At 38.2% G+C, this 288,358-nt stretch overlaps 1 protein-coding gene across 3 annotated transcripts; it reads left to right on the forward strand.

The window, feature by feature from the left end:
• Window positions 1-55,844: 55,844 nt before the first annotated feature.
• hivep1.L (HIVEP zinc finger 1 L homeolog) lies at window positions 55,845-202,822 on the forward strand. Of its 3 annotated transcripts, none has more exons than XM_041566296.1 (9): window positions 55,845-55,903; window positions 82,915-83,060; window positions 157,137-157,190; window positions 165,710-171,351; window positions 174,655-174,767; window positions 175,121-175,296; window positions 176,793-176,894; window positions 197,681-198,141; window positions 201,077-202,822. In XM_041566296.1, exons 2-9 carry the CDS (start codon window positions 83,021-83,023, stop codon window positions 202,214-202,216), a joined length of 7,728 nt encoding a protein of 2,575 aa, XP_041422230.1. In that variant the 5' UTR covers window positions 55,845-55,903; window positions 82,915-83,020; the 3' UTR covers window positions 202,217-202,822. The 3 variants fall into 3 exon arrangements, with proteins under 3 accessions (XP_041422230.1, XP_018123284.1, XP_041422229.1); XM_018267795.2 differs by lacking the exon at window positions 55,845-55,903 and adding an exon at window positions 59,165-59,422; XM_041566295.1 differs by lacking the exon at window positions 55,845-55,903 and adding an exon at window positions 81,948-82,684.
• The last annotated feature ends 85,536 nt before the right edge of the window (window positions 202,823-288,358 follow it).

Here is a 288,358-nt window from a genome sequence, read left to right on the forward strand (position 1 = left end):
TTCTGGTGATCTATCTGAAACCAACTAGTAGTTGGTGAACAACCCCCTAAAGACCATTTTGCTTCCAATACAGATTAATTAAATCTTAGTTTGGATCAAGTACAAGGTACTGTTTTATTATTACAAAGAAAAAGGAAATAATTTTTAAAAAATTGGATTATTTGATTATAATATCTGGGAGACAGCTTTCCGTAATTCAGACCTTTTTGAATAACGGGTTTTCCGGGTTATGGATCCTATACCTGTACAATAAAGCTTGGCAATAAAACTTAGCTGTAATCATTTTACGTATGGCATTCTGGGCACATGCAACATTCTATACAATGTTGCATCCACAGCTTCATCTATTAACAATTAAAAATGTGCTTTTACTAAAGTGAGTATCTAGTTGTTATCTAGATACAGTGGGGCCATGTAATCTTGGGGTTATGTATTGAAAGGTGCAATGTTTGCTACAAGTCTAATTATCAACTATAGCAACCAATAAGCAGGTAGCATTTACTGATTATCAGTTTAAAGGAGAAGGAAAGCTCCAAGACAGTTTATTGCCAACAGATTAGCCACAATAGTGCAAGCTAGAATGCTATATTTATTCTGCAGAATGCTTTACCATACCTGAGTAAACAGCTCTAGACACTGTCTCTGTTTGTTTAGGAGAGCAGCTACCATATAAGCTTGGTGTGACATCACTTCCTGCCTGAGTCTCTCCCTGCTCACTTACAGCTCTGAGCTCAGATTACAGCAGTAATGGGAGGAGGGAGGGGGAGAGGGGCACACTGAGCATGCTCAAGCCCTGCCCTAGAGGTTTAAGCTGAAAACAGGAAGTCTAATACAGAAGCCCATGTGTACACAATAAAAGGAAAGAAATGCTGTAATTCTTTTGACAGAGGACTCAGAGCAGCATTACTTTGAGGATTTACTGGTGTATTTATATAGACCTTTCTGATAAAGCTTACTTAATTTTAGCCTTTCCTTCTCCTTTAAAAGCATCTCGCAAATGTTGCGCCTTTTATTACACATGGGGGTTAGTATGCTTCATACTACCAGTTAACCCCATAATTAGCATTTATGGAGAATTCCAGAGAAGGCTGAAGGCTATTATTTTTGATGCACAATCCTACCCCGCTCCACGGCGCAGATCGAAGGCAACACAGGAAACGATATCTTTCAAAATTCTTGTGGCTTTATTCGGTACATCTTAGTGAGTGTTAGGCAGTGGGTTGGTGTGAGGAAACCTACGCGTTTCGTGCCCTCCCTCCAGGCACTTCGTCAGGGTCTAGTGTTTATCACGTGTTTAAGGCTTTAAATAGACTCGTTAATTTGTGTCAATTAATTACATTGAAAACTCCGTGTTAAAGACTGTGAATTACTATGACAAATTTTTTTTTTTTTTCTTTAAGAATAATAAAAAACATCATACAGTACTTCATACACAGTTAAAAAATGTGTTATAGTAAAATATAAAATAAAAAATGTATATTATTATTGCATATAGTGAATATAAAATTCATTAGTGACACCCATTAATTGTGTTACATATATTCATAATGACTGCATCCAATAGTGATTTTGTTGTGTTATTTTACTTCATCCTCGTCAAGGATTTTAGTATAGTGATTCTAAAGATTTGTTGAACTTATTATAGTCAAACTGTTAACGGATTGGATGCTGTCAATATGAAACTTATTTTGCTTAAAAAGAGTCAAAATACACCGTCTATATTTATTTTTTCTTTTTTCTGTGATGTTATGTTATATTTTCATGTTAGTCAATTATTTATTCTTTCTGTTTTAAACGGTGTATAAGGAAATCCCTGATATTTTTAAATTCGCCTTATAAGTGAACTATATTATTATTTATTCTTTGTTGTTATTATGCTCCGTATATATAATCAATATCTGCTTATCTATCTGGGGTTCATTACTGTCCATTATTTATCTTTTGGATTAGTTTCCTATATTCTAAAGTGTTCGAGGGCCCTTTTAAATTACTTGTAAAATATTCTAAAATATTCTAGGACTCGGATTTGATTGCTTTATTAATAATGATCAGCTGCTGTTTCAATCTACAACTAATTTGACATCACATTCTCTGTTCAGTCCCTTTGGTGACACTGTGTCCAATAGGAGTATCCATTTTATCTCCCTCTTAGATAACAATTTATCAATATCTCCTTTCCTTTTTCCAAGTTTCATTGTTTCAATGGCCTGAAAGGAAACAAAATTGACGTTAGCACCATGTTCACTTATTATGTGTGCTGATATGGCTGAAGTGATATCATTTCGATTTATGCAGGCTAGATGTTCTAAAACTCGATCTTTTAATCTTCTCGAAGTCTTGCCTACATATTGTTTGCCGCAGCGACACGTTGCTAGATATATCACATTGCTTGTACGGCAATTCACATAGGTTTTACAGTCATACGTTCTCCCTGTGATTGTACTATATATTTCCTGTGATATTTTTATAAACCTGCAGCATTTGCATATTCTGGCTCCACATTTATAAGTGCCCAACGTTTGTAACCAATTCCTCTCTTGTTTTCTTTCAGATAACATACTCGGTGAAACTTTATCTCTCAGGTTATATCCTCTCCTGTATACAAACTGCGGCCTCTCAATATTCAACCTTGACAAAACCGGATCTGATCTCAAAATTCCCCAATGTTTCAACACTATTCGCTCTATTTCCTTTGCTTCTGTACTATATTCTGTAATAAATCTTATTTTCCCATCTCGTTGTTTATTCAACTCAGTTCTCTGTGGTTTATGTTGCAATAATAATTCTGCTCTATTACTTAGTACCGCCTTATCGTATGCCATTTTAATGTTATTGAACTCATAACCTCTAGCAATTAGTCTATCCCATAGTTCCATGGACCTTTTTTCAAATGTTGACCAAGTAGAGCAGTTGCGGCGAAGTCGCAAGAACTGTCCAATCGGTATACCTCGTAATAAAGATTGGGGATGGTTGCTATGTCTATGGAGAAGGGAGTTCCTACTTATCGGCTTTCTATATACATCAGTAAATACTGTGCGTTGTTCTGACATAAATTGTATATCCAGAAACTCAATAGTGTTCTGGTTCATCTTATGAGTGAATCTTATGTTCTTATCATTAGTGTTACAACTATTGACAAATGACTCTAATTCCATCTCTGTGCCTTCCCATACAATTATAAGGTCATCGATATAACGATAATATTTAATGACCTTCTGAAAGAGTGGTATACACTGTATATGGAATTTCTCCAGCCAGCCCATAAACAGGTTGGCATATGAGGGCGCAAAACGCGCCCCCATCGCCGTACCACATTGCTGTAAATAATATACCCCATTGAACATAAAGTAGTTGTGGCTCAACAGATATTCAACTGCTTCTCTAATAAAATCATTCTGTTCCTGGCTGTATAAATTCATTTCCTTCAGCCAATAGTCTAAAGCCAACAAACCATCCTTATGTTCTATGGAGGAATAAAGGGCAGTGACATCCATTGTCACCCACTGATAATCTTGTAACCACTCAAAATTACTCAATTTGTTTATGGCATCTCCACTATCCCTAAGGTACGATGGCAATTGGACCACTATGGGTTGTATCAACTTGTCAACATATTCACTCAGTCTTTCATTTAGTGAACCAATACCCGCCACTATGGGCCTCCCTTTAGGGGATTTGGGGTCCTTATGTACCTTAGGGAATGTGTGAAAGATAGGTATCTTAGGGTGCTCAACCCGAATATATTCTACTTCATTCGCATTTAAGATTCCCATGCTCTTGCCATAATCTAATAAATTGCGTAGTTTCCCTTGAAAACGTACTGTCGGATCTCTATCCAGTCTCAGATAATCGGTACTGTTACTTAGTTGCTGTAAAATCTCTCCTTCATAGTACTCCCTATCCAAGACCACAATTGAGCCACCCTTATCAGAATTCCTTATTACTATATGTTGATTGGCCATCAATGATTTCAAAGCCTGTCTTTCCACTTTCGATAAATTATTTTGTTTGTTCTTCGTTTGTTTATTTTCTACTTTATTAGCTAATGCCTTTAAATCACTGATGACCAAATCATAGTATCTATCTACAAAAAAATAAATATAGACGGTGTATTTTGACTCTTTTTAAGCAAAATAAGTTTCATATTGACAGCATCCAATCCGTTAACAGTTTGACTATAATAAGTTCAACAAATCTTTAGAATCACTATACTAAAATCCTTGACGAGGATGAAGTAAAATAACACAACAAAATCACTATTGGATGCAGTCATTATGAATATATGTAACACAATTAATGGGTGTCACTAATGAATTTTATATTCACTATATGCAATAATAATATACATTTTTTTTTTTTTTATATTTTACTATAACACATTTTTTAACTGTGTATGAAGTACTGTATGATGTTTTTTATTATTCTTAAAGAGAAAAAAAAATTTGTCATAGTAATTCACAGTCTTTAACACGGAGTTTTCAATGTAATTAATTGACACAAATTAACGAGTCTATTTAAAGCCTTAAACACGTGATAAACACTAGACCCTGACGAAGTGCCTGGAGGGAGGGCACGAAACGCGTAGGTTTCCTCACACCAACCCACTGCCTAACACTCACTAAGATGTACCGAATAAAGCCACAAGAATTTTGAAAGATATCGTTTCCTGTGTTGCCTTCGATCTGCGCCGTGGAGCGGGGTAGGATTGTGCATTGATTGTTGCTTCCTTGCCGGAGTGAGGAGGATCCCGCGAGAGCTGCGGTCGAAGTGGGAGACGTTTCATCTAAAGAAGGGGTGAGCTCCGATTTGGTTTCTAAACCTGTTCTTCTTTTTTGTATATTCGCAAGTTAACGCTTCGCTGGTTCAGAAATAACGATCGTTGAGACGCCCTACTATCCACTCTGATTCAAATGCAATCGTGAACGCTATTATCACGAGTTTTCCAAGAGTGGCTAATATGGCGGAGGGTACGACAGTGAGTGAGGCAGTGGGTTTGGATATATCAGCTAATATGGGGAATAATGAGCGGCAACAACCGAAGTCCAAAAGATTATTAAAGGCCCGTAAGGTGTTCGAGGAGCCGGATAATGTAGATATGGTCTCAGATGGTTGCGCAACTAAGGACACTGTACCAATGTCTAATGATATGCACATACTGTTTAAGAAATTGCAGAAAGTCTCCACACGAGAATTGAAACTATGGTGGGAGATAACTACACTGCAAAATTATGTTAAAGTCTGTAGAGTCCCGAGAGGGTTAAGAATAAAGAAATTCCCAGCCTTTGAAATCCAAGATAAGATATTAATGGATGAATGGTATAAAACACTCACAGAATGCTCCCTCAAATTGATGCAAATACTAATCGCTAAATATAAATCTGAACAAGAACGATTGGACGATGAAATCTCACAAATAAATGTGACACTGGAGGAATTCAGGGACCAACCAGATTTTAAAAAATATACTAAGAGGATTGAGATAGACCTGGATGCATTGGAGAATAAAATTATGGAGAGTAAGCAAAGGAAATTCCTGAGGGATAAATCCGATTATGACCAGGAGAGAGTATTCTCTTGGGGAATGAAATTAAACCCACAACGAGGCAGATGGGAGCGAATGAAACCCTCTATAAAAACAGATAGATCTCGTAATTATTCCAATAAACCCAATAATGATATGTCTAATATGGGATCTGAGAGCTCCTCTCCAAGTGTTTCTTTTTTAGTGACATCGGGAAGCGACCTGGAAATAAGCCAAGAAGAAGAGGACGAAGAATTGACCAGCTTCACCAAAAGGAAAAAGACAGGAAAAGGAAAAGAGGCACGAGAGGAGGAGCCAACAAACACAAAAAGAGAAAAGAAAAACAACAAAAAAGGCCAGACGAAATACAACATGAGGAACAAGTAGAACAACCAGAAGCCAACACGGATTTGGTAATTAACCTTTCCAAATATACACTAACTGATTGTGAAAGAGAACTATTGAACAAGGGACTTACGTTTTGTCCTAGTAAACATTTCTCTATCATAGATACCATTATAGATGTGAACAGACTGACACGATTGTTGACTTTGAAAAGATTCTTTGGACCCAATGATAATGTACAGAATGAGACATATGATGATCAAGATACACAAGATTTTTTGACACAAGATGTATTAGAGGCCATAAGTAAAATTGATCATACGGATGATCTGGGTCAAACACAGCTGTCAGAGATTGGAACTACTGACATACCTGTGGTTCACACAGATCTAAAGGCAAAGTCGATATTCAATCCACCGGGACATAGGGGCCCCTTTGTAGATAGATACTATGATTTGGTCATCAGTGATTTAAAGGCATTAGCTAATAAAGTAGAAAATAAACAAACGAAGAACAAACAAAATAATTTATCGAAAGTGGAAAGACAGGCTTTGAAATCATTGATGGCCAATCAACATATAGTAATAAGGAATTCTGATAAGGGTGGCTCAATTGTGGTCTTGGATAGGGAGTACTATGAAGGAGAGATTTTACAGCAACTAAGTAACAGTACCGATTATCTGAGACTGGATAGAGATCCGACAGTACGTTTTCAAGGGAAACTACGCAATTTATTAGATTATGGCAAGAGCATGGGAATCTTAAATGCGAATGAAGTAGAATATATTCGGGTTGAGCACCCTAAGATACCTATCTTTCACACATTCCCTAAGGTACATAAGGACCCCAAATCCCCTAAAGGGAGGCCCATAGTGGCGGGTATTGGTTCACTAAATGAAAGACTGAGTGAATATGTTGACAAGTTGATACAACCCATAGTGGTCCAATTGCCATCGTACCTTAGGGATAGTGGAGATGCCATAAACAAATTGAGTAATTTTGAGTGGTTACAAGATTATCAGTGGGTGACAATGGATGTCACTGCCCTTTATTCCTCCATAGAACATAAGGATGGTTTGTTGGCTTTAGACTATTGGCTGAAGGAAATGAATTTATACAGCCAGGAACAGAATGATTTTATTAGAGAAGCAGTTGAATATCTGTTGAGCCACAACTACTTTATGTTCAATGGGGTATATTATTTACAGCAATGTGGTACGGCGATGGGGGCGCGTTTTGCGCCCTCATATGCCAACCTGTTTATGGGCTGGCTGGAGAAATTCCATATACAGTGTATACCACTCTTTCAGAAGGTCATTAAATATTATCGTTATATCGATGACCTTATAATTGTATGGGAAGGCACAGAGATGGAATTAGAGTCATTTGTCAATAGTTGTAACACTAATGATAAGAACATAAGATTCACTCATAAGATGAACCAGAACACTATTGAGTTTCTGGATATACAATTTATGTCAGAACAACGCACAGTATTTACTGATGTATATAGAAAGCCGATAAGTAGGAACTCCCTTCTCCATAGACATAGCAACCATCCCCAATCTTTATTACGAGGTATACCGATTGGACAGTTCTTGCGACTTCGCCGCAACTGCTCTACTTGGTCAACATTTGAAAAAAGGTCCATGGAACTATGGGATAGACTAATTGCTAGAGGTTATGAGTTCAATAACATTAAAATGGCATACGATAAGGCGGTACTAAGTAATAGAGCAGAATTATTATTGCAACATAAACCACAGAGAACTGAGTTGAATAAACAACGAGATGGGAAAATAAGATTTATTACAGAATATAGTACAGAAGCAAAGGAAATAGAGCGAATAGTGTTGAAACATTGGGGAATTTTGAGATCAGATCCGGTTTTGTCAAGGTTGAATATTGAGAGGCCGCAGTTTGTATACAGGAGAGGATATAACCTGAGAGATAAAGTTTCACCGAGTATGTTATCTGAAAGAAAACAAGAGAGGAATTGGTTACAAACGTTGGGCACTTATAAATGTGGAGCCAGAATATGCAAATGCTGCAGGTTTATAAAAATATCACAGGAAATATATAGTACAATCACAGGGAGAACGTATGACTGTAAAACCTATGTGAATTGCCGTACAAGCAATGTGATATATCTAGCAACGTGTCGCTGCGGCAAACAATATGTAGGCAAGACTTCGAGAAGATTAAAAGATCGAGTTTTAGAACATCTAGCCTGCATAAATCGAAATGATATCACTTCAGCCATATCAGCACACATAATAAGTGAACATGGTGCTAACGTCAATTTTGTTTCCTTTCAGGCCATTGAAACAATGAAACTTGGAAAAAGGAAAGGAGATATTGATAAATTGTTATCTAAGAGGGAGATAAAATGGATACTCCTATTGGACACAGTGTCACCAAAGGGACTGAACAGAGAATGTGATGTCAAATTAGTTGTAGATTGAAACAGCAGCTGATCATTATTAATAAAGCAATCAAATCCGAGTCCTAGAATATTTTAGAATATTTTACAAGTAATTTAAAAGGGCCCTCGAACACTTTAGAATATAGGAAACTAATCCAAAAGATAAATAATGGACAGTAATGAACCCCAGATAGATAAGCAGATATTGATTATATATACGGAGCATAATAACAACAAAGAATAAATAATAATATAGTTCACTTATAAGGCGAATTTAAAAATATCAGGGATTTCCTTATACACCGTTTAAAACAGAAAGAATAAATAATTGACTAACATGAAAATATAACATAACATCACAGAAAAAAGAAAAAATAAATATAGACGGTGTATTTTGACTCTTTTTAAGCAAAATAAGTTTCATATTGACAGCATCCAATCCGTTAACAGTTTGACTATAATAAGTTCAACAAATCTTTAGAATCACTATACTAAAATCCTTGACGAGGATGAAGTAAAATAACACAACAAAATCACTATTGGATGCAGTCATTATGAATATATGTAACACAATTAATGGGTGTCACTAATGAATTTTATATTCACTATATGCAATAATAATATACATTTTTTATTTTATATTTTACTATAACACATTTTTTAACTGTGTATGAAGTACTGTATGATGTTTTTTATTATTCTTAAAGAAAAAAAAAAAATTTGTCATAGTAATTCACAGTCTTTAACACGGAGTTTTCAATGTAATTAATTGACACAAATTAACGAGTCTATTTAAAGCCTTAAACACGTGATAAACACTAGACCCTGACGAAGTGCCTGGAGGGAGGGCACGAAACGCGTAGGTTTCCTCACACCAACCCACTGCCTAACACTCACTAAGATGTACCGAATAAAGCCACAAGAATTTTGAAAGATATCGTTTCCTGTGTTGCCTTCGATCTGCGCCGTGGAGCGGGGTAGGATTGTGCATTGATTGTTGCTTCCTTGCCGGAGTGAGGAGGATCCCGCGAGAGCTGCGGTCGAAGTGGGAGACGTTTCATCTAAAGAAGGGGTGAGCTCCGATTTGGTTTCTAAACCTGTTCTTCTTTTTTGTATATTATTTTTGAGCCTGGATTCTGTCAATACACATCAGCTAAAGTATCAGAATAAATAAATATGCCCTAGAGCAGTATTATATTGATGAGAGTAAGAACCTAAAATGTTTAAGAATAAAAAAATAACAAGGAGAGATATGTCGGGAATGTTAAAAATTGTGATTATTTTATTGGAAGGCACTTTTGACAGCAAGGAAAAATGTATTGTTAGCAAGAGAAAAGTTAATATAAGCCATGCAGAACAACTGATGGTAATAAGGCCTGATTTTGAAAATGATAAAGTAGATATTATTATATACATGAGCAAAGAAAAAAAAGGGTTTACAGTGTTTCCTGCTTCATATTTGCATATAACTTGAACAGAAAGTCTTGAATTAGAACTAAAAGTGGATCATTTAAGACACCGTTTCTCAAACTGTGATGGACTCTCAAGTAGATTTTTCAGAAAAAAATCTGGACAACTGACTGAAAATTTTAATATTCATAATTGATTTTTCTAAAATACGAATATGCAGATTAGGGTTCAGATTTGGTATCCGGGCAAATCCAAAAAAAATTTATTCAGTGCATCCCTACTCTAAATAAAAGGATTTTTGGAGGTATGAGTGCTGACTAAACTCTTGCTGAACTATATCCCTACTCTAAGGTGACAGTCTCCTTTACTTTACTCCACCTGCCTAGAATAGGAATCCCCACATAGCAGTCAGCACCACATTGAATCCTTTTTATACGTAAGACAGCACTCCAAACAAATTTATTTATATAGTTAGAATGCTTTTATTTGCATTTCTGGCACAGACCATCTTCTGGGCCACGTCCAGAATCTGAATAGAATGGAGAATAGAATTTCATTACAAGCAAGGTGGTTACAACTTTTTTATGGAGGAAAAACAAATGTAACAGTAATGCCTGCAGACATCTATAACACTTATTGTGCATGAAGGGAGGTCTGTCTTAGGTCGTGTGGGGCGACTAAACACCCCTGGATCTAGTAACCAATAGTGTCCAATCAGCATTTTACCAGTCAAAACAAACATTTGGTTGCTATGGGTTGCCAGAACTGGTCAAATGTTGCCCCTTGTATTATATTAGCCCCTCAGCATTCTTAAATTTCACCCTCATGCAGGCAATTTTAAATGATATATAGTGCCTGAAGAAAACCCAAACATAAAATTTTGCCTACTAAAGGTAAAGCAATTTTCCAATATAAAGTATTTACACATTTTCAAAGGCTTTAAAGAGGTTGTTCACCATTGAGATATCTTTTAGTATGATGTAGAGAGTGACATTCTAAAACAATTTACAATTTGTCTTCATTTCTGTTATTTGTGGTTTTGAGTTATTTAGCTTTTTATTCAGAAGCTCTACAATTGGCATCTTAAGCAATCTGGTAACTAGGGTCCAAATTACCCTAGCAACCACGCTTTGATTTGAATAAGAGACTGGAATATGAATAGGAGAGAGTCTGAATAGAAGGATCAGTAATAAAAAGTAACAATAACAATACATTTATAGTCTTGCAGAGCATTTGTTTTTTAGAAGGGATGGCAAATAACTATAAAACTATATAAAAGAAATAATGAAAACCAATTGAAAAGTTGCTTAGAATTTGCTGTTCTATAACATACTAAAAGTTATCTTAAAGGTGAACCATCCCTTTAGCGTTCACTTGCTTTTGAAAGCAGTCTCTGTCTGTCCTTTTCTTAAACAATGTATGACGATACCTGGTGGTCTAGTGAGGCGCTTGCCGCTTCCCTTGTGGGGATGCCCACAGCCTTCTTCCTTTTTATTTGTGGTTCCTCGTCTGACATCATCACGCTTGGCGAGAAATTCAAATATTTAAAGGTGCCTCGCTCCTTTTGTTCACTGCCCAATGAAGGGCTATTGACAAATAGTTCCTGGATGTGCTTATTGTCTGGTTGTCCTGTTCTTGACTCTTGCCTGTCCCTGACTTCTGTTGATTCGCTGCCTGACCCGACTATTGCCTGTTTTATAACTACTCCTCTGGATCATGATCCTGTACTACACTGATGGACTGGTTATTGACCCTTGCCTGTTTTCTTGACTACGCTTTGCTCTAACCCCATTCCTCCTGTCACACATTACAGTTCCCTTGCCTGCTCAATACTCTTGCCTTGGTTCTCTCACTTTAAGACATGGCGGCATCCAAGTAGCAGGGGGCTCCTCCCGGAGTGAAAGGCGGCTGTTATAGGCAGCCTGTTCTAGGTTTTGGGATACCATACCTGACACAATGTAGCAGAAGCCAACTGATTGCTGACTTTTGCTACCTTGTTTCATGAGACAGAACCTGCAGTGCAAAAGGGGCAGAAAAATACTTCCTTTAATTGCAATTGAATTTGCAAATACTTTTAAACTAATGACACTTTGTAATGTATGTATAGTGAAAAGTAAAATGACATTTTATTTCCATGGGCAATGCTTATTATTTGGGTTTACATTCCCTTTATTGGAGCTCCCTATAGATGCTCTCTGGTTGGCATGTCCTAATGGCCTTACCTCTCACAAAGAAAGGTGTACTGTAGGTTCCTGTCATCTCTAATGACTCTAATTGTTGCCTGCACATACACAATATAGGGATTGGCTGTCAATGACTGTTAAGTTTACATTTCACCACTAGTGATCGGCGAATAAATTTGCCAGGCATGGATTCACGTGGAATTTCCGCGTTTCGCCCCCTACAAATGTTTTTGTGAAACTGTGTAAAAAATTTGCCAGTAAAAAATCTGCAAAATTGACATGTGCATAAAAAATTTTGTGCATCAAAATTATTCGGACGCCCATTGACTTTAATGCATTTAGACAAAATAGTCGCACGTATAAAAATTGTCGATATCGTCAAAAATTGTCGTTGTCAATCATTTTGACGCCCATTGACTTCAATGTGTTTTGCGAATTTTTGCAGTTTCCTGAATTTTTGCGCAGTTTCTCGAGTTATTCAGCGAATCAATACCGGACAGAATTGCCCATCACTATTCAATACACTTGTATGCTCAGCCCAATATTTTACAGGTACACATCCCATTACCATGTACACATTCTACTCACAATGGAAAATTGTATATTTATTTGTTTAATTGATCATACCCCACTCAAGACATTAAATCTTGAGTCAAATGACTCCTACCCCATGCCTTATCAAAAGTAATTCCCCATTCCTCTTTTTTAATATCCTTATAAAATGGAAGGAAGAGTATTGTGACTCAACTGCTCAGAAATGTGTAAGTGTTTTCTTTTTTCCTAAAAAAAAATATGGATGGGAACTGCAGAAAGATTTATAAAAGATAAGCGAAGATAGAAGATTCAATTCTGGGTTATAAGACCAAAAGAGTAGCTCAATGATATACTCATTAGATAGACTCATTAGCCCAATACACCCCTTAGTTAGCCTATCCACATGCAAATGGAATAGTCCTAAAAGCATTTATGGTTAAGAAAAGGCATTCAAGTTCTAGTTCAAATTCTGAATGGAAAAAGTAGATTTTATGGTTCTATGAAACAGCTGCTAAAGATTGCTACCCGCAAGATCAAGCTTATTGACACCTGAAACAGTAGAATTTTTTATTGGGCAGGTTTAAAAATCCTGTAGTGAGTGAAGACCACATTGGCTCATTGATGCAGTTTTCTCCCAACAGCCTATAGTGCCCCCTGTTAGGTATTCATATTGGGCAAAGATTCATTCATTTGGTGACCTCGCCACATGGCCTCCTTAAAGAAACAGTAGTCAATACAGATGTTACCAGCTAGGGAGGAAGAAAGATTAGGTAAGATAATTGATGTCTATTAGTTTCTCCTATTTCAAAGTAAAAGTAAATTTGGGGGACCACAATTTAAAAGTAATGAAGAAATGGAGTAGCACACGGCATTATAAATTCTAAAACCCCTTTTTATCTAGCATTATGCACAATTTAAAAAAATTTTTCAATGACTCCCTGATGTACTGTTTTTCTTTATAAACAAAAGATCTTATAATACCAAAAGAAAGTGTGTGTTTCTCAGTGTATTTGTGTATATGAACAGAATATATAAAGTAAAAAATATTTTGGCCACTGTCTGTACTATGCAGTATATTATAATCTGAATATTTTTTTTTTTTTAAAAAAAGGAATATATACTGTATGTCCCCTTACAACCCCTTTAAGCAGCATTATACTTTTGTGCTTTCTGTCTTCCATCCTCTCCCCTTCATCCTTTTTATTAATGATTATTGTGCATATTGATAATTATAATATGCTTAAATATTCCACAACCTATTTTGCCAAGCAGTGGGGAAAATAAGTGGAACAATATCACAGACTGCAGTGTTTACTCTCAATAATTTTAGTTACTATACCATAATCATTATCAAATGCAAAACAGTTAGGGGGTTTTGTCACCCTTTATGTAATGGACAATATCATAAACAGAATGACTAGATTGCATATTATTCACTAATGCAAAATGTGATCTGCACAGGAACATCTGTTAATGTATGATATAAAGTATCCACTTTAATAATTTATTCCACCCACTCCCACCCACAGGAAATGTACAGGTTATTTTATTGTACAAAAACAGCAGCTCAAGATGAGACAGTTCCTCCACTAGAAAAATATATATTTTTTACCATATAAAAGAGATACAGCACTTTTAAGACTACAAGCATATTTATAGTAGTGAATGTTATTTTGACCTTGGACTTTATTCAGTTAATTGGATAGAAACCACAGTACTGAATGTTGAGGTCATTTTGGCACTATAGGAAATAAAATGTGTGCGTTGTTAACAAAATAGTTTGTTTCCGTATGTAATTAGTTCTATATGTAATATAGTGCATTCTATGGCATGACCTGTATGAAAAGCTAAAATATTTATCATTCACATTATCAAACCATGATTTTTATAGTAACCCACAGTAACCAACTAACAAGACACGGATGTGCAGTCACTTCAAATCCTCTTCCCACATCTTCTCCCTCTTTTACCTACTTTTGCTGGCTGCAGGGGATATCTCTCCAACCCCTGGACCCTGCTCCATACCAACTTATATTAGTCCTCATTTTCCTGTCAACTTGCACAAATCTTCTTGTTCCTCTACTTTCTCTAACCATATTCAGATTCCAACTCTTCCTCCCTGTCTTGCCCTTCTTAACACCCGTTCTAATTCACTTAGTCTTCTTGCACTAACAGAAACCTGGCTCTCACAGAATGAGACCGCCGTTGAGACTGCACTTTCTCATGGTGGTTTCACTTTCTCTCACCCCCCCCCCCCCACTGAACATTGGACATGGTGGGGGAGTTGGAATTCTTCTCTCCTCTCACTGTCGGTTCAAACCTATTCCTATTCCTCCATCCTTCTCATTTAACTCTTTGAGGTGCATGCCCTTTGATTTTCCACCCTCTCTCTGTACGTGTAGCTGTCATTTACAGACCCCCCTCAGACTCCTCTGCTGCCTTCCTTTCTGACTTTAACACCTGGCTTTCTTTCTTCCTCTGCACCGACAGCCCTGCAATCATCCTTGGGGATTTTAACTTCCACATCGATCAACCAGTCTGTATTAAACACTGCTGCCAGAATTATCCTCCTCTTATCCAAAACTGCTCTCAGTTTTTAAAGGGGTGGTTTACCTTTATGTTAACCTTTAGTATGTTAAAGAATGGCTATTTCTAAGAAACTTTTCAGCTGGTCGTATTTTTTTCCTTTTTTTATTCTTTAGTTTTTGAATTCTTCTAACTCTTTCCAACTTTCAAATGGGGTCACTGACCCCCATCTAAAAAATCCTTTGTAAGGCTACAAATGTATTGTTATTGCTACATTATATTACTCATATTTCTATTCAGGTCTTCTCCAATTAATATTTCAGTCTCGTATCCTAGCAACCATGCAACCAGATAGCTGAAACTGCAAAATGCTGCTGAATAAAAAGCTAAATAACTCAAAAACAACAAATAATAAAAAAATTTAAACCAATTAAAAGCAATTAAAACTTTTCTCAGAATATCACTGTCTACTTCATACTAAAAGTTAAATTAAAGATGAACAACCCCTTTAATACAGGCTTCATAAGTTTCATCATGTTTAAAGTGAGGTGGGTTGACAGATATTGGATATATTTCCCTCTTATTTGAAATGTAAAGGAAACGTATACCCCCAGAATCAATACTTAACCAACCAATAGTTTATATAATATTAAGTGGCCTATTAAAAAATATTATCAAATATAGATATTGCCCTTTTATATATTTTACCTTGAGTCACCTTTTTATGATATTTTCTGTGCTCCCTCATAGATCCCCTGACCAGAAATACTGCAGCTCTAACTGTAATAGGAAGAAGTGTGGGAGGAAAAGAAGAACTTTGTATATTAATTGGCTATGACAAGTATTAGTATGTGTGACCTTGGTTGGTTTTTGGTCAGTGTGAATTGTAATTGCAATTTTCTATTTAGGATACACAATGGCACAATGGAAAACACCCAAAACACCTCTGCCACCCTTTACACATTTAAATCTCAAATGCTCTATGGGAGACAGCATGGAGCCAAACACTTTAAATATACTCTGGGGCAAATTTACTAACCTCCGAAAATTTGCCATCGATGGCTTTCAATCACAGAGCAACACTTCGCCAGGCGTAGATTCGCAAGGACAACGCTAATTCCCTAAAATCCGAAGTTGCTTCCAGGGCGCTGAACGCTGGCGAAGTTGCGCTAGCATTACTGCGCCAAGCAAAGCGTAGTTGCGCTAGCATTGCCTAATTTGCATACAGTGGGAAGTTCAATGGACGTATATGTTGCAGCAAATACATACACTACACAAGCCCGGGAAACCTTAAAGGGATACTGTCATCGGAAAACATGTTTTTTTCAAAACGCATCAGTTAATAGTGCAGCTCCAGCAGAATTCTGCGCTGAAATCCATTTCTCAAAAGAGCAAACAGATTTTTTTATATTCAATTTTGAAATCTGACATGGGGCTAGACATTTTGTCAATTTCCCAGCTGCCCCCAGTCATGTGACTTGTGCCTGCACTTTAGGAGAGAAAAGCTTTCTGGCAGGCTGCTGTTTTTCCTTCTCAATGTAACTGAATGTGTCTCAGACATGGGTTTTTACTATTGAGTGCTGTTCTTAGATCTACCAGGCAGCTGTTATCTTGTGTTAGGGAGCTGCTATCTGGTTACCTTCCCATTGTTCTTTTGTTTGGCTGCTGGGGGGAAAAAGGGAGGGGTTGATATCACTCTAACTTGCAGTACAGCAGTAAAGAGTGATTGAAGTTTATCAGAGCACAAGTCACATGAATTGGGGCATCTGGGAAATTGACAATATGTCTAGCCCCATGTCAGATTTCAAAATTGAATATAACAAAATCTGCATGCTCTTTTGAGAAATGGATTTCAGTGAAGAATTCTGCTGGAGCAGCACTATTAACTGATTCATTTTGAAAACATTTTTTTTTCCCATGACAGTATCCCTTTAATAAAAGAAAATAGAGTTGTTATATTGCCCTACACATGAGCCTAGTGTATAGTACATGTGTCATATGTTAGGAAATGTTGGGGTGAAGCGGTTTACCGCCCAAAAAACACTTAAAAATGCTCTTTTGCAGCCTATCACCCTGAAAAAAAGGAAAAGAAGCGTTTTTTGGGACTTAGAAAAATTTTCAACTATTTTTTTAGGAACTCCTATCTACTCTATTGCACTTCTCCTGGTCTGAGGTGGCAAAGGCAAGTCTGGCGCAAGAGGTAACGTTCAGCAAAATCCGCATCTTAGTGAATTTGCGTAGTTACGTCCATTCGCCAGAGCGCAAATTCGCCTGGTGTTAGGGAGTGAGGTACCGCTGGATTCTATCTCCTTCGCTAGCGAAGTTACGCCAGCGACCGTTAGTAAATGAGCAAAGTTCCGAAATGACGTCATGCTGGCAAATTTTCCCTAGCGTTAGTCACTTTGCCCTTTAGTATATTTGCCCTTCTGTGTGCTATAACAGTTGAGTTCAGAAAATTTGACTAATTCTCTTTGGAAATTACATGGCGTGATTTGTTTAAGGCCAGAGGCAGAATATTTGTACTTAGGTTTGAGAAAGAGGTCAGTGGTTGTTTGGTCAGTGATTCATTTTGCCTTCTGCAAACATTGATGGAATATAATGAGTTCCTTATTGTGAGGCTCTTGATGTCCATATAATTTTAGATCAATGTGTCCAATACTTTGAAGGGCATGAGTAAAGCTGGCAGATACAATTGTTTGGACCTTGGGCCAATGGTTGGTTCATTATTGCTGCTATCCTGGCCACCAGAGCGAGGACCAAATCAATGCGCAGATGTATTCTGTTTCTGTGTCCCTTTTTAATCTGATTTGGTTTATGTTAGAATGTGGGGTTAGAGTACTAACTTTTCTAAAACATAATTACACTTGCAGATTTATCAAGGGTCGAACTTGAATTTCACATTTTCAAGGTTTTTTATGGCCAAAACTGTCAAATTCGACTAGGGAATTGTTAAAATTCAATTCGAGTTTTTTTTTTAAATTTGAATTTGATTTTCAAAATTTATCATACACTGGTGCTTTAAGAATTCAAATTCGACTATTCGCCACCTTAAACCTGCCGAATTGCTGTTTTAGCCTATGGAAGTCGTCCTGGGATCAATTTGGCGTTGTTTGCTGTCTTCCTGACATTCGAGTTTTTTCGGAGAAAAAACTCAAATCAAATTTGATTCAAGTTTGCAGGTCGATCCCATTCACCAGAATTTCAAAAACTAAAATTGGTCGAATTTCGAGTTCATGGAAGTTTTAAAAAACTCTCATGAACTCAAAATTCGACCAGTGATAAATCTGCCCCTTATATTCACTTTTATTGGTTTAAGCAAAATCCTGTTTAACAGAGTTTTAGATTAAGAACTGAAAACCTATATATCAGGCAGTAACTAAGGTTTCACATCCTGATAAGTGAGGGGAGATTCTATCCTTTTTTGCTTTACCGAAAAATTAGCTATATGGCCAAAACTTGCACTGAAGTCAAATGGAGTTTTTTGTGTTGAAACTTATCGCTATCGCTAGTCCTGACCAGTGTCGGACTGGGACAACAGGGGCCCACCCAAAAACTTTTGACCAGGGGCCCACCAAGTAACCTTAGACCAGGGGCCCACTCTCGCTACTATTATTCTTCAGCTCCTCACTCAACCTCTATTCTCCTAGTCTCTTTTCTTTACATACTATACTCTATTATTTACATTTTTACATTACAGCAGTGTACATCGCTTTAACTGCAACATGTTTATTACACATTAGGCAGTATTATGAGCACTCTGTTTCAAGGACTATTCAACAGTTAGGGCAGACACACAGGCAGCAATTCGGGGAGATTAGTCGCCTGGCAACAAATCTCCTCTTCTTCGGGCGACTAATCTCCCTGAACTGCCTTCCCGCCGGCTATAATGAAAATCGATGGTGGCATGGCACCCGGAGCGCTTTGTTTTCTGAAGTCGCCTGAAGTTGCCTCATGTGGAATACCATGCTGGAGAGGAGTTATGGTTACAGCAGTGCTGTCATGTTCCCTTCTGGATCATTAAGTGATAAAACACAATAGAAGGCATTTGGGGAGTCATAAGAAACCTTGCACTAAGCCAGCCTGAAAAACATTAGTTGGGACAGAAGCTAGGAGAAAAAAAAAAGGGGAAATAATTACTCTTTCCAATAGACAAAGACAAGTCTAAAGGTAAAAGGTGATATCTTCTTTGGCCACATGAAAAAAATGTAAATTGTGAGGTTTTAGGACAACTTGCATTAGGTTAGATTGCCACTGAATTTTAATGACTAGCAATTGGGTTCCAAAAATCTGAATCATTAATTCTAATGCTCTTTTCCTGTTACATTACATATGAAGCCACAGTTATTTTTGGGAAGTGGGAGCTGAATCATTAGCAGCAGACACAAGAGAAACAAAGTGAAGCTTAGAAACTCCCAGAAACAAATGAAACAGAATCTTACAGAAAACCTAATTAGACGCCCTGCTGGTGAGAGAAGAACGATTTCCACAATATATTCTGAAGGTACAAATTGTGCATTTTTCAATAAAAAAATGTTTTCATGATAGTATTGTTTTCATCATGTTAACTTTTGTTAACGCTTTTTGTTGTTTTAATCCCTGAAATGCTGGGGTTTGGTTCTGTTATATGATAATACATTGTTAAGCTATATCTTTTTAGAAAAATATTGTTGCAGTTTATTTAGAAGACAGGTCACTAGCACAGTGTTTATCAGGCTGTTAGCCAGCTTCAGTCAAAGGATCTTTTAAACCTTGAACTTCTTCATTTCAAGCGCCAATCTCTGTTCTACTTCTCAACAATGTTTTATTGGGTTTTCATAAACACAACAGATTATGGTTTACAACATGTTAAGTATGTCAAGATAAGCATAGAAGGAGAATATACATTGCTGCATGACATACCAAGGAATTGAACAAATGAGAACATATACTTAAAGTCAAAGTATCCAAAGGAAAATAGATAACAGAGTATATAAAATAAAAGGGAAATAAATAAAAATAAATAAATAAATAAACCAAAACCTTTTACAGATTTAAACTTTATATGTAGAACTATCAGATTTGCAATATCCCTAAGATTTCAATTTCTTGACTAGGATCAATTTGTTGGAAGAAAAGAGACCAGTTATCTAAAAATCTTCACTTTAAATGAGGGTTATTTATTTTTGTCCATAGCGCTTCCTGCCAACGTAATTGATTTATCTGTGATAAAACATCTGTCATGGAGGGGGAATCTTCTGAGAGCCAATATAGAAGAAGAGTTTTCTTCGTAAACGAAGGATCAAGTTATTTAAATCCTTAGTATTGGATTTATACTGGTTTATTCCAGAAATAAAAGGGGAGCCTATGTTTAAGAGAGCAAAGGCTGGAGACAATGTAATGATTATCTTTAACTTCAAACTAAGAAAATCATTTAGTCTTTGCCAGACCAACTCAACTTGGGGACAACTCCATAAGTAATGGAACAAATCCACATTTTCATGTTTACATTTCAGGCAGTATGAGATGTGACCTGAACCATTACCCTTACGAAATAGCTTCCCATAACCCAAATGGATCAGTCTGAAGTGCTGAACTCTCCAATTTTCTGAGGAAAAATGTTTGTTAAATTTAATAATGGAAGGAAGAAGACAACTGGGAAGGAGTGATTACGTAGTGTAAGTATTTTGACCATTTCAGGGCTGCGTCTTTAAGAGGGTGTGTTAGATTAGAAGGGGGGCACCAAAGTTTCCAAGTTATATAATTTATACTTAAGATCCTCAAGCTCTCTTCCAATTTAGTTAATTCTTCAGCTAACGAATGCTTCTGAATAGCAAAAAGATTTTTATTAGTGACTGAAAGGAAAGCGCTCTTTATGATAACGTAAAGGAAGTGATCACTTATATTCAAACCAAGCTGATTTTATAAAACTGCCCAAAGCAAGAAGACCTCCATTAGTTGGATTCACAAAGTCCCTAATCATAAGAGGACAATGTCGTTTTTTGGGTGACAAATAGGAGGATCTCTATTCTACTGCAATAAAATTACATATGGTCATAGTTGTATCATTTGTTTGATGTCATTGCAATGTTGCTCTTTTTTGCAAGTTTATATTAACCCAGCTTGTTGCCACCTGAATTCTTTCCAAACTTTTTGTCATCATGTCATTTTGAACATCTTTATAAATAGGGCCCTAATACAAAGCTTCTGAGCCTTTAAGCTGGCCATAGATGCAAAGACCTGATCGTATGAATCGTGGATTCGTACGATATTCGGACCGTGTGTGGAGAGTCCCGGCATTTTTCATCCGGCGGAGATCGGTCGTTTGGTCGATCAGACAGCTTAGAAATTTTCTGTCGGCTGCGGGTAATATCTCTGCGTGTATTACCGATCATACGATTTTCAGAGGGAGACTGTCACTAGCTTTGGTTGGACATAACTTTCGTACGATTGCTGTCAGGGGCAGAACATCGGCTGATCTGTTCTCACTACTTCTGAATGGTAAGACTTTGATCTTTATGGTTAGTGGCAGGTCGGGAGATGGGAAAGTCCGATCGTACGTTGATTCGTAATAGTTACTCTTGCTTTCTACCAAGGAACATCATACAGGAACTACACCAAGGCTTCCTCTGCTCAGATTTTATTTGTAACTAAATGCAGGTTTATCCCATGCTTCATCTGGCCTACTAATGCTTTCTTTAGAAAGAATTATAGCACATCTTTGGACTTGTCACTAGTATATACATATATCATGACCTGGATGAATGAAAACCTTCACAGACTTTAACAGATCATAATCTCAGCACTTTCTACAGCCAAACTGTATATAAACCATTCCAGTCATGTGAGATTAAACTTTAGACAACTAACGGGGAAATGTAATAAAAGTCGGTAAAGGAAAATCTATTCGTAATGCGAAAAGTTATGCCTTTGCACAAACAAATTTTGCTTTTTGCGAATTTAATATAGCTTTTGCGAACCCGGAAACTGTTTAGTGACCACTTCAGACAGTGGAAGACCGTTTGTGAATTTTTTAGTTTGCGCCAACGTGCAGTAAATGTAATAAAACTTCTTACTGAAAAAGTTGTTAAGTTTGCTCCAAACGATTAAGACACCTTCAAGCACTTCTTAAGAGTGCGTAATTAAAATTCAGAATGCTCAATTAAAATTGTTATTCTTATTGGTGCGAATTGTTTTGGTCTTTGTGACTTTTATTACATTCCCCCGTAAATATGATGCACTCAGGTTCAGACTTGGTTCAGAAAAATGTTTAGTCGAGAATCAGTATTTAGCCACACTTAAACGCTATAGATTTTTTTTCATTCCTATTGGATGGACAGTTTTGATAAAAGTGAACGTATAACTGTAAGGAACAAGTCGGTATTGCTAATGCAGGTATGGAATCTGTTATTTGGAAATCCGTCATGCAGAAAGATCTGAATTATGGAAAGGTGATCTACCATAGATTCCATTTTAATCAAATAATTTACATTTTAATTTTTTTCCCTTTATTTTCATAATAATGGAACAGTACCTTGTACTAGATCCAAACTAAAATATAATTAACCCATATTGGAGGCAAAACAATCTTATTGGGTTTAATAAATGTTTAAATTATGTTTTAGTAGTCTTAAGGTATGGAAATCAAAATAACGAAAATATCCCTTATCCAGAAAACCCCAGGTCCCAAGCAATCTGGATAACAGGTTCCATACCTGTTATCCCCTTAGCCACCCATATCTTAAAGTGAAACTGACACTAAATAACTACTTTTTAAATATGAAAGTATATTAAAAGTTACCTATAGGTCATGTTTTTTGCTGAGCGGTCTGTTTTGTTTTAAGTTATTGTTAGTTGAAGTTCCTAAACCTGACTGTTTTGCCAACCTGACTGTCAATTATAGTTTGTAATGCTAACGGACTCCTGCTGCACAAATATGGCAGCCCCTCATACAGGAACATAGGGCATCAGACAGGTAATGTAAAAGCATTCTGCAAATGGCAACGTTATAAGAAGCTTTCAAAGGCAATATTATGATAGATGTAAAAAAAAGAGTTTAATTTCTGGTGTCAGTTACTTACATCTTAATATCTGTTGCCTGATCATGGAGAGCCCACTGTCAGTCACCTGGCTGGAGGCAGTGCAATGCTTTCATAGGCCGGAGTACAGAAAATATATATATATTTTTTTTTAGCACTGTCAATTATTAATGTATATGAATGTTATATTTAGCAGTAAACTTGTAACTATGGCCATGATGGTCCTTAGTTAAAACACTGATATTGGTAGGATGTATATTTGTGTTTTCAGTGGCTCCTGGATTTTTTATAATTTGTGTGCTGTAAATTATGATCCCATTATTACATTACACCGTAGTGTGTACTGTATTTTTGTCAATTGTGGTCAATGAGCTATACAGAACACAAAGGACAACACTGCAGAAATCCTAGAGATGTCCATACACCACAAAATTACAATGTCAAAGCAAATGTTTGGTAGATTCCAGTTGCAAATAGGCATATGTGGGCAGAAAATGAAAGTAAATATGATATTACATATATTTACATTATTTATGGCAGATAATAGGCAGGATCACAGTTAGAGAAGAGTAGGCTTCTGGCACTGCAGGAAACATATAAGGGAAATACATAAGCTGCGCTACAACTCCCAGCATTCGCTGACAACCTTCGTCTTCAGAGTAGCAGTTTAACAAGAACAACTGCAGGGATTGTGGTTGGTGATCCCTGACAATGTCATAATGTAATTTTTCTATATGTTTTAATTTCAAGTCTTTTGATTTCCATCCTACCCTATTGTGAAAATATATTCAATAACATTTCTAGCGGTGATTTTGTTAACATATATTACAGACTGCAAATATTGTCTATCATTCTACTGTAACAAACAATGGAAAGTTGTGCTCACCACTATTTTTTAAAACCATTAGGCGGGGGTGCAATGAGGGTGTGACCACAAAATACATATAGTCAAATACAAGAGTCCTCTGCACTCAACCCATTATCAATATATTTAAGACAGAGACATTTTGTGCATACTGCTACTAAAAAATGCCTTACCCTTTAAACAAAACAGGGATTGTTTGTCCATATATTGCAATATATTTAAGCTGGCCAACTACGTCAAAGTCATCCCATATCTGGACAGTCCTACACTTAATTTTCATCTGATTCATTAAGAATTCAATTGCTTAATTATACATTTTACAAAGGGACTAAGTTATACCTGCAACTTACTAGCTGCTTTCAAAGTAAAACTCCCAAACTTGGCTGCCCTTTTATTAGACACCAGTGGGATCACCTGACTATAGCTGGGAGGGGTGGGAGCTACAACATGGAGCTGGTCACTGCTCCTGTATAACTATAACAAACAAGGGAAAGTTGTGCTCACCACTATTTTTTAAAACCATTAGGCGGGGGTGCAATGAGGGTGTGACCACAAAATACATATAGTCAACTACAAGAGGTCCTCTGCACTCAACCCATTATCAATATATTTAAGACAGAGACATTTTGTGCATACTGCTACTAAAAAATGCCTTACCCTTTAAACAACACAGGGATTGTTTGTCCATATATTGCAATATATTTAAGCTGGCCAACTACGTCAAAGTCATCCCATATCTGGCCAGTCCTACGCTTAATTTTCATCTGATTCATTAAGAATTCAATTGCTTAATTATACATTTTACAAAGGGACTAAGTTTTACCTGCAACTTACTAGCTGCTTTCAAAGTAAAACTCCCAAACTTGGCTGCCCTTTTATTAGACACCAGTGGGATCACCTGACTATAGCTGGGAGGGGTGGGAGCTACAACATGGAGAAAAGGGAAAGTTGTGCTCACCACTATTTTTTAAAACCATTAGGCGGGGGTGCAATGAGGGTGTGACCACAAAATACATATAGTCAACTACAAGAGGTCCTCTGCACTCAACCCATTATCCCAAGTTTGGGAGTTTTACTTTGAAAGCAGCTAGTAAGTTGCAGGTAAAACTTAGTCCCTTTGTAAAATGTATAATTAAGCAATTGAATTCTTAATGAATCAGATGAAAATTAAGCGTAGGACTGGCCAGATATGGGATGACTTTGACGTAGTTGGCCAGCTTAAATATATTGCAATATATGGACAAACAATCCCTGTGTTGTTTAAAGGGTAAGGCATTTTTTAGTAGCAGTATGCACAAAATGTCTCTGTCTTAAATATATTGATAATGGGTTGAGTGCAGAGGACCTCTTGTAGTTGACTATATGTATTTTGTGGTCACACCCTCATTGCACCCCCGCCTAATGGTTTTAAAAAATAGTGGTGAGCACAACTTTCCCTTGTTTGTTATAGTTATACAGGAGCAGTGACCAGCTCCATGTTGTAGCTCCCACCCCTCCCAGCTATAGTCAGGTGATCCCACTGGTGTCTAATAAAAGGGCAGCCAAGTTTGGGAGTTTTACTTTGAAAGCAGCTAGTAAGTTGCAGGTAAAACTTAGTCCCTTTGTAAAATGTATAATTAAGCAATTGAATTCTTAATGAATCAGATAAAATTGAGCGTAGGACTGGCCAGATATGGGATGACTTTGACGTAGTTGGCCAGCTTAAATATATTGCAATATATGGACAAACAATCCTTGTGTTGTTTAAAGGGTAAGGCATTTTTTAGTAGCAGTATGCACAAAATGTCTCTGTCTTAAATATATTGATAATGGGTTGAGTGCAGAGGACCTCTTGTAGTTGACTATCATTCTACTGTACCGTTTGATATTAAAGTAATACACAGCAAAAGAAAATGATCAGATTACGGTGCAGTGAGATCTCTTTATCATCAAATTATGTGGTAAACATGATATGGTATGCAAGCTGTATGTGTTTGATTCATCCTCTTGGTTAAATGCAATCCACATTTATGTACTATTATTATTATGATTATACTTTGGCTTCTGATGTTCAAAGCATGCCCTGACACTGGTGTCCAGCAAACTCACAGAAGTATATCAGCAATTGCCCAATAATGACCAACAGCAAAACTGGCTTATACACAAGTGTTCCTTGCACCCCCCTAGTGCTCTTCCACTTGGCAATAATAAATAAGCTCTTGTAACTTGTTACACTTTCTGTTGCTGTATACCTTCTAGAAATATGTTTTGCCGATATGATTGAGTGACTTTGTCTGAAATAACTTGTTATAGTACTTAAGCATTAGGAAACCACTAAGCCTCATCTATTTTCTTGCTTGTTTGCACTAGTTTGACTGAGCTGTTTGCTGGCGCATTAATACTAATGACAGGCTGCTATGGGATTATTTTTATAAAGCACTCTTCGCTTGAAAAATGGCAAACTCTCTGTGTGTGATATTTTCATTTGCTGGGTTTCCTATAGAAACAGTGCGGTGGTACAGAAATAAAATAACTGGAGTGAAAGGACTTGTTTGATCAAACACAGGGTCCGGGTGCCATTCACTAAAAGGATGCTTCTCATTTTAATTTTTAATTGATTTTTCAATGCTAGGAAAACTATGTCAATGGATTGTGTTAGTCATCATCTTAGTCATTTCAGACTACATGTGTGGGTGGCATGTCAGCTGTGCCTATATCTTAAAGCAGTTTCCCTCTTTTGTTATTGCACTATATGACAGCCCCAGAAGAAGCGTCACATGTTATGATAAATATATATTTATGATCGTTTTCCTTAATTAGTTCCTGAAGGAGGATAACAAATTTAATGACATGCAGAGTAAATGATTTGGAAATGTTGCTTAATTGCAAACACTTATGTGGTTATTAATAAACAAGCTCCAGACAAACTTAAAAAACGGCAGCAAATAAAGATATTCACTTCTATTATTCATACTGTATATGTGCAGCTACTGTTTTCTATGCATAAAATATGCATAGCAAAAAAGCCTTTCAATTAGTTTAATCTGTATTTTGGAAAACAGAATGCACAAACAAGCTTAGCACTCTTGTGAGAACCTGCATACATGGTGGCAAATTCACTATAGGGCGAATTTTGTCAGTGACCACTTCGCCGCACTTAACCATGTGCAAATTCGTTACCAGTACGCTAATTCACTAAATGAACCGAACGCTGGCGAATTTTCAATATCGTTGCTTCGGGAATGCGAGGATTTCATTGCGAAATGTCCCTAGTGTTCAACGTAACTTTGCTAGTACTAACTAGTAAGCTTAGGTCAATTTGAATAGGGCGGGTACATTATAGTAGTATGGACATCTTTATTAGTGATGTTGGTGCAAATGTTTGAAGTGGCCACTTTCTATTTCAAATGTCCAAGGAAGCATAATAAAGACAGAAGAGATCCTTTAATGCCCTACACATAAGCCCACCCTAAAACAAATGTGCCATGCCCCTCAAATGTAAGGAAAAAAATTGTTCACACAAAAATCTTTAATAGTTTGGACTTTTGAAGGCAAATAGGATATGATTTCCGGCATACAGGATATGATGTCACTGACATAAGATCGAGGAAGATGTAGCTTCGTTTTAACAGAACCGGTGAATTGAGCAGATTAAGTATTTAGGAGCAGTTCCTTTGTGAAGAAAGACCTATACTTATTGTATTGAACTCAGGTCTTCAGTCTATTTATTTTGAATTTTCTTGCCAGACGCAATGTGATGACATAACGCGCCTGAGCTTTGAAGTCACAGCGTTGGTGCCGCAACCCACATGGTCGCATATCGTATCTCCAGCGCATCCCCAGTGTTTCTGAACCAATGTGGGTGTGGTTGGGCAGCATGCCGCCCCCCTAGGCCCGGGCCTAGGTGGCCTTTCCACAAATCCGGGCCTGAGTGTGCATGAATTCCCCCAGAGGAGCCTTCAGAGACCCTCCCAGGCCTCCATATATTTGATGAAATCTCCATCTCTTCTCCCTCTCAAATAAGCTGTTTGGGGTAACACATTTGATTATACCTTTGTTCATGAGGAACTAGGGGACACTTGTTAAAAACATTCTGCAACCACAGGGCAATTAAATGGGTGACTAAATATATAGGGTGTTTGGAATCAGAATTTCATATTCCAAGTATTTGAACTTAAGTCTTCTAGTGCCACTGAATTAATTGTGCCTATAAATGTGTATGGGTTATGTTCAAGGATGCACAGGCATCTGTCATTGACCATAGCATAAGGTACTGGGATTCCTGAGCACAGATTATAACTGAAATAACTGGTTATTTATAAAAATATATTTTTCAGGTTATTATGGTTTTTAAGCATTGTATGCTGTTTGACTTTAACCGTTTCACTCAAATGCTGCATGCCTTTTAGACCCGCAGTCTGTTATTGAGAGGCTGTTATCTGTTTTTAAAATTTCTTCACCTTCTTGCTTCTTCATCACTGCACTCCTGCAAATAGATAATGGTTTTACCCCCTTGATCCTTCTATGGAGTTAATTTTCCTGCACACAGGCAAGTGACTCTGAACAGCTTAAACTGAAAGACTAAAAAAAACGAAAGAATTCAGATTTTTTTCCAAAATTTCTGAAAACCTACTGATTTGTATACATCACTTTAGTACACAGAGCTCATAAGCTCTAGTATTACTATTGTGAAAAGATAATTAACACATGCTCAAGAATATAAATAACTAAGACAAGACATCTTCCTGTTTATCTGAAAATAAACAATATTTGTGACATTAAGGGCTAGTCCACACGGGGAGATAGCGACGCGTTTGCGGTCGCGGCGACAAAGCGCCGCGACAGTCGCCGCGACCGGCGCAGGCGACAGTTTTGTATGGGCGCCTATGTAAAAACGCCTGTGCTAACCACACGAGGCGATGCGCTTTTCAACAGTCGCCTGAAAAAGCCTGGCGAGGCATTTTCAGGCGACTGTTGAAAAGCGCATCGCCTCGTGTGGTTAGCACAGGCGTTTTTACATAGGCGCCCATACAAAACTGTCGCCTGCGCCGGTCGCGGCGACTGTCGCGGCGCTTTGTCGCCGCGACCGCAAACGCGTCGCTATCTCCCCGTGTGGAATAGCCCTTAGGGTGGTGGCACACGCTGCTACTTGGGGAGATTAGTCGTCCAGCGATAAATACAATGTAAATCGCCGGTGGGATGGCACTCGGAATGCTTCATTTTCTGAAGTCCCTCGAAGTTGCCATACAAGGAAACTTCGGGCGACTTCGGAAAGCCGAAGCGATCCGAGTGCTATCCCACCAGAGTTTTACATTCTAGCGGGCGGGAAGGCATTTTGGGGAAATTAGTTGCCTGAAGAAGAGTCGATTTATCGCTGGGCGACTAATTTCCCCAAGTAGCAGTGTGTGCCACCACCCTTAGGTCTAGGGCTTTAGGAACAGAGTTAAAGTATATTCTCACTAAAGGGTTGTAATTTGTATTTGTTCAAAAATTCTGACTGTATATATATATATATAATATATATATATATTCTTCTTTCATCAGAACTGTCTTTGACTCTTTGCCATTCTCATATCTTCATTCAGTAGCCTATAAATCTAATCTTTTATTAGAATAAATCAGCATGCAGGATGTTTTTTTGGGGCTAGGACAAGAATGTCTCACAAGAAATTAAGACCACAGAACAAAATCTGAAAAAGTCAATGGCTAGTTCCTTGTACCCAATAGAAAATATTTTAAGTAATTTACTTACATTGCTCTTTCCTTTTAATCACAGCTTGGTTTCCAAACCAAGGGCACTAATGGAGATGAGGCATCTTCATTGGAGCTGTTACATGATGTCTAGGTTGTACAATTAGGGATGCACCGAATCCAGGATTCGGTTCGGGATTCGGCCAGGATTCGGCCTTTTTCAGCAGGATTCGGATTCGGCCGAATCCTTCTACCCGGCCGAACCGAATCCGAATCCTAATTTGCATATGCAAATTAGGGGCGGGGAGGGAAATTGCGTGAATTTTTGTCAGAAAACAAGGAAGTCAAAAATCTTTTCCCCTTCCGTCCCTAATTTGCATATGCAAATTAGGGTTCGGATTCGGTTCGGTATTCGGCCGAATCTTTCACCAAGGATTCGGGGGTTCAGCCGAATCCAAAAAAGTGGATTCGGTGCATCCCTATGTACAATAGTAGAAATTGCATATTTTTCAGACAAGGCTTATGTACAACATTAATAACTTGTGTTACTTACTGCTAAGTTGTATAAGAGTCAACATTTTCATATTAAAATTAAATGTGGCTTAGAAACCATGCACAGACTCAACAACTTAGCTGCTCCATGCAACAATAACTAGTGGAATGCATAGCTATTGCATACCTCCCAACATTTTGCAAATAGAAAGAGGGACAAAAGGATTTGCAGCGCTGAGCGTGGTGAAAATGTTTTGACTATGCCCATTTTTATGGGCACACCCCCTAATTACCATGTTGATTTTACAAAATTTGGCAGGTGATGAAAGTTTGAACACCTTTCTGTGGTTTTTATGTGTTATTATAATTTTGCTAATGAAGGTGAATTGCCCTTTAAGCTGTGAGTGACAGTTTCCCCTAAAGACCTGCTTATCTTAAATACTTACAATTGCTTCTCTAAAATTGTTACAAAAGTATCGAAGTGCACCTGCCATATATTCTGGGCTCTCTGCCAAAAGCCAATTAGGTTTCAGAAACTTTGTATCTATTTCTGGCTGTTCAGTGCAGGAGATCAAAGAGAAAGTCGGGATATTTCAGTAACAATCCGAGACTGCGTGTTGAGCTGTCAAAATTGGGACGGTCCCATGAAAAACTGGACCGCTGGGAGATATGCGATTCTAGTAATTGTCTAGTATAGAATACCATTTTTATCATTGTTATAAAGCTCTTTCTCCTAGTTTAAATAGTGGCTATCATGGCATATCTCTTTGCAGCTGAGACTATTGTTTTACAGTCTGATCTCCTTTTCTGTTGGAGCAGATGATGAGCATACTAAGCTCTTTACACCATCAGATTCACATGGAGGGCTAACCAGGCTCTGAATATCCCACTTGATGGAAATAAGTCTTTTTTTGGGTGCCTGCAACATAATTACTAACACTTTCCAGTATATCCCAGTTTGTTACTTACCACAGCACAAGAAAATGTTGTAGTGTGCCATTCCCAGAGTGTGCATAAACAGTGAGTGGTTTGTTCAGCAAGGGTATAAAGAAGAAGTCTGAAAATAACTTGAATTCGTTTTTATTAAACTGTAGAAAGAAAGAAGAAATTGGCACTTGGCATGATTTACAACAACAAAAAAAATTGGCAAGCATATCTTATGAAAACGTTGCTGTACTCAGTGCCATCTCAACAGTAATGTATAAATACATTCATTTATAAAGAAAATAATCCTGTTAAGACTCCCAGACGATGTCACTTTTTGCCATTACTAAATCAAGGAAACTGGTGATGACTCAGAGTAATGGGAACTCACATAATATCTCAGCAGTAATGTACACAAATCTGTTTTTCTCTAGTTTTTCCATCCATTTTATGTGATGGGGGAAACAATATTAATTGTTCATTCAATGCAGATGCAAGTAAAAAAAAAACAACTTCAAATGAGAAAGTATATTAATTAGTAGTTATTCTGTGTCAAACTTAACATGTAAAATGTACCCATGCTGCTCTTCAGAATACTGTTTTAAAGGAATAGTTATAAAAGTAATGTAATCAAAGTTGAAAAGTTTGCTGTAAGTGTAGTCATGTGCATCAGCCAGTCAGCGGGAAGTATTTACTAGCCATAGTTTAAGAGAAGTTGACTGGTTGCATCATGTCATATTCTAATATTTCTCATATTTCTAAAATGTGAATGGGAAGTTTGCAAAATCAAACCAAGGCTAACTAGCTTGCATGCCTCTTAAAGGGGTAGTTCAGCTTTAGATTACATTGTATGATGCAACCAGTGATATCCTAAAACAATTTGCAATTTGTTTTTAAACAAACATTATGGACCATTTATCAAGTGGAAGGCAGCTTGCAATCTGCCAGTTTTCTCTACATTGTACAGCGCCTTCCACTTTTTTTAATTGCTGCAGTTTTCTGCACTCTGTTTCAGATCACAGAGACCCAGGGGCGGAACTACCGGGGCCCCCTCAGAGCCCCCGGGCAGTCCACCCGCCGCATGTTCCCCTGCCAGTTCCGGGTGTACGGAGGGGGGCGCGTCCTGCGCCAGGGCCCGTCCCCCTCTAGTTCCGTTTTTGCAGAGACTTGTGTTCAGCCTTATGACTACACTGTTGTCTGCATTTGTCAGCGCTGTATTCATGAAGATGGAGATGTGTAGGTTCTTGTTGTGATAACCTGCCTGGAGTTGAACTTGGGAACTGGTGTTCTAGTGCTGTCTGCTTTGCCACTGCTGTATGTGTGCAGACAGGAAGTATATTTTCCAAAACGCTCTGCCCGCTTGGTTCAGGAAAAGGGTCCAACTTTCCTCAATCAGGTCACCGATATCCTGATATCTATAACTCAATTTATAAGGAAATGAGGAGAGCACTCTGCAAGCAATTAATGCTGTGGTTATCCTTTTATTACTTGTACACGACATGTTTCGGGCCTATATGCCATTTATCAAGTATCAATGTGTGCAGACAGCTAAGGTCCTGGTTCACTCCTTTGACTATGCTTTTTAACTGCAAGTAAGCATGGCTTGTCTCACCTGTTGCCAATCTGGCCACAGGAGATATGTGTAAATCATAAGTCTCGCTATAAAATCCCCTACACTGCACTGACTGATTGCCCAACGTAGGTCTATTTCCTGGGTGTGATTCCTATCTGATTTTCTGTTCCTGACCTTTGCCTGTTTTGACCTTAATGTATTGCTGCCTGGACTGCCCCTTGCCTGTTTGACCACTCTTCTGGATATTGACCTTGTTCCGTGTTACCAATTGGTTTTGACCCCGACCTGTTTATCCTGACTATGCTCCTGTACTGGTATTGATCCAGCCTGTTTATCCTGAATACGTTCCTGGTTCCTGTACTGCAAATCCTGTCTCGTTGGTACTGTCCCTGCCTGATCCACGTCTGTTCCCTGGTCTTCCTGTATACCTGTATCTTACATTTCCCTTGCCTGCCCAGAGCTTCCACTATGGTCCTCTCACATAGAGTCCTGAGCATCTGAGTAGCAGAGGGCTCCTCCCGAATCCAAAGGCAGCTGGGATAGGCAGAAGTGTGAGCCGAAACCGGGACCTTGGGTTTCGGGATACTATACTTTACACTTGTGCCCCTTGTTGCTCTTGCACTTCTTCCCAGGATGGCCCATGCTTGTTTTATACTTAGGGCTTTAATGTCTAGACCAGTGCTCCTCATCTTCTTCCATGTTAAGGGTCTGTACCTTAATTGAAGAGATGTTTAAGGGCCAGTTTGTTTTAAAATAGAAGTCTATTAAATCAATCTTATTATTCTTTGTTAGTTTTGCTTTTCTTGGCTTTAATTGTACGTATTGTAGCTACAGATATTTTAGTTTGAGAATTTCAGTTTCTGTATAACTAAATAAGCAGCACTTATGTGTTTCCAATTTTACACATATTTTATTTTTAGAGTTAAGAAGATGTTGGTTTCAAGTATATCCTATATTGAAAGTGCATTGGCCTCACAACCTAATATGTATTATATAGTTTTTTTTGCAAAATGTTTGAACAATTTATCTACATTCAAGTACAATTGTAAAATGCAGGACAAATCCAGAGCAGTAGCTATGACTGCAAAGTGCTTTTATTGGGAAAAATTGCAACACAACATGTTTCAGGCTAGGCCCTTTATCAAGTGTGACAATTTATCTACCATTTATTGGGACTGATTAATGGTTAGACTGCTGTTCCCATGACAAATCATTAGCTAGTAAATATCAGTGGCCAAAATAAACCAATCCTTTATTCAAAAATAATATAGCTCAAGAAGCTCTTTTTCATACTATACTAAGGTTTTTTTTTTTAAAATCGGACTTTTAAAAAAAATCACAAATTTTTCAGAATTTATTAAACCCCGAGGGCTAAATAGCCAGAATATAAAAACACGGCATCTCAAACCTGTCAAGGTTGCACAAAAGTCGACATTGATTTTTGGTTGTGTCAGGGGTTTCAGCAATTTCACAATGTTTTCGGAGCTTTCTAGTGAAAACTCAGAAAAATTCGGAGTTTTCGGGGAAAATTCACGAAAATTCGTGAAAATTGGAGCTTTTCCCGCAAAGCAAATTTTCGGGAAAATGTAATAATAAATAAGCGTTAAAAACCCGAGCGGGTTAGATCAGAGTTTTTAGCAGCCGATATTGAGATAAATTCGGACATTGATAAATAACCCCCTAAGGGTTCACTTGTCCCGTCTGGCTGTTCTGGGTGACTGTCTCCTCTGTCCTGGTGGGGTTGCTGAGAATTATAGTCGCTTCTCTTTGGGTCTCAGTCTGTCGGGTACGTCTCTTGTGGCCTTGTCTTGTTTTCTTGTAGTATTGGGTGGTAGTTCTACTAAAAAAGAAGAGGATGTGGAAGTTGAGCTTTCCATTGCTGCTGTTTCCCAAAAAGGGTAGTTAGCTGTGTATCTCCAGCCCTGATAACGATGCCACTCTTCTGGCTCTCATTGCCGGTCCGCTGAATCGTCTCGTCGTCCACATGGTATTCGTTGACTTGCATGCCTTAAGTGACTTCCCGGATGTCCCACCAAGAGGAGGGTTACAAAGGGGTTACCCCAAAAAGGTACTTGAAGGATTGGGGAAAATTAATAATGTGGACAGAAATTGTATTTTAGACTCCAGCAATAAGGTTAAAAAAGAAGGTGATAGAATGGTGTTTGTGAGTAAGTATACAACAGCAAGTGAACAGGTGTCAAGGATAATAAGGAAACATTGGCATTTATTACAAAATTGTCTCCCCCATATTCCTCAATTTCAACAATCTCCACTTATGGCCTATCAGAGAGGTAATAATATACGTGACCAGCTAGTTAAAGCAGACATTGGGTCTCAAAAGAGAAACAGTTTTACAATGTCTGAAATATGGCACTCTCCTTTGCCTACATTGCACCCAATGCAATTCAGTAACAAAGAGCAACTGTTTTTATCATCCTTACACAGGCAAGCAATACACAATCAATAATTACTTTACCTGTGATTCATCTTGCCCTTGTGGTTTAATCTATATTGGTGAGACCACACAGAAAATCCGTGATCGGATCTCAAAACATAAATCCACAATACGTAAAAAAAAATCACCACTTTACCAGTACCATTATCACTTTCATCAGGGTAAACATTCCATAAGTCAACTTAAGTTTCAAGTGATAGAAACAGTAAATGTACCAAGGAGAGGTGGAGATAGCTTGCTTCATTTGAAATACCGGGAGATGTATTGGATACACAACTTGGATACAATATGGCCACGAAGATAGAGACTATACCCCTGGGATGTTTATTTTTTCGCGTTTTGCATACAAAGTATTGGAAGTTGATACAATCATTACTGGTTTTTGATTCAATGCAACTGTTTTAATGTACATCATTTTAATACACTTTGTTTCTTTTTGTAAGGTTATTAACTGGTCTATGAGGTATACTGAGTGCTGACCAGTGGTGTAACTACCAGGGGAGCAAGGGGTGCAACTGGGCCAGGGCGCACGCTGCAGCCAGCTGGAGTCGGCTGGAGCCACAAAGTAAATTCGCATGGACGAAGGGTGGGGGGGTGGGGCCTGGCTGCACGGCCCACCCCCACCTAGTTCCGTTACTGGTGCTGACTACAAGATCTGCATATGTTTTGTGTGCAGAATCAGTCTGACATGCGTCTCAGGTAATATTAGACCAATTGTGTATCACTTCAGAGGTATAAGGATTCACAAAAATGGACTACAATATGGACTTTTAAAGAGACTAACTTTTTTTAATTTTTTATATGATGTCACTGTGAAGAGGAGGAGTTCTAGTCCATTCCACTTTTTGCCCTATATAACACTGTGATTGCATGTGGACACTAGGCTTGATAAAGGGCTCAGTGGAGCCCAAAACGTTGCTACTGGTTTTATTTTACATGGAATGCAAGACCTGAAGGGCAGGCAAAGGTCATCCAGTTTGAGCACCTGACACCCTCTTGGGTGCATAATTTAAGGGTCTGAGCACTCCATAAATATTTAGGTAACAGCCACACCTGGTGGATTCTCAGATGGAAGCACATGGAGCGGGTTTTGCAACTGGAGCAAGTTTAACAGCAAGTTTTTTTCCACTAAGATAACATACTCCCCTAGACATTATTCATTGGATACTAATGATTTTTGTTAATATACAAACATTTTCAAGGCATAAACCCACATAATATCACCTGCATTCTCATCAGGGATGAGTTTAAAGCACATCAGTAGATCATAGACAAAACCAACAATGAAGGCTTTTATACAGAAAAAGACATTTTCATGTGGAATCTATTTAATTGTGGCATTTTGTGAAAAGCAATTGGTGCTGTAGGAATTAGGAATTTGTGGTAGTATCCCAGACAAATTCAGATTTGGGGCCAGATGTTATACCCACATTGTGATAGCAACCAAAGGACAAGTAAATGGGTTACAAGCTATGAGTTGTAATCCTTGATTACTAGATCAATGTATATTAATGTTCTAAAAAGGGATGAGTATATGTGTTTGTGTGTGCACATGCATACATTTACTAACAAAACATGTGGAAGGTGAAAGAAATGTAAGTGAAATATATTATAGATATACAACAGAGTCTTGCAATGTTACATAATATTGCTGCCTAGATGTGGCTGGAACTGCATCAAGCCCAAATGCCTGAAATGAATAAGATTTTCTTACTCTGAAGACAGCTGCAACATGTTTTATTACTGCTGCCAACAAAATGAACCTTATAAATAACCTTTTGCTTCCACTGCCTCAGACTAGGGGAGATCATTTTGAGATTATCATTCAAAACGACTTTATAGATTCGAGTATAGTAGTGGTATGAGAGCAAAATGTAATAAAAAAGTATTCCTTTTTATGGAAATAATAAATACATCTTAACTAAGAGCAAAATGTAGCACACTTATGATAAATAACAGGTATGGGATCTGTTATACAGAAACTTATTGGGGGAAATGTAATACAATTTGCACATAAATAAGAATAAAAATTTACATTCACAATGTAATATTCTTCATTAGGCTTTTATTACACTGCAAATCTTAATTGTGCATTATGAACTTTTAAGACCTGCTTGAAGGTGGTGTAAACCGCGCAACTATAAAATTCGCAATTGCTATCCTAGTGTAGCGCGAGGGGTTCATAAAACTTTCGCAAAGACAACATTGTTCATAGTGTAAACATTGATTTGCAATGGGAACAATTTTTCCGATATCGACCTATATTACATTACCCCTATTATCCAGAATGCTCCTAATTACAGGAATGCCATCTCCCATAGATTCCATTTTAATAAAAGAATTCACATTTTTAAACATGATTTCCCTTTTCTCTGTAATAAAAAATAGTACCTTGTGTTTGATCCAAGTTAAGTTATAATTCATTCTTATTGGTGGCAAAACCATGCTATTGGGTTTATTTAATGTTTAAAGGTTTTTTTTAGTTCATTTAAGGTATGGAGATCGAAATTACAGAAAGATCACTTATATGGAAAATCCCAGGTCCCAAGCATTCTGGATAACAGGTCCCATATCAGTAATAATAATATTAAACATTAAAATAACATATATTAACATGTAACTGGACTGCTGTACATAAATATTAAATGTAACAATACTATTGGTGCATGTCAAAAGTACATCCTGAAATTCCTTAACCAATTCCTTAACCATATAGCTTATAAGTACAGGAATGCCATTTTGCTATTTAAGGAAATAATTATTACGTGATGGCAAATAAGCTGCATACAACTATGTTGGAAGCAAAACTTTTCTACTGCTTTTTTTAAAGTTTAGTTCATATTTTTTATTAGGTATGGTGACCCAAATTACAGAGACAACTTCAAACATTCCAGAAAATAGATCCTGTATAATATATTGTATACCGATATACATATATTGAGGAAATGTACTGTTTATTTATGTACGTACAGTAGAACCTCCATTTTATGTTTTACATGGGACAAGAAAAAAAATGATAAAGGAAAATATGCATTATTTATTGGCAGGACCACAAAAAAATGGTGTAAAATGCAGGAAAACCTAAAATCAGGGAATGTAAAAATGAGGTTTCACTGTATGTACCATTGTATTTTCTATTTGCACTGTCACAGAACTTTGTCCCCTGAAACCCATTAATGCTAGCTGCTTTATATATGTTTGGTCCAGTGTCGCAAATATTAACATACAATATAATTTTTTATGCCATTGGATGCACGTGATCACTTAAATTGTCAGCATAGGTACTGCATTGAAATTTACTATGTAGGATCTACTAAGGAAATACAAAAGTACTGAAATGCTCAAATATGTATTTCTGTGCCGAAATCTGGCGCATGTGCCTGCGCCCAGGCCAACGCAGTGATTCCAGGTGTAGGCTAGGAAGAAGGTTGATGCTTGCCCTGGGCTGATGCAAGTTAGCACTAGGCAGAAAAACGCAGTCCAAGAATCAGCCATGTTTGGCATTAGCCTAAGGGGTGCCACTGCCAACTTAAAAAGCACTTGTGCCCCAGGGAATGCTGTATTTAGCACAGAGCGATGTATTAAAATTCTAGTGCTCAGTGCCTTGCCATATGGCAGGTGTTAAGCTGCTTCTTGCACTTTTGCATAGTTAGACTGATTATGTCCCACTTCCTCTTGGGAATCGCGCACAGTGCAACCAGCTAGACACAGTAGCCCATGTCAGTTGATGTTCTTTTTGTACTTAGGTATTAGAAGAGAACAAAATCCTAAAAATTAATATGGTTAAAATGCTGTATTTAATATATTGAACTTACCAGCCAGAGGTTAAGTAACCCTATAATAGCAATGATCAAGACTTTCAAATTGCTCACAGCAGCTGACCATCTTGGATTTTGTTAGATCAGTGCCAGTGACACTGCACATGCTCAGAGAGCTGTTAAAGAAACAATAACCATGTACTGTTACCCTGCACTGGTAAACATTTGTTACAGAAACATTACTATAGGTCATCTAAATAAGCTGTGTAGCCAATAAGCAGCCATTCAAGTTGAATATGGCAGATAAAATATAGCCTTTGTAGATTTCTTTTACAAGAACAAAATAGGGGTCAAATACCATATATTGCTTTATACATAACTACTGAATAAAGACCTCTCTCGTATAATATATAGCATTTGTTGCCAAATAATAGTTTATTTGTAAATGGTCAGTTATATGTAAAGATAAAGTTTTCACTATTACACATTTGTGTAGTATATTCAACATTGCTGTCTACTTCAAAATCAAATCCTAAGATTTTTCTTAGTAGATTCTGTATTAATATTTCCAAATTCTTTGGAGCCAACGATTACTCATCATAGAAATCTGAGCCCTTTTGTCAACCATAAATTAAAGGAACAGTTCAGTGTAAATATAAAAACTGGGTAAATAGATAGGCTGTGCAAAATAAAAAAATGTTTCTAATATAGTTAGTTAGCCAAAAATGTAATCTATACAGGCTGGAGTGAGCAGATGTCTAACATAACAGAACAGAATCCAACTTCCTGCTTTTCAGCTCTCTAACTCTGAGTTAGTCAGCGACTTTAAGGAGGGCCACATGGGACATAACTGTTCAGTGAGTTTGAAATTGATCCTTAGCATGCAACTCAGATTCAAAAGCAAACAGTTATGACCCATGAGTGCAATCTGAACTAAATTAATTTTGCCTGTTTTTCAATTTGACATTTCTACCTTTCATAACTTCATGGACATTAAAGTTGTGAACGGTTGCTGTGGTCCAGTCTCTGTACTGCCCCCTATGTGAGCTATCATGTTTTTGCTGAATGTACTCATCCCCAGGGTAGGAACTTTTAGAAAATTAAGAGATGCTGGTGGAATGTTGCCCCATCATAGGAATGACTTCCTTTTGAATAATATCCAGGAGGGAAGAAGAGCAACTCAAATTCTTAAGAAGCTTCTGCCTAGATAGTTTAGGTCTCTTTAGATCCACAGGGGGGTGAAAGGAGGAATGTATGCCTTATATGGCTTGATTGAGACTAAAAACTTCGGTGCAATATGTGTTGATATGCAAATGTAGATGAGCCTGAACTGGCTGCAATTCAACGAGACAAATGTACTTGTAATTGGAGGGCAGAGGCTAATAACAAGGAGGCAGGCAACAGGACCAGTGGATTTAAAACTTGGTGGTGTAAGTATAGATTTGTCAGACCAAGTGCAAAATACCTGGTTTGTGATCTCTCCTACAAACATCAGATGTCAGCTACCATCAGATCAATATGTTTCCATCTCAGAAATATCTGATTCCTGTGGAAGATATGCAAAATGAATCCATGTTTTTATATCCTCAAAATTAGAAAAACGGAATGCCCTGTATTATGGTATCTTTCAAAAATCAATAAAAGTTGGTACAAACTGCAGCAGTCAGGCTACACTCTCAAAACTGCCAATGCGACATAAAAAAACAAATTTACTGTACATTACCAACACTGGCTACCAATTAAATAGAAGATTATGTTAAAAGAGGTTGCTTTTATATCTCTAAATAATATTCTCTTTCTTCCTTGCTTTTTTCGTCTTCTATTAATGTTCATGTAATAATACTTACGTCAAAAAAGTATAAATAACCAAGGTCCTGTTTATCTGGAAGGACTTATGATTTCTTATTTCATCATTTATTATATCATCCCTGTTCTTCAGACACTGTCAGGAAATGCTGACTCGGTACTGACCTCGGCTTGCTCTCTGGATATTCCCACTGACTCCCTGCCTATTTCATGTGACCTGGCCTTAGCTCGTTTAATGGACTCTAAAGGACAGCAGCAGCAAAAATTCCTTGCGTGTGTTATAGTCTTATATTCTTATGTATTCTTGTATGTATACACCCTTTTATTGTACAACGCTGTGGAATATGTTCCTGCTTTATCATCAGTTATATAGTTAACTCTATAACTATAACTCTCAGGAAATGCTTGGAGTTGTACTTGCAGCTACAGCAAACCCATAGATTCATGTAAACACAAATTTTTTGGACCATTTGGCATCCTACTGTGTGTTCATGCATTGAATGGAATGGAATTCTCCTGTCACTGATTTTGGTCTCAAAATGCTGATGTTTACATATCTTTGCAGAACTCCTTCCCATGTGTGCAATAATAGGCAAATGTAATTTCTGTCAATGCTCATGCATTGTGGTAGGAGGTCATATCTCTGTTTTCTCCATCTGTAGAGAAATTCTGCATGTGATATGCGTTTTAGTTGTAAATGCAACTTTGAGTGAGTTCATCTATGTATTGACCTCTAGCTACTAGAATAAAATGGCAGCCTTCAGCTGGGGATGTGAGATTACTGTAAAATGAATGATGTGCTGTTTCTGCTGGATCATGGGCATGTCTGTTTATAATACAGCATGGTGAGTTTGAATGTCTTGATTTAAAATGTGGTGGCTTATGAGAAAATGCAGTGTTAAACTGGAATATCCTGCTGGGCCCAGGGTAGACTAATATAGCCATTAGGTGTGTTTTTTGCAGGGGTCACTGTGATTAGATCATTGTTGTGCTTTAATGCAAAGAGGGTGAGCAAACTGCCTCAGTATTTATGTCACTCTGTGAGCTCACCTGCACTTAAACAGGTAAAAATAATTATTTAGCCTTATTTAATACCATTCAGTAACTTTTACCAAGGTATTAAAAGGTATGGCTAAACTGTGCAAATAAAGTTAGTCTTTGCCTAGCCTTATTTATAGCTTTATAATAGCTTTATACTCCCTTAACTTTTCATGTCAAGATGCAGTGGAATAATAACTCTTTTTGTTTTTAGTAATGTCTCTGCCTTCCAATAAACAGAAGCAATATATAATATGTGGATACTGTCAACAGTATATGGATTGGAACAGAATTTCAATCATCTGAATGTCCTTGCTATTCTATTTTTCTCATCTTCTCTACCTCCATCTCATTTTATATTTATACATTTTTGTATAAGGTTCTTTGTTAAAAAATGAAACTGATATAAAGTCCATGCAATTTACATTGCTGCCTCCATATTTGTATTCCTTTTCTCTTCAGTATTTTTTCTTTATATATTAAGTATTATATAACACAGGTATGGGATCCGTTATCTGGAAACTCATTATCCAGAACGCTCCAAATTGAAGAAAGGCCATCTTCCATAGACTCATATCAAAATAATCCAAATTTTTAAACAGTGTACTTGATCCAAAGTAAGATGTAATTAATCTTTACTGAAAGCAAAATCAGCCTATTGAGTTTATTTCAAGTTTACATGATTTTCTAGTAGACTTAAGGTGTGAAGATCCATATTACAGAAATCTGGAAAACCCCAGGTCCTGGGTATTCTGGTTGACAGGCCCCATACTTGTATTATACCAATACAAACACCATTGGTAAAAAGGCTTGTTTTACCAATGTGACCTGTGACCCTAGATATACGGAGGAACTGTAAGACCGATAACTAAATCCAAATATTGGCTAGAAATTTATCGGACAGATTTGCAAATCCCATTGGGCCACATTAGCACATTGATGTGTACTCTACCAACAGGTTAGTATAGGCATGCATTATGATCCAGTCAATGGCCAGCTTGGAAACTATACCCTGAACATTGCAGCTCTCTATAAATATATATATATATATATATATATATATATATATATATATATATATATATATATATATATATATATATATACACACACACAAACAACTGAATGCCTATGTGAATGCCTAGGTGCTGAAACATCGATTCATATTAACAAAATAAGCAAAAACTCATAGGTCTTGTGATGCAAAAAAATTGTATATTTATTCAACGTTTCAGCTCTTAAACTCAAGCCGTCATCAGGAAGTCTTCTTCCTGATATTTTATTTACTGAACTTATTGCATCTCAATTGCAGCAATGATCCAGGACATCAAACTTGTCAAAGGGGGTCATCATCTTGGAAAGTGTTTCGACACTCACATGCTCAGTGGACTCTAAGCAGCTGTTGCGGAGCTAAGCTTCAGTGTTGTTGCAAATTATAAAGAAGAACATTTTGGTAATTGCACTGGTGTCTGTTCTGCCATGTACCAATTTACTAATCAGCCATATATTGTGATATTTATATCCTATGTGCACAGTATATTTTGAGTGGGTCTCTAAGCTCAGTAACTGACATCAGCACAGAGCATGTGCAGTGAATCAGCAAAAAAGATGATGGGGAGTTAGAGCTTTACTGCTAAGGGTCTGGCCACACGAGCAGATTCAGGGAGATTAGTGGCCCCACCGACAAATCTCCTCTTCTTCGGGTCGACAATCTCCCCAAACTGCGTTCCCCCTGCCCTCCACCAGCTAACATTTGCTGGGGGAAGGCATACACGGCACTTTATTTTCTGAAGTCTTCCGAATTGCCTCACGAGGAAACTTCGGGTGACTTCGGAAAACAAAGTGCTCCGTGTGCCTGCCCCGAAGTTGCCTCACGAGGAAATCCGAACCTGCTCGTGTGGCCAGACCCTAAAGGGCTGTGGTTGCCTTGGACTGGTACAAAACATAATATACAACATTTCTAGCATACTTCTTTAATTAAGCTTTAATTCTTCATGTGATATGTGATATACAGTAAATGATCTGCTGGTTATTTATTCATTCTGAAAGCATAATGTACGTTCATTTTTTTCATTTTTTGGAGGGAAAATAATATGAAATTGAACATTTCTGTCACATACTGTGGCCTTCCTCAGGACTACCTTCCACAAGTATCCCAGTCTCTAGGACATTATATTTATTTTTTTTATTTTTTTCCAACACAACATGTTTTTAAAAATAAGTTCCATTGACTGTGTGTTTATATAAATATATGATATCTATATAGAAAAGGAGATTGTACGTATATATAAGATTACGTATGTATTATAAGAATATATGTTACAGTCAGTCAGAATATATAAGAAAACATTTTTGTTGGTTTGCTCTGTACTGTTTCATGGACACAATTTTAATAACAAGTCCTGTGTCCAAGAGTTTCTTAGCAATATATCACTGCTGGTTCTTAGTTGCAATGCCTTTTCCTTTTTTATGAGAAATGTGTCTGCATTGTGCTAAAGGGGAATACAGCACATTCTGAAACTTCTAAATTGTTAAATTCATAAAATAAATATGAATCCCAAATGTTTTTTTTATTGCCAATAATGTACTACTGCTTACTTATAAATCAACTATACTGTTGCTCAATGTACAGACCACTATAGCAGGTCTTACAAAAATTTTGAAATCTTGTGCATTTGTTAATATTTACATGAACCTTCAAAAAGGTTTTTTTCCTATATTATAGACTAGAATATTTTGGCCACACCCCATATACGAATGCTATGTCCAGCTATACACTGATAAGTGGTCACATGAAATGTTTTTGTATACTTGCCTTAGAACACATTTTTAATGGGTGTGAGCCAGTTAGTGATGTACTACACTGTACAGTTAGCGCCCATCCTGGTTCCTCCTAAAGAAATGATCATTATATAATAATAGCAGGAATTATTTTTAATAATACAACACCCCAGTAGACACAACCCCTAGTACCCTTGGTGCCTAAATATGACGTATTTGACATCTAATGAAAATGTGTATCCTTTCCTAGGTGTGGAGGGGGGTTGAGGCTTTTTTGTTGTTAAATATATTAGATGTTAATATTATATAATCATATCCCAAACCTTGTGTTCACCAGGGGACACAACAGATAACATCAGTAAAAATATCCTGATGTTACCTCTCCAGAGTTACAAAATCACAGTTCTAATTAGAGTTGTTCTAGGGCAGGGGTCCCCAACCTTTCTTACCTGGGACGTGAGCCACATTCAATTTTAAAAAAAGTTGGAGAGCAACACAACATGCAAAAGTTCCTGGGGTGCCAAATATGAGCTACAATTGACTATTGGTAGCCCCTATGTGGATATGCAGCCTTCCGGAGGCTCTGTTTGGCAGTACACATGATTTTTATGTCATTAAGTTTGCCTTCAAGCTAGGAATTTAAAAAGAAGCACCTGCTTTAAGGCCACTGGGAGCAACACCCAAGGGTTCTGAAAGCAACATGTTGCTCACTAACAACTGGTTGGGGATCACTGCTTTAGGGTGTACAGTGCATGAGACTGTACACCTTCCGTTGAAACAGTTTTTATTACGATAAGGCACACAAAACTGCAGACAGGTAGGCAACATTGTAGTAATTATTTGGCCTGTTAGATTTCTGTAGCTGGTGTAACAATCAGCTCTGTGTCACCAAATGGCATGCTAAATGTGTGAGCTGATATGGTACACAATTATTACATTAAGTTGATGTCTACATTTATATGTGTTTATAAAAAAAAGGAGCCTGAGACATGCAGGGGCCCATTTATTAAACCTCGATTTTTAATGGTTGAGGTTTTTTAGGTGGAAAAACTTGAATTATATTGTGGGGAAAAAACTCAAATTTTTTGAGATTTATCATACCCCAAAGCTGCTAAAAATCAGAATGCGAAAACACACCATCTCAAACCTGTCAAGGTCGTGTAGAAGTCAATGTAGAAGTCAAGAAGTTGTTTCTTGACATTGTGATTTACGCTGGATAATTGGAAAAATTCTGGGTTTTTAGTTTGATAATGCGAAAAAGTCAAGTTTTCGGAGCGTCAATCACACGATTTGAATTGGCGCTCGCTTAGTAAATGTGCCAGTTTCTCAGGCACCTTAGTAGATCTTTTATAGAAAGGGGTTCATACTATCATACTAATAGAACAGCTTGCCCAATAGTGGCCAGAGGGAAAGCTATGTCTCAGTGTCCAGAGAGTAGACTAAGATGAGGTCAGGTGGTCTGTCAGATCAGGCAGTAGAGATTTAGTAGATATAGTAGTAGGCTGAAGGTTGGAAAGCCAGCAACCAGCAGGGAAAGGAACAACGCTGTCAAAACAGGTCCATCAGGAATGTAATGAAATGTTTGGCTATAAACTGATGATTAGCTAAGGCTACTTGTGTCCAAATAACGGTCCAGGACTGACATTCCAAATGCACTGATCAGCACAGTGTACATAAACACAAGACACAATTTTGTTAGCCATTGTTGGTGCATAAAAAATGCATACTGGACCATTAAAATTGACATGAGAAAGGGCATCAAAATGTTATATATATATTCTATAATAATATTAAAAATCGGTAATGTTTTACAAATTAAAAATCTGCATTCTCTTGCAAGTTTTGATAAATTCTGAAACCCCTCACCAAATCTCACTTCACAGAAAAATTGATTTACTAACTTTTGTGGCAGTTGCCACAAAAATGCACTGGGATGCACTGGATAATATAAAACCAGCTTAACTGCTATTGCATACCTGAAACTGAACCCTGTTGTAACTGGGGACCATTATAAACATGCTAGATATGGCAAGGAAAGAGTACATTTAGACACCCAGTAGCAATATAAATGAAGGTTTCATTCTTTGGACCCAACCCTTGCCGTGGGATTAAGAGTAATTACATTACCCGCTACATCTTTTTTCCATATGCAAAGATACTGTTATAAGATGACATTTATCAGAGATTTAGGGCAAAATACAGTATATAAAGGGCAATATAATTATTATGACAAATTTTATTATTTTGTTTGTATTTTTTTCAAGGCGAATATGTTCTTTCCCAATTATTTTATCACCAGGAAACTCATCACAGATAAAGCACCTTCAACATGTACAGTATAGTAAATAATACCTATATTTTTTCCTATTCAGTTCTCTGTACCCTCATTGGTCGTTTAAGTCCTGGTAAAGCTGGACAGAGATTGGATGGGTGAAGTAGGAACTTCCCCTCCAGCCTATCCAATCCCAATGCAGTTTCACCGGGACTTAAGCGAGATCTGAATAGGAGAAAAACCATGCTGGCACCGCAACTCCGGAACCAGGGGGCCCAGAAAATTTTGCCGTACAGGGCCCCGGTGATTTCTGAAGGTGCCCCTGGCTACAAATGTATTATTACTATTTTTATTACTCCTCTTTCTATTCAGGTCCTCTACTATTCAAATTCTAGTATTTTATTCAAATCAATGGGCTCTAGCAACCAGTTTGCTAAAATTGCATAATGGAGAGCTGCTAAATAAAGTGCTCAAAAACCACAAATAATAAAAAATGAAAATCCTGGGGGGCGCATGCGCGGCGCAGAGTGAGTAAGACGCGACTTCGCTGAGCTCCGTGAACGGGCTTAGAGAAAGCCGGTAAATTAGCGTTTCATTAGCGTATTTTAGCACCGGACCAGGCACAGAGGATCCGGATCACGATGGGGAAGAAAAAACCCAAGGATACTGCAGGTACTATGTCTCCTTACCTCAGTAAATATCCAGGCCAATCTCACAAGCGTGCAGCCCAAGATGGCGCCGAACATGGAGACTCGAGTCAACAAGTCTCGGCTCCTGCTTCCCCAGCTATGTCGGCATTAACAGGCTCCCAGAGCCCTAGCCCACAACGTGATGGGACACAAGATATGCAATGCACCCAGTCTGAATTTACTCCGGTAACGGAGAATATCTTGCTGCAGCATTTGAACAGTTTTAAAGATTCCCTAACTGATACCATTGCTGAAACAGTGGCTCAGGCTCTCTCCACAATCAAAGCTGATGTAGCTGAATTAGGGGACTGGACAAACAAGGTGGAAAACACCATGGATGAAATAATATCCTCCTATAATTCTTTGGCGGAAGAACATAATGCCTTACAAGCTTTTCCAACAATTGAAATTGCTTTGTGAAGATCTAGAGAACCGTAATCGCAGATGCAACCTGCGTATCAGGGGTATACCAGAGACTGTTAAACAAGCAGATCTCAAGGACTATTTACATAATTTGTTTGTGCACCTGGCCCCGGACCACCCGGCTGAACTGTGGCGCATGGATAGAGCACACAGAGCTCTGGGGGCCAGACCACCAGACGCAAAACTCCCAAAAGATGTGATCCTATGTATGCATTACTATGAGAGCAAGGACAGGGTCATCATGGCTACCAGAAACCGCCAGTCTATCGCATACTTGGGAGCAACTCTGCAAATCTTTAATGATATCTCAGCTATTACTTTAGCTAAACGGAGAGCTTTAAAGCCTCTTACTCAACAGCTCCGAGAAAATAACATCCCATACCGGTGGGGATATCCGTTTAAATTAATTGCCACCAAAAATGGCAGGCAATTTACTCTACAGGAAGTCAGCCAGACTAAGCAGTTCCTGCACACTTTGGAATTACCGGACAAAGCCACGCAGAATCGTCCAGCGGAACGTCTCCCACCTGGCAGAATACAGCCGCTTTGGGATAAAGTACCTGCGTCACGCCAACAAAATGATTGATGATATTGGAGCAGCTTAGCTTTTCTTGCCCAGGTGACAAAAGAAGACCTGCTTTACCTTGGGATGACCTCATTGTCGTTCGGACTTGGACGGATCCACTGTTTTGTTTTCTTCGGCCCGGATCGAGCTCAGCCGGAGTACTTTTTATATCTACTACATTCTTTTTTTTCTGGCGTCTTGCGACGTCTGAACCCGTACCATACCCCGAGGACGGAGACTGGGGACTACCTGCTGCATATCCCAGTGAATACTCCAACTTTGTAGTTTTACTACTAACGCTGATAGAAGGATAGTAGTTGAGTGGATTGTGTCTCGTTGTAATACCTGCCTGCCTTCCCGATCTGCGAGCAGGCCCTACATCATTCTTAGCCATTTTTTCGGCTTTTCACTGCTCCAGGAGGACAGATGAGTACACCATATATCCACGCTTCCTTCACATTTCATTTTCGTTTCCTAAATGATACTGTTTGCTTTGTTATGTTTTTGTTTACGGTTGATTTTTTTATGTTTTGGTTATCTGTACATTTTCAGTTTTGTGAGTGGTACCTAATCAACAACAGCTATGGGAATAGTTGGTTGGGGGGGATTCTGTTGGTCAATTGGTTCCATCCGCGCCCACTTCCACAGAGATCTAGGAGAGCTGAGTATTATCACATAAATGGTTAATTTTGTCTCGTTTAACCTCAAGGGGACTAATTTTCCTCTGAAGAGAAAATTGGTTTTTGAGGAACTTCAGGCTTTGACGGCAGATGTAGCTTTTCTCCAGGAAACGCATCATAAAAAACGAGAGCTTTGGAGACTGACTAACCCTGTGTTTCCGAAATACTACTCTGCCTCAAACCCCAATAAAAAAGCGGGAGTTGCTATTTTAATGCGTAACACTGTCAACTTCTCCCTCACTCATAAAGAAGTGGACGCGGAGGGACATTATATATGCTTAATGGAACTTTGGAAGGGGTTAGGGTGACTCTGTTAAATGTGTATGTACCCAATAGAGGGCAGGTCCGCTTTCTGCACAGGCTCCACACTAAACTTAGAAAATACCACGATGACCCTATCATTTTAGGAGGGGATTTTAATTTGCCAATATCGCAGTTGAAGGATGTCCTTCGGACTTCTGATACTCCCCCACCAAGAAATTCAGATTTTCATTCACAAAAATTTAGGCAACTTATTCGACAGATACCGGTGGTGGATATCTGGAGGGTGAAATATCCTACGCGGAAACAGTATACTTTTTATTCCCATCCGCATAACACCCATAGTAGGATTGATTATTTCTTTATCTCCCCCCAGTTAAGTCATCCTGACCTTACGGCTGACATAGGACTAATTACGTGATCAGACCATGCCCCAATCTCAGTAAGCATACCATTTCGGGATATTAAACCTAAGAAAACATGTCAATGGAGGCTTAATGAGACTCTCTTGACCTCTCCAGCTAACTTAAAACTCATAGGGGACAAATTAGAAGAATTTTTTAGGATAAATAGGGGGACAGTGGACGACACTTCGGTACTCTGGGAGGCACATAAGGCCACTATTCGGGGTGAATTGATATCCTTAGCGAGTCAGTTAAAGCGTGATAAATTAACTGTTCTAAAAACTTTACGTGATTTACTAAACACCTTGGAGCGTCGATTTGCGCAATGGCCTACTGTCCACCAGCTAGCAAGAATTACCCAAATCAGGAATGATATCAAAAAGATCCAAGTCCAAGATGTGGAAAAGTCCTTACAATGGACTAAACAAAAATATTACGAATATGGCAATAAAGTCCATACTATGTTGGCGAATAGATTAAAAGATCGCAGGGCGCTCAATAGACCTCTCATAATTCAGTGTAAAGGTAGGCAGGAGACGCAGCCGGCTAAGATCTTAGAGTGTTTCAGGAGTTATTATGAGAAGTTATACAATTTGCCACACCACCTGAACGATCAGCTGCAACATCAACAGGCAATTAAGGAATTCCTTAGACAGAGTAGGTTGCCCACCCTTACTAGGGAGGAACTATCTAGACTGAATGCCATGGTTACGGTAGAGGAATTAACTCAGATCCTCAAAGATCTTCCTTCCAAAAAGGCACCTGGCCCTGATGGCCTGACTTATAAATACTATAAATGTTTCCCTACCCAACTACATGCTACTATGTGTGATCTTTACAATGGTTATTTACACGGCAACCCCATTCACAGGGACACATTGCGGTCCTTCATAACGATTATACCTAAGGAAGGACGTGACCACACTAAATGCGCTATCGGCCGATCTCTTTGCTCAACTCTGACCTGAAGATTTTCACTAAATTACTAGCAAATAGATTAAATGAGATTCTTCCCAGGTTGATCCACAAAGACCAGGTGGGTTTTGTCAAATTCAGACAAGCAGGGGATAATACCCGTAGAGCCATAGATTTGATAGATATTTTGAACAGAGAATCGACCTGCGCCTTAGTTCTAAGTGTGGACGCAGAAAAGGCGTTTGATCGCCTAAATTGGGGATTTATGTTTTCTACCTTAGAGGAGATGGGTTTTCAGGGGCCTTTTGTAGAGGCTATACGGGGATTGTATTCTCAACCCTTAGCACAGGTTAAGTCAGCAGGACTACTTTCCAACGCCTTCTCAATTCATAACGGAACCAGGCAGGGGTGTCCCCTGTCACCACTGCTGTTTGTACTTAGCATAGAACCACTGGCAAGTAGAATACGAAATAATCCGTATATTCATGGGATTTCCCTACATGGCAGATCGTTTAAAATTTGTTTATATGCGGATGATGTTTTGTTCACGTTGACACGCCCTCTCACCTCTCTACCCAATCTACATCGGGAAATTGATATTTATGGCCAATATTCGGGATATAAGATCAATAATGACAAGACTGAAGTGTTACCATTGAATGTGCCCTCGGCCACTTTAAAGCTATTAAAGCTCAATTTTAATTATCGTTGGCAGACTGACAGTCTTAAGTATTTGGGTATACGTCTCACTACAAGTTACGACACTTTATATAGAGCAAACTATGCGGCACTCTGGAGTGCTTTGTCAAAAGATATTGATCGATGGGGAAAGCTCAATTTGTCTTGGTTCGGTAAAATAGCCACACTGAAAATGACTGCCCTTCCCCGCCTGCTTTACTATTTTGAGACCCTTCCCGTGGCAGTCCCACGGCCAGCGTTTCAAAGTTTCCAAAATCACTGCTACAGATATGTATGGGGGGGGGAAGAGACAGCGAATAAGTAGACAAGTCCTGCAGCGGCAACGTTCACAAGGAGGGCTAGACATCCCTGATTTTTATACGTACTATCTAGCTACTCAGGTGCGGCAGACTATACAGTGGTCCTCTAAATTGGCTTACACCAAATGGATGGAAATAGAAAAATTGTCTTTAGCTCCTATACACCCTAGTACACTCTTATGGACCAAGGGCTATGGGCCACTGAGACACGTAGCCCCACGTACGATTCATTTTACTCTGAATATATGGTCAAGATGTAAGGACCGACTGTGCCCCAAAGATAGGCTTGCCCCCCTTACACCTTTCCTTTATAATGCAGCATTTCCTTTAGGCCAAGAGGCGCACTTTATCAGTTTATGGAAGGACACATTAGCCTTTCAGATTGTGCATTTATTTGATCAGCGAACTAAAACTTTTCTGGACAAACAACAATTGATTGAGGGCTATAATTTAAGTGGTTTTAAAGACTACATGTATTTTCAGTTAAGGTATTATGTTAAGTCATTATGTCCTAGTATGAAAATGCCAGCATTGACTATATTTGAAACCTTGGGGGTTAAAATTGGGGAAAGAGTGGGTCATATATCCCAATTGTATAGGACCCTAAACTCTTATCCCATAGAAGTAAAGCCTCACTCCTACATGTTGAAATGGGACAGGGATTTAAATATGAGCATTTCGATAGAACAATGGAACCGTATTTGGATGAATGCCGCAAAGTCCTCTATGTGTGTTTCCATTAAGGAGAATATTTATAAAGTGCTGTTTGGTTGGTATCATACCCCAGCTCTCCTAAAGAGGCTCTTTCCAGAAACGTCGCCAAATTGCTGGAGATGTGGGGGGACTCCGGCTGATCTTGTCCATGTATTCTGGTCCTGTCCCCTGATTTCTCCGTTATGGTCTATAGTTAGGACAATTGTAAAGAAGGCTACTTGCCTGGACCTTCCAGCTGATCCCTTAACTCATCTATTAGGACATCCAGTTTGCGGGGTGGGGAAAAGGGTTCAGAAAATTCTGAACTGCATACTGTCGGCAACTCGTTGTTTGATTGCTGCAAAATGGAAGGATCCATCCCCCCCATCCCTGTGGGAGTTAGTTAATAGGATAGAACATGTTAGGAGAATGGAATATTTAACGGCCTTGGCTCATGATAAAGTGCTGGAGTCTGAAGAAGACTGGTTCATGTGGAACGGTTATTACCGAGAACTACTAGCATCTCAAGGTTAACATGGATAAGTTGTGGAGGTGGGGGGCGAGAATTGTTCCTCACCAATGTCTAAAAAGCGGGTTTCCATTTAGCCCCCTCCCCCCCCGAAGAATGTCTTGGACCCTCTAGGTTGTCAGTCGTTGGGGTTCTGATATGGAGAATTACGGTTGATGTATATCTTGACCAATGATGTTATATGGCTTGCTTTTCTCTTGTACACCTCAAAACCTGTGTCATGTCTTTGATATTGTGTTGATTTGAAAATGTACCACTTACTTTTTCATGTAATTTTCAATAAAAAATACAGTTGGAAAAAATGAAAATCCTTTTGCAAATTGTCAGAATACCACTCTCTATATTAAAATTAAAAGTGAATCTAAAGGTGAACACTCCCATTTATTAGCTTTGATGCATTTACCAGATATGGCATGCCACTTATTTTTGTTTTTAAATATAGACTAGTATACAGCAGCAAAGGCTTGCAGATGGACTGTACCCAGCCATAAAAGCTGCAGTTGCCGTAGGCATTCAGCCGAGAATTACAACATACAGAGACTGGGCCAGAACTAGTCAGAGACCCCAAGGGGGGTCAAGGGGGGCTTGCTCTATATAACAAATATTAGTATTTGTAATTTCATCTTGGCCTTTATCATAATGTAATGGCCACAAAGGAGTTCAGCCTGTTTAATCACTATAGGCTTTACTAGAAAGCACAATTTCATTCTTACATGAACATTAATCATCTCCTGCATTGTAGTTGTGCCAAATAACATTCCCCTGTTTTTGCAATGCTATGTGTCACATTGACCCTGCAGAACAAGGGTTCCCTGGAAATGAAGTTCAGTTATTGGAAACACTGTGCTCAGCATTGATTTCAGCAGCATATCTCAGATATGGATATGCTTGTTTCTCGCCATGCAATTGCAAATTACATATTATGTAATATATAATTGGTCGGCAAAATGCATTCCATAAAGCAATAAACTAGTGTTCTAATTCAACTCACAGGTAACTCAGAGACACCAGCCTAAAAGTTTAACATTTCAAGTACTTAAGATTAACAAATTAGGACATCCGTCAATTAGTTTACCTTATATTTTGTGGTCTAAAATGCTGAGTTCCCCCTGTCAACAAAAACTTTGGAGGGCCTGGGGCACTGTACTTCCCAACCCACCTGCCAGTCTACACCGTCCTGCTCACGCCCTCCCCAGTGCTGGTGCATCTTCATCCCCCTTTCCTGGCCAAAGGTAAGAGAGCGGCTGGGTAGGGGTTCCAAATAACTGCAGAAGAAGCAGACCCTGCAATCCGGGCCCTCCTGTGACTGCGGGGTCTGTTTCCTCTATAGTTATGCCACTGCCTACATTGCAATAGTATCAGGTATCAATTATCTGAATGTGTACCCGAACCTTATGCACATACAGGTATGGGACCTGTTATCCAAATGCTTTGAACCTGAGGTTTCCTGAATAAGGAATATTTTCCTAATTTGGATCTCCATATTTTAAGTCTACTAAAAAATCATTTAAACATTAAATAAATTAAATAGGTTTGTTTTGCCTCCAATAGCTATTAATTATATCTTAGTTAGGATCAGTTGCAAGGTACTGTTTTATTATTACAGAGAAAAAGGAAATCAGTTTAAAAATGAGAATTATTTGATTATAATGGATTCTATGGGAGATGGCCTTTCTGTATGTTGCTGCTTTCTAGATAACTGGTTTCAGGATAATAGATCCTATACCTGTATAATAAAAATCCTCTAAATGGGCAATGAGTTCTATATCTGTACTATAACCTGTAGCACAGCTCCTTCCCTGTAATTAGCCTCAGTTATATGGGCCAGAAATCCTAGTCTGTCCTCTTCCATATCCCCTACGATGCTAGCCCTCCTGCAAAAGTTCTCAGTCCTATTGATCCTAATGCTATCCCTAACCCCAAAAGTGTAACCTTGGGGTTAGTGTTAGGATAAGTGTGAGGGTTAGGGTGGATGATGAAGACAGAGGAAGAGGATGAAGAAAGAAGAGAAGAGATAGACACTAGAAATTAAACCTTTTTTTTACATCTAACATATCAGCATGACCTATAGGTAGATTTTAATGTACATTAATATTTTAAACAGTAGTTGTGTTAGGGGCTGATTCATTAAGGGTCAAATATCGAGGGTTAATTAACCCTCGATATTCAAAATTGGGGGGTTGTGGAAGCACTCCTAAGGCTAAATCAAAGTATATTTAAGTATAATGGAAGTGCTACTTACAATGCACTTCCCTGGGCCCCTGTCTCATAAGTAATTCAATATAAATGCAAGTGCATGTGTTTACAAAAACAGGGGTTTTTTAGTTACAAAGTTATGATCATAAAGTTGAAAAGCCACCATACCACGTCAAGGTAAACCCCATATGGTGGTCCCTAACTTGTTTATTCTCAGGTCATAATATAAAAAGACAATTCTCTGCATAATAGCATTACCTGTATTCAGTGTTTGTGGAACATTGGTTTCACTCTGGAGCCTAGATCCTCCCCCGCCAGTTAAGGCTTTTAAGAGAGAGAGATTGCCCAAACCAACGCCCATATTTAAAAGCATAGGACCACCATTAGTATATAGGGGTGGGTATGGGGTGCTATTAAAAACCACATGAAGCTAAGCCACAGCTTCAGGCTAATACAATGTACAAAATTGGGGGGTTGTGGAAGCACTCCTAAGGCTAAATCAAAGTATATTTAAGTATAATGGAAGTGCTACTTACAATGCACTTCCCTGGGCCCCTGTCTCATAAGTAATTCAATATAAATGCAAGTGCATGTGTTTACAAAAACAGGGGTTTTGTAAACACATGCACTTGCATTTATATTGAATTACTTATGAGACAGGGGCCCAGGGAAGTGCATTGTAAGTAGCACTTCCATTATACTTAAATATACTTTGATTTAGCCTTAGGAGTGCTTCCACAACCCCCCAATTTTGTACATTGTATTAGCCTGAAGCTGTGGCTTAGCTTCATGTGGTTTTTAATAGCACCCCATACCCACCCCTATATACTAATGGTGGTCCTATGCTTTTAAATATGGGCGTTGGTTTGGGCAATCTCTCTCTCTTAAAAGCCTTAACTGGTGGGGGAGGATCTAGGCTCCAGAGTGAAACCAATGTTCCACAAACACTGAATACAGGTAATGCTATTATGCAAAGAATTGTCTTTTTATATTATGACCTGAGAATAAACAAGTTAGGGACCGCCATATGGGGTTTACCTTGATGTGGTATGGTGGCTTTTCAACTTTATGATCATAACTTTGTAACTAAAAAACCCCTGTTTTGTAAACACATGCACTTGCATTTATATTGAATTACTTATGAGACAGGGGCCCAGGGAAGTGCATTGTAAGTAGCACTTCCATTATACTTAAATATACTTTGATTTAGCCTTAGGAGTGCTTCCACAACCCCCCAATTTTGTACATTGTATTAGCCTGAAGCTGTGGCTTAGCTTCATGTGGTTTTTAATAGCACCCCATACCCACCCCTATATACTAATGGTGGTCCTATGCTTTTAAATATGGGCGTTGGTTTGGGCAATCTCTCTCTCTTAAAAGCCTTAACTGGCGGGGGAGGATCTAGGCTCCAGAGTGAAACCAATGTTCCACAAACACTGAATACAGGTAATGCTATTATGCAAAGAATTGTCTTTTTATATTATGACCTGAGAATAAACAAGTTAGGGACCGCCATATGGGGTTTACCTTGACGTGGTATGGTGGCTTTTCAACTTTATGATCATAACTTTGTAACTAAAAAACCCCTGTTTTTGTAAACACATGCACTTGCATTTATATTGAATTACTTATGAGACAGGGGCCCAGGGAAGTGCATTGTAAGTAGCACTTCCATTATACTTAAATATACTTTGATTTAGCCTTAGGAGTGCTTCCACAACCCCCCAACCCTCGATATTCGACTAGGAATTGAAATCCTTCGACTTCGAATATTGAAGTCGAAGGATTTAGTGCAAATTCTGCGATCGTACGATCGAAGGATTATTCCTTCGATCGAACGATTAAATCCTTCGAATCGAACGATTCCAAGGACTTTAATCCAATGATCGAAGGAATATCTTTCGATCAAAAAAACTTAGGCAAGCCTATGGGGACCTTCCCCATAGGCTAACATTGACTTCGGTAGCTTTTATCTGCCGAACTAGGGGTTTTTTTTTAGAGACAGTACTTCGACTATCGAATGGTCGAATAGTCGAATGATTTTTACTTCGAATCCTTCGATTCGAAGTCGTAGTCGAAGGTTGAAGTAGCCCATTCGATGGTCGAAGTAGCCCAAAAAATACTTCGAAATTCGAAGTTTTTTTACTTCGAATCCTTCACTCAAATTTAGTGAATCGGCCCCTTAGTGTCAGTATCACTTTAAGGTCAAGGATCAGTGGCATTATTGCTGTTCAAATTATACAACCCTCTCCATTTTGTTATCCTATGGGTTGTGGGGCACATTGATTTTAAATAAATACATCTGTCCTCTTATATGATTTTTTCCCTGTCATGATCATGGATATTGTGTGAATTTTTGAAAACATCATGGACTTAATTTACAGTGGCATACTGTTAACCCTCTGGCCCCTCTGCAAAATTCTTCTTGGGCTGGGCCTGCACCTTTAGGCCCCTAAACCCCCAACCTTAACTGCTGCCCACAGCAAACGAACAGGCAGTGAAGTTTAAAGTGACTGGGAAGAGAGAAATCTACTATACAGCACAACTTTCATCTGGGTCCCCATTGTATGGCAGTTGCACCACTATTTATTTTAGAATTTGGGGAGTAAGTCATTTTAATTTTGGGTAGCTATCCTGTCATTCTTGACATTACCTACACAAAGGGAAGACATGTGCACATGGCACTTTTGTAAACATCTTTTTATGAAATTAAAATGGCATGCTTTGTTGTACTTTATAATTAATTGTATAGAATTTGCATTTCCAAACAGATATTTGTTTAGAAGAGAATGAAGGAAGTTTGGAGAACAGCTGACATTGTATGGAGGAGGGCTGACCACAGAGGTAGAACTCCTGGGTCCTGATAAATTAGGCTCATTACAGAGAGGAAGCAAAGCAGATACCAACGAATGCATAACATTGGGTTACACATGTTCTGATAAAGGAGACTAGCCATATGTAGGATTAGGTACTTGCCAGACTGTGTCCAAATTTATAGAGTCCCAAGATCCAATTGTGTTCACAGTCCTTATCCGGCTCACACTTGTATCCCTTCAAGCCTGAATCACAATTTCTAAAAGAAAAGCCAGCGCCACAGGCACAGGACCAACAAACAAAATATAGGGTAAACAGCAATGCTTTTGTGCTCTAATTAAAATTTAAATATTCCAACACTGTGTATTAGACCCTTGTTGTTCTCACCACCACCTTGATTATTATAGAGAAAGAGGCTTTTTAACTTTCCTTGAATGAATGTTTAGGTGGGTACTCACAAACACAACTTTGTTTGCAAGTTGAAAAGTTGTGTTTGTGAATACCCACCTAAAAATTCATTCAAGGAAAGTTAAAAAGCCTCTTTCTCTATCTATAATAATCAAGGTGGTGGACAACAACAAGGGTCTAATACACAGGGGTGGAATATTTAAATTTTAATTAGAGCACAAAAGCAGAATTGCCAGAGGATGTTTTAATATGTACACCATAGGTGGGTGCATCGTAATCACGCCATGTTACGCCCCATGGTCACACTTCTGATTGCTCATACCTCCTGTTACTGATCAATAATACAGGTGCAAATGACACAGAACAGCAAACGAGAACACAAAAAATCCATGTAAAGGTCAACTGTCCCCATATAATTGCAGTGTTGAGCATTCCCTACAGGCGGTTTTTGAGAATTACCGCTTAGTGTGATTTAAAGAAAATCCAGTCCTGGCTCACTATCATTCAAAAGCAAAAAAGTTATCCCAAAATACCATATTAAAAAAATATAGTTTGTATTCAAAAAATCTTGTTAAAAATATAGGTATACAGACCGCATGGTATTCTGTAGGCGCAATACCATGCGGTCTGTATTTGTATACCTATATTTTTAACATGATTTTTGAATAAAGACTATATTTTTTAATATAATATGGTGTTTTGGGATAACTTTTTTTTGGTTTTGAATGATTATACCCTTGTGAACTGGGGGTTTTATCCCAATAATCATGGGCCCTTGTTGACAGGCCCTGTGGAGACTATCATCCTATTATATACATTTTTTCCTGGCTCACTATCACCCTAATGACAAGGGGTTAGCAAACAAGTGAGTGTTATTCACACTACAACACGCACACAAATCCGTGTCAGCTAAGAAGTGAAAACAAACTGCAAGCCCCTAAAGCTCCGCCCCTACAGCAATCCCTCACTAGCAGACACGAGAGAGGAATCCCTCCTACCATTAGCCATTAAGCACAGACTAATAACAAACAAGATTAAGCAATAGAAAGGGGAGTCGTAGTGATCCCAGTCCCAAGCAGAGCAATGGACAGAAGAAGCCATAGATATTACAATGTTATTGTGCTTTCATGGCTTTGCTTATCCCTGCCCAAACCCTGGAGACATTCAGGTTTCTAGAAAAGGGGGAGGGGACTGTGTAACACTCCTTCCCATGCACCCAGTAAGGGTCTTCACCAGGAAGTCCGTGCAAGTTTGGTGAGTAGGCGATTTCACTTGGTCTTTCCCCTCTCAGCATAGCTTTCCTCTGGACTTTAACCCCTCATGTGCCATATCAAGTTTGTCCAGTATCTGACTCTACCAGGGCTCCCAATCTTTTGTGTGCATTGATATTGGTGCAATACAGCACCCATCATACCTCGGCCCCTGAGTATTTGTTAAAATAGGACCTGCCAACTGTTGGTAGGGTTACGGGCCGGAAGTGGCTTTCCATGAGATGAGATAGTGAAGCGCAAAGCCAGCACTCAGCAGGACCCTTGGGTGTAGGGCACAGTTATATATGTAGCAGGGCACCTAGCTTATAGGAGTACATGGATTCAGGAGCAGTGCAAGGACACACTGCACAATAAGGCACATTGAATGGCTGTAGAGGAACCTCCGGGATCTCCGGCTGCCCTAAAGAGGATGTGCATAGAGATGGGCAGAGGGAGGGAGCAAAGAGGCGATAGAACTAAAAGGGGATTTCCGACGTTCGTCAGCTCTTGAGGGAGTTCTGCAATGACGCACACTTGCTGTACTAGCTGTACAAGTGCACTGACCAACACAAGTCAAAAGCACACTCTGTAACAATGAAGGCAAACGGCAATTTGACCGGGATTCACTGCACTTTTGTACATAGTTTAGTAAATGTGCAATCTGCTGAGCGTAGATGGGGGATAGCATGCATAGAGGTTTTAACTATAAGGGACAATGACAAGCACATGTGTAATATACAATAATTAGTGGCAGTGCACAGGTGGTCCAGTTCTCTACAGAACTTTGTTGTCTGCGAGAAATGACAATGACACACAATTCCATGACAATGAGCAATTTTTTTCTTGTGTGTATTCATTGTCATTTTGAATTCGTCATAATTAGAATTTTATAGTTATCCGGTTGCTAGGGGCTTAATTATCCCAGCAACAAGGGAACCGTTTTGAAAAGAAAACGGAAGGTCAATAGTAGAGGCCCTAAAAAGAAAGAGAAGCAATAAAAATACGAATTAAAATAAAAGTGAAACCATAAAATCTGTTTTTGTTGGCTGGAATCAAAAATCCCCAACAGCAGATGGCATTTTAATTTTCAGTCTGACCTAGGCTCGTTATTATTAGCATGAATTTCACCGACATATTGCGCATATAATGTCAACTGACCCTATTTTGCACCCTTTCTGTTAATATGTAGCTATGAGAATTCTAAAATATCCACATTCCATTCAGTACAAAGGAAAGCTTACATTTACATAGCAATTTAGAGCATATTTGGGTTTCATATGAAGCATAAATAATATGATTATAATACCTTTCTTAGCTATAAGCATATTGGAAACTGTGAGGGTTCGTGAGTACATACTAGTCAGAGGTGACCGGTGCATTATCACTTATATGATAGGTCGTTTTTGACAAAGTTAGCAGTATACTATTTAATAAAAGGGTAAGGTGAGGTGGCCCTTTTTAAAGGGGCACTATACCACCTTTTTCAACACGAGTTTGGAGAACAGAGTTAATTTGGAATATGCCTTTTGTTTTAATTAAAACATATGTGTGTTGACACAGATGGCTTCCTAGTGGGCTGTTTATTAAATCTCAAGGCACAAGCCCTGTCCACTAACCTTATGTTGGAAATGGGGGTATACTGCCCTTTTAATGGTGGTTAGCCTGCAGTTTTCCCATTGGAGTTGTGTACATGGTTGACTTTAATGCATCTGTGATCAGGTGGACAGAATCAAGGATTATAAACTATTCGGATCCCAGTAAAAACATTGCTATTAATTGAATTTTCTTCTGAGTATCCAGTTTTGAATACGTTTTATCACCTTTTTATTTGCCAAATGTTTTGCCGACTCCCGACTTTTATTGGTTTCAGAAAATACTTGCGCGTTTTTTTTCTCCGTGGTATTCTCGAATCAACTTGATTTTTGATAAATCAGCCCCTAAGTATTACTAATCACTGGACACATTGGAACATTTTTATAAATTTATATTAAATATGCACTAAAAGATGTTATACAAGTTCACCTCTGAACTGTGGGGAAATATATTTTCACATATTTTCATAATCCTTGTTTATAAATATATGAACTTGATCTCACATAAATCCCCCAAATCTGTTTCCATGAAGGAAGCCCTGTTTCTGCTTAACGGCTCTTACAGACGAGCGTTTTTAGCTGCGCAGGGGAGCGCAGGAGTAGACGCACTGAATTGTTTTCAGTGTGGCTGTACTCACACAGATGCATGTAAGCGACGAACGCAGGAAAAATGCAACCAAGTCCCAACCAGCGTTCTGCAGTTCTGCACTTACATGCGTCTGTGTGAGTACAGCCCCATTGAAAATAATTCAGTGCGTCTACTCCTGCGCTCCCCTGCGGCTGAACACATGAAACCGGAACGCAGGGGAGCGCATCTTAAAACGCTCGCCTGTAAGAGCCCTAAATCATTTTGGTGCTGAGTAATAGTGACTTCGGTTCTGGGGTGGGTTATAAATAGGGCTGTATTTTGTGTGTGTGTGTGTGTGTGTGTGTATATATGTATATATATATATATATATATATATATATATATATATATATATATATATATATATATATATATATATATATAATACACAAAAGCCATGAATATCTTGTAAATTATATCCTTATAAACGGTGAGTTCTTATGTCATCAGTTATAAACGTTGAGTTCTGATGTCATTTCTGTCACATGACTCACCAAAACTTGTGTATTAATAATAAATAAAGTACCCCTGCTGCAAAATATGAGGATATTAGAAGTTACCTTGGCGTTCCATGACCTGTATAAAAACACTTGGCCTTGCGTTTTTATATGGTCATGAAATTCTTGGTAACTTATAATATCCTTATATTTGGTGTGCTATAAGTGCCTGAAGCACGTTTGCAGTATGAGAAGCTGAAATAAAACATTCTTGATGTCAAGACATCTTAACAGCTTGTAGTGTTCTGTACGTGTTTGTGTATATATTCAATATCGTGAGTTACTTCAGAGTTGTAAATAGAGTGAAGGGAATGCAGGAATGAGGCAACTGTTTCCGTTCTTGCCGCCCACTCCCCCTTCGAATACAGTGACTTTATGGTCTTGTAAAAAAGTTTTATTCGCGTGCCTGAGATACCCAGTTCATTTCAAGCTGACAGTCTCACATCTACTAGCATGCTTTGTCACGTCGTTTTTAGAGAAGTAAACGCCCGTAGGCCGTTAAAGTACCCCCTAAAGTGGCCCTTGCTAAAGACATCAGGGTTGCTGAGGGGACGTATGTGGCTCTGGAAAATCCAGTGGCGTCATCGGAAAGATTACGCGATAGACAGTGGGTGGGGCCAGACGGATCCCCCCTAATAACCCTCTAACGTGGTCATGTGACCGAAACCCTGCTAGTGACTTTCTCAGCGAGTGCTAGAGCCGCCCTTTCTCCCTGCAAGTGCTAAAGGCGCATTGGGCCTGTAAGCAAGGTCACCTGTTACGTAAAGACTCGTGAGAAGTTACTGTGCTGTTCTCTATGACACTAAGAGGAGGAAGGGCGTAAAGTAATAAATAAAGATGTCATGGATATGTGGAAAGTTTTATAGCTGTAAAAGTGTGGGATGTATGAACGGAAATTTCACTGAAGGCTACATTGTTACTTCAGTAGTTAACTGAATAGTTAAAATAATGTATGTGTATGACCAGGCTTAAAGGAACAGTAATGCCAAAAAAATCAAAGTGTTTTAAACTACTGAAAATATAATGCACAGTTGCGCTGCACTGGTACAACTCGTGTGTTTGTTTCAGAAACACAACTATAGTTTATATAAACAAGCTGCTGTGTAGCCATGGGGGCAGCCATTCAAGCTAGAAAAAGGAGAAAAGGCACAAGAAACAACTGATAACAGATAAGCTCTTTAGTATACAATGGGATTCTTTAGAACTTATCTGTAATCTACTGTGTCTCCCGTGCTTGAATATCTGCCCCCATCTCTATGCAGCAGCTTGTTTATATAAATTATAAATGTGTTTCTGAAGTAAACCCACAATTTTTACCAGTGCAGGGCAACAGTACAGTTACTGTTCCTTTAATGGCCATGCAGGCCGCAAGTAGTGATGAGAAGGAGCCAATTCTCACATGCGCGCCATGCTTCTAGTATAGGGTGGGGGAACCACAAACACTGAGCTGCAATGTAAAGGTTAGCCACAGGATTGGGGCCATGTCTTCAATTAGTCAGGGTTCTGGGCCCCACAGCAAATTCATTGTAAGGTTTCTGCTAAAATTTGACCAGTTTTCCAATATATATACATATTGGAATTGCACATTAATTAGGTCTACATGGGGTCTCCCACCTGACCAATCCTGGGCTGGGCTGCGATGCTGCTGATTACAATACCCTGAAAACTGTAGGAAACATGTTAAAGGAACAGTAACATCAAAAAATAAAAGTGTTTTAAAGTAATGAAAATATAATGCAGTGTTGCCCTGCACTGGTAAAACTGGTGTGTTTGCTTAAGAAACACAACTATTGTTTATATAAATAAGCTGCTGTGTAGCAATGGGGGCAGCCATTTAAAGCAGAAAAAGCTCAAGTTACACAGCAGATAGCAAATAAGCTCTGTCTGTCTAATGGTGTTATCTGTTATCCGTTAGTTAACCTGTGCCATATAGCCGTTTTTCAATTTCCGCCATTGCTCCACAGCAGCTTGTTTATATGAACTATAGTAGTGTTTCTGAAGCAAACACGTCAGTTTTACCAGTGCAGAGAAACACTACATGATATTTTCATTACTTTAAAACACTTACATTTTTTGTTGTTACTGTTCCTTTAAGGCTAGTTATATCCAAGGCTTTCACACAGGAGTTGTCAATTGGTGGCAAAATCACTCATAGGAATATACAGATATGATAAATTACAGAGTTTGTCTTTTTCAGCCCAATATATTTGTATTTTGACTGTGTTCTGCCCCAACAATTCCCTGTCCTGCCCTTGACCTCACCTCCAACTGTGCTTTGAGCTCTGCTCTGCATATTTTGGAGGTATATTGGGAGATATACAGGTGCATTCTAATTCTGTTCAACTGAGGCTTTGCAGGAGATTAATAACAACGGAGGGGCAAATTACAGTAAGTGTATAAATAGGGTTGTATTTGAGATCTGAAGAATGTATGTGAGTTGGCATGTCTGATAAATGTAAGTATAACAATTAAGGGATTTACTCCCGAAACGCGTAAGGTTCTACAGCAGTAACCCCAATAAAACCCTTTCCAGAAGTGCCGTCTGCCTGTTTCGAGTTCATATAACAATTAAACAACAGTCATTTTATCATACAGGTATATTATCCAGAATCCTGGGGTTTCTTATTTAGACACAAACATTGAACGCTAACTATTTTAAAACAATTAATTGTTGTGTGTCATCTTTGAAACAGCTATCTTTCTGTTGGTTAAACAGTGTAACATGTTTTTGGACTATCCAGGCCAGCCGGGTTAATCACCAGCTAGTAAACTAGAGCATGGGTTGCACGGGACGCTAACACTTAAGGCAGGGCCTTTGCAAAAGGGAAGTTTTGAAGGTGTGGGGTAGTGCAGCTTCAACTCCCACATGCTACTGTCCTTTAACCAATAAAGGAATGTGAGCCAGGAGGTTCTTGCAGTCAAACAGAAAAAATTACTTTATTTGTCAGAGACAAATGATCCACAAGTTACAGTAAAGAGGCATTTGCAGAATATATAGGCATGCACGCAGCTCAGACAGTATATCAGAAGCAGATGCAGGTGCCTTCCCTGAGGCTGTAGTCAAGGCAGTGCAGCATACCTCCAGAAATACCTCACATGTGGTCTAGATCTCACCCAGTGGAGTGGTCAGGGAGGAGAACCTAAAGCCTGACACCCTTTCCAATGTGTCCCTTCACTGTAGGCAAATCTTACAGCCTGGGAAGCTGCTCCCTGCTACACCTCCTTGATGGAGCACAAAGCTGCTCTTTCTATCTTTCCTCACTGTCTTCCTCTCCTAGAGAGTCTATAACAAATATATTCCTGCCACTCACTAGCCTCATTCATGGGGTCCCTGCTCCCCGACTTCCATGCTAGAGGTTCAGGTCCCTCTAGGGCAAACTGGCTTTACTGGGTCTTGGTGTACCCAGGCTCCCTTGAAACATCCGGATGGGTCAGACACCAGGAGCCAAAGTGGAAGATCCACCCATTCTCACTCATTATACCAAAGTGTGATAGGATGTGGTCACAGCACCTCCTGGCCAATAACTTGGATATGTAAATTACAACTAGCTACATGGGCATCGGCCCAGCAACTAGGGAGGTCAGGAAGTGTACGGATTTAAAGCCATAAGGGCACATTAACCCTATGGGTCCCTACATATGTTTATGAACTGGATCAGAAAGCTGTACAAAATTATATTTTATACAGGTATGGGACCTGATATTCAGAATTCTCGGGACCTGGGGTTTTCCGGGTTACAGATCTTTCTGTAAAAAAATGGATCTTCATACCTTAAGTCTACTAGAAAATCATTTAAACATGAAATAAACCCAATAGGCTGGTTTTGCTTCCAGTAGGATTTAATTATATCTTAGTCTGGATCAAGTTCAAGGTACTGTTTTATTATTACAGAGAAAAGGGAAATCATTTTTAAAAATTTGGATTATTTGAATAAAATGGAGTCTATGCAAGAGTGCCATCCCGTAATTCATAGAATTCTGGATAATGGCATTATGGATAACAGATCCCTTAACTGTGCCATAATGTTTATAAATAATGCAGAATATTTGGCAGAGCAGACTAGGGCTAATTTGCACATGGAGTGTTTTGCCTGCTACTGCCTTCCAGCGGAGGACAACCGTCAAAATACCCTTGTCCTTCCGTCACTGTTTGTAATGTTATTTAATGATTGATGCACATGGAGCGGTGGTTAGTGGACCCCTGTAAAATAGCAAATTTGTGTTCATTTGTCAATTTCTTTGTATTATTGCTTTTCGACTCGAGCAATCATCAAGGAAACCCGCCGCGAGTCTCCGCTCAGGAAAAATGACAGAGATTGCTGAGCTTTTTCGGCCCAAAGCCTGGTGTGAGTACAGAAATTCATGGTGGGTTTCCTTGATGATTGCTCAAGCAATAATCTATAGCAGTCAAAAGTGTTGCACAGTGTTAAGTACAGCTTAAATTAAGTTTGCAGGGATGCTTGAGCTACTGTGGCTTCCACTTCAAACCATTAGTCAGTCTTTAAATAATGTATTGCTAGTTTAAGAAAACCTCACATTGAATAGATTTTGTTTGAATATTGTTTTGGTGTTAAAAATTTTCCATAAACCTCAAAATCATTAAAAGTGGTAGCTGTGCAACAGAAAATATTAATTGTAGATTTCAACTCGTTAAAACAGTACACCTTAATTAGGTAATAATAATGAAAACCAATGGAAAGGTTGCTTAGAATGGACTATTCTATAACATAATAAAAGTTAACATAAAGGTGAACCCCTTTAAGGCTCCCTTTGTGTGTATTTAAAGGAATTTTCTTATTGAAAGGCAACATTTTTAGTACCATTAGGACTATGTCATACTTTTGACTATTTCCCATTTCTGCCCACAATTTTCCTTTTGTGCACAGTGACAGGCCAATGACATATACGTGTGCTGCACAAACAGGACAACAGCAGCTGGCTGTATCAGTGGAGAAACACTGGGTGCGACATTGTCCTTAGAATTCATTAAGCAACTTGTTTTTTTGTTTCCTTTGATCATTCATTAACCTAATTCAGATTTGACTCATCAGAAATTATTCTACTTTGCCTTGGCTGTTTCAATTTCTCACCTGCATTCATATATGCTCAAACATATTTACCTTTTTGATTCCTGTGGCTGTCAGTAGTGAAATAGAGTATAACCCATGCGTTTTTCAGGGAACTGTGAAAAGAAATTCTGATAAAATCTAAAATGCTCTCAGTGACTTTTAAAGCCATTTATAATGCTGCCAGCTATTTTTGTAATTCTCCACACTCCACCTTTAATGCCCTGTTACTTTTATTTACTAATGTACTCCAAACCTCTACAACTGCATTTCCATTAATTTAGTCTTTACATCAAAATACTGTACCCCCTGTTTTTGAGGATTTTGCTTAAACCAGGCATGTTTTTTTTCCAGGCTTAAAATGCAGCACAAAAAGTCTTAAATCAATGGGAATCACCATTATTGGTCTTTATGGGAACTGTGTAAATAATCAACAAGGTTGATTGCCCATCATTCTTGTCAAATTAAAAAAATTCTAATTTTGAGCTAATTTTTGTGTACTTCGACTAGGAAAGCGTCTAAATTCAATTTGAAAAAAAATTGAAAATACGAATTTTATCATGTACTGTCTCTTTAAAGATTCAACTTTGACCATTTAAACGATTAAATTTCGGTTGGTCTTTTTGAATTCGTATTTCAACGTTTTTCAAAATCGAAATTCGACCCTTGATAAATCTGCCTTCAACAATTCTAGTTGCTCATAATGCATTTAAGGCCTACTTAAAGGTGACATTTTCTATGGCACAAAATTTCTTTTTAAGTAAAAACGTATGACATATGCTGTGTAGAATTAACAATCATTTTTCCACTGGGAGATTTGGAGTATGGAGCTGGAGTATTTTTGTATTCGCATAATAAATTCTGAAAAAGTCACACTTTTTTTCCCAAAACCTTTTCAGATTTTTGTTGTCAAAAAGCCTGATCTGGCTTAATAAATGAACCCCATAATTTTCCTGTTAAAGTCTTAGCCTCACATCCAAAACAATTAATGCATTGCAGCAACTTTGTGTTATTTTTTTAATTTTCTTTCTTTTCCACTATTATATGATTTAGATGACTTTCTAGATTACAACTTAAATTGTAAAAATATTCAAAATCCATGAAGCACCTATTGCAAACATTCATGTTATACGACACTGTATACCCACATTTACGTAATATCCTGTTCGAATGTTCTACATGGTTTAAGTAAATCACTGAGGGCAAAACACACCTAGATACAGGAAGCTACTCATATACACTAAAGTGCTGTTTTGCTCCTAGCAACAAACCTGGGAAAATTATAACTGGTAGGTGGAAGGCCTGAACCAGTGTATTGCTAGTGTGTAGTGACTAGTAAATACAGTATGCCTGTGACATTAAATCACTTTCACATGACTTAGACTGAGAATTGAAAAACGTTCTAAGGCCCAATTTTTAGGCCACAACAAATGGTGGATTTGGTGCATCCATTTGCTGAATTCTTTTACCAGAGTAAAAGAGGCAAAAACAGAAAAGTAATTAATTCCAAAACCACAAAACAAAAACAAATCAGAAATCCCTTTAAGGCTTGTTTACTCGGGCCTGCCAGATAAAAACATGTACAGTACTCCTTGCATGGTTTCTATAAATGTTCCAAATGAATTATAATTTTCATATGGACACATTATTTTCCTTCCAAACTGATGAGGTTGTATAGATCTAAAAAAATGGGAAACTTGAAACATTAACTGCAATGAACCATTCTGGCTTGATCTAATGCCAACTAACAAAATCCCAGCTTATTCCATCTGGTCTCTGAGGAGTGCCCAGCCATGCACAGAATAATATTTGGACATGCCAGACCTACTGTTTGGTTCCAGAACAAAGCTGTTACATTCATTACTGGCAATGGAACAGCTTACTAAATTTCCCTTGAATCTGGTCATTTTATACTATTCTAATGTTATGTATCATAAATGCACAGATCAGCAGAACAGGCAATGGATGCAAGTAATTTTCTAACCTAAGGGGACAGGGAAGAAAAGTAAGAAAAAGGGAAGCACACCAACTAAAGTTTTGGTATTCTGGGTCATCTTATAAATATTGTAGAGGTTATTTTTTAGTGCCAGATTTGTCCTCCGTGCATTCTGGAAAGAGTGGAAAGAGGAACGTAAAATCAATTGTAGATGTCAGTCACATCATGACATTATATAGCAGATAATATTGCTTAATCCACATGCTTGTAGACAGCATAACTATACCTATTTGAGGCAGAGCACAGGAAGACGGAATATCTCCACTCAAATATGTTCTCTCTGTCTATGGGATTGTTGCCCATAGTCTATCCTGCTTTCTATGCACCAATGTGTGTGTCACATGCTGTGCATTGAAGATGGACCTGACTATAGACACTGAATACACAGAAGAGATGTTTTTTTTCTTTTTTTTTTTTTAGGAACAAACAAAATATTTGTAACCAGTTTTCTGTTTACTAGCTGTGCAAGTTTACCTATGTAAATAGGGTTGCCACCTGTCCAGTTTTGACCTGGACAGACCATTTTTTTTGAAGGGCAGTTAGAGTCAAAACTGGCTGCCCGGCTGCCATAGTGCACTACTTCACTATGAGGGCAGTGAGGTTGAGGAATGCCCTCCAGCTTGAGCCACAGGAGGCGGCACCTTGACAGAATATCTTCTGATGCTGCCTCCAAGTTCATCTTCCCTCAGTCACACCCCTTGCCCAGCTGTGGGCAATAGCTCGTTAGCGGACCTTCCTGCTGACACCAAAACTTGAGTTCTTGTCTGTGATCCTGAAAGCCTGTTCCTGCAACCTTGTTCCTGCTCTTGTTCTTGCTCCCCATAATCTGATCTCTTAGTTTTGACCTCTGCCAGTTTCTTGACTCTGCAAAGTTTTGACCTCTGCCAGTTTCTTGACTCTGCAAGTCTTCTGCCTGCCCTTGACCTGGAGCCTGTTTCTAGGATTCATTCTGCTCCTTACACATTTCTGCAGAGGTCTGAGGAGCTTGCTGGTAACTTAACTATGCAGCATTTGACTGAACTTCAACACTCAACTGGGCAGCTTCCTGCAATTAAAAAATATGCAGGTCAAAATGACTTGCTTGTGGACTTTCTATTTTTGTGCACAAGACTGTCCTATAAATTATTTTTTTCAAGAGTCTCTGGATATATGAGAAGCAGGCTCATTACCCTTTCTTTTGGAAGGGAAAAGCTCAGAACTGGGCTGAACAGGCCACTGATGAAGATTCACCCATCCTGGATGATCCCTGTGTTTTTCTTTCAATTATGAAAACACATTTTACGGGGGATTCATGGCCACTTCCAGATTTTTTTTCTTCAGTCTCAGCTGCTCCATTTACTGCCCCAGGGTCAGCTGCCCAGCCTCCATTTCCTGCTCCAGGGCCAGCTGCCAAGCCTCCAGTTCCTGCTCCAGGGCCGGCTGCCCGGACTCCAGTTCCTACCCCAGGACTGGCTGCCCAGCCTACAGTTCTTGCTCTAGGGCTTGTTCCCCTCCAGCAAATATTTCTGGTTCCAGCTTTCTGGCAAATTGTTCCCATGCCAGCATTTCTACAACTTGGCCCCCTGTTTAACCTCCTGCTGCTTGTTCCTGTGCCGGCTACTTGAAAGCTGCTTGTTCTTGTGCCGGTTCCTCAAAAGCTGCCTGTTCCTGTGCCATCTCCCTGAAAGTTGCCTATGCAAGCAGTCGTGCCTGCACTCCCGTCTTCAGCTCCTGTGCTAATATTCCAGCTTCTGCCCCCGTGCCTGCAGTCCTGCCTCCAGCTCCTGCCTATATGGACCATTCTGCCCTGGCCTACAGGTCTGAGAACAAAACTCCAGACCTGCTTCCCCTGCTACTAGATTTGGTAGTTGTGTTGCTCTAGACTCTACCAGTGTTGTGTGTGGTGGCCTTTGTGCTATCCTGAGTGGTCATCCTCATGTTGCCATTGGAGACTTGGATGGCCCTTAACCTGTAGTGGGTGACTTAGCCAGTTCTCCTGACTGGAGATGAATCCTGACTCTGTCGACTCTCCTCCTCTGGCTGCTGACTCTGGTGACTCTCCTGCTCTGGCTCCTGATCTTGGTGACTTTGTTTATGCTCTGGCTGCTGACTGTGGAGAAACCACCTGCTCTGGATGATGACTCTGGTGACTTTGTACCTGCTCCAGGTGGTCCTCTGGTTCCAGCCAGTGGTCCTTCATCTCCTTCTCCAGGTGGTCCTCTGGTTCCTGTTGTTGCTCCAGGTGATGCTTGCATTCCTGACCATGGGTCTCCAGTTACTGACCCTGGTGTCTCTCCAGTTCCTGACCCTGGGTGCTCTTCAGCTTCGGTTCCTGCTCCTGACCCCTGGAGGTTCTTCAGTTCCTGCTTCTGATCCCAGTGGCTCTTCAGCTCCTTTTGACCTGTCTTGCCCTTGACTTGAATTTGACTACTTATTTATCAAAGTTTTCTGTTATAATGACTTCGGGAAGGCATGGACGTTTAAGGGGCCCTGGCCACCAATTTTTTTTCCTCATGTGGGGTCCTAGCCACCAATAATATTTTTTAATGGGGGGGGGCTGGCTGGCCACAAATGTTTTTATATGGGGGGCCCTGACCACCAATATCTTTTTCTTTAACATGTGGGAATCATAGCCACCAATATTTTTTTCTGTGTGGTGGGGGGCAGAGCCAGTCGCAAAGTGGCCCCTGGGGTGCGATCGCCCAGAGGCCCCAGAAGACGAGCAGGCAACATGCCTGCAGAAAAATCTACTTGCTTCCTCCAGCAAAGCCCCCAACCCTGATTCATCATTCAGGAGACTCCCTCCAGTTCCTTCAGTCCACCAGCCTTCTTTGCGTCTATGGCCAGCTTTAAACACGGATCTGCAGCCTACACACCCCAGGTTAGTGTTAACACACACAAACACACACTTTTTTTTACACATTTACACTTACACACACTCACATACATTTTTGGGGAAAATGGGTGGGTTTCACCTTAGTGATGTGCGGGCCGACCTGATACCCGCACTGCTCCTCGCCACCTTCAAATGCCGGCATCCGACTTCCGGTTTTATAGTCTCGCGTCTGCTCGCCCCGCCCCTTTAGTGACGTCATCGGCGGGGGCCGATCTATAAAAGGATCCCGGAAGCGGGGGTGTGGGCGGGCGCATGCTGCAGCAGGGCGGGTTAGGGTCGGGTGCGGGTCAGGAAAACCCTGACCTGCACATAACTATTTCACACATTCACAACACTCACACAGACTTACACACACACAGGCACACAACACACAATTTGCCTAGTGTATACACACACATACACACTTAAACAATTTTATAGTTTTTTTATTTTTCTCACTGCATCATGTGTTATTTTGTTATTGCCATTGCGAATAGTGGATTCACTAATCACATTGCGCAATACTTTATTTTGGTGATTATATTGCAATTTCTGTGATTTTTTGGTGCATTTTTAGATCTTTTATTGCATGTTTAGCCACCTATTTCGCTATGCTAAAATATGCAAACTGTGATTCTGACTGCTGATTACAGTAGGTAAAAAAAAATATTGATTTTTGTGGTTTTGTTGGATTTTAGTGATTTTATTGCATTTTGCTCTATTCTTTATTACATTGTTTGTCCATGGAAATTTTGTCTGCTATATATCCATTTGGGGGTCTCTGTGAGCTACATAGTTTTGTTTATCTATGCATATAGGATAGGGCATCAAACTGTTTAGTAGACCCTGGTGTACATATTTAGGATGCTTTATGCTTGTAATGATTCATGAACGATACTATGCTGGAAAGTTGAAGCTTTGAGGCAATTTTCAGGTATTTCACCAAAACCACCAATTTTGGGGAAGATTCGGTAGAGTACTTTCCAAAAATATATGGTTTTGGGGGGTCAACATATATTTCTGTGTTTTTACCCCACAAAAAATGCAGTCAATGTGTTGATTTTGCATTAGCTGAAGTTACCCACAGGACTGTTTGTATGCTTTAACTTCATTTTGGGGCCTCTAAATGCCAGATACTTTTGTAATCCTATGCACAATGGGCATCAAACTGTTAAGTGGAAAATCATATTTAGGGTGCTTTTTCTTGGTAACTAATACATTGTGGGATATGCGGAGCAGCAAAATATAACCTTTGAAGTGATTTTTCTGAATTTTGATACATTTTTATAAAAATGCTACGTTCAGACAAGCTTTGATGTTTGGTATTAGGAGTAAAGAGACATAGTTACCTATTTTGGAATAAGCACTTTTCAAAAATATATGGTTTTCTAAGGGTAAACCTACTGTTTCAGGATTTTTTGGCCTTGGTATCTAAAGTATGCGTTTTCTGCCTTAGTGCTTTCAAAATTCGGTAATATACTGCTGGGAGTTCTTGCTGTACAGAAGTCCTAAATCTATACATATCTGTTGTTGGTAAGTTTGAGAGACATGAGGCTTTTCATGCGTAAAATGAAATAGTTTTATGGTATAAATTCATATATTATGAAAAATAGGATTTTTTTTTTTTTTTGGTATTTAGTGTATTGCTCAGGTTCTCCTGAAAAAAACAATATAGAATTTTCCTAGGTAAACTTAAGGGTTCCTCTCAGAAAATGTTCCTAAAGTGAGAGAGCACAAAATGTTTCAAAAACTTCTGGCATTTCATGTAACGAAAATGTCAAATTCTGCTGGCACTTAAAGGGTTAAACACAGAAATGCTAAGGCCTAAATAAATAGAAGGATAAGAGAATATAGGGCTTAAGTCCTATTGTTAGGCATCAATATCCCTCTGTAAAAATTTTCTGAAAAATGATGTGATCTTTGTTTATTATATACATGTACTAAAACCTGTTGAGACTGACAACTGACTGTAAGTAATCACATGTGCCTGTCTACAGGTTCTGTATATGGTGCCCATTTTAACTTTGGAGTATGTCTTTTTACCAGGACCAGTCTCTGTTATTTTAAACAAAATGTAATTTTCATTAGTTGGTTTGTGGTAAAAGGTTTCACACTTAACAACTGTTGACCTCAGCAGCCCTGTATACTGTCCGAAATCGTTCACCTGGAGATCAAACTCCCTTCATAGGGGCCTATTTATCAAAGAGTGAAGTTAGAGATCGCCACAGTCCTCTAGAGTGTAATTCCACCACTCTCCATTAATTTCTATGTGATTTTTAAAAGAGTATTATATTTATCAATGGGTGAAAGTTCATCATTTGATAAATACACCTTTCATATTCAAAACACCTTTCTAGTGGACTGGGCGATCTTTAACTTGACTTTTTGATAAATCTACCCCATAGAGTTTATAATGGGCTTCAAACGTGCAGACAGTGAAAAGTGAAACCTGCTGAGATACCCGTTTCCAGTCATGTGAGAACACCCAAAGTGCATCCATTAACCCACTATCTTTAAAACTATACCATGTTATTGAACACCAATAAATTTTGTTATAATAAATTCATCAATAGAATAGTCAATACAGTTGATACAAAACACCACGAGCAGCAGTTTACCTACAATATAAACACAATTTAATGGATTTTGGTGGAAATATGCATACTTACCTTTTTTTGCACTGTTCTGTTTGTGCCCTAAAGGCTTGATCCCATACATAAATTTAGGGAATGGAAGACAGTGATTGGCTTTTCTCCATGGGAGTGTATACATTGGTGCAAAAACAACCTATCTGCCATTAAACTTTAGATTGTGTTGAAACATTGTGAATGCCATGTCCTGCACGTTTGTAGCACATAATAATGTATATTAGTCCACAGCTGAAACAGTTTGGAGTGCTTGCCTCTTAAACGTTTTGCCATTTGTTGGGCCACTAAACGATGATTGTAAATGGTTAGAATTCCAAAGAAAACCCATGGTCAGTGCAATCAGTGCAGGTTAGGATGGGGCAGTTCTAATGGCCCACATTCTAGGGAAGTTCTAGTACATGGTACCAGTTATCCAGAATGCTTGACTTTCTGGATAAGGGATCTTTATGTAATTTGGATCTCCATACCAAAAACTACAAAAAAAAAATCACTTAAACAGTTAATAAACCCAGTAGGATTGTATTGCCTCCAGTAAAGATTAATTATACCTTAAGATCAAGTACAAGGCATTGATTCATTAGAAAAATAAAAGTAAGGAACTGTGTGTTGGAGCAGTGAAGCTTTGTATAGGAATTGCCTTTTATCTTATTTTCACTGATCTAAATCTTGTAAAATGCATTTTATGTTAGTTTGTACAATTAGCTTTAACTTTTTTTTTACTTGCCTTTACCACTGTACTTTTTTCTTCTTTTTCTGCTGTGTGACTAATTTAGTTGTTTTGTTTCTCTTTTTTTCCTTTAGTCATCAGTCACAGTGCTAACCCCCTCTCATGTACCTCAGTAGAGTAGTGTCAGCAGTATTCTCTTCAACGGCTATATGTGTATTTGCCAGTATGTTTTTAAAACTCGTATATCAGTGTCACTGGTTAAAAGCAGCTTGGGATGATAAATTCATAAACAATATTCTGGAGTAACATTTAAGGTGCAGACAGAGTCATGGCTACAAATTAGAAGTCAATAACCTTGTATAAATATATATTTATATGTTAATACAGTGACAGTTACAAGGATTTTAGAATTCTATATATTTAGAGTGTCAACTGTCAACCCAGCCCCATTTACCAGAACACATATTCACCGATGCTTCTGGTGGTTCAAGTATGCCTCATTTCCCCCAAAATAGTTGTAGATCTCTTTCAGTTGATTAGGCTGCTGGTTCTGTCATTTTCTTAAGATGCTTAATTTATCTTCTCGCTCTGTACCAGTCTTTTATATTGACAGGAACAGGATAATCTCATTAACTGTGATGTGTCCTACAGACAAAACTTTGCAACAAATGTGTTCATGTAAGGGTATCATTCATCTTTAAAGTGAAACTCATATGTTGGCTGTAAAAATGCTGCCCTCAGCCATCCTTAGTTGTGTCCACCCTTTTCTCAACAGAGGTCAGTCTCTTTGGCCAACCAGCTGTCCAGCGTAATATTAGCCTTGTTGTCCATTCAACCCTTGAGGTTGCTGAAAATTAAAACACCTTTCCTAAAATCTGTTCTAGACTTAAAAATATCTTTTGCAACCCCTTTTTACTGACCTCCTAGCATGTCTGATGTTACTGTATCACCTCATATTCATCTCCCGCCCATAGGGATTCATGTTACAGACAAACTACATACAACTGAATATAGCTGTGTAAAGTAAAGTGCTCCCAGCTTGTAAATGCAATAAGGCAGTAGGGAATGTAATACTAGTGGGAGGTGGGAGGTTGAGAATATAGCCTGGGAGCATTTGGGTAGAAACATAATGCAATTCTGGGATTATATAGGTCCTAAGGCAGTGGTAAAAGCTTGCAAAGTTTGGATATTGTCCAATAGTTCATGATATTTGGTTATATATATAAGTTGCAAAATATGGCAAGCCTATATAAGGCAGGAGTAACTGCATGCAACAACTTCACAAAATACCGAACAGAATCATCATGAGTGCTAGGATCAGAGATTTTAACATTTTATTAGATTATCAATGTATCGTTGCGATCTTCCAGTTAAAGGGGTGTATGCTAGGATCAATACACACGGATATGGAAAACAAGGGGCATTGCGTGCTTGCTCCAGGATAGGCAAATTACTCTTGAATGAATTGGGGCTGAAAATACAAATGGTTTATCCTCATGTTGCTTTTTTTAAATGTACAAACCACAGTTAGTAGTGCTGATTAAATTATTAGTACTATTTTAACTGGAATATAAGAGAATCTCACGAACACATCAGATTCCCCATATTCTTTTCTGTATATTTTAGCTAGAAGAGCTCCATGATATTAGTTGGAAACGGTGCCAAACACTACTTCCCCTTAAATAAACTACATTAAAGCCCCAAAGAAGCATTTTGTTTCTTGTAAATAAACTATACTGTGTGGCACAGTCTGTCATGGCACAAAGTAATAAATAGGAATACTGATAAAGCCTCATACTGTTGCTACACCATTGCAGAAATGTTCTTTTCCCCTGGATATTTAAATGCAGATCCATATATAAACAAAGAATTCTACTTTATATTCAGGACAACGGCCATTGGGGAACCAACAATCTGTTTTGTGGAAAAGGAAAAGGGGTCAACCACTTTTAGTATATATGGGTATAGCAGTATAGAAGAAGTCATGGAGGAGTTCCATGATGGCCAAGTGTTTTACTTATAATGGTAATAGAACTCCACAATGACCTCTTATTTTACAATTAAAGGGCATGTAAAGTCTAAAATAGAATAAGGCTAGAAATGCTGTATTTTGTATACTAAATATAAACATGAACTTACTGCACCACAAGCCTAATCAAACAAATAATTCATGCTTTCAAAGTTGGCTAAAGGGGGGTCACCATCTTGTTACTTTGTTAAACATCTTTGCAAGACTAAGACTGTGCACATGCTCAGTGTGATCTGGGCTGCTTAGGGATCATCATAAACAAAGCTGCTTGAGTTCTGCATGGCTGGGAAGTAAGGCAGGGGGCTCCCCCTGCTGTTCATAAGTTTGATTGTTTACCTGCTAAGCAGTTAGGGACCATCTGACAATTCATATCCACAGCAGTAAATGAAGGGAGAATTTCACTGCATACAGTCAGGTTTCTTATAAAAACTGTACCAATTTTTTAATTAAATTAAAATGTATTTTTCATTAAAGAAAGTAAAAATGGGATTTTATTTTTTTGCCTTTACATGCTCTTTAACATTTTTACACACACAGGTAACAACATATTCCCTAATTGTAAGATGTATCAGAGCACCATTTACAGTTCTGCTTATACCCTTGGCAGAACTTGTAAGATGTGGACCATTTTGTCTCATCATGAGTGATGTGACAAAAGACATTTCTTTCATATCCTAATTTTGAAAGCTCTTAAACTTAAAAACAAACATATTTTCCATAAAAACTTATACATTTTGTAGGTGTTGGTAGGTATTGGTATTTTGCAAGATCGCTCATATTTTCCAAACATGGCTAACATTTTACAAATTCTGACTGTGCTATGTAACTGTATGAGCTCAAATATTTAAGATGTACAGATAATTCATGGCTTTTGTGTATTATATCACTGCAGTACATACCATAATCATATATAAAAGAATGCAGAATTGTGGGATTTTTTCTGCTTGTCATATTATGGTGCTTACTATAATGGTTTTGCTGTTTCTCCAATGATTTTTATATAACATATTTTTAAGTATCTCTACTGCATATTTTTTATTTATGGCTAAAATGCATTCCAGAAAATATCCTCTGCCTTTCTGTTATTTGCAAATTAAGAATATCAGGTAGTCAAGCTGAAGCAGTTTGATAGTTACCCAGGAAAAACTGGGGTGGAATCAGTTTGTGCAATTTCAAGTGTGCTACTTTTATCTATAGATCCTGGGGCAGTTGCAAAGAAAAGTCCCTAAGCCATGTATAATGAATGTCGTGACTTAGGTTATACTATGAGTTATCTGTGTGGGTGACTTTACAGTGGTTACAAAATGATTAAGCTTATGTAGTGCTCTGTGTAAGTCAAACATATATTTTGGTTTGCATCAATGTACTATTTAAATTTGGGCATACTGAGTTAAAACGCAAATTAGTCATATGGTGGAACAAGCCATTTGACATTCACGCCAACTGCTGGTTGACTATTAATGAATCATTTCTTTTCTTTCCTCATACAGGTCTTTGACAGTTGTTCCTAACACACCCAACAACTTTTATTTTTCAAGGCTGCCATTTATGAAACATCACTGTTGAGTTATAAATGTATTTTTACATGTGCATGACAGCTTGTTAAAGGAATTGCTCTAAAAAATAGGTAAATAGATAGATTGTGCAAAATAAAAAAATGTCTCTAATATAGTTATTTAGCCAAAAATGTAATGTATAAAGGCTGGAGTGACTAGATGTCTAACATAATAGGCATAACACTACTTCCTGCTTTTCAGATCTCTTGGTTTCCACTGATTGGTTACCAGGTAGTGATCAATCAGTGACTTGAGGGCGGGGGGGCACACAGGTCATAACTGTTTGCTTTTGAATCTGACCTGCATGCTAACGATCTATTGCAAACTCAATGAACAGTTATATTCTATGTGGGCCCCCTTAAAGTCTCTGACTAACTCGGAGCTGAAAACAGGAAGTAGTGTTCTGGCTATTATGTTAGACATCCACTTACTCCAGCCATTATAGATTAGATTTTTGGCTAACTAACTATATTGGAAACATTTTTTATTTTGCACAGACGATCTACCAATTGATTTTCTTAGTTTTTATTTTTACACTGAACTGTTCCTTTAAAGGGTAGTGCCTGCTTTAGTGTTGTATGACTGGGCTACATGGGCTTCTTCTCAAAAACTTGGCAGGCACACTTATCGATAAAATATTTACTCTGCCATAAGTAATGGTGGTGCATAAGGAAAACCTTATGGTTTCTGGGTGAGTAGGAGTTTTTTTTCACATTCTCCAAAAATAGCATGCAGACTGAAGCCAGATGGGCCATTTGTTAGAGAACACTGTAGATAGAGCCTTATGAGTTAAACACACTTATTGATCAGGGAACAATGAATTTATAGAGTCCTTAGTTGGCCCTTAAACATACAATAATGACTATTCCACTGTAGTGTTTGGCAGTAAAGCCTGCTGAAATCCTTCCTACCGCATCATTGGAGACATCATACAGCATTTTGAGATGCCAGTGGCAACAGGTTTTTATCTCTTCTTGGATATGTGGTGCTGGTCCCAACATGGCCACAGATTATTTTTTTTAGATTATATGATTTTAGGGGGGGGGGGGCTCGAGAAAATTGGCTGGTATGGGATCCGTTATCTGGAAACTCAATTTCCAGAAATCTCCCAATTATGGAATGACCATCTCTCATAGACTCCATTTTATTCAACTAATCCTAATTTTAAAAATGTTCTTTTTCTCTGATTTTTCTCACGTTTTTCTAGTAGACTTAAGGTATAATGATTCAAATTACAGTTTAAGATCTGTTATCTGGAAAACCCCAGGTCTTGAGCATTCTGGATAACAGGCCCCTATACCTGTACTGCTTAAGATAGGCCTAACCAAAGGAGAGACCCGAATGCGAGATTTCTCAACAAAAGAAAACCTATGTATAGACAAGTTTGAAGTTCCAATGTAAATTGTGCATCAAAACATTACTGCCCTGATTGCATAAAGCAATGTCCCTCAAACTGTGGATATTAGATTGATTCCTTTCCCCTAATATATAGTGAGATTTAAAAAGAATACTTGAAATGCAGGTTTCTAGCTTTTTGGTGGTAGAGCTTTTTGATATGTAGACACACCAATACATAGAAGAGGTCTGGTTATTAATTGAAAAAAATATAATTAAAAACTTTAATTTCTTAACTATACCATGCATATAAATGGGTTTTTTTTGGGCCTGTAATTTAGTATTTAGCCTGTCGCCCATGCAAGCTGGCATACATAAGAATTGTTGGCTTCTGTAATCTGTTACATTACAGATCAACATGCATATTTCTCCTCCTATACATAAGAAAAGTTAAAACCCATAAGGCATGTGTATGTATATATGTATGCATCTATATATAATATGCATGTGTGTATGTATGTATGTATGTTTATAGATCTATATAAGGGCTCTTACACACGGCCGTTCCAACCTGCGCTCCCCTGCGTTCCGTTTTTTGGCGTTCAGCCGCAGGGGAGCGCAGGAATAGACGCAAGTCATTATTTGAAATGGGGCTGTACTCACTCAGGCGCGTGTAGGCGCCGAACGCAGGAAACATGCAGCATGTTGCGTCTGAACCTGCGTTCGGCGCCTACACGCGCCTGAGTGAGTACAGCCCCATTTCAAATAATGACTTGCGTCTATTCCTGCGCTCCCCTGCGGCTGAACGCCAAAAAACAGAACGCAGGGGAGCGCAGGTCGGAACGGCCGTGTGTAAGAGCCCTAACACCCACCATTTGTTCTCAAGCATTTTGCTTCTGACCCCCCCATCCCTTTAAAATAACATCAAGGACGATTGAATGACACATTGCATAAGCAATTGGAAATTCGTTTGCGTGAGTTGTGTTTAATCACGTCACATGCAGCTGAACTGTCTCTGTATTTCTCTATGTCCAGGGCATGTTAAAGAAATGCTATGGCATCCCTAGCAGTGTGCTGGATGTAGCTGCTCTGATTGTTAATCGGCTGCACAGCTTGTGTGCTTTAATATGTGAAGCAGGTTTAACTGCATGAAATTGCAGCCTGAGCAGCGGCAGAAGAAGCCAGTTTTTTGGAAAGGTTTAAGATTGCTGGTATGTCTCTTACTGGGCAGTGAGAGGGGCCCCTAGCAGTAGCAAGCAGTCTGGCTCCCTGCAGTTTCTATCCTCTTGGGTTTTTACAGGGCGTTCTCCATTGCACAGGGGTTTCCCCCAGCTCCTCCCACTGGATTCATTCATATATTTTTTTCCTCTTCTCATGATTCCTTCCCCTTTTTGCAGCCAGCTGTACAGCAGTCCCTCTATAAGCTCTTGTTCTTAGTGATATGTCAAAGAGCATGCAACCTGCTTAATCTTCTCTCTGCTGCATCCCACCCCCACCCCTTATCTATCCCTAGCACCAGTGAAAACCCACCCCCTTCATTCTGCCAGGCTGGGCTCATGGCATGCTGCCTCCTCTCAGCACTTTGCTCCCCGCCAGGGTATTTAACCCCTGCCATACCAGCTCTCACTGTATTATATAATAAGTGTGTGTGTATATGAATCATTTGCAGCAGTGTCCCATATTTTCTACAATATTTACTGTACAGGATACATGTGCAGTAGCCATTGCATTTCTGTAGTCTCTGTATATGTCTAGTGTACTTTTACTATGTGTTTCCTTTTCCATGTAACGGGTGCCGTAATGCAGACTCTGTGACAAAAGTCTGTCTGCAAAACCAGCAATCCCCTATAACACATTGTTAAACTGCATGAACTAAAGCAAGACAGATGCAGAGCAGCCAGTGCAAATAAGTGTGTTACAGAAAAAGTAAATAATTGGACAGAATAAGAAATGAAACAGCTATGCAGCGTGAAGGTCACATTTCAGTGTTGTAATGCTGATCTAATTTGCCTCCTCCCCCTTTAACACTAATAATCCCACCTCTCTGGTGCTTAGCCTAGCAGGGTCCCTTGTCTGTGTGGAGGTACAGAGGATGAATAGATGCATGTGTGCTCCCATTCAGTGACTAGCAAGTGCTACCTATCTTTCCTTTCTCTGTCACCCCTTGCCACCCCCCCCCCCTTCACCGTTTCCCTCTCCTCTCCCTCCTTTCTTTCCTTCTCTCTGCTTACAGTTTTGCAATAGGATGAGCAGGCTTTCCGATTTGTAAAGCAGGCACATTGGTGGGCTGTGCACATCGCTTGTGATTCATAAAACCATGAATGATCCAGAGGCGAGCAGCCAGCGAGATGTTCATGTGCAGAATGATGCTGTTTTGTTTTGCAATGCCCTCCAGGAGGTGTGTTTATGTGTGTGGAAGACTGATTTTGTGTCCTTTATTGCTTCCCCTCATTGTTACCTCATATGTCCAGTTTCATTTTTTGGTTTGTTTGTTTTAGCTTTGCATTGTTTTTACTGATTTTACATGGTGCTATACATTTTAGGGGGCCAAAAAGGGAGGGAAATGAAGTCCCAGGCCGGTGCATTTTGGCTGTCTTCTCATGTTGTATTTCTCCTTTCCATGTTCAGATGCTGGATTAACTGATGCACTTGGCGGGTATATGGAGGTTCCTCTCCTCCAGCACTGCTCTCCATTTTTGAGAAGGAAAAGCCAGGCTCCAGCAGGAGGAGGATCATGCCTCGGACAAAACAGATCCACCCCAAAAACCTAAGAGGTTAGAAAATGCTTTTTCTATGTCTTCATAGTATGTTTGTTTTGAAGGGACCATCCAGCTGTTTACATTATAAAGGTGGCTGCAGTTGGCAGCACGGAGAAGAGAAAATGCAATGCTGCATATCATTGTGTCAAATGCAATGATCTTGTCCTTGGTGAAGTAATGAAAGATGTCGAATCTCCACTATTAGTTAATTCATTTAAAATGGTTTTGCAGCTTCTTGTAAAAAAAGAAACAATTGCAGCTGATGATGGGAAAGTGTAACACTGAGCCTCCAGAGGTTTGCATGAAGTATCCTTTGTCTTTGCATTCTCCAGATGGCTTGTGTGCCGCTGCTTTTACAAAAGACCAACTAGCAGTTAACTGGAAGTTTTAATAACACCAGTGTAAAGCTGTGATGATTAGCTTAACCCTTACTCTGCTGGTATGATCAATGGCAAATCCTCTCAATTTTCAAACTACAGGCCCATATGACAGAAGTAGCATCAACACAAAGGTCAGTGTAGGGGTTAGGGGGTTTTGGCTGCTTGATGTCAGATTGAGTGCTGGAAGTTCTTGGCTGTTTTCATTTCTGCATATTAAAATAGCAGGAGTTCTTTGTGTGGATACTACGATGTTCTGGTCTGGATACAGAACGTTAACGGTTTTTAATGGGTGAATTAAAAAAATTACCATCACTTCACTCAGATGTGCTTCTTAACCCTGGTATCGAAAGGTGCAGATACATTTTTAGATCAAAACTCTCAGTTTATATTAATTTAATAATAGATTTACGTTAGAGTGATGTGTGTGTTTATGTTAAAGATGAACAATCTGCAGGGGTACACCGCCATATGCTGGGAGTTGTAGTTGAACCACAACTGAACCATTGTTTGTTACTCACCCCATTTACCTCTTTTTGAATGTTTGTCACTTGTAAGGTGAAAACCATATCCAGCCAGTATCATATTTGTATACATCATCAAATCAAGATTACCATCATTTAATTGCGTATCAAAATATTTTTGTACTTCACATTAAGTGCGCATTTAAACCTTGAAGCAGACATATGACAACTTTTATTTGAAATGTAATTATTATTTTTGATATACCAGTTGTGTGGTCTAACAAAAGAAGTGATGTTTATACATAGTGCACACTTTATCCCTGTATACCACATTGTTTGATGATGAGTAGGAAGAGAAAGGAGGCCTTTGTAATGGGTAAGTATATATAATTATGATGCAGGAGCCATGGGTTTATTAAAGGATTACAATCTTTTCCAATCCTGTGCACATGTACTATATCTGTTCCAATAACTGATATCCAGTCCTCCATAAACAGAAGAAAGCAGTCAGTGACCTCCAGCTGTTGTCGAGTTCCATATCTTCAGCCTGAAATTGCTACTGCTCAGCTGCTTGACTGAAGGTGTTTGTAGTGATAGTTCAACGGCAGCCATTGGAAGCAGGGGGGCAACCCACCTCCAGCTGCTCTGACATTACATCATTTTTATTAACACTGCATACATTTTCTGAGAAGTTGCATCTAATTGCAGCAGTTGATTACCATGGTTTGAATTGGAACAGAAGCCTTGTCCCTCTGTTCTATGCAGTAGATCATTTACTAACATGGAGCCTGGATAACCTGTGGCTCCCGGACTGATGCTCTCCATCTCTGGTCACTGGCGTATCAGAATCTGAGGAATTGGAGCTAAGCTGGGGAATGTCATTTATAACTGTCTTTTTGGTAGTTGGTGCTCCCCTAAGCAGTGACTGATGGTTGGAGCACTAATTTTACTATGTAGTCCATCCTGGAAAACAACAATGTTCGTAATTTGGACACTGTGAAATAAAACTGTTTTAGAGCAGCTCTGTATAAATGGAGGCCATTCAATTAAATGTAGTCAATATGTTTTTTTTTATCATCCCTGTCCTACTCCTTCGACCTCTCTGTATGACATCAAACTTGCTGTGTGTCAAATATTTGGCCTACTAAATAAATGTAAATATAACTATTTTTTTGAAAACTGTTTATTGTTCAGCCTTTTAGTGAAAGCAGGTTTGCCAAATTAATGTTGGCAGTGAATTTTCTTAAAATAGTTTGTGAGTAGAGTTTGGCTGAGAATGGGGTTATTTTCCTAGCACCTTGCAGTGGATTATTTATTGATGACTGAAGTTTGTTTATTAAAAATCTGTTCTGATACTTGCCCCTTTCAGTGAATTGTTTCTTGACAATTAAATCTTGTCTTGTCTTTAGTATGGGTGCTTACGTTATACAGTTCCATGACAGCATAGAAAACATCAGTGTCTTTTAGCCCTGCTGATATAATGCAGACCCAATGGCATCCAGTTATTCACCGAAAGACCCATTCAATTCTCTCCCACATTCACAGAGGGAAATATCATCTGATGCCACTGCATTCGGTATAGTGTTATTAACACATATTTATAATGCAACAACATATTCCACCGTGCTGTGCAATAAATGGGTGTATACTGGACATTGAATTCACAGATTGCATACAAAAAAAAACAATAAATGATACAATAGATATTAAGGGTCATGCTCAACAATAGGATTGTAACGGTTTTTATTAAATAAATCTCACTTGTATTTTCAGACACATTTTTGCTTCATCTAAATGAGCTTTAAATTAACTATTTTACAACATACAAAGAATCAGATCTAAAGATGCTTAGTAAATGAAATATGTTTGGATCATGGTTACCCACATACAGTATGTACAGTATTATTACTTCCAGTTTCTCATGTATAATAGCATTTATGTCAGAATGCTGCCATAGAATGCCTGGTAGAGATGTAATAAAGGCTCGTTTCTTCCACTGCAGCTCAGGCTCATCTCTCTGGTACCTGGCACTGGCCTCTTCTATTTTCCTGCCATATATGCCCTGTGTACAGTGCACACAATGGATATTGCTGTTCTATAGTACATGGCTGCCTGTTTTAAAGATGTTATTTTGTTTGAAGAATTAATTAATAAAAAATAATTAAGGATATTTTACTCAATTTAAGGATTTCCAAGCTAAAATATTTTCTGACATCTGTGTTTGCCATGTGATCTGCACTTGTCCATGTGGAAGGTATGGTGTGTGTTAGCTGGAGGCAAATGGGATTACAGGGATGCAAGTACAGTACATGGCATAGAGGGGGCCTAAAGATCCCCTGGTATGTGATCTATTATTCAGACATGGGATTAATTGAATAAGAGATCTTTATTTCATTTACTTCTAACATTAAATACACCCAATATCATTGTTTTGCCAGCCACATGGATTCATGCTGCTGAGTTACCATCAAGTACAAGGTACCGTTTTATTATTACAGAGAGAAACATTTAATACAAAATAGAATTATTTCCTTAAAATTGACTCTATGGGAGATGACCTACCCATAATTTGGAGCTTTCTGGATAATGGATTTCCAGATAAGGGATCCCTATACTATTTTACCTTCATCAGCAAAGGCATCATCAACAGACAGCTATCCAAAAGCATAAATTGGTCATAATTGGTCATAAAACTTTTCATATTCTTTTGCTCTAAAGCATATTCTTTGGCAGAAGAGGCATTATTAGATTTTTTTAGGTATTTTGTTGTACAGAGATTGTGTCATTTTGTTTTTATTTCATTACACTGTCATAAAACATCAGGTGGAAAGACATACTTCTTCAGTGGTAGTAAAACTGTGCATTTTTTAATCGAATTGTAGTACTGTACAAAGAACACGAAGCCAGATTACACAGGTGGTGGGATTTTAATAAAAGGATTATTTTCTAATACAGCTGTTGGCCCTCAAAAGCTGGGGAAAAGTTGGAAGAATACAACTACGGTGTTTCTGGACTAAGTTCCCAGCACCAGAGTTCTGCCTAGGCAATGTATTATTAACCACTGTTACCTGATCTGATTGAAGTGCAGTATGCAGCAGACCTTTGGGCAATTTTATTGGTTTGCTTGGTGGCCACATTTTTGTCTAACATTTGACATGGCCACAAACCATGATTAGCAAATTCTACTGGGTGGAGGTATGACTTCTGGCACTTTGAAACTACCAGGTTCAAATTATGACTTTTATATTTGACCCCCCCCCCCCAAAAAAAAAAAGTCTGAGAGATCAAGTCCAATAGGAGGCTAATGGCAGTGTTTTATTTTTCATCAAATTATTAATATTTTGATCAAAGTTTTACTGTTATGATATCATTTATTATTTTCCATAATAAATCCCAAAACTGTCCTGGATTGATCAGAATGAATTGATCTATTACAGTCTTTGATAGATCTACTCCTAACTGTGATCCAGCGAATGAGCCATTAGATATGTTGGGAATAATACATCTAGCAGAATTGGAGAGCTGCGTTGCTGTTTTACATGGATACTTCTACCTCAAACAAGTAATGCGAGGGTTTCGTGGAGTGGAATAATAGCAGTATCAAGGAAATCGACATTGTTTTACCATTTCTTCTAACTTTCAAACCTGCTGTTCATTACAAATAATCACCTGCACATGACAAATTATTTCAGAAAATTCATTCAGCTATATTATAATTTGTACTGTATTCGTATGTCAACATCAACAACAAACATTTTATTAAAAAAGTCTAATTGCAGTGTTGGACTTTTTTGTAGGACATGCTGCACTTTTTATTTTTTTTTATTTCAAATCTGCCACTAATTTACATTACCTATTTTAAAGAATACAGAATTGAATACAAATAATTATGCAATGGTGTTACAGTCACACACACACACACACACACACACACACACACACACACACACACACACACACACACACACACACACACACACTCTCTGTATGTGTCTGTGTATACAGATAGATAGATGGATTGATAAGAGTATGAAACCCCTATCTGTAAAGCTTGTGGTCTGCCAGAATAAGGTGCTCCAAAATCAGTTTTCTGGATGTAAATTCTTTTGGTTAGCTATTCTATTTTATGGTTTCACTAATTAATTTAAGCTGCTGATGTGTAGGTGTAGCACATTCTAGTACACTAGGGTATTAAAAACCCCTGGAAGGTCACAAATTGATCAACCTTGAATTTCACTCTATTTCAGTTTGTCGCACTGAGCAGATCCTCATCAAAAGGAAAAACTACAGCGACTCCCCATTATTGTCCTAGCTCAACTATGCCTTTTTTTGGGGCCCAAATCTGCTTCCTATACACAGGGATGGATAATTGCATATCTCCCAACTGTCCTGTTTTTCGCAGGACAGTCCCAATTTTGACAGCTCAACCCGCATGTCCTGACTTTCTCTTTGATCTCCTGCACTGAACAGTCACAAAAAGATACAAGGTTTCTAACTTAATTGGCTTTTGGCAGAGAGCCCAGAATAGATACTTTATTAACAATCTAAGATAAACAGGTCTCTTGGGAGAACTTAGACTTACAGCTTAAAGAGCATTTCACCTTCATTAGCAAAACTGTAATAAAAACATTAAAAATGTTTTTTAATATGTTTAACATGTTTTTTTTACCAATTTCATAAAATTTAAGCTATTAAAAAGTAATTTGTGGTTTCGTACTTGAAAATGTTATGTTTTGCATAGGTCCCCATTCTGCTTGAATAACACACTATTACTTGCCCAGCTCATCTTTTATATACGTGTTTCACGAGTTCTTGAAATACATCTATTTATGTTGTACATATATTGTACAAGGTAATGAAATATACTAGATGGTTAATTTTATCCAGCAATTGTACCTATCTCACACACAACACAGTTCTCTTTTATTGCCTGTTTCTACAGGAGTGAAAGAGAGCTCAGTGAAATGTGTCATATTATAATGTTAACAAACACCTTTAGGGCAAACATCCATAAACAGACCAAATAAACCGAGGACTCTGTGGTCTGGCCTAATGACCACAATATTTGCATAATTTAATTACATGGCTTAAAATATTTTACAGCAGTTAAAGCAGCATAATTCTTGCATTTTAGTGCCATAGACTCCAAACCTCCATATTAGTAGGAGCAGCTCAACAATGTAATGTTAATAAAATGCCCTTAATGAACCACGCAAAGATTTGGGCACTACCCTTTAAGTTTATGCAGGATAATTAGAATCCACCACCACATGCTAAATAAAATGTAAAAGCATTTCTCTGGTCAGTAGTAAGTGTGTACATGCAGATGGTAACTTTGGTACATGAGATGAATATAGTTGATCCGCCGCACACCCGTTAATTAACACACACTGCACTGGTGGTGCAGGCTTTCTATTGACCTGGCTTGGTGCTGGAACTCTTGCACAATATATACGGAGCCGCATATGCAGTTGGGAAGCTTACCCCCATTTATTGTATCAACTTTTCGGGGGAGGGGGGTAACACCCTCCTGACGAAGGGAGGGTGGTACCCCCCCCCCCCGAAATGTTGATACATTGGTTATCCAGAATGTTTGGGACCTGGGGTTTTCTAGATAACAGATCTTTCCATAATTTGGATCTTCCTACTTTGTCTACTAGAGCATCATGTAACTATTAAATAAACCCAAATAGGCTGATTTTGCCTCCAATAAGGATCAATTAGATCTTAGTTTGGATCAAGTACAAGGTACTGTTTTATTATTAGATAGAAAATGAAATAATTTTTAAAAACATTTGGATTATTTGGATGAAATGAAGTCAATGGGAGACACTTTCCATAATTTGGAGCTCTGGATAACGGATCCCATACCTGTACATCAGCAAAAGCACAGTGTAAGCCCAATAATAAACCCCTGATGAAGATCCTGTTTGGATCAAAACATTGGCTTTTAACTTGTCATTTTGGTTATGTGCAATGTATTTACTTCTAGTTAAGTAACAGTTTACAGTCCTCTGTATTTTTCTGTATTATCCTTCACTGAGATTTTCTATGGTGCTTACCTATACATCACACATGCATGTCAATTTTTCAGGAGCCAATGTGGCTGTCTCTTTTTGGAGTATATCAACAACTGGAGAGAACATACAGACTCCTTGCTCGGTTTGATTATACTAATACCACCATATATGGACCACCCCCAGTAAGTGATATGACATATGAAACTGTTGTTTTGTCCCTGGTTTGATGTCATGAGCTATAGCAGTCTAACCAAATGAGATAAGGGACAACTAGCTGCATTGGTGTAAAATGCCCATTGGCTTGCATCTGTATAAAAGAGACAAAAAATGATAAAAATTAATAGTTTTTGTGATTTTCCATTAGTAAACTGCATGGTTTCAATTTTGACCCATAGTGTTTCCTTAACTTTACATAGCTGAAATATTCTGAAATGTATTACATGTAGTGAAATGTTATCAGAATTGTACCTATAATATTATGTGTTATAGTCTATGACGAGTGTGTACCGTCTTGGTGGATCTGCACCACCCCCGGGGTGTAACTACACAGCAAGCAGACCCTGCGGTTGCAGGAGGGCCCAGGAGTGTAGAGGTCCCTAATTAATGAGCAATTTCAATATATCTTGGTATGTTTTGGGGCCCTAGATTGCATTTACTGGGGAAAGGGGGGCCCAGTAACATCTAGCTATGCCACTGGCACGACCATTGCTGGATTGTGTGGCTGTGTATACTTGTTGGATTTTATCTTCCACAACTGGCATGTATGCAGCTACCAATGTAGTGAATTTGTTTAAAAGTATTGGTAAATATAAATTTATGTATGTCAATACATAAATCAATCGGTAAGGTTGTGGTTTTCTTACTGTAGAAAAAAATCAAGAAAAACATAAAGAACCGTCATGCGGCAAAAAAAAAAAAAAGCGCACGACAATTTTTTTGACGCCCATAGACTTTAATGGGCGTCGTCAACATTTCGGCGGTGGCAAATTTTTGCCGAAACGGGTCAAATTCGCCCATCCCTTCTCACAATTCAACTGGGAATTAGAATGACTAATATTGAATCGAGTGGTTCTGACCCGAAAATTCCAATCGTATTCAATTCGTACGAATAGTTTATCTCCTGAAAAAAAACCCTCAAATGTCTGGAAGACTATTAACATCTCCAAGTGGCTCGATGGACCTCTGCCATTGACTTGTTCTAATTTACATTTGAATAGGGGGATTAAAATTAGAATGTGTGAATTTTGAAACTCGAAAATTCTAATTCAAATAAATCTGCCCCGTAAAGTCAAAGTGTCATTTGTATAAATCATTTATGAGCTTTGTTTGTGTTTAATTTGTATTTACATTTAAAGCAGTGTGTGTGTGTACTATGTGAAACCTTTATTGAATGTCTTGCATGGTGAAGGGCTTGTTGGCTCCTTTAAGCCCTTCTTACCCTAAGGGTGATGGTTTCTTTGCTTCACTACTCACCATGTGCTACCCCCTAAGAAACCATGTTCCAATAACTTGCACTGATTAGATCTAACAAGACCAATACAGAATGTCTGCAAGTTTATATTTATGACTTGGAATTACTATGCTGTAGCTGTGCTATAAATTAACAATTCTGAATTCATTGTTGGCCACAGGGACATTAAGGAGTCATTTGCATGTCTTTGCCCATAATACCTTGAGTGATGGCTAAAGTCTCTCATTTTTTGGGCTTTATTGCAGTGCTATGTGTGGAGCATGAGGCATATGATTAGCTTCTGATTGTCTCTGCATGTCTTGCATTGTGAAGGGCTCTTGGGCTCCATTTTGCCATTGTCACCTAATGGTGAGAGTTTCTTTGATTTATATTTTCTAGATTAGTTCATAAAGTATGTGGTTATATAGTTTGTGCACAGAATATTACTAATTTAATTTCTTGCATGTGAGAGTAAGGTGAAATATTGCTTACTTCAGCTGAGGCATGCTCCATAGACAACTGTATAATGTAAAGAAATTAAAATAGTACCTTCCACTTATTTAAAGGAGAACAAATGTGTCATTTCACAACTATCTACCTGTACATCAGCATTTACTTTCTCTTTATTGTAGCCATAGCACGTCTGCCATCTTAGTATCTCTGCACCCTTATTCTTGAAGAAGCTACTATGCAGGAGGGAAAAGTTCCTCCTATTGACCACATAGAAGAAATCCAGCAGCATTGCGGTAACTGAATGCTGAGGTGCCTGCTAGACTATCTGACAAGGGCAACATTGCTGACTAAGTAGAAACACAGAACAGGAACATTCACAAGTTGAAGCTAGAATGAATTGTGCATGTTCCACGTCCAGGGCCACTGGGAGAAAATAATGGGAGGGTCTTCTCTGATGTTACTTTAGCACAAAGGATCAGAATGGAATATAGCAGCAGTCTGAAATATTGAAGGCTACCTTGTAGTGCACAGTAAGTGCTTTAAAGAAACCGCAACACCATTGTATCAGACAGGGCTTATCTGTTATGTGCTATATAACCTGTTCCATTTCTCCTTTTATACAGCTTGAATGGCTGTCCCCATGGCTACACAGCAGCTTCTTTATAGTAGTCTTTCTGAAGCAAACATACAATTTTTACCAGTGTATGCTAACCGTAAATTACATGATAATTACTTTAAATTGCTTTCTTTTTTGGTGTTACTGATCCTTTAAGAATGAGACTGTTAATATGCAACCAGATTTTTTAATACGTTCTGAACGTTTTGTCGCCCAGAGATTAATAGCTCAGTGGTCATGGAGCACAATGCTCGTTTACTTGGACAATCACCTGCAACTAACGGTTTACTGAATGATGGAAATTTGAGCCAAGGAGCTTCTAATCATTGCAGGGACAAAATGTTAACAGTATAACCCCATGTTCCATTGCCCTATTTTCACTGAGGAAGGGCCATGCGGTCCCGAAACTTTTGATCGCTTGAAAAGTGTTGTATAGCACCATTCAATAAATTTGGGATCACCCCATTTGCTGCAACTACAGGTATTGGCATTCTTTTCTACTTGGATTTAATAGAAATAATGAAAGCTTGGGCACTTTCTATCTTCCTTTGTTTCTATGTGGGTGGTACTATATCAACTTTCCGTTTCACTCTTGAACAAGATGCTGACTTCTCACATGCTTTATTATCACCTACAATATTGTTCCTGTAATGTGATCAGTTTTCTGCCTTTTTATGCTTTTTGAGGGCCATTGAGTTGGTCAAGGCCACTCTAAGCTGTTAACAAGGTTACTGATATAAAAAGTCTTATATTGGCAGTTCAATAATAGTATAAGTAATATCTGTGACTTCAACAAAGGAGCAGATTTATCAAGGGTCGAATTTCGAAGTGTAAAAAACATTACACTTCGATATTCGAAGTCGAAGGTTGTTTTTATCAAATTTGCCCATATTCGGTCGAAGTAAAATCGTTCGATCGTACGATGAAATCCTTCAAATCGAACGATTTCATTGATCGATAGAACGTTTTTACTTTGAATTCTAAAAACTGTTGTCTAAAGGTTCTAGGAGGTCCCCATAGGCTAACATAGCAATTCGGCAGGTTTAAGGTGGCAAAGTGTCGAAGTCGAACTTTTTTAAAGAGACAGTACTTCGATTTTCGAAGTCAAACTTTTTTACTTTGAGTCAAAGTCGATTTTAAGCCTATTCGATGGTCGAAGTACCCAAAAATTAGTTCGAAATTCGAAGTTTTTAAATTGGAAAATTCACTTCGACCCTTAGTAAATGTGCCCCAAAGTGTTCACTACAAATATCACCTTAATTGACCTTCAGGCTTGGCTATTGCGTGTATTTAGGAGAGTAAATTAATGAGTCTCCCAAAATAAAACCCAAATCAGCTTACAGGATGGGTACCCTCTATCCCAAAATCACAGTAGACAGCACCAGTCTTGAAGATTGTTTAATAAAGCCTTTATTGTAACTTCATGGCTTTATCATCTGAACAATCGCAACAACATTTCAAGCCGCATGGCCCTTTATCAAGTGCCCACTATCAACTATTTTCCCATTTGTGTACAGTATTATAGGTGGGGGCTGACCTGATGCTCAATGGGACATGTCAAATCAGTCGGAGCATAGTCAGCAAAAATATGGCCACTAATGTCAAGATACATCCATATTTGCAGCAAGTGCAGGTATGGGACCTGTTTTCCCGAATGATCGAGACTTGGGGTTTTCCGGATAAAGGATCTTTCCGTAATTTGGATCTTCATACCTTAAGTCTACTATAAAATCATGTAAACATTAAATAAACCCAATAGACTGGTTTTGCATTCAATACGGATGAATTATTTTTTAATTTGGATCAAGTACAAGTTACTGTTTTATTATTACTACAGAGAAAAAGGAAATCATTTTTAAAAATTTGGATTATTTGGATAAAATGGAGTCTATGTGAGACAGCCATCCAGTAATGCTGAGAATTCTGGATAATGGGTTTCCAGATAACATATCCCATACCTGTGCAAGCTTTTGCTTTTAGCTTGTATAGAAAGTATCTAGTTCAGTCTGAAATGTATGCATATGGTATGTTTAAATATGCATTGTCAGTATATTTTATGTATAATGTGGCTCTCCGAATATGCCAGGGGTGCCAAACTTGTGTATTTTGCTGTAATCATTAAATAATGGACACATCTACAGTCCCCAAATCCACTTGTATAGGCCCCAACTTGTGCAATACTATTATGCTGAAATATTGTGAAAAAAAATACATTGCAGATAGAAGTCAAATTGTGCCCAGTGCATTTAGCATTTGTAGATAAGGTCTGTTGCTATGCACTAATTGTGTCAGTATCCTTAAAAACTCTGTGTATTGTTCTTCATTCATTCATCCAAGTCTGTGCTATGTATTCAGCATGCAAGACTTTCACAGGCTACGTCCAAGGACTACCAAAACAGGAGGAGAATTTAGGGTATCTCTTATTCAGAAACCCGTTATTAAGAAAAATGTGCACTGACCGGGTCATCTCCCATAATTTCCTAAAAACTGACATTGCTTGTCACGTTTTTGCCTATAGTCTGCGATAAGTGCCTTGTATTTGATGTTAATTAAGCTATCAGAATTAAGCTATCAGAAAACTTTGTTAATGATAAAACATTCATATTGGGCTTTATAATGTTAAAATGTTTTTTATTAGCCTTAAGGTTACAATACAGCAGATATAAACCCTTAATACATAAATGCCCATGTCCTATCCATTCTGCATATTGGATCCCAAACATGTATTCCCAATGGGCTTGTCAGCAAATAGGATTACATTTCTGAAGTGAGGTTATTTAGAAATAAAAGGAAGGTAGTACTGTACAGTATTTCATGAAAGTTTTGAAAAGGGCCCTTTAATATGAAATTATTCAATTTCCTTTGTGTCATCCCAAGCACAGCAAATTAGTGTCGCTGAAGACTTTTCTAACTATAAAGCTGTTTGTGATGAAATTGTTATGGACCAAAATAAAAGCTTGTTTGCAGGATTGTTTAGCATCTATAAGCAAATTACAGTAATAGAGAAACCCAAGGGTTTTATAGTGAATCAGCAGCACCGAGCTCTGCCATTTTCACTTTGCTGTTTTCCCTAGGGTCCATAAAGGCACTTGTGTAGAAACCAAGTTTTATTTTGAGTGCTGATGTCATTATTGGATAATGAACCACAAACACACAAAAAAAAGACCTTCAAGGAGCGAAAATAGAGTCCACCACAATAGGGGAACTCTCAAACTCACTGTTTACATCAGTCATATCAAACACTACCTCCCCAAGTTTATTGAGTGTTACATGATTTCTCCCTGGCCTCCCCATCACCTTTTTCCTTGGTTTCTCCTGCAAATTCAGCATGCCTATGCGTTGTTTTTTTTTTTAATAATATTAAAACTTTTCAGAAGGATACAAAACCATATATTTTACCCTTGCTTTGACAAAATAAAGGCACAAGGATGTATGGTTTTCTAAAGCTCAGAAATAACCCCACCAGTTTTGCAGGTGTTCTGTTGCGCCATTGGTAATGTGTGAGTTTATTTATAAACAAATTTAATTGTATGTTTGTATTATACTCAGGACTGCATTTGCTATTCAGGTGTCCTCGGGTGACTATATAGAATGCAAAAGACATGAATGCTTTATGTTGACCCTCAGCCTGCTTGCAGACTTTTTAGGCTAAATTCGGCAGCAGTGGGAAGGGGTTACTCCAACGTATCTGATTAGCACATGCACACAGACTGTTTGCACATTGTTTCCAATTAGTTAGGCTTGGTATTGGTGTGGAGGCAATGGTGTAACTAGATGTTACTGGGCCCCACAGCAAATGAATTTTCGGGCCGCAACATATACAGATGTTGTCCCTTTTTACAAATAAATGTTAAAATTGCTCATTAATTAGGGCCTTTTGGGCCCCCCTATACCTCCTGTACTCCCTGCAGCCGCAGGGTCTGCTTCCTCTGTAGTTTCGCCTAGGGATGCACCGAATCCAGGATTCGGTTCTGGATTCGGCCAGGATTCGGCCTTTTTCAGCAGGATTCGGATTCGGCCGAATCCTTCTGCCCGGCCGAACCGAATCCTAATTTGAATATGCAAATTAGGGGCAAAGAGGGAAATTGCGGAAATTGAGGTTTTTGTCAGAAAACAAGGAAGTAAAAAATGTTTTCCACTTCCCACCCCTAATTTGCATATGCAAATTAGGGCTCAGTTCAGTATTCGGCCAAATCTTTCATAAAGGATTCGGGGGTTCGACCGAATCCAAAAAAGTGGATTCGGTGCATCCCTAGTTTCGCCCTTGTGTAGGAGCAAGCGTTGGGCTTGGTGCTGATTATACTCAGTTTCTAGGAAGTCACTGTTCCAGCACGGCATTATGTGGTTGCTGTGATAGTAGAAATATGCTATGAGCTGTTCTTATTTTCAAGCAAAACTCTGTATTTTTCCTTTGTCAGTTGCCAAAGTGTTCTATGAATATCATTGTGTAGAATGTTTGTAGTGTTGGGAACAGATAAACATTTTTCCATTTTAGCAATTAATTTATTTTAAGCATCAATGTTTCCTTAGTAACAAAATAGACAAGCTATTACTTTTCCATGCTTGTTAAATCTTGGAATTTGGTTATGCCTAGATTTTTACTTTTAGACATGTGGCATCAAAATTACTAATGCAGTACTTCAATATCATTTAAGATTAATGAGATACGTCCAAGGATTACCAAAACAAGAGTTTAGAATTTAGGGTATCTCTTATTCAGAAATGTGTTATTAAGAAAATTGTTCACTGACAGGGTCATCTCTTATAATGTCCTAAAAATAGACATTTCTTGTCAAGTTTTAGCCTATTGTCTGCGATAAGTGCCTTGTATTTGATGTTAATTGAGCTATTGTAAAACGTTGTTAATAACAAAACCTTCATATTGAGTTTTTTATGATAAATTGTTTTTTATTAGACTTAAAGGGGTTGTTCGCCTTTGAGATAACTTTTAGTATGAAGTAGAGAGTGATATTCTGAGATATTTTTTTATTATTGGTGGTTTTTGAGTTATTTAGCTTTTTATTCAGCAGCTCTTCAATTTGAATCTTAAGCAATCTGGTGACTAGGGTCCAAATTACCTTAGCAACCAAGCACTGATTTGAATAAGAGACTGAAATATGAATAGGATAGGGTCTGAAGAGAAGGATCAGTAATAAAAAGTAACAATAACAATACATTTGTAGCTTACAGAGCATTTGTTTTTTAAAAGGGAGTCAGTGATGCCTATTTGAAAGCTGCAAAGAGTCAGAAGAAAAGGCAAATAACTATAAAAAATAAATAAGGAAAACCAATTGAAAAGTTGCTTAGAATTGGCCAATCTATAACATAATGAAAGTTACTTGGTGAACCACCCCTTTAAGGTTACAGTAAAGCAGATATAAACCCTTTATGCAGAAATGCCCAAGTCCTATTTATTTTGCAAATTGGATCCCAAACCTGTATTTCAGATGGCCTTGTCGGCAAATAGGAATACTTTACTGAAGTAAGGTTATTTAAAAATAAAAGGAAGGTATAACTGTACAGTATTTCATGCAAGTTTTGAAAAGGGCCCTTTAATATGAAATTATTTAATTTCCTTTGTGTCATCCCAAGCACAGCAAATTAGTGTCGCTGAAAACTTTTCTAACTATAAAGCTGTTTGTGATGAAATTGTTATGGACCAAAATAAAAGCTGGTATGCAGGATTGTTTAGCATCTATAAGCAAATTACAGTAATAGAGAAACCCAAGGTTTTACAGTGAATCAGCATTTGCAGCACAGAGCTGTTGATGTCATTATTGGATAACAAACCATAAACACGCAATAAAGACCTTCAAGGAGTCAAAATACTGTAGAGTCCATCTCGTTAGGGGAACTCTTAAACTCACTGTTTACATCAGTTTTCTCGAGCACCCCCCCCCCCAATTTTGTTGAGAATTACATGATTTCTCCCTGGCCTCCCCGTCACCTTACATAATTTTCCAAGGTCTTCCAATTTCTCCTGCAAAGTCAGCATGTCCATGAGTTTTTTTAAACAATATTTATCAGGACCCTCTTTACTATAAATAATAAGAATAATAGTAAAGATCATTTGTTTTATTTAATAAATAGAAATTTTTCTTACTAAAAAGGATTTATTATTCCTCTAAGGGGAAAAATATGGAAGGGATCCATAGTTCTTTACTCTATTTGGCCAAAATCTATATGGGGAAGTATCCAGACACTTGCCTGTCCAACATCTCATTCTGAAGGATATTAAAGTGAGTTGGTCCATCCTTTGATTTTATAACAGACTTAATAAGTTTGCTACCTTTTCTGGAAAAAAATATCAGCTCAACATTGGAACAAGAACATTATGGCCTACCACTTCTCTAATTAACTATTGTTGCTCCAAGACATTTCTTGAAATTTGATGATATGACTTAATGAAAAGGAATCATTGAGCTCTTCGGTATGATTGATTCTACTACCAATGATTTTTAATGGAGATTATATGGTTGTGTACAAGTATACAGCTGTGTCAGCAATGAATGTGGCATGGCATGGGAATACCCTACTTTTACTCAGCAAGAAAAGGCTTACAAACCACTTATTTGTTTCTTAAAACATTTTTTGTTAGTATATTGCCACTATGAGCTGTGCACCTATCAATTCTTTCCCTAATTTGTTGTTTAGACTGTTATGAAGAAATTTTGCAATTATATAAAATGTCAACATGACAGTTATACTAGATGATTGCCCTTAAGTGTCTCTGATCTTGACAGGCCTAGACTGCAATAATCCATTTACAAATTGACTTATATAGTAGCTAATACTTATTATTTACGATGAACAATAATGAACCGATTTCAATAAGTTTTGTTTTTTAAATCCATAAGCCGATAGCGTACATACTGTACAATGGGTCTCAAAGAAAGCTCAAGGATCAGTAATTTGAACTGTCATCCTTTATCTATCCCAACCTAAATGTAAATTTTATACTATAGGATAAATAAGTGGTCATATGTATGATAGCTTAGACTCCTTGTTACTTTGCCAGTATCTTGGAAACACATGGAATGGCCAACTGGCAGCCTCTGAAATTGTCCACAATAGGTATAAACAGGAGTCAGGGGAGAGCTGCAGTCACTAGACAGATAAATCTCCTGATATGGCATTAACTTTTATAGCGGGGTGTATTTGGTATCACTACTTGTTGTGAAAGAGCATAATTAAATAGGCATGCACTAATCACAAGTAGATAAATTGATGTGCGAGTAGCAAATTCATCTATCTATCCATGCCATAAGATGTTTGAAGTCTCTGTATCCTTAACCATCCAGTGTATTGAGTTTATATGGTTTGTCGATGTCCTCCTTAAAATATACAAAACAATCTTATAGTCAAGGTGTATGACTATGTAGGACCCTGCATATGCTAGCTTTCAGGTTTCTAAATCATAAAAATGTTAAAGATTTTTTTCTTGCTAGAGCAAGATTGCAGCTTCCTGGAGTACTGCAGAGTGTGTTTTCTTAGGAAAGGAGAAGCTAAGAATTGATGTTTCTTGAATGTAAGCTTATGTAATAGTGCCTAATGACTGTTATGTCGAGTTCCATTTATCCTGTATATCTTGGCAGGCTCTCGTGGAAGAGACTTTAAATTGTGAAAGTCTATGACATTTTGGAAGGGATTTAGGTGTGGTCCTAGACCAAAAAATTCTAACTTTACTTCCAGGTGAAAGTAACTGAGCCAACTGACATCATTTCCCCTTTCTCACTGCTCTGTAAGCCTTACTTAAGCCACAGGACTTGGCTGCAGAGGTCCATGAATTTCTCTTAGATAAACAGATGACTTGTTGTTTAGCTAATCTGAGCTTTCTGTTTATAGCCGGTAATAATTCTAGATTGTCTCACTGCCCCTGATGTTTTGGTTTAAGAATAGCTGCACATTATATGTTTTGGATGAATAACCATATAATACACAAAAGCCATGAATATCCTGTAATTTATATCCTTATAAACGGTGAGTTCTGATGTCATCAGTTATAAACGGTGAGTTCTGATGCCATTTCTGTCAGATGACTCACTGAAATTTAAATTATAATAAATAAAGTACCCCCAGTTGTAAAATATGAGGATATTAGAAGTTACCTCGGAGTTCCATGCCCTCGGAGTTCATGAAACTCCTCGGTAACTTATAATATCCTTATATTTTACAAGAGGGGGTACTTTATTCACTATATATTACCCCCTAGTGCACTATACCACTGAGGAAGTGAGCGTGAGGCTCCTGAAACATTTGGCTTTTTTCCACACAATAAAAAGTTTGGAGGTACTAAGGGTACACCGGTTGTCGCTACTATTGTTCCATCACGCTGGGTCACGTGATTGGAAGAGGGCTGCAAGCTGACGAGTTTTTGTAACATATCGTGAGTGTATTTGAAACTTTTCATATTGCTCTTAGTTTCCACTGACTAGTTACCCTGGTGACCATGCAGTAACCAATCAGTGACTTGAGGGGGGCCACATGGGTCCTAACTGTTTTGAATCTGAGCTGAATGCTTAGGATGAATTGCAAACTCACTGAACAGTTATGTTCCCTGTGGGCCCCCTTCAAGTTACTGACTAACTCAGAGTTAGAGAGCTGAAAAGCAGGAAGTTGGATTCTGGCTAATAAGTTAGACATCCAGTCACTCCAGCCTTTATAGATTACATTTTTGGCTAACTAACTATATTAGAATTTTTTTTATTTTACGCAGCCTGTTTATCCAGTTTTTAACTTTTACACTGAACTTTTCCTTTAAGTTAACTTTAAGCATGTTATAGAATGGACAATTCTAAGCAACATTTCAGTTCAGTTTTTTACATTATTTGTCTTTTTTTCTGACTCTTTCCAGCTTTCACATTGGGGTCACTGACCCCATCTAAAAACAAATGCTTTGTAAGGCTACATATTTGTTGTTATTGTCACAAATAATAAAAAATGAAAATCAATTGCAAATTATCTTAGAATACTACTCTCTACATCAGTGCTGTCCAACTGGTGACCCCCTTCTGTGGCCCCTCACCTGAAAGTCCGCCTGCTGTGACTGCTTACCTTGTATGAGCATTAAAAGGTATCAGTACTGAAATGAACTGGCCCCTGCATTGTTTACACCTCAAATTCAGACTGTAATCTCTCGCATTGTTCACACCTGTCACACCTCTGTTGTTCACACCCCTACAGCCCTGTACTGTTCACACCTCAAACCTAGACTAATAGTTGCCACATTATTCACCTATTCATACCTCATATAAACTGCCGGGGGGTACCAGCACTGTATCACTGTATGTAGCACAGTATGAACTGTTCATCTTAAAGTGCTCTTGATAGATTTCCCTGTCTCCTGCTGTATTCTGCCTTCCCTATGTTCCCTGTGTGTGCCATACTCTGTGTGCCCTATGCTCCCTGTGTTGCCATACTCTGCCTGCCTTATGTTCCTTGTTTGTGTGCCATACACTACCTGCCCTATACTCCCTGTGTGTGCCATACTGTGCCTGCCCTATGTTCCTTGTTTGTGTGCCATACACTACCTTCCCTATACTCCTTGTGTGTGCCATACTGTTCCTGCCCTATGCTCCCTGTGTGTGCCATACTCTGCTTGCCCTATGTTTCTTATGTGTGTGTGTGCCATACTCTGCCTGTCCTATGTTCCTTGAGTGTGTGTTCCATATTCTGCTTGCCCCATGCTTGCTGTATGTGCCATACTCTTATGTTCCTTGTGTATGTGCCATACTCTACCTGCCCTATGCTCCCTGTGTTTGACATACTCTTATCTGCCCTATGCTCCCTGTGTATGTCATACTCTGCCTGTCCTATGTTCCTTGTGTGTCATACTCTGCCTGCCCTACACTACCTGTAGGATGTAAGCCTGGTAGGATTTGTTCTGGGTGTTTGTTAGCATTTGGAAATTGTTGTTAGGGGCCCCTAAGGTGTTAAATCATGTGCTGGATGTTGCTGTGTTATCCACAAGGGAGGAGGAGGCATATGGATTTAAGAGTATGTTTTAATATGAGTTAAATTTTTCACATAAGAGCAGTGAGCCATATCAGTGCAGTGAGCAGGACTACCATGGAGTGTTCAACGCTGGCTTCCATTATCGGCCCTCCACCACGTAGGCCAGCAAAATTCCGGCCCCCAGTACCACAGAAGTGGGACAACGCTGCTCTACATCATACTAAATGTTAACTGAACAACCCTTTTAATCATGGCAGTTTCAGTAGGCTAAATAAATTGAGAAAATATAAATATGAGCCTTGAAAAAATATAAATATGAGCCTTGATTATATACACTATATTAACATAAGTTTCGTTTGAGGAGGAAAAGAAAGGGGAATCAAGCCAGTGGGGTAGCAGAAACTCCTGTTCCTGATCCCAAGGCAGCTAAATAAGTCACAATCACTGTTGCAATCTCATCTTTATGTTGGACATGTACCATGTAAATATAAAGCAACAATGTCCAAAATGATGCTCTCCAGCTGCCAACGAACTATAATTTACAGCATGCTGGACACTAGTGATGTGCGGGCCAGCTTGAAACCCGCGGGTCGCACAGTTCGGGCCGGCTACCGAAAAAAATCTTCAGGTTGTCTTTGCGTCAAGTGCTCCCTTCCGCTTTCCCTGCCTGCGACCTCACACTGCCGGCTTCCATTCCCTGAATTTATAAACTTGTGCCTCCCTGTCCTGCACTTTTCATGATGTCACAGTGGGCGAGTCTATAAATAGAGGGGAATGAGCAGGCTCGGTATGGGAGGGGGCGGGTCGAGGGAAACTCGACCCGCACATCACTACTGCACCCCTGATACACAGGTTCTGAGAAAGAGACTACAAAGGACATTAATGTACTGAATGATACAGTAGAAGCTTAATAGCAACACTGTTTTGACAGAAATGTCTTCATAGTTTGGCACAATGATGCTGTGCGGTGAAAAGAAGCTAAAGAAACCTTTGATGGCAGTTTTGGCACCTTCCAATCCTAATATATAAGATCCTTTTCATCTTTAACATAAATAAGCATGTTTAGTTATTCATGATTGATTCCCTTTTGTTCAAATGTTACCTTTTTATGTGAATAGTAATGGTACCATAATTACTTCACAGTTAAAGGAACAAAGGTAATCTTAAAATTACCTAACAATGCACTGCAGAATATTTTCAGTATGCTGAAATTATTTAAAGAAATTATTATTAAAATAGAACATATATTGCAATATTTCCTAAATGAATTTTAAGTTTTATTAAGGTCCTGGGCAATTCTGTGATCTTGCATGGGGCACTGCTGCAGGATTTCATTGTAGATATGGCTTGTTTTCAGCCACATAGAAAATGTTAATGGTATTTGGTGAAAAGTAGAAATAGAATAGTAGCAATTAGTGTGCATTATTATTAGTGTCAATTAGTGTGTGGAAGAGAACACCTGTCTCAAAGGTGTGGAGATGTAGAGAGTTCCTAAAACTATTGTGCTGTGGGAATCTGTCATTTCTAGTTATGTCTATAGTAATAAGTCAAATCAACTGGACTTGCTCTATTTTTTTTCCTGGAAGATGTTTTGCTAGTCTTTCGACTGGCTTTCTCGATTCAGAAAGTTTCTGAATTGAGAAAGCCAGTCGAATTACTAGGGAAACGTCTTTATGGAAAAAGAAAAACTATGCATTTTTGGATTAAGTGACATTCCCTCACAATACTAACAGCCTCATGCAGTTCTTGTAGCTATAAGCATTGTATCAGTCATTTCACTATTAATAGTTCTCTCTGTTGTTTTATTTGATGAGCAGTACAGAGTTTTATTATTTATCCAGAGACTAGTGGCCTGGATGCAGTCCTAAAATGAATATTTGAGAACCTCAGCCCTCCCAAAAGCTTCATTGAATTTTGTGCATGATATTGTGAGTTTATTGTGATCTAACCCATGGGCCTGTAGTGAAGAGACAACTACTAGTCCACCAAACTGAAAACAGTGGATAGCTTTGCATTACTGGATTCTAAGCCCTTCTTAGAAATGTGGCATCCTTTTCCTTTAACTATTATACTTATGTAGTGCTTTAAAATGTGACCTTCCTAGAGATTTTCTTTCTATTTTTAATGCTTGTATCTTGCTTGATAATCCTATGCTATCACACTAGCTTGACTAGCCTTAGTTTGTCCCCAGTGATTGCCCCAAAATATTGTCCCCTCTCTTATTGTTAGTTGGTTTCTACCAACATTACATAATACTGCCTGTGGCAAGCTCTGAATCATTCGTGTCGACTGATGCTTATGCAAGGCAATGCCTAAGGCAAATTGGTAGTCTCATTTCAGATTTGCTTTCTTAATTATCAAGCATCTTTAAGGGTTGCTACCCAATATTTTAAAGGTTGGTTTGCAGCTAATTTTCTTCATGAAGTCAAAGGGAAACTAAAGCCCATGGACGTATATGTTTAATTTTTTCAACACTAACTCATTGGGACTGATTCTCAGCCAAATGTAAATTTAACATCTCAATGAGCTAAAGCCCAAAGAGATGCACTGCACCAGTGTTTTGCCATGTATTAAAAGCTGTAAGCAAACGAAAATTCAAATTATAGTCTATCGGAATTAGAACAGTAATCCTAACAATTATGTACATAGAGCTTTGGGTGCCAAACTTGGCTAGGCCACAGCAAAGTTTTGTGTTAGGGCTGTTAAAACAGTGTACTTAGCTGGTATTTTTAGTATAATTGCTGCACATTGCTTTTCTATTTCCATTTTGTCCTTTTTATGCTCACTGAAAATATTTGCCTCTTCAAACATTTCACTTTTATCTTTGTGGTTCTTGGTGGGTCCCAGCGTTGTAACTAGATATTACTAGGCCCCACAGCTAATTCAATATAGAGCCCCAAAAGATATAGTTCCAAGATATATTGAAATTGTTTACTGGGTCCTCTACAATCCAGTTCCCCCTCCCCCTGCAACCGCAGGGTCTGCGTTGCCTGTAGTAGTAGTACCCTGGTATCGGAGTCCCAGCCCATGTACTCCATACTCTGCAGAGGTTCTGTAATGACATGGAGGTTTCTTTGTGTTAAAAAACTCATCTAGACCCAAATCAGATGCTTTTCAGAATTAGTTCCCCCCTAAGGGCAAGGCTATTAATCATGGTAATTTCAGTTGGCTGAAGAAATTGAGAAAATATAAACATGAGCCTTGATTATTGTAATAAACCTACGTTTTGTTGTTCGGTTACAATTGTACAGCTGGTATCACAGCTGGGCCGTGTATAATCGCAAAAATAAAAGGTAATGGCTTTTCCACTCAGGGCCAAGCAAACTGCAGGGAAAAACATGATGTTCAGTTTCATGCCTTAAACAAGAGATTTTTGAAAAACTGGAACTGATATTGCTTTCCCTGAGCTAAGCATAAAGTGGGAAATGGCTTTGCAAAATCAGAACACTTTTTTAATTTCACTTTTGGTATGCATTTTAGTGCCAAGTCATTGCCCCGTGTGGTAGGCTAGATACTGTATTTATGATGCAAAATCAGTGCAAAACAAATTTTAAATTGTGTGCAGGCCAAATTATTTAAATTATAATTAATGTTACAATGATCATTGCCAGCTACCTTGTATAATCTGCTAGCTATAGTAAAGTGAGTGTAAGGACTTACCCTGGTGGTCTAGTGGGCGGCGGGGTCCACCACCGCTCCTTCAGCGTGGACTCCCGCTGCGTTGTTTCTGCCTCCTTGAATGCTGGCTCCCCTATGGCGCGTGCACCGGTGCGATTCCGGGTTTATGCGCCGGTGTGATGACGTCACACGCAAAGGCGCGAAATTCAAACTTTTTAAAGGGGCCTTTCATAGAAAATCATTGCCAGTTGTTAGGATCTGTTATTACTGGTTTTGACCCTTGCTTTGCCTGAGACTATTCTGATCCTCTCTAATCCTGACCTTTGCCTGCCTGATTACTCCAACCTCTCCAATCCTGATCCTGCCTGCTTGTGACTACTCTGATCTCTCCAATCTGATCTTTGCCTGTCCTCCGACTATTCTACGCTCTCTAATCCCTATTCTGGCCTGTCTGACGATTCTCTGCTTGTGCTGGCCGGCCTGCCTGTTCCTGGTGGTGTTCTTCCTTCCATTATCCTGGTGAGACGATGGTGCCCCTTTTGCTCGTCCAGAACCATTAGCTTAGCTCCTCTCTCAAATAAGACCTGGCTGCATCCGATTAGCCAAGGGCTCCTCCCGAGGTGAAAGGCAGCGGTTAAAGGCAGAAGTGAGAGCCGAGACCAGGGAGCTTAGCTTTGGTTCTGGATATAGGGTGCCGAACGTGGCAGTATTCCATTTGGTATAATGATACTGACTGTGGATTCTGGGAACTGTAGTGATGTCATAGGTGAAGCACAAATGGTTTGCCTGTGGCTGTTCTAGAACACTGATGGAATTTCCAGTACCCAGGAGTTTCATTTGTGGATCTGCAATGAACTGGAAATCATTAGTTCTTTTTTTTATCACCTGTCTATGAAGGTTTTATACTTTGACAGAATCATCTACATTTTTTGGCGTTTTTAACAGGGGCAGAAACAACTATCTTATTTTTTTTTCAATTTTAGACTAGACTTGACTATCTTTATTTGAATTTCCCATACAGTGATTTCATGTTAGTAGGACACATGACCATAATGTGAAATATACCGTTGTTGAAATATAGGGCTATTTTTATGATGTGTATTCCAGCTGAGCTTGTAATAGTGTTTCTCTGCATTCAATTTGTTTTCTTTGTGGTATGACTGCTGGCAAATTTTGAGATATTGTGCAGCTGAACAAGTAGAACTAACTTGTGGTTTCACTATGATATAAAAACATAATATCTAGGTACTTTCCATATGTGTCAGACATGACATCCTACACTTTTAGCCAAGTGTAATTACACCCTTGTCTGAACAGCTGCACTTATGTATCTTTTGTACTTAAAAGGTCCAGAATATTTTTTTAAATTGCTCCTACTGTAGCTTTTTTGATGCAACTTTGCTGTGTCGAGTATGGTTAAAGGAACAGAAACAACAAGTGAAAATATACTTGTTTATAGTTTTTATCTGTCGACAAAGCAAGCTATTTCTTGAAAACAAATATCCCATTCTATAAGATTTCTATTGTTTATTCCTGTGGAGAGCTATAAATTCCATTTGACCTCTATATTCCTGTGAAGGAACTAAACCCATTGTATTCTATACAGTTTATCTGTTATTAAAGGGAATCATTTTTGCCATATTCAGCTTGAAAGGCTGCCCCTATGGCTACATACCTGCTTATTTATATAAACTGTAGTATTATTTATGAAGCAAATGCACAGTGCAGAGTACCTGTGCATAATCTAAATGCATATAAAACACTTTTGTTTTTATGATACAGGGGTCCACTGAATGTTTTCCTGTATAATAAAAATAGTATCTTATAATGTTTGTCTCAAAAACATTTTGTGGCAAAGAAATATTAGTACAACTTTCAGTGGCGTAACTAGACCCCCAAGGCCCCCGGTACAGAAATTTACATCTCTGCCCCTCTAAAGGGATTATTGACCTATGAGTTCACACTTAGCATGATGTAGAGAGTGATATTCTGAGAAAATTTGCAATTGGTTTTCATGTTATATTATTTGTGGTTTTAAAGTTATTTAGCTTTTTATTCAGCAGCTCTCCAGTTTGCAATTTCAGCAGTCTGGTTGCTAGGGTCTAAATTCCCCTAGCAACCATGCACTGATTTGAATAAGAGACTCCAATATGAATAAAAGGGAGTCTAAATACACAAATGAGTTATTAAAAAAGTAGCAACAATAAATGTGTAGCTTTACAGAGCATTTGTTTTTAAATGGGGTCAATAACCTCAATTTGAAAGCTGGAAAGAATCAGAAGAGGAAGGAAAATAATTCAAAAACTATAAAAAATAAATAATGAAGACCAATTGAAAAGTTGCTTAGAATTTGCCATTATATAACATACTAAAAGTTAATGTAAAAGTTACATGTAAAAATGACATGTAAAATTGAGGTTTCACTGTATTTTAGGGATATAAGGGATAACTACTGTAAATGATAAGGATATTAGAAGTCAGTGGGGGGTTCTGTGACCATATAAAGGCACAAGGCTGCAGGCTGAGTTATACAGGGAGCTCTGAGTATCACATATTATAAAGGATAATGTACCCCCTACTGTAAATGTTAAGGATATTAGAAGTCACTGAGTTGTTGTGACCATATAAAGGCACAAGGCTGCAGTGTGAGTACCACTCGTATCATAAAAAATACTATTCATGCGCTAAACAATTAGTTAATAGAAACAGCAATGTAGCAAAAACATACAGCTAGTTGTAATTAGGCTATTTAACCCGTTTATTCACAGGCAATTGTAGTGACCATTTGATCCTTGTTTTGGGTATATACAGTTCAAGCTCTTGAAAACTTACATTTACAAACATTGAAACATTGGTCTCTTGGTTAGTGCAGTGCAATTTGACTTTGCATAAATAAATTCATGAATTACTATTGTATGTTGATGTTACATCGCCTGCCAAGTTCTCTGTGTGGATCTAAATGATATTGTATGTGAGCTCAGAAAAAGAATAAAAAATTATAAAATCCGAGAAGCTGAGGTACCTGAATTTATTGCAGTGGGAAAGTAGGCATTCTAGACCAGACAATGGCAAGCCTGCCTTGAAATGGTTTATGGCTGCCCATACTGCTCTCTTAACCTGCCTGGCCCTTTCGTGCTTCAGCAACTTGTAATTCTAACTATTCTTCCTTCATATTGCCTGCACCTTGCTTCCCTCTGGTATGCTTTAAGATAACGCGCCTGCCTTCCTCTGCTGTTGTTTTGAACTTCTCGGTCAGCTGAGAAGCACAGCCAATAGGCAAGCCGTGATCTTACAGCTGCAGCATGAAGAGCTGTGTTCCGGTAAAGCAATGGGGACAAAGAATAGTTTGCATTCCAAGTCTTTAACCTGCTCTTATACATGCTGGTTTGATGCATATGACTGGGACGCTGGTGTTCTAGAGCTGTGGGCCCCTAGGAATTACAATTGGCACAAATGCACATGATTGCGCCACCAGTGACGTCACACACAGCGTGCCACCGATGCACAAGTATGTTCTTTTGATTCCTTCGCTGGGACACGGCGGGCCCCATAAAGTGGGCAGGCCCTGGTGCAGGCGCACCCTTTGCACCCCTGGTAGTTCTGCCACTGTCAACTTTACAGTGAGGCAATAATTCCGGGGTAAAAGCTCGACATGGGTTTTGAAGAGGTATATGAGTCTGTTAGAATTAGAAATCATGAGCAGTACATTCTAGCATTCTTGAAAAGGTAGTGAGTGATGTGTTAAGAATAAGTGTTTTGTAAGAAAAGACAGACTATTGTCAGTAAAAGTATGAGTATCGGTGATGCAACTTGTTTAAGTGGACGAGGCAGTAGAAAAAAGATCTAAGGTATTGAGTATGATTATAAGTATGTGGGCAATGGGAGAGCAGTGGTATTGTATGTAACAGAGCTGAGCTGCCAGTGGGAGAAAACATGATATGACAATTTTTTGGGTGGGAAGTGAGAGTTGGTTGGGTGGTTTATTTTAAATACAAAAGGTCCTCTGCACTCAACCCATTATCAATATATTAAGGACATTAAGACATTTTGTGCCTTAAGCTGCTAAAAAAATCCTTACTCTTTAATCAGGGATTGTTTGTCCATATATTGCAATATATTTTGCTGCCCAATTATGTCAAAGTTATTCCTGGTCTGGCCAGTCCTACACTCAACTTTTATCTGATTCATTAAGAATTCTATTGCTTCATTATACATTTTACACAGAGACTAAGTTTTACCTGCAACTTACTTGCTGCTTTCAAGGTTAAAACTCACAAACATGGCCACCACTGGGTTTACCTGACTATAACTGGAAGGGCGGGAGTTACACTGACACTATGGGGCAGATTTATTAAGGATCGAGTTGTGTTTTCCACGAAAATTCGCGTTTTGGAGGTTATTTTTTGGGTCAAAAATCTGTTGTTTTTTTGGGGTTAACCCCGTGTGTGTGGGGGGTAGTAACAGAGACGGTATTTCAGAATGTATAAACTGTATGCACAGTGTGACTGGTGGACCATAACAAGTACTAATTCCTCTGTCCTGTTAGTTTGGAAACACTCACTACTCTATGTATTAAGATTTCATCTAGCGGCCATTGTAAACTATTTTATGTTATGTCTTTACATACAAAATAGCTTATGTGCATGTGTATTTTAATTAAGCACAGCTTAGAAGGGACATTGCTTTACTACTTTCAGATTCCATTATGGAATGTACACCTATCAATTCATACAGTTCATAAAAACACAATAAAGACCTGTGAGTTCATATATCTACAGTGTTGAATTTATTAATATTTGGACTAATTGTTAGTACAAGCTACGACGTAAGCTTCTTGCCTAAAATCTACCTCAGCTCCAGCCTTTAAACGAAGCTGGAAGTTGTCTACCATTGCCCTTAATCACCACCTATATTCTAGTTGGCATTGAGTGTACAAGTTTTCCCAGAATCCATATTATTTCTGTACTCTTTATTCCTGTACTCTTTTAGGGGATTTCAAAGAGCATCTTCTGTAAAAAAAGTGACACTTCTTTTCAGTCAAGGTGATGTCAAAGAACCCCAGAATAGGCAAAAGAGCGGCTTAGAGTGCAAATTGTTAAACTATCTGGCAATAAAAAAATACTGCAAGCGACCAAATTGCAAGGGTTAACTCTGTATCCATTAATGGTTAGCGCATTGGCAGGGAGTGGTTTCAGGTATGTTGACTGCATTTTGAAGTGGAGTTAAAGCAAATAGACATGAACTTTCCTTGTGGCATAGGTCTTAGCTAATAATAATTCTGCAATAGCCAAGGGCTGCTCATCACAACAGGTAGTTAAATACTGCCCATTCACTGCACTGCAAAGTACATTTCAGTTTACAAATCTGTTTCCTGTGTGTGGGAGTGGGAGTAATCATTTCAGCATTCATAAAACTCCTCAGCTTTCAGATATAGCCTTACAATAAATCCTGTCAGGTGTCAGGTCATATTTCCTCTTAAAGGTGAAACAATTTAAACATCTGCCTTTTATGGTTACTGGATCTTGCACCATTTTATAACTGAAAGGGACACAGGTTTCTGATTAACCCATTTTGCAACTAACAAATAAAATGGTGAAGCAAGAGCATTCTGAGACCAGTGCAGTGGATATTCACCCACTGGCTTTTACACTCTAAGGGTAAAGGCACACGGGCCGAATCGAGGAGATTAGTCGCCCTGGCGACAAATCGTCTCTTCTTCGGGGCGACAGTCTCCCCAAACTACCTTCCCCTACCTTTCCGCTGGCTATAATGAAAAATCGCCAATGGGATGGCACTCGCGGCGCTTCATTTTCCGAAATTGTGAAACTTCGGGTGACTTCGGAAAACGAAGCGCGGCGAGTGCCATCTGCCTGTGTGTCCTTACCCTAAGGCTAGAGCCAGACAGGGCGGAAGTCATGCTGGAGCTGACAGGGATTCCAGATGCAAATGAAGAAGGAGGATACTGCCTGCGGTAGGGGCTGAAATCAGCCTGCAGATTTCGGCCCCGTCTGGCCCTAGCCTTAAAGAATAAGTAAACCTTTTTTTTCTCTATCTATAAAATTACTCTAAACAGCCCCCCAAATTAACCTACCTGCTGGCAGTCTGATCGGGTTCCTAGGTTTTAAGATAAAATCAGCATCTTGATTCCCCTACTTCCTTGTACAGTGTGAAGCCCCGCCCCTTTTCTTACTGAGCTCACCTTCTCAAGGACAGCCTTCTGCACATGCCTTGTATACATGCACTTGTATACAGCAGAGCAGTCCAGCGCGCAAGATTTGTTAGCCGAAGCATGACATGGTAGAGGAGGCGTGCGAGATTTGAAGAGCAGTTCGCTCAGATTTGTCATTGTGCGTGCTAATTTTAGAGAGTCCGCACGCACCCGTGCAGGAAAAGGAGACACGCACCTGTTTCCTGTGTGACGAGTAGCAGCGGGAGGGGACTGCAGCTCCTGTCTGAATATTTGAAAGATGGCGCCTGCCAGGAAAAATCGAGAGGAAGCACCGTACATTTTTGAATTCATGCGAGTTTTTTTTTAACTCGCATTAAGTTGATTTAACTTGAAATTCGACTATTTATTAATAAAATCGAATATGTAAAACTCGGACAGATTTTTCCGACTCAAAAATTCGAATAGAATTTGATTTGAATTCGACCAAACTCGATTCAACTTTTCTCTTGAAAAAAACTTGAATGGTAGGAAGACTACAAACATCACCAAATTGATCCCTGGACCTCTCCTGTTGACCAATACAGTAATTCTGCACATTTTAGGTGGCGAATAGTCTAATTCAAATTTTTAAAGGGCTTGAGTATGATAAATCTCAAAAATCGAATTCAGATTTTTTAAATAATTCTAATAGAGTTTGGATAATTCCCTAGTCGAATTTGACAGTTTTGACCATGAAAAAAAAATTAGTTTTAATTTAATAAATCTGCCCCTTAAGGTGGCTCTTTATTAAGTTTTAGGCTAACATATGCTGTAGTATGGGGTGCCCTGATACCATATTTAGGTTTTTTATTTTAAAAGTTTACTTTAATTTCTCCTTTACTTCTGTTTGTAGAGTTAAGTAGGGTTTGTAAACTATACTTAAAAATATCATACTTTTTCCTTTTGTTCATTTTTGGTACCTTCCTAGAATTAAAGAGCACTACAAGGGTTATCTAAATTGTCTACGCACGACCCCGGGTAATTTTGAAAGTTTTGTTCCCTTATTTTTTTGTTGCTGAGAAAAGAGAAAGCTGATTCAAACAGAGAGGTTTCTGAAACAGCCGAGTGTGGCAGTACCCTAAGAGGCTGGACTCCTAGACTAAGATACTAATAAAGGGGTTGTTAACCTTTGAGCTAACTTTTAGTATGATGTAGAGAGGCATATTCTGAGATAATTTACAACTGATTTTTATTTTATTATTTAGCTTTTTATTCAGCAGCTCTCCAGTTTGTGATTTTACTTGACAAAGAGCCAGGAGTCTCGAAACATGTTGTGCAAACAATAAAAAAAATCCGCTTTGCACAGTTAATCTGCCTCACAGGCTATTCCTTGCTACTCCTACTGTTGTTTTCAATGTTGTTTACTGTTGTTTTCAATGTTGCTACCGTCCACATTACCCTAGCAACTATGCATTGATTTGCCTAAGACAATGGAATATGAATAGATGCCTGAATAGAAAAATTAATAATAAAAAGTAGCAATAGCAATAAATATGTAGCCTTACAGAGCATTCGTTTTTTAACTAACTCATTTGAAAGCTGGAAAGAGTCAGGAGAAGGAGGCATATAATTAATAAACTATAAAGAATAAATAATGAAAACCAGTTGAAAAGTTGTTTGGAACTGGCCATTCTATAACATAGTAAAATTTAACTTAAAGGTGAAGCACCCCTTCAAGCAGAACACTCTAAAAGTGTATTAAAAAAATATTTATATAGTAGTTTCTACACACGGTTTGACTCCATTTAGATTTATTATGTGGAACTTTCAAACAAAATGAGTCAACGGGAACAGAAGTGCTCTTTTAATCGGCTTTGAGACAGGTATGTGGAATGCATGATGGCAACAGGTGGTTCATAATGAAATATCCTCAAATCGTCAGCTGTTAATATAAACAACTTTGAAACCTATGTGGATTCTGAACTTACCCAGGTAATGCTTTTAATTAGTGATGGGCGAATCTGTCCCGTTTCACTTTGCTGAAAAATTTAGTAAATTCACGATAAGCATTGAAGTCAATGGGCAATATAAATAATTTTTTCGCCCAACAATTTTTACATGTGCAACTTTTGTCCAAATGCATTAAAGTCAATAGGCAGCAAAATAGTTTTGACGTGCTATTGCTTACAAAAGCTTTAGAGGCAAATAAAAGTTTGTCACATTCATCAAGATTTTGTCCTTTGTCCCGCTCATGTACGCGCACTCAAGTACACGCGGGTGGCAGAGGTTGCCTGGGGCACCCAGCCGGCCTGGCCCAACCCTGTTAGGAAGTCTGTGAAAATATTGGAAATTTTGGAAACCTACTCTTTTGGGGTAAGCTCCTCATACAAGGTGCTCAAGGTTCTCAACAGCACCTCCTTCCAGCAAATCCTCTGTTCTTACCACACAAGAAATGTGAATTTATTGAAACTAATATAGAATTGCGTGTGTGTGTGTGGCGGGGTAGGGTTAATTCATATTATCTCAGGGACTTTATCCATATCTGAAGCATAAGCTTTGTTGAAATCGAGTATGTAAGTTTTATTGTAGGGGACGTCTTTCCCATAGCATTATAGTTAGTTGTATTTTTGTGGCATTATCTACCTCTGTTTTATCCTATCACGAGTATGGTAACCAGTCTAGACAAGTTAGATTTAATATATATATTTAAATATATGGCTTTGTCTCCCAAAATAAGAAATGTGTACTGTAGTATTTTTCACTGTGAAGAAATATTTTGCTTTTCCCTTATGAATATGAATTCAATTGGCGTGCCTGTTCTCGTCGTGTAAGATATTTTTTTTATGGAAAAAGAATATTTAAAACACAAAACAATAAATAATGGGCATGCCATTATTTAGGTAAGTATTATGGTCAGTATTACAGTGCCATAGTCTATGCCAGTGCTGTCCAACTTCTGTGGTATAGAGGGTTGGAATTTTTCTGCCCTACATGGTGGAGGGACAATAATGGAAGGCAGTCCACAGACCATGTCCACATTAATGGTGGTAGCACACCAGCAAATGGTTGGTGCTCACTGCAGGGATATCACTCACCACTCATGTGAAAAAAGTAAAGTCATATTAAGACATACCCTTAAATCCATATGCCTCCTCCTCCCCTGTGGATAACACCCCCCCCCCAGCACATGATTATACACCTTAGGGGCCCATAACAATAATTTCCAATTGCTAACAAACCCCAGAACAAATACCAGGCTTATGTTTTACAAGCAGAGCAAGGCACACACAGGCAGAGTATGGCACAAACAGGGAGAATAGGGAAGGCATAGTATCCACACATAGAGCAGGCAGAGTATGGCACACCCAGGCAGGGCAGAGTATTGCACACCCAGGCAGGGCAGAATATGGCACACCCAGGCAGGGCAGAGTGTGGCACAGACAGGCAGAGTATGGCACACCCAAAGAGCATAAGGCAGGCAGAGTATGGCACACCCAGGCTGGGCAGAGCATGGCACACCCAGGCAGAGTATGGCACACCCAAAGAGCACAGGACAGGCAGAGTATGGCACACCCAAAGAGCATATGGCAGGCAGAGTATGGCACACACAGACAGAGTATGGCACACCCAACGAGCATACGGCAGGCAGAGTATGACACACACTGGGAGCATGTGTACAGGACTTTAGTGTGTGAACAGTAGAGAAATTTCAAGTGTGAATAATGCAGGGGGGGGGGGATTACATGTGTGAACAATAAACAATGTAGGGGCTAGTTAATCTCCGTAGTGATAACTTAAAAATCTTGCACATGGTAAGCATACACAGCAGGCAGGCTGTCATGTGGGGGGCCACACAAGGGGGGTAGTGGACTGCCAATTGGACAGCCCTAGTCTATGCCATAGCAATATCTTATGGACCCTTCAGCAAAAGTCCAGCGTTTTTTCTTTACTTATGCTTTTGGCAACCATGTTTTTTCTGTGTCCTTTCTTAAAGAAGTTGCATCAAGTTTAAAAACTTTATTTGTGTTTATTATGTTGGAGAAGAGAGGACAGAAGACAAAGCCAGCCTTGAGGGTTCACAACTGTTAGTGGAATAGTGGGAGATAAGATATTTATCAGCCTGTTTATGAACTAATTAAAATGGTGTTATTTCTGAGAAATACTCTATAGCACATTCAGAATTGCAATTATGGGTAATACAGGGATTAGACCACAAGCATCAGTTTAAGAACCAAAAGAATGAACACAAAATATGTTGAATGTTTGTTGCTTTTTTATGCCAACTTATGTCTCTGTTTACACAAATACACCGTAGAAAATGCCATATAAGTATAAGGTAATTGTGCATTCTCATTATCTTTTTCTCCAGATGAAGTGTGACATGGGGGAATTCGCAAAAGTTGTGATATTGAGTCAAAATAAAAGTGGAAACATATTTGTTGGATTTCCCGCCATATTCACAAATTTATATTTCCACTTCTGTGAATTTACTTTTTTACAGTTGTCAGATTTTGTCTTTCACACAGCATTTGAAACAACATTTTAACAGCATTTATTCTGAATTTGTCTTTATCTCCTCCTCCACCTGTCAGTCTGCCATCAGGTGAATCTTAGCTTTACCTGTGCCTTGTACTAATAAAACTGCCCTTCAGAGAAAAGATACCCTCCTTCCTTTGTATCCAGCATTAAAAATAACCAGAAGTGAACTAAATAATTGTACTCCTGCATTGGTCAAATAGGCAATATCTATGATTAAAGATGGTAACAAAGCAGAATTGTATTTACATACACTGTAGCAGAAAGTGTGTCCAAGAAGAATCTAGAAACAGCTGTTGTTGATCTCTACTTGTTCCAGTAGGAGCCTCATTGCTGTCATAATTTGTTCAGTCACATGCCAATTGTTTAAGGAAACAGTTTATTAACCTTTTAAATGCCACAGATCGTAGAATCTACGTTCTGTGGCAAAGGTACTTGAAATGCCACAGAACGTAGATTCTACGTTCTGCAGCATTTCCTGTTTCAGGAGCGGAGGAGCGGCTGTTAGAGCCGCTCGCTCCGTTCCTGCTCGATCCCCTGCCCCTAGGCAACGAGCAGAGCAGGGGATCGAGTGGCCCCTGGGGCGCGATCGCCCAGGGGCCCAAAAACAGCAGCAGGCACGTGTTACTTACGTGTCCTGCTGCTGCAGCCTGCACCGGATCGTCGATCTCCGCCCCCACAGCACACAGACAGGAACCACGAGGCAGATGTCTTCCAGGGGCTCTTCCTGATCGCCTGCAACAGTCTCCAGCGATTTTTTCAGGTTAGTGCAACAATTACACACACAAACACACCAACACACACTTATTACAGTAATACACACTTAGATTCACACTTACACACACTTACACATACATTTTTGGGGATTGGGGGGGTCACTTACACTCACTGCACTTACACACATGTGCACACGCACACACGCGCACATAACATGTAATTTACCATTTGTACACACGCACACGCACATACATGGCATTGTGGCCTTTTTTTTTTTTTTCTTATCGCATCGTTTCTTTTTTTGGCTGAAAAAAATGTTTTATTGCCATTACGCATAGCGTATTCGCTAACCGTACTGTGCAATACCTTTTGTATGTTATTTCGGTGATTATATTGCAATTTTGGGTATTTTGGTGCATTTTTAGCCATTTTATTGAATTTTTAGCCATTTTATTGCATTTTCAGCTCTGCATATATTGTGTTCACTTTTTTCTAGCCGTATAACCTGTTTGGCCCATCTAAAATATTCAAACTGTGATTCTGACAGCTGATAACACTAGTCTGGAAAAAAACATTGATTTTTGTGGTTTTATTGGATTTTTTTGCATTTCACCCTTTACTGCCTTATTTTGTTTTGCCTTGTAAATTTTATCTACTATATATCCATTTGGGGGTCTCTGTGCGCCACATAGTTTGGTATATCTATGCATTTTGGGCATCAAAGTGTTCAGTAGACCTCTGGCGTTCATATTTAGGATGTTTTATGCTGATACGTTACGAAATGTGGGGCATATAATGGGGTAAAATTCAAGCTTTCTGACAATTTTCAGAAATTTGATAAAAACCGTTATGTTCAGCATTGCTTTGCAGTTTGGCAGTTTGCAGTAGAAACACTTATTTACCCATATTGGATTCGTCAGAATGTGTACTTTCTGAAAATATATGGTTTTCTGGGGTCTTTGTACTGTTAGGGGGGTCTAATGTCGCATAATACACACACCAGGTGCTTATATTGCAGCAGCCAGCGCGTCAGCTGTGAAAATGTATATACACTATTGTCATTTGGGGGTCTCTGTGCGCCACATAGTTTGGTATATCTATGCATATTGGGCATCAAAGTGTTCAGTAGACCCCTGGCGTTCATATTTAGGATGTTTTATGCTGATAAGTTACGAAATGTGGGGCATATAATGGGGTAAAATTCAAGCTTTGTGACGATTTTCAGAAATTTGATAAAAACGGTTACGTTCAGCATTGATTTGCAGTCTGGCAGTTTGCAGTAGAAACACTTATTTACCCATATTGGATTCGTCAGAATGTGTACTTTCTGAAAATATATGGTTTTCTGGGGTCTCTGTACTTTTAGGGGGGTCTAATGTCGCATAATACACACACCAGGTGCTCATATTGCAGCAGCCAGCGCGTCAGCCGTGAAAATGTATATACACTATTGTCATTTGGGGGTCTCTGTGCGCCACATAGTTTAGTATATCTATGCAAATTGGGCATCAAAGTGTTCAGTAGACCCCTGGCGTTCATATTTAGGATGTTTTATGCTGATACGTTACGAAATGTGTGGCATATAATGGGGTAAAATTCAAGCTTTCTGACAATTTTCAGAAATTTGATAAAAACCGTTATGTTCAGCATTGCTTTGCAGTTTGGCAGTTTGCAGTAGAAACACTTATTTACCCATATTGGATTCGTCAGAATGTGTACTTTCTGAAAATATATGGTTTTCTGGGGTCTTTGTACTGTTAGGGGGGTCTAATGTCGCATAATACACACACCAGGTGCTTATATTGCAGCAGCCAGCGCGTCAGCTGTGAAAATGTATATACACTATTGTCATTTGGGGGTCTCTGTGCGCCACATAGTTTGGTATATCTATGCATATTGGGCATCAAAGTGTTCAGTAGACCCCTGGCGTTCATATTTAGGATGTTTTATGCTGATAAGTTACGAAATGTGGGGCATATAATGGGGTAAAATTCAAGCTTTGTGACGATTTTCAGAAATTTGATAAAAACGGTTACGTTCAGCATTGATTTGCAGTCTGGCAGTTTGCAGTAGAAACACTTATTTACCCATATTGGATTCGTCAGAATGTGTACTTTCTGAAAATATATGGTTTTCTGGGGTCTCTGTACTTTTAGGGGGGTCTAATGTCGCATAATACACACACCAGGTGCTCATATTGCAGCAGCCAGCGCGTCAGCCGTGAAAATGTATATACACTATTGTCATTTGGGGGTCTCTGTGCGCCACATAGTTTAGTATATCTATGCAAATTGGGCATCAAAGTGTTCAGTAGACCCCTGGCGTTCATATTTAGGATGTTTTATGCTGATACGTTACGAAATGTGTGGCATATAATGGGGTAAAATTCAAGCTTTCTGACAATTTTCAGAAATTTGATAAAAACCGTTATGTTCAGCATTGCTTTGCAGTTTGGCAGTTTGCAGTAGAAACACTTATTTACCCATATTGGATTCGTCAGAATGTGTACTTTCTGAAAATATATGGTTTTCTGGGGTCTCTGTACTGTTAGGGGGGTCTAATGTCGCATAATACACACACCAGGTGCTTATATTGCAGCTGCCAGTGCGTCAGCCGTGAAAATGTATATACACTATTGTCATTTGGGGGTCTCTGTGCGCCACATAGTTTGGTATATCTATGCATACTGGGCATCAAAGTGTTCAGTAGACCCCTGGCGTTCATATTTGGGATGTTTTATGCTGATAAGTTACGAAATGTGGGGCATATAATGGGGTAAAATTCAAGCTTTGTGACGATTTTCAGAAATTTGATAAAAACCGTTACGTTCAGCATTGCTTTGCAGTTTGGCAGTTTGCAGTAGGAACACATATTTACCCATATTGGATTCGTCAGAATGTGTACTTTCTGAAAATATATGGTTTTCTGGGGTCTCTGTACTGTTAGGGGGGTCTAATGTCGCATATTACACACACCAGGTGCTCATATTGCAGCAGCCAGCGCGCGTCAGCCGTGAAAATGTATATACACTATTGTCATTTGGTGGTCTCTGTGCGCCACATAGTTTGGTATATCTATGCATATTGGGCATCAAAGTGTTTAGTAGACCCCTGGCGTTCATATTTAGGATGTTTTATGCTGATAAGTTACGAAATGTGGGGCATATAATGGGGTAAAATTCAAGCTTTGTGACGATTTTCAGAAATTTGATAAAAACCGTTATGTTCAGCATTGCTTTTCAGTTTGGCAGTTTGCAGTAGAAACACTTATTTACCCATATTGGATTCGTCAGAATCTGTACTTTCTGAAAATATATGGTTTTCTGGGGTCTCTGTACTGTTAGGTGGTCTAATGTCGCATAATACACACACCGAGTGGTTATATTGCAGCAGCCAGCGCGTCAGCCGTGAAAATGTCTATACATATTGTCATTTGGGGGTCTCTGTGCGCCACATAGTTTGGTATATCTATGCATATTGGGCATCAAACTGTTTAGTAGACCCCTATGTTTATATTTAGGATGCTTTATGCTGGTAATGATACATGGACAATACGATGCTGGAAAGTTGAAGCTTTGAGGCAATTTCCAGATATTTCACCAAAACCGCCAAATTTGGCAAAGCCTTGCGACTCAGTAGTTTGGAGCAGAAAGGCATGGGTACCCATTTTAGATTCCGTAGAATGTGTACTTTCCAAAAATATATGGGTTTGGGGGGTAAACATATATTTCTGTGTTTTTACCCCGCAAAAATGCAGTCAATGTGTTGATTTTTCATTAGCTGAAGTTACCCACGGGACTGTTTGTATGCGCTAACTTCATTTTGGGGCCTCTAAATGCCAGATACTTTGGTAAACTTATGAACAATGGCCACCAAAATGTTCAGAGGAACCCTGGCAATCATATTTAGGGTGCTTTTTCTTAGTACGTAATGACACATGGGTGATATGGTGCTGGGAAGTTGAAGCTTTGAGGCAATTTTCAGATATTTCACCAAAACCGGCAACTTTGGGAAAGCCTTGCGACTCGGTAGTTTGGAGCAATAAGGCATGGGTACCCATTTTAGATTCTGTAGAATGTGTACTTTCCAAAAATGTATGGGTTTGGGGGGTAAACATATATTTCTGTGTTTTTACCCCACAAAAATGCAGTCAATGTGTTGATCTTTCATTAGCTGAAGTTACCCACAGGACTATTTGTATGCGCTAACTTCATTTTGGGGCCTCTAAATGCCAGATACTTTGGTAAACCTATGAACAATGGCCACCAAACTGTTCGGAGGAACCCTGGCAATCATATTTAGGGTGCTTTTTCTTGGTGCATAACGATACATGGGTGATATGGTGCTGGGAAGTTGAAGCTTTGAGGCAATTTTCATATATTTCACCAAAACCGACAAATGTGGGAAAGCCTTGCGACTCAGTAGTTTGGAGCAGAAAGGCATGGGTACCCATTTTAGATTCTGTAGAATGTGTACTTTCCAAAAATGTATGGGTTTGGGGGGTAAACATATATTTCTGTGTTTTTACCCCACAAAAATGCAGTCAATGTGTTGATTTTTCATTAGCTGAAGTTACCCACGGGACTGTTTGTATGCGCTAACTTCATTTTGGGGCCTCTAAATGCCAGATACTTTGGTAAACTTATGAACAATGGCCACCAAAATGTTCAGAGGAACCCTGGCAATCATATTTAGGGTGCTTTTTCTTAGTACGTAATGACACATGGGTGATATGGTGCTGGGAAGTTGAAGCTTTGAGGCAATTTTCAGATATTTCACCAAAACCGACAACTTTGGGAAAGCCTTGCGACTCAGTAGTTTGGAGCAGAAAGGCATGGGTACCCATTTTAGATTCAGTAGAATGTGTACTTTCCAAAAATATATGGGTTTGGGGGGTAAACATATATTTCTGTGTTTTTACCCCACAAAAATGCAGTCAATGTGTTGATTTTTCATTAGATGAAGTTACCCACGGGACTGTTTGTATGCGCTAACTTCATTTTGGGGCCTCTAAATGCCAGATACTTTGGTAAACTTATGAACAATGGCCATCAAAATGTTCAGAGGAACCCTGGCAATCATATTTAGGGTGCTTTTTCTTAGTACGTAATGACACATGGGTGATATGGTGCTGGGAAGTTGAAGCTTTGAGGCAATTTTCAGATATTTCACCAAAACCGACAACTTTGGGAAAGCCTTGCGACTCAGTAGTTTGGAGCAGAAAGGCATGGGTACCCATTTTAGATTCAGTAGAATGTGTACTTTCCAAAAATATATGGGTTTGGGGGGTAAACATATATTTCTGTGTTTTTACCCCACAAAAATGCAGTCAATGTGTTGATTTTTCATTAGATGAAGTTACCCACAGGACTATTTGTATACGCTAACTTCATTTTGAGGCCTCTAAATGCCAGATACTTTGGTAAACCTATGAACAATGGCCACCAAATTGTTTGGAGGAACCCTGGCAATCATATTTAGGGTGCTTTTTCTTGGTGCGTAACGATACATGGGTGATATGGTGCTGGGAAGTTGAAGCTTTGAGGCAATTTTCAGATATTTCACCAAAACCGACAATTTTGGGAAAGCCTTGCGACTCAGTAGTTTGGAGCAGAAAGGCATGGGTACCCATTTTAGATTCGGTAGAATGTGTACTTTCCAAAAATATATGGGTTTTGGGGGGTAAACATATATTTCTGTGTTTTTACCCCACAAAAATGCAGTCAATGTGTTGATCTTTCATTAGCTGAAGTTACCCACGGGACTGTTTGTATGCGCTAACTTCATTTTGGGGCCTCTAAATGCCAGATACTTTGGTAAACTTATGAACAATGACCACCAAAATGTTCAGAGGAACCCTGGCAATCATATTTAGGGTGCTTTTTCTTAGTACGTAATGATACATGGGCGATATGGTGCTGGGAAGTTGAAGGTTTGAGGCAATTTTCAGATATTTCACCAAAACCGACAATTTTGGGAAAGCCTTGCGACTCAGTAGTTTGGAGCAGAAAGGCATGGGTACCCATTTTAGATTCAGTAGAATGTGTACTTTCCAAAAATATATGGGTTTGGGGGGTAAACATATATTTCTGTGTTTTTACCCCACAAAAAATGCAGTCAATGTGTTGATTTCTCAGTAGCTGAAGTAAAGTCCTGATCAATTTGGATGTGCTAACTTCATATTGGTGTCTCTAAATGCCAGATACTTTGGTAAACCTATGCATAATGGGTATCAAACTGTTCAGTGGACCCCTGGCAATCATATTTCAGGTGCTTTTTCTTGGTACCTAATATAGTTTGGGATATGCGGAGCAGCAAAATAAAACCTTTGAAATGATTTTTCAGAATTTTGAATTTTTTTTTGAAAAACCGCTATTTTCAGACAAGCTTTTATGTTTGGTAGTTGGGAGTAGAGAGACATAGTTACCCATTTTGTAATCGGCAGAATGTGTACTTTTCAAAAATGTATGGTTTTCTGGGGTAAACCTACGGTTTCAGGATTTTTTGCCTTGGAATCTAAAGCATGCCGTTTTCTGCCTTAGTGCTTTCAAAATTCGGTAATATACTGCCGGGAGTTTTTGCTGTACAGAAATCCTAAATCTCCCTAAAACTATACATATCTGGTATTGGCACGTTCGAGAGACATAAGGCTTTCCAAATCAGTTGGATTTTCATCCCTAAAATGAAATATTTTTCTGGTATAAATTGATATACGATGAAAAATGGTAATTTTTCATTTTTTTTTGGTATTTAGCACTATAAATTTTTTTGCACAGGTGGAAATACATGAAAACTCCGGCAGATTTAGAAAGCTCAGTTTCTACCGAAAAAAACAATGTATAGTTTTCCTAGGTAAACTATAGGTTTCCCCTCAGAAAATGCCCCTAAAGTGAGAGAGCACAAAATGTTTCAAAAACGGCTGGCATTTCGCGTAACCAAAATGTGAAATTCTGCTGGCACTTAAAGGGTTAATATCATGAGAAGAAATATTCTGTAAACAAACTACCATTGGTTACTATTGAGCCCACCTTATTTAGATTCAGGTGTTTATATCACCCCTTTCCTGTGATAAAAATTGGGTATGGGTTATACAAATATTTGTACAGTGCTGCTTCTTGGTGGGCATGCTCTGTATCAACAGGTTCTGAGTGCAATTCCATTTCAAAAAAGAGCTAGTTCTAGAGCAGGGTTTCCCAACCTTTTTAACCCGTGAGCCACATTCAAATGTAAAAACAGGTTGAAGAGCAACATAAGCATGCGAAAAGTTCCTGGGGGTGCCAAATATGGGCTGTAATTGACTGATGGTAGCCCCTATGTGGACTTGCAGACTACAGGAGGATCTGCTTGGTAGTACACCTGTTTTTTTATGCAACTAAAACTTCCTTCCAAGCCTGCAATAAAAAAATAAGCACCTTCTTTGAGGCCACTGGGAGCAACAACCAAGGGGTTGGAATGAAACATGTTGCTCACAAGCCACTGGTTGGGGATCACTGTTCTAGAGGTGAATGAAGAAAATACCAAACTCCAAAGCTGGTGTAGCGGGGGGAACCACTGTGTGTTTATTAGTCACTAGATGTAACGTTTCGGGGGCATGCTCCTTTGTCAGACGATGTTACACCGGCTTTGGAGTTTGTTATTTTCTTCATTCACGCTTATTGGGAGAGGCGCCGACCCCTCCAACCATACTCGGATAACTGGGGAAATAGGAAACTCTACATATCACTAGAGTATGAGTGCCCAGTTCTATCCAGTATGGGTTTACTGTTAGTAAAGTTATCAAAAGGTTAATTTATCAAAGGCCAAAATAACCTCTGCAAAACTGTGATTTCCGTTCATTTATTATTCTTTTTTAAACATTGTGCAGTTTTCCCATAAATTTGCATTGCATAACATTTATTTGCAGTTTAAATTACACCTCTTGGGAAAATGCAATATTTTAACAGGAAAAACTTTACTAAATCAGTCCCTAAGTAACAAAACCTGTAAATGCATCTCACTGCATTACACTGAAAAAAAAACCAGAGGTGTATTTACAATAAATGAGCTGTTTATGAACTGTGCCGGTGATTTACCTATTGGATGCCCCTGTTGTAGACAGGAATTTGGATTAGTATTAATCACATCTATAATATATAGTAGTTGTCCTACATTATTATGTTTGGGACTCTGTTAGCAACTACATGTTTCAATCCACACTTGCTAAATTACAAGTTACTGCTTTATAGTGCATGTTTGACCTTGGGAGGCACAGTGGTTTACATTGTTGTTGTGAACTTTTATGTAGGTTTTCCCTGGTTGCGATTGTTTCCTTCCACAGTCCAAAACATACTGGTTAGGGAACTAGCTGCAACTGAGTTTGACTTTGATACGGATATTTCATTGTGAGTGAGACTAGTATAAAGCACTGTGTAATTTTCAGGTGCAATACAAATAAAATAAAATCTAGGAAATAGCCTCACTGCAGTTTAGGAAGTACTAGAATGCATTTGTCTTACCTCTGTGGCAGAGTAAAAACTTTGGTATTTTTTTGCCTCCTTTTGAACAGCTAGGAACCCAGTAGATATTACAGGACTGTTTTAATTATTTATGGACTGCAGCGGGTCGGTACCCATGGCTTACCAGGAACGAAACGCATAACCTGCGGGTTGCGTGTAGAACTATTGGGTGCAGGTATAGAAGCATTTCTGCATTTCTGCGGGTTTGCGGGTCGGGTTGCGGGTCTTCTCCATAGGGAGTTTTACTCCTTACGTAAGTTTTAACAACTTTTTTTCTGATCCCGCTTACTTATAATTATGTCACTTCCGGTTTACAATGACAGCACTTTCTGTTTCTTGATAGTCAGCAGGTCAGGTTGCGGATAAGGCACTTGCAGGTCACGTACCAGGTCCAATTGGCTAAGAATGCGGGTCGGGGTGTGGGTTGCGGGTCCGGTTTCAAACATTGTTTCTGCGCAGGACTCTACCATAGGTGCTTAATTGCACTAGAGCAGGAGTACCAATACTTTACTAATGCGAGGTCTACTTTTAGTGATGTTGTCCCATTATGATCTACATCCATAAAAACATAGTTAGCATTCTGTTCCTTGGAAAATATTATTTACGTATTAATTTGTGAGAAAATGTAAATTGCTATATTTAAAAACAACTATGTAACCTTAACATAATAAATATCTGAATGAAAAGCAAGAAATAATTGGTTGCCATGGCCAGATGCACTGTTGCAATTTAGCACTAATCTTAGTAAATCAGCCCTACTATTTTGTAAAACAGCTTTTATTTTCCACATAATTAAAATTTTTAAAAATGATTTTGTTTTCTGTGTAATAATGAAACAGTACATTGTACTTGATCCCAACTAAGATATAATTAATCCTTATTGAAAGCAAAACCACCCTATTGGGTTTGTTTCATGTTTACATGATTTTCTGGTAGACTGAAGGTATGAAGATCCAAATTACAGAAAGATCCCTTATCTGGAAAAAACCCAGGTCCCGAACATTCTGGATAACTGGTCCCATACCTGTAATAATAATAGTATAATAAGCTAGTCGGTGCACAGGGGAGAAGAGAAGGGTGAACGTAAAGAAAGGAATGTTGCCTTGAGAAATGTGTGACAGAAAATGGAAATACAGTGAGGGGCTGCCAATAAACTGGACATAAACAGGGGGCTTAATATTCTGACTGCTGAATTCAGTGGCAGAAATGGTTGTACTGGTTTTCAGTTGTGAGCAAGAGTGAATATAAGGTGCAGCAGAGTTCTCTAGTGAGAGGCTGTTGTATTTCTCTGTTGGTGAAGGGTAACTCATAGGCTGGCGCGGGCACAGTGCATAAAATGAAGGTGCCTGTAATAGCTAGCCTGCTTAGCTGCTGCAAATTTGCTTTTGATTTGGAAAGGGTTACTGCGTGTAGGAGGATCAGTCCGCTTGGGAGAAAAGGAGGGGCTGGGCAGGGAAAGGACTTGTTTTGACTGCTGACATTGACAGTACCTTGGCATCGCACCAAGTTCCGGCTGCTCGCGTCAGGACAGGGGGTGGCCCCAGTGTAGCTGCTGTTGCTATGGAGACATGGCGGGGGTGGAATCCTAGGTTCCCTTAGCCTGGGAGGAGAGCTTCCATGAGAGGCTCGCACGTTGCTGAAAAGACTATGAAGTGGCAGGGCAAGCTCTGGCTGTCATGGCTCTCTCACACGCACCGGGGGACCGCTGAGTGCTAACGTAAACTTCTCTTGTTCTGCTGCACTTGCTACTACACATTTACATCCCCTGGCACTGCAGTTATCGTGGAACTACCGCTGACATGGTCTCTCCCGCTAACACAGGTGGTGGAGGATGCTGGGAGTTGTAGGCTGGCAGTGGCAAGGGTGCTATACCTTGTCTGTGGCCAACATTGGACTTTTTATTATTTCCGTGTCTGCCCTGGTCTCGGGGTAAGTACATGAACATTTCTACTAGTAGATACACTTTATACGGTGTGTGTTTGTCACTGCAGCTTCATCTCTTAGCTATGTGCGTGGGGTAGTGAGAGTTAATGTTGCCCTGAGCCGCAAGCAGAGGGAAGTTCCCGTGTTTGTATCACACACATATAATACAATATGACAAGCCTGTCCTGAACGAGGAAGTGGGGCTTTGCCTAGGGATTTCCAATCTGTCTCCTCCCCCTCCTTCTCCTAAATGACCTTACTCTTGCAACATCTTCCACTGCACAAGTGTCTAAGGTAGTTTTACTGCTCAGACTTCAACCTTTACATTCAAATCCTTAACTTTCTCTTCTAGAACTCATATAATCATGACCCAATACAAATATGAGTATACAATGAGATTATACATTATATCATTTTAGCAGACTGGCTTATGACTGATATGAAACCATCCCTTTGTGTTATCGTATTAAAGATGGCTTCTGTTAATTTCTACAGCTATTAAACCCCTCAGAGCAAAACAGAAACAAAGCTCCCAAAAGATTACCTATTAACTTCATTCAAATAAAGTGGAAAGCAGACCAGCAGTGAACTGTCTGGGAACTTGAATATATTGAGTTATATACAGAAATGGCATACTAGTAATTTTCCTTTCCAAATTATATTTCAAGCTGCTGTACATTTATTGATTGTGTATGGCTTTTGTTGGTTCAAATTATTGGGTGTTTTCTGGTATTGCCTAGAACGCCTCCCATCCGCCTTTGAGTGCCGTGTCAGCCTTGACTAGCACCATAACTTAGAATTTACAGTGCTGGCATAGTGATATTTCAAGGACAGCCCCATAAATTCTACACACAGCACAAGTGGTTAATGGTGCCCCCTTTGGTTGATAATCAAGTCATTCATTCGATTTGGCCTTTTTCAGCAGGATTCGGATTCGGCTGAATCCTTCTGCTCAGCCGAACCGAATCCTAATTTGCATACGTGAATTAGGGGCAGGGAGGGATATCGCATGACTTTTTGTCACAAAACCAGGAAGTAACAAATGTTTTCCCCTTCCCACCCCTAATTTGCATATACAAATTAGGGTTAGGCTCGGTATTCTGCCGAATCTTTCGCAAAGGAATCTGGGGTTCGGCCGAATCCAAAATAGTGGATTCGGTGAATCCCTAAAGACTGGGCAATTTTGCACTAGTGCATTAAGACATAGCAAAATATCAGCAAATAGCTTTGGTTAGTCACCTGAAAGGAAAGCCAAACAAATTCCTGGTTGGTTGATCTGGGTTGCTGTACTGGTGCAACATTACCAAGTACTGCAGTCTGGGTGAAATGTTCTGTTTAAATGCTATATGTGTAAATATATTTTCAGCAGGGCTGAAAGTGTGTCAAGGAATTCAAATGCTGCTCTATTTAAGTCAGTTGAATTGTCATTTGGCTAGACAGAGATTAGTAGAATTGTCTATTTGAATGTGCACAGGTTTATGTGTGAATAGTGCAGTGAATAGTACAGTTACTGTAGTTGCAAAATACATTAAGGGTCAGGCCACACGCTCGGATTCGGGGAGATTAGTCGCCCATCGACAAATCTCTTCTTCGGGGTAATCTCCCCGAACTGCCTGAAGAAAACTGCCTGCCAGAAAACAAAACGATCCGAGTGGCATCCCGCCGGTGATTTACATTCTAGCCGGCGGGATGCCAATCGGATCGCTTAGTTTTCTGAAGTTGAACGGAAGCGCTCCGAGTGCCATCCCACCTTGACCCTTACAGTACTGAACTACAGAATACTAGATTTCAGAACCTCACATTTGGCCCCAGAGAACTAAAATGCAGAATCATTAGGAATAATAGTAAAGTCATGGAAATTGGTGGGGACACAAAGCAATGAAATTAGCGTTGAAATTGAGTTGGGGGGCTGGTATTTACGTTATTAATGACAGTAAAGCTCGCATTTATGACAAGATATTTGCCTCACTTGGCCAGCAACATGCTGATCCACTCTAAGCTGATCTTAATAGCAGCCTTTCCACCAAGGTCCTTACACAACTATATTTCTAAACCTATGTGCCTAAACCTCAGTCGGGTATTTGGTTTCAAGGGGCCTAGGCAGCAGCTAAAGTCAAGCAGTTGGCCAGCTTAAGGGGAATCAAACTCAAAAAAATAAATTGATGTACACTTCTAAGAGTGGTCTTCTGAGCACTTTTGCAATTTTCAATAATTTTCTATAAGCAGTTTTAGACAGTTTTCTACTGCTAGGCAGGCTTCAGCTCAACAGCTCTCTTTGATGTTCTAGAGTGGGAGTCCCCAAACTTTTTTTTTTATTATTTTTTTTTTTTTTTTTTTTACCAATGAACCATATTCAAATGTAAAAAGAGTTGGGGAGCAACACAAGCATGAAAAAAGTTCTTAGAGGTGCCAAATAAGAGAGCTATGATTGACGATTTGGTAGCCCATATGTGGACTAACTGTTTGGCAGTACACCTGGTTTTTATGCAAACAAAATGTGCCTCTAATCCAGGAATTGAAAAATAAGCACCTGCTCTGAGGCCACTGAGAGCAACATCAAGGGGGTTGGTGAGCAACATGTTGCTCGTGAGACACTGGTTGGAGATCACTGGCCTAGAGTGTCATCGAACTTCATTGTCTGTGTACTTTCTATGCACTTCCTGCATTCAGTTTAGCAGTCTAAAATTACAAATATCACTGAAACTGCTCAAAACAGAAAATGTAAATTTCAAAAGTGCTCAGAAAAACACTCCAAGTTTACATTAATTAATTTTTGGGGTTTAGATTTATGTGTTAGCTTACAGGCAGAATGCAAACAAGCTTACACTAGACTACACTATTTCACAATCGGTGGCCAGTGCAGAAGGTTTTGTCATCTTTTGAGTCAAGCTTTGGTAATTTTGTGTCATAAAAATTCCTGTCAGGTTAAGCAGGTGCATGTGACTAGCATCTGATAAACAGCTGTCTTTTCTATATTGTCATGTGTTTCTTGTAGGCAGGTTATTATAAATAGAACACTAACATGAAGCATATCAGTGGACTTTGCCTTATATCCTGACTTTACTTCGGTTATGAAAATCAAAATAAGGCACTTGCCGAATCCAGGAGTCACCCAAATCCTAGCACTTTTTCTCAGGAAGGTGTTTACTTAAATTATATTAGCAATATATTTGTATACATTGAATAGCATATATTAAACCATACATTAAATAGGATATGTCTGAAATGTTTAACAGAACTATTGTTCAATGAATCAATAAAAGATTTGACCATGATGTCTAATTCAAAAAAGGATTGTGCACTTTGCCTCTGCACTCAGCCTGCAGCCCCAAGCTGGTTTCAACTACTTTAATTCAGCTAGTATATTGGACATTAATTCATGGTTCTTATACATTTTATATGGAGGCTGCTGTCAATTGGATTCAGTTAGTGACTCTCCTGTGTCCTTATACACTGCATGAATGCTGTGAAGTACAGTTGGGGCCTGAGGACAACATATACAATTAGGTTTCCATGCAGGCTGGCAATCAGTGCAGTCGTTTTTTCCTATTCACCCTCTGACATTATCAGATAAAATTATTATATTAAAGATCTGTTTAAAGAATTTCTGGGAAATTACAAACTGGGAAATTAGTAGCTGCTTGTATGTAACTATGTAGATCAAAATTAAGTTCAATTGTTTCTCTGTGGCGCATAATTCCTCCTTGGGAAACAGTAAAGTGAGTCAATAAATTACAAGGATCTGTGATTCCCCCTTCCAGTTTTAAAAGTTTCTCAACAAAACCATTTTTTATACAGCAGCATAAAACATGGATGACATCATTTGCAAAGTGCCCATAAAGGCCCATACAGCTGTGTTTTTTTTGTGTTTTTTTTTACGTAAAGCTTAGCACCCATAGACGTGCCCAAAATCTTTCTAGTGCAAAATCTTTTCTGTGCATCATGGCAGACAGGCACCATAAAAACCATGGGGAAAAGTGCTTTGTTGTTGGTTCCTAAGGGCCATCCCTTTGCACTCCAGTACTTGAACCCATGGGATTAGCAAATTAAGCTGGGGGCCCTTCAACTGGCAGTTTCAACTACCAGCATTACCCTAACGAAATATATGTGTGTGTGTGTGTGTGTGTGTATATATAATGTTTGTAAAATCTAAGCCTGAGTGGTATTTGTAATTCCAGTATGGTATTTGTAATTGTGTTAGCTTAACTAGATCAGCAGAGATGGCTGGCTCTGGCTGCAGTATATTCAGGTTCTTTACTGTAAACAGTTTAAACATACTGCTGCAGTGCCACAGGGGAGCACAAGGCAAAACACAAGACCAAGCAGCAGTTACAGGAAGAAGTTCTGTTTGAATGTCTGAATGAAGATTTCTTTCATTTCATGGTTTCAGGTTTCAGCTATGCTTTTTTATTATTTTTATTAACACCAACAAACTCTGATACACTATATAATAAATGGGTGTATACACTGAACATAAACATACTGTATATAAAAAAACTGATAACCAATACAAGAGTTAAGAGAGCCCTGCCCAAAAGAGCTTTCTGTTTAACAGATTTCTCAGTGCAGCATGATTGAGATTTGTATTTGTCACTTTGTATTTGCATGTTTACAGGTTTACTTGTTACATTTTAAGACCTAGAACAAAGCATAGTATGTAATTTATAATAGACAACATGAACCACTTGCAGTGGTTTTATTAGCTTGGCATTCTCAGTTGTTTTGGAAACTGGTGCCAGTATTTAAGTAATGGTTATGCAGTATAGCTATTTTGATTTCAGCTATATATAACCTGAAACATCTAAAGATCTCCCTAAATGTGGCTTCAAATTTGTGTAGCTCAAAAATTCTGTTGTTTTATTCCAAAGTGTAAGCAGTATTTGTAAAAAAAAAAGTATCTATATAGGTTTATTGAAGTAATATTATGCTAAGTCTTGTAAAGAACTCAGAATTAGCATTTAACTTACTAACTAGAACCAAAAATATTTAGAAAGCTTATAGTTAATGTAGTCAGGTCATGCTGTTTCAAGGAAAACATGAAAGCTAGGAATCTAGAAGCCCAACATTAAGTAAGTATTCCCTAATGAATCCAGATCTTGCTTAGTGAGGCAATGTTGTCTGATTTCAGACTATTTTTCCCCGCAAAAAAAAAAAACGGGCACCCTCCAGAATGAGGGAAGGATTTTCAGGTGTGGGTATACCCGTGGGTCGGGTTGTGGGTCTCATGTAAATTTCTTATCTTATGTAATATTGTCTATATTTTACTCCTTTTGAAGTTTTACAAAACTTGTTTCTGTCCCACCCACTTTGGATGACACCACTTCCGGTTTGCAGCACCATCACTTCCTGTTTGATGGTGGTCGGCGGGTTGCGGGTCGAGTTGCAGATAAGGCAGTTGTGGGTTCGGGTCGGTAGCGGATCAAAGTGGGGGCTGCGGGTTCGGGTTGGGTCCGGGTCTTAGAAATTGGTTCCGCGCAGGACTGTAAGGTGCAGCACTGCATTCTAACACCCCTTTGAACTGGATTCATTCTGACTTTTGATAAATTTTAATCATTCATTTATAAATAACCCCCATAATATCTTCCCTGCTCCTGTCATTTTATTGTGTTTTGACTTTTGTTTCTTTATGATTTGAATAGATAGACATTAGCTTGCTCAGTTTAAGGTCCTTTTTATTATACTGATCACTATCCTGTTCTTTCTGAGGATGTGAATTAACTATTTTTTTATATAACATTATTTTTATGGTTGGACATTTTTCAATAAAAGCCAATGGGTTTATAGTTCTCTGGACAGATAAACTTTGCTGTTTAAGTCAATAGGAGAGGTCCAGGGATCAATTCTGAACTGTTCTGACATTTTTTGGAGAGAAAAACATCGAATTGTGTTTGATCAAATTCAATTTGAATTCACTTTAAATTTTTTGGGTCATTTAAATTCATCCTAGTTGTAAAAATTCCATTTTAATAATACATTTCAATTGGTCAAATTTCGAATTTATAGGAGTTTAGGGGAGTATTTAAAAACTCACATGAATTCGAAATTAGACCTTTGATAAATGTGCCTCCATGTTTTTATATTTATTTCATAGTACTGTATATTCCGTGCAGTAGAATATCATACATTTGCAGGACTAATGCCCATTCAAAAGAAAACGAGAAAGGATTGTTGTATTCATTCAATATATAGATGGAGTGCAAGTTACTGCAAACAGTGAGTGTTTCTGCAGGAGGATGTATGATCTCCCTGCCGTCATCATTTATTCTTTTCTTATGAATAGAACTGTGGGCTGACAGGCAGTGTGACAGATCGGCTCACTATATTTGAGTGTTTGCAATAACGCTAGCTCCATCTGTACTAAAGGCAAATCTATAAAAATGACAGCTATTCGTTTTTTTCAAGAAAGTTTGAATATTTTCTACAGTTATGTACAAATTCTAAAGGAACAATATAAACAAAATACCAGAGACAAAACGAAAAAAACAGTCTTGTTTATGCCTGCCCACAATCTTTATGAATTAGATAATTACAGGAAAAGCAAGAAATATGCTGTTTATATGTGGCTGCGTTATTACAGTAGTAGTACAAATTGAAGTTAAAGCTGATTTATGAAAAAAGTTAGAACTGTGGGTTCCAGAACCGGGGGAACCACATAGGGGCTGATAGTAAGTGGGGACTCAGAGTGAAGATAACTGCAGGTCATATTTAGGTTAAATGCATATACAATGATACAGAACATTGGGATGACTTCCATTTTTATATAATAGGGTTGCTATATGCAATAAAATAGTGACTGGCAGAAATGAATAAGTTTTAATGTAACATGGACATTATAGTGACCTGTTTTCTGTTTTGTTGTGAGAAGCAAGTTACTAATATGCTTAAGAGATTATGGGGTATATTTATCAAAGAGTAAAGTTAGAGATGGGCACAGTCCGCTAGGGTGAAATTCCACCACTCTTTTAAAAATCCCATAGAAACCAATGGAGAGTGGTGGAATTTCACTCTAGGGGACTGCAGCCAACTCTAACTTCACTCTTTGATAAATATACCCCACTGTATTTCCCTTTGAAGCCAAGCAAGAATTCTAAAAGTTTACCTCATCAGAGCAAATATGGCTGCCCCAGCCATCTAAATGAATACAGCAATCGATATATGTTAGGTACCCTGTGCAGCATAAAGCTTGCCATAGATGGACCAAAGAAAGCTGCTGACTCCAGACCAAGTCATATCGTGTATTGGCCTATGTGTGGGTCCCACCAATTGGTTTGCCTGGCATCTGTCCCGAAAATAAGGCAGATATCAGTCTGATAGGTTTGAATATAAAATCAGACGAGCACTGATGAGGTTCTCATCCAGTTGATCTACATAGGTTAAATTAGCAACCTCACCCCTTACCATGTATTACATATGAATCTATGCTTACTAACTCCATAAGATCATATTTTATGATACAGGGTATATACATGCTAAAACCTGCTGTTTTCCCAGGACTTGGGTTCTCATTTCATTTTCATGATGTAATATTTACTATTAAGGAGTTTAAAATGAAAACAAATCTATAGTCAAATGTCCCTCAACGTTTAATTAGCATTCTTTGTTTTTAATTGAGGGGTAGAACTTAGCACACAAGCTTTTTTCATACTGCTAATTATCAACAATAGAAATAAATGTATATTTTACTCATGAGAAGCTAAATTGTTATTGTTGAATGAGGAGAAAGGCAGGGTTAATTGGATTTGGCAATGTTGTTTTCCTTTGCTTAAAATTTCATTTAGAAAAAAACCCCAACAATTTAATTGCATGTAAAACGGCAAAACCTCTAAATATTGTAATACAGCAGTAGCTAAGCATGAAATTTCCAATTGTAAATTATTTATTGCAGCTATATCTGACTGTATTTGATATTTCCACTATTCTGTGCCATGTACATGTATAACAAACAGCAAAGCAATTCAAAAGGAAGATCTCCTCACTTGTCATATAATCATGCATGATAATGTATAGGTCTAAACTAGACCTTTTTAGGAGCTTAGCTACAAAGTTTTCATAGTTGGTCATCCATTAGATTTTGGTGAATAATCTGTATATTTGTGTTCTTTCACCTTGTCATAAGTTTATTTAGCAGCATATTTATATATTTATCGTGTTACATAGGAAGAAGCGGTAGTAATGAGTAAAATGAGTCCTGTTGTTCCTCCTAGAAAATCTTTGTAATACTTTAATGTAGTATTGGCATATTCATATAGTCACCTACAGTTATTGATTTGCATTCATTGGAAAGCTGTTTTATGTAGATAATTGTATTGCACTGTAAAAGTGCATCACTGGCATAGTTAATAAAACAACTGTTTGCAGATCACTGCAGATTGACTTTAGGTGACCTACTCTATATGGATTAGTAAAGTAGGCACATATAATTCTAGAAACGTGTTTTATTTTGTCTACAGTCATATGAAAAAGTTTGGGAGCCCTTTTAGCCTGCATAATAATTTACTCCACTATAAACAAAAACGATAACAGTGGTATTTCTTTCATTTCCCAGGAAATGAACAAAAGATTTTTAGTGAAGCAGTATTCAGTTGTTTTCAGGCTGCAAAAAGCTATCTCAGAGGTTTAAACTGTCAGTTTCAACTGTAAGGAATGTAATCAGGAAATGGAAGGCCACAGGCTCAGTTGCTGTAAAACCCAGATCTGGCAGGCAAAGAAAAATACAGGAGCGGTATATGTGGAGGATTGTGCAAATGGTTACAGACAACCCAAAGATCACCTCCAAAGACCTGCAAGAATCAAGTAATCTTGCTGCAGATGGTGTATCTGTACATCATTCTACAATTCAATGCAATTTGTAAAAAGAACATCTGTATGGCAGGGTGATGAGAAAGAAGCCCTTTATGCACTCACGCCACAAACAGAGTTGCTTTTTGGAACAAAGTGCTTTGGACTGATGAGACAAAAATTTAGTTATTTGGTCATAACAAAAAGCGCTTTGCATGGCAGAAGAAGAACACCGCATTCCAAGAAAAACACCTGCTACCTACTGTCAAATTTGGTGGAGGTTCCATCATGCTGTGTGGCTAGTTCAGGGACTGGGGCCCTTGTTAAAGTCGAGGGTTGGATGAATGTTCAGGATAATGTTCAAGTATCAGTCACAAAGTTGACGTTACACAGAGGTTGGATATTCCAAAAATGACAATGACCCTAAACACACTTCGAAATCTATGCAGAGGGACAAGTACAATATTCTGGAATGGCCGTCACAGCTCCCTGAATTGAATATCATCGAAAATCTATGGGATGATTTGAAGCAGGCTGTCCGTGCTCGTCAGCCATCAAATGTAACTGAACTGGAGAGATTTTGTATAGACGAATGGTCAAAAATACCGCCATCCAGAATCCAGACACTCATCAAAGGCTATAGGAGGCATCTAGAGGCGGTTACATTTGCAAATAGAGGCTCAACTAAGTATTAATGTAATATCTCTGTTGGGGTGGCCAAATTAATGCACCTATCTAATTTTGTTATGATGCATATTGCATATTTTCTGTTAATCCAATAAACTTTATGTCACTGCTGAAATACTACTACTACTTTGAAATTTTAGCCAATGATAAACAAAACTCCAAAGAATTGAGGGGTTCCCAAACTTTTTCATATGAAAAACTGCTGGCAATGGGTGTACAGTAGTGATGTGCAGGCCGGCCCAAAACCCACAGGTTTACCGGGCGGGTTCAGGCCGACTCCTGCACAAAATCTTCGGGTAGCGGGCAGGTCTGGGTCGAGCTCTTCTGCTCTCCCAGCAGCCTATCAGTTAAAGTTTCTAATGCTAACGGACTCCTGCTGCACAAATATGGCAGCCCCCTCATACAGGAATATGGGACACCAGACAGGTAATGTAAAAGCATTGTGCAAATACTTTATGGCAAAGTTATAAGTAGCTTTCAAAGGCAATATTATGATACATGTAAAAAAGAGTTTCATTTCTGGTGTCAGTATCTCTTTAAAGGGATTCAGTCATGATTTTTATGGTTTACTTTTTATTTTTAAATTGCACTGTTTACATTGCAAATAATTCACTCGACTATTTAAAATTTTTTTCTTGAAACAACAAATGTATTTTTTTTAGCTGTAATATTGGTTTGGAGGCTTTCATCTCAGTGCTTTGTGCCTGATCTTGAGTTTTTAGAAGGAGCCAGTACTTCAGAATGGAACTGCATTGAGACAGCTATTGTTTCTCCCTTTCCCATTGTATTATACCACGACATGGGTAGTGTTTGCAATGCTAGCCCTACCTAGCGGTAGACATGAGAATAGCACTCAGACAGGAAAAAAGCAGAGGTTTTCCAGCTTTGGTGCTATTCTCATATCTACCACTAGGTAGGGAGCAATTTTAGCAATGCAAACAAATCCTTCAGCTGAGATAGCTGCTATCTGGTTAGCTGCCCATTGTTCTGTTGATAGGCTGATGATGGGATGCTGGGATGGGAAATGAGGGGGTGATATCACTCCAACTTGCAGTGTAGCAGTAGTGACTGAAGTTTATCAGAGCACAAGTCACATGACCTGAGGGCTCCTGGGAAACTGACAATATGTCTAGCCCTATGCTAAATTTCAAAATTAAATATTAAAAAATAAGTTTTACTCTTTTAAAAAAATGGATTTCAGTGCAGAATTCTGCTGGAGCAGCACTAACTAGTGCGTTTTAAAACAAACATGTTTTCCTGCGACAGTATCCCTTTAAAAGATGGCAGCACTTAGTAAGAACGCTCTCTTAACTGTTTCCATTGTTTCAATGATGAGCACCAGTCCTGGGGACAAAGGTAAGTGATTAATACGCAAGGGGGTGCCTTAAATATTGGTATACCCCAATATTTTGCTTGTCTTGCTTTGAAAGTTATATAGAGAAGGCATGAACTGAAAGATAACCATTTTAGTAACAATACTGATTTACCCTGAGGCTCGGCCTCCTTTCTGGTTTCTAGGGTTAGTGACCCTGGCAACTAGAAATTTGCAAGTCGGTAAGTACCATAATGCAAAATCAATAATCTAAAAAACCGCAACAAGCTAAGAGTGACTGTTTTGTTCATTCTGTAAAGAGTCAATACAAGCTATAGGACTACAAGTACTTAACATCACGCAAAAACTTACTATTTAACTAAGCTTCTTATGCATGATTGTCCTTACAGATTTGTATAATATTTTTCTTTTCATATTGCCATTTAATTGGTATAGGTGTACACATGCAAAATAATTGCTACATTAAAGTGTGATCCAATTACTACTAGGCCATGCATGAGGACTGTTTCATAATTCTGCGTTTCTGTCCGCCCATTGGCTGCACAATAATTCAACCACAGAGTAATTGCAGCTTTGAAAGCTTTATTTATTTATGTGAAAGAATAGCAATACAGATATTTAACCCTAAAACTTTGATTGTTTGCATTACAGATGTTTTCTTTAAGCTCATTCACACAACTGGGAACCCACTTGTGCCTTACAGTCTGTTGAGGGAGATGGACTTGGTCTTTCCTGGTTTTGTTTGCCTTTTTACAGTATTTTTGCCATCAATCTTTGAAACAAAGGAATAGTTGCTTCTGTGTGTGTGTGTGGGAGGGAAACTGTGCATAGTGCGGGACAATGCAGTAAGATAGCAGTATATGAGGAAATATTAGAGCTTCCTCACTTCTAAAATAATGTGCTGATTTTTAAACCCGCAGTCATATTTTACTGAGTTTACAGCTGTAAAACTTTACTGGTGGCTTTAGATTTAATTTATTCTCTGTGCTGGAACCTTTTGTTCCTGCGTACAATGTGCATTGAGGAACAAGGTTGAATGCTGAAAGCTATCGCCTCATAGATATCCCCCTCAAGCAGCCAAACACATTATGACAAATCGACACTGGTATTTTGTTTTGTTATTAATTGTTAACACAAAGCAGGCATAACTCCTACCTTAAAATGCACCTACTGCCAGGGGTGAACATCTACCAAGGAGGGGTAGATGCTCCCATCACCAGGCACTGTGCTTACTGAAGATGGCCAAGCAGTTTTAAGTTACTCAGTTGGAAGCAGCCTACTCAATGTATGACTTAAAACCATCTAAATATACTAAACTCTTGAAATGCTGAATGTGACGTGCACAGCATGTACTTATATGCAGTCTCAATGTAGCACTTGATGACTCTTTAGTGATTGGTAATATATGAAATTTATTTTTATGATTTCACCATGGAGAAATGAACCAGAAAAAAATGTACAAATACGGAGATCTCTTGGTTAAAACCATTTTATATGAAATATACCCAACTTACCTTGCTCTCACACGTATACTTCACCCTGATGTACCTCTGGAAATACCATTAGCTTCCACCCACTTGAACTGCTTAAACCAAAATAGTCCTTACACCAAATAAGTCGTATTCTGGTTTCATGAACCCAACCTATTGTTTGAGCTCTACTAACCTTTCATGCTGCAAGGAATACATATGTTTATCTCAGATGGTATTTCTCAGGAAATTACAAGCAAACATATTTTAATTTTGGGAATGGATAGGATTGCCACCTTTGCCCGCTGGGAACTGTGGGTGGGGGGAGGGACAATGACATCATAGGGGCGGGGTAGTGACATTGTGGGCGGGGGGGTGGTGATGCTGCATGGATTGGCTGATCGGCTCGTCAGTCTTAGGGAATCCTGCTCGGTTTTCCAAATAAGGAAAACCTGGCAGGCAGTTTTGACCCAGACAGCCCTCCAGAAAACCGGGTTTTCTGGGTCAAAACCAGTCAGATGGCAACTCTAGCACTGGATGAGGTGTGTCCTTATAACCTGTTATTGTGCCACTAAATACACTTATACGTGCATATAATAAATGCTTGTTTACCATCAAAAAGTGTCTTTACAGAACTGCCTGTCCTTTATATTTTGTTTTTAAACACTTAGGACAATGTTAGGATAGCTTTTTGCACACAGAGGTTATTTTGAATGAAGCCCTGGCATTGTTCTGCACATTGCACCTTCCAAGAAGCTGTGACATGTGATTTTCCAATCAGTGGCTCACCAGCTTGTGGTTATGGGAGATTCTGCAATGTGTGGTTTATGAATGGTTATATAGAGTTTTAGGTCAGATAATTGTCAAACATTTGCACAGAACATTTTCACAAGGCTTTATTTAGTTTTCATATCATTCACATCAGTTCTTGCCCCAGTGAAGCTTACAAACTTATATCTATATCACTTTCACACACACACACACTAGGGTCAATTTTATATGGACATATTTAAGCTGCCTGTAGCTCCTTTTAGACCGATGTAACAACCAGCATCCCTTACCATTATGGCTACCACCTATCACTTTTTTTACTCGGGTACAGGTATAGGATCAAAATGATTTCATTTTTCTCTGTAATAATGAAACCGTACCATGCACTTGATCCCAACACAGCTATAATTAACCCAATTGATGGTAAAATCATACTGGGTTGTTTTTTTAATGTTTTAAAGTTATTTTTTTAGTAGACTTAAGGTATGGAGATTCAAGATATGGAAAGATTCCTTATCTGGGAAAACTCCAGAGCCCCAAGCATTCTGTATAACAAGTCCCATACATGTACAATAAAAATCATACTGTACTCTGTTTACTGTGGATTATTTGTGCGATGCTTTTGATGATGTTTGGGGGTTACTATTGCAGATTCTGTATATAAACAAGTGACGTGTATTATTGTGACGTGAAGTTGTGCTTTATATATCCCTAGAGTAAAATAGTACAGGTATGGGATCTATTATGAAGAATGCTTGGGGCCTGGGGTTTTGCAAATACGGGGTTCTTTTTTACTTTGGAGTACCACTAAAAAAAAGAAACGTTAAAAAGCTCACGGTAAAAATAAAGAAATAAAAAAAAGCCCAGGGTAGTTTTACCACCCATATGTATTCCAGCTCAGTGATCATCATGTAAAAAGTAGCTATTGTAACTACTGTTACTAAGAAAAAGCAAATTCCTAAAACATTAAGAATTGATTATAAAAGTATTGTGGAGCATTCAGAATAATGGGTTTCCTGATAATATCCATATTCCATATTTTTAGTAGGAACCTTTTTTTTCTTTTATTAATATAGCTCTTTCCAAATCTATCTTAGTGCCTTATATGATATTTCTTTATCATAAAACATTCAGCATCTCTGGTAATAAATATTTTGTCGGCAGTTGAGTCATTACGATCTTCTAGAGAAGGAAGGTAAAAAATAATATATAATCTTTGTTTAGTAATTCTGAATAGTAAGTAATTTCCCCTCTCTAGGCTAAAATAACAATTCAGTATAGAGATGAAATGCAGAGGTTGCTCAAGAAATAATCAGCTTCTCACCCAGCTGAAAACCCTTTAAACAGGGACGTGGCAGGACTTAGCACTAGAGTGACAATATGATAGGATTCTGATCTGCTTTGTGCAAAAAAAAAAAAAATTCACATGCACCTAAAACACAAACAGTTTTCTGCATGTAGCATAATGCTTGCATAGGAGAACATATGACTTTCATGCTATGCTATATGTTCTATATAGTTTTATTATGAAAATGACTGTGACTGCATCACATATTCAGCTTGCCTTTCTTTTACTCTCCTTTAATATTCTATGGCCACATAAAAAAAATTAGCCTGTTTCTATTAACTCTCTTATTTTAAATATATTGTGGCATTTGTATCTCTTTAAATATATCCTTATTAGTGATAGGGAAATCTGACCCGTTTGCTTAACCAAAAATTCACGAAACCGCGAAAATCTGTAGTTTATGGGTGACAACATTTTTTTGACGTGCCACAGATGTCTGACGCATAACAATTTTTTTCAACCAGGAGAGTCTATGGGAGTAGTTTTTGCGGCAAAACTTGGCAAAATATATTGCTCATCACTAAACCTTATTGTGTTAGTGTCACTCAGGCTGAAGTGATGTGAAATGCCTGCAAATGGCACATGTGCATGCCAATATTATGTTATTTTAATCTATTAAACTAGTATCAGATTCCTTATCCAGAAACCCATTATTCAAAAAGGCCATCTCCCATAGAGTCCATTATAAACAAATAAGAAGTGTGGAAGCAAATAACAGAACTCTGTTAATGTCTGTTAATTGGCTCATGTGACCTAACATGTATGGTTTGTGTGCACCATAAATCGTAGGATCACTGGGGGTGGCCCTTATTTTTTAAAATGGCAATTTTCTATTTCTGATCACCCAATGGCACATACTACTAAAAGTATAATATTATGAAAATTGTTTATTTACATGAAGCAGGGTTTTACATATGAGCTGTTTTATGCAATATATTTTTATAGAGACCTACATTGTTTGGGGGAGTATAGTTTTCCTTTAATAGGCCACCACAATCCAAAGAATTAGAGAATAATGTGCTAAATCAGTAGCCACCCACAGGCCCTCACTGTTATCCGCTCTCATCAGGACTGGAAAAGATTTCTTCTCTCTAGGTGTTCGTCACTTCTTACATTGTGTATAAAAGCACGCTTTTACATTTCCCTTTGTATTTGTTTAATGGAAAAACGAAGGGGCCTATTTATTATGCTATGTAAAACGAACCATACGCCATAATAAATATGCCCCTAAGAGAGGAATAAACCATTATATTTTCATTGTAGGACTTCACTCTGGTTTGGTTAAGGGTTTCTGAAGCTTCCGTCCTTTCCCTTTTCAAGTTTCATCCTGCTATCTTTTCAGAGTACCCTTATCAATCTAAAACTGGTGGATAGTAGTGATGTGTGGGTCGAGAATATCTCGACACGCACTGGACCCTATCCCGCCCCCTCCCAAACTGCACCCGGCTCGTGCCCATGGCTGCATTCTATATTTATAGACTCACACCAGACCCGCCCCAGCACCGGAATTTAAAACCTGCGGGTCCCGTGGATATCGGGCTGGCCCGCACATCACTAGTGGATACGTTCAGGTATATCTGTTTGTATGGCCTGACAGCAGAGTGGGGGGACGTACAGTGTTTTGACTAGACACACTAATAGCTAATAGGTCCCGAACTAATTTTTGACATTTTCAGATAAATCCAGTTGCTAATTGATCTATTCAACCAATGGTTTTTATATCAAGACCTAAACCATTCCAAGAAGTTTCTTGTTGAATTTAGGGTGATTTGTACCCGAAGTGCATACAATTTTGCCATAGCCACACCCATAGGCTACCCTGCATTTGTATAGGTACTGCTCAAATCACATTGTTTAGTTTGATTTTTTAACCTAGTACATGTATGGGATCTGTTATTCTGAAATCCATTATCCAGAAAACTCTGAATTAGGGGAAGGCAGTCTCCCATAGACTCCATTTCAATCAAATAATTCTGATTTTTAAAATTTTAAAAATAATAAAACAGTACCTTTTACTTAATCCCAACGAATATATTTGATCCTTATTAGAGTCACAACAAACGTATTGGGTTTATTTAATGTTTAAAATAATTTTGAGTTGACAATGTACAGAATTACGGAAAGATTCCCCAAACATTCTGGATAATTTGTTCCATACCTGTACATTTTATTGATGCAAATAACAGTACTTATAGTACTGTAAAAATGCTAAAATCCCTAAAGCATTTTTAACACAGGTATCAATAACTTGGGTGTTCTTTAGCTCATTTTACATTACACAAAAGAATAAAAGCCTGCTGTTTTTATTGTATCTTCTAAATTTGTATACATAGACTCAGTATGTCTATTTCTGTATACCACTAGTGATTAATTGTTCTCATTCTGTCCCACTGAGAATAAGCAGATCTCATTTTGCAGAAAGCTTGGGTCGGCTGCATAAAAATCTAACATTATGTGATTTACTGTAAGAAAACCTTACAATTAACAGTACGCAATCCTCTTGAATGAAGGTTTTTTAGTTTAGAGTGCTTGTAACGCAGCTGTCTAGCCATTGAACTTAACAGGCACACAGTGCGCAAAAGCAAGGTTCAAAAGGGACTAATAATTAGATCCAGAATTGTGTTTGTAGATTCTTTGGTTACAAAAGGAAAATGTAGTTGTATGTGAGAGATGTGCTTATATACACTGCTGTATTCCAGATCAAGGCAAGCTACAGAGGAGAGTGAGAGAGTGTACGTATATATATATATGGTTTTTTTTTTTAGTGTCTATTTTGGTAATACATATAAATAATGCTTTATTTTCCTATAACAGTAATTCATCTTTAAATATGTATCTTATTATAATGTATAATACCTAGCAGAGAAAGCGAAAGTGTGGTTGATCAATCACCATGTTCTCCGTTAAATTTTACGAACAATTTTATTTACACCCCTTTTATGAAATGAATAAAATAAAATCTGTTATTAGAGTAGAAAGCTCTCTGCTGGCAAAAAATGTAATATTCCTACTAATGCCCAAAAGATTTTACTCCTAAAATTGTTACTGCTGGAAGATTTTACAAGCACAGAAACAAAATATAATTAGATTTCATAATACAAATTCAATATCAGGCACGTGAGCCAGGAATATCCACCAACCATGCCAAAATACTGGCATGCTACTGGACTACGGTTCCCATCAACCCCTGGCCAGCCTGTAGTTGCTTTAGTTTGGAAACATCCACTGAACTGGACAACAAAGTAAGAGATATTCTCGACTCGCACATCACTACTATCCACCAGCTTTAGATCGATAAGGGTACTCTGAAAGGATAGCAAGATGAAACTTGAAAAGGGAAAGGACGGCAGCTTCAGAAACCCTTAACCAAACTTGCGTGAAGTCCTACAATGAGAATATAATGGTTTATTCCTCTCTTAGGGGCATATTTATTAGGGCGTATGGTTAAAATGTAAAGTTTGTCTTATACTTTGTCACCACCCCACTGATGCAGTTGTCACCCTGACAATAGTACATTTCAATAGCTAATACGGTTGTCACTCTAAAATGCATGACAGTTATAAATTGTCACTGTCAGGCCAATTCACAACAAAGTAAGCTTCTGTGAATGATCAATAAATATATTGTAAACATATTTGAGTATGTAATGGGGGCTTTGTGATTGTTGAAATTCTGAATGGAAGCATTTTGTATATGCACGACACACATTTGTTTACTCTTTTTTTTGGCCACACCTTTTAATAAATCACAAGCCGTGCTTGTACCAAAAGGTTTAAAATGGTAGGAACCCACCAGTCTCCCTAATAATTCTAATTGTTCATTTGCAAATGTACTGTAGGCTATAGATCCTGAGCAAGAGAGTATGTGGCAGCTTGCTGTGGCTTTCTCCCACGCAGCCTTTGACGCCCCCTCATCTTCAGTTTAGGCAGGCAGTGTGCAACTGGGCATGAATTTCAAATGCAAAATGAAGAAGCATATGCTTGGTGTTCCTGTTGCACACTGTAGGTGTATCGGGAAGGAGCTGTTTATCCTCTATAGTATGCACTTTGTTATTTTCCTCTTCGCACACATTTTAATACAGGAAGCAACTTTTTAATATACTGCCAGCAATGATTTTATTAACTTGCCAGGTTACATTAGTTATTTTTTTTTTGTATCTCTTTATCTTCTATTTTTTTTTTTTATAAAATCTGACTTTTAAAAAATTTTGAATTTTTGGGAATTTATTAAACCCAGAGGATGGAAAAGTCAGAATCTGAAAATCCGGCATCTCAGACCTGTTGAGGTTGCATATAAGTCAATGGGAGAAGTCCCAATGATTTTTTGATGTGCGCTGGGTTTCGTGCAATACTCCAAATTCAGAATCAAACGTGAAAATCGGATTTTTTTACCGCAAAGCAAATTTACTAAAATGTAATAATAGATAAGTGTAAAAAACCTGAGCGGATTTGATCAGATCTTTTAGCAGAAAATTCGGACTTTGATAAATAACCCCCTTAGAGTTTACTAAAAAAATGCATCTAATATTTTTGTTAAAGCAATCTCGACTAAACTCCCATTTTATCTTATTTATCAATAAAATAACTCGAAAAAGTCAGGTTGTGAAAACTTGATAAAATCGAGTGAAAACCCAAATTTTTCTGACTTTACTTCCAAATCGCTCAATTTTTCTGTGTTATTGCCCTAAAAACCTTATTATCGGGCTAAACCCAGCACAGACCATGATATTTTATATTTGGATAGGGAGATCTGCTGTTGACTTATACATGACCTTGAAAAAGAAAAATCCAAGATTTCTGTAGTTCACTCCCTTTGCCGGATTTATTCTACACAAATTTCATTTATACATGACCTTGACAGGTTTGAGATGGCAGGTTTACAATTCTGGCTTTTTGTAGCATCTGGGTATAATAAATCCACATTTTTTTTTGTCCACAAATAAAATTCACAACAGGGAAAAAAACAGCACATTTATAAAGCTATGTACAGTATTTCTGCTTAGGCTGTCCATTATGATGCCTAAATTCATTCACTGAAAAAAAATTTCACTGAAAAGATTGTCACTGTATTAATAGATTTTTTTTTAATTTCCTTAATTTACGCCACCATTTACACCACCACAGGCATGTCAAGAAGCAGCCATGGTATTTGCGATTTTGAACATTTTCAAATCACTGCTCTCACGGTATTCTATTTACTGCAGTTGATCATGCTAGGTTTTTATGATTATTTTATGGTCATTTTTATTTAACATTTGAGAAAGGGCAAGGTATAATTAACCTATCGCTCACTTGCATGCTTATTATGATTTTTTTTATCCCAGTATAGTATAGATTACAGTTGTTGATGCTGCTATCTAAAGACATTAAAACATCTACATGATTATGTCTATATACAAAAGTAAATTGGCCTGACAGTGACAACATATAACAGTCATGCATTTTAGAGTGACAACTGTATTAGCTATTGAAATGTACTATTGTCTGGGTTACAACTGCATCAGTGGGGTGGTTACAAAGTATAAGACAATAAACAATGTAAATTTTAACACTTAGTTTAACAATTTAGGAACCCACAAAATTTTGTAACGCCCAAAATTGCTTACTATAAGATTAAACGCTATAATAGCCCCCTCCCAACCTCAATTAGTTTCTCCTCACCATATTGCTGCGTGAGAATTAGACATACTTTTATTATACACAATGTCAATGAATGGTCTTATCACTTTCCCCCCCAGAAAATGCAGAGATCTTTGCTGTGGCTGGTAGTTATGTGTGCCATAAGCACCACCATGGCAAGTAATTTGCCATTTCCATGAAAATTAACCTCGGTTATAGGCAGTCCTTACTCCTTGCTGCTCAAAAAGTAGTAGTTCAGGTATGGGACCTGTTATCCAGAATGCTCGGGACCTGGGGTTGTCTGGATAACAAATCTTTCTGTAATTTGGATCTACATACTTTAAGGGACAGATTTATCAAGGGTCAAATTGAAAATTCAAATTTTTAAGTTTTTTTTATGGTCTAAATTGTCAGATTGGACTAGGGAATTATTAAAATTCGATTTGACTTTTTCAAAAAATTCAAATTCGATTTTTGAGATTTATCATACTCTGGCCCGAATTTGACTATTCACCACCTAAAAAATATCTGTTTAAGTCAATGGGAGACATCCTGGGATCAATTTGGAGTTGTTTGCAGCCTTCCTGACATTTCGAGTTTTAGGAATGCAAATCTAATTTGATTCAAGATTTCGGGTCAATTCGATTCACCCAACTTTGAAAAATTTAATTTTATTGATAAATTTCAGTTGGTCAAATTGGATTTTATGGGAGTTTAAAAAAACCTTTGATAAATGTCTACTAGAAAATCATGTAAACATTAAATAAACCCAATAGGCTGGTTCCGCTTCCAATAAGGATTCATTATATTGTAGTTGGGATCAAGTACAAGCTACTGTTTTATTATTACACCGAAAAGGGAAATCAATTTTAAAAATATGGATTATTTGATTATTATGGAGTCTATGGGAGACAGCCATTCCTTATTCAGAGCTTTCTGGATAACAGGTTTCCAGATAACAGATCCCATACCGGTAATAGAATACAATTAATCTTTTCTGAGTACTATTAGTAGAATTTAACCAAGTGAGAATTATAGGATTATTGTTACCTGCCCAATCAAATTGAGCATTTAGTTAATCTACCAAGTTTACCAGTGTATAAGGGTGTGATCTTCCATCATTGCCAGGTTTTAGAAATTGTTCCATATCATTATATATGGAATAATGTACCCCTATAAAATATAAGAATATTATAAAAGTCATGGAGGCGGTTCATAACCATATATATAAGGAATAAGGCCAAGTGCTTTTAGATAGGTCATAGAAGGTGACTTCTTATAGTCATGTGTCAGAAATTACATCACTAAGCACTGGTTGTAACTGATGACATCATTAAGCTCCATTTATAAGGAGATTTTTTAAGCATATTTATGGCTCTTATGTATATATATATATATATATATATATATATATATATTATATATATATATATATATATATATATATATATATATATATATATATATATATATATATATATATATATATATATATAAACATATATATGTACAGTGCTGCAAAATATGTTGGCGCTATATAAATACATGTTAATAATAATAATAATAATAATATCAAACATAAAGAGAAAATAATGTTTCCCAGCAGCCTTTGTAGGATGAGTCTTCATTCACATCCTCTAATAATAAAGTAACAATAGTAGGTAATAAAAGGCTACCAATTACATATTGTTAGTGTCATTGCTGTAATATGTTAACAATGTCTTTATTTTAAATATGGTCTTTATTTTAAACTGTAATATCGATTTCCTCCTCAATGAAACATAAAATCTATAAGACGTCCACATGTTCTGACAGACTCATTGAGATTTGTGATGTTTAAATAGGATTGGTTTTCTTGTGCATAATTGCTGTGTCCCCTTCTTTATGTGCTGGATATGTCTAGATGAAATACTTTCTCCTGTCTTCACCAGTTATTAGAGAGCAGAGCTGTGCTTTATATGTATGCATGGCTGAAGTATAAATTATGCATTTCCTGCTTGCAGCATGTAGATAGAGCACTACTGGGGTAATAATGAGATCTTTTGTTGGCCTTCTGACAGAAATACTGTAGCATGCTGCAGATCATGGAAATCTGCTTTTATGTATATTTGTTAATTTTCTGAAGCTGTTGGCGAGCTGCAATACAGCATTTAAAAGAGCCACATATATCTCAGCTGCGTAATACCACAATAGATCGTAGCAATAAATGAAATGTACTGCATGGTGGATATTCATAGGGGAAAGGCAACGTTGAAAATGTTTTTAAGACTAGAGCATAAACACCTTTTGCACACCACAAATAAACCTAATTATCAGTGCATTCATATTACTGGCTACATTACAACACTTGATTGCAACAAGTCTACCACCCTATCTAATTTATTTATTTTATATATGGAAGAAAAGTGCACATACTTTCAGGGGCTCACTCCTCTGCCAGGTGAAATAACGGTTATCTGGATAACAGATCTTTCTGTAATTTGGATCTCAATGCCTTGAGTAGGATCAAACTTCCTTTTTTAATCTACTTACCTTCAAGCATATAGCTAATAAAAACTGGAAATATAAAACATCTTTGTAACTGTCACCCTGATGTTGTCCCAGGTATATCCAAATGGTCTTTAGCTCAAATCTGTCTGTAATGTGCCTTCAGGCTGAGCTTCTACATCCATTAGTTTGGGCTACTTTACTGGCACCCCGGAGTTTGGGAACCAGTGCCTTAATGTTTTTTTAATGGACCAGATCTTATTTTGGGATAATAAAAATAAAAATTTTCAGTTTCATTGAATACATCTTTTAAAGAGCTATAGCAGCTCAAATTCTTATTTCATTAAAGGGATTCTCTCATGATTTTTATATGTAGTTTTTATTTCTAAATTACACTGTTTGCACTGCAAATAATTCACTTTCCAATATAACATTCCTGAACCAGCAAGTATATATTTTTTTAAGTTGTAATATTGGTGTGTAGGCAGTCATCTCAGGTCATTTTGACTGGTCATGTGCTTTCAGAAAGAGCCAGCACTTTAGGATGGAACTGCTTTCAGGCAGGCTGTTGTTTCTCCTACTAAATGTAACTGAATGTGTCACAGTGGGACCTGGATTTTACTATTGAGTGCTGTTCTTAGATCTACCAGGGAGCTGTTATCTTGTGTTAGGGAGCTGCTATCTGGTTACCTTCCTATTGTTCTGTTGTTAGGCTGCTGGGGGAAAGGGAGGTTGTGATATCACTCCAACTTGCAGTAAAAAGTGACTAAAGTGTATCAGAGCACAAGCCACATGACTAGGGGCAGCTGGGAAACTGACAATATGTCTAGCCCCATGTCAGATTTCAAAATTAAATATAAAAAAATCTTTTTGCTCTTTTGAGAAACGGATTTTTAGTGCAGAATTTCGCTGAAGCAGAATTATGCGTTTTGAAAAAAACATGTTTTCCCCATGACAGTATCCCATTAAGTAATGTTACAACTATGCCCTGGAAAACAAAGAAATTTGCCAATTTGAATTACAAATATCTAAATGTAATTAATTCCATTTGGCTCTGATGGGTGGAAGGCTGCAGGAATAAGCAGTGCTGGGAAGCATTACAGTCATTGAATAAAGAGATTTTTTTACCATATTGGGTGGTAAATTGGGAAGTTTAAATTTAAATTACCTGTTAATTACTTATTAATTACCTTGCTGAACAAGTTAGCCGAGTGCTTATTATCTGAATGAGTAGTGTCTCTGTGTGTATGAATCTTTGTTTAGTGCAGTGTAATTCCTTCGACATCAGGTTATTTACGCTCAGATTATCAGGAATAACCCTGTTCTATTATAGATGGCATACATATAAATGGCAGGTTTTGCAAGGGCACTAGTGCTTAATTATCTGATTGGTTATCAGAGCAATTAATTGGTGCCATCAGTAACTGCAGTTACGAGAAATAAATAACTAGAGCCCATACTGCATTGGTAAATACAGGCAGAATCAGTCTGTTCCTCCTGCAATGCATCCCCAGTGCTGGTCCAATTGGAAGTTTCTCATTCCCTGTGTATCTTGGGATCCATGCTTCTCGACAGCAATCTTGAACTGCTGCTTATTGGGGAGTGTGAGAATTAATGTTTGCAACTGCATATTTCAAAGACAAAAACACATTTTTCGGTTACAAGATGCTTTTTTTTTTGTTTTCAAAGCTTTTTTTGTGTGAATGGTCTTTGATACATGGGTTCGGTTGTTTTAACAACGTGTTTTTAATGTTGCTACAGCATATATTTAACTAACATTTTGTAAATGTAAGAGATGGTAGTTACATCTTGAATGAGATACTGAAAGTTTGTTATTTATGCAGTCTTATTGCTAAGTATTAAGAAGTTTTATATAAAAATATAAAAGTTATGCTGACAAATTTTGATTTCTACCAGTTTAAGGAGAAAGCTCTGGAGTCACAGCTGTCTGATTTGCTGGATGAAGCTTGACAGCCTGTCTTTGGAGCAGCTGAACAGTTGATCCAGGGAGACGTTTTAACCAAATAGCATGTTATATTTTTCTCCTTCTGTTTAACAATTCAGCCATTTGCTTTCCAGTTCCAGACCATCGCCAGTTTTAGCAAAAGAGTAATATACAGTATACAGATACTAAATAGGTCATGTTTTGGTGCACCACTACAAATTTGGCAACTGTCTGGTTATAACTACTAATTTGGTAGTCTCTATAGCAGGGATCCCCAACCTTTTGAACCCGTGAGCAACATTCAGAAGTAGAAGGAGTTGGGGAGCAACACTAGTGTGAAAAATGTTCTTGGGGTGCCAAATAAGTGCTGGGATTGGCCATTTGGTAGCCCCTATGTGGATTGTCAACCTACATTGAGGCTCTGTTTGGCAGTACACCTGGTTTTTACACAACCAAAACTTGCCAGAAAGCCAGGAATACAAAAATAAGCTCTTGCTTTAAGACCACTGGGAGCAACATCCAAGGGGTTGGAGAGCAACATGTTGCTCACGAGCTACTGGTTGGGGACCACTGCTCTATAGCATGGGCCCTGGGGAAATACACAAACATTAAAACAAATCCCTGTGGGCTGTGATTGGCTATTTGGTAGCCCCTATATGGATTGACAGCCTATATGAGGCTCTGTTTTTGCAGTACACCTGGATTTTATGCAACCAAAACTTGCCTCCAAGCCTGAAATTCAAAATGAAGCACCTGCTTTAAAGGCCCCTTAGAGCAGCATCCATGGAGTTGGTGAATAAATAACTTGTGAGCCACTGGTTGGGGATCATTTCTCTGTCGGTTTTGTAATTCCAGATTTACTGGCCATGTACACACACAATTGCACATGCATACACACAATTATCCACATATCCTGGATCTTAAAGGGGTGGTTCACCGTTAGGTTAACTTTTAGTATGTTACAGAATGGCCAACTCCAAGCAACTTTTCAATTGATTTTCATTATTTCTTTTTTATAGTTTTTGAATTATTTGCCTTCATCTTCAGATTCTTTCCAGCTTTCAAATGGGGGTCACTGACCCATCTAAAAACAAATGCTCTAAAAGGCTACAAATGTATTGTTAGTCCTACTTTATATTACTCATCTTTTTATTCATGCCCTCTCCTATTCATATTTCAGTCTCATGTTCAAATCAATGCATGGTTGCTAGGGTCATTTGGACCCTAGCAACCAGATTCTGAAATTGCAAACTAGAGAGTTGCTGAATAAAAAGCTGGTCCAAAACCACAGATAATAAAAAATGAAAACCATTTGCAAATTGTCTCAGAATATAACTCTCTTGGACCAGCTCCAGAACACCTAGGTCTTCAATCAGTTTGTTAGTTCAGTAACTGGCCGAATGGTTGATGTTGATGTATGAAATGGGTTTGTTGGTATTTTGTTGCCCACCAATCACCAGCAAAATATTATAATCTAAAACATACAAAAAGATAAATATTGAAATCCGGTGATTTTGGTAAGGTTGCTATGTTCAGGCTTTTCTCCAGCTCTTTTCCCTAGTTTGCTACTGTACAGTATCAAGTGCCTGCCATAATCTTCCTTATCAACAAACACATTAAGTGACTATCTGAGCCCTGCAATGAGATTAGCATGAGCATGACCACTTACAATATCTGTGGCACTAATCTGGGAGCATACAGGGTGACCTCCTAGGCTTTGCGCATTAGCATTCTTACAGCAACCTTTCCCAGGTGTGGATACACAATACAGCACTGTAAGACCATACTTTTTAAATCTCTTTTGTTTGTGCAAAAAAACATATGGCAGCTTGCCTCTTTTTAAAGGTTGATATTTTTCTCAGTAATGCCAGTTAACTATAAAACCACATATGCTTCTTATTTGCTCCATGTTAATTTCTGCCAGTTATTCAGATGTGTATACCATTGCACACTTGAGGAAAATGTCAGTGTCTGATGCTATCAGTCACACTGAGTATTGAAGTTAATTCTATACACAGTTGGTGGTCTTCCTACTCCTTAGGGCTCAGCTTTTCCATAGTGATCGTAGATGTTCAGCATACTGACTGGTTCTTGCACACATATATTAAGCCTATGGCGTATGCTGTTCTGTTGTCATGGCTTGTCAAGGCAGAGGTCATGTCTTAAAGATGACTATTTATTACGGACGATAAAGGCATCCAAATAATATGCAGCAGTTCCTCCAAGAAAAAAAAAAACTATATGATATGATGGACAAAGAATCTATGGAGAGATAAACAGAGGGAAAAAATGTACACTAACCCCTTGCTATACACACGTGACACAATTGTTCCATCACAGAGGGTTTTGTTCACAATACCAGTGTTCACATGGCCTACAGTCATTGGCCTATACTTTATTTTACTGTGTTGACCTCAAGGTTTTGCTTCTAATATGCCTGAAATATTTTTAATCATAGATTTATTTATTGGTCCAATTAGCATAGAGCTAGCTATACCTGTAGGTACTATTTGAAACTCACTTTCTACCATTTATAACTGCAGTTTTAAATACTTAATGACCCATTCATTGTTCTAGGTCTTGTATTTTACCTCTCAGCTGTACATTATGTATATGGCCCACACCCTATTGTTAAGTTGTAGCACTTTTTGTTGTTTATAGGGGCAATTCTTGTCTGCATTTAGTTTGTTAGTACACGAATGGGATCCGATATCCAGAGACCCCTTATACAGAAAGCTCAGAATTAAAGAAAGACCATCCCCCATAGACTCCATTTTATCCAAATAATCCAAATCTTTAAAAATGCTTTTCTTATTCTCTGTAATAATAACCAAACGTTGTACTTGATCCCAACTAAGATACGATTAATCCTTATTGGAAGCAAAATCAGCCTGTTGGTTTATATAATATTTACATGATTATATAGGAGACTTAAGGTATAAAGATACAAATTATGGAAAGATCCATTATCTGGAACCCCCACTGTCTTGAGCATTATGGATAACAGGTCCCATACCTGTAAGCAGCTGCAATAAATTCAGAAGATATTCTGATATATAATATATATATTCTAAGAAAAATGTAGTTACAACATTACATATATATATAATATAATTGATTCACAGTTGCTCACTCATGCCGACAACTGTGAAGTATTGTTTCTTCTGAATATTAGCTATGTTGAAATTATATCACAAAATTTAATACAACTCTGTCATCTGAATTATGGCATACTCTTGCATCATAGACTATTAAATTGATTATTCTTGCAGAGTTAGGTTTCAGTATCTGAACTGATAGAACTAGTGAATACTGATTCTATTCTGTGTAAGATGTAGATGCTCACTGCAGAGTACAAGATTTATAGTATAACATAAGAAGGGCCTTGTGTACTTTCCCTTGTTTTTTTAATTTGAGATTGAAGCCGTTCAGAAAGCTGCATACCAGGTGTGAGTGCTTGCAGGGGCACAGAGTTCGTACATCCAGTGAGTTTTGTTGAAATCAAAGATAGTATTTTGATTGTTTGATGGGGGAGTTTATACTCACACCATAGTTTAAGTGCAGCCCAAATTTTATGTGAAGGTGGCAGTAAACCCAGTCTCACAGGTAAAATATTTAGCACAACTGCAATGCAGGATGCACCGAATCCACTAATTTGGATTCGGCCGAACCCCCGAATATATGCAAATTATGATTTGGATCCGGTTCAGTCCTGCTGAAAAAGATTGAATCCTGGCTGAATCCCGAACTGAATCCTGGATTCGGTGCATCCCTATTATTAAGGTTCGAGTTGTGTTTTGCACTAAAATCTTGAGTTTTCAAGTTGATTTTTTGGTCAAAACTCACATATTCGGGTAAAAAAAAAAACGAGGTTGAGGTCACGTGGAGTCAATGGCAGAGGACCCTTGAACCATTTAAAGATGTTAATAGCCTCCGTGATTAATTTTATTTTTCGGGTTTCGCAACTTGAACTCACAGAATTGAGTTTTTTCCATTTGAGTTTTTTCTTAAATAAGATACTAATCGAGTTGTGAGTTCATTTGAGGTTAAAAAAAACTCGACATTCGCTCTTTGATAAATAACCCCCTTAATGTGTAAGCAGTCAGAACAGCTTCCTGTGCATTTAACACTCAAATATGGGGAAGCCTAGGAAGCAGATTCTACCTTTCATAACCTAATAAATTACGTACAAAGCTCTCATGGTCCAGATAAGAATGCCATCTGAGACATTAGCGGACATGTGCTGAACAGCACTGTCACGAGAGAGTTTAAGGTTTTTCTCCCTACAATGAAAAAAAAAACCTGAAAATATAAAATGAATAACAAACCTTTCAATGACTCTTTATGGAAACTAAAAAGTATCGTGGGCAATAGTGAAAAGAAGTGTTTCAGGCACCTGAGGACATTTTCCTGTTGTTCCCTAAGCTATAAGTTTTGTTTTGTTCAGCAGAGACGCCAGATGGTTTTCAGGGAGGTGTGATCCGTTTGTGATGCTTTATATTTCTGGATGCCTGTGTGATGTGACTCAATCCTGACTTGAATCCAGCAGTTCTCTCAGTCATTTTTCCCTAGCAACTCTAGTGGAGGTGCCTTCTCGCATTCAGTTGTAGAAGGGAAAAAGGGAAAAGTTAGAAGTTTCTGGCATGCAGCAGAATTTACTCATAAAGCTGCCAGTCAGTTGCCTGGAAGAAAATGCAGCTTTTTGAGTGTCTGAAGAAATCTTTGTAACTCTCTGGAGTTTTGATGTTGTCTTTTGCAGCGTATGATGATTATCTTTTACTTTTTAAGCTGTGGTACAGAATTGAAATTTAACTAGAGTCTTTGTCTTGAGTGTTTTTTTACTTTGTGGCAGCGTTTCTAATGTCATTTATTTTATTTGTTGTAGATAAAATAGAAGAAGCACAAAAAAAACTGAATTCTCCAGAAGAAACCCAAAAAGGTAATATTCATTTACTGCAACCCCTTCAATTTCATTTATCATTTAAAATTAAGCAACCATGTTAGCGTATATGGTATAATGCATCTGGAGTGTGGCAGCCTGATTGCTTCCACTCCTCTTCACTCTGGGGTTCTTTTTCTTGTTGTCCACGGCTGTGCATAAACTGAGTGTATCTGTGTTCCTTTATTTGGTAACAACATTAGTTATTACGAGAAAATAACCGTGGGATGTGAAAGTGAGATTTATCAATTAAAAATGTTGAATTCAAATAAGTCATCCACTTTGGATCAAAGTCTTCAACCTTTATTATTCTGTATTATTTAAAACTGAAAAAAAAACCTTCCTGCTGGTTTCACCTTTTTCTATTTAAGAAGCCAGCAAATATAAAATCCACATTCAGCAGGTAAATATTCATCAGTGTCAAGACTGAAATCGTTTCTGTGTATCCAGCAGAAATGGATCAGCCATGCAACATGTGCATAACCAGAATATTCTCTCTTCTGTGCAACTAGGCATTGCTGGCCAGATTACATAGTTTCAAATTGGATCCTGCATTTTGTTTGATATAGTAACTATGTTCCTGATTTCTAGATTGCGATGAGCCACTGGCTTAAAGGGCACCTGTTGGTTAAAAATGTTATCCCCCAACCAAAGGTGCGAGCTTTTCATTATTCACATGCGAGTGACCGGACATGGTATCTCGCACTGGGAGCTCCCTCCCAGTGCTGATAGCCTAGCACTTGCAGTGGAAAATTTTATTTATTTATTTATTTTTAAAAACTACAGTTATCCCCAAATGGAATGCTGGCTCTAATAGCCCGCACCTTTGGTTGGGGATAACATTTTTACACAACAGGTGCCCTTTAAATAACATAATAGTGTGCTCAATGTCCTATTTTTTATGTTCAGGTCATGTTTTCTATTGTGTTACCATTAACTCACTTCTGACATGTGACTCTGGACTCTGGAATTTCTGCTACCCAGCAACTTAGTGCTGTTAACAAAGTGAAATATACAGATAGTGCATACAGTTGTTTGCTATACTGTGTTTTAATTGTGCTTTATTTATTTTTTTTATTAAAGGAGTACTAAAGCTTAAAGGGATCCTGTCATCGGAAAACATGTTTTTTCCAAAACAGATCAGTTAATAGTGCTACTCCAGCAGAATTCTGCACTGAAATCCATTTCTCAAAAGAGCAAACAGATTTTTTTATATTCAATTTTGAAATCTGACATGGGGCTAGACATTTTGTCAATTTCCCAGCTGCCCCTGGTCATGTGACATGTGCCTGCACTTAGGAGAGAAATGCTTTCTGGCAGGCTGCTGTTTTTCCTTCTCAATGTAACTGAATGTGTCTCAGTGGGACATGGGTTTTTACTATTGAGTGTTGTTCTTAGATCTACCAGGCAGCTGTTATCTTGTGTTAGGGAGCTGCTATCTGGTTACCTTCCCATTGTTCTTTTGTTTGGCTGCTGGGGGGGGGATTTCATTGCAGAATTCTGCTGGAGCAGCACTATTAACTGATTCATTTTGAAAAAAAAAATTTTTCCCCATGACAGTATCCCTTTAACTAAAGAAGTAGGGCAGAAATGTCACACATTTTGTTTTGGACTTCTATATCAGGCCAAGGCAACCACATGCATTTAGCAGGGAAGATCTGTGCCTCCAAAGTAGCTCCCTATCTTTTTTTCTGCACATACTCTTTACTGCTGTCAGCTACTAAGTTTAGGGGCCAATGCATAAGATGCCCATTTACTAAGGGTCGAGTGGATTTTCGAATTCAAAAACTTCGAATTTCAAAGTAATTTTTGTGTACTTTGACCATCGAATAGGCCAAAATTCGATTTGAATTGAAAAAACTTCACAAATTCGACCATTTGAAAATCTAAGTACTGTCTCTTTAAAAAACTTTGACTTCGCCACTTCTCCACATTAAACCTGCCGAATTGCTGTTTAGCCTATGGGGGACCTCCTAGAACTTCTCTCAGTCTTTGGCTAAGTTTTTAGAAGTTGAAGTTTTTGGTTTTTTTTTGTACAATCCTTCGAATTGTTCGATTCGAAGGATTAAATCGTTCGATCAAACGATTTTCACTTCGCTCAAAAACGGTCGTTTTCGATCGAAAAAATACTTCAACTATTGAAGTATCAAGTTCGATGGTCGAATTTCGAAGTTTTTCGACCCTTAGTAAATGTCCCCCCCTGAATGTATATAAATGTCACAATATAAGGCTAAGGCTGGTTAGTAAATTAAAGTAAACAAGTAAATTATTGGTACATGGCAGCTTAGAAACCAGCACAATTAGTATCAGAATTTAGTAATTGTACTTTAACATCAATTTATGAACCTCATTTTCTACTTCATGTTTTGAAACTACCCCTAAACTTAGCTTCTCAACAGCTGCTTAAAGCACACTGAGCATGTTTGGGTCACAGACACTCCTAACAAATTCGAAAATGGGAAACAACTATGAAAGGTCTGGATCGTTACTACTGCAAGAATTCTGAACTTTAGGCTGATTCAATAAGTTCAATATACAAAATATGACAGGTCATAATTAAAAAAAAAAAGTGCTTATAGGACAAGCTTGTAAAAGTAGTATCTCAAAAGAAATGCCTATTTTCACTCAATTCCAAAGCGCTGATAAATCTTTTCAAGAAGGTAAAGTTTTCCTGTAACACTGTCATCCACTATAATTTTCAACAGTCAATTTCCTATAATTCTTCAATCTGTCGGTTAGACCAAGACCTATCTTAAAGCAACAGTTCAGTGTAAAAAAAAAACTGCTCATTAAACTGCCGAGAGAGACTCTTTATACTCCCATTGTGTCATGTGATCCAGACAGACAGGGTAATGTTAGCCTGTGCACCTCTAAATGATGCCATCTTAGTTCTGTCATTGAAAGAAACAATATGGTGGATGCCGGTTTGTCTACCATTGTTTGGCCTTGAGACCAATGATCAGATAACATTTGCTGGTAATGTAGGCGCAGATAAGGTCCTCAATCTGACAATCAAAGCCGCCTGATCAACATCGACCAGATATCAGTCAGGTAGGCCCATTGAATGACAATTGAATATTACAGACTGCCCTTGCCTATTGCTGTAATTTTGTAAAAGAAGCCAATTACAAGTAGCGTAGTACCCATCAGTGCTAAGATGCTTTCTGCATTATTGCCATATAGAAAAATCATACTGACAAATGAACACCTTTGTAAGTTTTATTAAGGGGGTTATTTATCTAAGGTCAACTTTTAGAGTTTTTTTTTTATACCTTGAATGAACTCAGAACTCGAATGGTTTCTTATTTAAGAAAAAACTGATTCAGCGAGTTTGAGTTGCGAAACCCGAAAACTCAAATTTATCTTGTTTTTGGCAGAAAAAAAATCAACTTGTTCAAGTTTTCGTCAAGACCCTCCAAATATAACATGACCTCGATGGTGTATATTTTTTCGGATTAGAGCTATTTCCAGGGTTGGGGTATCATAAATGTCAAAAATAATGGGCCAATAAGCTGACGACTTCAACAAATTTGCCCCTTATTGTTTTACCTAAATTTAAAGTAAATTACTTACACTAATTTCCTTTTTTTAAAGGAATTGGATTATTACTTCCTAAATAACAAAGACCCATGTTTGCATGCAGAAAGCAGTATTTCTCAGAGGTTTGCTGCAGTTTTCCTTTTGGCATTAAATTCTTATGAACAGATTAATTAACCGGTGTTGGACATCTATCCAGTTCTGACACTCCAAGGCTACTCAAATATGTATCCTCTTGCCAAAAAGAAATAAAATCTTTGGAATCAATGCCATCTGCTGTTGCTGTTCATAGAGCTGTTCGTTTCTCTTCTAGTGATAGTTTTAATTATATTTATGAATCAATATTTGCATGACGTTAACATATATTAAATCAATAAAAGTAAATGAAATATTCTCCTTCCTTATAGAAAATAGATTTCAGAAATGTCTGCATGAAGGACTTCTGTTCATTATCTGATGCCCAATGGCAGATATATTGTTTTCTAGAATCAATGCAGCATTTTGGGGCTAATTAACTCTCCTGTGTTAGTAACTTTTATAGTAATTTCCTCATGTTATGTAATGAAATAGTAACATTCAAATTATTTTTTATAAAGGACACAGACATAATTGATTTGTGTGAGGGAACTATACATATTTATTTCTATCTTAACCTTTTGTCTAATTATAATGGCATTATATGATTACCTTGTTTTGTGCAGTAAACTACATTGAAGTGGGGTTCTTAGTGAGTTAGTGCAGGGTTCTGTGTTGAGTCCACTTTTATTTATATTGGTGTTTAATGACTTGTTATCGGTGTTCTATGCAATGTAGCAGTGTTTGCAGATGACATAAAACTCTATTAGTTCCATTCAGCACGTGACATGCTTGCAACAGGATCTAGATACACTGGCAATTCTAGATGGCTAAGTAGCAGATGTTTAGAAAATCCATGATGGGGAAAGAACTTGGTGTACATGTGGATAATAAGCAAGTAATGCCAGTCAGCAGATTCACAGAAGAGGGTCATTCTTCCCCTTTACAATGCACTGGTAAGTGCAAAAGTAGGGCTGGCAAAGTATTTTTGCAGTTAATAAGAGGGGCATAATGACTATATATATATATATATATATATATATATATATATATATATATATATATATATTGGCTTACCATATATATTACCATACAATTATCTGATGCTTTAGTCTCCCTTCCACCAGGCACAAGGTCATCCAATGAGATTACGGGGAAGGAGTTTTCATTTAATAATATGAAATGTGTGTTCTACATTGAGTGCTGTGAAGTTGACGAATTCACTTGTACTAAATTAGATCGTTTTAAAAATTGGTTTGGTAGCTTTTTAGCAAGGGACAAAAAAAATGGTTGCTATTAATGTTTATCACAAAGATGATCCAGGGACTGGTCCAATTGCCATTTGAAGGCAGAAAGCATTTTTCCCTCTCAGGCTTCTGGATCAACTATCCGTTAGACAGGTTTCATTTGGACAAAAATTTAAATTAAATTACTATGTTATTATATGTACATGCATTAATATATTTACAGACTGCCCTTGCCTATTGCTGTTAATTTTGTAAAAGAAGCCAATTTTGTGCATGGTATAGACACTATCAGTAATATTACAAGTAGCGTAGTACCCATCAGTGCTAAGCTGCTTTCTGCACTACTACCATATAGAAAAATCATCTGAACACATACTGACAAATTAACACCTTTGTAAGTTTTATTAAGGGGGTTAATTATCTAAGGTTTTTATACCTTAAATGAACTCTGATTCAGCAGCAAGTTCAAGTTGCGAAACCCAAAAACTCAAATTTATTGTGTTTTTGGCAGAAAAAAAATCAACTTGTTAAAGTTTTCAGCAAGACCCTGCAAATATAACATGACCTTGATGGTGTATATTATTTTCGGATTGGAGCTATTTCCAGGGTTGGGGTATCATAAATGTAAAAAAATATATATTTTTTTTAAACCAAAAATGTGATTTGTGACCAAAAAAATAACCTTGAAAACACAACCTTAATAAACAACTCCCTAAATGTACCAATATAATAAAACGTTTTTGACTGTCATGGAATTTTTTATAAAATACAAAACCAGAAGGATTTATTATATTTTGATCTTTCTTAAATCAGCATCATAATCTTTCAGGCTTTAAAGAGAACCTGTTACCCAGACATAAAAAGCCATATAATAAAAGCTCTTTGAAAATCAAACATGAAATTAAAACGTATATACCTGTTATAAATATATTTAAAAATCCGAGCTGTCAATTATATATTGCCTGACCCGTCTCTATGGGGGTTATTTACTAAAATCAGAATTTATCTCATAATTAAAATAAAAAAGTTTGACCAAACTCCCATGTCCCATTTTGCCTTATTTATTAATAAAATAACTTGAATAAAGCAGATCGGGAAAAAAGCGAAACCCCAAATTTATTGGATTATCTGGCTAAACCCAGCGCAAACCACAATTTCTTCAAATTGGGATAGGCCATCTCCCATTTACTTACTTGACCTCGATAGGTCTGAGATGGCTAATTTTTGGATTCTGGCTTTTTGCAGCATCTGGGTATAATAAAAAATTTAGTTTTTGCTCCAAAAATCCCAACCAGATACATTTGAGTTTAGTAAATAACCCCCTATGTTACTTGTCTTTGATTCCCTAACCCAATGAGCAGGAGCAGTCCACTTATAAGTTCAAAGACCAACAAAAAGACATTTTAAATGAAAAAAGTTTCAGTGCAGTTTTTCCTAAAGATTATCCCAGAGATTTCATTGATTCATTTATAAAGAGAATTATTTTCCATCTTATATTTGAGTAAAAAATGCACAAGTAATGACAGTTTTTTGCATTCTACAACAATTCTTACTGTAAAGTATGGAATGGTTTGTTCTGCTACCATTGTTCTAGGCTCTGTTTTAATGCAGCAGTTTTGCTTCATTTATGTAGGAGAAAGGAATAGTGTCTGTTTGTCTGTGTGTGAGGGGTGGGGGACCATATAACAGAGAAAGGAGGTAGGTGTTGCAATAATGCGTGGGCTCTAGGAGACAGTGGCTGGCAGCAGTGAGGATTACTGAATCAAAATCGTACTGTATTTTACTTTACGACGGCAAAATAGCTGTTTGTGAAGGAGTATTAAACAGGAACTGTGCAGGTATTTATGTAATTTTACTCTGTTCTTGCTTTTTATTACTATTGTATTTTGTCTGTATTAAGCAGATCTTAATATAACATATGTTAATAGTGTTATTCTGCAAGCTAATTGTCCTCAGATCAGATGTATCTCAGTGGCTCATATTCAATTATTTCCTTTGAGCAATACTATAGAAAAATTCGGGTTGATTCATATTAATTCATTTGAGTGTACTACAGAAAACACTTTAAGATGTGCACTGCAGTAGATTCTAGAAAACTGGCAGGAGCATTAAAGAAAAATCAAATAAAACAAATATGTACATAATAAAGGGCCAGTTTCAATACACAGACAAAATCCTATAAATATCGATTTCCATTTGTTAGTCATTCAGTGCAGCAGTTCTGTATATTTTTTTCTGTTATACCTACACCTTTTGTTTTCTTTAGTAATTTCATATTTTAGTAACCTGCCCTCACTCCCACTTTTTTTTGGGATTATAGATATGCCTAGAATTCAAATGAGATTACATTTAAAAATAAAGCTACAATCTAAATAGTAAATGTACATTTATTTGCAGAGATTATGCTTCAGTTTTGGAAAATAACAATTTGTTGGATAGCCCACTGAAACCCTAAAGAATTCTGTGAAATTTGTGTTATTCACCTAAAAAAAAGTTGTATTAATTTTCAGTAGTAAAGGCACTTTAGTGAAAAAACTAATTAAGCCAATATCATATTAATTATGCTTACTGTTATCTGTATGAAATTATATTTTGGCATACATTGTGGCATATTTTACTCAGTCTGAAAATATTTTCTGTAGCCAATTTATCTCTGTTTTATTTTGCTTATAAGTTTGAAAATGTGTTGATTTCTCAAACCACTGCTGTGGTCTTGCTTGAATGCAATCTGCTTATTTTCAATCCATTATGGGTGAAAGAAATACACATATTAGACAATGTTTTGTGTTACATATTGTTAACATCGTCTTACAGTTTATTTGCAGTGTAAAATATATAAATACTTCACGGTATCCTATACCATGGAGTTTTTTTTAACTCAATGTGAAAGCATATTCACCTTTATCACGTCTATTGTTCTGAACATTTAAGAACATTTTCATTTTTTTTTTTAACAAATTAGCATATTTATCAAAGCTTTTACTGCTTTGATATAAATGTCAGTTTGTTAGAGTATGAGCAGTTGAATTTCATTCTGTGCTATGGGCTGTTCAGTTTAACATGCCTGGCTAGGGCTAAGACACGTGTCGATTCATCACCGTGACTGGCCGCAAATATTTTTTAAAACCTGATTGCACCTACTAATCACTACGACTTGGCGGCAGTGCACAAACATGCAATCCGCCGTCAGCCACCAGGATAAATCTCAGGAGGTTTGTGGTATGGAGATTTGTCACTGCAACTAGTTTTAAAAGTTACAGCAACGTATCACACGTGTGTCTTGACCCCTTTTTAGTTGTAGTTGCTGACCCAGCCTCTCTAGCCTGCGTGTGTGGGACAAACCAAGTGTTTGCCGAATCAGTATCAAGCCAAAGATCAGCCAGATCTCTGTTGGGCAGGTTTAAATAAAATGCCACTGTGTTCTAATATGATCCAATCCAAAACATGTCTTGGGCCCATTTGTGCCATTTCTTGAATGTGAGAAATGTCATCAAGGGGCCTGAAAAACGTAACTTTTTAATAGTCTGTATTGATTTTATTTTATACTGCATGAACAGTGCTTTCCCCATTTATGCAATTCAATACAATTTTAAACCAAAATTGTACACTTTCAGTTTCCACTAAAGTAAAAATGTTTTTTCCTCTTTTTGTCTTTGGTAGATATTGTTGAAGCTGGTTCCAGAGCTTGCTTGGACATAGTTAAAGGTGTCAAAAGAAAAAAAATTGTGACAGAAAATCATCTGAAGAAAATACCAAAGTCGCCATTGAGGAATGCTGGTAAAGAGAAGCAGAAACCTGAAATAGAGGCATTTCTTTCTCCTAGTTGTGATCATTCAGCATCTGGTGGCTGCAAAGATAAGCATTGTTTACTTGACCAGCTCCGTAAGCAAGACATCAAAGAAAGCAAAGTTGGGGCGCTGACTGTGAAGCCTTTGAAACCAGCGGCATTGATGCAGGCTAAAAAGCTTTCTGTTCCTCCAGACTTATGCAATGGGAGAAGAGAAGACAATGATATGGATAGCAAACAGACCTTATCAAGGCAAAATATTTCTTCCAGCTTAAGCAACACAAAAAGTGCAAATATAAATTTAGAGAATAAGAATAATCCGTGTTCATCTGCAAATTCTGCTTTTGATGTATTACTGAGAGCTATGGAGCCAGAACTCAGCAATTTAAATCAGTCATGGCCTCCTTGTGGTACACGAACTGAGAAACAAGGCCATAAGGTGGCACCTGAAACTACTGCTTTAAATCCATCTGTTTCACAAAGTGAATTTAGTGCAAGATATATCTATTATCATCAAGGTGATCAGAGCAGCCAGACAAGCCAGTCAGTTAAGGGTTCTACTAAAATACATGAAAAATGCAATGCTGACACTGGGCTACAAAATATGCACTCTTCTGGTTTTTCTAGCTCTGTGGAACCTACCAAAAATCAACAAGTTTACCATGTAGCATTAAACTCTTCAATAGCAGACCCATCGTCTTCTTTAACTCAGGTCCTTTCTCTGCAGGGGGATTCCTCTTCCCCAGCTAATAACTCAAAAGTATCTGTTAACTCCCCTTATAGTTTAGCTCAAGTAGCTTCACTTATAAGTGGAGAACAAGTGTGCAATATTGTGTTAAAAGATCAAAAGCCTAAAAAACAAGGCAAATACATATGTGAATATTGTAGCAGGGCTTGTGCAAAACCAAGTGTTCTCCTAAAACACATTCGCTCTCATACTGGGGAACGCCCCTACCCTTGTGTGACTTGTGGATTTTCATTTAAAACAAAAAGTAACCTTTACAAACACAAAAAATCTCATGCGCATGCAATTAAACTAGGACTTGGCCTGCGGACTGATTCCAGTGGGGTGCTACTTTCTCATGATTCAGAAAAAGCACTTTGTATTCATTCAGATGTAGATGAAAGCGGGGAAAGTGATGATGAGTATATCTCTGAAGAAAGGCAAGAGGACCAAAATGTTCCAGAAAGTGTGTTTAGTAAAAGGCCAGACGATTCTGAAAGGGTGCCACAAAAAGAAAGCAAAATAAACTTAAATAGCCAAGTACCAGTATCACAAAATAACTCTCTGCGAGGAAAATGTGTAGAAGCAAGATTGACTGAATTACCTAAAGTTGTTGTTTACCCAGTAAGTACTTCTCCATTAAGGGCAGATAGCCCCAAAGTGTTAGAGTCTGTCAATGAACATCTTGTAGCACAAATTCCAGAACTAAATACCCAAAAGAAGACTCAGCACGTGTTGCCAGTTTGTTCTTTAAGTGAAATGGAACAGTCATCCTATAAGAATTGTGAACTTCCTGAGATTGACGAAACACAACAAGTATATACTGCAACGTCTCATGCACAGCTACAGCGACAGCAAGCTACAGACTATTCCCAAGAACAACCTAAATGTCTTTTAAGCCCTAGAAGCTTAGGAAGTACAGACTCTGGTTATTTTTCGCGTTCAGAGAGTGTAGATCAAGCAATGAGTCCACCAACTCCTTTCCTAAAACTTCTACCCTCATCTGAAAAAGACTTTTCTAAGAATCTGAGCTCAGTTACACAGATGAATGCCTCAGTAATACCTTTTGTACAACAAATATATGTTGACAAACCAACAATTATTACAGGTGCAATGAGACCTCCCTTGGGAACCAAAACATTAGAGGAACGTATTTCCAAATTAATATCAGACAATGAAGCTGTAGTGGATGACAAACAGTTAGACAGTGTCAAACCAAGACGAACCTCTCTTTCCAGAAGAGGCAGTATAGACTCGCCAAAGTCCTACATATTTAAAGATTCCTTTCAGTTTGATTTAAAACCTGTTGGTAGGCGCACTAGCTCAAGTTCAGACATACCAAAGTCCCCATTCACCCCAACTGATAAGTCAAAGCAAGTTTTTTTTCTTTCTGTTCCTTCTCAGTTTACTTCAATGGATTGTTTACCAATAACCAGGAGTAATTCAATGCCCACAACAGGTTATTCAGCAGTTCCACCAGTTATGCCATCTTCTCATCCTCTTCGAGGAAGTCACTCATTTGATGAAAAAATAAGTTCCCTTTGTGATGATGTATTTGTATCAGGACCTTCCATTCCTCAGCATGTTGCTCATCCTCGCACACTGGTAAGACAGGCTGCTGTTGAAGACTCCACCGCTACAGAACATTTTGGTCTCGGACCAGCAATATCAGTGGATGAAAATTATCCTGGAAGTAAAATATCATCAGAGGTTTTGCTTCCAAGAAGTAAATCTTTTGTACAGGGATCCAGTGTGGATAGGATTAAAAAAGCACATCATGGCAGGGGAACAATGTTTGAATGTGAAACTTGTAGAAATAGATACAGAAAATTAGAAAATTTTGAAAATCATAAAAAATTCTACTGTTCGGAATTACATGGACCAAAGAGTAAGACAGTGGGTCGGGAACCAGAGCACAGCACATCTATGAACATTTCTCAGCCTCAAATTTTTCACTATAGAGTTGCTGCTTCTACTGGGACATTAGAACAGCCATTACTGATAAGAAAAAGGAGGAAGATGAAAAGTGTAGGTGATGATGACGAATCTCAGCAAAGTGATTCTATCACTGCTCCGGAAAATATGGAAGTTCTGAAGAATACAAGAAGTGCAAATAATTCATCCACGATCACAATTTTGGGATCACAGTCATGCTCTGTTTCAACTGTGAGTCCTCAAATACATTTGGTAGCAAGGAATTCAGACTCTAACAGTGAAATCAAACTTTCTACATTAGAAAAAAATAAAAATATTGTTTCCCAAGAAAGAGTAGAAGTGAAATGTCAAGGAACAGGAATATCTGTTATTCAGCACACAAACTCATTGAGTAAACCCAGTTCTTTTGAAAAAATAGACTCAGTTGAAAGAAATTCACCTGCCCCATTAGATGAACCACAGAAAAGTTCACCTCTTTCCATGAATGCAGCTGTTGGCAGTCATGAAGAAACAATTGCTTGCACTCGACAGAACTCCCCTACTAGGTCCATTGATATTCCCCGGTCTGAGGTTCATGATAGCCATCGAGGTGTTTCTACAGAAAAAACAGTATTAGTTACACAATCCCGTCTAGTACGTCAATATAATATTCAGGTTCCAGAAATTTTGGTTACCGAAGAACCAGATAAAGATCCAGAAATCCAAACAAATGACCAAGAAACACATGAAAAATTTAGCTGGCCTCAGCGCAGTGGCAGTCTTTCTAATTTACCAACAGAAAAACTTCCTCCAAAAAAGAAACGAATCCGGTTAGCTGATCTAGAACAGTCATCTGCTGAATCAAGCTTTGATTCTACTATCTCAAGGAGCTTGAGTCGAGAGAGCAGCTTATCTCGTGCATCAAGTTTTTCAGCTTCTTTTGACAAAGAGGAACCTTTGAAATCAGATAGTTTCACAAAAACTGATGGGGTGACCAAATCATCTGAGTTTCTTACAATACCAACCAGCCTAAATACCTTTGGTGTCCCAAGGGAAATGAGACGTTCTGCATCAGAGCAGATAAACTGCACACAACCATCTATGGAAGTTATTGAGTACAGAAGTAAGTCTTTTGATTGTGGAAGTATGTCTCGGTCAAGATCTATGTCACCAACTAATTCAGTAACGTCTAAATTTCAGTCAAGTATGTTAAGTAGTTCCCATGTGCCTCTGTTAGAAAGGAGGAGAGGCCCTTTAGTAAAACAGATATCTTTAAATATTGGTCAGGAAAGCCCAGTTTCTACAGTTAAATCAAAAAATCTCAATCTTCAACCTGAAAAAGGCATTTTATCTCAAGTGCATGCAGCAGAGCCAAGCTTGACTGCAAAGCTTTCATGTGCCCCACCTATTCAGCATTCATTATGCTCTAGCTCACTTAATAGCTCTCACACATTATTACTAAATCAGGATTTTATTTCTTGTGTACAAAGTAGTTCAGAAGGAGAAAAAGAAATAAATGTGCTTTCAAAGGAGACCGAGAGCAAACTGTTCTATGCTCCAAAATATCAACTAAAGATCCAAAAAACACAAGAAAGCAAACTTTCTACATCCAAATATAACATTAGAACTGCTTCTGACAATATTTATGAAGTTCATAGTAGTGTATGTTGGAGTACAATATCTGATATTAAAGATGCTGTATCTAATGTTTGCACACTTCAACAAACTAAAAGTTGCGGTAAAATTCTAAAAACAATGCCAGTGGTTGTGCCAGTTCATAACTATTCTAATTCTTCATATTGTGGATATTCTGAATTACTGCCAGAGATTTTAGTGACCCAGGATAAGGGGCACAAAATGACTTCTGAAGCAAATTCCGTGCCTGTGCCAAATCCTAAAGACTGCGTCATAATGCCAAAATGTCCGGATTCAGTGGAACTCAGTGGACCTCTTACAGTTGCACACAAAACTTGCACTTATGAAAACAGTGTTCAGGAATCCGCTCGATCAGTAGTGCCAGTTTCTGGTCTTCTTACTCAACAAGAGACCTCTGCCTCTAGCAAGAGAATGCTCTCACCAGCAAATAGTTTAGATATTGCCATGGAAAAACACCAAAAACGTGTTAAAGATGAAAGTGGGGCAGCGTTTAATTCAAGTAATCAAATGAATTTGACTATGAAAATTGGTGAGTCTGTTAAGCAAAGGAAACCAATGCTTGTGAGACAGCTTTGCACAACTGATCCAGGTGAAAGTTTAGATCAGGAACCTGCTCCTGCACCTGAAAATAACAAGAAGTTAAATAGCTGCTTGGATATACAGTTAAGTCGCTTGAATTCTGCTGGAAAATCTATAAATATATTTGACAAATCAGAAGAGGTTGTAGAAGCTGAAAAAAACAAATTGATAGAGTCATCATGCTCTGCAGTTAGTTTGCCAGAATATTCTACAGTAAATACTCAGGCGGGTGCACTGAACTCTCTATATACTAGTCAAGAGAGGAGATCACCTCTTGCTACAAAGACAGTTCATATTCAAGGCCAAGTAAAACTAGGTGCAGCAATATCAGTAGTTAACGCAGGAGACATGCACAGACTTTCATTTCCAAGCCTCAAGACCTCAACAAGTTTTACCTGGTGTTATCTTTTAAAACGGAAACCAATACACCTTCCTCAGAATGACCAAAAGATTTCTGCCTATGCTTCTTGGAGCATCAGTTTGAACAATCCCAATCCTATGGGTTTACCTACCAAAGTGGCACTTTCACTTCTGAATTCTAAACAGAAGTCTGAAAAATTCACCTTTACTTTAGTGAAAACCTCTCATCCAAAGCAGGATATTCTTGTGTATTCAAGCAAATGGAAATATAGTACAAAAAAGGTAAGGTTAATTAAATGTGTGTCCATATTGTATTAACATCCAAATTGCTTAAAGTTGTGTGTGCTTCAATCAGTTCAACTTGTGAGTTGGGTTAATTAGACATAGTAGAAACAACACTGTTGCAGCACCTCTTTGTTGCAAAAGTGAAAAGTTTACTTTATTTGGTCAGAAAATATATTGGGTAACAGCCTGGCTTGAGAAAGGGGAACTATCGCAAAAATGAAAATTTAGACTTTATCATACTGAAATAAGAAACTTCGTGAATACAATCAATTAAAAATTCTGTATTGTTTCTAAAATAATAAATGTAATTTTCACTATCCCTCTCTCAGCATCTGTTTTTCTTCATTCCGTCTTCATGCAGGAGTTGGGTGTCAGATTTTCATTGACAGTTAAATCCAATACCTATTATAGGGGGAGCTTCCTTTCCTAGCAGATGTATTAGTGCTAACTCAAATAACTGATTCCACAAACAAACTGTTAAAATATTAAAATAACTGACTTTGGCACAAATACTGTAAGTAGAGACAGGATTTCTGGTGATTTTAATAGAGTGAGCTCTAATAAATCTTCTAGGCCAGGGCTGTCCAACTGGACAGCGACCCCCTTCTGTGGCCCTCCACATGCTGTGTCTACTTACCATATGTAAGATTTAAAAGGTATCTCTGCAGAGATTTACTGGCCCCTACATTGTTTTAAACCTCAAATTCAGACTGATCACCTGTATTGTTCACACCTGTGATCCTCCTGCATTGTTCACACTTGTGACACCTCTATTTGTTATATCCTAAAGCCCTGTGCTGTTCACACCTGAGACCCAGACTGAAACTGCCCACATTGTTCACCTGTTCACACCTTATTCAAAATGCTAATGGGCCACCAGCACTGTGTCACTGTATCTAGTACATATTAGAATGATAGCTTTCCCTGTCTCCTGCTCTGTTCTGCCTTCCCTCCCTGTGTGTGCCATTCTCTGCTTGCCCAGTGCTGTTTATGTGTGCCATTCTCTGATTGCCCAGTGCTGCTTGTGTGTGTCATTCTCTGCTTGCCCAGTGCTGCCTGTGTGTGCCATTCTCTGCTTGCCCAGTGCTGCTTGAGTGTGCCATTCTCTGCTTGTCCAGTGCTGCTTGTGTGGGCCATTCTCTGCTTGCCCAGTGCTGTTTGTGTGTGCCATTCTCTGCTTGCCCAGTGCTGCTTGAGTGTGCCATTCTCTGCTTGCCCAGTGCTGTTTGTGTGTGCCATTCTCTGCTTGCCCAGTGCTGCTTGAGTGTGCCATTCTCTGCTTGCCCAGTGCTGCTTGAGTGTGCCATTCTCTGCTTGTCTCGTGCTGCTTGAGTGTGCCATTCTCTGTTTGCCCAGTGCTGCTTGTGTGTGTGCCATTCTCCGCTTGCCCAGTGCTGCTTATGTGTGCCATTCTCTGCTTGCCCTACGCTACCTGTGGGATGTAAGCCTGTTAGGGGTTTTTTTTCTGGGGGTTTGTTAGCATTTGGAAATTGTTGTTAAGGGCCCCTAAGGTGTTTAATCATGTGTTGGGGGGAGGGTTGTTGTATTATCCACAGGGGATGATGAGTCATATGGATTTAAGGGTATGTTTTAACATGACTTCAATTTTTCACATGATGAGGGATTTTCCTGCAGTGAGTACCAAACATTTGGTTTTTTGGTGTGCTACCACCGTTAATGTGGATATGATCTTAAAAGTTCTTGTGTTAACATGGGTGTGGTTTACAGTGGGTGTGGTTTAAAAGGTGGAGTGGCCAACACTGACTTCTATTATCGGCCCTCCACCACATAGGTCAGTAACATTTTGGCCCTCGATACCACAGAAGTTGGACAGCACTGTTCTAGGCAAAAGATCCCCCCTAAAAGATATATTGGATTTAAATGTCATTCAAAATCAGACTCCCAACTCCTGCATGAAGAGAGAATGAAGAGAAACAGATCCTGAGAGGGGGGAGTGAAAAGTAACTTTAAAGGTTTAGCATTTTTAATTGATTATATTTAGAAAACATGAAGCTTATATTATTTTTTTGGGATAGATCCCCTTTATGTTTTCATTGTGAATGTATAGTTTTGTTCCATTTGCCAGTTTTAAGGCAGAGGGCTGCAGTTTCAGTCTTTAGCTTACTGCAGCCTTGTGCGTATAAAGTTCTTCTTTATCTCTGAGCTTGTCTACCTCATGATCTACAGAGCTGTCTAGTTTTTTCCCCTTTCCATAAGTGGCATCTTATATATGCCTAGCTTCATTAGCCTGGGTAAAGTTTATCAGACAAAAATAAATAATTCGTATTTCTAATAAGGTGTTTTGCACTGTTTTGGTTAGCAATGTCCCCACTGATCACATTTCACAATGGCTCATGGTTTGTGGTTTTAGACAAAAAAGAGATATTCGAGAGAAAGGTATTTAGTTATATAGCACCATAAGAGCACTTCTCAGGTTGAGTGAGGCAGATTGGTGAGTAAGGAAACTGAAACTAGTACCTTGGTGGCTGCCAGCAATGCTACATAGCTTTACACTTTGGGGCTACTGGGTATAAAGGAAATTGAAGGAAGCAGGTGTCAAGTGGATAGGCAGTGGGACAGGAGGCTGGTGTTATAGGGCTAAAAGTAAAATCTTTTGGATTTAATTCTTTCATTCGGCTTGGTTTGGGGAGCACTACACACAGGGCAGTTGGGATAGAATGGGCTGCTGTGGCTTGTTAGCATACCTTTCACAACCTGGTCATTATAGTTAAGATAGAGAAATATCACAAGGTACTACAGGAAGCCTTGGGCCATATGTTGCCTTCTACCATTTTTTGTTAATTTATGTTAAATACCAAATAAATGTATGAATCAGGAAAGAGAATGATAATAAAATTCTGATATACTGTATGTAAACCATCCTCATTCCCTTATTCTGTGGAGACCTTCTGATTTGTACATGTTACATGGGGTCATATTTCAACAGATGTTGTAACTTTATTTCATTATTTACCACACACATTTTTAACATTAACTTCCTCCCTATAAAATTAGTCTTGACTAATTGCTGGGCAAAAATGATCTTAACCATTATCCTTACAGTTTCAGTGAAGAGACTGTTATGAATAGAATATAGATTTTTCATATTCCTTCCCTTACTCCTTTCCCTTAAAAAATACAGATTTTCTTAGTAGTTAATGATCATTGAGGTTTTAAATATTTTTGTTGGACAGTTTGTCATATAGCTGTTCTGTATTTCTTTGTGTAAGCATTATTAGCTAGTAACTTTTGTCTTCTGATTAGTTTGTCTGATTTTTCTGTTTGTTATCTCATTACAAGACATCTGAAAGTCAACAACATCACCTTAAAATTTCTGACTCAAGTACTGAACAAGATAAAGAATCCTTTCAAAATAAAAATGAGCCAAGAAGAGTCAAAATATTTGATGGCGGGCAAGTGCATTATTTCATTAATACAGTAGCTATGCATGCTTGTTAGTTAATCTGTTGTTTAAAGTGGTTTCTGAATGTGGAAAAGTCTCAATTGCTAAATGCCTAAAATGTATGCCATGTTTATGTTTTTGGTGAATGGTACATTACTTCAGAATTTGGTAGTTGGAAATCTGTAGTGAACTGTACCATATTTGCTGCTGATCCTGAGTGTATCAACAGAAGTGATTGAACTCTTGCCCAAGTCATTATGGAAGGTTTCTCTTGCTGTTTCTTGTTTATAGAATGAGTTATTAGCTGTTCTTTAAACATACATGATAATTAAATAATGCTTTCACGTACTAATACTTGTCTAGATTCAAATCAAATGAAGAGTATGTGTACATCCGTGGACGAGGAAGAGGGAAGTATATATGTGAAGAATGCGGAATAAGATGTAAGAAGCCCAGCATGCTGAAGAAACACATACGTACACACACTGATGTTCGTCCCTACCACTGCACCTACTGTAATTTCTCTTTCAAGACAAAAGGTATGTTATGAAGTTTTAAACTTCATTCTGGTTTTTAATATTGGCAATAAATATTTGTCAAATAATTTTAAAGAGGTAATTCAAAGCATCATCCAATACACATTAATTGCGCATTTTCACTAGTTATTATCAAGTTATTTGTACATTTAATCGCAGTGGAAAGTAATGTTTGTTTATTCCTTACTGTTGTCTGGTTCTGCCTATCCATTTAATCAGCTGACTTGCAACTTTCAGGAGTCAGGACCAAGACTTCAGAGGATGTAAACAGACATAGACTGCTTTCAATAGCAATTTCAATTTTCACATAAAATCACTGAAACATTTTAATGAATGTTTATTGCTTAGAATTACACATAGATATGATAGAAACTGTGATGGAGGGAGAAATACTGTGGGAACGTGGGGTAGAAGGGAAGACACTTTGTGAACTGGTGGGGAAGTATCTATAAATTCTGACTGGATGACATTTTGATACAACATGAACTAGTGTAGGAAGACATAGGGCATGAGTTAGGGTAGAGAGTAAAATGGGGTGCGAACTGGGGGCAAACAACTAATGATCTATAGATTGATCAAAAACTCATAATGTAGTAATGAGTGAGAGAGTATGAATAAATTGTGGAGGGATATTGAAATTAAATATGAACTTTCCAGAGCTTGATGCAAATCCATAGAATTCATAAATAGTATATTAATGTAGTCTTAATATATGTTCAGAGTTTTTGTACAAATTATGTTTGCAGAATGTAGGTACAATAGGAATGTTCCTTTGTTGTTTAAAGTGGACCTGTCACCCAGACACTAAAATCTGTATAATAAAAGTCCTTTTCAAATTAAACATGAAATCCAATTTCTATTTTTTATTTAAGCATTCATAGCTGTTGTAAGCTCATTTAAAAATCTCAGCTGTCAATTAAATATTGTCTGCCCCTCCTCTATGCTTGTGGCATAGAGGTGGGGCAGACAATTACTTTCACTTTCAATTCAGCACTTCCTACATGTCACTGCTCTCCCCACATTCCCCCAGTTCTCTTTACCATATAATTGTGTAGCCAGGGCATGGGGATGGAAGTCGGGTCCCCCATTCTGGTGCACAAACAAGATTCTCAGATGATACAAGGCTTGTCTTAATAACAGTGTCCACAAAATGGCTGCTGCCTGCTTGTTATAATTATGAATTACCAGACTGAAGGAAACAAGATTCAAATAATTTATATAGTGTAATTAAAGTTCATTTTCCTTGACTAATCTGATAAAATAGGATTTTGAATAATTTTTTTGGGTGACGGGTCCTCTTTAATTAACTTTGTCCCTGCAAGTGCAGATAGGAAACACAGATATATGTTTGATTAACCACGTGATGGTTACACAGAGTAGCGCAAATAGCATTACATAATGCCATTAAGTTGCCCATCACTTTTCTCTGCATTCAAATACTATGGGTCTTTAAGAAAATGTTCATCGGAGTTAAAGGTTTTCTGATGCCCTCGTTTTAGGCAATCTGACAAAGCATATGAAGTCTAAGGCCCACAGCAAAAAGTGTTTGGATATGGGTGTTGCAGTTGGTCCTGTAGATGATCAAGATACAGATGACTCAGGTAAGAAAATGTAATTATCATGTAAAGGGCAGAACAAAGAACCCTTGTCAATACTTACGGACCCCCAAGTGCTAATATTTACTCTCCTTCATTCTTTACTACAAATAAGCGTAATGGTTTAAAGATCTTCAGACCTGAGTGATGTGATGTGGCTTCATAAAATGTTTTTGATACATTTGGTTGATGGTGGATATTTCTGCTATTTCAAAGAGCAATTATAGAACCTGTACTATTTTACTTAGGGGATTTCCACAAGCTTACTTACAGTATTTCTTTTGTAGCACGTGATACTCTCAGCAACCACGTGAGGAAATGCAGCTTAATAATTTTTGGAGTTTCTTTTCCTGTTAGCAGCAACCAAACTTATATTTCTAGTGTAATGGTTTATGCAGAAGTTACAGCATTCTGCGATGATCAGCCTTCCCCAGGGGGAGTTCCTCCGATATAACAAGTGTTGAGAATTTCCTCGTTGCAGTCAATTAAGTGATTTTGCATGTGCGAGTGAGGGCTAAGGGGCAAGATTTTTTGCTTCTTTATGGATAAGCAGGTGTGTGTCCAGTCATAAATAACGAGTCATATAATGTTTTTGCACCTTGAAAACATTCTTGCTTTTGAAACGATTTTTTAAAAGGTGTTATGCATTTTCCTGAGGTATACCAGTTAAAGCAATATACCAGTACTTGCTAGCTGTATACTGTAAATGTATGATTTACCATGACATGCTTTCCAGTACAGGTTGGTACAGGGTAGCAAACTTTGATGCTGAAGTAAGGCAGCACTAGGGATGTATACCCCTTGAGGAATAATTGACACATTTTATTAATAAATTCATGCATTGGAAGGCTGCTGGATATTCCACAATGACCCATAGGGAAAGAAATGATGATGTCACACCCTCAGGTATTCATTCCATCAGGGAGGTCATTAAATCATATATAATACATACATGTACATTTTTATGATCATTTTGGCAGGAAAATCAAAGGAGTCCAACTTAAAGGAAAACTATACCCCCAAAATGAATACTTAAGCAACAGATAGTTTATATCAAATTGAATGACATATTAAAGAATCTTACCAAACTGGAATATATATTTACATAAATATTGCCCTTTTACATCTCTTGCCTTGAACCACCATTTCGTGACTCTATCTGTGCTGCCTCAGAGATCACCTGACCAGAAATACTACAACACTAACTGTAACAGGAAGAAGTGAGGAAGCAAAAGGCAGAACTCTGTCTGTTAATTGGCTCATGTGACCTTACATGTGGTTTGTATGTGTGCACAGTGAATCGTACGATCCCAGGGGGCGGCCCTTATTTTTTAAAATGGCAATTTTCTATTTATGATCACCCAATGGCACATACTACTAAAAAAGTATATTATTATGATAATAGTTCATTTACATGAAGCAGGGTTTTACACATGAGCTGTTTTACTCAGTATCTTTTAATAGAGACCTACTTTGTTTGGGGGGTATAGTTTTCCTTTAAACAGTGCAGGAAAAGAGAGTGTCTGTACCTTCCTATATACATGTGTTCTGAAATGTGGTTGATCGCCACAGAATTAATATTAAATGTCTATTAATATTCCTATGCCAATACTTCCAGTGTTAATGTATCTTATACAGAATACAGCCCTTGTCTTAAACCATATGATCTAACCTTTATAGGAGCTTACTTTCACCCGACTCTGCTCTCATGAGTGCTCACATGGATATATTTATATAGGGTATCTGCTTAACAAACCAACTGTAGAGCAGTGTCAAGTCAAGTCAATTGTAATTTCAGCCTCATACAGTAAATACAGTTTGCAAGAAAATCAAGTTTTATGCCTTGTTAGTTATGCTCGCCCAATCTACAGTAAAGCAGTGTATATACAGTACCATGTGTGGCTCACCATGCACTGTGCATGTGTTAACATTTTTCCAAACACGTAGTAGGATGAGTGGGTCATTCTAGAAGATCAAGTTGCATGTGACTGATCCCACTACTGTCCATTGTAAGGGAAGCCTCAGGTCTGGAACTACAGTGCTACAAACAGATTTAATGATTTTTCTTCCCCCTGATCCATGTTTTTATTTAAGTGAAAGGAATCATAAGACTCTTTTCGGTACACAGGTATGTGACTTGTTATGCTGAAAGCTCAGAACCTGAGATAACCGATCTTTCTGTAATTTGGATCTTTATACCTTAAGTCTACTAGAAATCATATAAACATTAAATAAGCCCAATAGGCTGGTTTTGTTTCCAATAAGGATTAATTATTAGTTTGGATAAAGTACAAGGTACTGTTTTATCATTAAAGAGACAAAGGAAATGATTTTTAAAAAATTTGGATTATATGGCTAAAATGGAGTCTATGGGAGGCGGCCTTTCCGTAATGCGGAGCTTTCTGTATAAGGAATCCCATACTTGTACCCCTAGAATAGGGTTTGTACAGGTCATACGTTATGTGAATCTATGGTTTATCGTCCATTATGCAGTGGGATTATGTGTGCACAGTTATATAAATATCTACCTTGCATGAACCAAACATGGAGTAGCTTCAGTTTCCCCTGTTTAACAAAAGATATAACAAAAAACATTAATTTACCATGATTTGGTGCAAGACTTTTTTTTACTGAACTTCGAGAGATTGTCAGGCTGGTGCATTTTTTTTTGTTTTTAGAAAAAGAGCACTTGTGGGGAAACAAATGTAGTGATTTCATTTATTAGGCAGGTGCCTAATATTTGGAATGAAAAAATTAACTTTCCTTGTCTTTTAGTATTCTCCTGTTTATAAAAAATACTATAGTTTATAAATAAAAATGCTTTTTCAATATAAAATGTAGGTTTTATCAACACACACATTTTGATAAATTTGTTAAACTTTTTTGACTGTGGAACTGCTAGGATTTCTTTAGGATTGCCTGGTTCAATATTTCATTAACTGGTCCCTTTGTCTGTTTTTTCCTCCCTGTTCAAACAGCAGGAGAATTTCATGGCAGTATCTGCCCACTGCCGGCTGCAATGTGTACAGCAGTCTGATCAGTTTTCACTCAGTAGAGGGAACGCTGTTTAGAAGAAATGCAGATGCTCTTAATGGACTGAACTGTACCATTGCTTTGAGCCACAATAGCATTACAAGTGTCCATTGTTCAGTTAAACAATATGCATGTTTTTGCATGTATAATTATATTACGCAGCCATACTATTATGGTGAAGAGATTGGCATGGTCTCTAGAAAAAATCTAAAGAAATCCATGTTTCAGAAATAACTATACCCAAATGTACTACATCTGGAGGAATGCAGGCTGTCCATCCCCAATGTGTATAAATAAAGAGAGTAGAATTAATATACATTAATATACATTATTTGTCATTTTTACCTTCATATTGTTTCTACAAGAAGTAGTCTGTGACTAGTCGATAAATTTACATGGATCATGTACCACCACAGTAATTATTTCTGCTCTGCCGCTAATATTTATGTCTAAAGACATTTTCTTTCAAACTTTCTTTTTTAAATTAATTTTAAGCACTCTGCTTTGAGCGTTGTGTAGAAAAATGTATTTAATACACTGACGGTGAGCAAGCTTATTTACCATCATGTTTATAAATAAGCATTCTGGCTGGTGGGAAATGTCTTTGAGTCTAGGCTTCTCATTATTTGGGTATGTATAAATTCTTGTTGTGTGTATGTGTGTATTTGCTTTTGTTTCTGGAATCATCCCCATGGCTATTCTGCTGGACTTCTTCCAATCAAGCTCATTCTCATGTCACCAAAATACAGGGCTGCAATGTAAGGAATGTTAATATGTGAATTTAAACTGTCAGACCAGGTGATCAATTTAGCATGACAAAATGCAACTGGGAATATCCAGTTTCTTGGTCTGTGTCTTGGCCTCACCTATATAGTGACTGTAATTGTTAACTGCTGGGTGGACGTCTTCCCAATTTAAGAAGGGGCATTTACCACAAAAAGGTGGGGGGAGCTAAATAAAAACACAAAATTACATATTCATTCCTTTAGAGAAAGACAAATTGGATGTTTGGGAATTCTCTTCAGCCCAACTTTGTTGTTTGTGATCTCCAATTACAATGCTGTTAATAATATGATTCTGTGCTATTAAGTAGTCACCATCACGAAAAATGGCTGCCTCTAGTCTATATAAATCAATCATTTCCAATAAATTTCAAATCTTTCATTATTCATTAATATGTCTTTTTAAACAGGGGGCAGAATTGTAGTTTACCATAGCTTTATTAAAAATAGTAGCATTAGTATGCAAATGTGTTTATTTGTGGGGGGGGCAGTAATAAATTATTGTCTTGGTTTAACATGTAGTCAAGCTAGTATTTTAGATATGAAGGACATCAAATCACCAGCCCCCTTTGAATTTTTTTCTCAGGCTAGTGCTCCTTCTAGGAAAAAAATGCACTGAAATTAATTTGTTGGAGGGTGCCTAACATATTGGTTTTACTTGCCCTTAAAATGTTAATGTCCAGTAAGAAGGGCAATCATTTGGGAGTTTTAAGCATGAAGTGAGTTTTGGGTAAAAAGAAATAGTAGAATTCTTAATAAATTAGATGAAAGTATCTGTAAGGCTAGTCAGACCAGAGATGATATAGTTGGTCCTTTTGAATATATTGTAATATGTGCAAAACAATTATTGTAATCCCTATTTTCTTTAAAGGAGTAGCTTTTTGTACTTTCCTGAGCCAGAGTGTCAGCTCAGGTAAGTATTGCTGGCCTGGAGAATGCCGTTTTTGTTATCAAATGTCCTAGTTCTAGCAGCTTTTTAATTGGTCTTAATGCTTTATTTTTTTAAAGTTTTTGAATTATTTGACTTCCTCTCCTTTCCATATTTCAAATTGGGGTCACAGTGGGCTAAAAAACGGTTTCTCTGTAAGGCAACAATGTTATTGTTTTCTATATTTTTAATACTTGTTTTTCAATTCAGTCCCTTTCCTATATATATTTCAGTCTCACATCATTTCAAACTGGATAGCTACTGAACAAAAAGCTAAATAATTTAAAATCCATAAAAAATTAAGACCATTTGCAAATTGTCTCAGATTAGCACATCAAATTAAAAGTTAATTTCAAGGTGCCCAATCCCTTTAATGTCCTAAAGATATTTACATGGGCGAGTGCAGAGAATTTAAACAAAGCAATTTTCAATCTTTGTTTGAAATTTTTTGTTTATTAAAATTAGTACTTTTTTGTTGCTTAGTACATATTTTACCTGCACCCAGATATGCTGTGTTTTTGTTTGTTGACTGCGCCTCCATGCTCTATAGATAGATTGATAGATATTATAGGATACACAAGTTTGCTGAATGAAATGCTATAATTCATGAGACATGGAGTGCTGGTTCTTCTAAACAGTATATGTATAGAGTATATATTAGTATAAAGCATAAAGGCAGCACCTTAAAGAAGAAGCTGATCTATCTCATTCCCATTCTCCATCTATCCCAGCAGGTGTCAGCATTTGCTAGAGAGAGGAATAAAATCACAATGAAGACAACATTTAAAAACAATTCAACTGTTAATAATGCAGTACCTGTAATATCTTCAGTGTTTAATTTTTTAGTTGTGCCGATGGGTCATTTTTATGTGTGCCATTTAGAAAGATGAACTCTATTAACCAAGTTCTTTGTCACTCTGCAGTGACTTAATATTAGGCTCTTCATTATTAACTTAGTGTCCACAGATGTTGCTGGACTACAACTATGCATTTAGCCTTGATTATATGCTGAAGAACCCTTTCAGCCAATAACATCTGGGGACAAGGGTGAGATATATAGCATGTATGCATCCAAGTAATATGTGTTTTGTGAGCCTTGTGCTTGCTAACTTTGCAGATTTATTTTTGCTCCCCTGGTGGCAATAGACCCAGGATTGTGTTAAATTGTTAAACAACTTAAACAACATTTCAGTTGGACTTCATTTTTATTTCAAATTATTGACATTCATTTTTCGGGGAAAATTCAACCTTGCATTCGGGGTCACTGATCCTGGCAACCAAAAACACAGAACAACAAAATTTATTAGACATTTATTCAAAATCCACAAAAACTAAATATGAATAGTAAATTGTCTTCGAATATGATTGTCTGTATCATACTATAAGTTCATTTTAAGGTGAACTATACCTGTTAGGAATGTGGCTGACAAAAATGCTTTTGTATGCAGTAGTTGGAACTATAGGAATGCAATAAAGGGAACTCCTTTCACTAGTAGAAGTAGGACACAGGGTGAAATGGCAGAAGTGCAGTGAATAAATAAATGTGTGCTTTGCCATAGAACAGTTTCTGATGTACAACAGCTTGGGACCTATAACAATAGTAAGGCATATAGCATACCTAATGCATTTTAGTTGGCTCAAAAGGGCAAGAAATTGCCTCCTGTCAGCTCTCGACTTGAATGGGAAAATATGAGGAAGGAAGGTGCAGGAAGGGCCTTTTTTACTACTGGTTCCACGGAGCCACTGAATCTGGTGGACAAATGGAAAATTACTGGGTGGTGCCCAGTCTTGGGTCAGTAGTCTTGGACAGTAGGCTAGTGCTCCTCTTCGTTGAACAATGCACAGGGACAGGCTGTATTTCTTTCAGCAGTGCCATGTTCATTCGCTTCTCAATATTTTTGTCTAGGGTTGGCACCTTTGCTATCACTAAAGTACTACAGGGGGCAAAATGGGTGACATCAGGTGCAAGGTGATACGTGGGAGTGGGGGTGATATTGAGGCAGTCTCTGATTGGATAATTTCTGCATCATTCAGTGAGAGTCTTGTCCAGATATCCTAATTTGGACAGGCAATTTTGACCTGGACAGCCTTTAGAGCCAGAGGCAACCCCTACTTTAGCCAGGGACATGTGCATGCAAAGTATAGCAAATTTCCAATTTTTACTGCATTTACAAATGGCACCAGCCAGCAGAAGACACCATTAGGAAGTAGCGATATATAGGAATATACCCAAGGCCAGTTATTTTTCAGAGAAGAGATGCACCAGCCCAGGGTACAAGTTAAGTGATTGTAAACCTTTCATTTTCACTTACTTTGTCCTGCACATGATGCTCCTTTTACTGTCTTATATAATCAGGTTTTTCCAATTGTTAACGTACTAACAGTGGGCTGTTCAGGTTAATCTGGTGGGTAACATAACTGATTATGTGTACATTTATCAGCCTCATGTCATTTTGCACGTCACCTTCTTAATTGGCAATTTGTGTATTACTGCCATGGTATGAATCCATAGCTATTGTTTCCTCTGTACTCATAGTTTTGAATTTGATCATACTGAAGTTATCATAGCAGTTGGACCATCCTCTGTTTTCCTCTGTTTAAAGAAGAGACACCTGGAACCACATATATTTTGTGTAGGCTGAGCTGACAGCAATGCGTTTACGTCCACAACTCCCACACTGATTTCACAGACAGGAGAAAATAAAAAATCAGCTCCTAGAATAACTTTAGTCTGAATGCCACAGTGGATTATTTACACTTATTTTACACCAGTAAAAATTGTAACTAGACTTTCATGTGTTTAAAAGATTGTTTGGTTTAAAACTTGATAACAGATTTCTGTTATGCACATGAAAATTAGGTGGGACTCTAAAGATCAATCTTGCTAAAGGAGACATTTTGTATAATTTTCATCTTCAGTTATATCATTTATCCTTCACAGTGGGCACAGCACTGACTGACAGGCTGAAGTCTGCAGTAGCAGCCAGGAATCGCTGTAACCCTGCATCTACACATAAATGTGTATTGCTATTTTATACAACATAATATGGTATTTATAATGCATGAAAAAAACTATTTATTATATTGACCTGCCACATACTGTTTTTAAATTGCACCCATAAAGTTTTTTTTCCCATTAGTAAAACTTTATTTTTTTTATGTTGTTATTTACAGTATTAATTGTCCAGTTGAATGGGTTGGGCAGCTTATATGGCAAGCAATGAGGGTGGGCTATGTGTGGGCTATTGAGGCAGATGATGGGCAATGTGTGGGCTATCGAGGCAGATAATGGCCAATGTCTGGGCTATCGAGGCAGATAATGGCCAATGTGTGGGCTATCGAGGCAGATGATGGGCGGTGTGGGCTATCAAAGCAGATGATAGGTGATGTGTGGGCTGTCGAGACAGATGATGGCCGATGTGTGGGCTATCGAGACAGATGGTGGCCAATGTGTGGGCTATCGAGAAAGATGATGGCCAATGTGTGGGCTATCTAGACAGATGATGGCCAATGTGTGGGCTATGAATGCAAATGATGGGCGATGAGGGCAGGGAGAAAGGATGTGACGGTGCACTACGCAGCAATGAAGGCAGAGCAGGATGAAGTGCTGATTTCCAGGAAAGGTCAGAGCAAAATGGGCAGGTCAAGAATATTTTTAAGACCTTTTCCAAGTTATTTTTTTTTTAACAATTCAAGTTTATTAAGTATATCAGAATAACAGCAGTGTGACACAGGTAGGTAATGCAAAGTCACATTACAAGTGAATACAGTACAAACAATGTTATCAGGCATAACATACAATTTGTAAGTTCCAACTATTCTACCACCTTGCAGTGTCTACCCTGTGTATTAGGCAAGTGGGTATCAAGATGGATAAGGAGTTTGTATATGCAACGAGTTGCTCACCCAATTTGCCTCAAGGACTCATACTTATACCTTAACTAAACTAACAGGGAGGGATTTTGACACCTGCTTAATCCGACTAAAGAACATGCGGGAATCAGTGACACTTTGTGTGGTTCCTTGCATCGCTGTACCATCTGAGGTGACCATTTAGTAGATCACAGGGGGGATTATCCAAGATTAGGAATAGCTATATCCCCGTATACTCTACATGTAATCTCATAATTTACCTTATACTGTGGGAGTTGGTTGAGCCTCTAGCCATTTGTCCCATGTCTTTTTAAACTTTTCAGGGCACCCTCTTCTAATATATATCAGCTTGTAAAGAGGAATTACTGAATTAACTTGCTTCTGCCACATGACAAGTGAGGGGGGGGTCTTGGGCCTTCCACTTCATAGCTATACATTTTTTGGCCGTAATATATAAAATTGCTAAGAAAGTTCTAATTGCCCTTGTTGGGGCCAAATCCTCCACTTGGTTAAGCAACATAATCAACGGGTCAAGTTTAATTGGGATGTTTATAACCTCGGATGTGTAATCCGTAACCGAGTTCCAGAATTGGTGTATTTTGCTACATGACCAAAACATGTGCATAAAATTTGCCGGGGTCTGGTGGCATTTGGGGCATTCTTCAGAGTATTGCATTGAGATTGTATGTAGTCTGGAGGGAGTGAGAGAGGTTCTGTGCAGAACCTTAAATTGCAGTAATTTGTCTCTAGCTGCAACCAAATACTCTTGGTGTGAGTCTAGAACATCTAGCCAAATATCCTCAGTTATACAAGGAATGTCTTGTGACCAGTGGCGAAGAGGAGTAAGGTCTGAGATTGAGTAAGACAAAAGTAGTTGGGCATAAAACATAGACAGTGGTTTAGTTAGCTGAGGGTTGTGTACCCCGTCTTCTATGCGTCTCGAGGATGTGTCAACGGAGTTGCCCGTGACTTGGGCGGATAAGGCATGCCTCAACTGGAAAAACCTAAATAACATATAGTTCGGAATATGGAACTTGTCTTTCAAATACTAGAAATCACAGATAGCACCATTTACACAAACATCCTTAACATACTTAATATTGAAACTGGCCCACAGCTGAGGGTCTGGCACTGTTTGTACCTGTGTTAGGTTCGGGTTGCACCAAAGGGGGGCGTAGGGTGACATGTGGTTGGGAGGTCTCGAGAATAACTGAAGAGCTGTACGCCAGGCCTGCACCACAGCTTTCATTGGTACTGTAATGTTGCGTGAATGAGTAATGCCTCTATATAACAAGTTTTTAAGTCCTTCATATGATCCTATCACCCGTGCCTCCAAAGTAGTAGATGGGTTTTCCCTTGTCGGAGAGGCCCACCACCATGCAGTCGTTAACCTAGCTGCTAGATAATAGAAAAACATGTTGGGTGCTGCCAGTCCTCCTTTGTCTGCGGGGAGTTGCAGTTTTGTTGCCTTTACCCTGGGTTGGGTAGCCCCCCAATATAGATGTGTCAGGAGCAACTTAAGTTTCTGGAAGAAGATTGAGGGAACACTGACAGGGGTTTGTCGGAAGATATATAAAAATTTTGGTAACATAACCATTTTAAATAGATTAATGCGTCCCACTAAAGACAGAGGCAGCTTATCCCAGGCTTTGATTTTATTTTCCAGGATGAGCATCAAAGGTTGGAGATTAAGATCCATAAATAGTTTAAAATCTTTATGGATAGTAATCCCAAGATATTTAAAGGATGGAGCCAGCTGTAGCCCTTTCAGATCAGTCGATGTTGGAGAGTTAGGGGTATCGATAAAGAACAAATTCGAATTTGGCCCAATTGATTTTTAAGCCGGAATAAGTTGTGTGTTTGTTGATAATAGACAGGGCCGCCTCTAAATCGGAGGTAGGATTTGCCAGATATAGAAGTGCATCATCCGCAAACAAGGACAATTTTTCTGTTTGCGGGCCCAATTTAAGTCCAACAATTTCAGGGGACTCCCTGATTAGGCAGGCCAATGGTTCCATTGCAATGGCAAAAAGCAAGGGGGACAGCGGACATCCCTGCCTCGTGCCCCGAGTGAGGGCAAATTTGGAGGAGACATTGTGATTAGTTTTAACACATGCTGTAGGGGCATGATATAAGGCTTTCGTCCATTTCAGGAAGTTAACAGGGAATCTGAGATATGACATGATAGACCATAGGTACGCCCACTCAACCGAGTCGAAAGCTTTCTCATTGTCTAATGAGGCAATGACTCTTTCGCCTGAGTTGTCGTGTTTGATTGCCAGATTAGTATAGAGCCTCCTGAGGTTAATATCCGCTGATCTACCTGGGATAAATCCAGACTGATCTGGGTGAATAATGGCAGGAAGGATAGGGGACAATCTCCGGGCCAGCACTTTAGCCAATATTTTTGCATCACTATTTATAAGCGATATAGGCCGATATGATGCACATTGCGTGGGGTCTTTACCCGGTTTTAATATCAGGATAATCAAAGAACTGTTGGTAGAAATTGGGAGGGTACCATTATCACAAATGGCATTGAAAATTTTTGCTAGGCATGGCGCTAAAAGCGGACTGAACCTTCTATACCACTACATGGGTAAGCCATCTAGGCCGGGGGTTTTCCCAGATGTAAAGGAGTTGATGGCCTCGGTTACTTCTTGGTCAGTTATGGGCGTATTCAAATTATTGCCGTCGGTGTGTGGCAGGGGAGACATATCAATGTCATGGATATACTCTTGGATAACTGATTCCGGTATAGTTAATTTAGTCTTGTATAAGGATTGGTAATAGCTAAAGAAGGCCGCATTTATTTCCCCTGGGTGTGTGTGAACGATCCCCTGCTCATCTCGTGTGCCCGGTATTGTGGTAGTATGAGTTGGGTCCCTCGCTAGTTGGGCTAATAATTTCCCAGACTTATCCCCATTTTCCAACAAATTTGCTCTGTGGTATATATGCGACTTTTTGACCCCTTCCGTTTGAGCAATTAACAGCTTAGTTTGGGAGAGTTGCCAAGCTGTTCTGGTATTCTCATTGGGAGTTTGAATATAGGCCTTCTCCAGATCCACCACCGTTTGTGTGAGATTGGCCAACTCTAGCCTATGTTGTATATTGAGGCACTTGATGTGCACAATATATTCCCCCCTTATGAATGCTTTGAGAGCATCCCATACTACCGTGTATTCAGCTGTATTCTCATTTATGCGTAAAAATTCTTTAATACTAGATTCAATGTGACCACATAGATCTGTATGAGTAACCCAGTATTGACTCAGTCTCCAGATACTATTGCTTGCCTCCCTCCCCATTTGTACGCTCACTAGGATGGGGGAGTGATCTGATATCCCCCTTGTGAGATGTTGAATGTCCAACACCAACTGATTGACTTCAGGTGAACCTAGAGCCAGATCAATGCGTGATAGGGTAAAATGTGCTTGGTTATAACATGTAAATTGAGCAATCCCTGGGTTCCTATATCTCCACAAGTCTTTAAGCCCAAATGCATCAAACCATCTATGAAAGGCATTATCTGTGCGGGAGGGTATAGGTAGTCTGTCAATTTGTTCATCCAATACTGCGTTAAAGTCTCCCATTAACAAAAGCGGGGCATCAGGTAGGTTAGCTATCTTATACATAATAGTATATAGTATTGCATCTGAGAACGGTGGAGGGACATAGACATTGACCAGGGTAATTAAGGATCCCGTAATGCGGGCTTGAACTATCAGGAATCTGCCCTCTGGGTCAGATATTAGATGCAGCAGGGTAAAGGGACATGTTCTGTTCACCAGGATTGTAACTCCTCTCGAATAGGTTGAGTACGTGGCATGGTATGCTGCTGTCACCCATCGTTTTTTAAGTGTCATAAGCTTACTGCCATCTAAGTGGGTTTCCTGGAGGAACACTATATGAGGATTGTGTTGTTTTACAAATTGAAACACCAAGCTACGCTTTATAGCGCTACCAAGACCCCTGACATTCCAAGACATAACATTCAATCTAGCCATTGTATACTATAGAAGATATAAAGGCCTAGTAAAGGCCACCAAAGCACAGTCTTACATAGCACAATTTGTAAATACAAGTACTGATACCCCACACATTTAGAGAAAAAGCAGGTAAGGAGAAACGGGGGAAAAAACATAAACCAAAAACATACCCTTGCCCCCACCCCATCCACCACTGCCCCCAACATTAGAAGTGGATTTAGCGCCCCAAAAAAAAGAACAAATATACTTATGGTTACGGCTGCTGTTTTAGCAGGAATATGAAGACTGTAAGTCTAATGAACATCGTGTCCCGTGCTCACAGGTAAAGAATACATTCCCAACGAAGTGGGCAAACTGAAGGTTGTAGGTACTGCACAAACAAATGCTTTAACGTCTTGGTGATCTATTGGCTTTTGACTCGATCCAATGAATTGCATCTTCTGGTCTCGTGAAAAAATGTGTGTGATCATTCTCTTGGACCCTTAATCTGGCCGGGAAAAGCATAGCGTAGGGCAAATTGTGCTGACGTAATCTTCTCTTGGCTTCGGTAAATTTCAGGCGTTGTGTGCGAACTTCAATGGAAAAATCAGGGTAAATGGATACTCTTGTATTGTCATGTATAATTTCCTGTCGCTTCCTGGCTTCGGAGAGTGCTCGGTCGCGGTCTCTGTAATTTAGAAGACGTGCAATGAGAGGTCTCGGAGGTGCACCTGGCGGAGGGGGGCGAGCAGGAATTCTATGCGCCCTCTCAACTATGAAGGAGGAGGAGAAAGACTCGGCTCCCAGCTTTTCCTTGAGCCAATTCTCGACAAACAGTTCAGGATTACCCCCCTCCGCCCTTTCAGGAAGGCCCACCAGCCGGATATTGTTCCTGCGCAAGCGATTCTCCATGTCGTCTGATTTTGCCGTGAGATCTCTTATTTGCTGCATCATACTGTGGATGTTGTCAGGTATGGGAGCTATAGTGTCTTCCAGAGTGCTGATGCGCCTTTCTGCTTCCGTGGTGCGCTCTCTGATTTTCTGCACATCATGCTTGAGTAAGGCGAGATCTGCTTTGAGGTCATCAAACTTGCTAATTGTGACTGCATGGTTAGTAGAAATAAGTGCCATTACCTCTGCTAGCGTAGGCTGGACTGGTGTAACTTGCTGAGAGTCCTCACTTTGGTCATGGTATGGGGAGAGTGCAGGGGAGTTATATGGAGAAGACGGAGGAGAGGTAGCATCTCCATTGTCTTGAGTTGTGCTTGTCTCCATCTGGTCTCTGACATATCTCCCCAATTTCTTAGCCGTGGATGCTGCAATATTTCTACGGCCAGCGCTTTCAGATGCACTATGAGACTTGTGTGCTGTGTTAATGGGTACAGCTGAGTTGCGAGCGCCGTCACGATTCTTTTTTGTGCTCGCCATCGAGAGATGTATCAGTCTTCAGTTACGTCTGTGGTTCCTTCAGAAATCGGTATCCCCGCTGGGAACCGGGTTATGTCAGTATAAATTGAGCACGGGCACGGAGCTATTCTATTATGCTTCCGTCCTGCTCGCGTGTGGACTCGCCACCCCTGTTACAGGAATATTATACGATTAGGTAAGTCGACAGCAAGTCGTCAGAGGCTATTGTGTACTGTGCACACGGATTCAGTATCAGTTCAAACAGCATGCATCCACCCCAAGACTTGGTCTCTAAGCCTCAATCTGGAATGTAGCTAAAGAGAAGGATAGTTTCAAGAGGTCTGCAGTTTACTCCCTGGAAAGTTGATATAGGTAGCAGGGGTTCAGTCGTTCAACTCAGGTGTGGAGTGCGTGGACTCTATGATATAGTCCCGGTATTATTATAATGGCTGCTTTGTATAGGCTTGGGCAGCTACTCCAAGTAAGGAGTTAATGTGGGTCCTGCCTTGTAGCAGTTAAATTGCAGACCCCAGGGCAGTGTCCTTTCGAAGTAGCAGGACTCCAGCGTGGGGTATGACAGGGTCCTTAGGGCATTCCCACACTTTATATGAGGCCACTATCCTTTAGGCGAGCATAAGAGGTATGCTGTGTGAAGGCAAAGGGAAGCCATAGAGCGTCGTGCTATGCATGAGGCACTGTGTACAGGGGCCTTGAGAGTCAGTACAGCTAGGTATGGGCTGCTACTGGCTGTAGATGGGTCCCCAGGGCTCCAATCCTACTCACCCCACTGTTTACTTTGTTTCTTTGCCGTCCGGAGTTCTATATATAGAACCGCGCCTTTTCCAAGTTATTTAACCCAACAGGTAATAAAATAAAAAGGGATGCTTCCATTTAACATTGGTTTACATGTTGTAAACCAATGTTCCTGCCTCACGGAGGAAACTTCGGGTGACTTCGGAAAACGCATTGCCGCATGTGCTTTAGCACAGGCGACTTTTCATTATAGCCTATGGGAAAACACGCTGAGGCAGTTCAGGGAGATTGTCGGTCAGAAGATGAGGCGATTAGTCGCCGGGTGACAAAATCTCCCCGATTCTCCTTGTGTGAACTAATCCTTAACCTGGAAAATAAGGTGGGAAGGCAACAAAAAAGGGTTGTGGAACTGTCATTCTCACTGCCATTAGTAAGAGCTATTTCACCTCAACAAAAGGCTTGGAGTTCAGGGAGATTAAGCTGTAATTAGTACCAATGGGCTTTGAAGGGTCAAAGGTTGTGACACTGTTTGCATAAGGGGGAGTTAAGGTCACATGGGCTGTTTCAGTTAAAAGAAAGGAATGGTAGATGTCTGTTTGCATAGAAGCAAGATGACAACTTAGACTACACAAAAGATTAACACTTTTCCTTGATAAAGAGTTAAAAACAAACAAGCAAAGAATCAGTGTTTTCTAATATAAGGATGGGCAGCGCCAGTGACAGAGAATGCAGAACTGACAGATTTTTATTCCGTTTCATTCTACACATTTTTTGAAGCAGACATTAAGGGGCAGATTTATCAAGGGTCGATTTTCGAAGTGGGAAATCTTCTAAATTCGACCATCCATACTTCGATTTTCGAAGTAGAATTCGAAGGATTTTTAACATCCTACGATCGTACTCCGATCGTAGTACGATCAAAGTCGAATTTAGGCCTATTCGATGGTCGAAGTACCCAAAAAATTGTTCGAAATTCTAAGTTTTTAACTTCGAAAATTCACTTCAACCCTTAAGTAAGGGTTTGGGAATATTTTCAAATCTATTTCTTGCTCATATGAGGTGAACTATGTTATCAAATTTACATAATATAATATAAAGCTAATTTTATCATGTATTTTTGTTTAAGCAAAGCAAAATCACAATTAGTGATGGGCAAATTTATTTGCCAGTCGCGAATTCGCGGCAAATTTGTGCGATTCGCCGCCAGCCAATAAATTTGCGAAACGTCCGTGAAAATTTGCCCGAAATATATTCGCCAGCGTCAAAAAAAAATTTGCCGGCGTCCATCAAAAAAACGGGCGCCGGCGTCAAAAACGCAGTTTCGCGAGTTTTTCACAATTTCGTGAAATTCGCTAATTTTCCGGCGAAACGGCGCAAATTCGCCCATCACTATTCACAATTAAATAATTATCTAACATAGTGCTTAAAGCTGTCCTATTTGGGCTGCATCTGATGAAAAAGAGCTGTATGCAGCCCCCAGACCACCTGTTGCGTTTGTCAATTCCTCAACATCCATCCAATGTGCCTTACAATTACAATTTCCATTTAGTAAACGGCTTTGAAAAAGGAACTGTAATTTTTTAAAAACTTTTTAACACTTTTCTTATGCTTCATACCAAAAGTTTTACCCTATAACTTTTTCAACTGGCTAACAGTACAATGGAAAGCTTTTAGCTCACCACTAATGTTTAAACCATTAGGCGGGGGTGCAATGAGGCTGTGACCACAAAATTCGTATAGACAAATACAAGAGGTCCTCTATACTCTGCATGCAACCCAATATATATGTATACACACATACCAGGAATATATTATATATATATTTAAATATTTATCAAAATATTAAATTCATGTGAGCATATACATAAAAAAACAGATATATATATATATATATATACTGTATATTAGGGATGCACCGAATCCAGGATTCGGTTCGGGATTCCGCCAGGATTTGGTCGAATCCTTCTGCCAGGCCAATCCGAATCCTAATTTGCATATGCAAATTAGGGGCGGGGAGGGAAATTGCGTGACTTTTTTGTCCCAAAACAAGTAAAAAATATTTCCCCTTCCCACCCCTAATTTGCATATGCAAATTAGGATTTGGTTCGGTATTCGGCCAAATCTTTAAAGAAGGATTCGGGGGTTCGGCCGAATCCAAAATTTTGGATTCAGTGCATCCCTAATAATTATCCTAAGTAAATGCTAAAGTAAAAAAATGTGGTTTTGTTCTGGGGTGACCATGAGATGGTGGAATAGTTTAGTTTTCACATGCTCGGCCAGTCAATTATCAGTCTTCCTAAAACCTAGCATTGCAGGTCTAACCAATTTGTTTATCATCATTACTTAACATACTAGATAATGGTTCTTTCATCTCCAGTTTGTGCAACATGAAGAATTGGCTAACCAGTAGCAAGGTGATAGGTGATGTGAGAAACACTGAAAGGGAGTCTGGCTATTATGCTTTGACTTTTCATGCTTCATTCACTGAAGGAAGCAAGTTCTTTCTCTGTGAGATTTACGCGAAGGATGACAACTAATACCTCCAATCTGAAAACTAACTTAAAAAAGAAATATGCACCAAGCAACTGTCTGCTGCCAGTCACCCAGAACCAAAGGCCTATTTAGTTTTACTTAGTGCAGAGGATCAAAGAGAGAATTATTCTGTAGGATTAGTCTTGTTCGCAAACATAGACAGCTGTGTGGCTTCAGGGGAGCAGAAACAATTGGGAGATGTACATTTGTCATAGACATTTTAGTCACTGCCGTTTAGTGTAACCTAAGGGTCATACTTTTCAGAAAGCAACAAAGGCACCATTTATCACGTAATGTAATAAAATAAATATGTAGTTTCTCTTCGTTTAAGAATTTCACTTTTTTTACATTTGCATTATACACATTATATATACTGGCAGTATGTGGAAAATATTTGTAATCTGACCTGTGAGTCTCTTTTGTGATAAGACTGGGGCCACTGCCCTCTTCCTTACAGGACCCCATTATGGTTGGCACACTCACTGGGTAAGGGCACACACACGCAGGTTTTAAATTTGTTTACTGTGCAGTGCTATTCTGTGCTTTTCACCACAGGGTCACTCTTGTCAACCAAACTCATGTTTCCCAGGATGCTGCCACTTTGCAGAGTGATTTGTCTAAGTTGGGAAACTGGGCAGCAAACTGGAAAATGAGGTTCAATGTTGATAAATGCAAGGTTATGCACTTTTGGCAAAAATAATATAAATGCAAGTTATACACCGAGGGGCAGATTCACTAAGGGTCGAATTTCGAAGTAAAAAATACTTCGAAATTCGACCCTCGAATTGAAATCCTTCGACTTCGAATATCGAAGTCGAAGGATTTAGCGCTAAACGTTCGTTCGATCGATCGAAGGATTTTTCGTTCGATCGAACGATTAAATCCTTCGAATCGAACGATTCGAAGGATTTTAATCCAACGATCGAAGGAAAATCCTTCGATCAAAAAAAGGTTAGCAAGCCTATGGGGACCTTCCCCATAGGCTAACATTGACTTCGGTAGGTTTTACCTGCCGAAGTAGGGGGTCGAAGTTTTTTTTAAAGGGAAAGTACTTCGACTATCGAATGGTCGAATAGTCGAACGATTTTTAGTTCGATTTCGTTCGTATTCAAACGAATTTAACCAATTCGATGGTCGAAGTACCCAAAAAATACTTCGAAATTCGAAGTATTTTTCATTCGAATCCTTCACTCGAGCTTAGTGAATCTGCCCCCAAATGGCAGCGTGTTGGGAGTTTCCTTAAATGAGAAGGATCTTGGGTTTTTTTGTAGATAACACGTTGTCTAATTCTGGGCAGTGTCACTCTGTGGCTACTAAAGCAAATAAAGTTCTGTCTTGCATAAAAAAGGGCATTAACTCAAGGGATGAAAACATAATTATGCCTCTTTATAGGTCCCTGGTAAGGCCTCATCTGGAGTATGCAGTGCAGTTTTGGACTCCAGTCCTTGAGAGGGATATAAATGAGCCAGAGAGAGTGCAGAGACGTGCAACTAAATTGGTTAGAGGGACGGAAGACTTAAATTATGAGGGTAGACTGTCAAGGTTGGGGGATTATTCTTTATAAGTACAATAGAAGGCAGATAGTGGGGAACATTTTTTCCCATAAAAAGGATCACCCCACCAGAGGCCCCCCTTTAGATTAGCAGAAAAGAACTTTAATTTGAAGCAACGTAGTTGGTTCTTTACAGTGAGGACAGTGAGGTTGTGGAATGTACTGCCGGGTGATGTTGAGATGCTGATTTTGTTAATGCTTTTAACAGAGACTCGGATGATTTCTTGTACAGACATCATATCAAAGGCTATTGTTATACTAAAATCTACAATTAGTACAGGTATGGGACCTGTTATCCAAAATGATCGGACATGTGGTTTTCCAGATAAGGGATCTTTTCATAATTTGGATCTCCATACCTTAAGTCTGCTAAAAAAAATAATTTAAACATTAATTAAACCATCCAATAAGAATCTTAGTTGGGATCAAGTACAAATAATAATTTTATTATTAAAGAGAAAAGGGACATGATTTTAAAAAATTTGAATTATTTGGATAAAATGGAGTCTATGGGAAACAGCCTTCCCGTAATTCAGAGCTTTCTGGATAACAGATCTTCTACCTGTATAGATATTGGTCTATATATAGTTAATGAGAGTGTATAGAGGGGTGTGTGTATGGATGCTGGTTTTCATTGGGAGGGGTTGAACTTGATGGACTTTGGTATTTTTTTAACCCAACTTCACTACTGTATGTAACTATATACACTTTGGTAGAAAACATCACTCACATAAAGCTTAAGAGTAGAGAGAATGAACATAACCAGTTATACACAACAGCCATGAATAGCCTGTAAATGATATATTTATAAAAGGTGCTTAGTGATGTAATTGTTGTACCCCCTGTTGTAATTTATGAGGATAATAAAAGTCCCCTCAGAGTTTTAAGACACGTTTTATGACCTTGGGCTTCAGGCTTTTATAGGGTCATGGATCTCTTTGGTGATTTATAATATCCTCATCTTTTATAAGGGTTACATTATTCACTATATAAACTCTACATTGCTAAATCCATACATTTGTAAAAAATGTTTAAAGTGGACCTGTCACCTACACATAAAAAACTGCATAATGAAAGCCCTTTCCAAATTAAATATGGAACCCCAAAATTTTTTTTCATTAAAACATCCATACCTGTTATAAAGGTGTTTAAATATCTAAACTGTCAATCAAATATTACCGCCACGCCTCTATGCCCGTGGCATAGAGGAGGGGCAGTCAATTACTTTCACTTTCCATTCAGCACTTCCTACATGTCACTGCTCTCCTCACATTCCCCCTTCCCTCCTCAGGCTCTATAATTGTGTAGGGCACTGCACATGGACATTAGGTCCCTCATTCTGGTTCATACACAAGATTTTGGGGTGATACACAATTTCCCTTAATAACAGTGTCCACAAAATGGCTGCTGCCTGCTTGCTGTGATTGTATAATTCCAAAACAGAAGGAAACAAAATTTAAATAACAAATACAGTGTAAGTAAAGTTTATTTTGCTCAACTAACATGATAGAAAAGAATTTGAAATTATTTCTTAGGGTGACAGGTCCCCTTTAAACTAGCCATTTACTTTCCTTTAAAAACCATAATTTTATGCCATTTAAGGGTTCCAGGCTTTAAAAAAAGTAATAAGGTGCATAAATGAGTTTAAAAAGTAAATTTTTGCTTGCTAAATACTTTGAATAATTTTTACTTACTAAATACTGTGTATAACTTTGTGAACACCCTTTTCTACAGTTTACTGACATCTGCTGAAAGCTGTCTCACTCTTTACCATGATAATAATATGTAACCCTGTAATAGCACAGCGGAGCTTGCAAGACTGTTCTACATACACGCTCTCATACATGACTTTTAATATCCTTATAGAGTTCTTGATTGTGGGGTAATGTTTATTGATACTTTAATTCAACAAACCAAACACAGTCCCCTACATTGCAAATCTATTAACATGTCTTTCGTTGTAGGTGAAAGGCAAAGGTACACTGGGGAGAGAACAGGATTTGATGCAGATGATTCAGATGGAGGAGACGATGATGATAACGAGGATGAAGATGAAGACAGTCAAGCAGAGTCTGGTCTTTCGGCCACTCCATCTGTCACTGCTAGCCCACAACATTATCCCTTTCGAAACAGCCAGCAAGATGCTTGTAATGCTGATGAAGATCTACGAGTGCCACATTGTTTTTCCCAGTCCAATTCCATGGACAGTCTTCCCAAAGCTTTAATAACCAGAATGACCGCAATGACAACTTCCACTATCTGCAGGCCAGAGAACTACGAGGAGAGGAGCAAAGTGGATTTTCCACAGGAGACTACAGGTCCACCCAAAGATGTGTCCTCTCCAAAATCTTTATGTCATCAAATGTCTGTGGATTATCCAGAAGCAGAGAGCCTGGGAGCCACAAAATCTGTGCATGTACACCGTGTAAGTCATTTAATGCACAGACATATTGCTTGGATATACACTATAAATATCCACCTCAGCCACATGATCCACATTGATTAAACAGATCAATACATATTTTAATATAATTCACAAGAATCATGAATACCCTGTAATCTAGTGCTTAGTGATGTCATCGGTTATAATCAGTGCTGCAATTTCATTTATATGACTCACTAAAAATTGTGTATCATAATAATGTCCCCCTGTTGAAAAATATGGCTACCTTTGGCCTCGTGCTTTTATATGGTCATGGAACTCCGTAGTTATTTGTAATATCCGGTAGTTTATGCACTATATAACTTGACCTTGAAACATGTTGCAAAGAAAATACCAGTTCAATACATGAAAAAATTGTTAAAGCCCTAAATGTAAAATCTTCACATTTGTACAAGCCCAGATACTAATATTTTGCCTTCAGACATCTAACAAGAAATACAAAATAACATCCTTGTAAATTACTGTCATTTGTCACCAACATGGTAGCTGACATATTCTCCCTACTGTGTATGTGCTGTGCTTTATTGTAATAATATCACAAACTTGCTCCCGCAGTGGTTTCTTTCCATCACAGATGAATTTGAACAAAGGTGGTGTGACTATGTTTGTGGGTTGCTTACAGAATCCTGTACATTTTTATGTTTGGATATTGTTGAGAACATGATAGCAACTGGTTTTGCCCAACATTACAGACAAAGATCTGATCGTACGAATCGAGGATTCGTACGATTTTCGGACCGTGTGTGGAGAGTCCCGACATTTTTCGTCCGGCAGAGATCGGCGGTTTGGTCGATCAGACAGGTTAAAAGATTTCTGTCGGCTGCGGGTAATATCTCTGTATGTATTGACGGTCGTACGATTTTCAGTTGGAGACTGTTACCAGCTTTTGTCGGACATAACTTTCGTACAATTGCTGACAGGGGCAGAACATCGGCTGATCTGTTCTTTTCTACTTTGTTTGATCGGAATGGTTAGTGGCAGGTCGGGAGATGGGGAAGTCCGATCGTACGTTGATTCGTACGATCGGATCTTTGCGTCTGTGGCCAGCTTTAGAAATGTTGAAAAAGGTGAGAATAGAGATTGCCATTCTTAGGGAAGTAATGTTCGGTCATACAACTACAAGCCTTACAGCTTAAGCCAAACACTGATTGACACTGGCTTCTAACTCACTAATCACTGATGTTGGATTATTCAACAGGATTTGAGTAAATGGAGTTTTGGGAGGAGGAAAGTATGGTTTTGACTAATCAACGACGTTTGTGGGCAAGCTAGAATATACAACCAGTACCTGTATAAGCAATACATATTAAATATGTTTGTAGAATTGTTTTTCTCTGAACATTTACCTTATACATACAAAACAGAAAATATTAAAATCTAAAAGAAAGTACCCTTAATCCATATTGTTCTCTGTTGTCCTTGGTTTCAACTTGTCTAATAACAAGTATTTTTCTTATGCTCTAGGGTGATGGTACACAGGGAGACTTGTCCCCATGGGAAATCTGCACTACCTGCGGGAAATAAATCTTGTGAATATATGTTTGTATTGTAGTCAGCAGGAATTGCCATTGGTAAAATATAACTTAATTTTGCCAGCAAAGATTCCTATTTTCAGGAGGTGTGGTACCCACAGCTAGTGCAGATTTCCTGTAGGTGACAAATCTCTTATTAAAGTTCTGAGCAATCAGATTTTCTGCAATAGGTAGGATTGTTTAGAGAAAAATACTGGCCTTTTCTTGTTCCCTATTATATTGTAGTGACATTGGCATCAAGCATAATTTGTTAGAGGATGGGCCAATAAAATACTGGGTATTTTGAAATGATAGCAATGGGTATGGCAATACATACTGCATTCCTTAAAGACATGGAGTGGATATGTGGATGAATAGAGTACTAATTTTACATTTTCTCTCTAGAAATATGATTCTTAATCAGATAGAGTATGCTATTAAAGAAGAATGTTTTTTTTTCATATGGGTTTGTAACCTGGGCTTCACTAGGCGAACAAAGGCCAGATAATATTGATTTTCCTACTTGACAATAATTAGGATAAACTTTCTCAAAACAAAATCAATTTAATTCTTTGTTTAAGCTTTTTATGGGAATGTGGTATATCCATATTACTAGGCGAAGTGACAGTTCATGCATCTGTGGCATTATCCCAAGTTTCTTTGTAGTAAGACAAAATAATGAAAAGGTTCTTAATTGATCCTACTTATCCAGCATGTTTTCAGGGACAATATCTGCAGCATACCTGACGTTCTTTTCTCCTATTAATATTGATTTGTAAAGAAAGATCTAAGTATTGGACATCAGCCGCTGGAGGATACTGGTTATGATATGTCACCTGGAAAACTACAGATTTAACTTTCTTGCTTTATACAGTGTCATTCCTCCTGTATCCTGAGAACAACCTGTTGCATGTAATGAAATTGCTTGTCATTCAGCTTCAGTGTACGGTAGCTTTAATTTGTATCTTAGACTACATGTTTTCACTTTTGGATAATATCACTTTAGCAGCCATGGGAAGAAAAATGGGCAAATCTTGCAGGATTATTAATAGCTCACTGTTGGAAAATGATAAAAGCATAATGATGAAAAGGTTTGATCCTCCTGTATAAGAGCCAAAATAACCATAAACAGACTCCGCTAGAATGCCATAGATTCACTATACAAAATCCAATGTGATAATTATGTTATGGCTTGCAGGAACTTTTTGTTGTGGAATAAAATTATGTTTCAGAGATTTAATGGGACTGAATCCATTCAGATTATTATTGCATCGATGCTTCCATAACTGAAAGTTATTAAATGAGGGATCATGTGCACACTAGCATTTTGGCAATACATTTGGTGGAATGTTTGTTTAATGCCCTGGCTTTAGAATACTCAAATCTCTCTTTTCTGTTCTTTACAGGAAAACTCTTCTGTGAATATACCTTCTTCTCCAGTAGACCGAAGTACACAGACCATGGATTCTTGTATAGACACCACAGACAGTAATGTTCACCAGCATAAAACAACGGAGTCCGCTCGGCAGCCTTCCTCAGTGGAACCTCCTCATACACATCTTTTTAGCCACTTACCTTTGCATTCGCAACAGCCAACAAGATCACCCTACAGCATGATTCCAGTAGGGGGAATTCAACTTGTTCCTGCTGGTTTAGCAGCATACTCCACATTTGTACCATTTCAGGCTGCTCCAGTGCAGCTTACCATACCTGCAATGGGAGTTATTCATAGAACTTCAACTGCTGTGGGAGATAAGGCTGCAGAGGTACCCAACACCCCAAATCCTATAGGGGTGGCTGAAGTAAACGGTGTTGTACCATGCATTCCAATAGGTCAGGTTAACATGTCTGGTCTAAGTGCTTCCGGTTTACAGTCCCTTCAGCCATTAAATGTGGAAACACTAAGCATATTAGGTCTTTCTAATACAAATGTAGCTCCACAGATTCACCCTTCTGGGCTCACTCTAAATACAGTCGGCTTGCAGGTTTTGACTGCAAGTCCAGCTCCCCAAAGCAACCCTAGCCCACAGACTCACATCCCTGGCCTCCAGATACTAAACATAGCTCTGCCAACTTTATTCCCATCTATTAGCCCAATTACAGTTGAGAGCCAAGGAGTCTTCGATCAGTCATCTACATGTAGCCCAGCAGCTGGGAAGGATTCTGCCAAATTTACTGCGGCAGACACAAAAAATATGAAACAGACTGAACCCCCACAAGGTTTTTCGGGGGTGCAAGAATGCCATCAGATAGCACGTGATTTGTCAGTCACAGATGAGAAGCCTCCAGTTTGTTGTTTGGCTGCTGACAGAGGACCTCAGTCAAAACAATGTTCGAACATCAGCTTCAGTCAAATAAGAATCTCTTCATCAGCAGATCTGTATATAAAGGCTAATTCTGACAGTGCCAACAAGCCTCCTGTTAGTCACACTCTTCCTCTCTTAAGGCATCAGAGAAGAACAGAAGTGATCTCCAGGCAGAGCACTGTGCTGTTTAGTGATTCCAGCAGTGATGATGATGAGGACAGGCTGGTTATAGCAACCTAAATACTCTTACCGGTTTTTGCTAAGGTCTTGTAACTAATTTGGAGTGGGAGTGGCACAAAGAGACACTTAAAGGTTTATTTAAAAAAAAAAAAAAATGACTTTATCTTTAAAGCACATTCTTTCTTAAACATTACTCGTGCAATCATAAACTCTAGACCAACAATTATTTTTTTTTTTATATTTTATTGTCTTCTATTGCCATTTTTTTGTAAATGTTGTATAGACAATTGTGCCTTCGGAGTTTTATGTGTAGAAATCTGTACATATTAGTGAATAAAAAAAGAATATATATATATAAATATATAAATATGTCATGTACATAACCAAGGTAGTTGCTTGTGTTCAGTACGTAAATATCTCATGTTGCGTTAAAATATTAAATTATAAATCACTTATGTATATGTTGCACTGTTAAATGTCATTTTTTTATGGATGTGGGGCAACTTACTGTGTACAAATCTTCTATGTAAAACTCCATATTTATTGTGTCCATATTAGTCTTGGAAATGGTCCTGTCCAACTTTGTGTGCAAGAAGGTAGCTTTACACTTAAAACAGAATTTCTGTGTTAACAAATGTTCCAGTAAATTTTTTATTACTGACTTTATTTGCTCGTATTGTGCCTTCCTCTTTTACTTACAAAGATTAAATAATGTGAGTACTTTTGATCACATGGACTTGAACTTTTTGGAGATAAATCTAATGTAATCATCTAATGTCATCATGAGGGAAGGAGCATAATCCCTCCTTTCTGTGTTTTTATTCTGTAGAGTTAGTTGTACTATTTCAGACACCATACCAAGCAGAACTGAGAATATAAGTTATATATAGATATTATAGTGGCATATTATATATTATAGTGGCAGAAAAATGAACATGGCAGATCAAATTTGTCAATGAACTTCGGAAAAAAAAGAAATGAAACGTGTAACACATCATTATTTAAGTTAATTTTGAATTAGGTATATTGATATGAGTATATCATATGGATATTAATAATCCGCAAATGTAGCTATGTGCTTTCTTTAGTTGGAATGTAAGGAGGTAAGAAATGAAGAAAGATGGCCAAAAAGTGTTTTAACACCTGTCTAACATCTCATTGCTACACCCAGAGTATTAATCTAAAGTTGGTCCTCTATTGCTAAAACAGCCTTAACCTCTACTGTTTTTGAAATGGTTTACACTAGATGTTGGAACATTGTAAGTGGAATTTGCTTCTATTCATAAGTAAGAAGTTGGGGAATCAGAACTGACTTCCATCACTTATCCAATTGATGCCGTATTTGTTCTGTTGGATGAGGTCAGGGCTCTGTGCAGGTTAGTCATGCTCTTCCACTCCCCATCTCTGCAAACCAGAGACATTATTTTGTGCACAAGGGTTATTATCTTGTTGAAACAAGAATGGGCCTTCCCCAAACTGTTGCTGCATTGTATAATGTAGAGGCACTTACAAATTAAATTGTCATTTAAAAGTGGTATTTACATTCTTTTGGGCATATAGTGTAGATTATAGCAGTTAATAGAAATTCTCAGTGCCCCTTGCCGAAATAGGATTTTTAGAACATTACACATATCATGGACCGCATCATTTGGGTACTCAATCACTGTATGGGTCTGTATTGTTAAAAATATGACAGCGACAGCTACTGGTTTTATTCTAGTGTGAATTCGACCCCGCAGCTTACATGGGGTTAGATTTTATCACAGAATGGCAATTTTCTTAAGACATCTATCTAAATCGCACCCAAAATGAAGTTCAGGCTGAGCAACCATCTGTCTCTTCTCTGTGCCACCCCTGCTCCCATCCCACAGTTTGGGAAGAACTGCCTTAAGTGGTCTATTTAGTAAATGGAAAAATAACATCACCGGGAGGGTAGGAAAACTTACCTAACACCTTACCCATTGGATAAAAAAATGTCAAATGAACAGTGTCTTTTCTCCTTAAGGCAACCCATCACCCAACTGGCAAACAGGGCCTGAGCATTATAGACTGGATACTACTTACTGAGTCATTCCAGCATCAGAGCATATAGAGGGCAAAAAGTAGAAAAACCCTGCATATTTTTGCACAATATACCTTTATTTGATTCTCATAATTTTATATTTTTGCACAACTATTTTCTGGATACAATAAATACATAGAAACTAAAACAAAAAAATATCAGCTGTATTTATTCTCATGCAGACTAGAGAGATTTCTGTTGCTTGGGTAGAATATATTGCCCATAAGAAACTGGCAAGCCTCCCAGTATGCCAGGAGCTTGGAAATAAAAAAAAAATTGTAAATTGTATCTGCCACTCACATACCATATATGTAAACATTCTGAACCTTATACCTCAATAACTAGGCACTGAGGTATGAAAAAAAGGTAGATTATGGGGGTGTATCGCATGTAAAGAAGATATATTTGTTAACCCAATGCCACTGTACGATTATTTTGTTTTAACTTTTTTCAGTACCATGGACAGTGCTGGAAATCACCTAAGAAAGCTGGACCCTTGAAAGTATTATTGTGCATTTAGAGCTGGGTAAATGCATTAGAAGAGAATATACACGTCTATATTCACATCACATTACAAGAGATGAATATACATTTTTGCAAAGTAGGAGAACACTGGAAAAATGTAAATGGAACCTTTCCAGATCCTTTATCATTACATAAACACAATGCATCCAGCTATTTTGTATTTATACAATCCAGGTTTCCAGAAGATTAAAAGAAAGGAATAATTTATTGATTAATGTTTTTAAATGAATTAGGAACAGACGGTACACACAAACCTTTGGATGAAAATCACTTATCTGCTTGAACTTCCCTAGAAGATGTGGCATTACATTCTATGGATTTATTGCTTACATGAGTCCAGTAGGAATAAAGGCAGGGAATGCTTTAGCTACAAAGTTTTTGTTTAAAGGTATGACATTGGTGTTTGTATTAAAAAGGCAAATTACTTCGGATTGAAGGAAATATATAGTTGCTATTGGTAGAAACATGTTACTGTGTTTTGCAAGTAGCCCTGGGTCCAGGGTTATTTCCAATCATGTATGTAATATCTCATAGCCCTTAAGTAAACACTGCTTTCTTTGCTTTGTACAGATGTAGAGGTGATAAATCTTTCTAACTGCTTTGCCCATCCAACAAGAGTGGACCATGAAGCAACAGAAGTGGTGATGGGATTCTACCTGTTATTGTTCACAATGAAGTCCAACAATGAAGTGTAACAGCAATGCAGTTGTAGTGTTCTGTGCACTGCAAGTGAAACCACACATGGCTTCTGCACATTTTGGGTTTTTAGCCAATGATGTTGACCGTATCTTCCCATTTGCTTTTTTCTGTTTAAAGGGTGCCTATCACAAAATGAGCTTTAATATAAGCCTCAGCTCATGGAAAGAGATGTAAAATGTAATCATTCCGTTTTGAGTGAGAGTCTGCTATTTCCAGTCAAAGAGAATATATGCCAATATGTTTGACCTAACTCAAGCAAAATCTGACTTCATCTTGCATGACAGATTGCTGATAGACAGTGAAGTGTAACTTGATCATTTTAGAATATTAATTGATTATATTTAGAAAGTTCCTTCTTTCCATGAGATGAGGCTCACAATAAATGTTATATTTTTGTGATAGTTCCCCTTTAAATTTTATATTTTTGTGATTGTTCTTTAAATTGTTTGTCAGGTCAAAAGCTGCACATTATTTTTGCTCAATATTCATATTTTATACCCCAGACATCCATGCTAATATCACAATATCCACTTGCCAGGATTGTACAAGATGATGAGTTTAATAAACTTTAACATTTGCTACATGTGTTGTAACTCATAGCAACTAATCAGCAGGTAGCATTTATTGACCAGCTTTTAAGAAAACACACATCTCATTGGTTGCAATGAGTTGCTAAATGTGGGCAAAGCCTTTCTAAACAAATAGGAAGAAGGTGCTCCAGAATATCAATATAAATCACAATGTGGATAGCTTACCAAGTTCTAATTGGACCGGTGTTGTTAGTGGAGTACCGCAGGGCTCTGTACTAAGGGGTCAGTTTACTAAAGTGCGTTAAAAATATTCGCACAATATAAAGACAGAATTTTCGGCAAATATGTTATCGCCAGTTTACTAACCTGCGGTAAATATAAATTTGCCAATTTTCTTGCGCAAGAATAATTGTTCGCCAGTTATCGCATTCGCTGAAAATAACGCTACGTACACATTAACGCATGGTTTGTGCTAAAGACAAAATTAACGCCAGAATATTCGCAAACTTTTACCGCCACCTATGTAGTGACGTAAAAGTATTTTTTTCGCTAGAAAATTCTCAAGGGGCAGGAAATATCCCATAATACTGTTTTTTTTACCCATCATTCTTTGCTGACAGGAGAGAGATCTGTAGCTATTGCTGACAGGATGTTTTGGCTTCTGCTTCTATCTGGTGCAACAGCAGCAGTTTCAGCTCAGCGGCGTATTATTGGCAGCGGGCATCACAGTCCAAGGATTCGTCAGCCTCTACACTTTTTTGGTTTCATTGTGATTGGCTACATTAAACTGTGCATTTCTATGAAGCAAAGAGATTGACTGGTATGATTTCTTGTTCCTATGATTCTATTGGCAGAAGGGTTTATATGATGCATACATGTTTGATTGGTGTTACTCTGGTGATGTTGTTGGATGGTATAATCATCAGTCAATAAAGTTTATGAGTTTTGAAGATGCATTTCTGGCCATAAATGTCACAGTAAAAATTGCCATAATAACCGCCATAAAACAAGACTATTTTATAGTATAAATATTCGCAAAAACTTAATTTTTCGCCAGAAAATTCGCAACTCGCTAAAATTACCGCTAACGTAAGCTGGTTCCTTAACGTAGTTACCTCAAATGATCGCAATGACTTCTGAGCGCATCGCTGTTTAGTAAACTTAGTCGCTGCGAATATTCTGGCGTAAAAATATTCTCAGCGATAACATGCGGAAACTTAAAGTCAGATTTACCGCACTTTAGTAAACGGACCCCTAGGTCCCTTGCTTTTCAACTTGTTTATTAATGACCTGGAAGTGGGCATTGAAAGTACTGTTTATATTTTTGCACTATAGGTTTTGAACTATAGGTTCCATGCAGGATGCTGCCACTTTTCAGAGGGATTTGTCTAAGTTGGGAAACTGGGCAGCAAACTGGAAAATGAGGTTCAATGTTGATAAATGCAAGGTTATGCACTTTGGCAAAAATAATATAAATGCAAGTTATACACTAAATGGCAGCGTGTTGGGAGTTTCCTTAAATGAGAAGGATCTTGGGTTTTTTGTAGACAACAAGTTGTCTAATTCTGGGCAGTGTCATTCTGTGGCTACTAAAGCAAATAAAGTTCTGTCTTGCATAAAAAAGGGCTTTAACTCAAGGGATGAAAACATAATGATGCCTCTTTATATGTCCCTGGTAAGGCCTCATCTGGAGTATGCAGTTCAGTTTTGGACTCCAGTCCTTAAGAGGGATATAAATGAGCTGGAGAGAGTGCAGAGACGTGCAACTAAATTGGTTAGAGGGACGGAAGACTTCAATTATGAGGGTAGACTGTCAAGGTTTTGGTTGTTTTCTCTGGAAAAAAGGTGCTTGCGAGGGGACATGATTACTCTTTACAAGCACATTAGAGGACATTATAGACAAATAGCAGGGGACCTTTTTACCCATAAAGTGGATCACCGTATCAGAGGCCACCCCTTCAGGCTAGAAGAACCTTAATTTGAAGCAACGTAGGGGGTTCTTCAGGACAGTGAGGTTGTGGAATGCACTGCCGGGTGATATTGTGATGGCTGATTCTGTTAATGCCTTTAAGAATGGCTTGGATGATTTCTTGGATATACATAATATCAAAGGCTATTGTGTTAGTATAGATATGGGTATATATAATTTATGTGAAAGTAGGGAGAGGTGTGTGTATGGATGCTGGGTTTTTATTTGGAGGGGTTGAACTTGATGGACTTTGTCTTTTTTCAACCCTATGTAACTATGTGGTCCAGGTGCACCAGACCCTCAGCCACGGGGAACGAAAAAAACTAAAATGAAATGTACAACAAGAAAAGCAGGGCTATCTGGCACTCACACGGCCAAGAAAGTCAGTTAAAAATAAGTTTTTATTAGTCAAAGTTAAAAATGTACATACATCGCCTAGGGCACTACGCGTTTCGTACCTCTGGGGTGCTTAATCATAGGCTGATGATTAAGTACCCCAGAGTGCCGGATAGCCCCACTTTTCTTGTTGTACAAAGCTTTTCTAAAAACACGCCCCACCCATGGAAAAATGTTTATTTGCACATTCAATGAAAATCACCATTATTTTCCAAAAAACCAAACTCTGAAATCTAACAAGTGTGCATAAATTAAGGGGATTCTGTCATGAATTTTATGGTGTGGTTTTTAATTCTATATTACACTATGTAAATTGCAAATAAATTATTCTGTTATTTAAAATTGCATTTTTTATTCAATAAATGTGTTTTTTTATGTGTAATATTGAAATGCAGGCAGCCATCTCATTTTCCTGATCCCGTGTCTTCAGAAACAGCCAGCACTGCGCAATCAATGCAAGTTATTTCAGGCAACTATTCAGTCTTTATCTTCCAGCCACAATTGGCTTTTTTGACCCATTTATCCTGCTTGGGTACTATTTTCATTTCTACCACTAGATAAATGGGATCATTTTTAGCAATCCCAAAATTTCTGTCTGGGTTCCTTTTAATCTATGCAATGCTGAAACCTTTTCAGGTTACTTGCTTTGTGCTTTTCACTGTATTTAATGCATTAAGGGTCTGTAGTATAATTTATAAATGCATAGTATGCAAGTATGCGTGTATGTATACCTGCCATTGTTCTGTTGATAGGCTGCTGGGGTAGGGGTGGGAAAGGGAGGAAGGTGACCTCACTCCAACTTGCAGAGAGACTGAATTTCACAGGTGACATGACTGAGGGCACCTGGGAAAAGAAATGGCTAGCCTTGTCAAATTTCAATATACAGCAATCTATTCGATCTTATGAAGTATGAATTACAGTAAACTTTAGCTGAAGGAGCTTTATATTCTGTATGACTATAATAACTGAAAATATCATGTCATTATTTGAAGGGATCCTTTTCAATCAACAGAAAAGCAACTAAACTATATAAAAAGTGCAAATGTGATGATATAAGATGTGTGAAATGTTATTTTCTTAAATATAATATGCATTGGCATCCCAGTACCACACACCTATTTTTGTTCATAATAGGGCTTTTGTACTAACATAAAATTATGGCCAAAGACATTGACTCTGCTGCACTTTCCCAGATTTGCTTTCTCCCATTTGCAGTTTTCAGATCTTTCAACAATTGGGGTTTAGAACTGGAATAGTTTTTGGCTGCTTCAGAACAAATTAATATATTACATCCTAAAAATGAAAATGGATAATTTTACACATTTTATATAATTATCTTATTGCACCAGCCTAGAGTTTCAGCCTCTCAATAGCAGCAATGATCCAGAACTTAACTTGTCACGGGGTCACCATCTTGGAAAGTGTCTGCGACACTCACATGCTCAGTGGGCTCTGAGCAGCTGTTGAGAAGCAAATTATCAAATATAAAATGAGGTTATCCTGTAATATTCCGGTAAGATGAATTAATTACAAGTCAGCCTTATATTGTGACATTTATATTCTATGTGTACTGTATATTGTGAGTGGTCCCTAAGCTCAGTAAGTGACAGCAGCACAGAGCATGTGCAGTGAATCAGCAGGAAAGAAGATGGGGAGCTACTGGGGGATTTTTGCAGACACAGATCTTTACTGCTAAAGAGTTGTGGTTGCCTTGGGCTGGTACAGAAGCTCAAAACATAATGTACATTTCTAGCTACTTTTTTAGTTAAGCTTTACTTCTCCTTTGAAGTGTGGTTGATGTGGATCTGTGACTGAGACTTTTGTGCTTGAAAATGCACAGGCTTAGGGCACCCATTCCAGGATCAGCAACCTCAAAACATAAGCAAACCTTTTCTGTGCTTAATTATAAGGGTGATGTTCTTTTCTTTGACGGCTTCAGTGTTTTGCTATAAACAAAGAAATGTTGGGCTTTACCAGAAAACTCAAATATGCCTTCATCTGCCCTCAAGACATTCTTCGAGAATGATTTCTTATCTTTCTGGGGTCTTCTATCACTATTTATTAAATTGGCAAAGGATGATACCAGTTGCAACTGTTGTACCTTGTGCCTGAAGGTCAGCTTCAGATCTCGCTATTGACCACGGATCGTTCACCACAATATGAACAATCTTTCCATCAATACTTTTCCTTGTTTCCATATCCAGGGATATTGTCTACAGCACTATGGGCCCCAGATACTTGATTTCAATTCTTTTATTGGATTTTCCTCAGATTATTGATACCATTGTATATAATGGACATCAGAACAATAGGCTCTCTGGAGATGTACTTGTAGCCTATCTTACAATTTTCTGTCCCAGCTGCTCAGACATTGACTTTCTTTTCTTTCTTTTCTCTGCAACACAGACACAGTATAGTTTCTCCAATTTCATTTGGAGCATTATCTGCCTTAAATCTAAATATTTCTTAAAAGAGGTTTAAAAGCTGTGACTGATTTTATCGTAGCCCGTTTTAGTGTAGAATTTGATAAACTTTAGTTATGTTCTTCCACCGTGTTGTACTGAAATTAATGTTTCTAAATATTTCATTTTTAGAGATGGAAATATTTCTATGGTATACATAATGCAAGTGGTGTCCAGTCTTGGTTTGAGTTACCTGAAGATAGAATTCAACATCTCTCATGGCCGGCACCTCTGTCATATTGTAATGCAATACAGTAGTTGTGATCATGAGAGCTGTAAACTATCCTGCTGGAAGAACTTCCATTTCTAGACAGAGCATAGTCAGAATACACATTTATAAACAGGTTGATGTCAATCAACTGTTCATACCACCAGTATAATAATTCACAATAGGCAAAAAATATATCGTACAAGAAGCTTTTGCCTTGATCATTCTACATGAAGTACTCAATGAGGCTTCCACATGTCGAGCTGTAAGAACAGACACATGATGTTGTTACTGAGAAACAACTATGCACATAGTATATAGGAGACAGCCTGCGAGTCGTGACATGTGCACAAGAACTTAAAGTGAGTGCATTACTTACACGGACATTCCTCTTACTGTGGTCAGGTAGAACACGTGCAGGGTAACAGAACATGAAAACAACGTCTCATTCTGTCCAAAGTGTCTTAAACATTGGATTTATGGAAGACCTACAGTAGATCATAAGGATAGATCTCAAAATAACAGTATTCTGCCTGCACCTCACCATGCCTTACACGTAAGAGATGACAAGCCAAATATTATGTCACCTTTCTTTTAGCAAAGTGTTTAACTAGAACTCTTACTTTGCCTGTCAGAAATTTACATCATCTTATCAGTGCTGGATAACAAGGTTATCATTTATAGGATCTTGTGATAGTTTGACTGAAAGCCAGCGAGTGAGGTAACTACCAATATTGCAAGAAGGTTCATAACCCCAAATCAGTTTTGCAGCCTGAAATAACCGTGAGTTTTCTTTTTAATTCTATTTCATATGAATGTTTTGTTTAGGGTACGTATAGGCTATTTTTCGGAATGCAACAGACATATTGCCTATAAATGATATTGTAAGCTAAAGGCGCTGCAGCATACCGGGCATACATCTGTCTTTTTATGTTATCCTTCATTTATATAGAGGAACTGGGGATCAAAGTTGTATTATAATTATTATTATCTTGCTTATTGAACACAGAATCACATGTAGAAATCTCTAAATGTCACACGGTTAGTAAATCATTTGGCCAGAAAATGAGTCCAGTCCAGACACTTAACCCCTATTCCCCCCCTGTATTCCTAGATGTATTGATGGGTCATCAGTGAACATTTGTGGTTGAAGAAGAAGTAATAGTTGATACAGATAGAGAGAATGTGGGTGACACCGTAAGACCAGTAATATATTACTAGAATAATATATTGGCGGAACTCCATAATTAAATTGAAACTGTAAAGCTTTTTACACTCAGGCCAACTTTTTTTTTAATTTACAACCGATCCACCCTTAAAGGAAAAAGAAGCCCCAGTAGCTCCCCATCTTCTTTTCTGCTGATTCACTGCACATGCTCTGTGCTGCTGTCACTTACTGAGCTTAGGGACCACTCACAATATACAGTACACATAGAATATAAATTTCACAATATAAGGCTGATTAGTAATTAATACAGATAATTACTACATGGCAGCACAGAAACCAATGCAACTAGCATCAGAATTTAATAATCAGCCCTGTAGCATCAGCTTATATTACAGACAAAGCTCATTTTCTGCTTGATAATTTGCCACAAACCTTAAACTTAGCTTCTCAACAGCTGCTCAGAGTCACAGACACTTTCCAAGATGGTGACCCCCCGGTGACAAGTTTGAAGTCCTGGATCATTGTCTGCTATTGAGAAGCTGAAACTGTAGACTTGTGCAATAAGTTCAGTGTATAAAATATGGCAGTTTTAGCAGGATTTCGTTTTAATTTAATCAGCCATTAAAAATGTTAAAAGCAATTCATCTATAGAACAAGGCACTGCTTGTGACCTTTTTAACATTGTTACAATGTCATTGGTGTAAAAACCTGTCAAGCTGGCCTGTGATTTAGGAAAGCCTGGGTTTAATCCTAGGAGCAACTGTTCTCACCTTGGGCAAAAACCAATAAAGCACTATTCCTGTAGATGTACACCACTGAGTTAGTTAATATCTTTTATACAGAGATTATACATCCAGGGGCGACTCTAGCCATTATGCCGCCTGAGACGGCCTTCTTTTGCCGCCCCGCCCCACGGCACACAGCTTTAGAGTGTCGGAGAGGGCAGGGGTGGTTCATGTCGCTTAGTGCAGAGAGCCAATTGAGCTCTCTGCACTAGAAAAGCCGAATTTCCGGGTTGAAAACCGGAAATTTGGCTCTTAGTTACCAGGAGCGGCAACCAGGGGGGCGCTGCCGCCTGAGGCGAGTAGCACAACTCGCCTCATTGGTGGAGCGCCCCTGTATACATCAGTTACATTAGTCCCTGTCCAGTAGAGCTTGCAATCTATGGTCCCTATCACAAGATGGTCAACTTTATCAGAAGCCACAGTACCTGAGGATAAATATACAAGCAGAAGGGGAATATACAAATGTTAGACTTGAGTATGATGTTATGAAGTGATCCACAAATTAAACTGCTGCTAATAGACTAATAAAGTAATTCACTGGTACATCAGTGTATAAATCATATTATAATCATGTTAGCAAATGTGTGTATTTTGCTAATATAACTAGCCTAGGGTTCTCCAACACGGGAGGTCTAAAATACTTCTTGTTTGTGAAAGAGCAGCAAGACCTGCATTCCTGGAGCTCAGTCATGTAAAGAGAAGCCTGCCCAGAGATCAGTTAATTAGCTAGGCTCCCTTAGTTTTCTTTGGTAATCACAGGTTTGTTTTGCCCAACAAGGTCAAATGTTAAGACCTGTTGGATTCAGTGGCAGGAGCAGCGATAAAACAAACCTTCCTTCTTTCTTTTAAGAATGTGCGATAGTGAAAGTATTTGTCAAAAGAAAAGCTAAAATATTTAACACACAAACATGCTGCTTCTGGTAAAAGAATATTTTGTTACATTCATAAATATTTATTCAAGTCTGTGGGGAACAGTGGGTGCTAAAAACTAGCTTTCCATTTTGAATGAATCCTCTGGAGTCTGCGTGCCCCAAGATCTTAATGCCATGAGATTAGCTATACAGCCATGAAACCAGCCAAGAGTGTGGGACAAAAGAAAATTGGAGAGGCGAGTAGTTATAAAGACTAGGGTGCATGCTACTTAGTGCTCACCAGCAATTACATTGGAATTCGGGGAAATAATATCACACAGAAAACATGGCAATTACCCTGAATTTTGGGATTTTGTATATTGTAGCTGCTTTATTAAATTACACCTCATATGTGCTTTCATTCTTGCAGGTAACAAAAACAACATGCACAAACAGTGATTTTAAACCTATTGATAAGGATCCAAAAATGAGTCTCCATAATCCCCTTTAATACAATGAAATGTCCTCATAATTAAAATGAGTGCATGGTCGATTTTAAAGCAATTTTTGGTACCCCAAGTTAAATACTAAGAAGCCTTAAAGGGGATGTTCACTTTAACTTTGTGCATGTTACAGATTGGTTAATTCTAAGCAACTTTTCATTTGGTCTTCATTTTTTCTTTTTTACAGTTTTTTTATTTATTTGACTTCTTCTTCTGACTCTTTCCAGCTTTCGAATGGGGGTCATTGACCCCATCTAAAAAACAAATGTTCTGTAAGACGACACATTTATTGCTATTTTTCCTATGCAGACCTCTTTTATGCATATTCCAGGCTCTTATTCAGTGTATGGTTGTTGGAGTAATTTGGACCCTAGCAACCAGATTGCTGAAATGGCAAACTGAAGAGCTGCTGAATAAACAGCTAAATTACTCCAAAACCACAAATAATAAAAAACGAAAACTCTCGACACACCCTTCTTATCTACAAGAGTGACAATAAGATGAACATCTCATGTATGTGTGCTAGGGTTGATTATCACAAACTGCACCTCTGTGCCCACCTACCCAAAAGTGATAGTTACTTTCATAATTTGATTTCAGTTTATTACATACTGTGTATGCTGTTTTAGGCATTCAGGTAAACTCTACCAGTATTTTTTTAATTAAAAAGAATAAAAATATTGCATAATTATTTTGGGCAGCCATGCTAATCTTTGTTATCTCTATACCAAGGCAAACATTTGCTTGAGGGTCTTTTGGCTTGTTAATAAACTGATTTCTTGGCATGCACTGCTATACTACATTGCTCATACATTTCTGGCAGTTCTAGCTTGGCTGGGAAAAAGCTGGGATTTTCAGATGGGGGTTTCCGCTGTTGCATTTCACTAAAATGTTGTTACATTCTGTACATGTATAGAATACATTTGGCCATTTATCTCACAAACAAATATCCTGTAAAAAAAATCTACAAAACCTACAGATTTGCAATGATGCATCCATTGCAATTTCCCCATTGGTGTTAGAAGTGGTCAGCCAACATCTTAATTGTAGTAGCGAACCATTCCATATCTAAAGTTCAGGATGGGAAAGAATTTCAAACACCTGTAGTCTCCACCTGCTCTTAACTTTGAATGTGAGAGTTTAAATACAGAAGACTTAAGCATGAAACACAGTGCAGAGCACAGTCAGGATTCTCTTTGCTTTGAGAATAGGGAGAAGGTTTACAGAACTTTGTGGCTTCAAAGGGGAAATAAACCCTCCAGAAAACCCTTTCATTGCACTAGACTAAATTACACATTTAAAGGGATCTTGTCATCGGAAAACATGTTTTTTTAAAAACGCATCAGTTAATAGTGCTACTTCAGTAGAATTCTGCACTGAAATCCATTTCGCAAAAGAGCAAACAGATTTTTTTATATTCAATTTTGAAATCTGACATGGGGCTAGACATTTTGTCAATTTCCCAACTGCCCCTGCCCCTGGTCATGTGACTTGTGCCTGCACTTTAGGAGAGAAATGCTTTCTGTCAGGCTGCTGTTTTTCCTTCTCAATGTAACTGAATGTGTCTCAGTGGGACATGGGTTTTTACTATTGCGTGTTGTTCTTAGATCTACCAGGCAGCTGTTATCTTGTATTAGGGAGCTGCTATCTGGTTACCTTCCCATTGTTCTTTTGTTTGGCTGCTGGGGGTAAAGGGGAGGGGGTGATATCACTCCAACTTGCAGTACAGCAGTAAAGAGTGATTGAAGTTTATCAGAGCACAAGTCACATGACTTGGGGCAGCTGGGAAATTGACAAAATGTCTAGCCCCATGTCAGATTTCAAATTTGAATATAAAAAATCTGTTTGCTCTTTTGAGAAATGGATTTCAGTGCAGAATTCTGCTGGAGCAGCACTATTAACTCATTAATTTTGAAAAAAAATTTTTTCCCATGACAGTATCCCTTTAAGAAGAAGAAACTGCTACAAAAGCTCTTTCTACCTGTGTCATCCAGGGCCAGGGGACGAGGTGATAAAAGCGATTCCCCCAATCCTGTCTGCTTTGCCTACATCTGTCCTTCCTGTAGCCAGAGGCAACAAGTTCATGTTATAAAAGCCACTTCTGTCTTTTAGATAACAGCTTAATGACTGGCTTAGAGTGTTTTTATTGGACCATCTTCTTGTATATATAATACATGCGATAAAAGTGTTATATGGACCCATCCCCAGGGATAATCATTGGCTAACACAACTACATAGGTGTTACTCTCTGCACTACTGATCAGCGGCGTAACTACAGCTAACCGGGCCCCCCTGCAAAAAAATCTTCAGGGGCCCCGGCTTAGCTGCACGCACGCAGTTACCTGCATGCGCATACACGCATCCGCTTCAGCGCTCGCACATCTCCTGTCCTCTCCTCCGATCCGCCCCGCCGCTCTGCCGTTAAATTACTTGTGGCGGTCGCCGCACACAGTGTTAAAGGAATTTCCGTTCAGCAGACCCCTTGGTCCGGGCCCCTCTGTCCCCCGGGCCCCCCCGCAACCGCGGGGTCTGCTGTATTATAGTTACGCCACTGCTACTGATGCTATCTTGTCTTAAGGTCCCCATAGATTAGATTTCGATTTGCGAACGACTGATTTTAGCGAAGTCCAACCAATCCTTCAAAATTATCGTGCGGTTAGTGGGATTTGAATGATCGTACATCTTAAGATTTTTTGGCCGACATCGGTCAGGAAATTGATCGGCCAAGTTAAAAAATCTTTGTCAGTCCCAGTGCAATCTATCTATGTTTGCAGGGCCAAGCAGGCAGCTCCCTTTTGTTTTCCTGGCAAATTGGTCTTTTTAGTTGATGGACCGATCGTACGATCATTCCGAGATAATCGTGGTCTCACGATGACGATCGGATCTTTTAAAAATCTCAACATTTATGGCCATCTTTACTTACATGGAATTAGCACTGGCCTGTAGGGTGGAAATTGCTAAGCAATTGCTTCAGCTGGACTAAAAGTCCCAACTATATCATGTCAGAAGCTATTAACAGTTGCAATTATTGGTAAGACAGAAAATGTTTATACATTTTAGTTTTTCAGATAGATCACCTGGAGAATGCTAACAATGTGAGAAATATACACGCTATACCTAAAGAATGCAAAAGCCAAATGTAATGTAGATTGATGCATATTATGACAGTGTGAAAGAAAATCGGTAAGTCCAGGCCTAGCAGTTATGCGAATACACTGCAGGGAGAAACTTTGAGAGACCTTGAATTGGTGGTTTAAACAATGGAATTTTCATTCTGGGAAGAGACACCCTAAAAAATGTTATAGCTCCTGAGGAAAGAGGGTTTAGAAATGACTGACCCTTGAAGCCTCCAGCTACCAAGGACATATCTTTTCAGCACATCAATCAGCAGCATAAAGAAGGAGAAGCAGAATTTGGTGGTCAACCATTTTCAGTGACAATGGATGTCTCTGATGTTTGTGAAAGTGTATTTAAATATTGTTTAGTTGAGGGAAGTAGCCCAATAGTGGCTTATGATATGGACATGAGCTCCAGTATGAGGAATGCATTAGCTTTGTTTTAGGCTTAAAGGGCTCAAGGCAAAATAATAAAAATAATAATGAAACAGATAGACGAGAGGACCCTTGGCAATCTAGTTTGCCTATTACAGCCACTAATGTTTAGAATATGTAGAAATGCCTGCTTTCCAAGACTTCATACCTAGTCTCATAATTTTTGGGCTTTGGCTTCCCTGCGGCAAATGCATATGTTTATTAGCGCGTGACTCTAGAGGGAACCTGCGGTTGATCATGGTCCAAGGTGCTGACATGCAAGAACAGTTCTTACTGAGGATATTATTCTGCTAGTGGTATGAAAAGAAAGAGCTGCTGTGTAACTGGGATTAACTTGAGCATAAATGGATAAATGCTGTTGTTAAACTAGTGATTATATTTGCTGGGTCTAATATATTGGGGGATTTGTGTAGTTGCTGAGAAAGGATAACTGCATAGCTGGATCTTGTGCTAGATTGAAGATGAATGAATTTATCAATAAAAACAACATCAGCAGCAACATGGCTGATCACAATAATTATTGGATCAGAGTATTGACTCTATCTGCAACATCCTACATGTGCAAGATGTTATTGGGGTGGGTGCTGAAGGAAGTTAGTTTAACGTCAATACGAAAAATGATGGGAGAATGGAAGGATGGTCTGGAGGATGAAGCCCTGTCTCAACTTTGTTCCATTGTAATGTGATGAATTCTGGGAAAGTAGTAGGAAGTCACAGAATCCATCACTTCCCAATGGAACAAAGTGATAGATGGGATTGGATCACTGTAAACCTAAGGTATGATGGGTAACTGGTTCCCATCAACACAGGGAGAAGTGGTTTCCATAAAACCATTGAAATCTGATACGTCTGTGCAAAAAAAATAATTAAAATGTATTTGTGTTTGTAGTTCACATAGTGCATATGCATATTTTCTACATAAACCCAACTGAATGAGCCCATGTCAAAAGGGGGATATACCTTCCTTTTAAAGGAGAAGGAAAGGTTAAAATTAAGTAAGCTTTATCAGAAAGGTCTATTTAAATACACCAGTACACCAGTAAACCCTCAAAGGAATGCTGCTCTGAGTCCTCTGTCAAAAGAAGCACAGCATTTCTTTCCTTCTATAGTGTACACATTGGCTTCTGTATCAGACTTCCTTCTTTCAGCTTAAACCTTCAGGGCATGGCCTTGAGCATGCTCAGTTTGCTCCTCTCTCCCTCCCTCCCTCCTCCCCTTCCTGTTGTAATCTGAGCCCAGAGCTAGGAGTGAGCAGAGAGAGACTCAGCCAGGAAGTGATGTCACACCAAGCCAATATGGCAGTTGCTATCCTAAATTAACAGAGAACACTTCAAGAGCTGTTAACTCAAGTATGGAAAAGCTTTCTGCAGAATAAATATAGTGTTATAGCTTGTACTATTGTGGCTAATCTATTGATGATAAACTGCTTCAGTAGCTTTCCTTCTCCCTTAAAGCATGTCATGAGCTGTATTCCAGCAACAACCGAGTTGTACTTTTAAAACACGGATGGAACGTTTTAAAGATGTCTGTGAAGTTTCTCATTCATTCATTCAGGTCAGGTCATGGTAGGTATATCTATAGAAATAAGTCAAATCAGATGGACTTGCTGTATTTTTCTTTGTTCTTTAAGACCTTTCACTAGTCATCCAACTGGCTTTCTCAATGTCCTGTACAAATATATTTGTGGTTATATACCCCAGAATCTTACTCTAATTAGCATAATCTTTTTAGTAAAACCAGCATGGGGTCAGACACGTCATGGAGGCAAGGTGTTGATGGTATAAGATATGAGGTGTTATTAAACTATCCAGATAGTGGTGCTAAAACAGAAGAATCTCTAATGAGATTTACACCTGATTCTTTTACTCTTGCTTCTCTGTTCTTTGTTCATACAATTGTCACAAGAGGCATTCATTTCATTTTTCTGGCACCAAACATCTAAACAGCCATATGTCCATTTTTCTGATCTTTGACTACATAATGAAATCTGCAAGCCAAAATTGCATAGTAATATTGCCATGATAGATAAAAGAGAAAAGTGACATATCTCTAGAACTGTAAGGCAGAGTTCTGATTGGTTCATCCCTTTGCATATGTAAACTTTGGTTTTCAACTCTGAAAAGCCGAGTAATAGAAGAGTTTTATCAAGGAGATGCAGATTACAGAAAAATGCGGCTCTCACCAACGCAGATAATAGTCTATAACTACATTATAAAAAGTTATTCACCTTTCACTTTTTTTAAGCTTTTTTCATGCTGATTATCTCTAACAAACAGTGGGTGGATTATGACTTAGCCAGTTTCCTGAGTCATGCTTTCAGGCCTTTAGGGTTAGGCCGTGACATATGTAAGGGTATCCATGGAAATGGATAGTGAGAAACAAACGTGACATTTTTCAGAAAGTAGATTCACATTTGTATATAGTTTGTATATTTAGCACTCCAGATTTAAACAGGGTCGCAGACTAGATGGTATCCAAGGATAACAACAAAAAATGCTTTGAGACTCACGCATATGTTATATAGTATATAATTATACAGGGGTTCTTCACTGGGCCAATGACATCAGCATATGTTATTCTGATAGAATTTTGCTAAAACCTTCAGGGATTCATTTCTCAGGGCATTACCTAGAACTTCAATAGAAAACCATGTGTCATAATAAAACAGCAAATCATGAATCCAGTATTTGCTTTTTAAACTCACCCGAATGGACTTAATCATGGCCTATTATTAAGTGCCCCATGCAGGCACAAAACGTGTAAGGCTGTATTTTTGACTATAAATGGGAGATGGTCTTGCCCTAAATAAAATATACTTTTTACTGCTCTTTTCTGACTGATGTGGTCCAATTTGTGGCAGCCAAAATTTGATGTCATATGTGTTACGATGGTCAGCTTTAGATCTGCAAATCCATGTGGATTATTAGATAGGAGATGTTTCTCAAGAGTATAATACATTAAAGCGAGGAAGACAAGTGTCCATTTTGGAGCACTGACTGATGTGTAATGTCTTTAGATGTCTGCAAATCATACAGGGTCTACAATGGTTTAATATTTAAGAATCAAGTCAAATCTCAGGGGCTGATTTATTAAAATTCAGATTTCTATTTTTTTCATTTTTTTATTTCTCTAAAACTCCAAAATATCAATACGGTATTTATAAAGTGTAAAAACACGAAAAACTTGAATACAAAACTTACAGCAAGTAAAAGGTTCTATAGAAGTCAATAGGAGCTGCACTGATCCAATGGACTTTTTTTTCCACCATTCTGACTTTTAGAGGTGTTTGTGACTAGGGGGCTCTAATCTGTTTTTTTAGAGAGAGGTAATTCTCATTTGTGTGTTTGTGTTGTAATAAACCTCAGTTGCGGGCAGTGTTTTTGAGTAAATGCGCACATGTTCTCTTATCTGGAGGCCCAATATCCAGAAAGCTCTGAATTACTGAAGGCCGTTGCTGCACAAATTTATATTGGTGGCAAAATATATTGGATTTATTTATGGTGATCTCAATTATGAAAAATCCCTTATCCTTTATATAGGCATTCTACTGTATATACTAGATCCATGCACCAGTATGATCACATAAACCTTTCCTGGTTGTTGGACATTAATGTTGACTGCCAGCATATTGCCAAGAGTTAAAGCATGATGGGATCTGTAATTCAGCAACATCAGGGGTCGATTTGTAAAGGAACACTGCTCAATACATTTTTTTCCCAGGCTCTCCAGGGCCAGTGATCTACTAATTGCAAGAAGATCATCTACTGAGTATCCTGCCTACTCTGCGTACTCCTGGCTCACTGTTCATACAATCGTAAGGTTATTAACCTTGATTTTGCCACAGCTCATGTTGCCTGCAAATATACATACAGTAGACAACACATAAACGTTAAAGCTACAATGCTAGCATGATGGTATTTTTATGTAAGTTCTACTTCACATGCCACTTTATGGGTTAAACATATATTCTTTCTAACTCTGGACATGTGAACAGGACATGTAATTCTCTGGACATGTAATTCTTTCCCAGGGTACCACACAATGGGGCTGAGTAATAGAAACTCCAAGTTGTATGATGAGCTATTTTCTAGCAGTGATTACAACACAATGTTAATGCAATTACTGCGTGTAAAGGAATTCTTTTTGTTTGTCCTGTACTGGGTCACAGTCCCAAAATGAGTTTTGTTTAGAGATTGATGGGCTGTCTTTTCATAGACTTAACTACGTAGTAGCTGCGTAACCATCCCGTGATGTGGAGTCACAAGGGGTGATATCACATATCTGTTTGACTAAAGGTAAGTGCTGCATCTATGTGTAGGTGATAGATACTAGGGATTAAATGTGGCAGTCTCAACAAAAGGTTTCACTGAAATGTGAGGTAAGTATAGAATATATAGCATTGCAAAGTTAGTGTATAACAGGCATCATGGTGGCTCATCTTGCCTGGTGATGCTAAGTCCTAAATAGTTCTGTCCAGGGCATTATCTGCCTATATATTTACTTTGCCCTGGTTGCAAAAGCTAGGGCTCACAATTGCACCCTTCAGAGCACATGCACAGAGAAATGCACTGGGCACCTGGTGTAAGGTGCACATTGCTGTGTTGTCAGCCATAACGGAGATTTGTACTTAACACATATATACCCAAGAAGGTATATGTACAATATAAGGTATACTGTATGTACTCAAGAAGGCATATGTGGTGCCATTATTATGCTAATTACAGTTAGAAATGACAGGCAATTTGGCCTTGGCACTTAGGGACAAATTTACTAACCGGTGAAAATTCGCCAGCGACGGCTTCGCAGCCATCAAAAAAACGGCTTCGCCAGACAAAAATTTGCTCAGACAACGCTAATTTACTAGAATGCAAAATATCCCCTGGGCATAGGATGCTGTCAAATTTCCGCTAGCATTACTTCGGCAATGCAAGCAAATCAAAGCCAAGAAGCACTAGCTTTCAATTCTGCCTACTGCAACTTCACTAGAGGTCTTGCGCTCAGGCTAATTTGCATGAGGCAGGAAATTTAAAGCTGAATGGACCTCTCTATGTTACATGCTGCATCTAATACATTACATTTACACTGATAATTACTCATTCCAAGGGAAACATAATAAAGTCAATTAGTCGTTATAATGCCCTACACAAAAACCCAGTGTAAACTAATGTTCCTTTATGTTATGAAATGTATGGGGGGAACTTTTTTTAAACACTTTTGCAGCCTAACACCCTGAAAAAAGGAAAAGACGCCAGTGTTTTTTGGACTTAGAAGTTTTTCCGCTCAAAATATATGATTTAAGTAACTGAAGATTGAGCAAGTCTGGCAAAATCTGTAAAATCGCATTTTAGTGAATTTGCGGAGTAACGGCCATTCACCAGAGCGAAAATTTGTCTAGCGTTAGAGTGTGAATCACCGCTAGCGTCTTTCTCTTTCGCTAGCGAAGTGACACCTACGCCCGTTAGTAAATCGGCAAAGTCCCTGAAAGTGGTAATGCTGGTGAATCATCCCCAGCGTTAGTCACTTCGCCCTTTAGTAAATCTGCCCCTTAGACTAGTGAGCTGTGGGATCAATGTTTTGATCCCACACATCAATAGTCAAAAAGAAACTCCAGGGCCTGTTTGGATATAACAATGAGAGAATAAAGAGATGCAACACATAGAGGCAGACTTTTACTTATGGGTTTAGTCGTATTAGTGGTTGTTTATTTGAAATTCTCTTCCCTTTTGTACTTTTCTTTTCATTTGAATGTTACATAGATTATTCCTGTATAGTTATGACAACGACACACTGACTTCTGCATCATGATTAGGGTATGGTGAGAAAAAAAAAAGGGAGTGGTTCAGGGGACAGATTTGTTGACCTTTACAACATATTCTAACAATTAAATGCAAACTGTTTACAAATTTAAAGGTCATTTTATAGGCAAAGTAGAACTATGAAGCACTTGTTACTTAAAATAATATGTGCTGCCATATGTATATTCCCCAGATATACTGTGGATACTGAACTAAGGGGAGAAAGATGTTCAGGACTGTACAGGAGGCCATTTTTCTTAGTTAATTTCTCTAAATCTAAAAGTAGTGCAGAAACCATGATAAGGGATTGCTGTAGGGGATGAAAGTCTAAAAGGGACAGTGCCCATTAATTATTTATTTCCCTATGTATATATTAGGAGGTGACTATACATGTATTTGCTTTATATTCTCTGTGAAGAAATGACTTATTGTCTTACTGGCCACAAGTTCTTTCTCCCTGACCAAAGTGCACCAGCTGTGTTAATATTCCTATAATAAAAAGCCATGAGGGGTTGTGACTCAGCACTTCATAGAATGTGATATGATTTCAGTAGGTTGGGTCAGCTGATTGGGCCATTCGTAGCACTTAATTTATACATCATTTTTCCTGTAACCTGTTATGAAAGATACTAAAAGTAAGACATGGAAGAAAAATCAGATGGCAACCACAAACTAAAAAATGTGAATTATTTGCAGCTTTATTGAAATCTCTACACAATGTTTTGGGGGATCCTCCCCTTTCTCAAGTGCTCTCACAAGAAAGGGGGAGCCTCCCCAAAAACTTTATCTGGAGATTGCAATAAATCTGAAAATAATAGCACATTTGCTGGTTGTGGGTGACATCTGATTTTTCCTATTTTCTATATGGTTTGCTGATCTCCTGGGCAACAGAGTATCCAGATTTGAGCACCACTTACTATAGTTGAAGCAGACACGCATTTCGTAATTTATCACATGTATCAATGCTGGTTTCCAATATATGTACTAAAATGCTCCAGTGCTGTTAGAATCCAATAAGATTTTTGCTTTAAATTTTTAACCTGTATTAGACTGATCCAAGCTAACGTCTGATTGGCTGCTATAGGCAACTGTAATGATGAAAGATTATGCCAATGCTAGTTAATAAGCCCCTGTGTCTTTACAGAAACCTAAAAACTAATTAGAGGTATGGGACCTGTTATCTAGAGTGCTCGGGAGCTGGGGTTTTTCCAGATAATGGATCTTTCTGTAATTTGGATCTTCATACCTTAAGTTTACTAGAAAATATGGTAAATATAAAATAATATAAATAAATATAAAATAATATAAATATAAGTCTATTGGGCAGATTTACTATAGGGCGAAGTGGCCATCACTAGCGAAAATTCGCCAGAAATCTCATCCATAGGGACATCGCCAATTTACTAACAGACGTAGATGACAGTTCGCAAGGCAAAATTTTCGCTCCGGTGAACGATCGTTACTCTCCTAATTCATTAAAGTGCAAATTTTACAGAACGTTATCTCTTTTGCCAGAGTTTCCTTTGCCACCTTAGACCTGGTGAACTCAGTCTTGTGACATCATATCCTGTATGCCGAAAAGTCAAAAAAGTTCTAAAAAACACTGGCGTTTTTTCATTTATTAAAGCAGGATTGCCTTCAAAAGTTCTAACTATTAAAGATTTTTTTCCCAACCATTTGAGGGGCATGGCACATTGTTTTAGGGTGGGCTCATGTGTAGGGCATTAGAGGATCTCTTTTGTCTTTATTCAGGTTGGACATGTGTAATAATAAGTGGCCACTTCAAGCATTTGCACCAATAAAGACACATATATGTCCTATATGTACCCGCCCTATTCAAATTGACCTAAGCATAAGAGTACTAACAAAGTTTCACTATGCAGAAATGAACGCTAGTGAAAGATCGCTATGAAATACGCGTGCTGATGAATTAACGCTAATGAAACTTCGCCACCATTTGGCTGTCCAGACGCAACTTTGCATTTTAGAGAATTAGCGAAGTGTGACGGATCGTTCACTGACGGAAATTTTCCCTTTAGTGAATATGCCCCTACCTGCAGCGTCGTCTTCAGAAATCACAGTTATAAAAAAAAGTTATAAAAAGCCATTGGTGGTCTCATTTATTAAAAAAACTTGTTGGCCAGGCCCCCCCATAATTTTAAAAAAATTGCTTGCCAGGGTTTTTATGTCTAAGAGAGGCCGGCCATGCTTCACTTACATGATTAGCCTGGCCCCCCTGCTTTCAGCATGCTGCCAGCTCCAGGAAACAGGATAGCAGATCCTGCACGCAAGATTTTCTCCTATTCAGAATTTCTGTACTTGGTTCTTTAAGGATAATACACGACTGGCACTTCATCAGAGCTAAGGATAAGTCCTGGTAAAGCTGCATTGGGATTGTATAGGCTGAAGGGGAAGTTCCTACTTCCCTTATCTAATCCCTGTACAGCTTTACCGGCAGCTAGCTGGGGGGCCCAGCTAATCAAGTAAGTGAAGCATGGCCGGGCCCCTCCCCCCCTTAGACACAAAACCCTGCGGGTCCCAGGACAATTGTCCCCCCTGATGGAAGCCCTGTATACCTGTTTAAGAAAAACAGATTAATTTATAGTTTTACAGAGCTGCCTTGTAGCACTGGGGTCCTAGGTTTGATGCCAACCATTTTCAATTGGCCCTACTGTGTGTGTGTGAATGTGACAAGGACCTTAGCTTTTAAGCTGCAGTAGGGCAGGGACTGATGTGAATGATGTATAATCTTTGCAAAAGTACTGCATAAATATGTCAGCACTGTGTTACTAAAGTAGAATAATAATTGTTAAATTATTCTGCCTCAAATTTCTTATCATCTCTCATTTATAAATTTACTAAACTGTAATTTTGCTGTCTTCCTAAAATCAGAACGACCTTTTGCGACTGGTGCGGTTTTTTTTTCTTTTTTACAGTGATAGATTAGTCGAGCAATTAAAGATGAATTAATTTCTAGCTGTCGGGACTTGCATTCATGTGTAAATTGTTCACATTAAAAATAGTCCAGACTTTTGTCCAGGTTATCACCTAATTCATAAGCATGTTTGTTTTGTTCCACGGAAGACAGTATGAAACTACAATATGTCATGAAGGCCTAAGCCCAGCAAGTGAAGAAATATTTTCAATTTTGAATTGTATAGTGTGAAAATAAATATCTGAAGAATTATTTGTTGAGTCAACACGGCGTGATGAAGTCAAGTCTTACATACGTCAGCAGTTGAACAAGCACAATAGATGAAATGGCATGAATTCTATTTTTGACATAATGCAAATATTTACATGATATTGTTGTTGGTACACTCATGAGAAGCATGTTTCACTGACATATCTCAAGCACTGTTTAAAGAAATGCAAGAATTTAAGATGGCTGCCCAGGATTTTAACCTAAAAACCACAATAATGTGGAAGCCAGTTGAACCGCCATCTGCCAAAAGCACCTGGAACACATTGTTTTCATGTCAAAATACTTTATAGGCATACGTCTTAGCTTCCCAGTAGAGATGTTCCGGAGATTAGTATGAAATGGTAACCTCCTCTATTGTAACTTGGAACTGACTAAGGTTTTTTTATGAGTCATGGTGTTTCCCAGGAAATTACATACCTGTGTGTGTTCTTTCTCTTATAGTCTGGCATTCTACAACTGAAAGCCTTTGGGAAGCAAGGACATTTTGGTTGGGAACCATTATTCTGTTGCTTCTTATTTGAAAACAAAGGCAATTCAAAAGAATCTTCATTTTGTAATGAGCCACAGATGTTTGTACATTCTCAGTATGATGCACTTTTATTTTGTTTATGATCTGCATCACATTTCACATATCTTCCCATGATTTGGTAAACTTTAAGGGGTGGTTCACCTTTAAAGGGATACGGTCATGGGAAAACATGTTTTTTTTTCAAAATGAATCCGTTAATAGTGCTGCTTCAGCAGAATTCTGCACTGAAATCCATTTTTCAAAAGAGCAAACAGATTTTGTTATATTCAATTTTGAAATCCGACATGGGGCTAGACATATTGTAAATTTCCCAGCTTCCTCCATGCATGTGACTTGTGCTCTAATAAACTTCATTCACTCTTTACTGCTGTACTGCAAGTTGGAGTGATATCACCCCCACAGCAGCCAAACAACACAGCAATGGGAAGGTAACGAGATAGCAGCTCCCTAACAAAAGATAACAGCTCCGTGGAAGATCTAAGAACAGCACTTAATAGTAAAAGCCAAGTCCCACTGAGACTGATTCAGTTACATTAAAGGAAAACTATACCCCCAAAATGAACACTTAAGGGCAACTAAAGTCTAAAATAGAATAATGTTAGAAATGCTGCCTTTTGTATACTGAATATAAACATGAACTTACTGCACCAGCAGCCTAATAAGACAAATTATTTATGCTTTCAAAGTTGGTGCAGGGGGCTGTCATCTTGTAACTTTGTTAGACATTTCTGCAATATCAAGACTTGCACATGCTCAGTGTGGTCTGGGATTCAGTTGGGAGGTTAAGCTTAGGGATCGTCATAAATTATCAAAACAGCACAAGTCAAATAATATTTGCCATAGAAGCCAATACAGTAAGACTGATTAATAATCAGAATATAAAGACTGCTCTGAGTCTCTGGATACAAATCTCTACAGGGAATCAAACAATGCTGCTCGAGTTCTGGGAAGTAAGGTGGGGGGCATATTAAAGAATCTTGGAATATATATTTATATATTAATATATATATTAATATATATATAAGTAAATATTGCCCTTTTACATCTCTTGCCTCGAGCCACCATTTTGTGATGGTCTCTGTGCTGTCTCAGAGATCACCTGACCAGAAATACTTCAACTCTAACTGTAACAGGAAGAAGTGTGGAAGCAAAAGACACAACTCTGTCTGTTAATTGGCTCATGTGACCTAACATGTATGGTTTGTTGGTATGTTTGTGAGAACAGTGAATCCTACGATCCCAGGGGGCGGCCCTTATTTTTTAAAATGGCAATTTTCTATTTATGATTACCCAATGGCACATACTACTAGAAAAGTATATTATTATGAAAATGGTTTATTTACATGAAGCAGGATTTTAAATATGAGCTGTTTTATGCAATATCTTTCTATAGAGACCTACATTGTTTGGGGGGTATAGTTTTCCTTTAAGTAGTAGAAATAACAGCCTGCCAGAAAGTAATTCCATCCTAAAGTGCAGGCACAAGTCATATAACTGGGGGCAGCTGGGAAACTGACAAAATGTCTAGCCCCATGTCAGATTTCAAAATAAAATATAAAAAAATCTGTTTGCTCTTTTGAGAAATGGATTTCAGTGCAGAATTCTGCTGGAGCAGCACTATTAACTGATGTGTTTGGGAAAAAACTTGTTTTTCCATGACAGTATCCCTTTAAGTTTGGTATGTTGTAGAATGTTATAGAATGGCTAATTCTAAACAACTTTTCAATTGGCCTTTATTTTATATTTTTTAATGTTTTTGAATTATTTGCCTTCTTCTTCTGACACTTTCCAGCTTTCAAATGGGGGTCCCTGACCCCATCTAAACAACAAATGCTCTGTAAGGCTACAAATGCTAAACATCGTTCTATTCAGGCCTCTAATATCCATATTAAAATCACTTATTAAAATCAATGTGTGGTTGCTAGGGTTGTGGACCCTAGCAACCTGATTGGCAAAACTGCAAACAGGAGAGCTGATGAATAAAAAGCTAAATAACTCAAAAACCACAAAAAAAATAAAATCAATTGCAAATTGCCTAAGAATATCACTCTCCACAGCATACTAAAAGTTATTTTAAAGGTAAGCAACCCCTTTAAGACATGCAATGTGGCAATCTCTTCCATAAAGCTAGACGGGGGACAGGGAAAGAGAATATAGTTAAATATTCTCTCTTACACTTTCTCTGAATAAAGGAGTCAGGATTACATGATTACTTTTTTGCAAATTGTTAGCTTCTGTAAATCTTCTTATTGCCTAACAGTAATATTTCTAAAAGTTTCCAATGAAGTAAATGTATAATCTGACTCTGTACTTAATTATTGCAGATAAGACTATCATGCCCTGCCATCTGCGTAACTATTAACATGTCACTGCAGTTATTCATTGCCTCTAGGTATGAGGATGTGTAACAGGTTGATGCATATTTTCTTTTTTTTTTTTTTTTTTTTAAAAAAAAGGTTATTTATGTGATTATTTACAGTCTAGACGCTATTGAGGGCTTCAGGAATAGGAGATGTTGACAGTAAATATGTTTCTTTTTGTTGCTTGGTGAGGAACAACACCTAGATTGTTTGTTTTGTACTTGTAATTCCCATGCAAAACAAAGGAATGCCATCTGATTTCCACATAGGTACATGTACATAAACCATTTATAACTCAATATGAAACACAATAGTAGTACACAAGTGCTATCTTTCTCTCCCTTCCTATTTATATTCACACTTGATATATAAAGTATATTTATGATGACAACTGGATATGTTCTAGAGAAGTGAATAAAATAAGGAGTATATAAGGTTACCCTTGGGAACTGTCATGACAGCCAGTGACCTACCCAAGCAAAGCAATACACTTGAATCCAAGAGTGATACACTACATGAATATATCCTCCTGTAATGCTTGCACAGGAAATGTAATACAGTGTATCTCACATTGAATCAAACTGATGTAGAAAATGTAATACAGTGTATCTCAAACTGATGTAGGCTACAATACACAGCAACTGTTCAATGTGTCAACCACACTCAGGCCACACTCCCTGCACTAGCTTGTGTGTGCCTCTTATGTGGGGCTTCTCCCTGGATGCTTGGCAAAGTTTCAATCGCAGTGAAATATACAAATAGCGGGGTCTTCACCTTCCTTTCTTCTGTGTGTCTTGATGATGGGAGGTGGTGACCCCCCCCATAACGTTGATATCATAATGGATGAAGAGATGGGTTAAGCACCTACATCACTACTCGTTTGGCTGTTTATAAAGATTGGGGTGTTATCTGTCATTTCTTCAGCAACCATAGTAACCACATCATTTTGTGTTTCTTGACAGGAACTAGTGTTTCTTTTCTATTATAGAGAACTGAACCATGACAGTCTGTGTTGGTTGTATGCAAAATGAAATAATCAGTTTAGTCAAACTATCTGAATAAACAATAAGTATATTCCAGAACCACCACTATTTTTACACACACACACACTTCTAAACTCACGTTAAGTATAGGTAAAGTCACATTCTTTTTACTTGTCAACTGGATTTTTATGCTCATCCTTAACTGGTAGAAAATTCAATTCCTTAATATTCTTTTTTTCACTGCTGATACAAAGCATGTCCTGCACCGATCTACTCTGATCTGGTTCCATATTTAAATACAGATTTGGCCTTGCTATTGATGAAGCCAACAGATTTATAGACTGTTCTTTGTAGCCTAGTCTAGCTATCCTTATAGCCCTCTTAGGGTCCATGAGAAGCGGCCAAAGAACAAAATAAAAGTTACCTTCTTTGATTCTGCCATTATTTTTATGGTGTCGTTTTTATTTCTAAATTACACCGTTTACATTGCTATAATTCACTCTACCATGTAAAATGTAATTCCTGAACCAACAAGTGCTTTCACTTGAGCTGCACTACGGAACTGCTACAGAACTGCTTTCTGACAGGCTATTGTTTCTCCTACTCAATGTAACTGAATGTGTCGCAACAGGACATGGATTTATACTTTTTTTTTTACAACTGGCCATTAACTGTGCTGAACTGCTTTATTCACTGCACTGTGCATGGACATGTAGTAGAAACAAACACCCAGTGCATATTCATTATATACAGTTCTGCATTACATGATCAAATGTATAGCACACTGTGGGTGTGAATTTCTATGTACAATGTGGAAAACTAGTTGTGGGAGCACTACCAGGCTATGTAACTAATGTGAAAACTTCTATGTGGTTTCAGCATCCCCATAATCATGACATTTATACCAATAAATATGGGTGTTAGTTTGGAAATATCTCCCTTACAATGGATCCTTTGGTCAGGAGACACTTTTCCCAAGATATGCAACCATAAAGGGAGCTGCCAGCTTCTAAAAAGCTAAATAGTTAGGACCACCATAAGAGCTTTACCTTGACATGGTGGTAGGGTGGCCTGGTAACTTTATGATCATAACCTAGTAACAAAAAATACTTTTTCAATTCATATTCACTTGCAAAAATATTAAACTACTAATGAAACAGGGCCAGGGAATGTGCATTGATCAATGTTGCATGTGACCCAAAGTTCTACCAGCGTGTTATATTATTCACGCAAAAATGCTTGACAAGAAATAAATACCCTAAATTCACCAGAGAATCTCCAAAAATATATAAATTTTAGGAAACACTTTAAGGGATTCATATTCTATGACACGTCTTTAAATAAATGACATATTTTCAACAGCTGTTTTAAAATGTTTCCTAGAAAGTCAAATTTTAAATCACATAGTTGTAATTCATAATTAGTAAATTTAGGATGATTAGAACAGTCAGGCTATATGTCCCCTTTATATGTCCCCTTTATTTATTGTCATACAATATGTTGCCAACTAGGCAGAAAATAGCCAAATAGGAGCATAGCAATTTAATGGATGGAGACAGTATTTTACGAGTATTACATCTCAGCCATCAATCTTCCTGGAAAGTATCCAGACACTGGCAGCACGTAGAATCATTTTTTGTTAAAATTATCTTTCCCAAACAAGTTGTACAGGAGAAGAACTCAGTAATGCATGAACGGATTGAACTGAGAGGTGAATGTAATACTTTATCAATGCCACAGACACTACACGCAAATAGAGTTCATACAAATGACAAATTTATGCAAGATACATCAGATTGGACAAATATGTGGCTTATGAAAAGCATGAGACATTTCATAGAATTAGTAAGCTTTTGAGGAAAGCAAATAGCTCAAGTAGACAGTTAGTTGGCTCTGTGAGCAAAGTGAAGCACTTCATAGAAATCACCTACTGACGGGAAGAATAAAACAGCTCATGCACTTAGCACGGAGGGCCATCTCCCATAGGCTCCATTCTAATCAAATAGTCGTAATCATAATCCATATTGGCGGCAAAACAATCCTATTGGTTTTATTTAATGTTCAAAAGGATTTTTAGCAGATGTAAGGTATGGTGATCAAAATTACAGAGAGATCCCCAAGCAGTTACAGATTTTCTATTTACTTGTTTGTGTGACAAAGATTTGCATGATTTTTAGGCTTCCGTTTGACCAGACATTTGGGAGAGCTGTCAACCCCCCCCAAAAAATTTCGTGAGTTACCAGAAATTGTGGTCTGTCCCCTGGTCTCCTGTCATTGCAACAGATTTGTCTGGTTACATCCTCTGACATCACATCCCTGGTCATTTTTCACCCATGCGCTGACATGCCCCAGGCTCCCAGATTGCGCACTCTGCCTTGTTGACAGCTCTGACTTCCTGCTGAAAAATGAAGAATCCTGATTGAATCCTGGATTCGGTGCATCCATATTTAATAGCTTTTATAAAAAGAAGATTAAATACAGGGTGACAATAGGGCGACTGCCGTCGTATGTAACCGTAGGTAAGTGTAAAACATAATTTTATGGAGAAACAATATGAACACAGCTTAATATATACTGTAGCCATTTAGAACATATTCAGGTTACTCCCTATAAAGCTCACCTTTCTGAAGACACCATATAAATATTTATTGATAAAGGTTGAAAAACATTTGCTCTTTATACATTTCCTTTGACACAGAACCCCCCCCCCCCACACACACACACACACACTCTTCTTCCTGGCAGTTATATTTCCTATCTTGGCTCCTCTTAATATCTACATTCAGTGTCGGACTGGCCCACCGGGATACCAGGTGGGCCCTTGTGCTGCTAAACATTTGGCCTATTTCAATGCCATTCCCTATTTCTTTGAGAACAAAGAGGCTAAATAGATGGAATAATAGATTACAGTATGTAAAGAAAAGAGACTAGGAAAATAGAGGTTGAGTAAGGAGATGAATAATAGTACTGAGAGTCGGTCCCTGGTCTATGGTTCTTTGGTGGGCCCCTGGTCTAAGGTTTTTGGGTGCGCCCCTGGTGCCCCAGTCCGACACTGTCTATATCTCTTTTAATTGACACCACATGGTTCTTCTCCAGGATCATGACTTGCTATATTCAGTAGTTCATTGTTTAGTAACCCGATCAGTTTGTTTGGAATTAAACATCACCTCTATGCTGACAGCACACCCATTTATCTGTCATCTCCTTATCTCCCAGTTCATACTGACGCTACTCACCAGGTGCTATATACCATTTCATCATGTATACTGTATGTTGTCTTCTCTGTCTAAAAACTGCACAGCTCTCAATCTGAGCTCATAGCATGTTCTCCTATATTCATCTAGACGCATTTTATATTCTCCCTATAGAAATAGAACAATCAATTAGTTCACATGTAAAAACAATGCAGTGACATGAATAGGGACACAAATAAATAAAAGGTGGACAGGCAAAAAAATCGAACAATCATTTGTGTAGTCGCCATCCTACTAGAAGCTTATTGTAGTTCAATGGATATCACACCCCACCCTTCTATAATGCAGAGCCTAAAGGGCAAATAGCTACACAAGGGGCCTGAAAACAAAGCTGTATGTAAACTCCATAAGATCAAATCTAAGGGGTCAGATAATAGCTCTTACAGTACAAGAACAGGTGCAGATTGGTACAGGCATAGGGGTAGTTATTTTCATTTTGCAAGTGCATACACTGTAGATATAGAGGGGGCATTAAAGAAGGTGCAAACCTTTTAAAAAAAGCCACCCACAATGCACTAATTCTCTCTAAATTGGTTGACCGAAACATCATTTTAAACCAGCACTTTCATAGCCTTCTTGGTGTTATCTAACAGAGATTATTTTTTATCTTCCCTATAATAACAACAAGCTGTAGAACTATAGTGAAATGGCATTTATAACAGCTTGCCCTAATTATGTACCATATACATCGCCAGCTGTGTAAATGACATTTTTGTATCAATAAAACAAAACTCCACCCTTGTTATTTTATGAAGTATTTTAGAAAATGTAACAATATATTTGACAATCCAGCAAAAAAAAAAAAAAATTAACTTGTGATTGCAAATGAACAATTTAATATCTAGGGCACTGCTGTCTATGCCTTTTCAAATGATGTTAAAATGTCAGACTTGTATATTCCTTTCTATAAGCAGGTGAAGTTGGTTTCTCACTGGCCCATTTCATGTAGCTAATAAATATGTTAGACTCAAGTGCCTGTCTCTGATGTTTCTTGGTTTTCCATAAAGGCCTTTATGTCAGATACTGCCTTCTTAGTCACTGCAGAATTACCCATGTAGCCTGATGTAATCAGTAAAGTTTTCCATATCGTTTTAACAAAAAAAAAATTTTGATATTGAGCAATTTTCTACAAAATTTTCTATTTATATATTTCCTCTAAACTACTGCAAAAGCTGAAATATTTGCCATTTCTCTATGAGTTTCTGTAACTTTATTGAAACCGTCCTTATTGCGTTGGGAAAGTCTAAAGCACTTCCTTTTGCAGGTGTCAATGATATAGTTTCATTGATGGGGCCAAGTACCCAGAGATATCATACTGTATGCAATGGTCTCACCTGCCAAGTACAGAGAAACACAAGAGTCCTGCTAAACCAAGGAAGCTGAATTAATGTATTTTATTTTTGTAATTTTTTTCAGCTAATGAAACAAACCCAATGAAAGTCTGAAATATGCAAGAGCCATGAATTTCCTGACAATTATATCCTTATAAACAGTGCTTAGTGATGTCATTTCTGTCACATGACTGTCAAATGACAACTCAAAATTGCGTATTATCATAAATAAATGACCCCCTGTTGAAAAATATTAGGATATTTAAAGTCACTTTTGATATTTTGGTCATGGAACTCACTATCCTCATATTTTACTATAGAGGGTTTATTATTTAAGCCAACGAAAGTACCACAGTAATTTGGGAAATAGTTAAAATAAGTGATTTATTGCAAGAAACTCCGACATTTCGTGCAGGTCCCTGAGCAAGAGCACAGCAGTGTTCGAAACATTGCATTTTTCAATAAATCACTGTGTGTTGTACATTATTTGGTTTATATTTACTTTTAAATAGCACCTGGGACAGCTGACCGATGTAGTAAAGTGTAGTGCTCCTCTCTGTCCCTGTAAATATATATATATACAGGTGCATATAAAGGTGCATGCAGTTTATTGATGACCCTAGTTCTGTAGTTTAGAATATTTTGTAGCTTAGTTCTTAGACTTTTTAGGATTAGTATGTTGGAGAATCACAGACAGATTTAAGAAGGATTGTTATTTTTTGTATTTTACAAGTGGTAATGATGCTTAATGGTGATTTGTCGTGCAACAAAACTTTGTTGCCCATAGACTTCAATGCATTTCAGCAAATTTTCAACGTTTGGCAGATCAGAACAAAGCTTTTGCTATATAACGAGGTTACTGCATTGTATACATTTAAGAACCTGGGTACAGGAAGGTTGCCTCATATGCTCCAAACTATTTATATTTAATCTGTAGTGAAAACTGGGGGGCTCCTGCCATGAACCAAGGTGGGAACCTTACCTAATTGGCAGTGGGGTGGAAAATTAAACTAGAAATTCGTCACTTCTAGGGCATAAAGAGCACTTGCGCTCTCTGAACTAGTAATGCATCCCCCCTGGAACCCTCTTTCCGGCTCTGGAAATGTAAGTGTAGGGGAGGGAAGGGGTGGCATCGCAAAAGCCCATCAGGGCAGTACAGGGTGCAGTATCACCCCTGAGTGAAGAAACATATACTGCAAATTTAGAAATAAAACAAAATGGCTGAAATGTAATAAAATTCTCAAAGTGCAAAAATTTTAATTTGCATGTCACAATGTAATATTTGTTAAGTTTTTATTGCATTGCAAATTTGCGAATCTTAATTGCGCATTGTGAACCTTTTAACACCTATTATTATAAATATTTTGTCGAAAAAAAAGGGCTGGCGATTGGAACATTTTATTACATATACTGCGCACTATTTGCAACCGCTATCCTACTGTCTTGTGAGGGGCAAAGTGTTCGCAAAGGCAAAAATGCAATCGCAAACGTTTATTCGCATTGCGAAGAAATTGCTAACAATGTTTGACTTAGCGACCAATATTACATTCCCTCAAATGACATAAAGATTTGCGGGAAATTTTTTACAAGTGGTGAAAATCTTCCAGAATCTGTGATACAATTTCACCATGGGTTTTCAAAACACCCATTGACTCCAATGCATTTGGTACAAGAAAAATACTGAGAAAAAAATGCCTATGGACTCGTTGCAATTTTGCTAAAGCCTAAAAAAAAAACTTGGGTAGGAATGCTATTTTTATTTATTAAACTTTACAAGCCACAAGGGTCAGCAATCTGCAGCCTTAAAATAGTAATGACCAATGTCTTTACATTTCTACACAACTGCACCCCATCGTGCATCTTAGGGAAACTTTTGAGTGCCAGTAGCACTGCACATGCTCAGTGGGCTCTGGGCTGCTATTTTTCATCAAATAGTAAGCAAAAAGTTACATGTGTCACAGGCTTTGATGCTACATTGCTAATTATTAATTCTGCAGAAAGCACTAGTTTCTATGGTGCCAAGTAATATGGATTATTTAATAATCAGATTTGCATTGTCAATTTTATATTGTATATAGCATTTGACTCTTAGCTCAGGCCAGTTGCAGCAGACCAGACCATGTGCTGTAAATCAGCAGATCAAGATACTTGCCCCCCCCCCCCCCGGCAAGTATAGAGGCTCAGATATTCATTGCTTAAGGTAAGTTCTGGTTGTAGACTGGTTTAGAAGCCCAACGCATAAGGTTTAGTATTCGTAGCCAATTGTATTTCTTAAAGGAGAAACTAACCCTTAATAAAAAAAAACCTCCGTGCAGATTCTGTCTAGCCAAGTTCACAGCAACCATCTTAAGCTGATTCAGTAATCGCATGCGTAGTTGTCGCAAAACAGAAAATTGCTCCAACTGCCCATGTGCCTCTTTGCTGGTCTCATTTAGAAGATTACAGAAGAAAAGAAGATGGCTGCCGTGGAACCCGCTGGACAGAATCTGCACGGAGGGGTAGGTAAAGATTTAGGGGCATTTGCCGGGGGAGGGGGCAGCTAGGCTGGGGTCTTTTTTTTTTATTAAGGGTTTGTTTCTCCTTTAAGCTTAAGTTCTCCATTCAAAATCAACAGTGATTAGTCTTCCTCTCAGAAGTACATTAAAAAGCACGCCCATTATTTTCAGCATTTTCTTCGCTTACAGTATATGAATTGTGCAAAGAAAGTATATATAGCGAATAAGGAAACTGTACAGGAAAGGAAATCCTGTTGTAAATTCCTCTTTTGCAACATTTTAACTTCTATTTTTGATTCTAATTTGATAAATGAAAAAGAGGGTGCTATTAGTGCAACTTTACCAGGAAACAAGAGCCTGAAATGATGAATGAAATATTTTGCCATCAGCATTCTAAAACTGCATAGTGATGACCTTTTGCACTAGGGCTCATATACAAAGTGTAGGACAGGGTGTAAAGTACAAAAAATGGGTGCAATTGTCCTTGTTTTTTTGTACTTTGCATGCTTACCACACATAGGAGCAACTCTTTTTGCTCCATTTTGGAGAGCCAAGACCTGCACCTCTGCCATGAATACCATGCTGCCTGCACTTGGCAGTGCTGTATATATCAAATGTAGACAGGGATTACAGACATCTCATTTTATGTCACTTAGCTTGCATGCTATTCAGACATAGAAGTTGCACACTGCTGCCAACCTGCTGTCTTGTGCCCAACTTCAATGCATTCTCCACCTTTCATACTGAAAGAGCTAAGTACAGGAAATTAATGCATGGGCCCTAAGCGGTGCATTTATATATAACCAAATGCCTCTCTTCCCCCAGCTGCAGCCATTTGGGCTGTGAGATAAAGTTAATTTCATTATACAGAGGGCTTTTCAGTGAACGGCTGATTTGTTTTGATTGTGCTCAGACAAACAGCAGAATATGGCTTTGATTTTAGTTTTTGATTTTACCTGGTTTAGTGCAAGAAATATATATTGTAACAGGATGGCTGACAGAAAGTCCTGGATGCAGTTTATATCTGTTCCAGGTTTCTGTCAGAATGTTCCCAGGTCATGTAGCCAGCCCAGGGTTTCTTGCACTCAGGGAAGGAGAACTGGGTGTTTTCCAAGCTGTACTGCAGGTTGATTAAATAGCACCCTCTGGATTTGTTGTTTTTTGCTAATTAAATAAGCACCATTCATTAAACTTATATGAAAAAGGTGGTGGTGGGTAGGGGGGGGGTATACTGAACCTTTAAAAGGGTTGTTTATCCTTGAAGTGAATACTTAGGATGTAGAGACTGATACAATGTACAGTTGGTTTCACTTTTTATTATTTAACTTTTTATTCAGCAGCTCTCCAGTTTGCAATTTTAGCAATCCGGTCCAAATGACCCTAGCAACCATACACTCATTTGAATAAGAGACTGTAATATGAATAGGAGAGGGCCTGAACAGAAAGATAAGTAATAAAAAGTAGCAATAATAATAAATGTGTAGCCTTACAGAGCATTTGTTTTTTGGATGAGGTCAGTGACCACCATTCGAAAGCTGGAAAGAGTCAGAAGCTGAATGTAAATAATTCAAAAACTATAAAAAATAAATAATGAAGTCCAATTGAAAAGCTGCTTACTAAAAGTTAACGTGAAGGTGAACCTACCCTTTAAGAACGATACAACAAGGTGCCAGGATATTATATACAATATACATCCATAAAGAATTGCCGTTATCATTACTGGTTTGTAGTGAGTAACCCTTTATTATTTTTTCTACAACTGTCTTGCAAAACAAGTTTCCCATATGCATGAACAGAATGCCTAATTTAAAAGACTAAAATAAGAAAAGATACCACGCAGTTGTATTTGGTACACATTACATTCATTTGCTAAAAGCAACCACTCTAATATCCATGTGGGAGTCCCTCTGGATTTGTTGTTTTTTTTAACTAAATAAATAAGCTTGTCTTTTGGAAATTACCATAGGGGTCCAAGCTTTAAATAACCCTGACAGCTTTCCACTTTGCACTTGTCTCCGTTTCCATTTTAAAGGTTTTCTAACCTACTCCATCATGATAGGTCATGATGGACATGTCACTTTTCTCCCCCTTTTTGTGTCACTTCACGTCTAGACCTGTAGACTTCACTTTGATATTTTGGTTTTACAAGTTTGTTCACAATTTGCCTTCCTGTTGAAAAGACCATTATGAGTAAAGTAGATCAAGCAGGAACAAGTAGGCATCGTTTGGCATATCTGATTTCCATTACCTGTGTCTGCTCTCTTTCTGTTATTCTACAGGTATGGGACTTGTTATGCCGAATGCTCGGGACCGGGGGCTTTCCGCATAATAGATCTTTCCATAATTTGGATCTTCACACCTTAAAGTCTAATAGAAAATCATGTAAATATGAAATAAACCCAATAGGCTGGTTTTGATTCCAATAAGGATTAATTATATCTTAGATTGGATCAAGTACAATGTACTGTTTTATTATTACAGAGGAAAAGGAAATCTTATTTTTTTTTTTTTTTTTTTTTAAATTTTGATTATTTGGATAAAATGGAGCCTATGGGAGATGAACTTTCTGGATAATGGGTTTCCGGATAACAGGTCCCATATCTGTAGTATATCTATCTATCTATCTATCTATCTATCTAATCAATATGGGGGCAGATCTATCACAAATTAAGTAAAAAATAATACTCATAATAAGCATGAGATTGTATGTGAAATGGTGCAATTATGATAACTATTGGGATGTGTAAGGAAAAGTCCTTGAATGACGGTCTTTCTTGAAGCATTTAAACATCCACATGCGTAGATAGTGTTTCTTTCTACAAGTCAATTGAAAAGCAATGTAGAATATAATGCATGATCTGCTTTTGATCTTAAGGACTTAAATCGCCATCATCATATTTTATTTATTGATATAGTGCCAAAAATTATGCAGCACTTTACATTAATTTTTGATAAACAAGGGTCTCGCAAAAAAATTAACAAACAAAAGTTTACAGAGGAGAATAGGATTAGAGGTCCCTACTTGTAAGAGCTTACAATGTAAATGCCCAACCATGCTACACTTACAGGGGCTGATTTAATAATATAGGTGCTAAAATTGCTTTATTCACCGAAAAATTAGTGAAACTGCAAAAAATTTGCGAAATGCATTGAAGTCATTGTGCGTCAAAATAACAAGTGACTTTTTTTTATATGGGCTACTATTTTGTTCAAATGCAAGTCAATGGTTGTCCGAATAATTTTGACACAAAACACTTTTGACGCGTGCCAATTTTTATGCACGTGACTATTCTGATGCGCCACAAAATGTTTTCGTTGTATCTGTGTTTTTGTTGTAGAATTTGCACCGCAGTTTCGTTAGATTTATTCGCTGTTGCTGAAATGTGAAAATTCACAGCAAATACATGCCTTGCGAATTTATTTGCCCATCACCCATTGCCACAATGCCGCCGATTTACCTGTCACTACTCCTCTCCCTTTCCCTTCCAACCTTTGATGTATCAGTGCGTTATGCCCGGTAGGTGTGGCAGGAGTGGGCCAGGAGAGGAGCCATGGGAGAAGGAACTGTTCAGTTTGCCCAGGTGCAGAAACCTATAGCAACCAATCAGCCCATAGCATTTAGTGGTCACCTGTGTAAAAGCTTATTGGTTGCTATGTCTTATTGCACCCTGGGTGTAAGTATATTAAAGGATCTTTCTAAATTATATTTTTGCAGGAATGCCTCGATTTATCTGGTTATAATTCCATCAACCAACAGTCATCCTTAAAAATGTTTTCTGACACTGATTATTCAGAGAAGCAGTAATCCAAAATGCTGGGTATATGCAATTAAAAATAACCAACATCTTCTAGAGAGACAGAAGATTATATATTTATTTTGACTTGCCAGTTGTATGTTGGTACTACTGTATATAAAAGTTCTATTAAAAAAAATTTAAACAGCTCCACAGATGCAGTATAAATGAGTTTTAAGATGCCCGTGAAGTCTATGAAAATAATAAGCAGTTATATATCCAAATATTATTAGAATAATAAAAAAACTTGTTTAAAAGTTGTGTGTGTATATTTTGTTAAAATTATGAAATGTCACAGATGTCCAATAAACCCAATAATATTCCAAGTGAATAGTATGGCTTTTATAAAAGAGAAGATATGTTGCTCAGCTCAAAAATGGTTTACTCAAGCATCTGGTCTTATGTGTCCGTAGCAAAAATGACCAAATTATCATCACTTTCATTAAGATCAAAGCCACTGCTGTCATATGGCACAACCATCGTCTGTTACACGTACAGAGATATAAACACACAAATGACCTATTGACTTATGATCATGTTACCTTTATCATGTAGACATAGTCCTATGTATTTTTCTAATGCCTGATCCAGTTTAACTAGGAATGCTTATGTAACAGTATACAAGGAATAGTAAAGGGGACATTTACTGTTTTTGATAATTGGAGCGTGGTCTTTCTGGCCACTGTCTGTAGGGACATGTCTTAAATGGGATTTGAACTCAAAGAATTAATTGCTGCTGAGCTCTAATGCACTATGGAACAGAATGACAATTGACTGCTCCACCTAGTTCAATACCAAATTGAACCAAGTATCTTCCATGATAAATATGTAGATTTGTTAAAGCACTTTCCTGACAGTCAGGTTAAATTGTAAAGAGTCCATGTCCCCTCACTAACGTACATGCTTAAAGCAGCAAAACTGCTTGTTTCTGGTGTCTTATTATGAATTAAATGTAGCTGTAAATAGCGTATCAATGCACTGTACTACACCACTTGGTATAACATCAGATCTATAGGAAGACTCTTGTTATAGAAGTTTATTTGGGAGCTGTCATGCAATTTGTAGACATGTTGCTATCATCTGCAGAAGGCATTACAATTTACTGCTTCTGACATTCCGTGCAAAACAGCTAAGCCAAAGATGTCAACTATTTTTTTTATCGTTATCTATTTTTTGCAACTAGAAGTCTATCAGTGTTTTGGCAGGTTCATATGCCCTTTAGCTATCGCTGAACTTTAATATATTGTTCTGACAAAGCAGTTTGTATTTAAAAGATATAATATTTCATGGTTGCAAGTTATACAGCTGTAGTAAAAATGTAAAGAATTCTGAAGCTATGGAATTGTGCCTGTCCTCTGCTTCACAGTTCAATGGAATCAAAGATAAAAATGAAGCACCACCTGGTGGCACAGTTAGTTTACAGAAACACACATGTTATATGTGTCAGTCAAAAAACAGCAGAATACAGTATTTCAGTGTTTCAAAAATGTCATTCTTTTGTACCTACATTTGTATACACATGAAATCTGAAACTAGAATAGAAAACACATAAACACATATAGATAGATAGATAGATAGATATATTGATAGATAGATAGATAGATAGATAGATGATAGATAGATGATAGATAGATAAATAGATAGATTTAATTTTGGTTGAAAAAGACAACTGTCCATTAACTTTAATGCTTAACATAAGTGTTATCAGATGTCTAATAGGAAAATTCCAGGAAGTCTGGCATTGGCTTGGTAGGAATGAAGTAGCAGTGATTTTTCACGCAGGTGGGACGCAGCATGTTGCATTCCACCTGCGTTTGGCGCTTACTTGCGTCTGTGTGAGTACAGCCCCCTTGACAATAATTGAATGTGTTTACTCCTGCTCCCCTGCGGCTGAACGGAAGAAAGCGCAATGCAGGGAAGCACAGGAAAAAACGCCCATGTGTAAGAGCCCTAAATGTGTCTGCATTTGCAGAAGCGCATGTTTAGAGGAAACATTATTACAATGGTATTGCTATCTTACAGAATAGCTTTGATTTATCTGCACAGTATTAACATTTACTCTTGCAAAACAATGTGTAGTATGTCTCTACTACATTCATGCAGTGTTGGTTGTCCCTTAAAAGGGAAAAAAGAAAAGAATCCTCTCTAGCATACTTTGTTCATTTTATTTGATATTCCATTTCTTGTATATCGTTGCAATTGAAATTATTTCATCAGGTTATAACTTTTCACACATACACTATCACTATTCATTTGTATGTAAGCTGCAGTTTAACATTCTATGTGCTTTATTTTCCAGTAGCATAGCAGTTTCATACTATGGGTATTACCTTATTCAGGATGATAATACTACTTAATAGTATTATTATTATTTTTATTAACATGTATTTTTAGAGCGACAACATATTGAGCAGCAACAATACTATTCGGTATATATTGCGTGTATTGCATTTTTTACTATGTACTGCCTTGCACTGTTCAGTATATATTGCTGTATCTTTATGTAATTAGGAGTTACCTGCCAGCCCCTTAAATTTAGACTCCGTGTTAGCTTGTATTATGAGGACAGTGATCTGGTTAGATCTTGGAATATCTAGGGGCCGATTCATGAAGCTCAAGTGAAGGATTCGAAGTAAAAAAACTTCGAATTTCAAAGTGTTTTTTGGGCTACTTCGACCATCGAATGGGCTAGTTCGACCTTCGACTACGACTACGACTTCGAATCGAAGGATTCGAACTAAAAATCGTTCGACTATTCGACCATTCGATAGTCGAAGTACTGCCTCTTTAAAAAAAACTTCGACCCCCTACTTCGGCAGCTAAAAGCTACCAAAGGCAATGTTAGCCTATGGGGAAGGTCCCCATAGGCTTGCCTAAGTTTTTTTGATCGAAGGATATTCCTTCGATCGTTAGATTAAAATCCTTCGAATCGTTCGATTAGAAGGATTTAATCGTTCGCAGCATTTGCGCTAAATCCTTCGACTTCGATATTCGAAGTCGAAGGATTTTAGTTCCTAGTCGAATATCGAGGGTTAATTAACCCTCGATATTCGACTCTTGATGAATCGGCCCCCTAAGTATATCTTCTGTGTTGCTACTTTACTGCAATCAAACATGAAGATTGTGTATGTCCCTACAACTCATGGTTACTATGGCACTAGGGTCTACTAAAAAGCATATTACAGGTTTGGAAACTGTTATCCAGAATGCTTGGGACATGGGGTTTTCTGGATGACTGATATTTCTGTAATTTGGATCATTAGATTGTGTATTAAGTCTACTAGAAAATCATGTAAATATTAAATAAACCCAACAGGCTGGTTTTGCTTCCAATAAGGATTAATTATATCTTAGTTGGGACCAAGTACAAGGTACTGTTTTATTATTTCAGAGAAAAAGGAAATCATGTTTAAAAATGTGGATTATTTGGATAAAAATGGAGTCTATGGAAGATGGCTTTTCTGTTATTCAGAGCTTTCCCATACCTGTACCTTCCTATTAAACTTGCTATTGCAGTATGATAATATCATTGGGTTGTTTTTCAGGCTTTCACTTTTATTGTGCTATCCTGATATTACTCTGCATAGGAATCTTTGTGTATCTCTATAATGCAGTTTCTGCTATACCATATGCTTAGGTCAGAAGCACATATTACAATACATTGCTTCTATTCTGTATTTTAATGCAGTATATATCACTGCAGCTCACCATTAGTGTATTGCAATCTTCTTGCAAGGAGTAGTCATTTACCATTGGCACGTAGAACTACATTCAAACTAAAATAGTACCACCAGATTTCTTAACATTTAAAAGGTCTTTATTGCACTCTTTTAGGATATTACAGCAATGTTTCAGGCCTACTTGACCCATTATCAAGTTTTCTGAAGCTAATCAATATAATAATGTTATTATGCTTCTATAATTTTTTTTCTGTCATTGCCATTACAATGTTTTGCAGTAAATATCTACAGTTTGCCAAAATTGTACTGCTATATTAACATTTATATATATCATGTATGTATAACATTTCAGCATGTTAATTTGCTTATTCTTTGTCCTTCTAGTTAAACTGTAAAAAAATAAAGAAACTCACTGTAATCACAGTTGCTAAGGAAGAAAATACGTTAGAGGGCTGTTGCTCTACATTTCTTACCATCACTATCTTGGGCAACAGTTTACCTTTTCAGTGTTCAGACACCAAGATAGGTAGATTGTGGTCACAGGATTGATAGTGAGTCTATACTGAGGTTGCAAAGAAACTTCACTTCACAAGAACTATTTTAGTGGGACCCCTGTTACAGTATAGAGCCTTTGCGGCACACTGTTTTCCCTCAGTCCCCAAGGCAGCACCATTTTTACGGTAAGTAAAAAAACCTGTATTTTCATCTGCACCATCCTAGCAAACGTTTCGGCACCAAGGCCTTTTTCAAGAGAATCCCCTTGACAAACGCCTTGGTGCCGAAATGTTGGGGCTATTCTCATTCCTTTGGTAGGTGTATCCGCTCCTTGTTGGTGTTTCTTTTTGTCACGTTTAACCAATGGGTGGTATATATGATGTGTATTGATATTTGATGTAATGTACATGTAGCGCTACAGTAAACTGACTTGTGCTAGGGCAGTTTTAGCTACTTTCCTTGGTGGGCTGAGACCACCAATGAGCTCTCTTTCTCAGGGGTAAGCCCTCGCAGCGGGGTGGAGGCAAGGGTGTAGTGTAACTGTAACCTGATGCGATAGCACAATGATGGGCGCCAGTAGTTCTTTAACAGTTGAACAAAGAACGGTATTTATTGAACAATAGCACAGAGATCATTTAGCACATTGATCCACAATGGAGTATAGAACATACACAGCAGCATAAAGGAAGCATATACTCAGCACGTATAGGCTGAATCCCCACAGGCTAGGGAATATACAGCAGAGAGTAAATTGACAGCATGTGATGGGTATTGCCCAGTTTTCAGGATATCTTCCAGTGGCAGACTAGGGGAACTCCTGACATCCCTATCTCAACACTTGGTTCCTTACTCTGGGTCAGTAATACCCTGGGATCTTAATCCCTCTAATCTCCTCGGCGGAGCCTTGAGCTGCTCAACTAAATAACCTCTCTATCACTCCTAGAGCGATCTATAAAACAAGTATAGCTGTCTAATTAACTACCCATTCCCTTCCAGCCTGCTTGGTTGGGCTAAAGCAATGGACCCAGAGCACATGGTTCCGAAACCTTTTATACTCTGGCACAGCGCCATCTGGTGTACACTGTGTGAACTGCAGGGGTTACATAAGCACAAGGTCCCCATAAGGACCCACTGATGTGTCCATATTACTAGGGATGTGCCTGTCTGTAAAGTGTAAGGGTGTCTAAGATTTTCACATCCCTACATACAATATATGCCAATTAACTATGATATTGTTTGTGAGAATTTTTTCTGCATAAGAGTAAAGCATTATTTTTTATATATACCACTCTTGTCTCCTAAATTGTGTTTTTTTGAGTGTGCAAACCTATAGACATATTATTATTACAGAGAAAAAGGAAATCCTTTTCATGAAATTGTATTATTTGGATAAAATGGAGTCTTTCGGAGACAGCCTTTCTGTAATTCATAGCTTTCTGGTTTCCGGATAACGGATACCATACCTGTAGTTGAAAACCTAAAAAGGCCATTTACCCATGCAGTAGCCAACCTGCAACCTGTTATGGAGTAAGGCTAGCTTGTCATAAGCCTTGCTTTATGAATATTTAAGCACCCCGTATTAATTTATATCAAAGGCCTAATTTCTTCTGTATATCTGTAATGGGATTACTGTGGACTACAATTAGTGCAGCATTTACCTAATTAAAAACCCTGTATTTCAGTTTTATAATTTAAAGGGGTTGTTCACCTTGAAGTTAAGTATTTTTGTATGTCATATAATGGGTAATTCTAAGCAACTTCTCAATTGGTCTTCTTTTTTTCTTTTTCTATTGTTTATGAATTATTTGCCGCCTTCTTGTGCCTCTTCCCAGCTTTTAAATGGAGGTTATTGACCCCAGAAGCCAAAAAAACGATTGCCCTGTGAAGCTACAATTTTATAGGTACCGTTAACTTTATTACTCCTCTTTCTATTCAGGCCCTCTACTATTCATATTCCAGTCTACTTACTCAAATCAATTCCTGGTTGCTAGGGTAATATGGACCCTTGATGGTAACAATTACTATTACAATTTTCCATTTCCACAGATTAACACAAATTGCGATTTGCCTTTGGTTTGATACTAGAAAGAATGCAAAACCTACTGTATACATTCGCAGCTTCTCTAAATTAAAGTTAGCTTTGCAACCCAATATCTGATTTAAAAGAAAAACTCAATATGCATCTCCTTTTAACTGTTGTTTTCTGAATTAATTACACTGTAGTCAGGGCCGCCATTAGAAATCACGGGGCCCCGTACAACAAAATTTTTGGGGCCCCCTGGGCCCCGCCCACACTGACGACCAAGCTCCGCCCCATATCCCGCCCACATCGCAGTTAAAAGACCACACAGACATCAGCGCTAAAAAAGTAACCCCCCCCCCACACAAGTTGTAAAAAGCTATTGATGGTCAGGGCCCCCTTATAAAAAAAATTGGGGCCCCAAAAAAAAAAAAATTAAAATTTTTTTTTTTTTAAAAACATTGGTGGCAGGGGCCCCCTGTTAAAAAAAACTTGGGGCCCCAACAAAAAAAAATGTAAAAAAAACTAAAAAATAAACAAACATTGGTGGCAGGGGCCCCCTTCTAAGTTAAAAACAAATTGGGGCCCCAAAAAAAAATTTGAAAAAAAATTAAAATTTTTTTTTGAAAAAAAAAAAAAAAAACATTGGCGGCAGGGGCCCCCTTATAAGTTAAAAACAAATTGGGGCCCCAAAAAAAAATTTGAAAAAAAATTAATTTTTTTTGAAAAAAAAAAAAAACATTGGCGGCAGGGGCCCCCTTATAAGTTAAAAACAAAATTGGGGCCCCAAAAAAAAAATTTGGAGAAAAAAAATTTTTTTTGAAAAAAAAAAAAATGGTGGCAGGGGCCCCCTTACAAGTTAAAAACAAATTGGGGCCCCAAAAAAAATTTAAAAAAAAAATAATTTTTTTTGAAAAAAAAAAAAAACTGGTGGCAGGGGCCCCCTTACAAGTTAAAAAAATTTGGGGCCACCAAAAAGAAAATTAATTTTTTTTTTTAAAAAAAAAACCCAAAAAAAACAATGGTGGCAAGGGGCCCCTTACGAGTTAAAAAAAAAATTGGGGCCCCAAAAACAAAAGTTTTAAAAAAAAGATTGGTGGCAGGGGCCTATAGAATATTAAAATAATACATTGGTGGCCAGGGGATTAAAAAAAAAAAAACCACAAACTGGTGTTCAGTAGAATTGAACTCATGGCTTCAGTACTTCAACTTCGCCTCCTTTCGTGACTTCGGGTCTTTTCACCGCTTCAGGACTTCGGCTTCGGCTGTTTTCGTGACTTCGGGTCTTTGCGCTGCTTCAGGACTCCGGCTTCGGCTGTTTTCGTGACTTCGGGTCTTTTCGGCGCTTCGTGACTTCGGGACTTCGGCTTTTTCCGTGACTTCGGGTCTTTTCGTCGCATCGGCTTCGGCTTTTCGGCACTTCCGCATTCGGCACTGAAGAGGCAAGACGTACGGCTCGGGCGCTCGTAAGGGGGGCCCGGATCTTCAAAAAAATGCAGCGCTGTCGGGCCCCCCTTCATGCCCGGGCCCGGTACGCTTGTCCCCCCTGTCCCCCCCTGATGGCGGCCCTGACTGTAGTACAGGTATAAGACTGGTTACCCAAAATGCGTGGAACCTGGGGTTTTCCAGATAAGTGATCTTTCTGTAATTTGGATCTCCAATTTGATCTACTAAAAAATCATTTAAACCTTAATTAAACCCAATTGGATTGTTTTGCCTCCAATAAGGATTAATACTTACTTAATTGGAATCAAGCACAAGGTATTGTTACAGAGAGAAGGGAAATAATTTTTTAAAAATTAGAATTATTTCATTACAATTTAGATGGACTTCCTGTAATTTGGAGCTTTCCAGATAAAAGATCCCATACCTGTCGTTGGTAATTTAGTGTATCCGAGGACCTCAGAGGTCCTCAGACCTGCGGAATAATAGTACCTTGTATCATTTTCCATATTGTCACATTATACCATTAATATTCAGAGCTGACTCACACTCTAAATTCACAAAATTGTGTGGAATTACCCTCTAGTAACTGGAAATATAATTGCACCTTCCAAAGAAGTGAGTTCAAAAATTATTTTAGTTGTGAAGCAATACAAGTAGGTAAATACCTGTGTAATGACATATTGAAGGGCCTTTAGCATTTAAAGAGTAAATAATTAAGACTTTTGAAAATGACAAGCATTTCCTGTCAAAAAAAACACTGATTTACCACTTATTTCTTGATTCAACTTCCTATATCAACTTATGTTGCTTGAACCCTGCAAGCTGGACTCAGAATGTTTTTCAAATGCAGTTTTCTTTTGTAATAGCCTAATTCTTAGGGCCCATGGGACAGTACTGTGCACAAATATATATACTATAAACAAAGTCACTGGCTTCTGTTCATTTACAGGTATGGAACCTGTTATCCAGATAAGGGATCTTTCCATAATTTGGATCTTCATGCCCTTAGTCTACTAAAAAATCATGAAAACATTAAATTAATCCAATAGGCTTGTTTTACTTCCAGTAAGAATTAATTATATCTTAGTTTGGATCAAGTACAAGGTACTGTTTTATTATTAGAGCTGAAAAAGAAAATCATTTAAAAAATTTTTTATTATTTGGATAAAATGGAGTCTACCAGAGAGCCTTTCTGTAATTCAGAGCTTTCTTGATAATTGTTTTTTATGGCATAAAGGATACCATACCTGTGCTAAATTGCTGAATGTTCCCATATAGTTAAAATATCATAAAAATACTGAGCGGTAGGACTGGGTTCCAAAACACTTGGGAAAATGTACGAGAAATTTTTTCAATGAAAAGATTCCCCTAACCTTCGCTTCGATATATCTATCACAAACGAATAATGAACAGGTATGGATGACAGTAGTATACACAAAAACACAAAAACTTTTTCTTTTCTTTTCTGGTCTCTGTTCAAGGAGGGGAGCAGACAATGGCAAACGAAATGAGCAGGCACTTCCAAAGATCACTCCTCCAGGCAGATTTGTCAGAAAATGTGTAACTTTATTCCGGTATACAAGGTGTCAGCCTTACGCGTTTCATATCACCCTGATACTTAATAATAAGCCTATGATTAAGTATCAGTGTGATATGAAACGTGTAAGGCTGACACCGTGTAGACTGAAATAAAGTTGACAAAACTGCCTGGAGGAGTGATCTTTGGAAGTGCCTGCTCATTTCATTTGCCTTCGATATATCTACTCTAGTCTGATCATCTCAGAACAGGTGAAAGAACAGGGCCATTTGCAATCCCAATACTTTATTTCACTTTTATATCAAACCAGGCAAAGATTGTATGCTAAACTCACCATGTGAGTGGATCTATTCATATAGGACAGATAAGAGTGCCATTAACTTACCCTTCCTCCAGAATGTTTGGGTGGCGCAGGATGTCTCAGAAACAATTTAATGGATATGCTGTCAAATGAATGCTACGTTAATTGTATCTCAGTTATCTGACAAATTTGTGCTATTATATACAGTGCTTAACAAATGTGTGCACAAGCACAATGTGCTGGGATAATCGGTGTCTGGAGACTCCTCATCTACCATGACAATTGTTTGCACAGTAGAGAATAACTGAAATTCAGAATGAGTTTGATAGACGTGCTCTTTTTTCAATCAGCCATCTAGCAAAGTGGATATGTCTGCACCAAATGTACAGTATTACGCCAAATATAAAAGATGTCTAAAAGAGAGGGATGTGATGTCAGGAGGAAGTAATTCACTTCTTATATTCTGAGCAGGTACAAACATTCCAACCGCCCTCCCACTTTGTTGCATATTTTACAAAAATATCAGCAGTTTTTCTTCTTTATGTTCTCATATTATTTATTAATAACTGAATGTGGATGTTCTCCCTAATGCACTGTTATGTTGTGATTTCTGTATCTTTATACAGTATAAATATGAGAGTCAGCATTGTATTCATTCATGTTAATTCTGAATGCTTGATCTAGGGCAGTGGTCCCCAACCAGTAGCTCGGGAGCAACATGTTGCTCACCGACCCTTTGGATGTTGCTCCCAGTGGCCTCAAAGCAGGTGCTTATTTTTGAATTCCCAGCTTCAAGGCAAGTTTGCATAGAAACCAGGTGTTCTGCCAAATAGAGCCTCCTGGCTACCAGTCCATGAAGGGACTACCAAACAGCCAACAACAACCCTTAATTGACATCCCCATGGAATTTTTCATGCTTGTGTTGCTCTCCAACTCTTTTTTACATTCAAATGTGGCTCACGAGTAAAAAAAGGTTGGGGACCCCTGATCTAGGGAATGTTTCCGATCACCATCACGGTGGGTTGATTGATGCAGACACTACTACTGCTTGTGCTAGGTGACAGCCTGCTTGGATTTCCTATCATCGACACACTGCAGATTTAGGACCGCCAGCAGGGCCGCTGAACTTCTCTCATGGTAGGAGATGCAGCTCCTGCTCATAGCAGAGTTTGGGGCCATCCTTTCTATAGGTAGAGGCAGCCTTATACTCAGTGGTGAATATAATGACATAGTGCTGATCTCAAAGTTTTCAGTGAGGAATGGCAGAGCATCGTCACAATCTCTTCTAGAATTCTGGCTTTAGAATATTGCCTTGGGGTGAGGCTGGCACGGTCCTATTTATTTGATGAAATGCTGTGGCCATTTTAACCTATTTCTGGCTCCTCGTGTTTCATTAAGGTATGTTATAATGGGCTTAAGTCGGGTGGCTGAAGGTGAAGGGTCAATTGAGGAATCCCCTTGTCACTCCATTTCCATTATTGGTAGGCTTTAAAAATACATTACCTATTTCCATGCAACTTTTGGCCACTCCGGTTTTTAGTAAGTATTTTTACTAAATGCCCCTTTTTTGCCAAAAGGCATTGACTAATGTTATGGTAAGAGCCTACATTTTCAATATTATAACTTTCCAGGGATTGTAGAGAATGTAAATAAGTATGCGCATGCAAGAAAAGAATCTTCAGTTTGCTTTTATATCAACTTGTGATATCTACTTTTCAATAGGAGTTAAGAAGAGACACATCTTTAAATATCTGGACTGTGAAATACTGCATGGAACGTAGAAGATATATTTTTCTGTGATTATGTGTGATAGATCATTCATTGGGGAATAATATCAATCAATGGGAAGTAAGAGAGAATGAGAAAACAATTTGGGGGTTATGAAATAAAAGGCACTAAGTTTACCCAGGAGCAGTATCCCACAGCAACCAATCAGCAGGTAGCATTTACTTGTCACCTGTTTTAAAGCAAACCTCTTATTGGTTGCTATGGAGTACTGCTCCTGGGCAAATGTTGTTCCTTTTATTACACATGGAGGATTGAGACCAAAGTTTGGACGAAAGACAAGTGACAATAAGGATTTTAGTGAGTTCCCTGAATTGAGACTGCTAGTGAAGATGCTGATGGAAGTCAGTGTGGTCAGTTTAGATTATCCAGTCTAAAGTTTTATTAAGAGCAAGGTGATGCCAGTTGAAAGATCGGGAGTTTCCTGCTAACAGGCAGGTGCCTAACATTTGATACCATCCATTATTTAGACATTCCTTTTCCTTTAAAGGGGTGATTCACCTTTAACTTTTAGTATGTTGTGAAATGGACAATTCTCACCAACTTTTCCATTGGTCTTCATTTTTTTTAAAAAAAATAGTTTTTGAATTATTTTCCTTCTTCTTGTATTTTCAGATTTAAAATGGGGGTTACTGACCCAAAGCAATTGCTCTGTAAGACTCCAAACTTATTGTTATTTCTACCTTTTATTACTCATCATATCAGGCCCTTTCCTTTTCCTATTCCAGTGATTTATTCAAATCAGTGTATGATTGCTAGGGTCATTTGGATACTAGCAACCACTTGGTTGAAATTGCAAACTGGAGAGCTGCTGAATAAAAAGCTAAATAACTCAAGCTACAAATAATAAAACAAATCATCATACCAAAAGTTAATGTAAAGGTGAACAACCCCTTTAAAGAATAAGCTGTTTCATCCACAGATAATTTACTGTATCCATGGTTTGAATTCTGGCTAGTGGCCTCATATGTCATCTTACTTGGCATTACACAAATTTCCAGGCTTCTCCACTAACTTACACCTCAACTCTTTTCTAATTATTGTTTCACATGTACACATTCGAAACTTTGCTAGGGCTACACCCCTTCCCTGGAAGTCTCTCCCAAATTTTGTCCAACTTTCTCCCAATATCTTTTTCTTTGCCTTTAAAAGTAGAATAGGGTATAAGACACAAGGTGTGGAGATAGGCAATCATTATAGCACTAGCCACTGTAACTGTATCTCACCAAGATTAGACAACTGCATGATTTCAGGACCAGGACAGTTCTTGACAAGCTACCCGATAGGGTAATGAGGATTCACTGTCCCAGCTGAACCAAGTACTGTCATCCCAGGGCTAGTAATGCTAAATGCATGTGAAGTGCACACATCTCTGCTTGCATCATGGTTATTGTTTAAAAGTTTCAGGTGGTATGATGGTTTACACTGCTACCTTGTAAAGCTAGTGTCCTAAGTTTGGTGAGATTTTCTGCTTTCAGTACAGTTACAGTGGCTAGTGCTATAATGATTGCAAATATTTGACGGTATTGATTGCATAACCATAGCATGCTGTTGTAGACAAAATGAAGAGGAAGTAAACTGCATTGTAGCCATACTCCGTACCACTAGTTTCTAGCTCTAAAAGCAGCGTTTTTCTTATGCAGGAGTAGGAAGATGAACAAAAAGTACAATAACTAGAAAAGAGATGGAGAGGATTTTGCACTTGTGGGGAAATGAAAAGCATTATTACTGAGGAGAATTACAACTTGCCAATTTGATTTAGGGAGGCAATGAAACATGTAAAAGAGTAAAAGCTGAACTAGGTGTAGGCAGAGTAGGCACACACCTAGGGCACCAAGCACATATCTGCTCTGTCGCCTACCCCATGTCCGGTCCCTTCTCTCCCTGATTGTGTGTGCTACTTCCTTGTCTTTTTGCGCTTCTGCAATCTGTGACAACTAGCGCATGCGCATCCTCAGCCAGCGCCGTGACTGGCCAGGTTGCCTAGGGCGCCTGGCCCAACTCAGCGTTAGTGTACAAAATAAGATCAGAGATCTGCTTTCCAAACTATTGTTTATACCTAGAACCCTAACCCTGAAACCTAAACATTAACAGCAACCCTAATGCACTAACCCTAACACATGAACCAATACACTTACCCTTTTACATGAACGCTAAAACCAAAATACTAACGGTAACCATAATACACTAACCCTAATGCATAAACCCTAACTAAAAATAACTATTCCTTACCATAATGCACAATTCCTAACACAAACCGAATTTACTAAGCGAAAAACACTAACCCTAACCCATATGCCCTATCCTCAACTCTAACCTTAATAAATTAACCGCAGCCCTAATATACTGACTCTAATAGCCTAATCCTAACCTAAACACTAACCCTAATGCACTAATCTAAAACCTTATACACTTATTCTAACCTCAATCCTAACACACTAACCTCAACCCTAACCTTAATGCACTAACACCAAACCCTAATTCTAATACACTAACCATAATACCAACCCAGTCTTAACCCTAATACACTAAACCTAACCCTAATCCACTAACCCTAATACAATAACTCTAACCTGAATACTAATGCACTAACCATAACCCTACTACACCAATGCCCCGTCAACCTTAACCCTAATACTTTTACCCAAACCCTAATAAAGTAATCCTAATTAACTCAAATACACTAACTGTACCCCTACCTCTATTAAACTTACTGTAACACCCTAACCAATACCCTGACCATAACACTTGTACAGCAACTCAAAAACACGAACAGTAATGCACAAACCCTGACCTCAACGCACAACCTTAATCCCAACACCAACCCTAACCTTAATCCTAATACACTGATCCTAATAGGCTCAGTGGGCATGTCGGTCTGATTACCTTTTAATTGTATTTTTTTCTGTAGAGTTTAAATAAACTCATTATAAAACCTTCATAGGCTAACCCTAAGCCCAACCCTAAACCAAATGTCCTAACCCTAAAATACTTACCCTAACCCTAATACCTTAACCTTGACCCTAATTCACTAATTCTAACCCTAACAAACAAAACCATAACCCTAGCTGGAACCATTATACCCTAACCCCAACCATAACTGCAACCCTATTACACTAACCCAATCTCTAATGCCAACCCTAACCCAAATGCAATTACCCTAACCATTATAACTTAACCATGATTCCAAACCTAACCCCAATTCACAATCCCCAACCCTAATACACTAACCCTAACACCAATTCTAACCCTTACACACTAATCCTAACTTCAACATTACCCCTAATACAAATACCCTAACCATAATGAATTAGCCAGGTTTCTAATTTATCTAGCACCATCTGGAGCGGACATCATCTGCTTGCAAGAAACCGATCTCACCCACAAATTGCAAATAGCTAAGGGCAGGAGGGACTGGAGGCTGGATTCACAGGCTGGTTCAAAATTTAGAACAGGCGATGTTTCCTACTCAATTTCATATTTTCATCATACTCAAAAGATCTGCCTGGTCAATGTATATGGACAGCAAATCCCTGAGTAACAGAAAGAGTTATGGGCAGAAATTGCCCAGTATCTTATCTTGTCTCACATGCTGCTTCTGGCCAGTGATTTCAATCAGGGCCTAATTTCCTCAAAAAACACTTCTGGGTCTTGAAGATCAATTGTGCACCAGGCCAGCCTTGTGGACATTTTCTCGGCCAACAGAAGACCTGCACACACCTACAGCTGAGGTGTTCGAAGTCCGAGGATCAACTTCATCTTTGCCAACCAAACTGTTGCTTTACAGACTGTAAAGGTGGCCATACACGATAAGATCCACTCAATATCGGGTTATGACGATCATTCGGCCCTAGAGCCAAATGATCGGATTACAACAAATTAATTGGGTGATGACGACGAGGACTGCATCAACTAGGAGATGCTCAAAAAAATCAAACCTGCCTGATCGACGATTTTTGCCCTGATGACAATCGGGGAGACCCTCCGGAGTGCCCCATACATGGGCAGATAAGCTGCCAAATTGGTCTAAAGGCCTGATATAGGCAGCTTTAATTTGCCTGTGTATGGTCACCTTAAAGAAGCAGTGATAGAATTCTCAGACCACCAAGCTTTGTCAGTTGTCATTTGAGCTTCATCGCTTCTGCAAAGGGGAAGAAGCAGATAGAGGCTAGGGCCGCAAGCCCTTGTCAACCCTGCTATGGCAGACTCCTTAAAGAGTTCCTGCTAATGCATTTACACAGAAGAGACTTCCTTCAAACACTTGTTCAACTCTAGCTCGACCTTAATACACTAACCTGAACCCTAACACTAATACAAGGTGTGTATGGTCACCTTAAAGAAGCAGTGATAGAATTCTCAGACCACCAAGCTTTGTCAGTTGTCATTTGAGCTTCATCGCTTCTGCAAAGGGGAAGAAGCAGATAGAGGCTAGGGCCGCAAGCCCTTGTCAACCCTACTATGGCAGACTCCTTAAAGAGTTCCTGCTAATGCATTTACACAGAAGAGACTTCCTTCAAACACTTGTTCAACTCTAGCTCGACCTTAATACACTAACCTGAACCCTAACACTAATACACTAACCTTAACCTCAATGCACTAACCTGTATACCCTAACCACTGCCCTAATACACAAATCCTAATATATAAACCCTAATATGCTAACACAAACCCCAGTAATAAACCTAACCCAAATGCACTAACCATAAACCTAATACCCTAACTAATTCACTTACCATGATAAATTGAACATTCACCATAACCATCATACCTTACCCACAATTCAGTAAACCTAGCACCAGCCCTAATCATGATACACTAACCCCAATATATCTTAATACCCAACCCAAATAACACAACCCTAACGCCTATACACTAACCCTAAAGTACTAACCATTATATAGTAGCCCTAATACCCTTACCCTTGTTCACTAACCTTAATCCCAACCCTAATACACAACCCCTAACTCCAATACCCTATTGTCAACCTTAAACCTAGTACAATGAGCTCATGGACATGGGGGTCATCTACTTGCAGTGATACTAGAGAAAGACCCAAGGTAGCCACAAAGGAGCACAAGTGTACCATTTATTGCTCAGGCATCCGTTAAATCTCAGCCAGTACCTTCAGCTCTACCTCGTGTGTTATGAACAAAATTATTGTAAGCATTCAGATTAGGCACCTTCCTGATTAGACATACAAAGTAGTAGTAACACAGGACAGTTCTAATTCCATTTGTCAGAACACTAAGGGGGTTATGTAATAAAAGGCACTAAGTTTGCTCAGGTGCAGTAAACCATAGTAACCAAGCAGCAGGTAGAACTTACTGGTCACCTGTTTAAAAGCAAACATCTTATTGGTTGCTATAGGTTATTGCTACTAGGCAAACGTAGTGCCTTTTATTACATATGGGGGTAAGAGACAGGGGGTTTAGCAATGGTCAACAGGTCAGGTCATTTAGAACAGTAACCAAGGAGGAGGCAGAGGCAAGGTTAGAGTACAGGCTGGTTCATACACAGAAGTTTACCAAGCAGAAATACAAGAGTGATATCAGACAGGCCAAGATTCAAAACCACTAACTGATTAACTAGAACACCTTGATTTCCTAGATCTGAATTCACACACACAAACCTATTTGCCCAGGCAATGTGCCTGAGTGAGCAAGATCTATAAAAGGCTTCCTCTGAATGCTTATTGGAGGTAGATAAGGAAACATTATCCATTAACCTTGTTGGACCAAGTTTTTAACAAGACGTTTCTCCAAATCCAAAGAAGGCTTCCTCGCAAGTTCCTCCCATCACACAAATCAGACTTTCGACTGCAAGAGCTTAGCCAGGACAGCTATGTTCTATCACTAATTTGCAGAAACCAGCTCATGTTGCTCCTATCCAGAAATCTGGCCCTGTATCTTCTGTCAGATATCTGCACTGTTGCTCCTATCCAGAGATCAACCCATGCTTTGACAAAGTACCAGACAAATCTTTTGCAAATTAATGAGTGGTGAATACCCATCAGGACGAAAAAAACGTCAGCAGGCGCTCCAGACACCTGATTCCAAGGCTCTTTTCCCTGGTGCCACTAATCCACACCTTTTTCGAAACTCCAACTTGTGATATAACACTTGCTCCAAAGTGGCAGGATCTACCTGATCCTTCCCAATCGATTTTCGCGAGAAAGAGCATGGCTTGTATTAGGAAGGCTCAATGGATTTAAGTGCTTTGCCAGACTTAGGCCAGGGCTGGGAGAAACCTCATTGAGGAAAAGAATCAGGAAATTGAAAATTGAGGAAAAGTCATTGTGACAGTGACAATGTAGATTTGATGGAAGAAAACAAGGTGGAGCAACCCATAAGTGATTGGGGTGACCACTGATCCAGGGGACATTGAAAATATGACGTTTATGCATGTCAGTGACACCCCCAGCCTCAGTCAGCTGGCAGACCTTAGAAATTAATCCTCCGGTAGTTCTGGAGAGGTGGAAGACAAAAGGAGCAGCCTGACAAATAATCATCTGGTTTAAAACTCAAAAATCATATGGCTAATCTTCAATTTTGAATATTCTTTAACACCTACAGTACAGCAAGTCCCACAAAGTAATTTTCCTATTTTATGACTATCTAGGGTCATCTGAAGTAGACATCATTTGCTTGCAAGAAACCTGTCTCACCCACAATGCAAATAGCCAGGACCCAGAGGGAGGTTTGGTGCCTATTTCTGGTTCATAGCCAAGAGGAATGGGAATCCTCTTCAGGGCGCTGCTCCGGTCTAAGATTCACCAGCTAAGTGAGATTTCAATAAAGACTTATCTTGCTTGATATCTCTTTGAAGAGATCTGACTGATCAATGTTTATGGGCTGCAAACACCTGCCCAACTGAAAGAGTTGTTGGCCGACATCGACCAGTATCTTCTTGTGCCTCACATGCTGCTCCTGGTCTGTCCATTTTAATCAAGGCCTAATTTCTTTAAAAAAAAAACCCCACGTGTTTGTAAACAATGGTCCATTAGGCTTGCCTTGTGGACATTTTCTGAGCCAGTGGAAGGAGGGAAGCACACACCTATACATGCTGTATTTTAAGTTGGAGGATTTTATCTTTGCCAGCCTAACTGTTGCTTTTATGGACTGTAAAAAAGCATTCTCTGACCATAAAGCTTTATTTGTCATTTAAGCTTTTTTACACCGACAAGGGGAAAATAAATATGGAGACTAGGGCCACATGCCTTTGTTGATCCTGTTACAGACAGAAAATGTGATTTTTTTTTAGATTATTTGTGTAAAGATGATGTATTTACCCTTAAAACTGGGATGAGATGACTTCAATATTCCTCGTTAATCCATTATATTTTTGGGTGGGACTATGGGAAATGTATAACCCCTGACTCCTAACTTTAATGTAGAGAGGAAGAAAAATACAGTTGTGTAACAGGGCTTTAAAATTCAAAGGCCAGTTTCAGAAAAATGGGCATCCTGAAGGTCATCACAAAATGTTACAAAAGCCTTTTTGGCGAGACAGTTCCCTTGCTGCGATTTCAGACTTTCTTGCCATTGTTAACTCTCCAAATCAGGTCTTAGCTTACTGGTTGATGACATGTTGGGAGAAATGTACTCGCAACATTAAATTGGGAGTAAGCTTCCTGCTCCTCCTCTGTGTGAGGAAGAAGAAAATGAGCGCAAGTGGGCATGTGACAAAGTGTGTGTTGTGTGTGTGATAGAGGGTATAAAAGCAGATTGACCCCTTCAGTTCCTTGTCCCACTGTCTCTTGAATCTCTTAACTCTATTCACTTCTCATACTTATATTGATATTTTCACTCTGCTGATTTACTTCACAATCACACTTCAGTTTCTAATATGCCTATGCCTCTTCACTCCTTTATATATTTGTATAGCTATAAATATCTATAATATTAGATTTATAATATTAATATATCTATATATTTGAGCCTTAGCCCCTTTCGCTCCTGTCCTGCCTCTTTGTTTCTGCTTTAAGCCCACCTTTGCCTATTCCTCCCCACAATGTAAGTACTGTACTATCATGCCTTCTATTTGGATGACTCGTTTAACCCTTTGCCTTCTAAACCACCACACCACTCTGGTAATAATGCAGCTTTCCCCTAGCTAATCGAATGCTTAAACATAAATTCTACACTCTTGTCATTATGTTACCCCTTTGCCAACCACCTAGAAAGTAGGTTGTTGGCAGCCAAAGTAAAGGACATTTGTTGTACACGTCTGCCTGCTGTCTTTACTTTAAACATTTGATTAATAATCAGTTTGTCCACTCTCAGTGCAAATGAACATTTTTATTTCTCTTAAATGAGCCTTCCATTTAGTCTATTTTAATATTAATTAAAGCAAAGTGACACAATCAGTGTATAAATGGGGCTATGCCTGAGTGAAATGGACAATTGGATAGCAACTGGCACAATCCAGTGTTAACCAAAAAGAATAATACGTATGTGCACTGTGGGTCAGACTGTGTAACCTGGCTTGGGTGCAGCCACCCTGGTTTATTTTACTGAAACCATATGCAAAAAAATAAATAAATCAGCACTATATAGTGTTGAATCCAGTATGAAAGTTGGCATCATAAGCAGCAGCAATGGTCCCACCTCAATATGTACACCATCCGTGCAACTTGCATCTCCGATATATAATTTAGAAGTTAAAACCATAACCCATAAGGTGACAAGGTCAGTGCAGTGGTCCCATGCTTTCATTAGATTAGCAATACTAGATTTACCTCCACAGAAATACACATTCATTTCTAAATCACATGAAGCCCAACCTGGTTAAGAGCTACTATTTGTTATGACAAATTCTAAGTACAGTATCAAGGACTAAAATGTCAGTGTTTGGAGAAGTACATCAGAGGGAGATGCTGAGCAAACCAGAGCTCCATGAGCAGTGAATGTTCCTGTGAAATATCTGCAGGCCATGCATGAAACTTTACCCTACAGCTTGTTGTTTGGTGGATTTCTTCCAGTGAGTTTGACATAGACACTTCCTAAGACCTACAATAGCAGCAGGGAAGCTATGATGCCTGATTATAATTATGGGAAAGCAGACACATATTTTGCCATGACTTTTAAATCATATGCATAATACAATTGTGCATACTTTCCATATCTGTGGAAAAAATTCACAAGTATAATATGTTTGACTTTGGGATAGATTAGTTTATTTTGTACAAGGCTTATTAAAAGCAAAGCATTCCCTAAGTTTCCATTAGATTCTGTTGAACTGAAATAGAATTCCTTAGAAATTGCCCATGACACACATGCATGCCATAAATTCATTATGAATTATGTTATCACAGTGAATACCTAGGGAATTAACGGAGATTATCCCATTGTAAAATGTTTACAAAGAAGCAACCTCTCTCGTGTGTGGACAGACAACAAGCCCTCACGAGAAGAATGTTGCTGCTGATTCTATTCATTGTAACATCTGAACTAGCAAACAAATTTACTCCCCCTAACGTGTGTGCGTTCAGGGAAACTTCTTTAAATGTTTCCATTAGCACATGGTATACAAAAGAAGAGAATTGTCAGAAACATATTGAACTCATATACCCATTGAACTGGGGAAAAAGAGAGGGATTAAACACACAGCTAAAACTTGCACCAGTAATCTTATAATGAACCAAACCGTTTTGGATGCATTGTTTAATGGAAAAATTCATGTAGGTACTACAGTCAACTTTCCTGTTCTAGTCAGATTTGTGTCCTTAACCTGCTTGAATTGCTCTAGCTCCTGATTTGTATAATGGTTACAAATGTTACCAGGCAATAAATAGTGACTCTATCCGCTTCCATTTAAGGGGCAGTAAACCACTTTATTTAACATGAGTTTGGTGTATAAGGATTGTGCTGAACATACTTTTTGTCTATTGTTTCAGTCACAAAAATGTACGTTTTTTTTTTTATCTATAGATATTTAGATTACCAGTATACTACAACTAATAATGCAGGGGGATTATATGTGCACTGGTTATCTAATTAATTGTTTAGCTCAAGAAATAGGAAAAAAATGATTTTTTATGATTAAAGCAATAAGCAAAAGGTATTTTCAGCACAAGCCCTGTTCATTGTACTCATGATGAACAATGGGCTATACTGTCCCTTTAATATACAGCAAGCGGTCACTAGACACATTTTTGGTCTAGTTGTCGCTCTCCCCTTCCTCTACATTGAGGAAATACTTTACAACCCATATGCTTTATGGGATGTTAATGTAGGAGGCACAAACAATTTATAGTTGGCTATTTAATTTTGATTGAATTTAACCCTATCTTTAAAAAGACTGTACACTACTGCAAATAAAGTTGTGTAACCATGCAAATAATACATCTTTTAAAATACATGTATCTGTTCAATAACTGGGAGCAAGCTGTGCCCCTTAGTGTGCAAAAAAACTGGCACCTGATATATTCTATATTATTTTACATTTTATATCACATTATTGGTATATAATTTGTCCTGAATTTGTTCTTATTTGTAGGATTCTCCTTTCACAGCCCAGCTGTAAAAAAATTGGTTATTTAATACAAACGTAGGTGAACAAATGCAAAGCACAAAGGGGTGCAAGAGCATGAACCTTAGTGCCTTTTCAGTAAGCACTTTTCCCTTTGGTCTGATCTGGCCTACGGGCTCTGCTGCTCCCTAACTTCCATGACTGAATGATGTGCAAGTAAGGGGATGGATAGGAGACTGAACAGCTGCGTGGCCCCCCTTCCTACCCTCTTGAATACAGAATTTTAAACTCTGGCAGTGGCCTGCAGCACTGCACCCCTTTTCTGCACCTTGCAAACTGCCTTAGAAGATCTAAATATCCCCTAACCGCTGCTGAAAGCCTCAGTACGAAAATGATAAATATTCCTGTTTGCAATGCACACATTTATTATGAAACAGTCTTTATCAATCTGCAGCTTTTACATTTATTAGAAATGTTTTTGCTTTTTCTTCCAGTGATGAGAAGTCTATGAAGTCTATCTGAATAAATATTTTTGCAAATCAAAAATAAATGGATGCTTTTTTAAAAAAAAATTCACATTAAGGGTTAAGTATTCTTATTCCAGTTGATGTTTTTAATTTATTCTTTTAATTAGTGAATTTGTAAGTAGAGGGTTGTATGATTCACTAATTATGCTTCTTATGAAGTGGCAATGGTGCCACAGACTCATAAAGCAAAACATTCTGTAATTCAGATGATTGTATTTTTCCCTTTTTATTGCTGTTACTCCTTAAAGGGAAAAAGTACCCTGAAAGTACATGTAGTTGGGCTTATTTAAAACAAAAAAAAACTTGCTGAACTGCCAGTCAATACACTCATATGTATTTGTATACTGTATATATTTTTGACAGACATATGCAATTCCTTAGATTGAGAGGAACTACAATGCTTTGCCTTTTACTCGCTGACAACTGTTTTCCAACACCATGTGAGGCTAACAGGGTCATTAAACTCATCCCTCATCTTGTTCCAAGTTGAAGTGATAGTTTCTGGGACTTAAAGTCCCTGTTTTTTTTCAGAGAATCCGTGCACTACACTCCATGCAAAGATTTATTTCATCAGTCCATCTTGAAGAGTCTATTGCTTTTACATGAAACAAGGTGTGGGGGGTGGTTTGAAGAGAGTTGAGGAAATGGAATTGTGTATATCTGTATTAAAAAAATATATATTAAATGTTTCTTTTTGGCAGTTCAAATAGTGTGTTTGCAACTCTTGTACATAAGCCCCAATAAATGAGCCCAATTCAGAAACCAGGGTATTGCTCCCCTTTATTTGTTGCAAACTAATAGTGCCACAAACCCTTGCTGCTTCATTTTTTTTATATTACTATAGTTTTTTTATATTACTATAGAAACCCAGTGCAATGTACTCTTATGCGTATCACCATGTATTTTAGTATAACTACAAGTGCTGACTACGTTGCTCCCCCTTATACATGCCTGAATCATTAATGTTGAAGATTTACTGAACCTCTGGGCTGATACAGTAAGTTCACTATATAAAAGACAGCATTTCTATTCATATTAATTTTTTGGCTTTAGTACAGATAAGTGGGGTTAACAGAGTGCTAGTACAGGTATAGGATCCGTTATCAGGAAACCAGTTATCCAGAAAGCTCTTAATTACAGAAAGGCCGTCTCCCAAAGATTTCCTTTTTCTCTGTAATAATAAAACAGTATCTTGTACTTGACCCCAACTAAGGTATAATAATCCTTATTAGAAGCAAAACCAGTCTGTTCGGTTTATTTAATGTTTGCATGATTTTTTAGTAGACTTAAGGTATGAAGATCCAAATTTCGGAAAGATCCAATATCCATAAAGACCCAGGTCCTGTGCATTCTCTATAACAGGTCCCATACCTGTATATGAACTTGTGCTTATTTTGACCTTAGAAAATGTTTTTTTTTTAAATTAAATTTAAATAAGGAACACAGCTGGGCGAATTCCTCCTTGATGATGATAGAATATTACAATGTAATTTACGATTCCATGAAAATATGTCACAAATCATGATTAATAACATTTCTTATCAAAGTATAATGAGATAAGCGATGCATATGTCATAAAGTCCACTGTGAAGGAATCTTCACTGATGTTCTTTAAAAAGGAGTTCATGGTCTAATAATCCCAGCAAATGAATTTGCTAACATGTCATCACTTTTACATTGGTAATGCAATAAGTTATGCTCACTGCGTCTGACAGGTTTTTATTTATCTTTCAAACATCTCTCAACATCCATGATGTTATTTGCATGTTACTATCTAAGGCCAGAACTAGAGAAACAGGATAAGTGCACATCACACCAAAAAAGACCTGTAATTTGGCCCAAGTAAATTCAGCAGCCCCCAAACTACGTATATTTTAATAAACATGCCAAGAGCCTATTGAAATAATTTGGAAAGCCCAAAGAAATTCAGAATTAATAGTTGAGAGAGTTCTGGAGCAGCTTTTTAAGAAGTACAAAATGTGCCACATTTGATATCTCATCCACAACCACCCTGGAAATCAAATAAGTTAAAGGGGTCTAGGGGCTGAAAGATAACAGGCAAAATGTTAAGCTGGCCCATGGCATAAGGATTTAGGTAACAATGCAGATGATTGCAAAGCCCCAGTGTTTCTCTGTAGGTTTTGGCACCAAAAGGAATAAAAAGGAGATCCCCAGAGTGTGGTTTACACTAGAAGTAGAATATAACCTTATTGTAATTTTTTAAAATGGTCCCTTTATTGGAGCGCCCCATAAATCTACTACTGTCCTTGTTTCAAATGACATGTTCTAATGGTATATGCCAGAAGCACAGCCTATGGAAGGATCTTGCTTCCCCCTAGCCCAGCATGTATGAAGGAAGCAGTGTTGCTCCTGTAGTTCACTATCCTCACCTTAAGTGCAGGTAAAAAAGCATGTTACGAACAGGTCAGTAACCTTTAGTGGACTAGTAACAAATAACAGACAAACACATTAAAAACACAACTAATCGGGAATATGAGGTGTGTACAACCCCCATTCCATATCCAAAAAACCTGAGGTATGTAAAGTAAAAAAAGATAACCTTAAAAACGATGATGCTGGAACAGGACCAAGCACTGAATGAATACCTGCAGGCCTTATAATATTTGAAATCACAAATCAACTTTTATAGGAAAATCAGTATTGCTGACATCAGTATTGAATGCTGAAACAGTAAATTCCAGAACTGTAGTGTAGGAGGTGCTTTTTGAACACCCTACGAGTAATTGATAACAGCAAACAAGAACTAACTTCCATTTAGAAGTCTGGCTAGGAGGAGATGTGGTGTGCAGCACCTTGGAACTGAGTCGACACTTTTGCCTTTTGGTAAGACAGTGTGCATCCGGAAGCAGAGTTTTATAATGGTATTTTGGATAAACCATTAAATATAATAAACTTTCTGCAGGACAGAGCTGTATGTGGAGAAGGGTACAGTGGATTTTTAACTTAAAATTTTTTAAATACTGTAAGTAAATTTACATTTTTATCAGATCATGAATAAGATGCTGAGAAAGCCCAAGTGCCTTAATTTGGCCAGTAATGGGGTTGTTCACCTTCCAAACACTTTTTCAGTTCAGTTGTTTTCAGCTTGTTCACCAGAAATAACAACTTTTTTCAGTTGCTTTTCTTTTTTAGTGTTTTTCCACAATTGAAGTATGAAGTTTAATGTTCATATCTCTGGTGTTTCAGTCTGGCAGCTCAGTAATTTAGGGGCAGATGCTGAACTGTTAAAACTGGCTACATTAGTTGATACATTTCTCAGTAGCATCTGTGGAATATTAGCATTTATTGTATCATAACAGCTGCCATTAATGAAACTCAGGGATTCTGCTTAACAGGGCCAAATATAAGAAATTTAGCTACTAATGTGTCAGTTTTTGAGGTGTATGAGCTTATGTAATGAATACTTGGGGGGCAGATTTATCAAGGGTCGAAGTGAATTTGAGGGAATTTTTGAAGTAAAAAAATTCGAAGTAATTTTTTGGATACTTCGACCATCGAATAGGATACTACGACTTCGACTCAAAGTAAAATCGTTCAGATATTCGACCATTCGATAATCGAAGTACTGTCTCTTTAAAAAAAAACTTTGACTAAGATACTTTGCCAAATTAAACCTGCCGAAGTGCTATGTTAGCCTTTGGGGACCTATGGAGTTTTTTGAAGTCTAAGAAAAATTGTTCGAAGGATTTCATCGTTCGATCGACTGATTTTATTTTGATCGTAAATGGCCAAATTCGATGTAAAAAAACTTTGACTTCGAAGTCAAAGTATTCCAATTCGATGGTCGAATTTCGAAGCTTTTTCTACTTCGAAATTGACCCTTGATAAAACTGCCCCTAAGTTTACTGATGCCTCAGAAGGAACACTGGTTGAGAACATGTTGTTTGGGAAAACTTAAGGCAGTCTTGAACCAATGCATACTCTATTTGACTTTATGGGGAGGCTTGTTATATTAAGGATGCAGTGCATTAAAACCTAATTACATGAAGGTACTTTTGCAAATAAAATGGTATGAAGCAAGGCTAATTAAGACATATGTAAAGAATGTCCTATGCTTAAGAGTGTAGATAACTCATTTATTTTATATGATGCATTCATATGGATTCTCTCAGCAGCAATAACTCCCTTCTAATGCAAGTTCGCAGTCTGAAGCACAATACACTGACATATACAGGGGAATGCATATATGCTTCATCGTACTAGATTTGCAGAAGAGTCACAACCATACTTTAGTAAATGTTTGTGACCGTGTTTCGAGTGGGGACAATAGACCTACTGTTTCCTACAAAAGGAATCTAAAAACCAAAAATAATGCATAGAAGTAGGAATGTTCAGTTTCAACTAAGCCCTCTCTGTGAGGCACAAATGATACAAAAAGTAGAGAAGGGATGGAAACTACTACAGGTATGGGACCTGTTATCCCGAATGCTAGGAACCTGGGGTTTTCCGGATAACCGATCTTTCCATAATTCATATCTTCATTAGGGATGTAGCGAACGTCGGAAAAAAAGTTCGCGAACATATTCGCGAACTTGCGCAAAAACGCGAGCGGTTCGCGAACGGTTCGCGAACCCCATAGACTTCAATGGGAAGGCGAACTTTAACATCTAGAAAAGACATTTCTGGCCAGAAAAATGATTTTAAAGTTGTTTAAAGGGTGCAACGACCTGGACAGTGGCATGCCAGAGGGGGATCAAGGGCAAAAATGTATCTGAAAAATCTGCCTGTGTGTGCTTGGAAGAGATAGTGTAGGGGGAGAGCTGTTAGTGATTTCAGGGACAGATGATAGTAAGTTTGCTGGCTAGTAATCTGCTTGATACTGCTCTGTATTGGAGGGACAGAAGTCTGCAGGGATTTGAGGGACATTTTAGCTTAGGTAGCTTTGCTGGCTAGTAATCTACTGTTCTCTTTAAACAACTGCCATACGTTGACCTTGTAGGCATTGTTTGCCCAGTTTTTTTGGACGCAGCCACTGAAGCACAGTTGCCAGAAAAAATATGCCATATAAATGCTGAAAATAGTCATTTTTCGCCATACGTTGACCTTGTAGACATTGTTTGCCCAGTTTTTTTGGACGCAGCCACTGAAGCACAGTTGCCAGAAAAAATATGCCATATAAATGCTGAAAATAGTAATTTTTCGCCATACGTTGACCTTGTAGACATTGTAGAATGTGAACAAGGTCACACAGCTCGATGGCGGGTTGAAGAAAACAGTGTGCAAATAATGCCTACAAGGCCAACGTATACACTACTACAGCGGTGGATACGGATTACGTAAAATATATTATGGCTGCTTGAAAAAAGTGACTCCGGTGTTTTTTCTGGAGACGGTAATATTATGGATATTTAGACAGAATGTGAACAAGGTCACACAGCTCGATGGCGGGTTGAAGAAAACAGTGTGCAAATAATGCCTACAAGGCCAACGTATACACTACTACAGCGGTGGATACGGATTACGTAAAATATATTATGGCTGCTTGAAAAAAGTGACTCCGGTGTTTTTTCTGGAGACGGTAATATTATGGATATTTAGACAGAATGTGAACAAGGTCACACAGCTCGATGGCGGGTTGAAGAAAACAGTGTGCAAATAATGCCTACAGGGCAAATAATGCCTAAAAGGTCAACTTATACACTACTACAGCGGTAGTAAAATAAAAAAAAGTAAAATAAAAAAAAATGAATATTAAAAAAAAAAATTAAAGTTGGTGCTGCTGAACTACTAGGAGCAGCAGATTAGCACACCAGTCCCACTCCCCAACACTGCTAGACTAATAGCACTGGGCTCTTATAGTAGTAGTAGTAGTAGTAGTAGTAAAACAACAAAAAAATAAATAAAAGCAGTCCTTACAAGGACTACTGTTATTGCAGCAGTCAGCAGATGAGATCAGAAGCAGGACAGCTGCCCACTGCAGCTACATACAGAGCACTGCAGTAGAAGGTAGATTACTAGCCAGCAAAGCTACCTAAGCTTAAATGTCCCTCAAACCCCTGCAGACTTCTGTCCCTCCAATAACAGAGCAGTATCAAAACGATTACTAGCCAGCAAACTTTCAACTGTCCCTGAAATCACTAACAGGCAGCAGCTCTCTCCCTACACTATCTCTTCAGCACACACAGGCAGAGTGAAAAAACGCTGCAGGGCTTCGGTTTTTATAGGGAAGGGGAGTGGTCCAGGGGAGAGCTTCCTGATTGGCTGCCATGTACCTGCTGGTCTGGGGTGAGAGGGCAAAAAAAAGCGCCAACAATGGCGAACCCAAAATGGCGAACGTCGCGCGACGTTCGCGAACTTCCGGCGAGCGCGAACACCCGATGTTCGCGCGAACAAGTTCGCCGGCGAACAGTTCGCGACATCTCTAATCTTCATACCATAAGTCTACCAGAAAATATTGTACACATTAAATAAACCCAATAGGCTGGTTTTGCTTCCAATAAAGATTAATTATATGTCAGTTGGAATCAAGTACAAGGTACTGTTTTATAATTACAAAGAATTTTTAAAAAATTCTGATTATTTGGATAAAATGGAGTCCATGGGAGATGGCCTACGGAGCTTTGTTTCTCTTACAACAGCAAACTTGATCATCCAGGAGTGAACAAAATAGAGAAAAAATTTAATTAAAAGTCACAGTGAGAAAAAGCATTCGACAGAGGACTGAAACATGTTGATCTACTTAATCCTGATTATCATGTACACCAAGTTCTTTTGCCAGATGATCCTGATGAAAAGGTTTTCAGCAAAATTTGAAATGCCAAATGCAAAGGAAAAGCTCAAATACTGCCACTGTGCTGATATTTTATTATATGATAAAAGTTGTTTGTGATGCACTATGGCAAGATAACCAAGCTATAAAGGCAGTGTTATAGGGCTGCTTACTTTTAGTATGGTGTGCATAGCAAGAATCTTTGAAAGCCATGTCTTATTTTTTTCAAGGTTTTTATTCGAATTTAAACTGTGCTCGGGATTAATAAGGGGGCAGTTTTGAAACAGAGATTGCTTATAGATAATATGAAATTAAAAAGATGTAACAAAATAAAAATAACTATAAAATGAAAGTCTCAAGGTCAATCTGTTTTTATCGTTGCTAGGGTCAGTGACCCCAATAGTGAGACAGAATTTTCAGCTGCAGGCTTAAAAAAGCTAGAATAGGAATGCTAACGATTCAAAAACATACCAAACAAATAATGCAGACCAACTTCAAGTTTTTTATTTTAGACTAGTTCCAGCTATAATATACTAAAACTTATTTTGAAGACAATCTTCCCCTTTAATGAACCACCAAAGTGTAATAGCAGCATCTATAAAAAAACATAACTGGACACATGATAGCTGCCTTTTGTAGAGATGCAATATGCCCTTTATGAGTAATATTATGAATTTCCTCATTCTGACATTTATTGTTACTAAGGAAAGATTCATTTCCAACAAGGTTCTTTAGAAATAGACGAAACATTAATTTTTTGCTAATGAGACCACAACAAAGGAAGGAATAGAATTAACTAAGTAGCTATTAATACCATGTGTCACTGGGTCTGTATATGTCACTATGGAGGGTTTTTGGAGAACTGGGCTGATTTCTCAATCGGCTACAGGCTCTTTGCCAGGAATAGGCTGCACCTCAATGATGATGGTGCATCTGTTTTGGGGGAGAAGATGGCAAGAGGGTTGGAGGAGAATTTAAACTAGGCATGGGGGGGGGGAGGTATCAGTAAAGGATTCCGTTGTGGGCTAAGGAATGGAAAATGGGGGAGGAGATTTGATTGAGGGTACTGTTAAGGATAGGGAGGACCACATGTCATTTGTTCAATATGGTAACAGTATTAAATGTATGTTTGCAAATGCAAGAAGTCTGACTGGTAAAATGGGAGAGCTGGGGGTGCTGGTGCTGCAGGGAAAATATGATTTGACTGATGTGGCCGAAACATGGCTGAATGAGTCACATGACTGGGCAGTTAATATCAGTTTCGGAGGGACAGAGGCAATAGAAAAGGAGGAGGGGTATGTCTGTATGTTAGGCAGGATTTAAAAGCTTATATAAAGGAGGAGGTTATGTCCAAAAATAAGGGGGCGGAAGTCTTATGGGTGGATTACTTCACTAATTGTAAAGATTCCAGCAAATTAATTGTAGGGGTATGCTATAGACCCCCTAATGTAAATGAAGAGGAGGAGGCTAAGCTCCTGATGCAAATAGAAAAGGCTGCTAGTTTGGGTGAAGTAATGATAATGGGGGATTTTAATTACCCAGATATTGACTGGAACAACAGTACTTCCAGATCAGTTAATGGGAACAAGTTTATAAACTTGTTGCATGACAATTTTATGGCACAGTTTGTTGAGGAATTTTGATAAAAAAGAGAAAAAGGAACCCCGCTTGTAGCCAATTATCAAATGCCTATGGTCACTAGTAGGTTAGTTTTACCACTTATAAGGTGCTATTAACTGTATCACAAGGTTAAAACCAATGTTCAAGGCAATAATTTTATTGCACTGAACATTGGTTTTAACCTTGTGATATTTTTTAGCAATCTTTAATCTTTCATTTTGGTTTTGGTCATAAGCGGGTGGTGAATAAGAGGAATATTGCTCAAACTTCACATATTTTTCTCCTTCTCCATACTTTAATCATTTCTAATGGGCAGATGATTTGTGTTTTTTTAGGCTAAGTTAGCTCCCCCTACAGATTAGGGCAAGGTAAATTACAAGACCACAGTCTTGTTTATCCTGTCTTCTCCCACTTTGTGGTGTCCCAGGGATAGAAAATACTAGGCAGTAGCTTTTGGGACAACTCCACCAGCCTTCACTTCCTTTTCATTCTATTACTACATGAATTTCGGCATAGTGGTGTTATAATTATACTAATGTATTAATGGTCATAAAAGTTATCTATTTGTTCATCAATTACAATTAATTTGAAAAATCAACTACTATTTATTGCACTTCACTTCAAATCAATTTATACTTAAATAAGTTGATGAATTGTGAATTGATTGATATATGCACTTTATGTTTAAATTAATTATTTTTTAACAAGCACTTTAAGATACTGATTGATTCAATAATTTGATTAGTTATTTATTTAAATCAATGAATTTACTTTAGAGGTACACTCCTATCTTAAGTTTATTTATTAACCCGTTGGAATAATTTTAGATGGTGCACAGTTAATAGCAGCTTATAAGTTGTAAAACTAACCTACTAGTGACCATTGGCATTTCATAATTCGCTACAAGTGGGGTTCTTTTTTCTCTGTTCAGGCCCGTGTAGTAACAATTGGATAAGATTATAAGTAGATAATCAAGGGTATCCATCCCTCCTCTCTTTACAGGTTGTTGAGGAGTCAACCATAAAAAATGCTATTCTGGATCTTGTGATCTCTAATGACCCAGAAAGTGTAGCGAATGTGCAAGTAATTGAACCCCTGGCAATAGTGACCATAATGTGATATAATGTGATGTCTGGTGCAAAAAGCAAATATACCCTGGGGCAACAAAAACCATGAATTTAAGAAAAGCTAATTTGAGTGTCTTGAGGGCTGCCCTTCAGAGCATAGATTGGGGCATTATTATATTATATATATATTTTAATATATTAGTGGTTGTCATTATGATAATAAATCATTACTGTTCTCAATTTATTCCCTTAAGTAGTAAATGTAGAAGCACTAAGAATCACCCTATCTGGCTTAAAATAGAAGTAAGGAAGTTAACAGGAAAGAAGAGAAAGGCATTTAAAAAGTACAAGTCTGTTAGGACAGAAGCTGCATTTAATTAATACACTATAATAAATGTTGTAAAACAGCAATCTGGAAGGCAAAGAAAGGAAATGAATAGTGCATAGTGGCGGAGGCAAAGACTAACCCCAAAAAGTTCAAGTATATAAATAGTAAAAAGATGCAGGTTGAGAGCGTTGCTCTTTTAAATAATTGTACCAGTATGGTTGTAACAGATACAGAAAAGGCAATTGTGCTAAATCAGTTATTTTCTTCAGTGTATACAACACAGGGGTCAGAGTTCCCAGGCTCACTTCATAGCTGCACTGATGGCCCTACGCAATCTAGTCAGTGGCTGACTCAGGATATGATTCATAAAGCTTTAATAAAAATGAATGTAAACAAGGCTCCAGGGCCTGATGGCATACACTCCCGGGTTCTAAGAGTTCAGTTTTGGCCCCTATTTCTGATCTTCTCAGATTCACTTTTATCTGGTATGGTACCTATGGATTGGAGAAAAGCTGATGTCATTCCAATATTTAAAAAGGGATTACCTTCTCAGCCTGGCAATTATAGGCCAGTAAATTCGACATCTGTGGTGGGCAAATTATTTGAAGGCTTGTAAAGGGATCACATTCAAAAATGTGTCCTAGTGAATGGCATTATGAGCAGCAATCAGCATGGCTTTATGAAGGATAGGTCATGTCAGACAATTTTTATGATAAGGTAAGATGCTGGACAATGAAGGAGCGGTAGATGTGATCTACTTGGGTTTTGCCAAAGCATTTGATACTGTGCCCCACAAATGACTGCTTTCTAAACTAAGGTCTGTTTGGCTTAATGAATTTGTTTTCACATGCATAGGAAACTGGTTACAGAATCGGGTTGATTACAGAGGGTGGTTGTTAATGGTACATTCTCTACTTGGAGTGAACATCTTCATTAATGACTTAGGGGAGGGTATTGTAAGTAATGTATCAGTGTTTGCAGAAACTATCCAGGGCAGGCCTGGCAATCTGTGGGTTCTGGCAAATGCCAGAGGGGCTGCTGTAAGGTCCCATAGACAGTCACTATTTATTGGGATGGCAGAAGATTGTTTGGGCCTCTGTGTACTTGGAATGCCAGGGCCTATTTTGACTCCCAGTCCAGCCCAATTAATTCCATCCAGGATGCATCATACTTCCAATAGGATATTGACAAACTGGCAATCTGGACAGCTAAGTGGCAAATGAGATTCAATGTTGATAAATGTAAAGTCATGCACCTCAGATGTAAAAATATCCAAGCCACTTAAACCCTTAATGGGACTGCACTAGGCAAATTCATAATGGAAAAGAACCTTGGAGGCCTTGCAAGCAATGCCAGTCAGCAGCATCAAGGGCAAATAATGTCTTCAGCTGTATTAAAAGGGGCATAGATTCACAGCTGGAAGGGGTTATTCTTCAACTGTATAGAGCACTGGTAAGGTCCCATGTAGAATATGCCGTACAGTTTTGGTCTCCAGCGCTCAAACAGGACATTTTTGGCTTATTATAGATAAAAAGATTTTTCTCCACTGGACACATTCCTGTCAAACTCCACCCATTATGCGCTATAGGCAGGGTTACAGCATAGAATGAACCTCTGGGAACAAAATCATCATCATCTATTCAAGATCCAGGCCCAGTCCATGTCATTGCAGCTAGTAGAGGGATGCAAATTTTATTTTTATTCTGCGATAGGGTTGCCACCTGTCTGGTTTTGACCAGGACAGGCCGTTTTTTTTGAAGGGCTGCCTGGGTCAAAACTGCCTGCCCGATTTTCTGAATTAGAAAAACCGGGCAGGATTGCCTGTGATTGACGTCGTAGCCCTGCCCCTGACAACCCACCCACCCCCGCAACGTCACGGTCCTGCCCCACAAAGTCACTTCCCGTCCCCAGTCAGGAGTTTAACCGGAAGAAAGATGGCAACCTTATTATGCAACCAATGAAAATTAACAGCTTCACTGCTTGGAAGGTTACACTTCCCAAATGCCTGTTTTTACTGAACCAAGCTAACGAATGAGATCATGAAGATATACCAGTGAGGCTAGCTCAGAGTCAAAGGAAAGAAGCAAAGAAGTAACAGTTTTTTTATGCATTGACATTTACAGACCCAAAGCTCAGGTTCCCTGATAATGATTGTGGGACAACATTTCAATAGCCATCAACATGTGACAACTCATCACAAACATTCAGTCATACAGGTATGAGATCTGTTATCCGGAAACCTGTTATCCAGAAAATTCAGAATTACAGAAAAGGCTGCCTTTGTCAGCTTGAAAAAGGAAGTATCTTAAACAGAAAGATAGGCCCAAGGTTTGATTGTGTCCACAGATCCCAGCCGGCTCCCACTTGTATCCCTTCAAGTCCGAAAATTCTGTTGCTAAAATAAAAGAGCCAGCGCCAGAGGCACGGGAGACAGACAAACAGGCAAATAGGGTAATATAGTTTTGCAATGTTGCCACCTCTTGTGTAGGGAACAGATCGTTTGTTACACCATATATGTGTGACCTTCCTTTACTGTCAACCTCCACCAAAAAAAAGGGTTAAAAAGACTCTCCTCAAGAGCTTGTTTAGATGGGTACTCACAAACAGGTAATATCAACTTGCACGTAAATTCTGAAGCGCTTCCCTTCGTGTAGACTGTAAATCAACATGTAGCAGCAAATAGTGTAAAAATCTTTTTAATATTTATAAAACAAAGTTTAAAATGCACTCACATGGCAATGGTTAAAATAGAGCATATCTATGCACCGTCCAACTGGAGGCCCCTCTGATTGCACCAGTCCACAGCAACAAGTCCCAAGATGATCAGGCTTGGGAAAACGAATATAAGAATGTTTGCGTTCGTTCCTTGTGTGTGATGGTTGTTTGCGTTCGTTCCTCGTGTGCAATACTCGGCGCCTACCAGTGACGTCACCTGCCTTACGCGTTTCGTCTTGCGACTTCCTCAGAGGCTTAATTTCAGCTGCGCATGCATTGATCTTTTATTCCGTCTCTCCTTGCGTCTCTTGACGCTTTCCCCCCACGTTCGTTCGTTGCTATAGGAACGCGTCGCTTTCTGATCGTTAGGACTTTCGTTGCCATAGGGACGCGTAGTTGGAAACAGAACGATCTCTTTATAGCTATTTTGACGGGGCTTCCAATTGGAGGGGATTAAAACAAATACAGAACTTTTTCGAAAATACATCATTATACAAGTTGTTTGTGATATTTAACAAAAACCACTCCTATCAAAAAAGGGGGAAGGTAAATAAAAAATGTGAATATGAATTACAAATAAAAAAATACTCGAAAAAACTCAAAATTTTTTTTTTAAAAAATTAATATATAATTGTATATATCTCTCTCTAGATGGATGCACCTGAAATAAAATAAAGAGGGATATTAAACAGCAGTGTTATTTTAGAATTTTTTCATTCATTAACTCTTTACACTTTCGTGCCCACTCCTCGAAACTGGGTGAATGATATTATTTAGCACTATACATTTAGACATTGCATTACCTACAAAAACGCTCTCAAATTTATGTCTACATTCAGACCACTTGGTACTGATGTTTCCATTTGATATATCCATCTACTTTCTATCTGCAACGTCTTTCTCACTAGATCACCTCCTCTCCATCCTCTTTTTATCTGTTCAACGCATGCGCAGCTGAAATTAAGCCTCTGAGGAAGTCGCAAGACGAAACGCGTAAGGCAGGTGACGTCACTGGTAGGCGCCGAGTATTGCACACGAGGAACGAACGCAAACAACCATCACACACAAGGAACGAACGCAAACATTCTTATATTCGTTTTCCCAAGCCTGATCATCTTGGGACTTGTTGCTGTGGACTGGTGCAATCAGAGGGGCCTCCAGTTGGACGGTGCATAGATATGCTCTATTTTAACCATTGCCATGTGAGTGCATTTTAAACTTTGTTTTATAAATATTAAAAAGATTTTTACACTATTTGCTGCTACATGTTGATTTACAGTCTACACGAAGGGAAGCGCTTCAGAATTTACGTGCAAGTTGATATTACCTGTTTGTGAGTACCCATCTAAACAAGCTCTTGAGGAGAGTCTTTTTAACCCTTTTTTTTTGGTGGAGGTTGACAGTAAAGGAAGGTCACACATATATGGTGTAACAAACGATCTGTTCCCTACACAAGAGGTGGCAACATTGCAAAACTATATTACCCTATTTGCCTGTTTGTCTGTCTCCCGTGCCTCTGGCGCTGGCTCTTTTATTTTAGCAACAGCTTGAAAAAGGACCAGGAGGTCCGAAACGTTGCTGTGCCAGATGAATATCTTGAAATAAAGGCGTTTTTAATGCTATATGGGAGTGCTGCTATCTACTTTGGAAATTGCTACAAGGATGTGAAGGTGAACACATCAATTGGCGTGCACACCTAAAAAGTAAGCTTGTGAATCTAAATGCTGGATGCTCTTCTACTGTATATGCTGTAGCAAGGCTGCCTCCCACAGAATCCATTTTATCCAAATAATTCAATTTTTTTTAAAATCAGTTCCTTTTCCACTTTAATAATAAAACAGTACCTTGTACTCATTTCAGAATAAAATATAATTAATCCTTATCGGAAGTAAAACCTGCCCATTGGGTTAATTTAATGTTTAAATGATTTTCTAGTAGACTTTTTTTTTTAAAGTATGAAAATCCAAATTACAAAAAGATCCGTTATCCGGAAAACCCTAGGTCCTGAGCATTCTAGATAACAGATCCCATACCTGTATTTATAAGAAAGGTATAGAGAAGAATAGAGCTCAATTAATTTTTTTCATTTACCTTTTTAAACATTTTGTTTTATGCATACATTATTTTAATTTTTCTGGGTGCAATTCCTTTTTACTTTTCCCAAGCAATATGTCTGTGTAATCAGGGAGCGACTTTTATAGATATTGCTGACTGATATACATACAATACATTCTAAAAATGATTCTAGTTGGACTATCTCGAGAAAGAGACTAATTTACAGACTTCCTATAACATCTCATGCCATTAAAAAAAAAAATAAGTAAATAACTACACCTATTGTGAAATAATGTCCGATGCTTTCCTCTGGTGTTTTGAGCAATATGTACAGGAAATCCTTTCCCGCAGCACTGAGGTATTTGCTTGATCGCTATTGAATAGTCCAATCTTGAAATCTCAGTATTGCTTGCTTACTTTTTTGCCCAGAAAACCCCAAATTACAACATGGATGCCATTTTTTATGAGTTGGGGTTTTTGAAATACAAAGGAATGCGGAAAGAGGGGAAATATATGGGTTTCAACAAGCAAAATAAAGGCTTACACAATGCCTATCTAGAGATAGTCTACTGATAATGAGCAGTTATTTGGAAAATATGCAATAATTTGGCATTAGAACATAAGAACAGAGCAGTCCAGAAAGAAAGCAAGCCAAGTTTTATGGAATTCATCATTTCTACGGCTAATTAACTGTTTGGTGCGGTTATAGTATTTCAAGTTTTATTCACCTCCACTGACTGTAAAACAGAATTGAGAGCCATATGTTTGCTTATACTTCAGGAATGATATATCTGTGACTGGTTAACCACACAATGGATCACAAAGAGGCAGTGTCGGACTGGCCCACCGGGACACCGGGAAAAATCCCGGTGGGCCCCAGTCCTTGTGGGCCCCTACGACCACATTCCCTCCCATCTATTTTTTGCCAGAGCTCCGGTTTTTCAATGGGCCCCGCAGCGCTGCCACTATCACCTGGGCTGGCTATCAAAGCTGCTGCCTGCAGCCTGAATGTGCTTTGCTCTGTGCAGGGTGGTTGTGCCGTGTGCTGCTGCGCATGTTTCAGTGTGCGAGTGTGATGCGCCTGATGATGACGTCACTGACCTGGCTGGCGTCCAATGCGTCCTTCTCGTGGGGGAAGAGAAGAGAGATTTGCACGCGTTACGCGTCAGAGAGGGAGAGCCTGAGGTACTGCTGGACTGGTGCGGTGGGGTGGATCTTCCTGGCTGGCTGCATTCACTTTCGCTACCTGCTTGTGCCTGGGCTGGGCAAGTTCAAGTTGTGCTGACAAACTTAATCACCCTGGGGGGTTGGGGGGCATGGACTTTGTAATAGGCAGCATGCTGCTGCTGCTGCTCTGACAGTCATCGCTTGGCTGTTCTGTTCCCCTGCTCCCTGCATTGATTGCAGGATAGGCGCCGTGATAGGTGAGTTTACACTCTGAGGTTCAACTATATATATATAATTAGGTAAAGAGAGACCCACACACACCAGCAATTTCTCATAAACTGTCTATAAAAGGAAAGAATTGGCTGCTTTTAAAGGGGCTGTTCACCTTTTAGTATGACGTAGAGAGGGATATTCTGAGACAATTTGTAATTGGTTTTCATATTTTATTATTTGTGGATTTTGAGTTATTTCGCGTTTTGTTTCAGCATCTCTTTAATTTGCAGCTAAACCAATCTGGTAACTAGGGCCCAAATTCCCCTAGCAACCATGCACTGATTTGAATAAGAGGCTGGAATATGAATAGGAGAGGCCTAAATAGAAGGATCAGTAATAAAAAGTAACAATAAATGTGTAGCCTTACAAAGTATTTTTTTTAGTAGGGAGTCAGTGGCCCCCATTTGAAAGAAGCAAAGAGTCAGAAGAAAAAGGCAAATGACTATAAAACTATAAAAAAATAAATAATGAAAACCAATTGAAAAGATGCTTAGAATTAGCCATTCTATAACAAAATAAAAGTTACCTTACAGGTGAACCACCCCTTTAATTGAAAAGATTGAAATACAAGGCCAGAATTCTAGTAGTAACATCATACGGTCGGTTACAAAGTAAGACTAAGTAAAATATCTGGCTGTAGAATCCATGACAGTTAAGAGTATCGCATATTGAGTAGGCTGTAAGTTTTAAGACAAATGAATAAAGAGTGCATTGTTTTCAAAAGCAGAGCTTGGTGGTGGCAAAACTCCCTCTCCTGTCTCCCAGGTGGCACATCATCATATAACTAACTTGAGGACATTACTGGCTATACTGAAGCCTCAAATTGTGACCCCCTACTGCAGCAAAGGTACTTACTTTGGTCAAAATATATAAAAATAAGTTTTATTTTTTGTCACACTGTTACTAGAGTGGGGATCAGCAGACAAAAAGTTGCAGGTTTTTTTAACCTCTTAGGGGATAGTACACCATTTACTATGTTATAGAATGGACAATTCTTATCAAGGTTTCAATTGGTCTATTTTTTATAGTTTTCAAATTGCATTCCTTCTTCTTCTGACTCAAACCAATGGCTGAAATGCCAAAAATGCTAAGTAATTACAAAAACCACAAATAAAAAATGAAGACCAATTGCAAATTGTCTTAGAATATCACTCTCTGGGTCATACTATTCTTCTGTCATGCTTTTTATGGTATAGTTTTTATTTCTAAATTACATTATTTACACTGCAGGTAATTTACTTTCATTCCTGAACCAGCAAGTGTATTTAGTTGTAATATTGGTGTGTAGGTGCATCTCAGGTCATTTTGCCTGGTCATGTGCTTTCAGAAAGAGCCAGCACTTTAGGATGGAACTGCTTTCTGGCAGGCTGTTATTTCTCCTACTCAATGTAACTGAATGTGTCTGAGTGGGACCTGGATTTTACTATTGAGTGCTGTTCTAAGATCTACCAGGCAGCTGTTATCTTGTGTTAGGGAGCTGCTATCTGGTTACCTTCCCATTGCTCTGTTGTTAGGCTGCTGGGGGGAAAGGGAGGGGGTTAAATCACTCCAACTTGCAGTACAGCAGTAAAGTGTGATAAAAGGCTTACCTTGTTTATATTGCATGTGCACTTAATTAAAAGGATTCTGTTATGCTTTTGTATTTATGACTAATATTGTAATTTAATATTGTCACAGCCATTCCAGTTTTTTTTTTTTAAATAAAAATGTTAATTTTTATATTTGCAGGCAATTTTGTACAGGAGGGTGGGCCCTTGAGATGAGGTTTCCTGGTGGGCCCCAGGCACCCCAGTCCGACACTGCAAAGAGGACCAACAAGTATTCAAAGCAAGATGAGCTTCTGCTTTACTGCTTACTTCTGCTTAGAAACATTATTCTTTTTTGCATAGTTACATATTTGAGTCTAGCAAGTTTAACTTTGACAGTCTACCCTCATAGTTTAAAACCTCCATCCCTCTAACCAGTTTAGTTCCACCTCTCTGCACTCTCTCCAGCTCATTTATATCCCTCTCAAGGACTGGAGGCCAAAACTGTACTGCATACTCCAGATGAGGCCTTACCAGGGACCTATAAAGATGCAAAATTATGTTTTCATCCCTTGAGTTAATTCCCTTTCCTATGCAAGACAGAACTTTATTTGCTTTAGAGGCCACAGAATGACACTGCCTGGAATTAGACAACTCTAATCTACAAAACCCCCCAGATCCTTCTAAATTAAGGAAACCCCCAACAAACTGACAGTTTGTGGCACATTTACTATGGGTCGAATATCGAGGGTTAATTAACCCTCGATATTAGACCGTCGAAGTAAAATCCCTCAACTTCGAATATCGAAGTCGAAGGATTTACCGCATTTCATTTGTTCGATCGATCGTAGGAAAAACGATTAAATCCTTCGAAACAAACGATTCGAAGGATTTTAATCCATCGATCGAACGATTTTCCTTCAATCCCAAATTGACAGGAAAGCCTATGTGGACCTACCCCATAGGCTAACATTGATGTTCGGTAGGTTTTAGTTGGCGAAGTAGGGGGTCAAAGTTTTTTTTAAAGAGACAGTATTTCGACTATCGAATGGTCGAATAGTCGAACGATTTTTAGTTCAAATCGTTCGATTTGAAGTCGTAGTCGAAGGTCGAAGTAGCCAATTCAATGGTCGAAGTAGCCAAAAAAAATGTTTGAAATTTGAATTTTATTCTGTTCATTCACTCGAGCTAAGTAAATGTGCCTCTTAGTGTATAACACACATTTATATTATTTCTACCAAAGTGCATAACCTTGCATCTATCAACATTGAACCTCATTTCCCAATTTGCTAAACAGTTTTCTAATTTTGTAAAATCGCTCTGCAAAGTGGCAACATCCTTGCATGGAACTTACAGTTTTGCACAATTTAGTATCAAAGATAAAGATCTTCGTGAGGAGTTGTGTGCCAAAACAGAATGTATTGCTGAACTGAAAACACATCCCTCCCATATACATCTGTAATACATTTTGGAATTCCGGAGAGTTTCCTCCAAAAGGACATGTAGCTAATATATTGCTAAGTTATGCCTTTCTGCAGATGCCAGAAAACATGAATAAATAATAGAGGACGCATTTGCATTTATCAACCATTGCTTTATTATAATTCTCTTCAGAAAGTGAGGCCCCACAGAACAGGTTTTCAGAGATGGTAGTGTAGTGGAAGAATATCACTGCCCTACATAGAACCCTTACCACAACACAAATTAATTCATTTGGAATTAATTGGAGTGCACATAAAAACCTGGCCCAAAATCAGTTGCCACATTCATTTACATATGAATGGAAGCACATCCCACCAACTATGTTTCAACATCTAGTGGAAAGCCGTCCCAAAGGAGAACCGTGTAACAACAAAGAGATGACCAACTTCATATTAATACAGTAAAGCTGGCCATAGATGTTGAGATTTATAAAAGATCTGATCGTCATCGTGAGACCACGATTATCTCTGAACGATGATTTGTCCATCAACTAAAAAGACCAATTTGCCAGGAAAACAAAGGGTAGCTGCCTGCTTGGCCCTGCAGATGTCGGCCAAAACATCGTAAGATGTTCTATTATTCGAATCCCACTAACCGCACGATAATTTCGAAGGATTGGTCGGCCTTCGCTAAAAGTGGTTGTTCGGCAAGATAAATCTTTGCGTCTATGGGGACCTTTAGTTCAGGAATGAGATGATAGACAGGCAGGTATCCACATACCCTTGACCGTAGTGTACAGTATATGTTGCGTTTAAAATACCAAACCATGTTTGTGTATAATGTGCTTAAACACTGGGGAAAAAATGCAGATATTAGCCATCACTCGTCTTCCACATCAACCAATAGGATTGTCACCTGATTTGGAGAAATTCTGACCTGAGCAACTGGCAGAATCACTGGAGGCATTAAAGACATTTTTTTCTACACACCTATCAGCATTATATCTGTCATACTGATGTTTATGTTGTAATATCAGCAAGCCAAAATTGCATAGTAATCTCCCTATATTATAAGCAACAAGATGACTTACACCAGTCACATTCCCTTGCATCTGCACATTAGCGCCACCTAATTTGTAAAGTTATGGAGCTCAAAGGGAGGTGGATTATTTACCACCATTTATGTCAACATGGCACTTTTTTTAATTCTACTTTCTAGCACACCGGTTACTGTACTCCTTATATAGATGCATTCTTTCTTCCCCGGAAATGTCCTAGTTTTGCATAGGGGTGGATTTTAGCACATAATCCCCTTGTGTTTTATATCTAACTGAAGCATGTCCCTCGCACCTGAAAACGAAACATTCTTGCAACTCGCAGAGCCTTCATCCTAATTAAAGCTCGCCAGACATTACATTATCTTCAGTTCAAGTGGAATGTTGAGATTGCAGAGCAGATACGAGCCTGTTCTCATCTATGGATCTATGCTTATAGAAATCACAGCTTCATAGTTTCACAATGCACAATGCAGACATGGAATCCTGCAAGTGAAATAAATAGATAGCTTTGTGAGTTTGATAGCTCCGTATCCCACACATTCTTCTGCTAAGTCTGCAACTCTAGGTGGTACATGTCCATCATCTGCTCATTGTGCTGCCACTCAGAGAGTCATTAGTGTGATTACAAGGTGACAGATCAGTACTAACAGGAGAAAAAGACTGAGGAATTAGCAAATGGTGAATCTTTACCATATGTTTCTCCAAATATGGCAATCAATATTCCACTGCCCACTTATTAACAGAGCTAAAAGCAGAGCATGGCATGGAAAACTTACAAATAAACAGAACAAGGCAGTCAGACAAAACTTTAAAGGTTTTTGATGCATAAAAATGTCAATGCAAACTATTTTAATTTTTTACTGCACTGATTTTTATCATGAAAAAATTGCATCAAGTAGGGGAATGCTGCTAACAAGTGAAGCTCATGAACTAACACAGCAATGTTTTTCTACCTGGCTGGACATCAGGGTCAAAAGCTTTCTGGCTGAACACCAGCACCATTCCCCTTCTGTGAATGACAGTTTCCTGCTTTATACATACAGAATATTGATTGTTGGAACCTGCAAGTGACTGCAAGAGGTAACCTCATTCATGGGGAATCATACCAAAAACAACTATCGCTAAACTATTATAAGTGGCCAATGGATGTACATGCATAGAGCATATTAATATGCCAACCCATGTGCAGCCTTAATGCAATATTGTATAAATTGTTATAGTATAACTTTCTAAAAGGAAATAAAAAGTGTAACATAAAGAAGTTTCCCTTGGCCTAGAGTAAGCACCATTTATCTTAGTCTTGTAGGGATCATTAAATCAGCCCTCACAAGAAAACGTACATCCAGTTCATGCCATGGTGATACAGAGAAGCGGATCAAGATTATCCTGTCCAAAGGCCTGTGAAGCTGCACAGGGTATCATATGAATGGGGAAACCACACTGTCAGATATAATTTACTATAAGCACTTGTAACATGCAAATCTTAGTAAATTAGATATTGATTATTACCCTCTGCACATGCAACGAGATTGTATGTGTTCTATTTATTTAATTGTTGAGGTAAAACTTGATTATTTCCATTGCCCCTGCCTGTCTAGACACACCCGTTTTAGGAAGCAAGGTACAGTAGGGTAAAAAGTAGTAAAGATGCAAGTAGTCCTACATATTTTTTCACTCACTATAACTAGATGTGTTACTCATCAAAAGTGCTATTACAAAATCTTATATAACTGGTATCTTACCCCTTCAAGATTATAAGTGTACCCTGGAGCTTCTAATTTCTATTGGAAATACTCCATATTTGGAAAAAATACAGAGATTTTGCAGAGATTTTGACATAATGTGAGATTTCTGATTACAGAGAGAACACAACAAAACATCCCACAGTCCCAGCAAGCTATGCTGCTGAATCTTCACGGAAAACTTCCAAACAAATAAACAATTTAGAATTTCTGACTTTTCAAATACTAAGCACTTGTCCCTGGTATTACCCATGTACAAAGAGTGGACCGACAATTTAGAGCATGAAAAAGCAGTGCCGATCAGTTTAGGGGGGAAAAAACTATTTTGGAAGTGCACAAACTCTGGATGTATAAGGTGTAAATCTGGTTCATATACAGTTTATGTGTTATTTATTTTGAATATGAATTGTTACTACCCTGAGAGACAAACAGATGTTATATAGGTTACTATCTTTTTTCTTTGTTTAGTTTTTTTAATTATGTGTATATCATTATTTGGTTAACTCAATGAGTAAAGTTATACCTGCAATGATCTAGACCTTTATATACCGATATAATGATGGTATTGTTGGAAATTAATTAAATCAAGAAATAAAAAATAAAGAAAAGAAGTGTGCTATAAATAAAGGGTCCTGCAAAGGTGCAGAACATTAACAGTAAAAAAATACACGTCTTTTTAGTCTCTTTTACAACACATTATTAGAGGATAAATTAAGAGCATACTATGATGAATAAGGGGCACATTTACTAAAGGTTGAATATCGAGGGTTAATAAACCCTCGAATTCGACCCTCAAAGTAAAATCATACGAATTTGAATATCGAATTCGAAGGATTTACCTCAAATCCTACGATCGATCGATTGAAGGAAAAATCGTTCCATCGATTCAAAGGATTTTAATCGATTAATCAAAGGATCTTTCTTCAATCAAAAAAACCTTAGAAAAGTGATGGGGAAGGTCTTCGGTAGGTTTACACTGCCGAGGTATGTAGTCACAGTTTTTTTTAAAGAGACAGTACTTCGACTATCGAATAGTCGAATGGTCGAATAGTCGAACGATTTTTAGTTCGAATTGTTTGAATCGAAGTCAAAGTCGTAGTCAAAGGTTGTAGTAGCCTATTCAATGGTCGAAGAACCCCAAAAAATACTTCGAAATTCAAAGTTTTTTTACTTCGAATCCTTCACTCGAGCTTAGTAAATGTGCCCCTAAGTGTTGCTAGAGGTGCCCCTATTGATTAACAAGGATTTTTTTTTATCAAGGGTTTCGTGCAATCCTTTGCATAAGAACATACTTTCTACATAGCCCAGCCTCCAAAAATTTGAGTATTGGATAACAGGCCCACTATATGGAAAAAGCTAAAAAGCTCTGTAGTAAAGGATGCATTACAATAATTTACCGGTTTCTCTCAGTATTAAACTTCATTGGAGCAGAAATAAATTCCTCATTTCAACCAACAATTACCTATACACCCAGATAAATTACTACTTATTTTACAATTTGTTTCATATTACCTAAACCATGACCTTTCCAATCCATTTTAAAGGGGACCTGTCATTTAAAAAAATTATTCCAAAACCTATTTTATCACGTTAGTCAAGCAAAATGAACTTTAATTACACAGTATACTGTATATTATTTGAATGTTGTTTCCATGGTTCTGGGAACTCATAATTATTGTAAGAAGGAAGGAACCATTATGTGGGCAAAGCCTTGTATCATCTCAAAATTTTGTTTGTGCACCAGACTTGGGGACCTGATGTCCATCCCCATGCACTGGTTACACAATTAAATGAATAGAGAGGGGGGGGGATGTGGGGAGTGCACTAACATCTAGTAAGTGATGAATGGAAAGTGAAAATAATTGCCTCCCCCACCTCTATGCCTAAGACAAAGAGGAGGGGTAGGCAATATTTAGTTGAAGCTTAAATGTTTAAATGTGTTAACAACAAAAAAAATTTGGATTTCACGTTTAATTTGTAAAGGACTTTTATTATACAGCTTTGTATGTCTGAGACAAGGTCCCCTTTAAAACCCAACAAATAATTACTTGTTTATCACCTCTGTTCATATTGAAATTCCCAAAATGTGTTAATTCTTTAAAACCTGTCCTGAAAAAACAATTTAATCCCAATGTTTTCTATACTTCTTTAGTACACATCCCCTTGAAGTCTAAAGTTTGTGATGGCTTCCCCTTGTTCTACAATGTAGAAATGTATTAAAAGAATTGATGTATCCACAATTCAGCCATAATTACAATAAGATCTATTTCTGCAAATAAAACAAATCAATGTTCACCACAAATCTGATGTTAAATGACCATCAAATTCAGCTTCCAGAGAGGCCAGTCACACAGTTTGGGAACTACTGTTATGCCAATGTGTTATTCTCTGTTAGGTCACTAGTAGCTACTTTGATGAAGTCTGTTGGCAGTTAATGCATACCAATGAGTAACCATGAGTGCATGCTAGTGAAGACAATTTTTATGGAATATGCATACAGCTTAATAGCACTTTAAAACATTACCACTGATGTAATGGGATTATTTAAAATAGTACTTTAAAGTGTGTGACGTACCTAACAAGCCTAAAAGTACAAATTCAAATGTCTAAATAGAGGCCCGTAATTAGACATGTGCAATTAAGCTGCATGGATCATGAATTAAAGTTAATTACAAAGCTGGTAATGATATGTTTTTAGGATTACAGCAGCACTGGAACTTTAAAGTAAACCTGCTTCATCTCAGTGCTTCAGCTTAAATAATGTTGGCAAGCAAAAAACTAAAT

The sequence above is a fragment of the Xenopus laevis genome, chromosome 6L, assembly GCF_017654675.1.
Source record: "Xenopus laevis strain J_2021 chromosome 6L, Xenopus_laevis_v10.1, whole genome shotgun sequence".
Lineage (NCBI taxonomy): Eukaryota > Metazoa > Chordata > Amphibia > Anura > Pipidae > Xenopus > Xenopus laevis.

Coding starts and splice junctions, on each gene's coding strand:
- hivep1.L (XM_041566296.1), top strand. CDS start 83,021: ATGCCTCGGACAAAACAGATCCACCCCAAAAACCTAAGAG. Junction 157,191..165,709: donor TCCAGAAGAAACCCAAAAAG/GTAATATTCATT, acceptor TGTCTTTGGTAG/ATATTGTTGAAGCTGGTTCC. Junction 171,352..174,654: donor GGAAATATAGTACAAAAAAG/GTAAGGTTAATT, acceptor TCTCATTACAAG/ACATCTGAAAGTCAACAACA.